Source organism: Stegodyphus dumicola, chromosome X1, assembly GCF_044657685.1.
Source record: "Stegodyphus dumicola isolate Sdum_Otavi_A_Nest chromosome X1, ASM4465768v1".
Lineage (NCBI taxonomy): Eukaryota > Metazoa > Arthropoda > Arachnida > Araneae > Eresidae > Stegodyphus > Stegodyphus dumicola.
Window position 1 is genome coordinate 33,131,734 of NC_140780.1, and position 282,360 is coordinate 33,414,093.

The 282,360-nt window shown below is 34.0% G+C and overlaps 5 protein-coding genes and 1 pseudogene across 7 annotated transcripts; 3 read left to right on the forward strand and 3 right to left on the reverse strand.

Annotated features, from left to right (window-relative positions):
* Positions 1 to 8,530: 8,530 nt before the first annotated feature.
* Positions 8,531 to 23,943, reverse strand: LOC118194557 (uncharacterized; annotated as a pseudogene). The gene is made up of 4 exons (XR_015038716.1): positions 23,866 to 23,943; positions 22,577 to 22,652; positions 14,057 to 15,931; positions 8,531 to 9,319 (listed from the first exon to the last, which is right to left on the reverse strand). The product of XR_015038716.1 is annotated as an uncharacterized LOC118194557 (transcript).
* Positions 23,944 to 46,930: 22,987 nt separating this feature from the next.
* Positions 46,931 to 50,005, forward strand: LOC118194558 (uncharacterized). The gene is made up of 3 exons (XM_085807284.1): positions 46,931 to 46,981; positions 49,023 to 49,110; positions 49,452 to 50,005. The coding sequence occupies exons 2-3, from the start codon at positions 49,029 to 49,031 to the stop codon at positions 49,811 to 49,813; spliced, it is 444 nt and encodes a 147-aa protein (XP_085663410.1). The 5' UTR covers positions 46,931 to 46,981; positions 49,023 to 49,028; the 3' UTR covers positions 49,814 to 50,005.
* Positions 50,006 to 65,203: 15,198 nt separating this feature from the next.
* On the forward strand, positions 65,204 to 105,571 carry LOC118194560 (uncharacterized). 2 transcript variants are annotated; one of them, XM_035365705.2, is made up of 3 exons: positions 65,204 to 65,358; positions 102,542 to 102,629; positions 105,044 to 105,571. In XM_035365705.2, exons 1-3 carry the CDS (start codon positions 65,302 to 65,304, stop codon positions 105,532 to 105,534), a joined length of 636 nt encoding a protein of 211 aa, XP_035221596.1. In that variant the 5' UTR covers positions 65,204 to 65,301; the 3' UTR covers positions 105,535 to 105,571. The 2 variants fall into 2 exon arrangements, with proteins under 2 accessions (XP_035221596.1, XP_035221597.1); XM_035365706.2 differs by lacking the exon at positions 65,204 to 65,358 and adding an exon at positions 101,354 to 101,509.
* An 18,932-nt stretch (positions 105,572 to 124,503) lies between these two features.
* LOC118194561 (glycine receptor subunit alpha-2-like) lies at positions 124,504 to 182,972 on the reverse strand. Its single transcript, XM_035365707.2, has 8 exons — positions 182,774 to 182,972; positions 179,564 to 179,646; positions 153,516 to 153,592; positions 144,553 to 144,785; positions 140,928 to 141,010; positions 140,396 to 140,530; positions 135,619 to 135,989; positions 124,504 to 129,938 (listed from the first exon to the last, which is right to left on the reverse strand). The coding sequence occupies exons 1-8, from the start codon at positions 182,818 to 182,820 to the stop codon at positions 129,762 to 129,764; spliced, it is 1,206 nt and encodes a 401-aa protein (XP_035221598.1). The 5' UTR covers positions 182,821 to 182,972; the 3' UTR covers positions 124,504 to 129,761.
* A 22,251-nt stretch (positions 182,973 to 205,223) lies between these two features.
* Positions 205,224 to 210,777, forward strand: LOC118194562 (uncharacterized). The gene is made up of 3 exons (XM_035365710.2): positions 205,224 to 205,368; positions 207,816 to 207,910; positions 210,092 to 210,777. The coding sequence occupies exons 2-3, from the start codon at positions 207,829 to 207,831 to the stop codon at positions 210,490 to 210,492; spliced, it is 483 nt and encodes a 160-aa protein (XP_035221601.1). The 5' UTR covers positions 205,224 to 205,368; positions 207,816 to 207,828; the 3' UTR covers positions 210,493 to 210,777.
* A 10,181-nt stretch (positions 210,778 to 220,958) lies between these two features.
* LOC118194555 (glycine receptor subunit alpha-2-like) lies at positions 220,959 to 253,256 on the reverse strand. Its single transcript, XM_035365698.2, has 8 exons — positions 253,135 to 253,256; positions 252,630 to 252,712; positions 246,675 to 246,751; positions 245,148 to 245,380; positions 238,740 to 238,822; positions 234,662 to 234,796; positions 224,774 to 225,123; positions 220,959 to 221,135 (listed from the first exon to the last, which is right to left on the reverse strand). The coding sequence occupies exons 1-8, from the start codon at positions 253,254 to 253,256 to the stop codon at positions 220,959 to 220,961; spliced, it is 1,260 nt and encodes a 419-aa protein (XP_035221589.2).
* Between the last annotated feature and the right edge of the window lie 29,104 nt (positions 253,257 to 282,360).

Here is a 282,360-nt window from a genome sequence, read left to right on the forward strand (position 1 = left end):
GATTCATGAGTTCTGCTGTCTTTGTGCCTGACTAAAATCTTAACATTTTGCCACCCCCAACTAATGCCGCCTCGGTTGCATGATTTCTGGTGCCAGTTCTGTATACACGTTATAAAGTTAACAGGTAGTAACATCAAGCATCACGTTTGTGCGCTAATTGCTACGGGATCCCAGAAATCATATTTTAAAAATTAAGATTAGCTGCCATGAAAGCTAAATTAGAATGAAAATTAAATAGAAAATATTCCTGTAAGTCAGAATGGAAGAAATATATGTATGAACAACTTCACTATTTGCAACTGATCTGGAAATCGCAGTTGAAAGTTGGTTATATGTGTAAAGATAATGTTATGCCTCGTGTTAAAAGGAGAAACTGCTACCAGCTTGTGTCGGAATTTGACGGCGGCCATCGTGGATTATCAAAACTACGGTTTATCATTCCCCGACGTTGCTATTCGTGTTGATCGGGGTTGTATGACTATCAGACGAATGTGTAATCGATGGTTCTAAGGGAAACATACTGAATTTCATGCAGGATCTCAGCGGCCCTGGGCTGCTAACGCCCGAGAGGACAGACGTGTTACCCTCTAGGCCTTGCGGGATTGTATTGTCACGCCCTTACTCTGAGTCAGGAGCTTGGCTTGCGTGCAAGACGACAGTGCCCATATGGATTGTTCGGCGGCGTCTGCAATACCACGGACTATTAGCACAGCTACTATTATAGCGGCATCCCCCGACGCTGCAGCAGAGACAGACACACCGGGTGAAGGACCTCCCACCGAGGTCCTCATTATACGGGACACATAAAGAGTTTGAAATATCCAACACCCGTGGGACTTCGTTCTCGCAGGCGCAACCCCGCAGTCCCCGTCCGGCTTTTACTAAGCATTGGCCAGAACGCTTCGTTGCTAATTTTAAAACGCTGTCACCTTGCCTCCGGGCACCACTCCATCGGCAAAACCACATTGTATTAAGGTGCTCTGTCCGCTTTGTCAGTCCCCGCCACGAAAACTGAATGGGGTCAAACCCCGGGGAACTCAGTCGACAAATGCACCATGTAGCTCCACCACAGCCGAAGGAACAGACACAACATTACCAGTACGGTCCCTGCCAAGCCTGAACCAACCTGAGTACAATACTCGGTTTCTAGTCCTGTGAAGATAATTTGTATACCCCCGTGGTTGAGACTGCCTAGGTACAGATCCTAGCCAGTACTTCCCAGGCATTCGCCTGAGTCAACCCCCGGGGGGCTGCAGCAGAGACAGGCGTGCCTACAGTGCATCGACGAACAACGATACTGAATACAAGAGTGGCACCACATCGTCTTTTCAGACGAATTCTGGTTCTACGTACAGCATCCTAATGGACGTATCCTCGTGTGGAGGTACCGAGAAGAATGAACGATGCCATCTTGCATTCGTCATCTTCATACGGGCCCAACACATATTCCAATAGGTACACATCCTGGTCATCTCTTTTATGCATAAGCGGTAATGTGAAAAGCCACTGTTACATTTCGGACGTGTACCTGAGCCCTATCTTCGAGGACTGTGTGGCGCCGTCTTACAACAAGATAATAAACGGCCGCATGCTGTCCTAGTTGCCCAGCCGGTATAGTGATTAGTGACCCTGACTGCCATACCGAAAGGCCAGGTTTGTAATCCTAGGGAAGGCATGGATGTTTGTAATGGGCAAGGGAACATTCAGAATACACGGCAAGCCGACATCTTCTCTAGAGATTGGTAGTAGAAGAAGAGAGTTGGACCCCCTGATTGTTTCCCCGAACCTGGGGCGGCAAATTGGGTTAAAACTGATTCTCCCTCAAAATCGGGGCGGAAGCGTAGCAATTAGCTAAGTGCAGAAATACCTCTATCACCTGGGGTACTAAAGTGGTGCTGGCCTAGCTTCTACCTGTACCTGCCCCTGCTGTCCTGACTTCCTTTCAAGTGGAGGGTGTTCGACTGTTGCTCTGGCCAGCACGTTCTCAAGATGTTTCACCAGCTGAGAACATCTGGTCATACGTTGTCGAAAGACTAGCACATTACCACTCCCCAGTCACTACGACTGATGAACTCTGGCACGACTTGAAGCCGCATGAAATGAAGTACTCGTATGTGTCATCCAACTTTAGTTCAAATCGATGTCCAGCCGGATTACAGCCGTTTTTTTGCTGCCAGACGTGACAGCTTGTGTACTCTGTGTATCCAAAACCACATATAAATTTAATAGTGTCTTATACGCATTATACTATATATGTGCAGTAAATAAGATTCTGCTATTTGCTTTCCTTTCTGGTGTAGCAATTTTAGTGGCCAGCAGTGTAGAGTAGTTTGTTTAATCATATTATGCATACTATCACACTGCCTTTTCTGAAAGACGCGAGTCACATAGTTTCATAGATATTTATGGGGTGGGATGAAGGAATCTGTTTCCACGTATCTTTTGTTCTGTAAGCTAATTTTATAGGGTTTAAAGTATACGGAGGATGAATTACGGCATTTTTTCAATTACATTATCATTAAAATAATTTTTAATTTGTAGGAAGTATTAATTTTTAGGGTTTATAAAAATTATCTAATCTAATACACATAAGCGAGCATTAAATGTGGAAACTGAAAGTAGAGAGAAAAAAATTCTAACCCAGCAAGAGGGTAAAATTCAGCACTGGGAATCGGCATAAAATAAAGCCTTCAAATATTATCATTATTGAATATACAATTTTAAAGGTTACAGAGTACCTCAGTATCTGCAGTTTCAAAATAATAAGTTAATTAAAATATGCGAAACTTTTTTTTTAATGTCTTAAAATTTTTAATAATGAATTTTTGAAAAAAAAAGGGGGGGGGGTTGAACTGAGTATCTTTGTATTTCTGTGTGAAAATAAGTTCATAGATAGGAAATTTCTGAAGATGTTTTCATTTAGATGTCCTTTCCTAACAAAAAGATTATTTTTTCGTTGGTTTTAGATAGAAATCATAATCAAGTACATATGAGTAATTTAAAATACAATTTTGCATAAATTTACAAACTATATTAAAATATTCGAGAGTAAAAAGCGTTTGGAAAAAGTTAAGTGATGCAGTTTTACTCAGAGATATATAAGAAGGTGTTTTAAAAACACATTCATGCTTCATGATTATAAAATGTTTGAAATAGACTTTCTGAGAATAAAAATCAATGGAAATTTTTGCTTAACATGATTACATGTTTTAATCTTCTGTGAGAAGGCAGGCATAAGAATAATTTATTTTTCAATGCATATGAAATTTAAATGCATATAAAATTTAGTATGTGGGTCACGATATACTATGTATAATAAATTTATTTTATATATATTTTGCAGTGATTTTGATGGGTAATAAAATTGCGTTTAATGAGAATTGAGTATATTGATTTCTGAAATAAAATTTTGTGAAAAGAAAGTTAGAAAAATGTAATGTTAGTCATACGGTAGCATTGAAATAAAAAATAAATTTTACACATTAACATTCTCTGGTTACATATTTAGTGGCTTTCTTGTACGTTAAAATTGAACTGAGAAACAATGAGGTAAGTAAATATTAATTCAAATGTATGGAGTAATTGAATTTCAAGTCACCTTATTTTTTATCCAAAAACTAAGTTTCGAATACAAAAATGTGTGCTATCTTTTTTCAGTTCTCATGTATAAGTCACGCCGATTTTCATAAATCGATTACTATGCATAAAAAGCCCTAAAATCGTACTTCTGTAATATAAATAATTTGCTGCATATTCAAAGTAATTTTATACAGGAAACACTGGAAAAAATATCGATACAGTATATATTTTAAAATATTAAATATTAAAACATGACGCTAAATTTCAAATATTTTATGTGGATGTAATTTTTTAAATCTATTTTAGTAGGTTTGGGGAAAAACTATATATACAAATAAGGAACAATTGAGTGTCCTGAAACGATGCTTTTTATTTCAATGATGGTTAAAAGATGTGCATTATTGATTCAAAATAACTTTTCATCACTGATAATAAATGCTGTCTTAAATATATACTTAAGCAGATGTCTGTCAGGTCGAGTAAAATCAGACGGTTACATGTTAGAAAATAGTTTTCAACGTTTCTATAAGAGAAAGTGTTAACTAGAAATCTAAAGCTGTATTTCACCTAGAAAGCAAACGTAATCAGAAAATGTGAACCCAGAGTTTGCAATTCTCTAATTCCGTTCTGTATAGGATAAGTAATCACCACTTTAAAGTAAACAAAACTATTTTAATTTCTTTAAGTGTAACATTTGATTTAAGTTCGCGTGATATCGTTCAGTTCCGAAAAAGACGAAAGAAAAACGGCAAGCTTTTTGCGGGTTAGAAGAAAGTCATCCTTTAACGAGGATGGAAAATTATTCGTGACAGGATGGTGCCATTTTCATCCGAAGCGGAAATCGGATATCACTCGTTAGCAGTTAAATTTCGACCGTTTTGAACCTAGAATGTTACGAGTTTCTGCGGTGGGACCTGAAATCATGGCACAGGTCACATCCCATAATCCAGGAATGTTGTAAGAGGGGGAAATCACTTACAATTGCCTTAAAAGAGCGTCCCGTACATGTTCTATAGGGCTTAGGCTTGGAGATTGGTCTGGTTAACCCCTCTGGTTAATGTTTCGAAAATCATCTATAGGATTAGCCCTATGTGGACGAGCATTTTTGTCCTGACTGTACGCCTGAAAATATGAACTTAGGTCTCTAAGATCTCTTTACCGCGTCTCACAGCAGTCACAGGGTCTCTGTTGAAAATATGAAAGTCATCACGCCAGTGGAGTAGCTAGAGGGGGACGTAAGGGGCTGTACGTTCTGGGTCCCACCTATATGGGGGCGCTATTTTTCACGCAAAAGCATTATTTTATAAGGCTCAGTGATGTAGATTGTTGAGGCAGTTGAAGAATAACAAAATTCTGAATTTTTAATACAAATTACAGGTTTTACACTATGTAGAGTATTCAACAAAATCACTATGAGATTTTAACAGCTACATGTGCTGGCTAAACTTCCCGTACTCCATCGAAATGTTTGGAAGAAAAGTACGGATGTCAACAAAATTATGATCGCAATGACAATAATAAGGAAGAATTCCTACTTGAAAGAATGGTATCTCAGTCTTATTTCCGTTATTGCTAGGAAAGGTAAAACCGAGATGTTGAAGAGCAAGAGCTATTCTTTTGACTGTTTGCAATTTATTCTCTACTACAGTGTCCATAACAAAGTTCAAAATACTGTAATAATACTGCAAACATTTTTCGCAAATGCTGTAGGTGTTGCTAACTGTGCAAAGAGTTTTCTAAATAAAAATCGTTTAACAAGCATTAAAGATATAAAAAATTAATATTTTTAAGAGATCTTTTTTCCTTTATGTAGTCGCAGATCACGATAATCGGGTTTCTGCGTCGAAGCCTTTTCTCAGGGTTACATATTTAAATTGTCCATAGCAGTAAGATAGTATAAGCCGTGAGCATATCAAAGTTTTGACGATAGCGATAGAGTCAAAACGATAGCAATTATGTCTGTAGATGGCAAAAATTAGTTTTCGATGGAAATGTAGTGGTGTAGATCAGTGAAAAAGATTAAAAGGAAGTTCAGCCAAGACCGTAGAGGCTTGTCGATACAGTCTACAGATCATCAACTGGAGAAATAACTAGACTTCTGCAGTGTTATCGATGGTTTTGCGAACAGAAAACTAGCAAAAGAGAATTTAAAAAAATGTTGGAATTAAAGTTTCACTACACAAATAAACCTAAGAGTATTAATTTCGTTCTCTGTATGTTATTTTAAAGATTTTTTAGCTTTTTAATTGTGTATCAAGAAGGGTAGCAAACTCAGGATTGCCCAGGACGGCAAATGCTCTGGCTACACCACTGCTATACAGTCATCCAAAATTGATGTGTGCATAGATCAATGAAACTCTACTGCCATATTGGGGTCCTTTCTCTAATGTGGAAGACAGGTAGCTGGTCTTTGTTTTGCTACAGATGAAGGTGCATCTAGAACGATACCTCACTGATGCTTGATCTAAAGTTGATGTTCTAAATGTGCTCTTTTGTGCGCAGAAGTAGGCGGAACGCAAACAACAGATCGCTTGAAAACATACCTTTCTCACTTACTCTTTTGGAAACAGTAGCCCTTGAAACTCGGCTTGTTGTGGTCGTATGGAAGTGAAGCTCAAAAGCTGTTGCTCTTCTAATGCGCCTTTCTGAAACGCACGAATATGGATCTTCATTGGCCGTTGTGGCTATTATAATTGACCTGAGTTTCTCTTTATACTGTATCCATAAGTTGCATTCTGAATGTGAGAATGTCCTGTTTCCTATCTACCGACGTTTCTTCAATTTCATTATATAGATTATTGGATGCTACTTATTTTAACTGCCTGATTTTTAATTTCACAAAATGTTGCAATTGAAAAGCCGCCTAGGACAGCAACCGAACCGAAGGGCGGAAAATGTCACTTGCGCTTTAATGACCCTTCTCCTAAATACTCCATCCACATGCTCGTGTCCACTTGCGTATTCGATTCTAAAAATTTGCAAATTTTGTATGGAAGCATAAATACCTTTCGTTCAGTACTTTTCAAGAAAATTGCCAAAACACGCAAATTCTCTTGATTTTGAATACCGGTATAATACATGCACATGGTGAAACACTGTTAAGGTAAAATTGTTAAAATAATATATATGCATAAAAAAGGAAGCTTTTGTATAGAAAAAAAGCATTTTAGCACAATGTCGTAAAACGTTTATTGGAGTATCAAAGAAAGGTGAGAATTTGAGAAATTTTAAGTGGTGGAATGCAGAACCTGAGCTGATTTCTTTGTTTCGAGATAAGAAAATTCAGTTGTAATATTATAGAGGCTATTTTTAATATTATATGAATTCCTCCTAAAAAGATTTGTTTTCGCACCAATGCAGAGATGTTAGAAGAATTTCTTCTTCTTATCACAATTTTATTTATTTATTATATTATTTTTATTTCTATTTCTTACCACGATTTTATTTCTTCTTCTTACCACGAAAACCTATCAGGATAAATGGGTAAAATGTGCAGGCAATGTTTCACATATCTAAATATTTTCATTTGAATTTAATTGTTTTAATTTTAATCCGAAAACAGCTCATTTATCAAAGATTTTATGGAAACTGATAGATTTTTAGAATACAAATAGCAAGAAATATTTATTGACGATCTGAAGAGAGTTTTCCGTTTTTATACAGGTTGTTTTCTTTCTGATTATATATAATATGTAATTTCTCTAAAGATACGTTTTTGAAGTGGAACAAGATTGGATATGACTGATGGAAGAATTAGAAGGTCTAATATTAGAAGGTGTATACGCCCATATTTGGAATTTGTTTAAACTTTTTTTTTTTTGAAAATTTTTTGAGAAAGGTTGAGAAAGAAAATATTTGAAGGTTTTTGAGAAAGGAGCTTTATTATCAACCATATTTATAATACAAATTCATATGCAATTTGCGATAACAGAATGAGTGACAGATGTCTTTATTTTTTGGGTATATATTTCTAGATTTTTCTCAAACATCCCGTACTAATGAAGATTATATTTATTTAATAATTGAGCATCTATATTCATGCACGTTAATACATGCACAACTTAGTTCATGCGTAGTTGAAGTTTCGAGTGTATATCATACAGCCTGCCTACACTGCTACATTAATGAACTTTGTCAGGTAATATTTTTGCAGTTCTTTTCCTGAAACTTCAAATATATTACAAATTTAAAGTAGATCTCCCTTGATTAATTAATTGTGTATTTTTTCTGAAATCTTTCTGCCATTATTCCACATTTATATTGGTAAGCTTATTTAAAGAAAAGTTACTTACACAGTTGTGTATCTGAGTTAACTACACATGTAGGAAAATGCTGATCTTCGATCTCTCCCTAACATCCTCTTAATATTTAGGTTCTTTTATACTAATATTAATCTTAGTAAAATATAAAATATTATACAACAGTTGGTTCATATGCGATACAGACCTTTCGTAATAAAATTACACCACACACATATCGGTATGTTTCAGACCAAATAACTTACTGAGCTCAAAAGTATTCCTTAATATTATTGTGTATTTAGAGAATGCATTTTTAATTGTGTCATATATTAAAACAATTGTCATTAAATATTTAGGATTTAACGACCTCAGGTACTTTTGTATCTTTATACTTAATTTTATGAGGCGTATATTTGTATCTTTATATCTAATTTTCAAAATCCTTTTTGGTAATTAAGTTCTTCAATAATAATTTAAGATAATTTTATTTTTAATTAACTAATATTCACCATGAAAGTTTATATGTGCTAGAAATATTAAGCTTTTCCATAACTTGATTAGTAGGATAGGGGATTATTATAATGAATGGAAGAGAATTGACCGATTACTCTAAAACCTATGGCAGATATTACAAGTTTATGTTATTATAACTTTCTTATAAGATGTAATGCAATTTCATTTAAAAGAACGAAAGAATCACACAAGCAAAGTAAGATTTAAAAATGCATATTAATTTATTTACTCCCGTTCAGTTTAAAATATAACCAAATACTCAAGCTTTCACAATAAATTAGTTGGAGTATCAATAAATAGTTCATGTAGACGTCTCTCACCAAATGCCAACTAAGCAGATTTATTTGGGGATCCAGAGAAACCTGTGCTCTGTGGCGTTCAAGGCACTTGAGGCATTCCTGGGACATCTGGCATTCCTGGAACATCTGGCATTCCTGGGACATCTGGCATTCCTGGGACATCTGGCATTCCTGGGACATCTGGCATTCCTGGGACATCAGGCTTTCCTGGCACATCTGGCTGTTCTGGCACATCTGGCTTTTCTGGCACATCGGGCACCCCAGGCATATCAGGCATTTCAGGAATTCCTTGTCTTTTCCTTTTCGAATTTTCATCAGACTTCTGTGTTTTTCTTGGGCTTCCAGGAAATCCTGGTATTTGAGGCATTCCTGGTATTTGAGGCATTCCTGGTATTTGTGGCATTCCTGGAACTTGAGGCATTCCTGGAATTTCTGGCATGCCAGGAATCTCTGGCATTCCTGGGACTTCCGGCATACCTGGAATTTCGGGCATTCCTGGTAATCCTGGAATTCCTTGTCTCTTTTCTTTAGAACTTCTTTCGGACTTTTGTGATTTACTTGGGCTTCCAGGAAATCCTGGTATTTGTGGAAATCCTGGTATTTGCGGCATTCCTGGTATTTGTGGCATACCTGGTATCTGTGGCATACCTGGAACTTGAGGCATTCCAGGAATTTCTGGCATGCATTATTGATTCAAAATAACTTTTCATCACTGATAATAAATGCTGTCTTAAATATATACTTAAGCAGATGTCTGTCAGGTCGAGTAAAATCAGACGGTTACATGTTAGAAAATAGTTTTCAACGTTTCTATAAGAGAAAGTGTTAACTAGAAATCTAAAGCTGTATTTCACCTAGAAAGCAAACGTAATCAGAAAATGTGAACCCAGAGTTTGCAATTCTCTAATTCCGTTCTGTATAGGATAAGTAATCACCACTTTAAAGTAAACAAAACTATTTTAATTTCTTTAAGTGTAACATTTGATTTAAGTTCGCGTGATATCGTTCAGTTCCGAAAAAGACGAAAGAAAAACGGCAAGCTTTTTGCGGGTTAGAAGAAAGTCATCCTTTAACGAGGATGGAAAATTATTCGTGACAGGATGGTGCCATTTTCATCCGAAGCGGAAATCGGATATCACTCGTTAGCAGTTAAATTTCGACCGTTTTGAACCTAGAATGTTACGAGTTTCTGCGGTGGGACCTGAAATCATGGCACAGGTCACATCCCATAATCCAGGAATGTTGTAAGAGGGGGAAATCACTTACAATTGCCTTAAAAGAGCGTCCCGTACATGTTCTATAGGGCTTAGGCTTGGAGATTGGTCTGGTTAACCCCTCTGGTTAATGTTTCGAAAATCATCTATAGGATTAGCCCTATGTGGACGAGCATTTTTGTCCTGACTGTACGCCTGAAAATATGAACTTAGGTCTCTAAGATCTCTTTACCGCGTCTCACAGCAGTCACAGGGTCTCTGTTGAAAATATGAAAGTCATCACGCCAGTGGAGTAGCTAGAGGGGGACGTAAGGGGCTGTACGTTCTGGGTCCCACCTATATGGGGGCGCTATTTTTCACGCAAAAGCATTATTTTATAAGGCTCAGTGATGTAGATTGTTGAGGCAGTTGAAGAATAACAAAATTCTGAATTTTTAATACAAATTACAGGTTTTACACTATGTAGAGTATTCAACAAAATCACTATGAGATTTTAACAGCTACATGTGCTGGCTAAACTTCCCGTACTCCATCGAAATGTTTGGAAGAAAAGTACGGATGTCAACAAAATTATGATCGCAATGACAATAATAAGGAAGAATTCCTACTTGAAAGAATGGTATCTCAGTCTTATTTCCGTTATTGCTAGGAAAGGTAAAACCGAGATGTTGAAGAGCAAGAGCTATTCTTTTGACTGTTTGCAATTTATTCTCTACTACAGTGTCCATAACAAAGTTCAAAATACTGTAATAATACTGCAAACATTTTTCGCAAATGCTGTAGGTGTTGCTAACTGTGCAAAGAGTTTTCTAAATAAAAATCGTTTAACAAGCATTAAAGATATAAAAAATTAATATTTTTAAGAGATCTTTTTTCCTTTATGTAGTCGCAGATCACGATAATCGGGTTTCTGCGTCGAAGCCTTTTCTCAGGGTTACATATTTAAATTGTCCATAGCAGTAAGATAGTATAAGCCGTGAGCATATCAAAGTTTTGACGATAGCGATAGAGTCAAAACGATAGCAATTATGTCTGTAGATGGCAAAAATTAGTTTTCGATGGAAATGTAGTGGTGTAGATCAGTGAAAAAGATTAAAAGGAAGTTCAGCCAAGACCGTAGAGGCTTGTCGATACAGTCTACAGATCATCAACTGGAGAAATAACTAGACTTCTGCAGTGTTATCGATGGTTTTGCGAACAGAAAACTAGCAAAAGAGAATTTAAAAAAATGTTGGAATTAAAGTTTCACTACACAAATAAACCTAAGAGTATTAATTTCGTTCTCTGTATGTTATTTTAAAGATTTTTTAGCTTTTTAATTGTGTATCAAGAAGGGTAGCAAACTCAGGATTGCCCAGGACGGCAAATGCTCTGGCTACACCACTGCTATACAGTCATCCAAAATTGATGTGTGCATAGATCAATGAAACTCTACTGCCATATTGGGGTCCTTTCTCTAATGTGGAAGACAGGTAGCTGGTCTTTGTTTTGCTACAGATGAAGGTGCATCTAGAACGATACCTCACTGATGCTTGATCTAAAGTTGATGTTCTAAATGTGCTCTTTTGTGCGCAGAAGTAGGCGGAACGCAAACAACAGATCGCTTGAAAACATACCTTTCTCACTTACTCTTTTGGAAACAGTAGCCCTTGAAACTCGGCTTGTTGTGGTCGTATGGAAGTGAAGCTCAAAAGCTGTTGCTCTTCTAATGCGCCTTTCTGAAACGCACGAATATGGATCTTCATTGGCCGTTGTGGCTATTATAATTGACCTGAGTTTCTCTTTATACTGTATCCATAAGTTGCATTCTGAATGTGAGAATGTCCTGTTTCCTATCTACCGACGTTTCTTCAATTTCATTATATAGATTATTGGATGCTACTTATTTTAACTGCCTGATTTTTAATTTCACAAAATGTTGCAATTGAAAAGCCGCCTAGGACAGCAACCGAACCGAAGGGCGGAAAATGTCACTTGCGCTTTAATGACCCTTCTCCTAAATACTCCATCCACATGCTCGTGTCCACTTGCGTATTCGATTCTAAAAATTTGCAAATTTTGTATGGAAGCATAAATACCTTTCGTTCAGTACTTTTCAAGAAAATTGCCAAAACACGCAAATTCTCTTGATTTTGAATACCGGTATAATACATGCACATGGTGAAACACTGTTAAGGTAAAATTGTTAAAATAATATATATGCATAAAAAAGGAAGCTTTTGTATAGAAAAAAAGCATTTTAGCACAATGTCGTAAAACGTTTATTGGAGTATCAAAGAAAGGTGAGAATTTGAGAAATTTTAAGTGGTGGAATGCAGAACCTGAGCTGATTTCTTTGTTTCGAGATAAGAAAATTCAGTTGTAATATTATAGAGGCTATTTTTAATATTATATGAATTCCTCCTAAAAAGATTTGTTTTCGCACCAATGCAGAGATGTTAGAAGAATTTCTTCTTCTTATCACAATTTTATTTATTTATTATATTATTTTTATTTCTATTTCTTACCACGATTTTATTTCTTCTTCTTACCACGAAAACCTATCAGGATAAATGGGTAAAATGTGCAGGCAATGTTTCACATATCTAAATATTTTCATTTGAATTTAATTGTTTTAATTTTAATCCGAAAACAGCTCATTTATCAAAGATTTTATGGAAACTGATAGATTTTTAGAATACAAATAGCAAGAAATATTTATTGACGATCTGAAGAGAGTTTTCCGTTTTTATACAGGTTGTTTTCTTTCTGATTATATATAATATGTAATTTCTCTAAAGATACGTTTTTGAAGTGGAACAAGATTGGATATGACTGATGGAAGAATTAGAAGGTCTAATATTAGAAGGTGTATACGCCCATATTTGGAATTTGTTTAAACTTTTTTTTTTTTGAAAATTTTTTGAGAAAGGTTGAGAAAGAAAATATTTGAAGGTTTTTGAGAAAGGAGCTTTATTATCAACCATATTTATAATACAAATTCATATGCAATTTGCGATAACAGAATGAGTGACAGATGTCTTTATTTTTTGGGTATATATTTCTAGATTTTTCTCAAACATCCCGTACTAATGAAGATTATATTTATTTAATAATTGAGCATCTATATTCATGCACGTTAATACATGCACAACTTAGTTCATGCGTAGTTGAAGTTTCGAGTGTATATCATACAGCCTGCCTACACTGCTACATTAATGAACTTTGTCAGGTAATATTTTTGCAGTTCTTTTCCTGAAACTTCAAATATATTACAAATTTAAAGTAGATCTCCCTTGATTAATTAATTGTGTATTTTTTCTGAAATCTTTCTGCCATTATTCCACATTTATATTGGTAAGCTTATTTAAAGAAAAGTTACTTACACAGTTGTGTATCTGAGTTAACTACACATGTAGGAAAATGCTGATCTTCGATCTCTCCCTAACATCCTCTTAATATTTAGGTTCTTTTATACTAATATTAATCTTAGTAAAATATAAAATATTATACAACAGTTGGTTCATATGCGATACAGACCTTTCGTAATAAAATTACACCACACACATATCGGTATGTTTCAGACCAAATAACTTACTGAGCTCAAAAGTATTCCTTAATATTATTGTGTATTTAGAGAATGCATTTTTAATTGTGTCATATATTAAAACAATTGTCATTAAATATTTAGGATTTAACGACCTCAGGTACTTTTGTATCTTTATACTTAATTTTATGAGGCGTATATTTGTATCTTTATATCTAATTTTCAAAATCCTTTTTGGTAATTAAGTTCTTCAATAATAATTTAAGATAATTTTATTTTTAATTAACTAATATTCACCATGAAAGTTTATATGTGCTAGAAATATTAAGCTTTTCCATAACTTGATTAGTAGGATAGGGGATTATTATAATGAATGGAAGAGAATTGACCGATTACTCTAAAACCTATGGCAGATATTACAAGTTTATGTTATTATAACTTTCTTATAAGATGTAATGCAATTTCATTTAAAAGAACGAAAGAATCACACAAGCAAAGTAAGATTTAAAAATGCATATTAATTTATTTACTCCCGTTCAGTTTAAAATATAACCAAATACTCAAGCTTTCACAATAAATTAGTTGGAGTATCAATAAATAGTTCATGTAGACGTCTCTCACCAAATGCCAACTAAGCAGATTTATTTGGGGATCCAGAGAAACCTGTGCTCTGTGGCGTTCAAGGCACTTGAGGCATTCCTGGGACATCTGGCATTCCTGGAACATCTGGCATTCCTGGGACATCTGGCATTCCTGGGACATCTGGCATTCCTGGGACATCTGGCATTCCTGGGACATCAGGCTTTCCTGGCACATCTGGCTGTTCTGGCACATCTGGCTTTTCTGGCACATCGGGCACCCCAGGCATATCAGGCATTTCAGGAATTCCTTGTCTTTTCCTTTTCGAATTTTCATCAGACTTCTGTGTTTTTCTTGGGCTTCCAGGAAATCCTGGTATTTGAGGCATTCCTGGTATTTGAGGCATTCCTGGTATTTGTGGCATTCCTGGAACTTGAGGCATTCCTGGAATTTCTGGCATGCCAGGAATCTCTGGCATTCCTGGGACTTCCGGCATACCTGGAATTTCGGGCATTCCTGGTAATCCTGGAATTCCTTGTCTCTTTTCTTTAGAACTTCTTTCGGACTTTTGTGATTTACTTGGGCTTCCAGGAAATCCTGGTATTTGTGGAAATCCTGGTATTTGCGGCATTCCTGGTATTTGTGGCATACCTGGTATCTGTGGCATACCTGGAACTTGAGGCATTCCAGGAATTTCTGGCATGCCGGGGATCTCGGGCATACCTGGAATCTCGGGCATTCCTGGAAGTCCTGGAATTCCTTGTCTCTTTTCTTTTGAGCTTCTTTCGGACTTTTTTGATTTACTTGGACTTCCAAGAAATCCTGGTATTTGCGGAAATCCTGGTATTTGCGGCATTCCTGGTATTTGTGGCATACCTGGTATTTGTGGCATTCCTGGAACCTGAGGCATTCCGGGAATTTCTGGCATTCCTGGAACTTCCGGCATACCTGGAATCTCGGGCATTCCTGGTAATCCTGGAATTCCTTGTCTCTTTTCTTTTGAATTTCTTTCGGACTTTTGTGATTTACTTGGGCTTCCAGGAAATCCTGGTATTTGTGGCATTCCTGGTATTTGCGGCATACCTGGAATTTGTGGCATACCTGGTATCTGTGGCATACCTGGAACCTGAGGCATTCCGGGAATTTCTGGCATGCCGGGGATCTCGGGCATACCTGGAATCTCGGGCAATCCTGGAATACCTTGTCTCTTTTCTTTTGAACTTCTTTCGGACTTTTGTGATTTCCTTGGGCTTCCTGGAAATCCTGGTATTTGTGGCATTCCTGGTATTTGTGGCATTCCTGGTATTTGTGGCATACCTGGTATCTGTGGCATACCTGGAACCTGAGGCATTCCGGGAATTTCTGGCATGCCGGGGATCTCGGGCATACCTGGAATCTCGGGCATTCCTGGCAGTCCTGGAATTCCTTGTCTCTTTTCTTTTGGACTTCTTTCGTACTTCTGTGATTTACTTGGGCTTCCAGGAAATCCTGGTATCTGTGGCATTCCTGGTATTTGTGGCATTCCTGGTATTTGCGGCATTCCTGGTATTTGTGGCATACCTGGGACCTGAGGCATTCCGGGAATTTCTGGCATGCCGGGAATTTCGGGCATTCCTGGCACTTCTGGCATACCTGGAATTTCGGGCAATCCTGGGATTCCTTGTCTCTTTTCTTTTGAACGTCTTTCGTATTTTAGTGATTTACTTGCGCTTCCAGGAAATCCTGGTATTTGTGGCATTCCTGGTATCTGTGGCATACCTGGTATTTGTGGCATACCTGGTATTTGTGGCATACCTGGCACTTGAGGCATTCCGGGAATTTCTGGCATGCCGGGAATCTCAGGCATTCCTGGCACTTCTGGCATACCAGGAATCTCGGGCAATCCTGGAATTCCTTGTCTTTTCTCTTTTGAATTTTTTTCGGATTTTTGTAATTTAGCTGGAGCTTTGAAGATAACTTGTCGTTTCTCTTTGGATTCATCTAGGAACAGAGGAGAAGTGTCTTTGTTTTATGTTGTACGTAATTATACATATTACAATCAATATTATTTTATTGAGTTTTGTAGTATACATAACATTTCCCGAATTATTGTTCATAAATTTATTCAAAAATTAAACTCTCTCTCTCTGTCTTTTAAATTTTATTCAAGAATACCTTTTATACTCGAAAGTCTTTGTCTAGTCTGAAATTATGGGAGATGAATAGAATTAAATGTCTTATATCTCTTTAAAAGACAAGAATACATTAAGTAATGAATTGACTTTGCTATGGTAATTGAATAATGAGGTATTATATTTATTTTCATATACAGAAATGAAAATGTATGAAGTTTCGTGATTTTATTATTGGTGTACGATAGACACTATATATATTTAGTATACCTGTCCAGAATATCCCTTAAAAGTAGATTGAGTAGATAACAATTTAATAGTAGTTTGAGATCAAGCAAATATGCAGCCTTACTATTAACAACTGCCCACTACTTGGAATCGCTATGTTGTCAGAAATATTATATATATTTTTTATTTAACAGAAATTTAAAATTGTATGAGATTTGAATGTGTAATACTGTCTTCCTTCTTGCAGTCTAGAATCTAAGCAGTCTGTTGTACTGAGACGCTCTCTTCTTAGTTTGCATACTTATGAAAAGTTAGACTGTAGCGTCATTAGGTTTATTTCGGAGCAGAAAACATTATAATCAAGAATACCCTCGCAGAGATTCGAACTCCGGCCTCCCGACTGCCAGCGGATATGTTTCCAATTATACCAGGGAGGCAAGTGGTAAACAAGGAAAAATTCCTTTCATTCCTCCATTCCACTTAAAGGGCGACGGTGGAAAAGGGGACATAATCACAAAATCTTTGAGGGAATGAATTATTGTTGACCACACTTTAATCCGGGAGCCAGCTGTAGAATCACTGTTTATTTTGGAAAAGGAAACATGAAAATTAGCATTGCCATCACCGGGATTCGAATCTCGGACCTTTCAGTTGCCAGTTGGATGTGCTTCCAATTACGCTTCGAAGGAACGCGGTAGGGAAAGAACAAATTCCGTCCAAGATGTTTTCAATGAAGTTACAAAATGATGCAAAGCTTTGTTGTTAAAATTTTTTATTGCATTTTCTCTGCAAACTTTGCTGCTTGTTAAGTGTAAAAGCAAATGTGCTTCATGTGTAACAGTGGACTATCAAGAACCTTTCTACCTGAAATACAGATGACATGCAATGTTTTAAATGAATAAAAGTCCAATTTGGGATTTCGAAATATGGAAATATGCAAGAGTTTTATTATTATTTATTGCTAATTTAAACCAATAACTTCTCTAAGCAACAGATAATACTATTGGAAAGCGGGTTCTCCATATATTTTTCAGCTCTCCAGCTGCTTAGCAGTAAAGTGGCTAAACACTGGTTGTTCAAACTGGAATCGATTCCAGGCGAACGGACCTTTTTGGCTGCTTAGGTGTTTTCGTGGCTTCACTTGTTATGCTTAACGTAGATACAGACCCGTTCTCCTTAGGCAGATAGCCTTTGTGTGGTTTTCCGTAACTAAGCAAACGAAACAGTATATTTATCACTTGTAAAATATATTATGATGTCTCTTGAGTTTTGTTAGTGTTTTAGATATGTATAAAGCACATGACAGCGTGTTCAGCCTAATTAGTAAATCTTCAGTAGCGTTTGTTCTACTAAGAAACAAACACATTTGATTCCACTATAGCAAGTGATTAATTAATTTCTAAAGAAGTTGAGGTAAAGCAAGGGTCCTCCCCTCGTCTTATTTATGTCGAAACCTCTTTTTTCAGTCAGTAAAACTCATTTTTAACTGTAAAATACTTGCGAATACTGAGAATAAAAATAATGCATAGGTTTTTGAACAATTTATTGCCTTAGCAATTATGTGTTCTTACTAAAATCATAAAAAGGAATGATAACATAGTAATGAATCAGTGAATGTAAAAGTAATATTTATTTAGGCTTAAATACCAGTTAAATACTAATATATATTTCTTAAGCTTAAATATTACTTCAATACATTACTTAAGCTTAAATGTTATAATTCAGTACCAATAAACTGAAGTATGAACAAATTCACCATGCTAATTTAAATGCTTTCTCATTATGCCATCTTGTCATTTTTAAGACTTTTAAGTTTGCTGCTCATGTACCATAAAAAATACACATCTGCATCTGTAGATCCATTGAGAATATGCTGTTTATATATTTATACTAAAAAATGACAGGTTGTTAGAAATGTATAATAGAAAATGCGATGAGGAAAAAAAAAAATGTGGGCCGGGGATGCAGTTAGTTGATCAATGTTCACGTTTATAGAGTGTTAAGTATTACCATACACTTTTTTATATTCGTAATATTATTTATATTTGGGATGTAAACTGATTGAAAGGAAGAAGATATATAGATTTGCTTCGGTTATTTTGACCTGCAAAATTTGTAACTGAAGTTATAAAATGGTGCAAAATTTTAATAAAATTTTTAGTTACAAAATGGTTAGTTTTTTTTTTTTTCTTTCTGTTTTGGCATGTTTATTCACAAAGTGAGCTGTTAACACAAAAAATACTAACTCAGTATCTGAAAACACTGGAAGACATCAAAATGATTAAATTAATTATTCTTTGTTTTGGAGCTATGGATGGCAAAGATTTGTAAAGCATTTTAAAGTGGAATCTTAAGTTTTAAAACTTTTATTTTGCTAAACAGGCAAAATGCTACTTTTTACATATTGAAAATTAGGATTTTAAAGATTTTGACAATATTATCAGTTGGATATTGTAAGCCTTATTATTACTAATTTCGAAATGTTTTGATGTTAGTTTTAATAAAATATTATGAAATGAATGCGCTTTAAAGCATGAGTTCCTACATTAGATGTTGTTTAATTTAGTTATTATTTATTGTTACATTAGTTATTATTTCCAGTGTTAGCAATGACATCAGAGTCTTTGTTAATATGTTTCAGAAAGGTGAAGAAAAACAATATGTGTCTTGGACGTACGCAGCTGATTCATGCTTACGCTTACAAGTAATGTTTTCAAACATGAGTGGAGTCAAAAACAGTCCGAGAGAGATCATTGAGAAGTCAAAAAGATTTTAGTTCTTTCTGTGCGTTCGACGAGTTAATATTTAACACTGAGGAGTCAAAAAATTTATTTCTCTTCGTGCACTGGACATTTAACATCAGTATTAAAACATGAAAAAAATTATTCGAGACAGATAACTGGGGACTGAAAACAAGGGTTGAGCGTTGAGCAGGATACAGGTACGTTGATTGGGCATTTTAATTAAAAATATTATTTATTCGTTAGGGAATCGGGGCATACTAGTGAGTTTAGAAGGTTGAAAACAGGTTTCTGTAAATTGCACATTTACGGCAACATTAATTTCTATAAAATTTCCGGGTAACCAAAATTCAAATAATTTTAAATGTAATTTAGCTGCTGGAAGTTGTTAACAATACATAAATCAGAGCAACAATAATCGAAACTATTTATCTTATTATTATTATCTATTATTTATCTTATTATTATTATCTATTATTATCTATTATTTATTCCCAAAGGTGTTTATATTTCATCCACAGTTTTGAATAAGCAAATGGATAAATCTTTGAATACTGGTAGTTTCACCTTTTGTTCTGTCTTTAGGAATAACGAGTCTGAAGTTTGGGGTTTTTACGGCATTTCTCCTCACAAGAGTCTAGTCCTTATTCACTTGATTAAAGTAATCACGAAAGAGATTCCTTTGCAAAAGCCTCTGTGAAAGGCAATTCTTTTAAGGCAAAGTTTTTATGTTACCCATTTCGTACTTTGAATTAAATTTTTAAACTTCTGTTAGCTATTAAATTCAATCTCACCTTAATGCTAAATGTAAGCTTACGAAAAGCATGAAGTAGCGAAATGAAAACTAATTTTAGAAGCATATTTGGAAATGTATACAAAATAATGTTAACGATTATACAAAGTGACTCCTACTTAATCTAGGACTGGGCCAAATTAAGAAGTCGAATGATTTAATCCCGGCAAAGCAATCAAGGATTATTTCTGTAGGAAGAAGGACGCACTGGCAGATGATGTGTTCGAAGAAATTAACTAGTATTTATATATCCACAAGTGGAAAATTTTACAGCCAGTCTGTTCACCTGCCAGAACTCAAATCCGAGACGAAGTACCAGTGTTCCGTTGCTTTTACCTGTCAGCACTTTGAGCTTATTTAAGAATGTATATCTGAACAGAGCTAGAAAGCTTTGCCATGGCAGAAAAGAAGTTATGCTTGTTAAAATTAAGTCTAATATATATGTTATATATGTTAAAATAAATATATGTTAAAATTAAGTCTAATATACATACACATTTTTCCTCTGATTCGCTTCAAAGTTAAAACTGGACAATAATTGTTATGTCTCAATGGTCCCACAAACGCATATCTCTCCTGGCAATTAGTCCTTGAACGCATTGCTATGATTAATGAAACAACCACCACTTGAATTGAACGTGCGATGGAACTAACATTGTTTTGGGAATTTAGTTGTTTGGCGTATCGTGAGCTTTCTAGTGTAATACAAGAATAATATGTTTTTGGCTTATGTCGTAAATATTGTAGAATCCAGAATCAGTTTGTTGCATTAAAGCAGTTAATACTTTGTTGTTGGAAAATATTTAATTGCTTTATCAAATCTTTACTGTAAACCATACTTAACCATAAACTTAACACTCTATAAATACTTTATCAAATCTTTACTACTTTAATAGATTATAATAAAAAATCAAATTGTTTTCATTCCTAACAGTATGTAAATTTTCCTCCAACTAATTATTCGTGAACTATTATTATCTGAATCATTGAATGTAGCGAGTTCTGAATCATTTGGCGTGAAGGTTATTTCGAAGCAGAATGAAAAATGTGCAGAATGATAATGTGGACTATCTGGAGAATTCTTTCCAGCCAAATATAACTAATTAATGTTTTACAAACTGGTATGCCTCATTTGAAAAAATGCGTAAAATCGGAAAGGTTTCGAAGATTAAACAAAATCTGATTTTTAATTATATTTTTCTCCTTAACTTAAATAATATCGTTTCTTCATGAATGAAAGTCACAGTTGCTACTTGAAAAAACTGTCTTCCGAGACTTGCATTTCGCCTTTTAAGAAAAAACGTAATTGTATTTTTATATTTCATAAATTTTTAACTACTTCTGTAAAGTATTAGATATGAGTGATAATTTTCAAAGATGAGGGTAATATGATTTCCTTTTTCAAGTTTTAACTTCAAGGTGTGGTATCTTATAATTCATCAATTTCACATGGGAAATTTATACAGATATATTATAAACCATATTAATATACTTCCAATGAATAATGATCTTGTTTTTAATTTCTCCAAGTTTTGATGCTATATACATCTTTCCTTTCATAATTATAAAAGCGTTTTGTCCTATTTATAAATGTAAATTTATTTAAAAGAAATATATATTTTTTGAGATATATGTATACACACAGAAAATTCTGGGAATTAGGGAAATTCCTGGTACATTTGAGATTCGATTTTTCGGTTTTATATGAATTTTAATGTCTTAAATGAAACTTTAATTGATTCTTTTTTTCGGTTTTTGATCTCAAATGAACTAGGAGAACGAAACACGTTTTCGAAACATATTAATCGACTTTAATTTATTTTCCTCTTTATGAAAATTTAATTTATTTTCCCCTAATAAGTTCAGAATTGAAGTTTCAGTAAAAGGAGATTAATTTTTATATTTTTCATTTTTGCATTTTTATTTCTTGAGTATGTACTACTATGAATTCTTATTTTAATTTTGATTTGTTTAGATATTGTGTTATGCCTTTTATACACGGTGGCACTTGTTCATATCGTTGAGGAATCGCCTTGCTTTGACTCCAATTTACTTTTAACTTTAAATGATTTACGTTTGTTATACACATACACGCACACATACACATATATATTTAAATATATCTTATATAAATATTTCCTTTCTTTGATTGAAAATCTTATTATATTTGCACATAATTTCTGAGAAGACTGTGAATAGTTATTTAGATGTTTCTGTGATAATTATTATATACAGAGTAGAGCAGTAGTAGGCAAACATTGTGGAAGAATTAAGTAAACAACATTTGGGATACAATTTATTAATAAATGAACGTAAGGAGATATCGTTTCATGTATTGTAGCAAAGCACTTTGAGAACACATCGCCAGCATTCGTACAAATAATGGCCAATATTCAGGCAAGAAAGTCGCAGAATGACCAGGCTATTATGACCAACATATCGGCCGATGTTCTCATTGCAGCAGGTATATGAAATGCCTCATATTCATATCAGCATGTTCAGGGAAAGAGAAGTGCACGCTCTAAACACATAGTTCACTTGAGTTTTGAGCGACTTTAGACTAGAGTGATTAAACAAAAATTGTTGAGTAATTTTCATTAATGAACGAAAGGGGTATATTTTTACATTCATTTATTAAAAATTCATGATATCCCAAAGGTGTTTATCTAATTCTCTCCACCTTGTATATTCATAATGAATGAAAAAAAAAAAAAAAAAAAAAAAAAAAAAAAAAAAAAAAAACATGGCTTACGTTTGGTTGTTTCTGCTGCTAGAACTGCCGTCAAACCAAGTAGTAGAATCAATATTACGTCTCTCATCTTTCCAGTCTGCAAAATATTAATTCGTAAATTTTTGAATGCATTTTAAACATTACAGTACATTTATGAAACATCATTTACATACCTTAAGGAGATTTATCGTAAGAATCCAAGAAGAAAATGGGAAGTTTCTACCAAAGATTATTTAAATAAAATGTGAGATTACTTACTTGTACATCAAGTTCTTTTTCCAGACCTATTTAATAATGACAGTGACTGTCTTAATATAAAAATTTATACATACTTTCGCATAGGATGATGTTTACATGATTTCCATGATAGAAGTTTTCAACCTGAAAGCAGGATGCTTAGAATTTTCTACTTATTAATTACAGGGGACAAGTTAGCTTCCTGCTTGAGAAAGTAATTATTTATTATTTTAGTACAATATGGTATAATTACTTCTACGACTGAAAAAGAGTTTAGATTTTCTAATTTTATACTTTTCTTTATTATTTTGTAAAAAGGTTTTGGGAAATATGATGTATAGTTGTTGGTATATAAATGTTTTTTTATTAACATTTAATCAAATGATGACAACAACAAGTCCAAAAAATTATCAGGCGAAGATAATTTTTGGGGTCTCAGTATTATCCTAGCAAAAGTTCTATAAAAATGTCTCATAGTAGGATGAAAGCTTAGCTTTTTATAATAAATATCGATAAAGAATGAAACATATTGTAAAAAAAAAGTACGATAACAAAACTCATTGGCTATTATACGTATCATTGGGTCAAACCAGAATGTTTTCAGCTCCAGAGTATTTTGATTGTTATATTTCTGTCAAAAGAAATATTTTTCATGCACTGGTTAAATATTTCTCGGCTTTTCTTGTTTTATTTGGGAGGTTAGCTGAATAGGAGGGCAATTAATTAATTGTGAAGGGATTACTTCCGCTTTTTGGGAAGTTGGAATAATTCTATTATGGTTTCAAGAACCTCACCGCAGGAATATTCCGCCGAATAAAGGGATATTGCGTTTACTTAAATATCGTTAAAAGCTTATATTTTTATAATTCCCATAATTTATGAAAAGTTAGTTTTTTCTGACCGCGTTTGAAATACAGACAGTTTCAAATGATCGATTTTCTTTTTCACTGTTATGGTAATGTCAGTCTTGAAAAGTAAGTATCAATAGAAAATTATGCCTTAAAACATTATTTTATAGAAATTACTGTTTGTTACAGAACATATTTATGTATTTATTAGCGAATTATTCTTACCTATAAGGTATCCAGTTGGAGTTGTTATTCCAGAACGCCGCTGGATGAGATGTGACTTTAGTGGGTAAACACACGCTTATTTATATCCCCAAAATATTATGTTTAAGTCTATTCTGTCTGTGGTCGTGGGCGTAACCAGTGACGTAGTTACCCATAGCGGCTACCAGCATCATTCCCTGAGTGAGCGAATGCTTTACGGCAAGTTCACTTGTCCATTAAGCTTACGAAATTTCAGAAAGCATCTGCTATCGTTAATTGCGGAATATCGAACTAAATCCATGTATTATTAATGAAATCTCCCTTACTGTTGTGAAGAAAATTGTTAGTTAATAACATATCATGTGGGATGTGATCTGTATGAAATTATTTGAGTTTTAGTTTTTCTGTTTTACATTAAAAAGTTACAGGAAGCAGTTGGAGTACTTATAACAAAAATAGATACAAATTTCCATTGCTGTTCTAGGCCTGATGAAGTTTATCAACTTTGACAATATAAAGAGTTAAACGTTCTTTTCTTTGAAAATGTAACTTACACAGCTTGAGTAATAAATGATAATGCATTTTAAAGCATTTTGTACAAGTTATGTAAAACGTAAAGAGGTTTGTAATACTTGGAAAAGAATTTTATAGAAGTTATAGGATGCAACATTAAAAATATGTGTTTTGAAATGAAGTACTTCTGTCACATACAATGAGTAGTCCTTTTGCGGCTTGGGAAACTTAAAATCTATCTAGCCGAAAGTTTGAATAATACTAGTGCCTTCAGTTTCTTTTGATAAACTTTTATTTATTTTATCTTTACAAATAAATACATATTTTTGTAAAGGAAACAAACTAATATTCTATATTATATGCCAAATGGTGAACTGTTCAATAGAACTGCCCAACAGATACTTTCAAGTATCTTCGTTTATTGATGGAAATATGTTAAACTCACGTGGTACATAAAGGTTTCATAAAAGTGACTAAGCTGCAAAATCAGGAGCAGCAAAGATCTTAATAAATAATAAATGTTTTGCTATGCCATTCCAAATGAGTTTTTATTATTCTGTGAAAAAATTTGTCAGTTGATTATTATGACATTGATGATAATCCAGGAAAGGATTTCTGAAACTGGAAACTTCGGTTACTTATGATTCATTATGAATTCCTAGTTCGTGTTTATTGTAATCTATAAGGTATTTCTCCTGCCGTTCTAGCGTGCCTTCGTGGTGTAGTGGTTCTGCACGCTGGGCCGGTATTCCAGAGGTCGGTGGTTCGATTCCCGGCGAAGGCAATTGCTCATTTTTCATCTTGCCTGCTTCCAAAAAATACCTAATGTCTCTACAAATCTGCATTTATTTTCTTTTCTCTTTTCTGTTCTTTTTTTTAATCTATCTTTCTTTTCTTTTTTCTCCTGTCTTTCTCTCTCTGTGTGTATACTCATACTCATGCAACTGTTAATTTTTATTATGCAGCTTTCCAAATCCTTCCTGCGGAGGGTTGGTATAAAAGTTTAATATAAAGACAGTTAGTGTAAAAATAAAAATTTAACAATTATTTTGTAATTATAGAAGGATGTGATTTAGAAGAAAATAAAAATTTCAAAAGGGTTTATGAAAAGTATACTCAAAATAACATTTATTTTGAAAATAGTACATTCAAGCATTAATTATTTCAGCTTTTTTTAAGAAAACGAACCCCATCATGTTTTTTGAATTAGCAGGGCTAAATTTTATTGACACTTTCTGCGCAATAAAATCACTTAATAACCGACACAAATTTTCAAATGTATAATAACTTTCTTCGCTAGCTTACACCACTGCAGAAGACGTATTTTACGTTACCTAAGTGGAACAGAAATGGATTTTAATTGTGCGAACCAGTACCCCACAAGTTCATTCAGGGCAGGGACATTGTAATTCTTTTCAGACCATAATTCATGTCAAAGCTAAACTTCCACGCCAAAGCACAGCTGAAAGTGGGCCGCTGATGGGCTGCCAGTATTAATTTAGAGCTTATATCAACATACTTTAGCGCATTACAGTATGAGTCAACATAGGGTTACGGAATACATCAATTCGTTAAGCAAGAATGTGCTGATACATTCTGTAACATAATGCTGACTGCTCAGTGTAATATTTTGTCATGAACTCTGCAATTTAATGTTCGAAACACTACTAGCAATCTGAATATAGAATCTGAGGGTCTCGTATACCATCTTCACCCACTCTAACCTCACAAGAGAACTTCATGGTCCACTAATTGTACGTACTATCGTTCTGTCATTAACGTCTGCGCGTATCTAGGATTCGAATATCGGTCCCCTGGGGTGTACAGCCTCAGCTAAATGCAGTACTGTGTCGAATGGTTTAATGAAGTGAAGCAGATTGGCCGAATGGTTTAAAAAGTTGAGTAATAAGTGCGTTTAGATAAAGTTTAGTAGAATGATTTTTTTTAATAGGAGGATATATCTAATTAAAGCACATGGAGGATATATCTAATTAAAGCACATGTAATGCACATGCATATACTTAAAGCCCATGCATTTATATATTTAAAGTACATGCATTTATCGTCTTTCTGTAAATCATGGTTTAGTTCTTGTTCCTAAATTTAATTAACTATTGCGTACTCTTTGTATATTATGCAATTGTACTGTGAACTTACACAGACATATCAAGTATCCCCAAATCTTTCATTAATGTGGACATATATGTATATACACTGCTGGACACCATAAATGCAACACCCTGAAGGAAGCATGCAAATAACATGAAATTTACAACATGCATTAGCGGAGGTGAGATATGCAAATGACTAGAATTTCAGCGCAGACGCACATCACGCGCACCTGTGGCGCCACTTCAAAGCGCTATTTAAGGCTTGGAGTTTTCGACGATTTCAAGTTCGGAAGTTGTGTTTTTCTTGTGGTTTAAAAAAAAACAAACGATCAATTATGCCTCGTAGTAAACAGCGATCATCGTTTGATCAAGTATCCGAGTTCGACAGAGGAAGGATAGTAGCCTACCGAGAGTGTGGATTATCTTTCAGGGAAATCGGTAGTCGTGTTGGACGAAACCAAACAACTGTAATGCGGATATGTGACCGTTGGATGCAGGAGGGTACGACAGATCGATGTGTTCGATCGCATCCACCTCAGTGCACCACTTCATGTGATGACAGGAACATTGTGCGCATGGCAGTGACGAATCGCTCAGTCACATCACGACCCATAGCGCAGCACATTCAGTCTGTAACGCATCATCCAGTGTCTGCGCGTATCATTCGACGCTTTTTACAGCAGAGTGGTCTGTCCGCAAGACGTCCATTGCTTCGTCTACCCTTGACGCAGAACCACAGACGTCTACGTCGCCAATGGTGCGAAGAAAGAAGGATGTGGATGGCAGAAGGGAATGAAATTCTCTTTACTGACGAGTCACGCTTTTGTCTGCAACACCATGGTCGGATTCGAGTTTGGAGACACCGTGGAGAGAGGATGCTGAACAGCTGCGTTATGCACCGCCACACTGGTCTTGCACCGGGTATTATGGTATGGGGCGGTATTGGATATCACTTTCGTACTCCTCTAGTACGAGAGTGATACTCCTACTCCTCTAGTACGAGAGTACTTTAAACAGCCAGCTCTACATCTCCGTGGTGTTGGAGCCAGCTGTCCTTCCTTACCTTCAAGGCTTGCCCACAGCCATATTTCAACAGGATAATGCGCGACCACACGTAGCACGCATTGTCCAAGGGTTCTTCGTCAATCGCCAGATTGAATTGCTTCCCTGCCCGGCTCGCTCTCCGGATCTTTTGCCGATAGAAAACACGTGGTCCATGGTTGTTGAATGATTTACTCAGATTACATCCCAAGCTGCCACACCAGATCAGCTTTGGCAACGTGTGGAAGCTGCTTGATCTGCTGTACCCCAAGAACACATCCAAAGTCTCTTTGAATCAATGCAGAGGTGTGGGGCAACGATGATCTCCAACAATGGCAGCTACTCCGACTACTGATTTTGGAAGGAACCACACTTCACAGCAGTCTATAAATTTAATCATTTGATACTTGGTCAACATGTTATCTACTAAATAAATGTTGTTGTGATATCTCTTGCCTTTCTTGGTGTTGCAATCTGTTTGGCCAGCAGTGTATATTAGTGCGTGAATGTATGTAATATAAGCATATGAATACAAGCCATATCTCTCAGTTTTTTCCTTTTTATATTTACATAAATGAAATAACATAACTGAAATATGCGCACTATATTTTCCTAGCATGCATAGTGTGTCTATGGTTTAGGACTCAGTTCGTATAACAACAGAAGTAGAAGAAAACAAAATTTTTGCTTCTTAGCTTTAAATATAAAATTCTCGTAAGTCTGTTCAACACTTGACACGTTCATACACCTGCTTGATTTCTTCGTAGAACTCATCTTTTGGAATGCTGTTTAAGTCTTTGGTTACGATTTTCTGAAATTGTTCAGTGCTACGTTCTATAAAAAAAATTGTGAACTTATTAAAACTCATAGAATTTGGAATGCCATGGGTTACTTGAGTAACAATAGTAGGTGTACTCTTTGTACCCTTACAAGGATTAAAAAAAGTGAAAGTTATAGATACTTCTCTTATAATGTTACAACATGTAAATATGTAAGTGAAATATATTTTTCTTTGTTATATTTATAACATATTTATGTAAAATTCCAAAGGATATATCTGTTAAGATAGCAGATTATTTGCCTATAATATTACAGAAAGTAAACATGTAAGTGGAACACATTTTTCGCATTTAAAATTTCAAAGGATTATATAATGTAAAAATTACAGATTATTTACTGACAATGTTACTGCAAATAATTATACAGCAAAACGTATGTATCATAGGTGAAATACCAAAGGATATATATAAAAGTTACATATTTTTTTGCTGATAATGACACTACAAGTAATTATACCGTAAAAACAATGTGTCATTGGTGAAATACCAAAGGAAATGTCTTTTGTCTGTAGCGATACTTATTATAAAAAATATGCTAAATTCAGTTTGTCTGAGTAAAGAAAAAGGTTATATATGTGAGAGTAGTATAATAGTTTGGTCATTTAAATTAGTTTGACCTCAAGATAATGTTAATTTGAAAAAATGAGGGCTATGGACCTTTCAAACAGCATAAGTTTCTTCTCCTAACAATCAAGATCATTCTAATACAGAGTACGCTTTCTAATAATGAAGATAAACTTCGGATATTATTGAAAGGTAATCAAATTATCACCAATCTGAAGTTCAATTTTGACTAATTTAAAAGTTTAAATCAATATGCTTCTGATATATTTTTGTCATTTATAGCGGAAGGGTATCTAAAAATGATATTTCCCCCCAAAAAACAGTTGAAAACAAAATCTGTATGACTTACTTTTATGTTTTAATCACAATTAATGAAAAATGTTCTAAAAATTTTTATTTTCTGTTTAGTAATTTTAACTGAAATAGATAGACACTGCTTTAGATTTAACATGTACAAGAAAATGTACTGTAGTTTCGTATAATTACATTATTGCAGTAAAAGACATTTTGAGAAATATTTTTGTTAAGAAACCCAAAATAGCTATTCTTTTGTTTAAAATAGATAAGCTCTTCATCTCATAAAACGTATTTCCATTAAAATAAATATTAACACGTAACAATGAACATAAATATTGAATGTAACGATGAACTTACTACGGGTAATCCAAAATTGAGTCTGTTTTTGAATTACATCCGCGCAACTGAACCCAAAGTTTTGTTTTATTCTTACCTGCATTTAGTGTTTGTCAATAGTCTGCTGTTGTTTGAAATAGAAGATTATAGTTACACAAAATTTTTTCCTGGATTTCCAAAACAATTTCCTTTGAATTAAAAGATAGCATTCTACCATTAAAAACCTAATGCCATCCATTTTTTTATTAAGCACGAAATTTCATAAATTGGCTTAATTTTTCAAGTCTTGCTCCCCTTAAAATACTTAATATAATTATGCCTTTTACAATTTGTTTTAAATGTTAATACTTCAGTTTAGCCGAAAATTAATGTACCTCAATTTTGCTTATAATTTTATCCTTCCTTCCAACGTATTTGCAAATATGATATGCAATGAATGCAATATGTGTTATAGTGCACCATAAATTAATCAGTTTGACATCACTTTTATACTAAATCAAGTTACGTAATTAATTTTCAAATGAGAAAATTGCAGAAAAGCATTAATATTCTTGAAATTTTTTTGTCCATAAAAATCTCATTTTAATAAATAGTTTAAAATTGTCTTCTCATTATCTATAGCTATACAATGATGCGCATTTATTTTTACAGTAAATGAAACGAAACTTTTGAATAAATATTTTATAATTTCTAAGTTCAGTAAAGTTATATTTGATTATATAAAAAACTAGTTTATTGTTTTCAGTATGAAATAAGCAGATGAATTTGTATATGTATAAGAAGCTGTAGTTTTTTTGTACATAGAGTTATATTTGTTTGTATGAAAAATTAGTTTAATATTTTCAATATGAAATACGCAGATGAATTTAATAATCAATGCCTGTCTTCAAATAATGAAAAAAATATTATTGGTGGATAAACTTTTGTAAATGTCAGACATGTAAAAATACAAATCAACTCATATTTAACTTATTAAATTACGCTTGGTACAAAAATCTGAAATTATTCGCTATAATTTTAATAATGAATTTCACTACACGTATTTATTTGAGTTATGCTATTTCTATTAAAATTCTAAAAGTTCATCAAATTAAAAAACTAATGAAATATAATAGATCATGAAATTAAGAAAAGTATGCTAAGCCACAAAATTATGGTTCAATGAACTAATTTATTGCGGATAGAAATAAAAGATAGCATTTTAAATGCATGTACACAAGTTACTCGTTTTTTTTTCTCACATATTTGCACTTGTATTCCATAATTATAAACAAACAAAAAAAAAAATACTATTTCCTATCGCAGAAGGTATTATGCATTTATTTTGCATACGTTGAATTTAAAATGCTTTTCATTTTAAAAAACTTGACTACGTAATTTATTAAGTTTAATTCAAATTTTCTGCTTCTCTGATAATAATTTTACTTACTTTTAAATTGCAAGTATTCCAATTACTGATTAAATAATCTTCCATGTTATCAGCTTTTTATTAATAACAGACTTGTATGCTTAAATAAGAAATGTTAGTTTTCATGGATTAAAATTTTCTTTTTCTAATTCATTTTTAGATACTTCTTTGCTAAAGAGACTACAAAAAGCCTTCGTGGCATTTGAAATTTGCATATTACAGACTGGGCAGTTAAGTTTGCCAGTGGTGGCACTTAATGCAAATACCACTTTAAAAAGGAAGCATACATTTTCATTTTTTCATAATATATATGGAACAGATCTTTTATTTTATTATGATTATCTTTTTCAAAAATTCTACTAATTCCTTTTTACGCTGCAAAATGATATTATCATATTTCATATCTTCAAAATGATACAGCTTTTCACATTTTCTGCATTACAAAATTGTTTACTGACCAAATTTAAGACAGATAATAGGTATCACAAAAGTTTTCATGAATTTCAAAAAGAAAGGCATGAATTTTTGACACATAACTGTACAATCGTTTTAGGGAGTTTTAAAAACTTAGCCCTTCTACTATATTCCTTATCTGCTACTGAGGCGGTTTCATATAATACAGGTTAATACTTTTAAATAATTCAGAGAAGACAGCTGTTTATTTTTTAATTTAATTTAGTGTTAATTTCTAAAGATATTCGAAGTTTTGTTCATGATATTTTCATAAAATTTTAGCGGAATTGCAAACAAGTGTGGTTCAACGAAAAATATAAAGGTGACATTGCACTTTTTATGCACAAAATTATTAAGATTCATTTTAATACAAATATAATTTCATTTATAAATTGAAGTAAAAATCGTATTACCAATTATTACAAATTTTGAAATTTGCATACAGGATTGTAAAATATACACGTGGCGACTAAAAACCAACTTTATGCATATTTATTTACTAGTATATTAAGCCTGTATATTAAGCGTGTTTTATCAGTACACGACTATTAAGCCTCCTGAAGCAAGTGATATGCTAATAATAAAAGTACGAAAATAAAAATAATTTATTTTTTAATTATAATCTTTACATAAAATCTGATAAAACAAAATTAAAAATAGTACATAATAAAGCATTTTATGAAATTTCAAGCCTCTTAACTACTTGGGAGTATGGATGAATGATTTTTTTCTTTGCACATTTAAAGCATATCTCCTAAATAAAGAAAAAAATCAATTTTTTTAATACTGCTCTATAAAAATTTATGAAAATATTTTTAAAATATTAAAATATTTTAGTAATTTTATTAATGTTAATATTAACATTTGCTACATAAGACATCAGCGCAACATTTCCTTATAATAACTAATCTTAATTACTTAAAAATAGCTTAAATTCTTTAACTGAATCACACTGAACACCTCACGACTACTTACTTGCTACAATTATTAAAAATGATCAACATTTCTCGTAACATATATAAATATCAGTAATCACAATCTGTTTAGGATGCCAATTTTCACTAAAGATTAGAATCATGATGAATTATGCCTGAGTGGCTTAGAGAAGGTTTGCTGCAGGTAAATAGCTTACATAACATATGCAGAGCCTTTAATAAAAGAATCAATTGTAGATGTTAAATACAATGTGCAGTGTGTCTATCTTTAGAATTTATATTTTGAATACATTTCTCTAATTTTCCTAGTGTTTAAAAAATATTACCGTCACATTTCTAAAATAGTATTAGAGATTGGTACCAACAGAATCACTGCAAGTTAAATACTAAATAAACTTTTTATGTATACAGACATGTGTCTTTATGTTCAATAGCTAAGCAAACAAATGTGACATTTTGTTTAACAAATTTGTGTTAAAAAATGGAATGAGAATTAAGTTTTTATGCAAATTTATTGAAAAAAAGAAGTTATTTTATGGTTTTTTTGTTTGAATGTGCACAGTTTAAGAACCAAAATTTTAAAGTAAAGAAATAATTTAAACTAAAAATTAAACTGACTAACTAAAAATTAAATTGACATACTGCAAGTTTAAAGCGTTCAGATAAATTATTTAATTTAAAAATCAGTGCATTTCAAAACAATACTTTTATTGACAAAACAGAAAGTACAGATAGTAGCAAAACTTCTGCAACAAACATGCTTTTTAAAGCTTTTGAATCCATTTTTAAAAGTAATGCCAATCTAAAACATAATTAGACAGATATCATCATAAAAATAATTTACAAATAATTCAAAATTTTTATAAGATTTAGAACTTTGTTATATTCTATGTACTTAAATATAATACTAAAGGAATTATTAAAGTGATTATGGAAAAATAAGTCAAATAAAATCTGGACTCAATCCTTCATCTGTAGGAAACGTTTTTAAACACATCAGAAATATAAAATATTTTTTCTCGACTGAGGATGTTGCGGGGGAAAATCTAAGAACAATTGTGACTTATAAGGGTAGCCACTTACAATATGTCGGGAATTTCTCCTTAATTGCTTCCAGTTTGGGAAAACAAAATTTGCCAGATATGTGTATATTCTTTATTTCAAGAATGCCACTGTTTTTCCACACGTGTTCGGAACTTAAAGATGTACATCATTGTGCAAAGTTATTGTAGAACCCACGAATTAACTTATTGCGATTTGCGTACAGTAACGCGTAGAAAGAAGCTGGTGAATAAATGAGTCATTTAGGGGTCACGCTTGTAGTTCGAAAACTAGTGAAAAGTAAATTTCCACTACCGATAAATTACATTTGTTAGAAATAACGAGTGTGACAAAATAAATATACTAATGTGTAATTTTTGTTAAGTCTCAAAGATATCTCGATGATTTTACAGCAACGAGTATTATAAAAAACTTGGAAGAAGGTTTTAAAAGATCGTGAAACTTGCAACAGAGTTTGGAACTGGCGTCTAGTCTGTAACTAGAAGCAGCATTTCATCGTACATAATTTCATCCAGCGATTATAGTAGTTGCGTTTTTCTACCTAATTCGTGCAACTTTACAAGGACTTACAATAAACATCTATTAAATATAATACATGTTTGTCGTTAATACCAAATATTTTCCTAATATCGATTTTTAGGTGCGCCTTCTTCTAATATCTGTAGTTCCATCTAGTATAAAATCAACATATTTGGACTAAAAATTGATCTATTGAAAACTTGAACGAGTAAAAATGTATTTTCTTGCAACTGTCATAAAAAATTGTACGCTTTGCGATAAATTTCCGATATGAACAAAATAATTATCGTTGATAGTTTTACACTACTATGATGCAATGTGCGCTTCTAACACGATGTTTCTGTTTGAGCTCATTCAAAAATAGCTCCTTTAAATACTTAAGGAGGTATTTTAAAAGAATTAATTTGTGTATTACATATATTTGCCTTTATGGATACATAAGAGCTTAACATGGGATCTTTGATTATATGATCTCTTTTATGGATTTATGATTATATGATCTCTGATATATCTCTTTGATTATAGATCATGGGATCTTTGATTATATGATCTCTTTTATGGATACATAAGAGCTTAACATGGGATCTTTGATTATATGATCTCTTTTATGGATTTCTGATTATATGATCTCTGATATATCTGTTTGATTATAGATCATGGGATCTTTGATTATATGATCTCTTTTATGGATACATAAGAGAACATGGGATCTTAATATTATATCCATAGGAATTCTGAATGATGGCTATCCCTTTGAATTATTTAAAATCTTACCTGCGACATGAATTATCTATCAAAGTTGAATTTAAACATCAACAACAATAAACAAACTAAAAGTTGAGCATTACTTTAAAAAAAATTTGAGTTAAAAGAAAGAAAATGAAGAACAAATTATTATTTTTGTTTTGAGTGGCAGAATAATTAAAAAATTCCGCATCATATTTCCATTACTTGCTCCCTAATCAAGTTTTTGTACTTGTTGTATATTTAAGTTTCCTTTGTTTCTGTTGTACCATTTTAAAATCAGATATTAACTTAAACTGATATATATCACTATGAATTATTATTATCATCGTATGCGATAAAGACGATAAATTTTAAACTAGACATTTGTCCAAAGGCCGTTCCTGTTTCCACAGAGTGCTTTGTCCTTAAAAGTTATACAAGATTTGTAGCAGAATAATCTGCAAATTATGAATTTTATTAATGCCATTCAGGTTAAATAAATTGTAACAATCTTATCAGCCATTAGAGATAGGAGATGTATTTAGAATATGCTGGCATCACGTGGTCATCCTGTCTCTTTTTCTCTTTTCATTTTTTGACACATTTTTTACGATGCTGCGGAAGCAATTAACACTTAAGAAAGGGTCAATATTTCGCTTAATGTCAGACCCGTATCGAGGGATTATTAATATGAATTCAGTGATTAAGAGATTAGAGTAATTTGTGACAGCCTGAGTGAAAGGTCATCGAAATGCTTTAGTGCATCTTCAGGATATTTCACATCAGCGCTTCGTATATTCGTTCTCAAAATAAATACATTTTAACTTTTAAAAACTGGAATTTTTCCATATAATAAGCCTATTGTAAGAGGCCTTTTTATTGTCAGTTGCAAATAATATGTGCAGCAAACAGACCGAAGTAGAAGTTTCGTAACGTTTGGCAGCTTTACAAACACAAAGCAGGAAAAACGTTTTTCTTCCAAAAAGTCACTAACTAGAAACTAAACATAATTAAGCCTGCCTGACTGCGTAAACAGCATACCAGGTTTATTAAAATAAAACTAAAATTTGCTTGGTAAACTAAAAAAGTAAAAAAAAGACCTCTTCTTTGACTAGAAGATTGTGTGGCCTGACCAAGGGGCCAGCTTCGCTTATGTTACGATCATGCTTTGACAAACAGATACAAGCAAATAAGTGTAACACTAAATTTGAAATAAAAATATTACCTTACACATCAACGTCATACATTTTTGCGGCACATAAACCAATAGATAAATAAATAAATTTAGTCTAAATTATTTAGATATATTCAATTTCAGGTAATCTTTAACTGAATGCAAAATAAAAGGCTAATAATTCACTTTATGAATATCATTTTATATTCCAGAGTGTAAATCGTTTTTCCAACATGATAAACTCCAACATTGTACATAATCTCATAAACACCAGTTTTGCATTTTAAATGCATATTCAAGAAGTGCTTTAACTAACCAGGAGTATTCCCGTATTTTGCAGCTAAATAAAAAAAAAGTTTTGTCCATATCCTGAATAAAAAACAAAATTCCCTGGAAAAGTTATTAAAAGTCTTCCTCACAGTATCTGATTCATTCCAATCATTATGCTATTTTGTTATAATCATCTTCCTTTTACTAGTCTTAACGGTGTTTGCGAAAACTAAAACATTAGTACCACAAACAGTTTTCATGGCTGTCAGTTCCCAGGGTTGATCTGCTAATTAATTTCAGTTTATCCTAGCGTTTTTGAATAAAATTCAGTTCGATTTCAATCTTAAAATTAATTACCATACCAGACTCTTAAACCTGTAATTGATTTCGCTCTCTTGGAACTATTTACTTATGATAAAATGCTCATAATAACGTAGGTACTGTTAGTCAATACCTCTTTGGCATTATTCCCATAGGAAGAAAGTGTTTATAATATGTTTTGATTACCTGAAAATATATGAAATTTTTTTAATAAATTTCTTATGATCTAAATTAATCTCTCTAAAAGCTACTAATCATGCGATTTGTTCAGACAACTGCATGCGCATTTAATGAGACACATTCAGTAAAAGAAGAAGAGGAAGAATGATATTGTTTGTTTACATAACACACGTGATCTCTGAGTCATCGGAATGTATCTCAGTTATACTATTCACTGTCGATCATTTTACGTTAGTAAAGAGCAACCAATGCTTCTTCCTCTTTATTAGGGCCACCAGCATCCGAGCTATAAAACTGTTGAACACCGGTAGTTCGAGGTGGGTTCAAATTCTGAAGAGAGGGTTGGCTATATGAGAGTTTTCGTGGTTACTCACATGTGTAATTTGAATACGAGCCAGTTTCTCGAAGGAAGTCCTCCAGGAAAGCTTCTCTTCACTCAGGCAGATAGTTCCAGAGTGCTTTGCCATAATTTAAAAAAGCAAAAAATAATCCTCTCTTTCTGAATTTTGCAAGCTGTAAGTGTAAAATTCAACAGTTTTGTAATCTGGAGTACTTTTTCTTAAGCATATTTTACTGCATTAGTAGGGTGAATTGTCCCCTTTAAGAGCTTTCTTTTCAGTTTCCTTCTTTCTAATTAAATTAACCCCAGTAATAACTTTTATGCTTTGATGAAAAGTATCAGTGTTATTTTTAAACTCTTTCTTTTTAATAACTTTAGCTAATATTTGCCTTTTTGAAGTGGCAGAGTTCTGTTTTTTTAACAGCCAACAAGGCCGTTCTTTGAAGCTGTGATAACGTTTCTTTAATTTTTACTGTTACAGTATACCACACAGGATATTCACACAGAGTTACACATGTAATAACTCTAATGTATTTTATAGCAGTTTAATATATATTCAGCGTATGAGGGCGCTTTTTTCTTAAAACTGATACCACTCAGAGCCATCTGTAACTCGATCTGTTGGCTAAAATGCTACCAGATTTGGTAGGGAGAATAACGACGATAAAACTGATACTACTCAGAGCCACCTGTAACTCTATCTGTTGGCTAAAATGCTACCAGATTTCGTAGAGAGGCTAATGACAATATGGGAAAAAAGATTCCGTGGAAAAAATTAGTTCCAAATGTTGCCGATAGGAGAATTGGGGGCCTTGTTCTAGTCTAAACAACTGGAAATTTGCATGAAAGGCAAATAAAATTTGAAAATACAAATGCTCAGTTACATAAAGGATATTAGAACTAGTAACTCAGTCTATCAGGGTCAATGTTCCTTCTTACCTTCTTCGGGAACATGCAAGGACCTGACTCGGAACAGAGAGCTTACTAAAGCTATGTTCAAAACTGTGGGGAGTAAACAGGATACACAAGAAGGGTATATAAAACCCTTTATTTTCTCTATTTACAAAAACTTCCGTACTTCGGAATACACAGACCCGCTACTCGGGCTCTAACGTAAAAATATAAAAATAGAACTAAACTCTAATTTAACTTTAAAATAGTAAACGTGGAAGATTGGCCTTATATTCACAGGAAGCGTATGTAGTACAGAGAACTGTGAACACTACAAAACGTTTAAAATTTATCAAGAGGATTAAAACCTCTGGCCTGGAAGGCAACAAGCAACTGCGTAACTTCTAAGGTAAGCGGCCTGCTTCGACTCACTGCTTCCTCTCTCTCGCTTGGCAAAAAGCCACACTTACATACTTGGCGTTCGCCAGACAAACTTTGCATAAAAACCTTAACGCTTATAATTCTGGCCGGAAGTAGAAAATAAGAAGTGATAGTAAAGATTTAAAATAAAATAAACGTTAGTAAAACTTAAGATCCTTACATACTTCCCGCCAGAGTTAATTAGTTTGAAACTGAGGTCTAAAACGACCTTGTTGAAAACTTTTAGCTCTAGAATCTAACGCGAGGCCAATCTTTTACAAATATTTTTCGCTAGAAACTAGAAATTTAAAAGAAAGAAATTTGTTTTTACAGTAGCAGCTCCCAGGATACACAATTTTTTCATCTGTACTGCATCTAAACAGGAGCTCTTATTCGAATCTGGTTCCTTCCAGAGATCTGGAAGGAAAACTAGTTTAATGAAATGTTACACAATGAAATGGCAAGTAACATGTATAATTATACTTCTCTTAACATTCTTATTTCATTCATGACTATTTTAATTATCTCTCCCCGTGCTCTCTGACATGTGTTGTAAAAGAACACCAAACACGAATGTGTTTCTGTCTACGTGTTCCACACTTCCTCCTACAATCAAAACACTAACGTGTTAAAATTCAACATGCCAAGACCTCGTGACACACCCTAATTTCAACTCTACACCCTGTGGTACTATTCTGAAAGTGTCTAACTCTGAAGTGTAGCGTCAGAGAGCCTAACTACATCATTCAACCTTTAACACATATTCAACATGATTTAGTCTTTTTACAATCACACGAATAAAAAAATTTTAACATTACTTTCACTTTTACCATATCACGGTATTTCTTAACATTTAAAATAACAGTTCACATTGTATATAAGAACATATCAACATGCTGTTAATTTTACACATTTGAAAACATACATTAGTAGTACATTGTTAACTTCTATTCTTTTCAAAGCAAGTGCCAATTCTTTCTACATTGAAATACTACATTTCAAAAAGTCTTTCAGACTAAAACTTGTTTCTTGCTAGAATGTTTTAAATAAAATTTATACAATAACTTTTTACAATATTTAAGTCTTTACACAACGCTATTATACATCAACTTTAGTTTTACGCGCGAGTATTTGAAAAACATAATACCAAAATCGGTAACAACTCATTTCTCGCTCTTTTGGCTATAAAGGTAGACATCGCATGAGGTAAAACTTCTTGAAATCTGCCACTTGCAGTAAGAATGAAAGATTAACTTAAGTTTGCAAAGTAACATAAAATTTTACTTATCTTTGTGATATTCGGACATCCTTTTCTGGGCCCAGTCCTTAAAGGTATTGCAGACAGTTGTTTGATTTATCCTCCTTCTTGTACGGGCTCGCCCTTCAGTGCCTTCCTCTGGAAGCTTCCTTTTTTCACCAGTTCGGTCACCCTTGAATACCTTCTTTTTCTCCTCTGCTTGTGGTCTTGGCCGTTTGATGGCAGCTGGTCTCGGCGGAACCGGGAAACTTCTGTCGTGTTCCTGCTTGGACCTCGTTGCTGGCCGTTCAAATTTTCCTTGTAACTTTTCCTCCGCCGCTGATGGCCCTTCCGCAGTTCGGCGACATTTCCTGCGGAGAGTCCTGTCGGATGAGAGGATCTTCCGTTTTAGAGCCGGGTTATAGTTGCCGTCATTTCTCCTGGTTCTCTTCACATCCGTCGTCCTTCTCCCTCCTTCATTTTGGGGGTGTTCGTGAACTCTCTTTTCTGGGCGGTGGAACGGCTTCTTTTTCTTGTTACCTTCAATTTTTCCGCGGGGAAATTTTCTTTTCACTTGCTCCCGCCTCTTAATGGCTTGCCCTTGTACTTGTCGTTTTTCCACCTCTGGAGCTTGTGCCTGCGGTGTATGCCGTGCTGGATCCTGCAAAAGATCTGAAAATATTTGCATTTTATTACGATCAAAGTAGGGTTTGATTTGATCAATGTTTGCGGAGCAGGTTTCACCATTTCTGGCTTTTAACACTACTACAGCGTGAGTTATTTTTTCTATAACACATGGTCCTTCAAATCGTGGAAAAAATTTGGCAGTTTTATCTTCTGGTGCTGAAGAAAGTGAATGCTTAATTTTTAAAACTTCATCCCGTACTTTATAAGTTACTCCCCGTCGTTTCAAATCATAATAGAGCTTCTGTTTTCTTTGTGCTACTTCCGTATTCTTCTTTGCTTCCTTAATTAGTTTTTCTATATCACCCATTCTAAATTCTGGGGCTCTTTGTTGCACATAAAATAATTTATCTAACGGCGTTATAATCTTTCTGCCTAGAAATAACTCAGCAGGAGTTTTGCCCGTTGTATCATGTTTTGCGGTCCTAAGGGCGAAAGCAAATTCATTGACATAGTTATCCCAGCTTTTATGAAAATTTTTAACATAACTACGGATAATTTTCACTGTATTTCTATTGACCCGTTCCGCTATATTTGATTGCGGCCGATACGGGACCATTTTTAAATGACGTATGCCCAGTTTTTGGCACATGTCTTCAAATATATTACTTACAAATTGAGGACCATTATCCGATATAACTTTTAGGGGCGCCCCGTATTTTAAAATATATTTATTTAAAATAGAATCAGTAACTAATTTCGCGGAGGCTCGTTTTAAGGGAACAATTTCGGTCCATTTACTAAAATGATCAACCATAACAAGGAGATAGCGACTTTTATTTAACTGACTTTTTGGGAAAGGGCCCAATAAATCGATGCCAATTATTTCATTTGGAAATTCGGATTTAATACTATTTAGAAACCCGGCCGGGCGGAAATTAATATAATTAACTGCTTGACATGTTGGGCAGGACTGGACATACGCCCTTGTTAACTTTTGCAGTTCAGGGAAGTAGACTGCCTCGCGTACGCGTTGGATAGTTTTTCGAATACCAGCATGAGAAGCTAAAGGGCTGTCATGGAGCTCCTGCAGGATATTTAATCTAAGACTAGCTGGGATAACAGGTCGAAATTCGTTGTTGGAATTCGTAGTTTTTGTATAGAATAATAGACCATCTATTAGTTCGTAATGGGCCGCCCTATTTCTTATCGCCACAATATCTTGGTGGCTAAAATTTTCAGGATCCTTCAAATACTCATAAATGCTTCCAAACTCAGGATCCTTACCCAGTTCGGTTATTACAGTTTCTCGGGAATTTATTGTACATGCTGTGAGCATTGCCACCTTTACGGTATTACCTTGTTCATCTATTTTAGTTCTTGATAGGGCATCTGCTACGATATTTTCCTTTCCGGGGGTATGCTTGATTACCAGATTATATTCTTGCAGCTTGAGTGCCCATCTTATTAACCTTGGGGATAAATTTTTCTCTGAGTACAATATAGTTACCGCCGCATGATCAGAGTACACTGTTATCGGCGCCTTTCCAAAAGAGACTCGGAACTTTTGCACTGCTAACAGAACTGCAAGTGCCTCTCTCTCGGTCGCGGAATAAATTCTTTGTGTTTGATTTAAAGTTCGGCTAAAAAATGCCACTGGCTGCTGATTTTGCGAAAGTACCGCTCCTACCGCATAATCCGAAGCATCCGCTGAAATTTCTAAATTCTCATCCTTTTCAGGAAATTTCAACACAGGGCCTTGCGTTAATGCTTGTTTTAATTTTTCGAAAGCACTATTGGCTTCGGCCGTCCACGAGAATCTTGCCTTTTTCCTTTTTAATTTTAACAATGGCTCGGCGATAGCTGCAAAATCTTTTATAAAGGACCTATAATATGAACAAAGTCCTAGAAAAGAAGAGAGCTTCTTTGCCGTGTTTGGAGTCGGATACTTTTGTACAGCGATTATTTTTGATTCGTCTGTCTCGATTCCTTTTTGAGATATTTTGTAACCTAAATATTTTAATTCAGGGGCTGCAAATTTGCACTTTTCGACATTAACTTTTAGACCGGCCTCATTTAATAAAGAAAACACCTGTCTTAAATCCTGTACATGTTGGTCGAGATTATCACTAGTAATAATGATATCGTCTAAATAGATAAATGTGGACTTTCCAAGAACAGGTCTTAACACAATGTCCATGCATCGCTGAAATGTTGCCGGGGCCCCTGAAAGGCCAAACGGCATACGCAAAAATGCATAAGTGCCAGACTTGGTTATAAAAGCAGTCTTAGGCACGTCCTCAGGCCTAACCCCTATTTGAAAATAACCAGTCGTTAAGTCTAAAGTCGTCATAAATTTGGTTGATTTTATGTTCCTTAGAATTTCTTCTGTGATCGGTAACGGATATACCGGATATTTAGTTATGGAGTTTAATTTACGGTAATCAATCGCGAATCTCCACCTTTTCGGATGTGTCAAAGGATAGTCATTATTTTTCTTACATAAAACCACCGGGCTAGCATAACTACTTGAGATGGGCGTTATGATCTTTTTACGTAGCATATCGGTGATATGCCATTCTATAATTTTTTCCTTATTCTTATCATACCGGTATGGTTTTTGGCGAACTGGCATTGCATCTCCGGTGTCAATACTATGGTTAGTAACCTGAGTAAATCCTGGAATATCACTAAATAACGAAGCAAATTCACTTACCACTTGTCGGATTCTTCCTTGCTCGTCATTAGGGAGGTGGTCAAGTTTTAACTTCGGCGGTTCAGCCTTTTCTGCACGGACTGGTTTCATTGTTAGCTTAAGCGACGCTTCATTAAAATCCAGTGTTGCTTGTGCGTCTGAAAGAAAGTCTATTCCTAAGATTATATGTGCTTGCAGATTCTTTACTATAAAAAACATCACCTTTACTTGTTCGTCCTTGATACGGATATACACAGGTACTTTACCTATGCACTTACATTTTTCTCCTTGCGCCGCTAACACTGTCGTATTATCCGAATTATATATGCGATATTTACGAAAATACTTCCTAAAAAAATCTTCTGCCACACAGGAACACTGCGCCACTATCAGGGTCAATGTTCCTTCTTACCTTCTTCGGGAAAATGCAAGGACCTGACTCGGAACAGAGAGCTTACTAAAGCTATGTTCAAAACTGTGGGAAGTAAACAGGATACACAAGAAGGGTATATGAAACCCTTTATTTTCTCTATTTACAAAAACTTCCGTACTTCGGAATACACAGACCCGCTACTCGGGCTCTAACGTAAAAATATAAAAATAGAACTAAACTCTAATTTAACTTTAAAATAGTAAACGTGGAAGATTGGCCTTATATTCACAGGAAGCGTATGTAGTACAGAGAACTGTGAACACTACAAAACGTTTAAAATTTATCAAGAGGATTAAAACCTCTGGCCTGGAAGGCAACAAGCAACTGCGTAACTTCTAAGGTAAGCGGCCTGCTTCAACTCACTGCTTCCTCTCTCTCGCTTGGCAAAAAGCCACACTTACATACTTGGCGTTCGCCAGACAAACTTTGCATAAAAACCTTAACGCTTATAATTCTGGCCGGAAGTAGAAAATAAGAAGTGATAGTAAAGATTTAAAATAAAATAAACGTTAGTAAAACTTAAGATCCTTACAAGTCTATAAAAATAAGGAAAAAACACCGAAGAACATTCTGATTGCTAGGTGAATTCCACATACGTCTCGCTTTATCTCAGCGCGCCTTGTTTGTGAAATGGTTTCATCTTCCTCAAGCGAACGCAGCTATCGCCCTTCGTGAGTTTAGAAGTGGTAACAAACCTACGTAAAGACCTTTTATCAATTCGTGCTTTGAAAGGCTTGATCGAGAAGTTTGAAGAAGCAGGATCTTAGCAGTTTCGTTTGGTAGAGGGAGAAACCGTTGTAGGAACAGACAGTTACTGATATCGTGACTGCTATTGTTGACGGCAACCATGAAGCCATTGCGAGTAGTAGCAGTGCCCGGTGTATAGCGCGACAATTGGATTTGAATCTTTCAACGGTATGGCAAATCTTGGGGAACGCTCTGGTGTACTGAGAAGGGTGTAGAAACGGTGTTGGAGGGAAGTCGAAAACATTGCAATCCTTGGCTTAATACGAAAACGGGGCGATTTATCCGTCTGAAAGGGCATGATCATTTTCTACTAGGCTGAGGGTAGAAGTATTTCCGAAACGGCTAATTTTGTAAACTGTTCGCATGCGGTTGTAGTAAAAGCAGGCCGTGCATGACAAAAAGTCAATATTCAAAATCAACGCCTTGGCAAATGTTGTGCGTCACGGACCATAGATGCGGGAGGTGAAAGACGGCTGCGGAAATGCATTTGGAGGAATAGACGTGCAACCGTGGAGCAACTGACCACCCAGATCAACTAAGGGGCTACTAAAAGTGGTATTTCTGCGTGTGGGCCTTAGCAGTAAAAGCCTGGTTAATATACCAAGCGGCTTGTTGTCGATATCATCGCACTCTTTCGCGTCGATGGTTTGGCGTTAACGACAGTCTTCTCGAAAGACAGTTTGCGTGCAAGCCGCTTTCAGCCTAACGTCGGGAAACTGTTCTTCCAAGATATTGGAGCATCCAAAGCTCTCTGCGCATTCCACAAAATGTCCACATTAGTCGATTGAGTGACTGCTTCTTTTGCATCGATCTGTGCTTTCTTAGTACGTCTAGACAGACCTAGTATTTCGCGACTATTTACATTTCCATCCTCGATCCATCTAGACCAAATTCTATGCACATGGGATACATCTATGCGCGTTTCAGCAGCGATACGACGATAAGACGAATTAGTCTACAATTTGACCCCTCGTAAAATCGTCCCTTTGCTAAATTGCCTACTGGGTCGTTGTCCAGGCATCTTTTCATTCACAGGTGTCTTCTGGAGCGCTGAATTTCTCAAAATTCTGGATTCTGTAAGCAGCAGAGAGTAGTGACTGTTGGATCTGTTTGGAACTTTGGGGTTATACTGGTTTTCAGCAGGCGATGTATTAGCCTGCTCTTGCCAGTTCCTTTGATGTATCCCAAGCTAGCCTGACAATTGTGATTCCATACAGAGATTTTCTCCCGTAGAGGTACATCTGAAAGGGAAAAGAAAATGAAGCACCTTCCTTCTGGAATGTTGGATCTCCTCCATTTCCCCCCTTTATCTCACGCTATAATCATATTACCAACTTACAGCTTACCTCATCTGCATTACTTGTTCCGCTACGTATTCCCCGAATTGCATATTTATACGATCGAATCTTTACGGTGTTGCATTTTCTATGTCGGGCAGTGTAGTAATCTACAAACAGCATAAATCTCAATTATTAATAAGCGATTACTAAAATATCGTATAACAGATGAATGGTTATCTAAGCATGCCAAAGAAACTTTGACATATTTAAATAACCGTTCGTCTTGACTTAGATAACTTGTACGCATGCATTTATGCCTACAAGGTATATATATAATGAAAGCAATGTTTCTAGAAATTCTTAATTGAAGCATAAAAAATTATGAATTTATAGCAGAAATTTTTTATAATTCTAAAAAGTCTCAGGATTGGTAAACCGTATTTTGCTCACTTATTACAAGTAGTTACCAATGGAATGTTTGGATAACCAAGTTTTTCTTTTCTAATATTTTAATAGTATAATGTTGAATATTCCGTTTTTGCTTTGCGTGTGACTGTGACTTTGGACATCGTTTATATTCAACATATGTTTACTTATTTGCATGCATAACTGGAAAACTTGCATATAGTTTTGGGTTTTAAGTAAAGATGATTACACTCACTATACAAGCTAATTTTGAGTACCAAGGAATTTAAAAAAATATTTTATCAATTGTTAATATCATTTTGAAAGTTCCCCTCTTCTAGTATGGTCAACTACATATAGAGAAAGATTTTAAAACTTGCAGTAGGAGTAAACTTTAGGCTAATTTACTTCATACTTTGGATGACTGATTTCTGCTAATGCCATGCAACTGCACTTACACTTGCACTTCTTTCAAGGCATTATCCTATAAAAGACACAAGAGTTAGTAATGTGCAGTGAACTACTGTAGACAGCAGTGACTGTATCGATACATGAATCCGTTATTGTAAATTATTTTAAAGATGATGCATGCACTCACATAGAAACATTAGAAATCTATCATGCGAGAATGAAACAATAAACCCAGAAAATTATATTTATTATTTCATAAAAGATTCTTTCTGAAATCTCAGAAATATTAATAGTATTTTACAATGTCTTTAGATTTTGTTGTCTAGTCTCTTAACATTCCTGAGGTATTCTAAAATATCAATGATTTCTGAGCAAATTTAAAGCCTCTATATCTGTTTACTGACAAGACTGGTGAGAGTTTAATTATTTTAGGGCTTTTGACTGCTGTTGAAACTTTCTAAGATCACTGCAATTCATATACTTGGATTTTAGGTGAGGGATCTCGGCTTCCGAACCTTAAGTATTTGAACCAGAGCTTTAGAATTCTTAGAAATCGATCATTTTGTGACTTAGGTCACTGTGCTTTCATTACAAGGAACTGTATAAAGAACAAACGTGATAAAAATTCGCGCACAGTGTGAAACCAGACATCATAAATTACTGAAAAGTCTATGTTTGCATAGCCTTCTTGAAATCTTTTCGAGATAATTTATTATTTACCCTAACATCTGATAACATTGTGAACATTTTATGCTAAAATGGTTTACGGAAGTGTCTCATAATTATTCGAAATTTTTGATGAATATGATAAAGAATGAAATCACCTAAATTTGAGAGTATATATAAGTTGAAACTGGCATGTAGGATATGAATGTAAGAAACTTTTCCAATCGTCTCACAATTTTGTAAGTATTCATTCTATTAAGTCGTTAATAGTAATTTATATAAACATTTAAAGCTATTTTGGAGCTTTATTTCTATTGAATTCTCTGATCGATCTATCAGTAGAAAATTAGTTTCTCGATACATTAATTAACATTTTTTAGGTCACTGAAAATTAATATCTTTTGGTTTACTATTATTTTAGTTTCGTTTTCTGTGAAGATCCTTTACACAAGCCAGACGTGTCGAAATGTTCACAAACAAAATCTACAGTAAAAATATCAACTGAAGTCTCGATTTGAGAAAATCGAACTTTGATTTGAATATTAATAATAAAGTTCCTTTTATAAATATTCTGAAGTCAATAGAAACAGTACTAGTTATTAGTTATTAACGTATCAATTATAAATCTGAGTTTTATGATAAATTCTTGTTATCGCATTACGTTACTTTCCTATAAGGTAGATTTATAGACTCTGAGATATTTTCCTTCTAGCGCCTTTGATGCGTGTTTTATTAATAGTTCATTAGAATTTGCTTACAACCATGCCTATGAATTTTCAAATTAGTTTTTTAAAGGCTCAAATTAAAATGTGTTACCAAATATGGATTCTTTATAGTTTTATAAGAATGTATGAAAGCATTCGCATTAAACAAATATGTACTCTTCTTCTTGAAAGACTGAATATCTAACAGCATTTGCTTTAGGTTATAAGCTTTAGAATTCCATAGCCTCTTAATTCATAGATAGTTGTTTTTTTCAAAATTGCTGCCAAAGGTTTCATAAATTTACTTAAGACACTCGATTCCGTCAGATTTTAAATAGAATTAATATCTTAAATCAATGTAAATAATTCTAAAATTTAGATAAGCTAAAAAGTTTACTAAATTTTTGATGCAATAGAAAAATGTAAATTTGTTTTATTGCTATCTTCTGATGAAGTTTCAGAGGCAACGTTTACAGGTATATTTTTGTCTAGTGAGTTCTTTACTTCTAAAAAAAAATTGGTATCGAAACAAATAGTTTAGTTTGAGATTTTCTCTTTCGTTCTCTCCTTGGTCATGTATGATGAACCGAAAGCTAAAATAATTGATTTTTAATACCGTTATTAAATTATATAAATTTTCCAAATAAATAAAATCATTAGGGAAATGATGCAACCACATTAGAATATTTTTTTTGTGTTAATGATTCCAGACTGTAAATAAATTATCCTAAAGAATGATCATAAAGATTATCCTGTCGTCAAAATTGTGATATCTTTTATTGTTAAAAATTTCGTATTCATAATTAAAAGAATTACTGAGGTTATACTAAATCGATTAAGTAGAAAATAATTGTCAGAATACTTTGGTATACTGTATGCTTATAATTTTCAGTTCTCCAAGAAATTAATGTGTACGCTGTAGTACATATTAGTACACACACACACACTAGGATTCACCATAAAAAACGATTTGTTTTTAGCATTCACCTAGAACTCGAAAGCAGCAGGAAATGGTTACATGTCATACCACCACTTTGTACAAATTTAGTAGTTTTTATAGTATCTTGTATAATTTTGCAATCATTCTTGTTTCTGATGGCATTTATCATACAGCAATTGTGGTGTCTCATCTAAACACTTCTCGATTTCTTTTTTGGTCTGTAGACAGCCGAAATCAGTTTTCAATAGCCCATTCTGTACATGCACAGTACATGCATTCTGTACACGAGTTCAATAGAAATTGAACTCGTTATGGCTATGCACAACTCTTAAGTTTCACAACTTGTAGTTTTGCGTATCTCTGTTAGCTTTGGAATTACTTTCTCTAGGTTCCATACTTTTGCTGTTAAATGTTCAGCTCCGTTTGGTAACTTTTGTTTACGTGCACGTTGTTTTCGTGATGCTGTGAAGCACCATTCAAAAACGAAAAGTCAACAGATTTTCCTACAAGACGTATGTGCGCATGTTCTCAGATATAAAATTTTAAAGAATGATTCGAAAGTAGTTGAATAAAAATTCTACAAAGAAATGCAGTGAAATTTTATAAATCCATTTCAATAATATTTTTCTCTTTTAGATAAATATGAGTTTCAAAACTGCAGCTGTTTGGACAGTGTTTTTATGCATTTCTGCATTTCAAATCGATGCAAACAGAAGGCAAGAATGTAAGTTTAATCATTACAAATTTGTTTTGAGAAAATTAAAAGATTAAATTTATGTAAAGTCATTTTGTAGAGTTTAATTTCGTAACGTTGAATTTTTGAAAATTTCAATATTTTAATAACTTTTACAAAAGGATACTTAAGTGTTAAAATTAGTCCCGCAATGTCTTTTCTTGATAATGAAGATAAACCAGGTTTATAATAATACCTTCTGAAAAAAAAATTAAAATTTTTAATAATCGTATCTTTATCTAAATCATATATTAAAATTAATAATTTGAATGACGCAAATAATGATTGTTATATAGAGATTACAATTTTTTTCACAACTTTCTTCATTTCAGCTGATTTTAACATAGTGAATGAACGACAAATGCAGGGTCTTCCCACACAGCCTAATATGCCAGGAATGGACAACATGCCTACGCAGCCGAATATGCCGGGTATGCCTGACATGGAAAATGTTCCAACGCAACCCAGTATGCCGGGAATGCCAGGCTTACCTTCTTCACGACATTTCCAATCCAGACGACGTGCACGTGTTAATCCAACTATCCCTGGGATGCCAGGAATGCCAGGTGGTCCTGACATGCCTTCATTTCCAGAAAAGCCAAATAATAATACAAGTAATGTAACACAGTCAGAAATCCCTGGTGTCGTTATTCCAGCTCATTCAAACAACGTCGTGTACATAAGAAATGACTAAACTTTTCTGGTGTTTGTAAACAATGTAATGTAGCAAAGCATATATTTTGAAAATATCAGTCCTTTATTAAAACTGTTAGTCTGCTAACCTGAAACGTTCAAGATTCCAGCGTACTCTTCAGACTGACCTATTAATACTATATCATTGAGCATTATGGATTTTCTTTGTGGATAAATTAAAAATGAAATATTATTGTAGTGTGTCTTCTTCAAATAAAAATAAGGTATTATCTTAAAAGCTTTACTTCAACAGAGTTGAAAAAAATCAGTCTTTAACTTTTGTAGTATTCCAAAATTAATGTTTCAGTACTTATATGTGAAATCATTGCTAAATGAACTTTAAAAATACTTCATTCAGTTGGTCTCGGAAGAAAATGCGTGCAAGTCTATATTATGTCTATATGAAAATTTACGAGTACATAATTAAATACTCATAGCTTGGATTGAACGAAGTCTGTGTATATAAACGGGGTTTTGAATCAATTTATGTTCAGACGTTTATTGCAGTTTTAATAGATGAAGATTTTTACTCAAATAACCAATAAATTGAAAGAATAAAGAATGCTGCAGTAAATTTTTATGCATAGAATAATCTCAAAGTATTTAATTTCTTGCATAACTTTTCAAATTCTGATTTCTTCTATTAATTTTTATTTCTGATATGATATATCAATTTAGGTACTGCCATTTCATTAATCAAGGAATAAGAACAATTTTCAAAAACTTTTACTAATAAAATTGGTTATTTATAACGTTACATATGCTGATCGCACATCTGATAAAAAATTTGAATGGCATCACTTTTCCACTCTGCATCAAAACATTTGGACGGCAATATTAGGGTTTGAAGTATGTCATGAATTATGATAGGGAGAAATTTATGCTACTCCCTTTACATAAAATATTAAAAATTTTTAGCCTTAGAATAGCACTTATTTTTGAAAACGTACTAAGTTAATTTTAAATTAAATCTCTCAGTTACTTCATAATATTGACGGTTACGTTTGCTCATTATGAAAAACTGGATAGAGTTTCACAGTCTTTGGTAGCATAAAACATGAGCTGTAGGAAGACTATAGAGGAATAATCCTCTTGTACTAAACTGCAGACAGACAAAATCAGACGAAGCAACCTTTTATTTGAACACAAATAAGTAACAATGACCCAACTTGGGTTTACACAAGCCAACACTTCTGGCCTAGCTTAGACAAGTAATGTTAAACTAAAATCAAATATAGTTAGATTGGCCTAACGGGTCACAGGATAAAGTAACTCACAGAAAGGCTCTCGTTTGTAGAAAACTGGCGAGACAAGCCTAATGGCTAGACACATTAAACGCCAAAAAATCAAATCGCCATTTTGTCACGGTAACAACATGGCCTCAAGTACGCAAAACACGCTCTGAAACGTTTTACGGACGAGTCTCCATTTAACATCCAGAACGATTCCGGAAGGCGGCGAGAGCCAGAGACATGTTATTGGGTGCTAAACATTGTCGAAAGAGACCATTACAGAGGAGGAGGTTTACTTGTATGGGCTGGGATAGCAACGAACGGCCCCCACCGACCTCTACGCGATTCCGTCACAGCTGTTCGATATCGCGACGAAAGCCTCTTGTGCGTCATCTTATTGATGCAATGGGTACCGACCCGATATTTATGGTCGATAATGCCCACCCGCATACAGCTCGAGTGAAGCGGAGTTATCTGGAGAGTGAAATCATTCCACATCTGCGGAGGCCTGCTAGATCACCGGACCTGAATCCCATATATCATGTGTGGGAAATGTTGGGACAATTTATAGCATGTTGCAGTGCGGCGCCAGGCACCCTCCATAAGCTCCGACATGCATTACTACAGGAATAGGCGCTACTGCCAAACAAGCTATCAACAACACTATTGTTAGCTTTCCTCGCCGTTGTCAAGCATGCATTTCATCCAGAGGGAATATAGAAACATAACGCATACCCGTTATTAGCGTTATGTTTCTATTGCACATTCTTCCGACCCATTTGGTCTTTCCCGATGTGCTGGTCATAATACCTGTGTTTTTGATCAATTGGTAGTCTAGATAAATTGGTAGTCTTTAGAAACTAGAATACTTCAGAACTGTTAGCGAATAATCGCAGTTCTAATGCTTGAATAACAAGTCCAAAGAAGGGTTAATTTACCTTTTTATTCAACTCAAAATATTCACAGATTGCCTCTCTCGAGCTTACGGGAAGCCTCCACTTGGGCTTAAGATAGAAAATAAGAAACTAATATACTGCTAACTAAACTAAAACCAGCCGCAGCTGTACAGAAATTACTAACAGAGTTATACATTATTCTAGCCCACTGGCGAATACTAGCAAACAAGTAGCAATGCATCCGAACGTAGTAAGATTTGGCTTAAAGCAACGACGCGGCCAGATAGCAGAATACGGTGTACTAAGAATATCTAAGCTCTTCTGTGACGGACGCTTCAACTTAAATACTGGTTCTACCTTATTTACATTAAACGCGATCCTGAAAACTCATTCTTGCAGGGAATTGTAGGTGGAAAATAAGAAATTAAAGGAACGCTTATTCAAAAATAAAAATATCTGTTAGGAAATTAAAATAAACCCCTACATCGTATTTGCTTTATTGTTTGCTATGTGGTCTAGGAATGCTACTCCAACCTCTTGGATCAATTTCACGCATATCCATTAAATAATTGTTTCCGTGTTTTGCTTTTGTTGCTTTTTCTTCTTTGAGCTGGAGGCTAATTCTCATCCTGCAAATAATTAACTCGTAATAGAAATAACAACCAATACAAATTTCTGAATTTCAAAATTCATTTTATTGGTCTATGTTTTGCTGGAGTAATTTGGCTGAAAGAAGCCATAATGGTGAACTTATGAGGTCAGCATACTATCTAGAACAATTGCAGAGAAGCTAATTTTATTATTGTTCCGTTTGTATAAGTGCTTATTGGAATACAAAGTTTACCAAGTTTAGAAATCAACCCTATAAGAAACTATGGAAAAGTATAACATAATTTGAAACAAAATACTTCGATTAAAATATAGAAAAATCTAATATACGGTTTTATGTGAAGTATGTAAAAGAACAAAAATAATGAACAGAATACTTTTTTGCTCAGTATTCCTCTGACAGCCTTATGCCTTCCTTATGCCTCAACAAAGTAAATATACAATTTCGGTTACTACATTTTAAATATTATCTTTAACTTGTATTCAGTATTCGCAAAAATTGTTTTCTTTTTAATGTGAATTTTTTATCCTTCTGATTCTACCATGTGAACCAAAATCTTAACGACTTTTAAATATTAATTTATTCAAATAATTTGACTGATTTCTAATAAACGAATAATATTTTGAATCTTCTAAAAAGTTACTTTTATTTCAGCGTGAAAAGTGTCATTAGTTCTGAGCATAAAATAATAGCAAAGATCATGGTTATGATTAAACAATAAAATTAATTAATTACTCTTAATTCAGTCTTAGTTCAGGCTTTTTCTCTGTAGATGGATATCGAAGGATTGGATTTATTAAATCTCTAAAACACAGTGGCTAAGATTATTCTAATTACCGAAACTGATCTGTAGTTTATAAATATGCATTGTTAAGCCTAAAATTTAACTTTCTGTTCTCTTAAAATCTTCGTTTTTAAGCACAAGTAGTGAAATGCCCGAGTCTCTTGCGACAAGCTCTGTCTTGCCTCCTTGTCATGATGAATTTCATGGGCTTGCTGCGATATCGGATAAGCGAAATTAATCACAAAAACAACAGGAATTAACTTGTAGGTTACCGTCCTACAAGTTAATTCCTAACCTCTTAAACTTGTAGGTTACCGTCCATTGTTACATTTTAGTAAGCAGAATTTTTTTTAAATATTCCGACATTCCTTTTCCGAGTGTTAAATTAAAAAAGTTGTATGGTACTATGCTGACTTCTTTTTCTATAATGCATATAATAAGTTTCAGTGTGATTCTTCGAATGACAATAGTAAATACTTTTGTTTACATTTGTGTCGTTTGTTTAGTTTGTGCGCATTTAAGGGGAGAGGGACGAGATTTAGTCTTAAACTAACACGGCACTATCAACCCTTAATTCTAAAATAAACAACGTAAAAACATGAGAAAAACTCAGAAATGAAAAACGCGCAAATGTTTCAGAGTGACTTCTTCATTAGTCAGAGATAATAAGAGGACAGGAATACTTAAAACCGCAAAGAATTCATGATTATGGATTATTAAATTATGGCAAAGCACACGAAGGCTATCTGCCTAAAGGGAGGGATGCCTTCGTGGAGGACTTTCTAAGGGAAACTGGCTCGTATACACGTTACACATGGGGAAAGCCACGAAAACGCCCATGCAGCCAGTCCGTTCGCGGGATTTGAACCTCGGACCGAACTACCAGTGTTCAGCGTCTTTACCTCTCGGCCGCTGGTGGGCCAAGAATTCATGAAAGAGAAAAAAGAAAGAAATGTGAAATTATATATGTGACAAAAAAACTGTGTGAAAATATTAAATTATTGGTAAATTTTTTTTAAAATTTCAGTATTGAAAAGCCATGAATCTAAGGAAAAAGGTAGTAGTTAACTCAAGAGTATGTTCGTTTAAATGGCTGACTGTATTGTTGTTAAAATGAAGCAAAATTCAACCGTAGATTGAAATTTAAGAAAAGCTGCATGCATTTTAAAAGATTCTGACGCAGTTTTCTCCCGAAATGCAAGTAAGAGTTCTCTAAGTTCGAATAAAATATGACTGAATTTTAAAAATTTTAGAATTTAAGGCAGCATGCCTTCTTTTCATTTATTACTTTGGCAACACTTATACTTCCTTTCAGAATATTGAATACTTATTTAGGAATTTACACTCAGTCAGTAGTGCACATTTGTTTCATAATCATTTTCAGGTTGCTTTTCTGCATCCTTAAAAGCTGGATACATAAATCTTTAGTGCATAAATATCTCTACTGCACTATTTTAAAAATTGAAACTAAAGATCTGCGAATATTGAATTCAAGAACTGTAAATGCCTTGAAATCTAAATATGTTTAACAAAAATCTTTATATTGCCGATTATTATTAAAATTTCTTTTTATAATTCTTGACTTTCGTCACATGCATCATTTATGATTTTGAAATCTTTATACAATGGGTAACAAAATCCTAGATTTTAATTTTTCGCAATGAATACCTTCAGTTGTTAATTGTTTTATAGATTTGCTTCTAAAACGACGCAATTTTTAAATCACTCTCGTTTTTTACTACTATGTAAATCTAAAAATTTATCCATAATTTCAGTCATATGCAATCAAAAACTGTTAAGTCGTGTTTCATAAATTCTCCTAAACTGCAGAGTAATCTATACACGTCGAAAATTAAATTTGAGAAGTATAAGCTTCATTTAGAACTCCCAAATTCACATTCAGAATTCGCTAGCCTAGAATAAAAGTCCTGCTCTTAGATTGAGATAATGTGCAAGAATTATGAAGGACCCTTGCATCAAAATACGAAACATTTCTTTTAGAATTTTCGGATTTAAATTAATTCAAAAATTATTTCCAGTGTAAACACCGATCTGGTAATCAATATCCCTGATGTTAGTTTACCAAAGGAAAGAAGAGAGTTCTGAAATAAAACTTTAGTTTCTCACAAACTTTAAGAATTTCTATTCCTGAAATTTTGGTTCCCATTGAAAAACTAAAGATCAATAGGAAGTCAGCTTTTCTTCAGCTTCTAAATTTCAGTTCCTTTAAAAATATTCTTCAATTTTAGTTAGTGATCCGAACTTTAATCTATCTTTATCATCCGTGTTTCAAAATTTCGTTTCTTAGTTTCATCTTTCGATCAACAGATGGCATCAGTGGCTTTGGTATCTATCATTAGGTGAACCGTTCTTTAATATATATTTGTTGTTCTCACTACAAGCACAAGTCTCTCTTATTCGTCATTTTTACTCCTGCAGATGAAGAAAGCGGTTCTGTTTTAGCCTTCGAAGTTACAGAACTAACTCAGGTTATGAAATGTTGTTTATTATCCGTTAGTTTAACATTGTAAAACTATAAAAATTACAACTAATTGCTATGAAGAAATAAATCTCCGAACAAGATGTCCCAACTATTTTTCTGAAGTTTGTAATTTTCCACTATTGTTTGAATAAGAAATACGGTTTTTAGAGAAATATTTCTAGGAACATTTTCGCATCTTAATGCTCTATTTCAGATCAGAAATTTAATTAAGAAGAGACTTGATAATCTCACATTTACGGAAGAGAATTTCATGCATGAAAAGAATTCTCCTTTTTGTGTAGCACTAAATATAAGGAATTTTTTAAAACGACTAATTAATGTTAATGTATCTCATCTTTTCTGCTTGAAGCTCAGCAAGAAACAAGGGAAAAAAATTAGCTGTCCAAATATATATATATATATATATATATGTTTCCAAGAATTAAAAGTTATGTGACATTAAAAAAATTAAAACTGATTATATTCGAACAAGATACCTCTCAAATTCACTGATTAGTTAACTCCTTATACAAGAAGTTAAAGAAATGTATTTAATTTACGCAACATACTTACAGCTTTGATAGCAATGCAGTGAACGGCAAAAGTACTTTAACTTTGCCGTTAACTTTTAGTTAACTTTTAGCCGTTAACTTATAGTTACCGTTTACTTTGCCGTTAAATTTTAGTTGTTACATCTGACCATCTATTCTCAGTCAGCTTTTTCAGTTATCCTTTGGGATCACCAGTGGCCGAGCGGATAAGATAGCTGAACATTGGTTGTTCAACCGGGGCTCAAGTTTCAATGAACTGTCCGGCTGCATATAAGCGTTCGTGACTTTCTCGTGTATAATATGTATGAGAGTCAGTTTTCTTTAAAACGCTCTTCACGAAAGCACCCTCTTCTTTTTAGGTAGGGCCCGCCAGCGGCCGAGCGGTAAAGACGCTGAACACTGGTAGTTCGGGCGAGGTTAGAATCCCGCGAACGGGCTGGCTGCATGGGCGTTTTCGTGGTTTTCCCCATGTGCAACGTGTATACGAGCCAGTTTCCCTTAGAAAGTCCTCCACGAAGGCATCCTTCCCTTTAGGCAGATAGCCCTCGTGTGCTTTGCCATAATTTAATAATCCAATCCAATCCATTCCTTTTAGGTAGATAGATCTCCTGCTCTGTACCTTAATCATTTAATTTGAACGTCAACTATCATTCGATGTATACCTAAATTATACCACTAAGTAAACTTCTATTAAAATTATAGCACATAGTCATTATTTTACACTTACATTTTCAATTAACAGAAGTATAAAAAAAGCTGTCAACTTTCTCTGCAGATAAAAGTTATATCGTTTGTACAATTTAATTGTGATTGGAAACACATTAAATATCATATACCTAATACAAATTAAAGAAATTTAACATTAATGAAATAAATGTTACGTAAAAATACTTATTACTAAATGTCAAATAAGGGATTAATGGTGAAATAACTTAAACTAATCAATGAATTATTTTATCTTTAATAAACTAAAAAAATGGAAGGGCAGCAAAAGGAAGTGAAAGCAAGGTTACCAAGTTTCTATAATAAGAAAATTAGGACACTTTGCTTTGCAAAAATATTCCACGATAGCCTAAATTGATTTACAGTAACACAACTGCGTTACAAAAAGTAGAGATAGCCCTCCTGCTCTATACTTTAATCAGTTAATCTAGACGTTAGTTATCATTCGATGCATACCTACATTATGTCACTAAGTAAACTTTTATTAAAATTATAGTACATAGTCATTATTTTACAGTTACATTTTAAGTTGACAGAAGTATATAAAAAGCGCTCAACTTTCTCTAAAGAGAAAAGTTACATCGGTTGTATAATTTAATTGTCGGTGGAAACGCATTAAATATCATGTACGTAATATCAATTAAAGAGGTTTAATATTATGAAACAAATGTTACGTAAAAATATTTACTAATACTAAATGTCAAATAAGGAATTAATGGTGAAATAATTTAAACTAATCAATGAATTAGCTTATCTTTAATAAACTAAAGAAAAGGAAGGGCAGCAAAGGGAAGTGAAAGCAGGGAAACCAGGTTTCCCTATAATAAGAATATTAGGACACTTTGCGCTACAAAAATATTCCACGATAGCCTAAATTGATTTATAGTAACACGAGTGCGTTACAAAAAACTGTTTTAAGATTAATAAAAGTACTCTAAAGATAAATTTGTATTTACTTGTTATTTGCCAAAGGAGTAAACACTTCTTGTTATTCTGAGCTACTTCAATTCTGAGTCTTGTCACTTAGAAACTTGTTATACATCGTAGCGCATAAACATGTTTCAGATTCGCTCACATTATCATCATCACTAACTTTGTACATAATTTGTACAAATCTGAAGGTCTGCTTTGACTGTCTATTTCTGGTATCTATTCAAAGAGATTTCATTTCTGAAAATATTATTTCACACACAGCATTACAACTGAGTATGTAAAAAATGTACGATGCTATTATTTTGTAATTTTTTAAGCTTGTAAAAGAAAAACACTCCTTAAAACCGAATCTGTACTTTTCTTCGTCTGATGTAATTTGCTTTAACTTCCCAGGTTATACTATAGCGTTAATCAAACAGTATGCTTGTAGAGTCATTAGGTTATTTCGAAACTGGAGAGGTAAAAAATGAGCAATACCCTCGCCGGGACTCGAACCAAGTACCTCTGAAATACGCGCCCAGCGTACTGACCACTACACTACGAAGACATACAAAAAAGGCGGGAGAAATACCTTTGATGCTTCATAGAACTAATCCATGTTAAGATCAACAGCATTTAGCTTCTCAACAGTAGATAATAATATATTTAATGAGGAAAGTTCATTGGTTTAAAAAAGTGTTACAAATGTTTCAAATATATTGGAATCAGTCATATCATATCCTACGGTAATTTTTTATATTTTTTTAGTAAGCGTAAAAAATAATTTTCACGTTGCTGCTGTATGACGTCAAATGTTTCATAGTACTTTTGTTTGCTGAAAAGCCAAAATTACAACTATCGCATAGCTCAACTGTATCCTATAGCTTATTCTTTCGTAAATTACTCAAATAAGAATCATAAGTCACTATCTCTCGAATTAAGCAGTAGGCTGGAGAAGCCTTCAGTTTTTATAAACTTCCCTGGGATTATGTTATCGAGTAACAGAAAATATCCTACTTTCCAAAACTTCAATATTGTCAACTAATATTTCGAATAGGTGATTTACAAATGAACAGCTAATATTTTGAATAGGTGATTTACGAATGAACTTCAATAGTATCAACTAATATTTTGAATAGATGATTTAAAAATAAACAGAATGTTTCGTACAATAAGCTGTAGAGTTTCACCTTCTTGGAAAGAATAAATTAAATCGAGGCTCAAGCTAGATTGTATGCGCGACTTATCACTATGTCTAGTAAGTAGACAAAGAATGTGAGAAGGATACAAAAATCACCTTTTATTAAGAACTCAATTAATTTTAAAGAAGGCACTTGTGTTTACAAAGCCAGCCAACATTTATGGCGTAACTCAAAATGATAGGAATTCAAATTAAAACTAAATTATTTCGTAAGTTAGCCAACGGCTACACAGAAATACACTGAAGTGACAAAAGTCATGGGATAGCAATATGCAAATATACAGATGGCAGTAGTATCGCGTAGAAAATGTATAAATGCGAAGTGCTTTGGCAGAGCTTTCATTTGTGTTCAAGTTATTCATGTGAAGAGGCTTTGACATGATTATGGCAGCACGACGAGAATTAACAGACTTTGAACGCGGAATGGTAGTTGGAGCTAGACGCATGGGTCATTCCATTTCGGATATCGTTAGGGAATTCAACATTCCGAGATCCACAGTGTCAAGAGTGTGACGAGAGTATCTAATTTCAGGCATAACATCCCACTATGGACAGCGCAGTGGCCGACCACCTGCACTTAACGACTGAGACCAGCGACGTCTGCGTAGAGTTGTCAATGTTCACAGACAAGCAACACTGCGTCAAAATAACTGCAGAAATCAATGTGGGACGTACGAGGGACGTGTCCGATAGGACAGTGCGGCGAAATTTGTCTTCCTTGGGCTATGCCAGCAGAAAACCGACTCGAGTGCCTTTACTGACAGCACGACATCGCCTGCAGCGACTCTCGTGGGCTCGTGAGCATATCGGTTGGTCCCTAAACGAATGGAAAACCGTGGCTTGATCAGATGAGTCATGATTTCAGTTGGTAAGAGCTGATGGTAGGGTTCGAGTGTGGCGCAGACCCACGAAGCCATGGACCCAAGTTGTCAACAAGGCACTGTTCAAGCTGGTGGTGGTTCCATAATGGTCTGGGCTGTTTTTACATGGCATGAACTCAGTCCTCTGGTGCAACTGAACCGATCATTGACTGGAAATGGATACCTTCAGCTACTTGGAGATCACTTACAGCCATTCATGGACTTCACGTACTCAAACAGCGATGGGATTTTTATGAATGACAATGCGCCATGTCACCGGGCCACAACTGTTCGCGATTGGTTAGAAGAACATTCTGGACAATTACAGCGAATGATCTGGCCACCTAGATCGCCCAATATGAATCCCATCGAACATTTATGGGACATCATCGAGAAGTCAGTTCGTGTCCAAAACCCTGCAACGTCAACACTTTCACAATTATGAACGTCTATAGAGGCAGCATGGCTCAATATTCCTGCAGGGGACTTCCAACGACTTGTTGAGTCCATGCCACGTCGAGTTGCTGCACTTCGCCGGGAAAAAGAGGACCGACAAAATATTAGGAGATATCCCATGACTTTTGTCACTCCAGTGTAAATAACCTCGCAAGTTGGCTGAAACCTATACCGACGTGATAAACACTATTGGCAAGAATAACGCAAAGCTGAAGAAAAACTGCTTTACTAGAATTGCAATTAGTAACGTGACATTCAGCAGGCGAAACAAGCTGTGACTAATTAATCTGTAGCCTTTCGTTAAATACTATCTCTTTCTACCTCATTTAATATGCGCGAACTAAAATTAGCATTCTTTAAGAAAAACGGAAAGGGGGAATGACAGTAAAGATATTTAACATAAAATAACTGGTCTGATTAAAAATAAATTAATCCTTATAAATTTCTAATCCTGTTTCCTAAATAGATTCTATTCAATCTTTGTACAATTACCTGTGCTTAAACTTTTAAAGTAACTGGTTATTGGAACAGAACTCCTTAAATATCTTTGTTATTTTGAAGATATGCTCTCGAGATTGTAAGGATTTAAAACAATAGAGCTCTCAAGGTTAAAGTTACAGTGAACAAATTTGGAAATTTTTGGTCGGCAACACAACACCCACCTTTTTCCAGCGCAAATTGATCAGCGCACTGAAAACCAAAAGTATAGCGTTGGAACAATACACATATGCTGATAATTACCAGCGTAAAAAAATTTCAAAGAAGAGTATTGTAAAGGACCAATGAAAACACAAGAGATGAGAGGAGAAAAAAACTTTTATTGAAATTATAAGTGTTTAAAGTGTCCACTTTTGCAGATTATAACGCATTACATCTTTATAACACTTACAAATGTAACATTGCAGGAGGAATCTGTATAACTTCACGTTTTATGGCACCTTTCAATTTTGACGAATCTCGTGGCTTTGACTCGCGTACACCTCAGATTTCGGAAATCCCCAGAACCAAAAAACGATCGGAGCGAGGTCGGGGAATCGCGGTGGCCACGTAGCTAAGTTAAGGGAGATGACTCTATCTTAAAACGTTGTACTCGTTGAAAACTTGTAATTCCCATAAAACATTTTCCCATCTTCCTTTCTTGCGTGGTCAATGGTCTTTTACAACGCTGTTCTTTGCAAATATTTTGTTCTATTTTCTTCATACGTGTGTTGTTCTAATGCTGCTTATGGGTTTTCAATGCGCTGATCAATTTGTTAGGGAAAAAAGTGAGTGCTAGCTTCCAACAATTGAAAATACTTTAAAGGTAATCATAACCGTGAGAGCTCTGTTGTTTTAAATCAACGCAGTCTCCAGCGCATACCTTGAATACTAATATCTGAAATTTCATTTCGATTGGTTGAACAGACGAGTCGCTAAGCATTCATAGATCGGGGAAATTTCTTTATGATCATTCCATATATGCAACACGAAAAGCTCTTACATAAATTTCTAAGACCTCATCCGTACATCTCAAGTCGGCCATAGATCTGCGGTTGAAAACATGTAGGGACATATGGTCATCGATCCGTATTCCTTTCCTTATTATTACCGCACATGCATTGTGGAAACGGTCACGTTCTATACTGTTGGGAGGATGATTTCGTGTTCCTAACTCCCACTTGATGTGAACACGTGAGGAATCAGATCTTAAACTAAACAACGACTCATCAGTAAGGAGAACATGGGATCATTGGCGTTCACTCCTGTTCTGGTGTTGTTTTCGCCAATTAAAACGATCCCACTTTTGTTGTAAATGCAGTGAAACACATATCCTTAGCTTTCTGGAGTAAACGTTTTACATTAAGGCTTCTGCGTACAGTTCGCCGTGATACAATAGTTCCAGTGGCTGCTGATAGCTCTGCACTTAACTGCCGAGTTGTAGATTTCCTATTACGATGACCATATATCGATCTTAAGAAGCAGCTGTTCGTTTACGATCTTGTCCAGCCTCCTTACTAGAATTCTGAAACTGTTCCTATAGCGTTCGCTTTATTCATAGATGCAGTTTCGCAGCGTTTACATACCCAAGAATAATGATATTCCATGAAATATACAGTCGATGCAGTCAGGTTTTGGAGAGAATGTGTGAAACACAGTTCGGATTAGCATTATCCAATCAAAAGTAATCAAACGGTTTCGGATATGCAAATTAAGGCGTTATATCATCAGACGAAATGTCAAGCTCTTTGATCAAAGTGAATATCTGAGTGAAATTCTGCAGTATAATTTAAGGTGTAAGGACTCAAAATGGTTTTTACTGCTTTGAAGTATCATTTTGAAGAATCATGGAAGCAGTAAGATCTGTGATTATTTCAGGTCAGACAGTCTCTACGCTATAGAAGCAATTTCAGAACTCTGGAACTGCTAAAGAAGCCTGAATGAGGTGGTAAATAGTAATTCTTCTCAAGATCGATATTTGGCAATAACTACCGGTCGTAGCAGAAAGTTTGCTACTCGGCAGTAAAGTTCAGAGTTTGCAGCTGCCACTGGAACTCCATGCTGTATTCTCGGAGAGAGTGGTTCAAATTCTGGTATTCATAAATCAGCTGATTTAACTATATTTACTTTTTAGTAGAATATTTTTTCCAACTACTCATAGTTGGCGAACTGGATTGAGCGCTCTTTCACTATCCTAAATTCACATACAAACTATACCTATAGTGTTGCCAAATTGGTTTTAAATTAATTTTTGATCATTGCTTGTCCAGAAATGTTTTAGTTTTGCTAGACAAACTTAGTTAACTTTGAGGAACGCTATTTTGCCGTACGCAGAGTATGTTAATGACTTAATTCCGCGTTCCGCAAGACTACATTTAACTACGCGTTACTGTATATTTAATGTTATTTTATACTGTTGTAGCGAACCTCAAAGGTACCAAAATAGGATGTAACGAACTGTATAGATGTTATGGATGACTGGTATATGACTGAAACTTTTTTTGTTCTTCCTATTTTTTACCGAATTTCTTCAAATTTAAACGAAAAATTTGCTAACCCTAAAAATCATCCATGTTTAGAATTTAAAGATACCATTCCGTCCATAAAGAGAAACACTTTTATATTACTTTTCTTATCTTCACTCCCACTTTTCTATATGTTTGTTTAACGGTGTTAAACAGCAGGGTACGTGGGTGCGAGACACTACCCCTAATCGAATTAAATTGAAAGTTACGAATTAAATTCTGCCACTAACTTAAATATGTATTCTAAACAAAGGCACTGTAAGACAGGGGTGAATCAACTTCTAGGAGGAAGGCAAGAGACAAAAAGCATATCTTAGGACACCATATGAAGTTAGTGGTCATTGAACTGAAGAACATCAGCGGGTTTTATTATCCCATTCAAATTCTTTAACTGAACAATTATACGGAGCTCTATTCAAGGCTGATGCAATGATGAAAATTTTGAAATTTTCGCTATTCAAGAAAAGAGGAAATAGCGAATCATATGAGCTTCGAAAAAGAATTTTACACTCTTTAGGTCCTCTGCATTAGATACTATTTTCTAAAAGTTGCTGAATCTTTGCTTTGCAACCATGCATACAATATCTTGCAATCTGCCTCACGCTATCCGAAAATTACAGATTATTTATAAAAATAATCTGTATGATGTATCTGTAATGAGTATAAACTCAGACGTTAACTAAAAGTTAAAGGTAAATTATTTAGTATTTTTTGTCATTCATTTCCACTGCTTCTGATTATTACTGATAAAGTAATTATTCATAGTTATAAATGGGTAATTCGAAGGAAGAAATAGAATTGTGATATTAATGAGAAATAATTTGTCGTGTAGAATTATCAAGGCATAATGATACTGGAAACAACCTACAAATTTAATAGCTTCGCATTATAATAATCATAAATAAATCTTAATATGATTTTTTATAAAATTAGATTTATCCATTCACTTATTTTAATAAATGTAACAGTGTTAATCAGTTTCTTTTTATGATTCATCATTCATTTTTACACAGTTTTGTGAGATAATCCCTTTTCTTATCGGATAGTGAACCACTGATTATGAGAAACAAACTTCCGTTTCCTTTATTTTTGTTATAGCGGGATAACAGAATATAACAGAATGGTAAACATTGTAAGTCTGTTATAGGGTGTAGGGATTATGCTTTCTTCCCCTTAAGCTATTAATTCAAACTTGAATTTCTGCATGGTAAATATAAGTTTTGCCTCAATGATAGAATTAAGTTCTGCAGAATAATGTAATATTTTTTCTATTCGACCGTTATACATTATCTTAGTTGAAATAAAGCTTGAAAATCTGCCAGTTGAGGACTGAAAATAACAGGTGTTAAAATTTGAAGCATAGGTCAGAACTTAAGTACTTCATGCTAATTTTATCATAGTTCTCGCTATGTCACAGAAGTTCATACTGGTGATTATTGTTATCGTACGTTTTTCTCTTCTGTTTGCTTTTATTCTAGTGACCCAGAAAACGTGGATATACTTCGTGGAAAATCTGAAAACTGCAACTATAAAAATTTCGGAAAGAATGAATTCTTCTCGAAAAGTTTCTTGATTTATTATACTTGTTTCTTCCTGCACTGATAAAGCGTTTGAAAAAAATAATAAAAGATATTTATGGAAGGTTTATGCCCTCCGTAAATATCTAATCTATCATGCTTTAGTCTAGAGGTTTATGCAGATTTTTTGTAATTGAGTTTTTCTCCTAATCACTTCCAGAAATGTAGGTAAAAATGCAGCACATTTAAGAATGTTTTGTTGAATGAAAGCCAAATACGGTATATTTAAAAATTTCTGCGCATCGCGTTTTCCTTCTTTTGTAAGTATGTTTTTTCTTGTAAAATTCAATTGCTATTTTTTATTTGTTTAATGCAGTTCTAGGGAAACGTTCTAACTGGATTATTGTAAAGCTGTTATTCTTTCGAACATTAATATCAGTTAAAGATAAATGGTCCATCAAAAAAAAAATCTCTGTGATTATGGACTACATTTTGATGTAAATGTTTTTAGATGCAGTTTCCTGCGAACGCTAAATGACTGCATCAACATACTGGGATTAAGTATAATTCTGTCATCAATGTTGCATCGAACCTGTTTAGGGCTAATTAAATTGGGGTGAGTGTGTAAGGGAATCCGGTTCTGTAGGCTAAAAAGAAGGTATTAAGAGGCTGGTATCGGGTCTAATACATTTGTGGTCATAGCATCATCCCGATGCAGATCAAGAATTCCTTGTTTGAACTCTTAGTTGAAGCAAACATGTACACGACTTATGTGACACTACAAATATCAAGCAAACATGTACACAACTTATGTGACACTACAAATATATTCCATTCAGCACTGTTAAGCAAAGGAAGAATTATAATGTTATTCTAATTTTACGACTCAAAGGTCTAAAACTCAACAGGATTTTGACAAATTAAAGCACTAATGATTAAATAGTAGATTCTTTCAAAATTAAGTACGAACCCTTTATTAAAGCTGAATTTTCCCCCTTATGCTGTAAAATTTCATTAAAAGCTTTATCATCGCAAGAATTACATTCTTTCTTAATCGAAATTGCTACATCCCTTTTAAGAAAAGATAATGCTTCCGCAATTACTTATCAGTGATTAATAACAATATAAGTGACAGACTAGTAATAACGGTCCTGAAAATTCAGAAACTGTGTAACAACTTAATAATTATACATACGAAGAAACGAAGAAGAAATTATCTTTATTTTTGAAAGAAGCATTCCTTGAAAACTGCTTTAAGTGCATAAAAAGGTTAAAAATAGTGTTAACATAATAAAAATAAAAATAAATGCGTAATAAGAAATACTAAATAATAATACTTTCGAAGATCAAAAGAGAACTATCAAAACATACTATACAGAGTTTAGACAAAGTTAACAAAGTTAATATGTATAAGTAACATCTAAACAAGTACTATTAATAGCAGTATTTTTTAAAATTTTACTGATATATTTTACTTATATATACTTACTTAAATAAATTTTTAACTATGTATTCTTGCCTTTGCTCAGAATTATTGCATGTTTATAATTTACGCTTCTGGTTTACATCATTTCGAGTATTAATTGGTTCCTTATCTGTAGTTAACATCTGTGTCCTTTAAATTCTTAAAATTATGACATTTCACTTGAGTTTAACAAAAAGTTAAATGTTTTTTACACCTTTTCTTTACTTCTAGTTCCGTCACGCACTTTCTCAGTATAGAGGTTTATGAAGATTTTATTGACGGTAGTTTAAATTAAAAGAAAGAATAGTAACCCCTTTTAGCTGTTGCTTCGGCTTCGATATTGCCTTGTATGGAATAAGAGTGATATTAGATATTAGGCCGGGTTTGCAAGCATGTTTTATTTTAGAGCAGTCTGTCCAAACTCAGGTGTTTTTGCAGACTTGAGTAAGAATACTTATTGCAGCCAATTAAATTTATTCCAACCAGTTGTTGAAAGTCGAGTAGACAGAGATTTCGTTCGTCATTATTTTAATTTGTAACTCACAAATAATGACCTAAACTAGAAGTTAAATTAAGATTTTCGAATTCTTGTATGTTTGTTGCTTTCACAATCTGTTTAAGTTGAAGGCAATAAGTCATATGAAAGCCTTAATATCACTTCTGATAGTTGAGTGTATAGTAGTGGCATTAGTTAGAAAGAGACCTCAAACATTATATTGGAGCCTAACGTAAAAATTGAGTAAATTAGTTTAGAATTCATAGAAGTTCAAATTAGTGTTGTGTAAATTCTAAATCTGTGATATAGCTATTCATATGAATACAATAGTGAGGGAGCAAAGATCTGGTGAATCCGCAAGTTTGGAAAGGATTGTATAGACCTCAGAAAGTTTTGGTCCTAGGCCAGGTAGTGGTGCAGTAGAAGAATTTTGTCGATTTGTTGATTTATATGACAGTGAAGCCAAATGTAACTTCTGATGGAACGCCATCAATGCTGAACATTTTTGAAAGAGTCGGGGACGCATTTTTGCTCTATGCATTGTCAGAAGTGATATTTTTGTGGTCGGTGTTAAAGGGAAAGGTGTTAAATGGATATAAATATATGGGCAAAGCGTTGTTAGCTTCATTGGTGCATTGAGGTGCAGGTCATTCCCACTGATCAGATATAACACAAAGTTGGACACTTAGCTGCATAGCAGATTGCAATTAGAGGGTGGAGAAGTAACTAGGTTTTAAGAAAAGTGGAACTCTGCAAATAGTTGCAGATGATTAGTGAAGCAAAATATTGGAGGTAGTGGTCCAGAGGTTTTTACTTAAAACAAAATGCAGAAACACTTGTATGTTGAAAAGCTTATTTCAGTTACGCTCAAAATATGAAAGCGAAAGAATGAGAGTAGAGTATAGGAGTATAATGAAAGCACGGGGCGGATATGGGCCAAATACCAGATATCAAGCTTGTGAACATGGGTGACAATTTGATCGAGTATAGAAAAAAGTCCAAGTGAAGAAAGAAATGCGTGGTTTTGAGAATAAAAATATTAGTGCGAAGAAGGGAAGAAAGGGAGACTTAAAACTAAAAAATGCAAAAGTAGGAGCGAGAGGTCATACGTCCCCTTTGAGTCTGAAACCCTCTCCATTTCTTCTAACCACTGATGTAGTAAAAATGTGAAATTGTCATATCTGCATTTTGCTGTTAAATAAAGTGCCAGCCAAAGTTAGGTAAAGGCAGAGACCGAAGATTTGTGTTTGCTAATATTTTTTTAGAAGGTAATTTTAACTAGAGGGTATTAATTGTTTGAGTTACAAAGGACAGAAGTGTTGGCAGGTCAAAGAGGGCAATATATGGTTTTAGGAAACATAACACTGAATATAAAGGGGAAAAACGAGACGACTCGCAAAAGATGATATTTTTAATTTTGAAAGGGCCGCAAATAAATGATATTTTGGGCTTTGATTTCTCGCAGAAAGTCAGATTCCAGTTAGATTTAAAAGAAAATTCAATAGCTTTAAAAATGGGTGAGAGGAACAGCATAACAATCGGGATTCTGGAACAGAGAATTAGAGGGCTGCATGACATCAACGTGTCTAACGACGTGTGGAGGTGAGTTGTTTCGGGATGCCAGTTTTGTATTTATTTATTACATACTCCGCCGTTAGGCATTACACGGGAAGGGAGGGATGACTCATGCAGGACTTCGGCTAAATGGATATTTGGACTGTGGATAAATACATATTTATCTGGGTCGGAAGCTAACTCAACAGCTCAACGGTTCAAACCTTGAGTGGTGCATTGAGCTCTGCGATCCCACGACTCCTGAAGAAAATCAAGAGACTCAAACGTGGGGGTCTTGTAGTGCATCCTTTGATGAGATGCGGAATAAGCAAATAATACGTATTTATTATTATTACTCTAGAAGCCAGGTTACTAAAGCATGTTCTAATTAGTGATCATAGATCATTTCTTAAAATCGTATGAATTTATACATTATGTCGCACGTCGGCAATTTCAGTCGTAGAAAGACTTTTAAAAAAATGCCTTTTGAAGTTAGGGGTGACATTCAAAACCATATCGAATCATTGACCGTAATTTCTTAGTAATATATTAGATAAGCTGTGCTTAAACCTGGACATAAAATAACCTCATAGAGACATCAGCCCAATATCGCCAAACTTGTGATTGGAATATCGCCAAGCTTGTGAATAAGGCTTGTGAACAGGCAGACAATTCGTTGCTTCATCATAAAGTAGCATAGCAGCTGAGATGGGCATATAAAAAGTTAGCGTATGCGCTGCTGTCAGCTAAGCACGAAGCAGCCGATAATACGCCAGCAGAGTTTTCTTTGGGGTTGAAAAATCCTATCTTCAGTTTTTAGATTCACTAAACAGTTCATAGTTCGTTGAGCCCCGGTGTCTCCATGATCTCCGCATAAGCATATTTCTGTTGCTGTTATTCTTCTTTTCAGGAAACTTTCAGTTAACGGTCCGTGTCCTGTTGAGTACTGAGTGAGGTGAGACTGAATAATCTTGTTGTTGTTCTGGCTTGTGTAGGTGTAGATATATAACAACACAATTTTTACACAATTTAATAATTAACATAATTTTTACGCTTTGGTGGTTTATGCATAAGCACAACGGCCATACAGAAGGTCAGTGCAGATTCCACGTAGCTATTTCGGGAAAGAATGAATGTGTTTTAGTGAACAGATATATGCTATTGTAAATTGCTGTTGTCTATACGTAAATACTGCAAAAGATTTTTTTTTCCTCCCAAATTCAGCTGTAAGGATATGGAAAGCCAGAAGACGTAAACTTCGAATTTGTAACGAGGCTGCAAACGAGTCGGACTCTAGAAGTTAGAAATAGTTTTCGTAATGTCTGTTTGAGAACTTGTATATTAAAGTCATGTATATAAACTGAGTATAAATTGTTGACATGTTACAATTATGTACATAAATTGTTAACTATCAGTTAACTATTTACTTTTACACCTTTCTTTTATACCTCGTTTTATCATGTACTGACTCAGTCCAGAGGTTTATGCAGATTTTCGAGGCATTCAGGGAAGTTCACATTGGGAGGGAAAATCGTAACCGCACGATTTGCAGAAGAGTCGTTTGGCTGTTGCTTCGTTCCTCGATAGCCACTGTTCTAATAAGAATATTACTATTGGCCGTATTGGGCATTTAGAGTATATCGTCTGATTCAAATGGTCTTTTAGTCTCGAAGAGGAACACTAGTACTGTAGCCACTTAAAGTTGTGATTTCCAATTAGTTGCTGACTTGGATTTTTTTGTCCGTGTCATTTTAATTTGGAACTTATAAGTAGTGAGATAAAATAAAGTTTTATGAGTTTATTGTTTACACAGTCTATTTAAGCTGAGGACGGTAATTCACACTAAAGTCTTAAGGTATCGTTTGAGGGGTGAGTAACTAATTCAGGAATTTAGTTAGTTAGAAAGCCCCTCAAACTGTATAAGTTTAGCAATCTGACACTCTTTCACCCGAATCGCTAATTGATTTTTATTTATCCAAAATCGTTATGCTCAGAATGAAGGTATTGATTCTGTCATAAATTGGCTGCGGAAATGTTGCAGTACATAATTACATGCATATATGCATTAGACATCACATTTCTGTTTTGCTTATGATGACTAGCCATTATTACAGCTCTCTGTTTCATTTGTGACCATTATGTATTCTCAGTGTTATTAATCTTTATTTTTGTTACATCTCACTTTTGGAGCTTTGGTTGCTATGTTGTTTGAGCTTTGGATACTTGTTTCCTTATTGCTGTGTTTCTAGGTCTAGATTTATGTCTAACTTATCAAGCAGTTTAGTTTATAATAAAGCTTTTTTATATTTTTGCTCCTCAAAAACGGACTACCTAAAGTATTTGTTTAATTTTTCTCCTGAATGAAATTTCATTTTTTTCATATGAATGACTTGTATATAATCATGTGGTTCTTTATTATTACTCATCATCGAAAAAAAAAATGTGGTTCCATTTCGCATACTTAACGGGGTTTCCATTTTCCATAATTAAAGTTATTAACTTTTACTAGAATGAATGTTCTAAATTTTAGCTATCTGACTTGTATTTCAGATCTAATTTTCAGCTGCAACTAATGTTATCCAGATGCAATATATTCTCTTTAAATGACCTGCTAATTAAAGCTGAATTGTTCCCTTTACCTTTTATGCTGAAGTACTTCTTTAAGCGCATTGAAAAGATGGATTTTTCCTTATTGTGATCATATCTTTTTTAAATTCACCAGATCAACTTAGATCAGATATATGCGGCATATGTAATTTTAATAATTAACGCAATTCGTTTGGAAGCAGTAAGAAAATGTTGGATCTCAGGATCAAAATAGTAAGATTATTCTGATACTAGCATTCACCTATTTATCATATTGATTGAAATAGCAGCCAGAATATCACAAGTAAGTTTATAGGTACTCAGTGGAAGTATGGATCATTTTATTCCATTTTGTTGTATTTGTTATTATATTTCTTACAATTACTTCTTTAGGTTTTGGAATTCATCTGTGAAAGTTTCCTGTATCCATTGCTAACACAAAATCCACCTTATTTCACTAAAATGGTAAGTAGGTAAGTTAAGTACTGTTTTAGGGATAAAGTAGAAAGTCAGCTGTTTCTTTGCAGTTACTTAGACACTGAGAAATGCAGGTAAGTTATGTAAATTCAGTTTTAATTTTTTTTCTCACGTTAAGTTCATACATGAATTAGATAAGATGTACATCACTTAGATAAGGTAATCAGCTAGACGGGATTTACACTCTGCGCAAAAATGAAATGGAACAGTTCTGTGTCCCCCATTCTGCTAGGCCCGTTGAAGAAATTTAACTTGCTCTTTTCATGTCTCGAAAACATAACTTAGGATATATATTAGAATTTTGACTCAAATGGGACTTTTAAAGAAATGTCATACCGATGTTTTTCCATATTTAGGTTCCAGAACTCAAACCATGCCTAAAAATTAGTTTTATAAAATTTGCTGAAAAACTTACCGAGAAATTTAAAAATTGATCTTGGGGTACTTTTTTCAATTTGCGCCAAGAATAATTCACTTGGCAAAATTCTTAATTTATGGCAACCCATTTTCCTTTCCCTTTCATTGTGCACGAGCGACAAAAAAGGCCGCCGTTTATTCTTTAAAGCAATTTTAATAAAGTTTATAATACACTTTTGGCGTTATTATCGCTTATAACAAATATGTCAAATTTCAAAACAAGCAAAATATAAATTCACGTATATCTTTAGCAATTTTGAATAAAAAAACTCTAATTTATTATAGGTACGCATAGAAAAATACCTACTTTAAGGTGATGATAAAATTTTTAAAGGTTGTAAAAGAAAACGTTTCTTGAAAAATCTGTAAAAATTATTAAAAAATGCTAATTTTAAATTAAGAATAATACAGAAAATATCTGGCAATTTTGTTTGGATTGAAGTTAAATTTCGAACTTTGGAAGAAGGAATAAAGTAAGTTTAAAAGGTATTTCTACAGTTTTCTTAGCCTGCCTTCGTGGTGTAATGGTCAGCACACACGGTGCGTATTGGAGAGGTCCGAGGTTCGAACCCCGGCGAGGGCATTGCTCATTTTACACATCTCCTGCTTCGAAATAACCTAATGTCTCTACAGTGGCGCTTGAACTAAAAAAGTGGTGGATGGAGATTCCTCACCACCAGGATTTGGCGATTGGGGCCCCTAACCGTCAGTCGCCCTTAAAAAGGGGGAGTATATAAGGTATTTCTCCCACCTTCTCAGCATGCCTTCATAGTCTAATGGTCAGCACACTCGGTAATTATTCGAGGGGGGTCCAAGGTTCGAATCTCGGCGAGGGCATTCACGTCGAAATAACGTAATGTCTACAAATTTAATAAAAAATAAGAGATATTAATAAATATATACCAAATTCAATTAGCATTCAGGAGTTGGATTTTTTGAGCTAATTTTTTAAAAACTACTCGTGAGATTTTTACAAAACTTGGCACTTTCGTATAATTTGAGTCGTAGAATCGAAATGGAAAAATATACGCATGTCATTTCAGATACTTATTTTGTGTCAGAACACATATGTTAGAACAATGATATGTGTAACTCTAATATATATCCTAAGCCACACTTTCGAGATATGAAAAACGCAAGTTAAATTTCGACAAATGACCCAGTTGAACGGAAGATATAGAAATGTCCCTCCCTTTTTTTTGTCCAAAGCATGTATCAACTAGATGGTATTAATTTGATTGCGGGAGCGATGCCGAAGTATAGATCATGCTATTACTTCTTCAAATGAATTCCTTTTACTTCTAGATTTATACAAAAGTAATAATCGGATACTTTCAAGATTACAGGCACGAGGAAAAGTTTCGATGCTCCCTTCTTTTTAATTCACTCTCAAAGTCTTAATCCAACAGCAATTGCAGAAATACTCCGCTTATAGCATTGTTTTGGATTGCAAATAGATTACTCGCATAAGCAGATTACCAGTTTTTCAAATAATGTTTATAGATCAATCAAGGTAGAGGCATAATACTTCTCCTGTGGTTCACATTCCCAATTTAAGAATTTATGCAATATCTTCGGACATCGCTTTTCTGCATTCTGAACGTCCATAAAGTAAACGTAATACCTCCATAAAGTACCGAAGTGATTACCGACTTTAACATTTTATAATGATCTTGGATAGAACTAAGATCATATTTATTTAAACTGCTTAAATTTCGCACAGAAACGTTTTTGATTAAACATTGTTATTGGATGTTACAAAGCAGCTATGAATGAAATATTTTAAACTGAAAAAATAATTTTGCGCTTAGTTTCAGATTTGTATGTTACACAGGTTGAATGAAACGTCATTCTCTGATTTTAAAAATTTTACACGAAATAACTGCAAAGACAAAAATACGAAATTTTTATCATTACGTAATTCCATTGTTACAGTTGTTTTATACCATGTAGTTGATGGCGTTAAGGAATAGTTAATAACGTAATGGCGTAGCTAAAAGAAAAAAGATAAGTATATGTTGTAGTATGTTAAATTAAATCGTTCATCAAAAACGGTTTAGAAGTTCACAGGAACTCAATTCTCCAGATATTCAGAGCACCTGGAACTGGTATGAAGAGTTTTAAAGAAACTGGTAGCATTGGTGACCTTCCAAAAAGTGGCATGCATACCATGAGTAATGAAATTGTTGACTCTATCCTGAATCGGACTGAGGTCAAATCAAGGATGAATGTTTGTCAGACCAGTTTGTGATATTGATACTTTGAAGCCAGAATAACACTGGCCTAGTCAACTATTAAAGAGCAAATGTTGAAGAATACGCTGCGAGAACTGGAATATAGATTTGATCTTCTCCAAGCTACAAAGGGGCGCAAGTTGAAATTTATTGTAGTTTAGTTTGTTACTTTAGATTATGAACTTCCAAGTCATTTTCCGCCTTTCGGCTTGCATCGCAACCGTAAGTAACGACAGTAGAGGAAGATGGGCTATTCCCTTTACTTTTCTTTCTCCACTTCATTTCCGTTTACCGCATTTCGCTTCGTGATAGGAGCACGAATGAAGGTTGACTTAACTACAGTCTTTAATGATATGGAGCATATAAGTGCTATGCTTTGATGACAGCCCCCATTACGATCCTAAATGGGGATGAAACGTAAAATCTTCAAATTTAAAGAAACTGACAATAACGTAGTGCTGTTTAAAAAAACGTTAATTACTACAATTACCATTTTAGAAAAGTATATGTTTAAATATTATAGTTTTCGAGCAGTAACATTATTTAATTAATCGGGAAAGATTATTTTTTTTCACTCTGTATTTTATTACAATACGTATATGACATGCAATGTAACTTCGTATTAAAAAATGAATGATTAATGAGATTATATATACCTTTTTTAAACATATTTAATAAAGATATATATATATTTCTCACTAGTTTGAATGAACGTGCTTTCCTAGTTTAACTTATCTTACTTAGCGGATGAGTCGGTTGTTTCTTTAAAATTCAATTTTAAGTATTTAAACTTTTAGAGAAACCAACGGTAATCGCTTGACCAAACTTTTCTTACACGTTATTGATTCATCTATTATGATTATTATCTTCATTTTTGTTGCCTGTTTTCCTTTACACTTTCGATAATGATTTGAACTAGAGACAGGACGAGTCCTGAATTTTCTCTTATCCGAAGCCAATTCCTAAAGTGACTGTCGTATCTTTCGAATCTCGAATCGTTCATATAAGAAAAGTAATAAAAGTGACTTTTGCTTAACTGTTTTCAATTAAAGTAACATTTGAAATCAGTGTTTAATGAAGAACATAATTTAAGAATACAGCAGTTAAAAGAAAGCTTGATTTTGAAGATAGTAATTTAATCTTGTAAATGATGTAGGCAAATAAAACTCTCGAACCTTGAGGTTATTTTGTTTAATATAATTTTACAAACATATATGAGTAACAACTTAGAATTTTTACATTTTTGCCGGAGTCTTTTTAAATGAAAATAATTGCAAAGGGAAGAAAGTTGTTTCATCAATAAACACATGCAACAATTTTTATATTTAAAAATTCCAGCTATTTAAATTAAAAAATTATGAGTAGTTAAGGTAGAAGAATATATTTTTCATTCTGAAAATAGGCATTTTTACTATATGAATACCTCATATTCTGAAAGCTGTATTGTAAGTAATTCTTAGTAACATTATATCTTTAATCTTCTGTTTCATTTCTAGTTAATTAACATTCGACGGAGTATTACCAAAATCTAACTTTCCAGCCGAATGGACTTGGAAATATAAAGTCAGGTATGAACAATAGGATTTGCAATCGATTATTTCAGGAATGAAGTGATATATGAAAAATATACTTTACAGCCAAGGTCATTACCATAAGGTCAAAATGAAGCATCACAAGCAAAGTTTCATATATGCCAGATATGTCCAAGGAAATTAGGATCGGAAGGAACTAATACCTAAAGTATGAATAATGTATAATTAATATGATTTATAAAATATAATTCAGGTTTTAAGAATACGTTCATGAATACATATTCTTTAATTTTTGCTATATGCATGCTAAACACTATTTAAGTTGTTAACGAACTTTATTAACTTTATTAACGAAATTTAAGTTGAAAATTTTCCCATCACCGTCGAAAAAACTTTCATGTACTGTATTTTATAATCATGAATAAAAATGCTTTCATGATTAACTGAGTGGAAATTTATTTATTAGTGTTTTGCATTACCTCATTCTTACATACGCCTATCTTAATTTGAAATTAGAATTAATGTCCTAGAAAATAAAAATTGCTAAGTTTCATGGGTGGTCATTTAATATCAAGAAAGGTAGCACAAGTATATTAAAAGTTATTTATTCATAAAATATTAAAAATAATTGACACAATACCAGTGAAACAGTACTGCGTTAAAAATAAAAGGATAAAATATACATGCCATATAAATTACTTAACACAAAAATAATTACACATTAAAGCATTTCTAAAGTTTAGGAGATCCTATAATTCATACAATAAGTTTTAATATGTAAAGCAGTTAATAATTTTGCACATATAATTATGCATATAATTATGTGCATTGAACGTAGTATTACACTAAATTCATTAATTTCAAACCTATTAACTTGGGAAAAAAAGTAAAACGTATTTTGCTCATCGTAATTTCGCTTGATACATGAAAGAAGCTTACATAAAAAAGTTTCATCCTTGAGCAATTTAATTTTATCACTTCAAGAGTTTTAATTGCAAAATATGTCAACAAAAGTTTAATAAGTAAAATTTAGTTCAATTTGTGTAAACTCCTAATATGTCAAAACATTTATGAGAAAACTCATAGCAGCTGAGCCCAAAGAGTTTTTCTACTCGTTAATATAAAGTTCTGTTTCTTACACGTTTTTTCCAAGTCTTGTAAGAACAAAAATAGGGAGGGAATAAGCTGTGTTATAGTATGGAAAATATGACTGAAAGTAGTATTTAATCACGGTAAGTCTCATTTCGCCATATTTAACAGTCGAAGATAAACTTGTGATTAATGTTAAATGCACAGCAGAATATTGATAAATGTATGATACATTTAACTGTTATATGATAGTAATCAAAGAATTGTGGTAAACATTAACATGATCGTAAAATCATTATCTCGTACTTAGAAAAAGTCTTCGTTTATCAAAAAAAAAAAAAAAAAAAAAAAAAGGCCTAGAAAATTGTTAAAATATATTTCCCTTGCACATATTACCGAATTTTATTGAAAAATATTAATTTTTGAAAGTATATAATAAATACCACAAATACAGAAAAGAATATTTTCTTATTTCGATTTTTATTAATAGAACATGTATATGAAGAATGAAATACATTTCATATAGTAAAAACAGTTTTTTCAAATAGACTCGGGAAGAAAAAAATGACATTTTAGGCATATTTGATGAAGTATAGGTAACAACTTTAGAAAATGGAATAGAGAGAAGTTTGTATTATGTTTTTATTCTTTTCCATTTTAGTATGTAACATGCATCATAGAAGGCAAAGGTAAGTAGGAGTGTCAAATATTGTTTGAATACTTACCAGCTTAATAAATTTTGAATCAATAAATTAAGCAGAGAAATATTAGAGGAACGTTTTTAAAACTAAGCAAAGGAATATAGAAAGAGAAACGTTTTTAAAAATTAAGCCCAAGATTATTAAAGATCTTGATTATCCTTTATTTTGAATTGTAGACTACATAGCGCGCGCAGATTAATATTATTCAGTACCGTTAAAAACCTTGTTTAAATGTTGTTTTCTCTGGAAAGAGCAGGAAGACTTAAATTATTTTCTTTATATTTAAATTTACACATGTTAATGAATTATTTCAAGGTTACCTTTTGCAATGCATTGGAAGCTAATGCTCAATCAAGATGAAGAAATTCATATGAGAAAAACTGTATTTGCTGAAAAGATTTTGGGACTTGAATAGAATCTGGCCGCTTCCTTAGTCTCCACTATTATCTGTATCTTCTGTTCATCTTTCAGTCAACTTTTCAATCCTGTTTCTGAAAAAATATTCTGGCTTTTTCGCAAAATATTCGCTTGCTGAATTTTTGATTTTTTATTTCCTATAGCAGTTTCGCCATCAAAAAAACTATACAGTGGTCTGAACATGAGATAATATGATGGGCTAATACATAGACGCTTAAGCGGACGGGAAAGAATTTTCAATTTAAGAGCATTAATTTACTGTCCAGTCATTTTTTTCGCATGGATTTCAGCATTAGCTTTCAAAGATAACATCAAGCCTTTGATCAATGCAAGTTTTTTTGGTGGTTTAAAACCATATCACATTGTCTAACTAATGATAACGAATTTAAGTTCAGACTGGCTCTGTCATTCCAGACTAATGCTTAATTAGCAGGTGCCCAGTCATTGGAGGTAAATAGTTTCAGTTATTATCTAAATATTCAAAATGAATTACTTCTTTTGTAAGCAGTTCTTAATTGGTTACAATCCTAGTTTTACAAATGGTCTTGGCTTCTCTTTTGACCTCAACCACTACCTTTTCAAATAACATTTAATAAGTAATCTTGTTTTTTCATTACTAGTCACAATATTCCTTAAGGAAAGCTCCACTTCTCTTCTTGTGACAAGAAAGAAAAGCAAATAGAAACTTATAAGTTTCATTTATGTCTTTCATATGTAAGATAAACTCCTAACTGAGAAAGTTTTCTTTTTCCTTTCAAATGATCTGTTGCTGTTGATTATGCATACTAAAGATTCTTCTCTGTTCTTTTATGCTAACAGAATGTTAAATGCTAACAGAACTAAATGCTGAATGCTAACAAAACTAACCTTTATGTTAAATGTTTTATGCTAAACGCTATTTCGTTCTGCTAGAATCTACACTTCACTATAAACCGCCTCCCTAGGCCTTCTACTTTTAGCTTGTCTTCAAAAATAAACTTTCCTCTTCGAAACCTCTTAAACCACCGCACTGACATTCAGTGATAGCACTTATATACACTAAACAAATCTTTCGAGTTGCTTTTGTAGCAGTTCCATACAAGCGATATTCATAAAGCAGGATGTGACAAATATGTAGTTTATTGTATGATATGACTTACATATGAAAATATTTAAAGAAATCCTAGTTAAATGGGCTCGACAAAGAACGCCACTGGTATCAAGATTAAATTAATCTACAAAATCTTCGACTTCAGAAACACTTTAACGTATTTCTGTGCCCTTGAATTGGGGCAAGCTGAAAACCTACATCACTTTTCGATCAACCCTGTCTAATATAAAGCGAAAGTTCAGAATAATGAATACCTAATCAGTATGCTTTTATCAGCTGTAGTGGGTGAACATTCTTTATTCCAAAATAGTTCTGAAAATACAGTTCTTCTATTCTGAGGGTAGATATAGTGCTTAAGGGGTGGTGGAACCCCAAAATCTTCAAAAGATTGTGATTTCAGATTTTTGCATTTTCAAATTCTCTACACTTTTATCTTTCTAAAAATAACATTCTTTAATCTCTATGAAAATTAGAACTGTAAAAAAATCTAGTTTTAATATTTGTCATCTACGCTTTGATCAATGAGGATTTTTACATAAAAAACGCGTTTTTATGTAAAAAAATTTTATGTAAAAATTTTTATGCAATTTTTATATAAAAAACGTGATTTTTTTATACTCGATGTACCTTTTCTCAGGAACTACTGCTCACAGGCATCTAAACTTTTTATAGCTTATTTATTAGGTTCCCTAATATTTACAGAAATGAGCTTTTGTAATAAACTAAGACAAAAATTTTTAAAAAATCTTTTGTGTGAGAAAAGTGCTGAATTTTACTATGCCTAACAAAATGTTCTGTAATTTACTCTAAAATTCAAAATGCTTCAAAAGCTCATTTCAGTATAATCAGATAGGTATACTTTAATTACAGAAAAAATTTCAAGCTTGTATCTACAGCAGATTTTGAGAAAAGGTACATCGAAAATGGCCAATTTAACATTATCAGTATAGGGCTTTCTGATACCCCTTAAAATTTTATTTCATGTAAACAATAGAAATTTATATCAGTTCAGTTACGCTTAACGAATATTCCGTTGACTTAAGTACGTCCAGTACTACTCTTGCGTAACTCGAATAAAGCAAAGGTTTCATCGTTAGCGTTTCAAAAACATTTCATACTAGAAATCTATTAAAGTTTCTAATTAGTAGATTAACTCAAAACATGATCAGTACATTGCATTAATATTTCTTTTTGTTGAATCAATGCATTTCTAACAAAGAAAAATCACAATTTATTTCATCGATCTAACGAATAGTGCAAAACACAGATAATAATAAAATCATATTTTTACATGCAAGTCTCAAAATGACGAGATTATTTGAGAACTAGGTTAGAGTCACAACGAATAAGGACGAATAACTGTGTTATTAACGATTATTTAAGTTTATGCAGAGTTTTACTCACAGGTTCCTTTTACCCACATACTTGAAAGAAACTTTAATATTTATAAAAGACAGTTCTTATACATAAAATTTTATTTACAATGAAATTATTGTATAACTTATTATAATAACGAAGTAAGAAAACGGACATTAGAGGATGAAGCTATGCATTTAGAAACAAGCATACTAAAACTGTTAGGTTCTGATCTCATATTTCAGTTAAACGCAAACTAAAAAAAGAAAAGAAGCTGTGCCTTGGAAAGATATGTCCGATTTATTTACGTACTAGCGGAAGGACCCGATGCCAGTTTAGTTACACCGACAGTAATGTATTATTTTACTTATAACATCATTTGAAAATTCGTATAATAGCTTATTACACGTCATAAGGAATATGATGCGGCATTGTAATGCATAAAAAATGTCAAAGAAACAAACAAATACTCAATACATACACCACACCACAACTGACTACGTAATCATAGAAACATATGGATATATACACTCATGTCCATAAATTAAGGATAATGCAAAATCAGGCAAAGGAAGAGTTAGAAGCAAAAGAAATTTGACTTATTTTTAAAGCTTATTTATTAAACAAAAAGTAAAAAGCAAAAAAAGATGCTATATGTTTGATATTATTAAAAAAATTAGCGATTTTTTCTCCCTGGAGCAAATTACAAAAAAAAAAAAAAAAAAAAAAAAAACCTATTTACAAAAAACCAATATTACATGGTTGGTATGATTGTTCATACATTGTATGTCTCCCAGACGATGCAATACAGTCCGTACAACGCCTAGGCATGCTGAGTATCAAATTATCGATCTGATTTTGGGGGATATTACACCACTCAAAAAGCAGACACGTAGGAGGAGGTTGACGGGCTGCAACTCGTCGGCCAAGCATGTCCCACACGTGGATTCAAGTGGGAATGCTGGCCAGTCCATACGGGTGATATCCTCCGATTGAAGGCATTCGCTTACGATGTTTGCACGGTGAGGACGGGAGTTGTTATCCATAAACACAAATTGTGCGCCCATGGCGCCCCGAAACAAACGTACATGCTGTTCCAGAATCACATCCCGATAGATTTGCCTTATCATGGTTCCAATTTGAACATGCAGGTCAGTTCTAGAACCCAGAATAATTCCACCCCAAACGAGCACTCCTGCACCACCGTAACGGTGTCGTTCAATGATGTTTTCTTGGTGGTAACGGGTACCTGGAGCTCTCCACATGAATGTCCGGCGAGAATCAGACTGCAAGCTAAACCTGGACTCGTCGGAAAACATCACACAAGCCCACTGTTGCAGTGTCCACAATGCATGCTCTCTACTCCAGGCTAACCGCAGGCGACAGTGAGTTGCAGTAAGTGGAACTCATCTGAAAGGTTTACGAGCATATAGACCAATCTGCCCTAAGCGTCTGTACACGGACTGACTTGAAATTGTCGTACCAGTGGCTGAAGAAGCTGACGAGACAGGTCTGACGCTGTGCTCCGCCTGTTTCTTTTGGCAGTAACTGCCAAATACCGGTCCTCATTCGGCATTGTTACTCTGGGGCGACCTGTGCTGTAACGTCTACTCACATTACCATCATCTTGGAATCGTTGCCAAAGCCTGGAGATGACACTCTGGGCAATTCCAAGTTCGTCTGATACTTCCAGTTGGGTACTCCCACACTCCAGACGGCCTATAATTCTACCACGTAAAAAATTATCCAAATGCGTCCTTTGTGTCATAACTATTCGGTTATTGCAGTGAAATGCTTATAAAGCGCCTGCGAACAATTTTACTTCTTTGCCTGTATTCCCTATATATCACTGTCTTACACTCTCGTCATTGTGACGTGCCATCGGTGTCATCTGGTTACTTCCTGAAATTTGTATATGATTCTTGAAGATGTGTGTAGTGATTTTACAGGTGATATATTTATTTTAGAGTTCGATTTCCGCGTGACTCCGAATTATCCTTAATTTATGGACATGAGTGTATATACCCATATGACATATGGAGCAGCCATTTGTGTTAGCAAAAATAAAAACAAATACATTATTATTTTGAACAAAATGAGTTATTTTGAGCGATATGGAACTCACATAAAAATTTAGATAGAAAAATAAGCTATTTTTTTTCTCATTATATCAGCAACAATGGCGCGCAGCCATTGTCGCTGATATATCACTTTTGCCATTTGTGTTAATATCAGTACTGTTGCCACTCGGAAAAATGAGGGCGACAATCAGCGTTTTAAGCATTTTAAATTAATATAATCGATTTTAGCTCATTTGGTGTTTGAAAAAAGTGGACGCCGACCTTTTCTAGGACCCAGAAAAGAATTGTAGAAAGTTTGGTTACGATAGCTATAGTAGTGACTGAGTTATTAGCGAATAAAACACACACACACTTCTTTCTTTATATATATAGATAAAGCATTCAATAATTTATTATTTTATTTTATTATTTATTTATTGCAGTAAAAGTGTGCTAAAATTGAAATATCGGCTGGACATATATTCGGGCTTAAACTTAAATTTGCAAGAATTTGATTTTCGAATTTCAGATCTGTTTCTTTAAATTTTAGATTTAAAATACATTTTTGAGCTTAAAATTCCATTTCTAAATTTTTAGGAGTTGTTTGTTCTTTTTTACGTTTAAATACCTTCTAAGTATTTATAAGTTAAATCTTTGGCAATTTCTACATTTATCCCATCTTCAGGCTTTTGCATCTATTTTTACATTCATGTCCATAAATTAAGGATAATTCGGAGTCACGCGGAAATCGAACTCTAAAATAAATATATCACCTGTAAAATCACTGCACACATCTTCATGAATCATATGCAAATTTCAGGAAGTAACCAGATGACACCGACGGCACGTCACAATGACGAGAGTGTAAAAGAATGATAAATAGGGAATACAGGCAAAGAAGTAAAATTGTTCGCAGGGGCTTTATAAGCATTTCAGTGCAATAACCGAATAGTTATGACACTAAGGACGCATTTGGATGATTTTTTACGTGGTAGAATCATCCGCCGTCTGAAATGTGGGCCTACCCAACTAGAAGTATCAGACGAACTTGGAATTGCCCAGAGTGTCATCTCCAGGCTTTGGCAACGATTCCAAGATGATGGTAATGTGAGTAGACGTTACAGCACAGGTCGCCCCAGAGTTACAACGCCGAATGAGGACCGGTATTTGGCAATTACTGCCAAAAGAAACAGACGGAGCACAGCGTCAGACCTGTCTCGTCAGCTCTCTTCAGCCACTGGTACGACAATTTCAAGGCAGACCGTGTACAGACGCTTAGGGCAGATTGGTCTGTAAGCTCGTAGATCTGTCAGATGCGTTCCACTTACTGCAACTCACTGTCGCCTGCGGTTAGCCTGGAGTAGAGAGCATGCATTGTGGACACCGCAACGGTAGGCTTGTGTGATGTTTTCGGACGAGTCCAGGTTTAACTTGCAGTCTGATTCTCGCCGGACATTCATATGGAGAACTCCAGGTACCCGTTACCACCAAGAAAACATCATTGAACGACACCGTTACGGTGGTGCAGGAGTGCTCGTTTGGGGTGGAATTATTCTGGGTTCCAGAACTGACCTTCATGTTCAAATTGGAACCATGACAAGCCAAATCTATCCGGACATCATTCTGGAACAACATGTACGTTTGTTTCGGGGCGCCATGGGCGCACAATTTGTGTTTATGGATAAAAACACCCGTCCTTACCGTGCAAACATCGTAAGCGAATGCCTTCAATCGGAGGATATCACCCGTATGGACTGGCTAGCATTCTCACCGGACTTGAATCTAGAACAGCAGGTGTGGGATATTCTTTGCCGACGAGTTGCAGCCCGTCAACCTCCTCCTACATGTCTACCGGAACTTCGGAGAACATTGCTTTTTGAGTGGTCTAATATCCCCCAAGATCAGATGGATAATTTGATACTCAGCATGCCTAGGCGTTGTACGGACTGTATTGCATCGACTGGGAGACACACAATGTATTAACAATCATACCAAACATGTAATATTGTTTTTTTGTAATTTGCTCCAGGGAGAAAAAATCGCTAATTTTTTTAATAATATCAAACATATAGCATCTTTTTTCGCTCTTTACCTTTTGTTTAATAAATAAGCTTTACAATTAATTCAAATTTGTTTTGCTTCTAACTCTCCCTTTGGCTGATTTTGCATTATCCTTAACTTGTGGACATGAGTGACTTAAGAACGCCCAGTACTACTCTTGCGTTATCAGGTTCAATGTTCCGTCTTGCTTTCTTTGGGAACATGCCCAGACCTGACTCGGAACAGGGAGCTTATTAAAGCTATGTTCAATAAATGTGGGAAGTAGACAAGATACACAGGAAGGGTATACGGAACCCTTTATTTTTCACTCTTTACAATAACTTCCGTACTTCGGAATACAGAGACCAACTACTTGTGGTCTGAACGTAAGAATATAAAAATATTTAACTAAACTCTAACTTAACTTTGGAATAATAAACAAGGGCCTACGTGGAAGATTGGCCTTATATTAACAGGAAGCCGTATGTAGTACAGAGAACTGTTAACACTACAATACGTTTAAAAATTATCACGAGGATTAAACCTCTGGCCTTTAAGGCAACCAGCAACTGAGTAAAACTTCTGAGGTAAGCGGCCTGCTTCGACTAACTCCCTCCTCTCTCTCGCTTGGCAAAAAGCCACAACTTAAGTACTTGGCGTTCGCCAGACAAATTTGCATAAATAAGTTAACGCTTTTAATTCTGGCCGGAAGTAGAAAATAAGAAGTGATAGTAAAGATTTAAAATAAAATAAACGTTAGTAAAACTTAAGATCCTTACATACTTCCCGCCAGAGTTAATTAGTTTGAAACTGAGGTCTAAAATGACCTTGTTGAAAACTTTTAGCTCCAGAATCTAACGCGAGGCCAATCTTTTACAAACATTTCTCACTAGAAACTAGAAATTTAAAAAAAAATTTGTTTTTACAATATCAGCTCCATGGACAACCAATTTTTCATCTGTACTGCATCTAAACAGGAGCTTTTATTCAAATCTGGTTCCTTCCAGAGATCTGGAAGGAAAACTAGTTTAATGAAATGTTACACAATGAAATGGCAAGTAACATAAATATTTACATTTCTCTTAACATTCTTATTTCATTCATGACTTTATTTTAATTATCTCTCCCCGTGCTCTCTGACATGTGTTGTAAAAGAACACCAAACACGAATGTGTTTATGTATACGTGTTCAACACTGCCTCCTACAATCAAAACACTAACGTGTTAAAATTCAACATAACAAGACCTCGTAGCACACCCTATCTTCAACTCTAAACCCTGAGGTACTATTCTGAAAGTGGCTAACTCTGAAGTGTAGCGTCAGAGAGCCTAACTACATTCATTCAACCTTTAACACATATTCACCATAATTTGGTCTTTTTTCAGTCACACGAATAAGTTTAAAAAAATTTTTTTTTGCATTACTTTCACTTTTACCATATCATAGTATTTCTTAACATTTAAAATAACAGTTCACGTTGTATATAAGAACATATTAACATGCCGTTAATTTTACGCATTTTAAAACATACATTAGTAGTACATTGTTAACTTCTATTCTTTTCCAAGCAAGTGCCAATTCTTCTACATTGAAATACTACATTTCAAAAAGTCTTACAGAGTAAAACTTCTTTCTTGCCAGAATGTTTTAAATAAAATTTATACAATAACTTTTACAATATTTAAGTATTTACACATTCCTATTATACATCAACTTTAGTTTTACGCGCGAGTAATTGAAAAATATAATACCAAAATCGGTAACAGTACATTTCTCGTCTTTTTGGCGATAAAGGTAGACCTCACATGAGGTAAAACTTCTTGAAATCTGCCACTTGCAGTAAGAATGAAAGATTAACTTAAGTTTGCAAAGTAACATAAAATTTTACTTATTTTTGTGATATTCGGACATTCTTTTCTGAGCCCAGTCCTGGAAGGTAGCGCAGATTCTAGTTTGATTTATCCTCCTTCTTGTGCGGGCTCGTCCTTAATTGCCTTCCTCTAGAAGCTTTCTTTTTCCTCCAGTTCGGTCACCCTTGAATACCTTCTTTTTCGCCTCTGCCTGTGGTCTTGGCCGTTTGATGGCAGCTGGTTTTGGCGAAACCGGGACACTTCTTTCTCGTACCTGCTTGGACCTCGTTGCTGGCCGTTCAAATTTTCCTTGTACCTTTTCCTCCGCCGCTGGTGGCCCTTCCGCAGTTCGGCGACATTTGCTGCGGAGAGTCCTGTCCGATGAGTAGATCTTCCGTTTGGGAGCCGGGTTATAGTTGCCGTTATTTCTCCTGGCTTTCTTTGCATTCGTCGTACTTCTCGCTTCTTCATTCTGGGGGTGTTCGTGAGCTCTCTTTTCTGGACGGTGGAACGGCTTCTTTTTCTTGTTACCTTCAATTTTCCAGCGGGGAAACTTTCTTTTCAATTGCTCCTGCCTCCTAATGGCTTGCCCTTGTACTTGTCGTTGTTCCACCTCTGGAGCTTGTGCCTGCCGTACCTGCCGTGCCGGATCCACTTGTCGGATTCTTCGTTGCTCTTCATTAGGCAGGTGGTCAAGGTTTAACATCGGCGGTTCAGCCTTTTCTTCTCGAACTGGTTTCATCGTCAGCTTAAGGGACGCTTCATTAAAATCCAGCGTTGCTTGTGCCTCTGAAAGAAAATCTATTCCTAAGATAATATGTGTTTGCAGATTCTTTACTATGAAAAACATAACCTTTACTGGTTCGTCCTTGATACGGACGTATAGCGGTAATTTACCTATGCACTTACATCTTTCTCCTTGCGCAGCTAACACTGTCGTATTATCCGAATTATATATGCGATATTTACGAAAATACTTCCTAAAAAATCTTCTGCCACACAGGAACACTGCGCGCCTGTATCCAGGAGTGCGGTGGCTGGGATATTATTCACCAACACTTCAATCTTCGGAAGAGTCACATTTTTCACCATTACTGTATTTAACTTGAAGGAAGAGGGGTTTTCTTGGCCTTCGGATTTCCGCACCCTCCCGTCAGCAGAAATCCGTTTTAGTTTAAATCATTTTTCATTTCCATGCTTTCCTTCTTTTTCCACTGGCCTTGAGACTTTTTTACTTTTTTCCTGGATTGCTACTGAACTGTCGACGTTCGCCGGCTGTTTTTGAATGCTCGGGTTTCCTTGCCCACTGATCCGCTTTGCTTCCGTAGCCGTGTGCTTGACTTTGCTGTGGTCTTGGCGCACCAAATTGGTTTCGTTGTTGATATTGGCGCCTTCTTTCAATGTCCGCCGTTCTTCTACTTTCAAACTGGATTGCTAACTCAAATAACTTTTCCAGTGTAGTCGGATTCCTTAATTCAATAAAGTCTTGCACTTGGGGAAGTAACCTCGGCAAAATCACTTGAATTATCTCAGGATCCAGACGGTTTCCATACAAGAGTTTGAAGACGTGAATTTTTCTTAAAATAAAGCTTGAGAGATTTTCGATTCTTTGCTGATATATGCTGAAAAGTTCCGTTTCTAATTTCGCACGATCCCTTAAGACAGGGAAGGCTTTTACTAGGGCAGTCTTGAAATTTTCGTAAGTATAGGTGGAACTTCCTGCTTGACCCAAGAGACTTCTGCCTATACATTTGAACCAGTTAAGCGCTTGGCCCCTCAAAGCGCTGGTAGCTAAGGTAACTTTTTGAAACTCGTGCACGGGGTAGAGCATGAAGTGGTCATCCAATTTTTCCAAAAAACTGGTTATCGGTGAGTTTCCATTAAATGTTGCTTCTGGTTTCATCGAAGCGCGCATGGTCTGGACGATGTAACCAAATCCTTCCAGGGCGGCAGCTGGCATTTCTGGATTCTGAGCCGCTTCTGCAGGCAGCACAGGTTCTTCTTGAAACTCGGCCATGGTTATTCTTCTTCGTTGGGCGCCACTATCAGGTTCAACGTTCCGTCTTGCTTTCTTTGGGAACATGCCCAGACCTGACTCGGAACAGGGAGCTTACTAAAGCTATGTTCAATAAATGTGGGAAGTAGACAAGATACACAGGAAGGGTATACGGAACCCTTTATTTTTCACTCTTTACAATAACTTCCGTACTTCGGAATACAGAGACCAACTACTTGTGGTCTGAACGTAAGAATATAAAAATATTTAACTAAACTCTAACTTAACTTTGGAATAATAAACAAGGGCCTACGTGGAAGATTGGACTTATATTAACAGGAAGCCGTATGTAGTACAGAGAACTGTTAACACTACAATACGTTTAAAAATTATCACGAGGATTAAACCTCTGGCCTGGAAGGCAACCAGCAACTGAGTAAAACTTCTAAGGTAAGCGGCCTGCTTCGACTAATTCCCTCCTCTCTCTCGCTTGGCAAAAAGCCACAACTTAAGTACTTGGCGTTCGCCAGACAAATTTGCATAAATAAGTTAACGCTTTTAATTCTGGCCGGAAGTAGAAAATAAGAAGTGATAGTAAAGATTTAAAATAAAATAAACGTTAGTAAAACTTAAGATCCTTACAGCGTAACTCGAATAAAGCAAAGGTATCATCGTTAGCGTTTCAAAAACATTTCATACTAGAAATCTATTACAGTTTCTAATTAGTAGATTAACTCAAAACAAGATCAGTACATTGCATTAATATTTCTTTCTGTTGAATCAATGCATTTCTAACAAAGAAAAATCACAATTTATTTCATCGATCTAACTAATAGTGCAAAACACAGATACATATTAAAATCATATTTTTACATGCAAAGTCTCAAAATGACGAGATTATTTGAGAACTAGGTTAGATTCACAACGAATAAGAGCGAGTAATTGTGTTATTAGCGATTAAATAATAAATTAATGAGTGTAGTTTACCAGAATATGATAATTAATGAGTGTATTTTAAATTAATGAGTGTAGTTTACCAGAGTATGATTAATTTTACTTTCGATCTGAAGAGAAATGACATTTCGCAACCGAAAACTCTTTAGAGAGATTTTATGCGTCACCATTATTTTATTTTGTTTGTAACTGCATATTGATTCTCCTTGTCAATTGTAGAATAGTTGAAGTTTTTCAGAATACTTATAATTTGCCGCACTTCTCACGAAGAAGTACAAAAATGTGTTACAGCTAATAAGTTATCATTTAGTCAGAAACTACCAATAAATTTCAGTATTAAATAAAGTTTAGTGTTAACAAACTTTCCCTGATCTGTATGATCCTAGCAATTTCCGGTGATTTTATGTTAACATTAGTTTCCGGATTCAAACATTCAGCTGAAGAATAATATATTTGAAAGTCTGAAAATAGAAATTTTAATCTTCAGTTTATTCACCACATTTGAAAAAATAAATCAAATTTTTTTATCTATAAAACATTTATTTTTTTCCTAGAAGAAACAATGCTAGATTCGTAAAGCATATGTAACTTTTTTTAAATTTAAGTTTAGATACGCTGTAATGAAACTTTTCTCCAGTTCTGTCAAGAGGTTTCATTTTCATGTTTCATGAAAGAAACAATGAATTTCTACAAGGAAATAACGCAGAGAAACTTATAAGAATTTGAACAGTAAAATTGAGACAAATAACATATTCATGTTACAATTTTTAAGGAAAGAAAATCGCTCTACACTATTTCATATTAAGAAGATTCTGAGAAATATGAATGTATGTACTTACATTGTAATACAATACTTCACTGAAGATATTATCAGAGAAACTTTTCTACGGTCAAACGTTTAATTTTTAGGCCTAAAACGGCTATCTGAGCCAACTAGATTTCATTTGCATCTTGGATTTATCACGATATTCCCTAAACAGGTAATCAAAATGTTCACAAGTTTACTTGTACCGATCGAACTACATTAAATACCTGGAACCGCAGAGACAGTTAGACGAATTATGATCCAGTCTTAGTTTTTGAATAGAATATAGGGAAACAAAGTCAGATGAAAGTTTAAACTAAACCTTTTTGTCAATTCGTCAAATTGGAGTTTACACAAACTAAGTAATTACCGAAAATCAATCTCCGCATTTTGCGTGAAATTCAGAAATAAATGGTAAAGTAAAATTAAAATATTAAATACAAGGTAAAGCGTGCCTATAAGCTTTAGCTGAGGTCCTTACATTTACAAGAGCAATTACAGCTAGAAAAGTGAAAGTTGATTTAAGTAATCTCATTTCTTTGAGATGTAATAGCGTAATGCTGAGTGGCAAATGTGGAAAAGCTTCCTTTCGAACTCAAGAATTAGGGGGCTTAAACACTACACTAAATAATTTACCGCTGGTGGGAACCGACGAAAGTAGAAATGAAAGTAGAAAAGTTTTTGTGTATAGGAAGGCATCTAGGCAGCTAACCTAAGTGTGCTTTGCCGTAATCAGTTAACTTACCCGATCTAACCAATAAGCGGCCTCTTCTGACTCTCAATTTATTTTCGTTTCTCCTTGCATGTTTAAAGCAGATAGCAGTGTGATAGGGATATAACCTCTACGAACTCCTCTTTCTTAAGGGGACTCATACACCTTAAAACCCATAAAACCATCGAATATGTGACTGTTGCAAGAATTGGGATAACTTTTGTATTTTCAAAGCAATTACTACCAACTTTTTACAGCTGACTACATAATATAGCTGCTTTCTGAAATAGTAATCAGAAAGTTTGTGTTGCCACAAATATTTTTATAATTTAATCCGCTTTGTGACAACATTTTTCGTCATGTTTTCAACTTGCGCGCACAGTTTAAAACATTCTGTTTCATAATTTAATTCCATATTTAATATATAGCTTTTATAACATTTGAAAACTACTGTGAACCTAAAATTCTAAAAATTTCATGTTAAATTTAATTTTATTTGGAGTTGAGTTTATAAAATGTATTTTATTTAAAAAATTTGTAATGTTTCCGTCCATAAAATTTTTCAATACTAAAATATTCATCAGATTGTTGGTTCAGTTAGAAAATAGTGCCCATATAAAGAATTCCATCAAATTTCAAGTATGTACCAGTAGCCATTTTTAAAATATCATGCGCGCAAGATGGAAACATGGCGAAATATTTTGTCACACTGAGGATTAAATTACAAAAATATTTGTGGCAACACAAACTTTCTGGTTACTAATTTCCAAAGCAGCTATATTATGTAGTCAGCTGTAAAAAGTTGGAAGTAATTGCTTTTAAAATAAATAAAATATCTCAATTCCTGCAACAGTCACATATTCGAAGATCATGAGGGGGTTTAAGGTGTATGAGTCCCCTTAATATAAACCCACTAAAATGTAAATAATTCTAAAACAAAAGTCTTAATGACTTCATAGAGAGTTATAAAACTCTGTCGAACCAAGGATTTCACAATGCCTACAGAATCTGTATTCTACATTCGCAATCTAAAACTGGATGGTTGCTCTTTCTTTCAGCTTTCGTAGAAGGAAAACTAGTTTAGTACAAAATACGAACAATATCACATAAATAGAGACTACGCACCACATGCGGACACGTGTAGAACAATTATTATTAAAACACTTAAATCTTTACGCTTTTCAATTTCATTTTTTGTGAACATGTGTGTGAAACATCTACCTCCTACTGCACACTTACAAGTTTAATTTATTCGACAAACAGGACCCTCAGAGACGCCCTATTTCAAAATCTAAGATAATGCTTAAATATAGTTAAAATTAATATCAAAGCAAAATGTCTCTTGGGGAGATTTATATTAATTTTTTACTTCCTTGTAAGAAGAAAAGGAAGTATTGTAATCGCGAAAAATTTCGGTTATCATATTTCAACAGAAATATCCATTTTGACCTTTCCCGATCCATTTGAACGATTTTTTTGCTTGATGTCTGTACCTACGGATAGAATAAATGACTGGTTTTCCAAAACGGTTTCTAAAATGGATTTAAAGGTGGACTCAGTAGGGAGTTTTTCATGACAATCTGTACGAAGTGCGACGTCTTTACTCAAGTGCGAAACAGTGACTCATTTACTGAACATACTATTATCTAGACATTTTCCCATACGAAAGGGAGCAGGTACTTATTGCAAGCGGTGCTGACAATGCTAACTGATTATTGTTAGGTGAAGAAATTGCCGCCTAGAATACAGCGACCATTTTGAAATAGTCTTGGGATAGTTCTGCTGGGTATATCTGCATCGGTAGACGCTTCATAGCACAGATCCCGGGAAGCAGAGATGCTAGTACATTTCGTGTAGTTTCTAGAAGTGTTCTATCCTGACTTTTTTAATGCCCATGGCCGTCGAATAAGAACTTTTTCTCTCTATCATGCCATCCAAGAGCTAGTGGTGCCAACATCATTTGATTGCCATGTCGCTTTGTCCCATAGGCTGAGCAATAAGTAGACTGGAACAACCAGATGCAGCCTTTCTCTTGTTTATCTGCTTGTTTATTTCTTGCTGCATAATGCTTGTTATTATGTTTATAATTCAAGTTTTATACGTTAAACATAAGCAAAAATATAAAATCAAACATCAAACAAAATAGCGATTAGCAACCAACAGGTAAACCCATATACTATAAGTACACAGTGGGAAGTGATCCCTTAACAGTGTTTCGCAAATTGTTTCATGTCGCGCTTTTTCTTTCGGAAAATAGTTATATATCTCGAGTCCTCTCGTGTGCAGTACAATTAATACAGCTAATATTAATTAATACAGCAATTTTCGGATTAATTATTTTGTGCCTGATAATTTTTAGGCAGCGAAAAATCTTGCTTTTTAATTTAATTTCTTTATGTCCTTATTTTATGCATTTACCTAGCAATGTAAAAGAAATATGTAACATTAAAATATGACTTAAAATTCTTGTAATTTTTATGGTAAAAGAATGCTATTCTTTTAAAAATACTCCTGCAATGAAATGAATGCATCTTTATTTTCTTGCTCCAGACTAGATAGAATACCATACAAAGAATTTTTTTAAAAAAACTCGAAACTTGGTATTTAAAACAGATATTGTGTTATTTTTTGTTTGAAAAGAAAGATATAAAAGATTAACTCATTTACTGCTGGTAAAAATTGAACAGCAACAGCTCTTCAATGATCAACTACACCAAAAAATGGGGCAACTGAATAAGAAATTAAGAAACTGCAACTTTGATCACGAAACTAAGATGAGAAATTTAAATGCTTTATCAAAAAATATTAAAAGCTTATCATTTAGTTCCAAAAAACTTTTCAAAACATTTTCGCACGATATCTTCCTTACTTCAATGGGACGTAACGGTGTTTTATAATTTTCTTTGCAGTGAATACGAAAAGGCCTTGTAGGTGTTGTGTCATATTTTATAAAATGAACTAAGTTAGAAAAGCTATGGAAACAGTAGTCAGTATCGATACTTACGTATTAAAAACACCATCTTAGTAGAAGTCGCCAAATTTTCAGAATGTGCCAAACTCTAGCAACTATGCTCATAACGGTTCTTCCGGCAACCATGCTAGCAACAGTTCTTCAGTCAAGCAACACAGCCTTTTTTTCGTGTACTTTCTTTTTTGTTGTTTTCCAAGTTGCAACGGTTTTCATGAACAAATTGTGATATTTTGTGCCTTAGTTTTAAAATATGAGTTTATGAAATTTGCCAGCAATGGGAGAAACTGTGATAAAATTTTTGCAAAAGTAACAGAATTATGCTGAAAATTTTCTAAAGGGAACAATGAGGAAATGCGTTTCGTGGATAGTGGCTGTTGCCGAAGATTGCACGAAGTCGAGTCTCAGCAGTTCTCTGACATTTTCTAAGCGAAAACAGATCTCTGTACACATCGGTAGAAGAATAGCCCAAAAAAAATTACAGAAAGTTTTGAAGACGAATGTAAGTGTTACGACTAAGTCTACAGTCTACTAAAGTCTGTAATCGTGACACTTAACAGACGAGTGTAAGTGTCACGATTTTTTAACGTCTCGCGTAATCCTTATTAAATGTTTCAAATTTGCATGTTAAAGTATATTTTCTCTTCGTATTTTGATAATGTTTACTAACTTATGATAAATATCGATAGTGCGGGGATTTTTTTCTAAAAAAAAGGGCATGAAAGTCACCAACTTGCATCCATAACTTTTACATTGTCATCTGTATAAAATGCCGCCAAATAGCTCCAAAAAAGGTTGCATTAATGCGTAAATAACTGAAGAAGAATGTATTTCATTTTTTTTAATATGTCACGTTGTAGAGTCATTAGGTTAACTGGAAGCAGAAAAGATGACAAATATGCAACCGCCTTTGCCGGGAATCGAACCACGGACCTCTGGAATACCGGCCCAGCGTGCTACCGTTACACCACGAAGGCACGCTAGAGAAGTGGGGGAAATACCTTATAACGTAATAATTGAAATTTGTATTTGATATTGCTAAAGTATGCTTTCTTTTCATATGTTGATAATGTTTACCGACTTACGATAAATACAATAGTTTGGGAATCTTTCAAAAAAAAAAAAAAAAAAAAAAAAAAAAAGAAGAAGGCGTGATGCACCGAGATAAGTAACTCGGACATTTTCATCTGTAAAAAATCGTCAAACCGCGCCAAGTTAGTTGTGTTAATACGTAAGTACTTAAATTTCTTGCCTATTTTTCGAAACATTAAATATTCTGAGTACGGCGAATACATATGGTATTTGGGTTAAGTTTTATACATCTGGTATAATATTGAAATATTTGCTGCCATAACTGCAGCAGCATCAGTACAAATATTAATATAGTTTATCTAATGAGTTTTCTTGTGTGAAAAAAAATTTACTTCAAATCAAGTCATATTTCCTTAATGGTTCTAGTCAGATTTCTATGAAACAGAAAATCTTCATGAAATTGAAAAATAAACCTACGCAGCTAATAGAAACCTTTAAATTAGCGTATTTGAATTATTAGAAGATTCCTCAATCTGGTTAGAAAAATTTTCATGCTATACCAGATAGCTATGTAGCCCTAATATTCTTACCAACACAATATAGGGTGTTTCTAAATGAATATCGGGGTTTTAACACTTTATAGTGTTTATTACGTAAAACTTAAAATTATAATTAATAGATAAAATGAAAGAGCAACTCAAACAGTTATACCTACAAGCTTACAAGTGTTCAATTGTGAGCAGCTTTCGTAACATGGAACGCATCAAGTCGAAAACCCTTGGCCCAGCTAACTTTTAGTTGTCCCGTACTCTTCCCTTTGCAAAAGCAGCCGGTATTTTCAAACTGATGATATCATCTACGGATGTTATTATCACTTGGGGGATCTGAACTTAACCCGAAACGCACGTTGCACAGTAACTACCGATTCGGTTTTTTGCAAAGTGCAGAACACAAAAGGCTTTCTGTTCACTAGTCACCATTTCTCCTACTAGCTATTTCTGGCGTATGCGCTTACCAACAAACAGAACTGTTTGAGCTGCTCTTTCATTTCATGTATTAATTATTATTTTTAATTTTACGTAATAAATACTACAAAGTGTTAAAACCCCAATATTCATTTATCATATTCATTTTTTTCACTTATATTTTTTGACACAGGGATTTTTTAAGAAGGCTTGGGTACTTCAACTCAACTATTTCACAAACTGGAATTACCACAGACAAAGTAGATTTTAACCAAAATCATTTTTAGTTCTGTAACTAAAAGGCCAATTTCAAAGGAAGGTTTCAGACGGTTTTGGCACTTTCAGAAAAGAAATACTTTTATAGCTTTAAACCTTGAGCCTTCCTTTAAAAACATTCTGTTGTCTTATTTTTATATTCACCTCGAACGGCATTTCAGTACCAAATTACTTCTATAGGCTAACATCGTCTGCCAAGTTCTTCTGGATCACTCCTCATGACATCAAAACCTTTCGTTGAGAAGGATGGATCTTATTTGTGAGTTCGTTTCGGGTTCTGATGACTTAAATTTTCTCACCTTATGGTGATAAGAGTAATCTTGCCCTGATGGTTAAGAAGCCGACAGTGTTTCTCCTAACATTACCACACTTTCTTAAGAATAAATTTGTCTGCGTAGTGTTTCTTGAGATTTTAAAGGTAGTAATACCTTTAGAGGTGATTTTATTTGTCCCATCATTTACTTTTCGCTTATTTGTATTTTCTTTATAATAAGTATGTTTTCTTTTTAACTACTTGTCCATGTTAGGGGTTAAACAAATGTAAGCTTGAAATCAAATGACTGCAAAGAACGCTTCAGCTGAACTCAGCTTACTGCCATCAACCTTTAGTTTAAGTTTGCGCTCAAATTAGTATAAAGAAAGACGAGAATGAAAAAAATTCAGAAAATATGATGTTTACCAAAGCACTGAGAAACGCATGGCAGTGTAAAAGGTTTGGTTTGGTTAAGTTTATTTGATTATGTTCAAAGCATACGAGAGCTATCTGAATTAACTGGAGGAATGCCTTCTTCTTTCACCAGGATTAAAACCCTGAGCCAAACTACCAGTGCTCACTAGGCCGCTGGTGGGCGGTGCAAAAGGAGACAGATGACTAATAATAGTGAAAATAATAAAAATGCAGGATGCCAAAAATCGTTATTCTTATTATGTTTGGAAAGAACTTAAAAAAACAAATTTCATCCAGTTTTTTAATTAAATGAAATAGATTTCTGAATTGTAGTTAAAAGTATACCGTTTCCATAGAGGTCTTTATTTTCTCAATCATTATACATATTTTTCCAGTTGCAAAAATGTTTTAACAGAAGCAAACATTGATGTTTTGTTATTTTTAAATTTAAAGAAATTAATTTTGTGAAAACTACCAAATTTAACTTTTGTAAAATAACTAAATTTAAGGTTTCGGAAGTCAGTATACTTATATTTAGAAAATATTTTAAAATATATATGGCAGTTAATGAGAAATATTTTCTATCTAAATATCTGCATGAAATATTTCTGTCGCTTTATCTCCGGCATTGTCCTTTTTAATATTCTAAATACGCTGAACTTTTTAAAAAATGGGTTTATTTAAAACATTTAAATTTATTCTTAAAAAATATTCATTTGGAGAGTAAGCCACTCAAAATGATCTTTCTGTTTTGTTTTAATTTCTTTTGAGCAAATCAGTTTAGTGTTTTTTCTACGCCCTGTTTTGAATTACTCTCTCATACTTATTACTTGTCATGATAATCTTCACATCAAATAATAATATTCCATTACACTCATAGGAATTTTACTTAACGAAAATCTTGCCTTAGTTTTCCGCTTCTTTCTGAAACATCCTATAGCTCAACATTGTGATGCAAAGCTTCTACAGTGTGGTCAGAAATTCCCTTTACACCTGAATTAAATGCGTGAAAAATTTTCAGATTTGAACCTCCCATCCTGATCCTTGACATGGCAACATTGCATGTTACCTGTTTCTTCAACTTAATTGCCACATGGCTGAGTGGGGAAGAAAATCAAGTCTGGGCGTTGACCAGTTCATTGCCTCGCCTTTCTGTTCTTGTTAAAGAACAAGGACAGATACTAACGACTTCACGTTGGTGGAGCGCTTATTTTCAAGTGTGTGGTTCAGTGAAAGGAAGCACAACGACGAAAATATGACACAGGTATAGATAGGTTTCGTGAAAGTTTCGGTAAGGAACCACCAGGTCGTCAAACGTTGATCATGTGGGAGAAGAACGATTTGAGCGGGGATCACTGAAGAGCACATCTCTGTTCCGTAATTCTTTGAGAGTTCCGTCACTCAGGTTACTTATTTGGAGCTGTTGAATGATTGTCTTCTTCCACAGCTTGGGCTCCAACGATATGGTTGTTTACCAAGCCAATGGAGCTCTTGCCCACTTCGCACCTGTTCATGAAAGCCTTAATGCATTGTTACCTAGAAGGTGGATAGGACGCAGGTTCCCAAACCACCAGCTCGTTATTCTTAACCGAAGTCTCTCCCTTACAACTATAGACAATGCTCTGTGGGAGATCATCAAATCATTCATCAGAAAGAAGTGGTACTCGGACAATGATGCTGTGCGGGCAAATGTACTTAAAGCCGTCCAGCATGTGCACCGCAGCTGCTTAAGCTGCTGAGTAGGAGGACATTGAGGCATATGAAGCTATGCAGGGAAAGTGGTGGTGCACATAACGGACGTTTTGGACAAAAACTGTAAGTGTTTGTGTTATTAAAGTTACAATGAAATAGTTCTATGTAAAGGGACTTTTTAGGCCACCTTGTAGATTTTAGAAAATTCATTAGATCTCGGCTTTGGTATTTATTAGTTTTGAGTGACGTCTTCTAATTAGATTAGTGTTGGTACGTTTTATATAACTTTATTCGGAAGAAAATGTTGCTGTTAATGCGATATATTTTTAGTAGTTTGTAAACTGATATTGATAGTTATCGAATGCCTCCTTCTGTTAGGTTGCTACTAGAGGTTATTGGAATATATCAAAGCATATGACAAGGGCTATCTACTTAAGAGAGGGAAGCCCTAGGGGAGGTCTTTTTAAGGGAAAGTCGCTCGCATTCCCGTTACACATGGGAAAAAAGACGAAAACCGAAAGTGCAGCCATCCGATTTGCCTGGGATCGAACTCGAGACGAGCTCCCGTATTCAGATATCTCCCTTTCTTACTAAAGAGTAAACTGTGGCAAGATTGAGCAAGAAAGAAAGAGTCCACGTTCGAAATGCAATCCACTCAGAAGAATATTTCTATGTTGTACCTGCTTGGTACATAAGAGAATGAAGCATTAAATGAATTAGAAGCTGAAATAAAGATGTAATTTTTATCTGACAGCATAATTGCCAAAATTCTGATCTTTTTATTTATGTTTGGGATCATGATTTGTAAGCATTTTTTTAAAATTTCGTATAATTTTTATGGCACATTATTTTAATTAAATTTGTTAATTACTTACACATCATTAATTTTAACCAAATTGATTAATAGTTTATTAAAAACTGTACATTTTATTTAATTTTAATTACTCATTACTTATTGGATGTTTTATTATTATTTTATTATATTTATTTTTCTGAGACAGAGCTTTATATGGCTTTGGTACTTTTAATATCAGGTGTTAAGAGCAGTCTAGAAGTCATTGAATTGGAGAAGGAAGAAAAAGGATGACTTAAATTATGGATTTGTCATAAAACCATCATGTAAGCCTCAATCAACTCCTGTGATATTGGCATTCAAATCCAATTTTAACTGGATTTTTTGGTTACAGCCGAAAACATCGCAGACGAAAACGTCGCGGAGAAAACAACGCAAGGCGAAAACGTCGTGCTACAAAACATCGTGGGAGAAAACATCGCAAAGAGAAAACATCGCAGTTCTAAAACATCGTGGTACAAAACATCGTCGTCGAAAATAAAGCGGTTTAAAAACTTCGCAGTTTGAAAACATCGTCGTCGAAAATATCGTGGTAAAAAATAAAGTATCTACAAATCATCGCATGACGATAACATCGCAGACATGCTTTTTTCAGACATGCTTTAATAACTGTAAATGGATATTCCCATAATGAATTGTGAGCGCAAGATGGAAAGAAGGATAACTTTTACTTTCATATTTTTTATTAATTAATAAATTTTTGCTGAGAAAATAAAAAGGAAACTTAAGTATAGAAAATTAATGCAACTTATAGCACTTAATAGAATTTTAAATCGACATAGTTAACTAACAAAGACCATTAATAAATAATTTTTTTATAAAGATTTTACAGGTAATTTTTCATAAAAAGTATAATCTATTAAGTTGCATTTAATTTTCTATGCTTAAGTTTCCTTCTTATTTTTTCAGCAAAAATTTATTAGTTAATAAAAAAATGTGAAAGTAAAAATTATCCTTCCTTACATCACTTGCGCTCACAAATCATTATGGGAATATCCATTTACAGTTATTAAAGCCTGAAAAAAGCATGTCTGCGATGTTATCGTCATGCGATGATTTGTAGATACTTTATTTTTTACCACGATATTTTCGACGACGATGTTTTCAAACTGCGAAGTTTTTGAACCGCTTTATTTTCGACGACGATGTTTTGTACCACGATGTTTTAGAACTGCGATGTTTTCTCTTTGCGATGTTTTCTCCCACGATGTTTTGTAGCACGACGTTTTCGCCTTGCGTTGTTTTCTCCGCGATGTTTTCGTCCGCGATGTTTTTGCCGCGATGTTATCGGCGGACACCGATTTTTTTTGGCTGTTTAAAACTAGTTCTCTAACTAGATTGTGCAGTGATTACAAGAAGCTTGACTAAATTACGAAAGCATACTTACCTTACATTAAATATATGCTGTATTTATTTAGTTAAGAAACAGGTAATAGTTCTCTTTGCTGAAATTATCCTCTAATTGTTCACAAATAAAATTCAATGGAGAATGTATTGAAAAAATTAACTTTCGGTTTTCTTTTTGTCAAATGCTTGTAAAATAAATAACACTTCCAGGAATTAATTACTTTCCAATACTTATAAATTTTCTCGAAATTTATTAACTTATTTTCATTAATAGATTGTTGAATAATATTACAAGTAATTCTCAAAATTAACTTAAAAGCGAATCACTGTCATTCTGCAAAGGAAGAAGAAATCTCATAAATAACAACATTTTGACATGACCAGATAACGCCTTCTGACATGATATTTGACATTACGTTTCGTTTGTATTCCTATATCTCGTAAATTTCTACTAACAAGAATAACGTTTCGTAATAACGAATTATTTTCTTATCTTATTCGCAAAGGGGGGGGGAGTATTTTGGACGATAGTGAAAATACAGCGTAAAAATATCGGAAGAAGTCACTCTTTAAAATGGGGAAGAGTGATTTATTACATACTATCACGGTTAATTCCTTAGTTTTAATAAAATATGAAGCTTTGAGATATCGAACAAAGGAACCTGAGAATGTTTTTTGTAGTTAATTGCATATTTTACAAGAATGTTGCATAAATGACCCAGTTTTAAAGGTATATATGCTGTTGGGAGATGAGTGTAAAAACAAGTAGTGAGGAATATTTCCAAACTCAGTTCAACATTTGAGAAATATCTCTGAATACAAGCTCAAGATTCGATAAAGTAAGTAAGAATATTTTAATTTTTATAACTTGATTTATGCAATAACTGCGAATTTAAAAAAGTATATTTTGCAATGACCAAATTCAGCGTGATAAAATTTCTAACTGAAAGCTTTAAATTTACAGAACAATTTTTAACGGTAGTAGACAGTTCTTTTCATTTAATGAAGTTAACAGTAGTAACAGTTACAATAGTCAAAAGCAGACTGAATACAGTCATCAATACGGTGATTTTAAATATCAAGAGAGTATCAAGAGGCTGCATAAAAATACTCTTTAGCGTAATAAATTCAAAACTGATGCCTATGTGAATCCTTATAAGAATTAGAAATCTGTCATTATCAATTTGATAGCGAAATACTTCTATAGCTCAGTTAACATTGAAATTATACTAGAAGATGTTAAATGATATAGAATATGTTTCGTAATATAATATTAGATAAATGTTTACTGTTATTATTCTGAAAACTTTATAATTAATAAATAATATTCTCTTACTAAAAGTTTCACTTCAATCTATAAAAGAAAAGCTTCAGAAAAATGATCTGATCTTCAAACAGGAATAGTTTCCATTAGCTGGTAAGATTGGAAATATCATAAAAAGGCTACGATTTCTCAACGCTGATAAAAGAAAAATGTAAAATTAAAATTACTCCATTAATTTTTGAACAATTTAAAAAGTTGCAGGGACTGTTCAAAATAAGCATGAAAAGAATTTTCAAATTAATTCTCTTATAATCTGAAATTTTTAACTACACACATTATTATTTTCTTAAAAGTCAGATATGCTCGTACCATGGTTTTAAACAGAAAAGGGAAAAGTAATGCTGTAGGTTAATGATAATCATTTCAATTATCGAGCAGATATTAATTCATTTTTTTCACATAATGATCTTAAGATTTGGAGGTAATATGAAATAAATAATTTAATAAGTAGTACTGAATATCTTGCTATAGTTTATTGGTTTTTTGAAAAAAATATTAGAACTTAATTTCATAGTAAAATTATCTTTAGAATATTTATAATTTACAGGTCAACATGGGAGTTATGACGACTGCAATTTTAAGTGCGTGTTTATGCATGCTGGCTCTTAGAGTTGACGCAAGTCGGAAGCAAGAGTGTAAGTACTAAAACATTTTTAGATAAATTTTCTAATAACTTGTTTTATGTTTCACAATAATTGCTAAATAACTTGTTTTATTGTCCATTATACCTTAAAAAGTATAGCTAAGAAATGATTTCATTTTGCTAAACACATTTTAGATTTGATGCAGAAAATTTTTACAGTTAAAAAATTTACAAATTTTTGATTTACCTTAATTCTGAAACTAAAAATAATTTTGTAAAATTTCCACTGTTTCAGAATACTTTACGCTTGAAGGTCAAGTCAATGCATTTCAAACCTTCATGAAAACTGGAAAATTTTGATTTTAATAACCTATCTTTGTTAGAGTAAACCTTATCAAATTAGTCTTTAAGAAAACGCAAGCATTTTTATTCAAAAAATATTTTATTTTCAAAATATCATTTAGTATGTAAAATTTTAAATTTTCATCAATAGTTCTCATATTTTCCTACAGTTGTGATCACCGACAACAATGACTTTACAATACGGACAATATTTGAGCTCCTGAAAGTTTGGTAGAAAACATTAGTTGCTAATTCTGAAATCCATCTGAATTTGTTTATGAAAAAACATATTAATCATAGCTGCAAAAAGGAAATTATTAGCATGGAAACTATCCAAATAATTTCATTTTAAAATTATTTTCGACAAAATTGAGTAAAAATAGCAATGTAATCAAATTTTTCATGATCTTGTTTTTACCACAAATATCATTTACATAATTTTATCACAGTTCAAGTTGAAATTTAAGACGTTATTTCTCGCTGCTGATAATAGCACGTTAAGACTTTTCAGTGATGCTACAAAAATTTAAAATAGCATTTCGAAATAAGGTAAACGGTCATTAAAAGTGTCCTAGTGCACTCGAAACTCAAATATGACGTTTGACAGTAAATAACAGATTAATATAAAATGCTATTTTGAGCTACAAGAGAAATTGCCTTTCGATTTCTTCTGTTTGTTGTGCTGTTGTGACTTATCTACCTTGTATGACAGTAACATCAGAACAAGCCCACGAAATTCATCATGGCAAGGACAACAAGACCGCTCCAGTCGTTGGCAACAAAAATGAGCACTATACAGGTGACAGTACGATTTTGCTCTGTACCGCCCCCAATTTTGAAGCAGAGCACCCCAGGAGGGACGCATCCTAGGATCTCCCACCCCTCTTTCCCTATCAGCAAACTTTCGAGAGGACTTTTGGCTCGTCGCATATTTAGAGTGACTCCATGTCGCACAAACCCTATGCATTTTACAAACATCCATGCCTTCTCCGGGATTTGAACCCGGGCCCTCCGTTATCGCAGTGGGCTCCCTAACCATCATACCGTATGGCCGCTCTTCTTTTTATAAAACACTTAATTGTAAGAATTTCAATTTCTTGAAGCATTACTTTAACTTTTCTTAAGCATTAATTAAGAATTTATTTTCATAAAACATTTTATAAAATTGAGTAGCAGTTGATAATCTCCTTAGTTCAATAATAAGCTTTCAGTGTTTTTCATTGTTCAGTAATCGAATAAAAAATATGTATACCTTTTAAAGTAGTAATAGATTAAAACCAGACTTAACTCATACATACATTATTTTATATCTTCTTAAAAGAACAAACCAAAGGGTTTAAAATAAATTACAGTAGCGATGCTTTATCTAAACCATTTACGGATATAGTTGTCATTGATAAGATTTTATAGGTGAAAGTCTTACTATTAAGGAAATTTTTAAATTCTTCTTCTTTCGTATCAAAGCGCACAAGTTAAAAGGTAAAAAATGCACGATTTCTATAGAAACTTTTCGCCTTTAATGTAATTTCCAAATGTGTGACAAATATTCATAATAATGAACAAACGTTATATATTAAACTTCTGTATATTTTAGTTTTAGCCATCGACTAACCCCGGATAGGTAAATTAAAAAAAAGTAGATATAGACTTTTATGGAACGTTTTTTGCGTGTAGTTTCATTTTACATTTCGTTTCCATTGCAAAATGTGTTCAGTGTTTTATTATTGCAAATTATTGCAAAATATGCTCAGCACGAACAAAAATAATATAAATAATAATAGGCACGTTTTTATAATGGCTTCGGCATGTAGTTTCGTTTTACACACTTCGCTTCCGTTGCAAAATGTTTTCAGCAATTTTATTCAGAAGAAAAACAGACAATACCAATAAATAATAATAAAATGTGTACATATAATAATAAAATAAAATATGCACATATTATAATAAAATAATAAAATGTGCACATATTCAGATAGACATGAGGATTTTAGTATCAGAAGACTGTGTAACATTAATGTAAAAAAAATTGAGCTTAATTATTATGCTGTTATTTAAAATACATGTGTTTTTCTGGAAACAAGTAAAACATTATATATCATGAAAAATTCTTTGTATCGATTTTAGCTGAAGTACGGCAAATGGGAGTCCCCACTCAACCCAACATGCCAGGAATGGACGTACCTACGCAGCCAAACATGCCAGGAATGGACGTGCCAACACAGCCTAACATGCCAGGAATGGACATGCCAACACAGCCTAACATGCCAGGAATGGACGTGCCAACACAGCCTAACATGCCGGGAATGCCTGGCATGGAAAATATGCCAACGCAGCCTAACATGCCAGGAATGGAAGTACCTACGCAACCTAATATGCCAGGCATGCCAGGGATGGATGTTCCTACACAACCAAATATGCCAGGAATGCCCGGTGTGGATGCTCCTACCCAGCCTAACATGCCAGGAATGCCTGGTATGGAAAACATGCCAACTCAACCAAACATGCCAGGAATGCCTACTCCACCCAATATGCCGGGACTGCCAGGACTGCCTTCATCACCTAGAGTTAAATCAAGAGCTTCAAATGCCCATTCCTTGATTCGGAGAATGTTGTAAAAAGATCTGTCACCTCTAAAAATGTTATGGAAATATATATTTATCTGCCTCTTTAATTCTGACCTCATATAAAACCAAACTGAATACATTTAAAGAGAGTCATGGGTTGTTGTAACAATGCTGAAAGTAATATTAACCATTTTTTCCTTTCTGCTTTACTGATGACACAGAATATTTTTTTGTTGAAATGAACAAACTGACTTTATGCTACTGACTGAATTATTATCGGCAGCCAATTTCTTACCTTAGTACCACTTTAATAATTTAGTTATTAATTAGAAACAACTGTGTTTTAACACTAAGCACAGCTGTGACACTAAGAACAACTGTGTTTTAACACTAAGCACTACCTAAATTTGCAAATCTACACACGAAAATTGGGATTTTTCCTTTATAGCTATTACTTAATAGCTTAATAGCTAGTTGTAGTTTTCCTTAATACCTGCTTAATGCACAAAATGTCTTAACTTTATTTTCTGTGTCTTATCTGTTAGTTTTACGTAAATATACGCTAGTAAACAATTCAGTCTCTCAGTGGGAGGTGTCATATTATTGAGCAAACTCCTCATCATTATAAAATCAAATACTTCATAAGAAGAGAAGCAAAAAGAAAACAAATCTAGATACCGTGAAGCATGTTGTTACCTTTTAAAGTAAATTTTGCTAAAATATTCTTTTATCGAGTTATGCAACTGCACGGAAAATCAGTCGACATATATTTGTGTGCAAAGTACAATATAACTTAAGGCTATGATAGAAACATAAATTCTTTTGTCTACAAAATTTTTTTCATTCCATGACTTGACAGTCTAATACAGTGGTTCTCAACTGATCTGTCTCGCGTATTCCTAAATAAGGCTTTGTACTGTAGAGTACTTCTAACCTCTCCTTTTTTATATATTTGCTATTTTTTATATATTTTACTATTGCATTATTTTAATAGCGTTAAGCTACAATGAATAAGGTCAGAAAAATATAATCAAACAAAGATTGATTATTTAATTGTTAGTTTCAAATAAATACAGTGACAGCATACATTTTAAATTAAAACATAATATTACTAATGTGCCTTAATTATTTTGAATATAATTTTTTATAAAATGAAAATTTAAAAAATGAGTAAATTGATGAAGTTATTGATTATTGATGACATCTAGGTCTATACTAAAACCCTAACCATTCTTGAAATAGTGTTGTATCATAATAAAATATTAAATCTATAGTCGTTTTTAAATGTATTAAAACATCACTTCGTTAATACTAAATTAAAAAAAAATTAAACATCTCTGTATTGAAAGGTTAAGTACCTTGGTGCTCTCATCAACATGTACAGAAAAAAAGACTGTTTTTTTTCTTAATTACTACAGATTTAAAAATTTTCAGACATGTCCTTGTTTCGCCGAAAAATTTGTGGACTAAATATATCCAATGTATATTCTATCGCATGGTACACGAACGTTATAACAAAACTTTTATTTCACGAATTCTCTTTGTAATTATGCTTTGAAATATGCGAACCATAACTGGTGGAAAATGTGCTTTCAGAAGAGGTATTTAGAATCTGGGAGAAAAGCCATACTTTCTAGGAAGGAGAATTTAGAGAATGTTAACTTGTGCAAGGATTGGGTTAGGTTAGGTTAATATGGCAAAGCTCGAGAGGGCTGCGTGCCTAAGGGAAGGGATGCTTTTGTGGAGGACTTTCTAGATGAAACTGTCTCATATTTACATTACACACAGGGAAAACCACGTAAACCAAACCTGCAGCTGGTCCATTTGCCTGGGATCGAACGTGGGTCGAAGTTAAAGTACTTAAGCGGTCTTAAGCACTCGCCCACTGATGAGGCTGATGTAAGGAGTGAGTAGCCAATAGTACAAATTATAATATTTCTAAAACTTAGATTTTTTCCCTTAGAACCAAAAATGTTAGTCCTTTACTCTCATCATCACTGCAACAAAAATGCTATATCTTGAAATAGGTTTACTTTCTTTGGGAGCATAGAATGTAGACCCTACTGAAGAAGAGATAGCGAATTCTCGCTATGTCTTGCAAAACAGATGACTGCCAACGAAGGTTATTATGACCTTTTCATTTTAACTAACTAAACAGAACATGCGCTCACTCGGTGCTCACAATTTAACCACCACTTGTGGTTAAGTATCTTAACAGATGTTGCGGTTAAGTATCTTAACTAAGCAGAACATGCGCTCACTCGGTGCTCATAATTTCACCACCACTTGTGGTTAAGTATCTTAAACACAAAATAATATGTACAATCAGAATGAATTAACTTTTAACTACACGACTGGCTCCTACTTAAATCTAAATCAGCATTACCGACTGCACAGAACAAAACCGAGTCTAAATTATCAGTATACTAATGTAAAGTAAGTGGCTAGCACAAATATTCAACAACAGAGTTACTTGCGGACCCGCAGCATAACTCGTTCTCGGCTTATCCCACTCTACTCGTAATTATTTACGAGTAGAGTGGAATTAGAAGAGTAGTTACTCGTAACTACTCTTCTATTGCGAAGTCTTAAATTTTGCTACTTAAATACTATTTCCGAAATCATTGATGTTTGCATATATATCCCTCAGATTTTCATTCTGGCAGGAAACTGAAATCAGAAGGGAAAGGAAAGTTTCTTAAAATAAAAAAAATAATTGATTAGTACAAAGTAAGGTCTTTTAAAATAAAAAAATAATTGATTAGTACAAAATAAGGTCTTTACAAGCTTACGACCTCGTGTTTGATAAATCTTTCTTCAGCTAAATCTCGATATACCATAACATTGTTCGGAAGTAACAATCATGTTTCGTTTGCTTTAAAATGTTCATGCGGAATAATTTTCTATGTGAAGACTGGTAGATTTCTATTTCCTTACAGCCAGCGTATTGATTATTTTTGACTCCTCAGAGAGATAATTGTATACAATACTGTATTTTATTTTAAAAAGATTTATCAAACCATTAGATTTAGATATTGCTGATATGGATCTGTGATATTTTTACTGCTAAAAGCGTGTTATTATGCATAAGATCGGCAGTTCGAGCTTCTTCAAACTATTTTTAAAATATCTTCAATTTGTTATAGACGGTTTTAAGGATTTCCTTCCTTTTTAGTTTGATCATCAGGTTTTGAAAAGTACTTGTGGATAAATTATGGAATTTTTATTTAAATTTATTAGTATTTATTTAAATTTATTAGTGCATTTAGAAAGTGGCTTTCTTTGCAAGACCAAGGTTAACTCCTTTAAAAATATAATTCCTCCTCACAGTTTTGTGCTCAAAAGTTAAATATCTTCTTAAAAATTTCCCTTGTTAGATAGTTTGAAAAAATAAAAGCAGAAGCAATGAAACTAATTATAGACTAGAGTTTAAGAGAGAAACTTCAAGGTATATAGCTGGAAGGTATATTTCTTATGAGAAATTTCGTGAAATGAGTAGGAATGTCCTTTGGCAATATTGAACAAGTATCGTAGCCTTTGATGATTAGTCAAGGTCTTTCTTTTCCGAACTGCTGAAAAAGTTTTCGAAATATATAATTATGTGAAGAAAAATCAAGAAAATATATAATTGCATCAAGAAAATACATAATTATATGAAGATTTATTTAAGAAAATTGGCATGAATTAAAAAATGGTTATTGGTTAAAGATAAAACTTTATTTAACGAAGTCGCAGAATCCCCGCGAAAAACCTCACCAAAATGGAGTAATTTGCGAAAGGGAGGTTGTGTTAAAACACTATTTAAGATAGGAAATTATTTAAATTTTAAATGAAAAATAGTATTAAAATGAAATATCTATGCAAAATTATATACGTTAATGTATCCATTAAATTAAAATTACCTATGAAAATTACATAAATTCATTTCGAAAAAAAATCAGTTACTTTATTTTGTTTTGATTATCGGGAAAACATTTCGTGTCATAATACGGCTCACATCATTACAATGCCCAGAAAACGTATTCTGGTACACTTTTTTCAAATTAGAAACTGCGTTGCAAAGTATTAAACGCATTTAGCATATCTTCTTTATGCTATTTAGCATATGGCGAAAACTTTGTACATTCATTTTCATTAAACGCTTCATCTTCATCATCATCAGTTGCTTTCTAGCTGCTATTTTTATGCTGTCCGATATGTCCTCCGGTAGGAATTCGTGAAGTTTCATTATTGTTATCTAAGTTTCATTATTGTTATTATAAATAATCATGTAATTGTTAATTAACTTCAATTGCCCTTGATTTTTCAGCTGCAGACACGTATTATTTAGTTCCTCATCTTACTCATCGTCGTCATTTACTCTACTGTTATCAGCGGTATCAGTCTTGGTGATAAAGCCATTTTTAAAGCAAATGCGAATGGGTTTTTCAATGATATCCCAATTCCATACTTTTGAAAGTTCAGATACGCAGTGACGTAAACTTATTACAAATTTGTCTCATTGGAACATTCTTCAAAAGTCTCATTGGAACATTCTTCAAAATTCTTCTGCGATTAATGCGTCTTATAACACATTTTATTACCCTTTGGTCCATAGGCTGCAGTTTCGGAGTGGTATTTGGAGGAAAGAAAAAAGAAACTTAAATGTTTCTAAACTTGTCTTTGATATATTGAGGATGAGCACTGCATCTATCAATAGAGCAATTTTTTCATTTTTGTTCACCATGTATTTATTTAAATTTACTAGCGGCTTGTTTGTAATTTTGTTGTGCTTGCCTCCGAAACATCTCTCTTTGTTAAATGTTAATGTTCTGTACCCTGGACATTGATAAAATAAGCCAGTTTCGTCGGCATTAAAGATATCATTTGGATTGTATATTTTCATAATTTTTTTCAGATTTGGATCTTATTATATGACACAGTTATCTTCATTAACACCTTTGCTTTCTCCACATACGATGTTTTTCAACTACTCCATGTTTTTTAAGAATAGTAATTGACAAATTTTACTCAAAACGAAATAAATTTTATACTTCTCTTTTGTAGTAAAATTGTCCTACATATTTGTTAGATAATATTAAATGCAAAAATAAAGAATATTCAAATCCTGGGAATATATTAAACCGTTTCCGATTTTATAAAATGCAGTTTTCTAGCTTGCCGTTATCAGGACTAGTGTTTCTTTTGACTTGCTTTGGAAACATGAATGGTCCTGAATAGGAACAGGGAGCTTATTCAAGCTATGTTCAAGAATGTGTGAAGTAGACAATACAAGCAGGAAGGGTATACGAAACCCTTTATTTTCTATACTTTACAGGAATTTCCGAAACTTCGGAATACAGAGACCAATCACTTGTGGTCTGATCGTAAGAATATAAAAACTACTAACTAAAACTTTAACTAAAACTAACTTTGAATTAGTATACAAGTGCCTAGCACGAAGTTTGGCCTTTATTTAAAGAAAGGTATGTATGTAGTACGCCGAGCTGTTAAAACTACGATACGTCTGCAATTATCAAGAGGGCTAAATCTCTGGCCTTGAAGGCAACCAGCAACAGAGTGAAAACTCGTAAAACTACAGTGGCAAGCGGCTTGCTTCCAATAACTCCTTCCTCTCTCTTGCTTGGCAAAAAGCCACAACTTAAGTACTTGGCGTTAGCAAGACAATTTGCATAAATAAGTTAAAGCGTTTAATTCTGGCCGGAAGTAGAAAATAAGAAGTGATAGTACAGTTTTAAAATAAAATAAACGTTAGTAAAACTTAGGATCCTTACACCGTAGAAAATGGTATCTTTCAGTTCTTTCTTTTAATTTACACATCATTTTATTTTTCTTATACTTGCTGAAAATACCATGCAGATAATGTAAAAAAAGATTACATACTTTTGAAAAATTTTCTTTAGAAACCTTCAGTCTGTGTGTTCGATAATTTTTGAAGTACGTTTAAAGCCATGGGTAAATGCAAAGGGAGAGAAAGAAAAATGAAAGGTGTAAAACTCAAACATATTCCTCAGTTTCACATATACTCTCAAGCTAAAAAGGCAATAATTGAATTCCAATAATGAAAAAGATATAGCTCTAATGGAAGACCTGTTACATGCTTCTGAAAAGCAACCATTGTTTTCATATTTGAAGTCAGATACATTTTAATGCCAGTAGATAGTGAATGGATAATCACTTAGTGAGCAGATAATTTATGTCAAAATATGGTTTTTCTTGGATATTTTTTACACATTTTATTCTCCAACTGAAAAATTTAAGGATTTATCTAAAGGAAAAGGACAACGGCTGAGTTCAAAGAACTTTTATCTTTCACAATACGGGCTATGTGAATGACATTGCTAAATCTTGCCGCTACTGGTATCGTTTGAAAGCAGGCAATTTTTAGAGTAACATATTTGTAAAAATTGTTAGTAGCTGATAGAAATTCAGGAAGTTATAAGTAAAATAACTTGTAATAAATATATTTTGAAAGGCAGGGACGAACTTAAAAGCTTTGAAGTACACCAGACAAGACATAAAATTAATGATTAGTTCCATATTATCCTGAAGTTGTATCAGTATGTATGTATTTCATAATCTTCTTGTAGCTTATTTAAGATATTAATAGTCACATAGTCTTTATATAATTAGTCTTATATAAGTATATATAATATATAAGTCTTATATAATTACATAATATAGTCACACAGTATCTTTATATAATTTAGTGTTTTGACTTGCTTGTATGAACCTATTTTTTCAAAATGTGCTTTTATAAACCTTATATTTATGTCAAAATTTGGTTATTCATAATGTTAGTAAAATTGTCTAAATGTTACTTGTATTTTATAATGTATTTTAAAATACATTTTTAAAGCTTCGTTCAATTTTTATAAATTATTAATTAACAGATTAGTGTCACAAGTTACTTTTGCAAACACAGCTTTCAAATGATGGTATAGGAAGTGATAATCAGCAGGACAACTCCTGGTGTATATAAGACAGCAGACTCAATATCAGCCTTTTAAAAGTCATTGCCAAAACATTACCCACATAGAAGGTTGTAAAATATCTGTGAGTGGTCTTGTAAACTTGCTCTTAAACATTCAGAGTCACATGTAATATTGATTTCTGGTTATGTAATTTCAGCAGTTTCAGTAATATTTTTGTATGTCAGTTTGCGTTTAGGATAACACGACGGCATTTTTCACTAACTATATAATTTAAATATCACGCATATCTCAAGTTTTCATACTTACCGTATAAGGTATTTCTCCCACTTCCCTAGCGTGCCTTCGTGGTGTAACGGTAGCACGCTGGGCCGGTATTCCAGAGGTCCGTGGTTCGATTCCCGGCGAAGGCGGTTGCATATTTTTCATCATTTCTGCTTCCAATTAGCCTAATGACTCTACAAGTGGCGCCCGAACTAAAAGGGTTGTGGATGATGATTCTCCGCACCCAGGATTTGGCGACTCCCACTTTCCTAGCGTGCCTTCGTGGTGTAACGGTAGCACGCTGGGCCGGTATTCCAGAGGTCCATGGTTCGATTCCCGGCGAAGGCGATTGCATATTTTTCATATTTTCTGCTTCCAATTAAACTAATGACTCTACAACCGTTCAAGAAATCAACAAATCTGAATTCTGCTAGGAGAAGAAATTATTTTTTAAAGAGTCCAATTGCTTATCCGCAATTTAGGAAGAATTCGTGATATGTTCTCTTTATTCACAATACTCCTCCCTTACCCGTAATTATTAGATTTAAAAGTATAAACGTAAAACGTCTGTAAATTGACATTGTAAAAAATCTGTAAATTGACATCTTCCATAAATTCTATGAAAATATATGATATTATGAGCCTAATTTTATAGTAGTCAGTATATTTGAAGTTGTTTGATTATTCATATATAAAATATTAAAATTAAACATAATCAGTGGAACAGAAAAACCTTTAACTAATTGTGTGTTTTAGAATTTTAGAAAATGTATTGCGCATGCTACAGAAATAAAATCTTACTGAAAATAATTTCAAAAGATGAAGAAAGGAGGTTAATCTTCCTAAGTTCTTCCTCAAAGAAAACGCACATTGAAATCAGAATAAATCGAATATTTCTACAGTAAAAAAGAATTAAAAATGCTTTTTGGTTTTGTTTAAATATAATACTCAATCCAAATATTCATAAGCAATTTTGTTTAATTATTATGTAGATGAATATTTTAATTAAAATTTAATTAAATTAAAATATTTAAATTAAATTTCTTTAAACTCACAAAAAAGTACTGCACTACTATATATTAGAACTGCTGTATTATTTTATGATTCCTTTTACGAAGTTAGAGAAATAAAAATTTGAAATAAAATATATGCGTAATTTCATCTTTCTTATTACAAAATAGCTAATAAATTCCTAAACAATTAAGTAATTTATGGTAGCCTATATTAGAAAACATACACCTATGTAATAAGAAAATTAAAATTAATCAGGTGAAATAATCACATTTTCTGCAAAATATTTCATGATAATTTTTTCAGGTGGCAGATCTTTAAATCTAAACTTCATAACACCACAGTACTTTGCAGAATTTACGTTTTGGAATTAAATTTTCCCACTGCAGATGTTAATTAGTCGCTTATATGAGCATATATAACATATATCTAATATGAAAATATTTTTTAAAATTTTAACAACTAGGTCTTGCTAATATTTGACTTACTGAAATATGAGTCCAATTTCACTTTCATGTTGCATTTGCTTTGAGTTACGAACTTTTGCATGATACTTAGAATATTAAGAAATCAAATTAATATTAATTTTCTCTTTGTTATTAAAAGTGGAAGCCTATAAAATGTTATGTTCTTAAAGCGTAACCTGACGCAGTGTGTTGAAGGTATTAAAATACAGGCATAACATAAAACGATATAAAATAAGATGGAAAGAGAACTATGGCCTTTTTTAGCAAAATACTTTCTCATAATAAAGATCTAAATGAAAAAGCGGTACACGATGAAAGTAAAATAGATCTGTCTAAATCACAGCATAAGTTACGAAAGTAAAATAGGTCTGTTTAAAACACAGCATATGTTATGAAAATAAAATAGGTCTGTGTAAAGCATAGGATATGTTAAAAGTCCATGGACTAATTTGATTTGTCCATATAATTTGATGTGGAATGTATTGATTTATTTATGACAGAAAGTAGAATATTACCAAATAAATATAGCAATGTATTTGAAAATTCAGTATTGAATTTCAGACTCACATTTTGTTCAATAAAGAATAAATTAATAAAAAATACAATACTGCTTAAGCTGACTTTAATTAAAAAAAGGTTTTCGCAACCTATTAATGATACGTATAATTTTAATATTGCGCATAACATTAATATTGTTCACACTATTTATCTCAAATTGTCATAATAACATAAATTAAGTATCGCTAAAACTATTTTACTGTTGATTTTCAGCTTCCATTTTATATTTAAATGCATTAAAAAGAACTATGTGTAATACAGACGTCCTCATAAAGAAGAATTGTAAATTACAGATTATTTCTTCTACAGTGTGTAGTAAGGATTTTATTACTGAGCGTTTGAGAAACTAATTAATAGACAGAGAAACATAAAAAAAATTAGTTCCGAGATAACTTTAAAGCAAATAGCTGAAAACAATTTAAAAAAATAAAATATAGAAGTAATTAAACAAAAATGAAGGAGGGGTTACTAGGAAAAACTCTATTGAAACTGTAGGGTTTATATTTATTTTAACTAACATTTATTTTAAGTTTAAACTATCTTTCCTGTCAAGCCTTACTTTCCCCTGGAACTGCCAATGCCAGAATATGTAAATTTTAGTAGAACGCGCAAGGATTCAAATTATCAGCGGAAGTATTCTGATTTAAATAGAAGGAAACGAGTTCGGTGTGATATTCTTACTTCACGAGCGCGGAGGTAGTGAGCGAGAAATTGAAGAACCCCGCGTTTCGGCCTATGTGCTTGGCGGGAAGTAGTGTTAATCGTTCAAGTGAGCTTCAAGTCTGCTGAATTAGCAGCGATGTTGTAAAACGCGGTGAGTTAGTTATTTTAGAGAGCCTCGTAGTTAGAGTCTTGTCTTTAAGTTCTTTTCAGGTTATTATTTTTATTTGACCGCCGAGTTGGCGCCGTCTGTAAGCGTCAAGAGCACGCAATTGTAATTTATTACGTTGAATAAAAAGGGACTTAAATCCTTTACAAGACTCTGTGTTTTATCCTGTTTTCACAGTCACCCCTTGGTTGCGTGCAAGTTTGAGGCGCGCAACGTATCATTGGCGCCCGAACAATTATCGAACTGAAATGGCCGAAAATTGGATGGAAACCGCTGGACAACATCAAGAAATGACAAGCCAGTTAGAAGGATTTGGATACCTGGTCCAGACTTTGAGAGCGTCAATCAAGCCAAACGTCCATTTCGACGGAAAAAATTCGGTGTCGGTATTTCTAGAAGGTCTAGAAAACCACTTTCAGCTCTACCCTGTTCCCGAAAGACAAAAGGTTGCCATCGCCACATCAGCACTAAGAGGACAGGCCACGCTATGGTGGAAAAACATAGGCAAATTTTTATTAGGGGAATTTGGCAGCCAGACATATATATTTGAAAATTTCAAAAAATCGTTAGTAAAGGCCTTCCCCATAGTGAAAGATCGCGCACGGCTGGAAGCCGAACTATATAGTTTCTATCAACGGGATACAGCAGAATTGACGGACTTTATGCTACGAAAAATCAAGCTAACGGATATGCTGTATGGAAAGAAACCCGATGCGGAGATTATTGAAATAATATTACCAAGATTGTTACCCGCTGTTCAAGACTACTTTGAAATTAGAAACCCAAGAACATTGCAGGAACTCTTCGAATTGGCGGTGAAGTTTCAAAATCGCAGAATAGCGGAAAAAGCGAAAGGGGAAACATATTCTCAAAGTACCCGAAGGAAATCTTCAAAGGAGGAAACCAGAAATGGAAATCGCTCTTATGGGGGAAAAAGCTATCAAGCTAACGCATCGAAACTCGAAGGTCAAGGCCCAAAAAGAAAATTTGAAAATAAACATCCGCGTACCCAGAAGACACAGATTGAAAGGAAAGCTTTAAACGAATAGAGGGGCCTGTGAAAGGGAGGGTCCAGACCCCGGAAGTTTTTAAAAAAACCCTCAAATAGACATTTAAATACGGTCATCGTAAAAAACTCACAGCTACCAATTATACAAGTCCTGGTTGGCGATGTACCAGTAGAAGCACTCATCGATACAGGAGCAGAAGGAAATTTTATGAGTGAAAATTTCTTCAAAAAGAATTTTTATAGGGTACGACTATTTAAAACCAAAAATACGGAAATTATAGCGGCCCAAGGAAAAACATGTCACTGCATCGGGAAATTATCATTAAACTTACAGGTAAAAGAGGAAAGTCTCAAAGTATTAATTTTTGTGGTGAAAGATCTGCAACACTCTCTTATTTTAGGTATGGACTTTTTAAGGGCCGCGAGGGCCAAATTAAATTTTCAAGATAGTTCCGTGGTGTTGGAGATGGACCAGAGGGTGGTGGAACCTGTGGAGACACCTCAAGTGGACCTTAGCCATCTGAATGACGAGGAAAGTAAAGCAATACAGCAAGTGGTGAGTAATTTTTCTCATTTGTTTTCAGAAAAACCAGGAAACTGCCAAATCGTGACTCATAAGATTCAATTAAATGCCGAAAAACCTTGTAGGACTAAGCCATACCGTTATGACAAACAAAAAGACTTAATCATCGAAGAACATATTCAGGAGATGTTAAAGAATAAAATAATAACGCCCATAAATAGTGAGTACGCGAGTCCAGTCGTACTATGTAGGAAAAAGAACGAGTTTCCTCCTTCGGATAAAAGGGCTTGGAGGTTTGCTATTGATTACAGAAAACTAAATAGTATTACCAAATTTCCAGTTTACCCTTTGCCGGTTATAGACGAGATCATTAGACAGATCAAATCGACAAGATATATGTCTACTTTGGACTTAACGTCTGGCTACTATCAAATAGCTATGAGACCCGAAGATATACATAAAACCGCGTTTATAACAAAATAGGGCACTTATGCATTTCTACGCATGCCCTTTGGGTTGTGTGGGGCCCCATCAACATTCCGGAGAGCTATGGACATTGTTCTAAAGCCTGTCCTAGGAAAGTCAACTTTAATTTATCTAGATGATATAATTATAACGAGTAGTACGTTGGAACAACATATGAATGATCTAGAACAAATTTTTAAATTATTAAAAGAGGCCGGTCTTACAATTAACGCCTCAAAATGCAAGTTCGCAACTAAAGAACTTAAATATCTCGGTTATAAAATTTCGCAAATGGGTATAGAAACGCAAGATTCAAAAATAAAAGCTATTAAGAATTTCCCACCGCCCAACACCGCCAAGAAACTTTCTTCGTTCCTTGGGTTATGTTCTTACTATCGATCTTTCATAAAAGATTTCGCTAATATTGTTGAACCACTCTTAGTAATCAAACGAAAGAGGGCTAAATTTACGTGGACAGCGGAAGCTAACACAGCTTTTGAAAGATTAAAAGAAGCGCTTATTAATGCCCCTGTTTTAAAATTCCCGGAGGGGGACGAAAACCTGGAAATTGCAGCAGATGCGTCAGACTATGCGGTTGGTGGCAGTTCTTATGCAAAATAACCATCCTCTGGCATTTTTTAGTAAAACGTTGAATCAGACACAAAGGAATTATACAGCTACAGAAAGAGAAACATCAGCCGTATTAATGGCTGTACACAAATTTCGAGTTTATTTCGGCAAATCGCCAGTAACAGTCTTTTCGGATCATGCGGCTGTTGGTAGACTTTACTCGGGGAAAAACCTAACGCCCAGGTTAATAAAATGGGCTTTAAAACTTCAAGAATATAATATCACAATAAAACATAAACCGGGTAAGGAAAACAATGTAGCTGACGCACTTTCTCGTATAAAACTGGACGATGAAGGAAATGAACTTAAATGCGCTGTGTTGACTTCAAAAATTTTAGATTCTAGAGATACGGTTATTACTGAACTGAAAGCTGATCCTGAATTTGGAAATATCTATGCTTATTTGAAAGACCCCGAAAGCTTTGAGCACACAGATATCGATGCGATAAGAAATAGAGAAAAAAAACTATGAAATAATAGATAATTTATTATTCTATACGAAAACAACAAACGAAAATCTTGAGTATAAGCCAGTCATCCCAGCCTCGCTTCGATTAAGCATTTTGAAGGAGTTGCACGAAGCAAAAACAGCGGGCCACCTAGGGGTCAGAAAGACTTTAAAAAGGGTACGCGAGGCGGTATATTTCCCGCAATTATACAAAATAGTAACGGCGTATGTCAGGTCCTGCAATCAATGTCAGTTAATAAATGATATTAATTACAGCCCGGCCGGGTACTTAAATAGCATTCGCGCTACATTTCCGAATGAAATTTTAGGCATAGATCTCCTTGGTCCCTTCCCCCAGAGCGAGTTAAATAAAAATCGTTTTCTTTTAGTAATAGTAGATCATTTTTCAAAATGGATAGAAATTGTTCCTCTTAAACGCGCGTCAGCCAAAACAGTCGCAGATGCATTCTTACACAGATACATTTTAAAATACGGTGCACCGATAAAAGTCATTAGCGATAACGGAAAACAATTCATTAGTCAAATATTTGAAAACATATGCAATGGACTTGGCATACGCCATATCAAAATGGTTCCGTATAGACCACAGGCTAACATAGCAGAAAGAGTTAATAAAAACATAGTAAAAATAATTCGCAGTTACGTGAGCACACATCACAAGCGCTGGGATGGCTACATAAATGAATTAGCTTATGCTTTAAGAACGGCACATCATGATACTACGGAAAAACTCCAGCAGAATTATTCTTAGGCAGAAAGTTAATTACGCCTTTAGATAAATTATTCTTTGTGCAACAAAGAGAGCAGGAGTTTAAACAAAAAGATGTGCAAAAGTTGATTGATCAGGCGCTTAAAAGCTCGGATACGGCAAGAAATAGGCAGAAACTATATTACGATAGAAGACGCCGTGAAGCAGATTTTAAAGTTGGGGATAAAGTATTGAAGCGGAAATTTTCTTTATCAAGTGCCCCAGACAATTTTACGGCAAAGCTAGCTCCAAAGTTTGAAGGCCCCTATGTAATTCAGGAAATCAAAGGAGTAGTCTTATATCTTAAGAACGAGAGAGGGGAAATCTGTAAAGCAAGTCCCGACCAGGTGAAAAAATACTATAATCCAAATGATTTTGAAATCCTTAAAAGTTTCTTGCAGGACTCAAGTCTAAACGAAGTAGAAGGTCCAGAGACAATAACAACTATTCCACCACCCAAGAAACAGAGAACTGAAGAGAGACCTAGCCCTTCTACAACCCGGACGTCGGTATCAAAAAGAAAAAATAATTTTCAAACTCCAGCGTTTAAGAAAAACAAAAATACAGATGCACCGGGTAAAGAAACCGTGGTAAAGAGAAAAACACCACCTACAAAGGATAGCAGGAGAAATTACACATCAAGGAGAACGCGCACACGGCCACAGAGTCAGGTGCCAGCAAGGCCGCCGTTCCGGAAACTGAAACGACAACAGGAGGCACAAAAATACGACGAACAGAAGAAATTCAAGAAGGACTCCAGACCGGAGGACGTCAAGACCAGCCGTCCCAGGGATAAACGGAAATGACAACAACCAGACGATTACTCCGCCAAGAGGCCAGCATGTAGAGGACGCAAAAGAAAAAGTCAGGTGGACGACACTCGGAGGGCAGTAAGAGAAGATTAACATCCATGAAACCTCTAACTTGGGACCAATTCTGCCAAAAACGAATGACGGAGTTTCAAGCATCGAAAACTCAAAGATAAGTTAAAACCTTCTATAAATTTTTTTTCTCTTTTGTTCCGAAATGTTATGCATAAGTACGAAGTTCTATGTTTTGACGAAAGTCAATATGTCTCGGTTGAGACTTAGTTTTGTTTTACTTTATTTAGCTAAGGCAAAAGTATTATTTTCTTTAAGTGTAAAAGCTAAAAACAAGCATTTTCTGTTGGTCGAAAGACTAATTCTGTTATGTTAAAGCCAAAATTTGGCCGGAGATAAAAATAACTTCGTATTCTTGTACTAATAAGAATTTTAGTTTCAGTACCGCCAGCTTGGCGAAGAATGAGTAAAGTAAAAATTTATTTTCTCTTATTCATTTTATGGTAAATTGTAAAAAGCATATGTATTAAAATTTTGTAAATGTATGTAAATACTTGAAGGTTATGTAAAAGTAGAATTTAGTCTAGAAGCATAAAATTGTAGATGCTAAAAGTGAATGCTTAAAAGCAATGAAGTCAAAATTTAAGTATTAAATTGTAGATAAAGTCATGCTTTAGAGCGAAAGCCTGCATGTTTAAAGATGAATGAGGGGGAAGTTAGAATGAATGTGTTTTGTAGGGTTCTCCACCTACATTTGAATTTTTAAGACTATTAAAGTAGCTCATTGAGTTGTAGAATGTCGAGTAAGGTGTGTCTATTTGGTCGTTGAATTCTAACAAATCATGGTGGTTAGGGGAAGTGTTGTAAGACTAAAACACGAATATTCCCGTTTGACACCACACACGGTGGAGAGCCAGGGTAAAGTTAAATTAATGCTTGAAAAATTGAATGAATGTGAAGTAAGCAATAACTAAGAAAAACGAATCGTGTAAAAACAAAAATTTATTGTGTCAAGAAAGTGTAAATTATAATGTATGTAGAAAGATACTGATACTTATTCCTTCCAGATGCTGGAAGGAAAGACCAAGATTGATTGATGAAGTCCAGGAAAAGTTGCTGTAAGAAGAGAGCTTTATAACGATCAACAGAATTTAGTATACAATTTGTTACATAAGATTTTTTTTGTGTAAACGAAGTTCTCGCTAGTTAGTTCAGAATTAGAGAAACTTACAACAGGTCGTTTGTAGAACCTGCTTCCAAGTTTTCCAAATTCTGGCGGTGGCAAATGTAGGGTTTATATTTATTTTAACTAACATTTATTTTAAGTTTAAACTATCTTTCCTGTCAAGCCTTACTTTCCCCTGGAACTGCCAATGCCAGAATATGTAAATTTTAGTAGAACGCGCAAGGATTCAAATTATCAGCGGAAGTATTCTGATTTAAATAGAAGGAAACGAGTTCGGTGTGATATTCTTACTTCACGAGCGCGGAGGTAGTGAGCGAGAAATTGAAGAACCCCGCGTTTCGGCCTATGTGCTTGGCGGGAAGTAGTGTTAATCGTTCAAGTGAGCTTCAAGTCTGCTGAATTAGCAGCGGTGTTGTAAAACGCGGTGAGTTAGTTATTTTGGAGAGCCTCGTAGTTAGAGTCTTGTCTTTAAGTTCTTTTCAGGTTATTATTTTTATTTGACCGCCGAGTTGGCGCCGTCTGTAAGCGTCAAGAGCACGCAATTGTAATTTATTACGTTGAATAAAAAGGGACTTAAACCCTTTACAAGACTCTGTGTTTTATCCTGTTTTCACAGTCACCCCTTGGTTGCGTGCAAGTTGGAGGCGCGCAACGTTACAAACCATTAATCTAAACGTGTTACAAAAATGAAAATATCATATTTTTTCTATCTAAAATACATTCACAGCTGAACTTAATTTTAAAACACTGAAAAGTATATTTTATCTTTTTAAAATAAAAGTTCTTAAAATGAAGTGAGCTAATAAATAACTGAAGAATATTTTTTTGCTGATTTACACCTGATGTTCGCATATAAATTTAATGACTCGTGTAAACCTGTTTTAGTGTGCTATTGTAAAATATACATTAGAATGGAACGTTTGTTTTCATAAGATCTCCCAATATATCCGATAACCTAATCTAAATCAAGATTTTTCTTAAATTTTCTCTGGAAATATTTATTAAAACTGAATAAAGTGTGGACTGAATATGATAATCACTTCAGAAAAAACGAAATTCGGTGTAACTGGACTTCTGTCAGTGTTCGAAAATGAAATTAAATGTACGAAGTATTTCAGTTGTTCAACATGAGGTTGTACGGTAAACAGTAAAATTGTGAAGAACTTTCACAATTGTAGGTAATGTTTTGTAAAGTTCACAAATTTTAGTGTAGATTCGAATAAAATTTAAAGTTAGTTTCTTTGTAATATTTAGAATAGTTCAGCTACATGACCTATTGCATTTATATATTATTTTGAAGTATAATTTATCTGATATATATGTTATATATATATATATATATGTATATAATTTAATAAAGTAATAGAGAATATAAATGAAAATTATCTTCTAGGAAATGCGAAGCGAAGTAATTATTAATTGGAATTGGCAAACAAATATACTGGAACTGCCAATTAAAATGTAAAATAGAAAAATAAAACAAGAGAATTATTACTGATACCACAGGATGATTTCTGTTCAATTTTATAACATCCGAATGACATCGTAAAAATTCGGATATGTGAGATAATTCCCCGACGAGCGAATAGGATTGAATAAAAAAGCAAAAGTGAAATTGAAAATCAGATATGCGTGATAATGAAACGCGCATATCATGAATTGTTGATGGTTCTATGGAGAGGTTCCAGGTCCCCTTGATAAGTCGGGATCTATCCATGGAATCAGAAATAATTTTCTTGTTTTAATCTTTTTATTTACATTTTAACTGGTAATTTCAGCGTATATATTTAACCAATTCCAATTAATAATTACCACACTAGTGCACATCTGCACTCTAAATTTCAGTTCGCATTTCCTATGAGATAATTTCCATTTATATTCTCTATCACTTTATTAAATTACTCGTAAATAGTATCTTTGTAGCAATAGCTCAGAATTTTACTTTTTAGACCTATTAAATAAATTTTCAAATTAATAATTTTTAATTTTTTGTTCTTATTTTTCTTTACTATACATACATGCATATACAAGTAACTATCACATAAATTGTGCATATATAATTTTTAAACTAATAATTTAAACAAAGGGCAAACTAATCTCAGAACCAAAACCCAAATATGCTGCAAACTACATTAATTAATTCAATGGCAATCTTTATTAAATTAAAGCAGAAACAAAGTAAATCCGAAATCATATTCACCACTGACATAATGAATTGGTACAAAATATTTTTTTGTAGATGCTAAAATAATATAGTAAGAACAACTAGCAAATGAGACTTGCTCCAAAATCCACAGATGATCAAATGCCGTATAAAAACAAAATTCGCACAACAGAGAAGTGGAAAAAATGCAATAACAAAAGCAAAAGAATTTTATATCTCCCGATAACATCATTATTAGGGGGTTAATGCAATGACAGAAGAAAAAGAAAAAGCCTGTTTCTGAACCGACAAATGTACAAAAATATGTAATTAAATTAAATCAAAAAGATAAATTTATTTAAATTAATACCATGAGTCTAACCCTACAGCAGAAATGAAAAAGGCAACTTTCCTAAATTAAAATGTTTATAATGAAACGAAAGTGAATTTAAATATTCGAAAAAGAACTATTCAAAAACTATTAAATGTACAACAAATAAAGCAGTAATTCATTATATAGATAGCTGGATGGTTGGATAGCTAGATAGAAATAAAAATTTTAAATATTTAATTAAATACGATTTATGTCGCTCAAAATGCTGAGAAATTAATCTGAATAATACATAAAAGAATAAAATAGGATGTAAATCTACCAAAGGCAGCTTGCCATTTTGGTAGGTTTAAAGTTCTATTTTCGTCCTCTCTCTCTTTTTATATGCATAATAATATGAGATGATGCAATTATAAAAATAATGGAAACCTAAAATTAAAGAAATGATACAAAAGCAAAATTTAAGGAATTTAAATAAATTTAATTGAAAGTGCAATGACATAAATTTTCAAAATAAAAGAAATACTGCAGTATTATTTTCAGTTAATTTTACAGCATTTCAGGAAATTTGTGTTCATTTCAGTAGAAGTATTATAACTAAGAGAAACGTGACACAAGGAAAACAAACCAAATGTTCTTTTATTAAGACATTTATAAATTGTTTTATTTAAACATTCAGTTACATAGACTAAATATGCTTACATATACAGCCATTGTAAGGAATCACATTCTTCAACATAACATAATGCAACCTCAACATAATGCAAATTATATTTTGCATTAAAAAATAATAAATTGAATAATAAACCTCCTAGACATGTGGTAAGGTTTACCTTTACTCATAAATTTCACAAGCATTGAATGTAATTTTTTATCATATTCCATGGTTCAAGGAAATTGTAAATGAGGTACAAAATTTAAATGCTGCTTAGACACGAAAAAAACAGATGATAGTTTACAGGCCATTGCAAAGCACTGGCAGCGCAAACATTGCCTATGAGGGATAGATTAAGAAAACCGACAAAAATCGAGAATTAAAGGAGCATTGTATGAAGGAAAAGAGTGTAATAAAAGTGTTTTGTATAATACACCCGTGTGCAACAATAACAGAATTTGCAAATTATGTCTAGTTTTACGAAAAGTATTGAACCTAAGGTAGTAAAAATACCGCAGAAGAATTATGCAAATATTCACAGTCGAATACGCAAGCGTGCATTTGTCTGTGGAGCTGCAATAGTGAAGGGGCTATATACACATGAGGGGTTTTTTACGATTTATGTGCTCGTACTCCTCACGGCATTCGCCGGGTTTCTCGCAAAAGTTGGGTAAATTTTATAAGGTATCAGGCGAAATGAGTAGTCATGACCGAATGGATGACGGAATGAGATGGAGAATCATCGGTGGATTGGAGGCAGACCAATTACAAACATAGGTGTCTACAGAGGTCAATGTAACACCCAATGTAGTCTGCAATTAGTGGAAACAGTTTCAGGACACTGGATCCATATCGAGAAGAATTAGACAAGGTTGACCAAGATTCGTAACGACGAATAAGGATAGGTACTCGGCATTTTCAGCTTGGCTAAGAAGACTGCAACAACTTCCTTAACCCTACAGCACATGTCCAGGGAACTTTTGGGATGGCAAATTCATCTCTCCATGCTCTTTCGAAAAACGTCCCGAATTTGAAAACTGGTTTGCTGTAGCAGTGTGATCGATTGTCACAGAGATTCCTCGACTGCCTTTTGTCCAGTATGCAGTCACACTGCGCGAGGTGTCATACTGCGAAAGAGGACCATAGCCCATATTAGACTCATTTTCAGTTCGATATCACAACATGGATTTTGGACATCCTTACCTTATGAGCTTTACTGACAATCATGCCTACATACCATAAAATGACTTTTGAATGCTACATGTTTTTCTCTGTTTCATTAAAAGTTTCGATGAAATCTGTCCATTAGTTTTTCAGAAATTCGATGCAATATGTAAATTCCCTTAACTTTGTACACAAGTGTATTAATGCCACTATAAAGTTCGACATTTTACGTTTGATGTATGTTTCTTTCATGTGTATATTTTATCACAAACCTATTAACTTCATGGACCGTATTATTTAGATAATTTTGCATCTATTTATACGTAGGACGTTAAGTGTTTCAAGCATTTCCGTTAGGATAGAACGTCATTGTGTTAAAGCAGTTACTTCGAGTTCTTCTTTTGCGTAGAATTGTTTTATTAAAGAAAAAATATGAATGGAATTTTTTCATATTTCCTTGCGGATTACGATTTCATGTTTCTTCCGGATCATTCCATAATGTAAATATTTTTTCTTAAAATCGGTTTTGCTGTCAAATTATGTTTGTATGTATGTTATCATGCTGAAATTTCTATACCTTGAGTGCAAAGACAGAATGGAATCAAATGTTTGTAAAATATATATGGATATTTAGAATTCATACTACTGGAATTACTGTTAAATATTTTTTACCACCACAAGTAAATGCTTCTTTATTGTCATATCTTTCCTTTTTATTTAAACGTGATTTGCTTGCCCTTTGTTACTAACGAGGAAAACCGTTCAATTAGCTCAAACTTCATTTTATCTCAGGAAAGAAGATGTCATTATTTTCTAATCATTGGTTCATTTGTTTACTGTTATGTGGCTGATTATACAGCTTCTCTACCTTTCAGAAAACACCGGTGCGCGGTAATTCACTTCTTGTTCTCTTAGTAGGCATTCTCTGTATTCATAGCCAGCTTCCTAACTCAGCTAATGGTCCCGAAATTATACATTTTCCCTACTCATTTCTCTTCTTCTGCGACAATTGTCAACTTTTTAATTGTAAAAGAATAATATTTACGTATCTTTTTGAAATATTTTCTATTTGCTTGCAAGAATAACCATGCCTAAGTAACAGAACCACTTTATGCATATCTGTCTCATTAAAGTTTCCTGTTTTAAGTGTTTTGAAAAAAAATATATGCTTAATTTACTAAGTTGAAATTTTACCTCTTAGTTTGTAGGGTTTATATTTATTTTAACTAACATTTATTTTACGTTTAAGCTATCTTTCCTGTCAAGCCTTTACTTTCCCCTGGAATTGCCAATGCCAGAGTATGTAAATTTTAGTAGAACGCGCAAAGTATTCAAAATTTTAACAGAAGTATTTTAAGTTAAATAGAAGGGAAACGAGTTTGTAGGTGTGCTTTCTGGATTCACGAGCGTGAAGGTTGCTAGGTAGAAATTTAAGAACCGCGCGTTTCGGCCTGTGTGTCTACTTCGGCAGTTAGTTGAATCTTTCAACTTCTTATTGAGAAAGTTTGCTGAAATCTCAGTTGTATCTTAGAACGCGGTTAAGTTAGTCACGTTTATAGAGCCTCGTAGGTAGTGACCTCTTTATTTATTCAGCCTGTTATTTATTTTTAGTTGTACTTTATGATTTTTATTTAACCGCCGGGTCGGCGTAGTTTGTGAGCGTCAAGTGAACGCATCTGTAACTTCTAAAGTGGAATAAAAGGGAGTTAAACCCTTCTTAAGAGTTTGTGTAATTTCCAGTTCATAGCAGTCACTACTATTGCTGCGGGCAAGTTGGGGCCACGCAACATCACAAGTTAAACAAAAGTATATGTTTTCTACGAAAGCGGAAGAGAAATTTCAGATATATTTATAATAATATTATGCTACTTTTCAACTTTTACTTTTAACTTAACTAATTTTTTAAAATTTTTAAGTTAACATAACAGTGTCTCACAAAAGTGATTACAAACTTTTAAATCCGAAGACAATGTGAAACATCTAAATGCGTTAAACTGAAATTGTAAAATGTAATTTTCTCAGAGGTATGAATTTATTAGTCTTCTTGTTACCCTAATCTCAAGCATAAGATTTTGAGCTAAAAAAATCTGAATACTGAACTCAGAACTTTCGCTTTTATATGGGAAATTAGGCCACGAAAGTTGTGACATTGTGCTTTAGTAGTAATTAAAAAACTACGCTAATTCTTATTTTTATGACTCATTTCGTCACGTACCACTCAGTCTAGAAGTTTATGCATATTTCAGAGTAAGTTAAATAGTTTAAAGTGAGAGGAAATATAGTTAGCCGGCTGGAATTTGTAGAGATTTGGCTTTTGTTTCCGCTGCTCCCGTTTATTGAAAGGAAGCCGCTGGTGTAGGAATAGACATGAAATCCGGCATTTGAAAACATGGGCCAGTAAGCGTTGAACATTATTAAGCTTCGACTATTAGACACAGTTAGTGTTGCATCTTCGCATAGAATCATTAGTTTTGTTGCCAGTTAATTTATTGTAAAATTCCATCCACCAGTTTCCGTCAAAGAGACTTAAATTTTATGTCGTATTATTTGAAGTTAATAGCGACAAGGAGATAAAGATTAATTTTTACATTTTTTTTTTGGTATACTGAGTCCATTGCCCGATTAAGAAAAAAGGCGATAACTCGACGTTCTACAGACATAATTTATAAGTTTCACTAAGAAGAAATTAGTGATTAAGGCAGTTAAACACCCTTACACGCTCTAAGTGATCAGATTTTTTTGTTTAAAAAAGAATTCTTAACTAAACAAATTATTTTATTGGATTCCTATTAGCTTTCAAAATACGGTTCAACGTTTTTAGCACAGTTTTGATGTAATTTTCTTTAATTAATTCTAGACTGATTTTTCTCCAGTTATTTTGTATTATCAGTGTCAATCGCTGTTTTAAAAAACATTTGTTTTCGGGTTTTATTTTCCATTTCTCGTTAAATATATACTATGAGTTACATATATACTTTACTCGAGACACCAAGGAAATTGCCTGAGAATTTCGTATCTTCGTATAAGTGTATTACAGCCACAGTTCATGATTACATTTTAAATGGGCGATATGCAGACTCATATCCTAATCCTCTTCAGCCTCTTATAGAACACCTATAAGTTAAATGGTTTATTTCCTGAAATTCTTCTTTGAGTCTTTATCGTTTTAAAAAATCACCATCATGAAATGTTGCATTCCTAGTGCCAGAAATCGTATTTTTAGCAGATTTGGAGGAAAAAAAACTGAAAATTTCTGTCCATTCAATGGTTGTAGGACGTTTTCCTTAACTTTCAGTCATTATACCATTACAATGAATTTTTATCTTAATTATTTTTCAGTTTACAAATGCTCAAAATAATTATAAACTTCTTGAAATATGAGCTGTTTAAGGACATTTAGATCAGTCATCAAAATTTCACTGGCATTCCGCTGGATATTTGATGATATCCCAAATGCCCTTTGATTTTGATGTTGCTATCCTTTGAAAAATGATCGTTTCATTCCACAAAAAGTTATTAAATGATAACCATTTAAGCAAGTCTTTTAACAGAAAATTCATAATAGTATTTTCCTCATTGCAAACGAAGAACTAATTTCTAATCGCGTAGGCTTTCTTGGAGCAGGTAAGAAATAAAACATTACAACATGTTCCAACTTCGGTTTTAGAAGAATGTTATACTTATCAGATATTCAATAGAATAAATAAATATTTATTTACACTATTAAATTTTGTCATTTTTAAAGAACGTCAAAGCAGAACTGTATGGAAAGTAGATGATACAGTGAATACAAAATGCGTATGAAAAATAATAATCTTAACTATAAATGATATAATAATTCAATTTTGAAATAATAAATATTATCAATATTGGAATAAATATCCATTTTAAAGCCTGTGAAGAAAGTTTTGGAAACATTACATAGTTTTAATTGGGGAACAGCAGAAAATTTTTCACCTAAATGTGACATACACATTTACGGCTTTCATAACCAATTAAACTTTCACTTTAATTTCACAAGCACCACATTATAAATACAATACATACATATATACTACATACGTAACATAAGTCTACGTAACGTATAGATTTGCATATGCTATACAAAATACAATAAATGCAATAGGAAACACGAATTTAGATACCGTATCGATCAAATGAGGTGAATTCTGAAACCTATGGCAATGTTTATTAATCCAAGCACTTTTTCCAGATTTTCTTTCGCTGTTACCGGTGCCAATATTTGTGATCTGCAGAAAAACACGCAAAATAAGCAAGGAAACAAAAGCACAAACACTAAATAACTAAATAAACTAAAATAAAATTTCTGAATGTTGCGATCTTGTTTATTACTAGATTTTTGAGCATTCAAATACTTGCTCAGGAAACAGTAAAAATTTTTATAACATTTTTACCTTGTCTGAATCGCATTTGACAGTTTTATCTGAAAGAATAAACGCATGCCAGCGTTTAGAATGACATAGACCTGAAATCAGCAATTTACTGCACAATACTTGAAAATTTACAATTGTATACAAACCGTGCCTATAAAAATCCATATACGGCTTTTATTTTTGGGACCTTGGGCATAGACGTATACTTCTACTTCCAAAGTGCTTTGAATTAGAAAAATATTCGTGTTATGGCATTTTTAAATTACAAAAAATCCATTTTGGAGAAAACTACCAAAGTTAACTTTTGCTTACAGCCTACAGCTATATTACTTACAGCTCCCTGTAGTTATTTTAGTTTAAGTTCGTATTCCTTCTAAATATAAAACCCAAAACATGTGACTCCTGCACGACAAAAATTGACTAAGATGTTTAATTTTTAATTTTAAAATCAAATTGAGGCGTAGTATACAAACTGAATAGTGAAATGTTTAAATTTTTATGCGATTAAAAATGAAATATCTGCTTAGAAAAATGTTTCTTATGCTAACAGATTCGATGGTGAGCAGTGCTGGACAGACTGTTGAATGCTTTGACCAATACGGGATTTCCATTATAAGACCAATACAGGACCAATTGCTTTTACCAATACAGGATTTTATTCCCGAGGAAGATGATTTTATTCGCAGAATCTTATAATTTCATCATCTAGAAAACAATATAAGCCTTCAGCATATCGAAAATTTACAACATTATTCCCATAAATTAAAATGAAGAATATTTCTAGTCTAATGAATCTTTTTTTCTTTTTTTGTATGACTATTAGATCATGATTCTAGTACTTAAAACTTCAAAACTTATAAAATATTTAAACTAGTTTCATGAAAATGCGTTCGGTGTATATGTTATAAGATTGCAAATTAAAGAATTTTACGCATATGTAAGTTCCAGAGGAATATCACTGAATAACGTCAACGTAAAATAGATCTTGAATTATTCTATTTTATAAGTCGCAACTCAAAGAAACGGCACAAAAAAAAAAAAAAAAAAAAAAAAAAAAAAAAAATGCAGCAGTCCCAAATTTTGAAATTAAATGTCTCGGTAAATTGTCATACGGAAGTCAAACTTTCTATTTATAACTTTATAATGAGAATAAACTCTTGCTAAATGTAACTATAATTACCGGGGAACCGAATAAGTTAGATCTGGTAATTTTTTACATATTTCACTTTTTTAAAATTATAGATGCTAAAACATTAAAATTTTGTCATTTAAAACCTTTTGCAGTTGGTAGTATATGTCTACAATCAATGACTGCAAAAATAAAGACTACACAAAGGAATTTTACGAACACTGTGTATATATCAATAGTATACAGCGCGGTCGTAAACTATTTAAAAAAATAAGAGGAGCCTACCAGGAAGAATATTATTTACAATGGAAACTAAGCCTCATTCTACTCAAATTGTAAGGAAAAGGGAAAGCTAAATGTACAACTGTCAGCTGTGAAACAAAAGAGAATTAACGAATCCTAAACTGTATAATCTCACTCAGATCAAAGAAATACTCAAAGTAGACGTTTAAAATGGGGTCCTAAGAGTGCCGCTGTGCAATTTCTGTTGGCGAATGAAAGATTGGAGCATCTTCTCGTAGATTCTTGGTGTCACGTTTTATCTCATCCATTGCAACAACGACCTTTACAATGGAAGCTTCCACAAATTTCACAAGGTGTTTTGTACACTTCGGGTGCCCCTAGAAGAAGTATATCCAATGAGCATAGAGGCTTAGGTCTATCACGACCAATCCCCCGCCTGAATAAATGACATTCAAGAAGTGTCTACAGAGGTATGCGAAAACTACATGTCCCTCTATGCCGATGGAATAGCCTGAAACAAATCAGGCAGCACTAATTGCAGGAAGACACGGTACATTGTGCTAGTTAAACATTTTAACAACAAGTAAAACTCATCGAGCAATACCAAGAGTATTTGTTTAAGATGCTCACGACAAAAATATGCTGGTGTTTACCAAGACTTGTAAAATGAGAACTGCTTTCAGCTCAGACGTGTTCGTTGCGAGTGTTGAAGATGTTTTCCGAGGTAAATGAAGCTTCATCAATGAATCATACTAAGACAGAAAACTGTAGATTGGTAGTTGTCATCTGAAACATTCACCACTCAAACTCTAACCAGGAGGGATAGTAATCTTTGTTTAGACATATTCTGCACGTAGAAGAACAGCATTCGTTCATGTAAAACTTTCCCCACGTATTGCGATAAATATCATTGTCGGGTGCCATCGCTCACGCATATACGAAGGAATTGCAGGAAATCTTTGCAAGATATACTCTTCCGTTTACAGCGTTCGCACACCTCTCTTACGTCCCTAGCTTTCTTTGAGACAGTGATAAGCCACACAGTGTTCTATGCCGAAGTGTGGAATATGACTCATCAGAAATTGCTCATTGTCTAACATATGGGAATGCTTCAAAATATGCAAGATAATGCAGAAACTGGAGGAATGGGAACAGATTTTTGCAGTATGGAATAGTTCCCTGTCAATCTCTCTTCTCTCTTTTTTTTTTAACTGTATATATTATGAAACATGTATGTATTATGGCCAATGAAAATTATTATGAACTATGTATGTAATACATAACAGGCTCAATATATTATGAACTATGTAAGCATGTATATGTATGAACTGTAAGCACGTATTATGAAACATCTATGTATTATGAACTACTTGTATATAAGCATGTACTATGAACTATGTAACTATGTAAGTATATATTATGAACTATGTAACTATAAGCCTATATTATGAACTATGTAAGCATGTATACAAGATCAATGTATGCCCTTATAGGGCCCATGAGGTGCTGCCTCGGATAGTTGCGGAACCTGGACTAGACCCGAATAGTCTAAGTAAGCCGCACGGGTGTCCTGATTCTGCTCTCAACTGTCAACTGTCAACTGTGCTTCGAGTTTGTTTGACCGTACATTAGATCCATATCTGCCAGTTTGTTCCTCGTACGTGTAATTTGCCATGGCCTTCGCCAAGTCTTTTCGGATGACAGTATCGTGCTTCTGATCTGAAGCACTAAGAATGTGATACTTTGTCAAGAACATTTGCTTCGGCTGGCTGTCAAATGTCAAGAACATTTGCTTCGGCTGGCTTGCTATTGAACTTTGGCAAGCCAATTAGCTGGAACTATCAATATTGTTTCTGTTTACTGAAAATATGCATATGACACATTCTTGAGGGTAGTATTCTGAAGATGAGTTAATTTTGTTGAACGATGACTGAAATGATGTTAGAAATGAGGATCTGAACTCGTTGAACATGATTCGAATTTACTTTGTCCCGACACATTGAAAGGGAAAGGGACCCTAGGTTCTATTATAAATATTGTTTATATTGATGGCTACTATCACGTGTATTATTTTGTTGAACCTGTTTGTGAACTTTCTGCATCTGTTGGGTCCCAATTTAAGCCTTTGTGAGTTCAAAATCTGTCAACAGGTCTTAATTTGAAACAATAACTTAGTTTAAAATTTCTTTTCTAAATTTTAGTTAATTCAGTGGCAATACTCTCATATTGACAAATATTAAATTTTTTGACATTTACTTACTCATTTTTACAACAGCTTTTATAATTAGCTATTGGATATCCGATGCTCAAGTAATTCTGAAATTTTACTTCTATTTTCAAAATTATACATTTTATATAATCTTGTTTTTCAGTTAGACAATTTCGTCTGTAGCCTCGCGAATTCAAGAATTTGTAATTTAGTGGAAGTTTAATTAAACCTTAATATTAAGAACGAAAGTTTATGATCAAAAACAAACATAAACACGGAATTCCTTTCAAATTAAAGCTAATATACTTCTTCTTTAATATTTAAGTCACTATTAACTTAATAAGAATGCTAATACATTCAGCAGTACCCTCGCTCATGAATAAAGAAATTCTTTGTAAACGGTGACCTACTCGTTCCCTGAAAACGATAGGTATATTGGCAGTCAGAACTGTTTAGGCATCCGATTTAAAACTGTCAAAGGAAGGACAGGCCGTAAATTTTAATTATAGCCTAACTTAAGTTTTCAGTTATGCTAGTCATTCTGCTATATAATAACTAACGGATTGATTACAACACGGCAAGCGTGAGCTACATGGATGAAAAGGGATACATTTTTGAAAGATTTTGTAAGGAATACTGATTTGTGTTCACATTACATGTGAGAAAATGAAGGAAATCCAAAGCAGGTAGTTCCATCAGCGGAAACCAAGCCCAGGTCAAGCTACAGAGTTCAGCTAAAGGTAATGATAGTAAAATTTCTCAAGTTCTACCCTTATAATATTGTATACTTATATAAGTCATTAGTATTTTTTTTTGAAGCAGGAGACGTGAAAAACGTTCAGTGCTCTCGCTAGGACTCAAACCCTGTACATCTCGAGTAAGAGTGGATTATGCTCACAGTTGCACCACGAAGGCATGCGGAAAGAAGCGAGAAAATACCTTATATCTTTTTGATTTTGTACAGTCCATATTTAGGGTAACGAACTCAAAGATTGGGTAGTAAGTTGCAGAGGAAATTTGAATTACACCTCAAATGGTCACTCTGATTTTCCAGTCGTAAGACGAAAAGGCTTATTCTACTTCTGACTCATAAATAAAGCAATAATAGCTTCATGGATAGAAGAAACGGGCCTCCCTCAAAATGATATGTCATTACAAGGGTTTCGATGCCCTCATGCATGCCAGTGAGGGTTCGTCTGGACATGAAACATTTGCAAGGGTGCCCAACATAAAGCTGTTGGCCAGCACTATTATGACGAAGTATCCTTATACAGCAATCCCGAAAAGAGCTTATTTTAATTGAGTAAAAGTATTTTCTATAAACATTTGGCCACTTTCAAAGACTTTTTAAATAGTTGATTTATTAATCAATTGTAAAAATTGTTCATTATACCTGCTTCTTAATTCTATGTAATTAATCTACACTTGATTGTACATTAATTACTTACATTAATCACTTTTCGCACCAGGAGCATTGTATTTACTGCTTTTAGAATCCTGCCTGAATCTCTCGAAATTTCTGTCTGTTCAGTGTGATTTGTAAGGTGCGCATGTCGGAGTAGCAAGGATTTAAATTTTAAAAACAAAAATATATCCTATGCGTTAAGGTGAGAAGCCCCCCAGACAAAGTGAGCTCGCATTTATTCAAGTGAAATACTCCCATTCCATAATTCCTATACTGGGTCCGGAATTTTAGTGGTGTAAGGGGACTGCATTGAGGACAATGACTCAACCATACGCAAACACAGCGTGATACGTAATTTCAAACATAGTCACAGTTATGATCAATAACAGATTCATAGCTATACTTTGTTGAGTAGTACGACTGATTATGCTGCTTAGAAAACATTTTCACAATCTAAATGATTAAATAGGTGCATTAAAATCTAATAAAAACTGTACTAACTAAAAATTCTAAAAAAAAAAAAAAAAAAAAAAAAAAAAAAACTACATACTTCTTTCCCAGCAGATCCTTCAGTTTGATCGTCAGTGATGGATTTCGCTTCATTTTCTTTCCTCTTTAATAATGTAAGGACAAGTGCGTACTCTAGGAGGCTACAGAAGACAAATGCAACGCAAGAAGATAACCAGATATTCAAAGCCACTATGTAAGACACACTAGGCATTGTGGATTGATATTGCTTGGTGATAATTGTTAACAAAGAAGTCACTCCAAGAGATACTCGAGCTGGTGCTGATTCAGGAGGAATCCAGAATATGAGCATCGACATGAAAACTATGAGGACCGTAGGAATGTACGTGTTGATGATGAAGTAGCCAATCCGGCGGTTCAGCAGAAAAGTTGCATTAATGCAGCTGTATGTTTCTAAAAGCAAATAATTGATGTGTTAGTGACCTAAATATATATATAGGTGTTCTATTCAAAGAAGCAATTATTTTATAAGTGAATAAACTGGTAAATAAAAATTGTTGACTGGTGTCGAGTAATTCTACTTTTTAGTTGGTGACTGATATCAGTACGTTTAAATAATAAATTAAGGTTATGTTAACATGACAAAGCACTTAAGGGCTATCTGCCTTATAATAGGGATTGCTTCTTAGAGAATTACATTAGGGAGATAGAATGATAAAATCTGCATGCATTTTAAAATGCTTTTAACTATAATGCCTTAGTATTAATAATGCACAGTAAATTAATTTTCCACTTCCCACTTAATCAAAAATATATTCGGTAAGTTTGATTAAAACATCATTTTCACAATAATTTGAGTCGAATCAAGGCATCAAAATCGCTATATTTTTTACAGTAATCTAGTATTCTCTGACTGCAAACAAAGACTAAGCATTATTCACTGAATTCAATAATTCATATATACTATAACACCAGAAAATATTTAACGCATAATAAATCAGTCACTATTTCTCTAATATTAAATTATGAGACAAGAACTTAATAAATTTATAGGCACCATCTTTACGTGCTAACCATTATTAATCAAAGTAACTTGAACAAGTTCATAATCTAGAAGTTCCAGGAATTCCGAACAGAATTAAACATGAGTCAACTAAACAGATCATAAAAATTCACTTATAAAATTTACATCTAAACAGCACGTTTATTATGTATAATCTGAATTAAGCAATTTTAGATAACTGTATGGACTATACTTATAAAATTTTAATCATGCATTAAATTAATACCAATAAAATTATAGTTCAGTTATAATCCTCTTTTAATATTTATTGTTTTGCAATCGATAAAAATCAAAGATTAGTTTTCTACCCTTATGACGCTTACGATTGCAATCAGATATTAATTTAAGTACTACTGATAAAATTAATTTAGTTTTATCTTTAATCATTCGAAGAAATAGACTGTCCTTAACAATGGAAAATCTAGTGACTTAAAATCAGTATTACATACTTAAACGTACTCCTCCCCGAAAAAAGGTCAAACTAAAATCAAACAGTAATAGATAAAATTCATTCAGTGAAGTTCAAGATTTTCGAGCAAATCTCTGTTAGGCCGACACATTTTAGAAGCATAGTTCATAATCATCACTTAAGAAGTAAGAAAAATTCAGAGTACACCTCCCTAGTACCAGTACAGGACCATCGACAGTTCGACGAGTTCCAGTATATGTCCGTGAGTCTGGCTGTTTTAGAAATCAGCCACAGGAATGATCTCTGGAAAAGTTAGCAGAAAATCGGCGACTAAAATCTATTGCCATTTTGACCTCTAGAGAATAATAAATAAAACAGCTATTGTATCTCAGATGTTTCAAACCCCATCTCAGCATCCAGTGCTGCCTTTGCTCTCCCAAACAGCATCCAGTGTTGCGTTGCTCTCCAAAATGATCGAAATGTAAAAATTTCGGCTGCTTCAAAAAACTAATCAGAATGATAAAGAGTCCGACACAACCATTTTTTTTCTGGAATCTCTTTCCTTTTAGAGGGATGGCAAAGCAGACGTTGTCAGGCTGTTAAAGAGACCATTCGGCATGCGATTCCTTACAAGAGGCAGAGAACTTTCCGCAAGATCTTTTTTCTCTGTCCTTTGTTACATTTTAGACGTTATTTTGCAGGAGCAAAATCTCATTCTACCTTTTGTATCGAAATCATTCTTTTTCTACAAGAAAATCTAACCCCTTCTTCCTTTACAAGCGTCGAAATCACAATTATTTCTATAAGTGAAACCGTCTCAAGCTCAACAGTTCTTTTGCTCTGAAAATTAAAATTTAACTGCAGCCAATCCGCAAAACAAATTTCCAAACATTCTCTCGAAAAGAAATTTAATTTCGAAAGAAAAATGTTTGTCTTTTTCTGTTCAAAACTAAAGGAAATTAAACACATTTACTCATAAATTAAACACCTTTCCTTTACGTAAGGACCAACCTTCTAGTTTTAATTGCCTGAAAAGGGTAAAAAGCTTGTACCAGATCTTTCTCACGGTTAACAGCTAAAGACCTTCCTTGTAAATTTCCGCTCACCAATCCTATGCCTTCAACTTTCAGAGTTTATCAGTTGTAGTTTATGCCGTGTGGCAGCGAGCCAATGTATCAGCAACCCATGACCGAATAGTTTTTTCGGCTGAGAAATCTAGAGAATATGCTAGTCAGGGAAACAGCCGAGCACTCTATGTATTGAGGAAGGTCAGGATAGCACAGGCAACAGGTGGTCATACAGTATCTTATTTATAGGATACTGCCACGGGTCTTACGATTTCAGACACGTCAGACATGTAATGGGGGTATATATTGTACATATAACCGGCTGTACAAATAAGAAATGAACCAACGGTATTTCATAACAGCACGCCAGGTGCTAGGTCCGTATGAAAATTACTAGTATAAGCTGCCAACTTTTGTTCTGCTCGGTACCTCCACACACGGATACGTCCATGATGCTGCTGCAAACAGAACCGAGGTTCATCTGAAAAGAGGACTTTGTCCCATTCCTGTGCCCGTTGTCGTTCGGTGTACCACTTTCGGTGCACCACAAGAATGGCGTTAGTACTGACAGTCCGTAATACTGGTGACGTCGTCTCACTGTCCGTGTGGATACTTGTCGTCTTTTGCATACCAGGCAGATTCTGATTTACTACATATGATGTGCCTGAACGATCTCGCAAGGCCGAGAGGACTGCGCGTCTGTCCTCTCTGGCATTAGTGGCCGTGGACCATTGAGATCCTGCATGGAGTTGAATATGGTATAGGATCCGTCGTTTTTATATTCTCCTGGCAGTTATAGGATCTCGACCAACATAGCTAGTAATGTCACGGAACGATAAACTGCAGTCCCGATAGGCCAGGATACTGCCGCGTTCGAATGCCGACACGTGCTGGTAGGGGTTTCTTCTTACTTGAGGTTATATCACTACCTTTACACAAACAAGCAACATTCAGATGCCATTTCTAAATGAGAAATCCGTTGTGCTTTCTTCCCATTTATACACAATGCAGACGGTGTTACTTATACCTACTTTGTGAACATGCGCTGGATTGCTAATCATTTTCATATCCCAGGAAGTAGTAATTTTCATGCAAATGTAACATCTGTAATATGCCACTTTCATAGTGTAGCAATTTTAATGTCCATCAATGCATATTTCACATGAAACATGCCACCTCCAAAAAGAGCCACCCGGGGCAGATAACCTCCACACACTCTTAGTACGCCATTGCCTGGGATAGATTTCAAATTATTAATTAATTATAGCTATGCTGGTATTTCAATAATATAAGGGCAAGACTTTCAACCAAAATAATCGCAACTGATTTATTAGGACCACATCCTAGAAGCGTATAAATAAAAATGATAAAAACTGATCTTTGCTAGTAATAGTAGAAAGGTATTTAAAATAGTTGAAAATATATCCATTACTACAAGAATCATCGAAAGCTGTCACAGATTCATTATTATCAATGTTACTTTAGGAAAAGGTGTTCAAGATTTATTGTGGCTCAAATTAGTAATTGGTGAAGTCATTAATGTTAACATCATCACAATGTTTGAAGATAATAAATCATGTACCAAGCGTATATTTAATGAGAATAATTCAAATAGGTTGAAACACATAGATATCAACTTAAATTTACTCATCAGAATGTGAAAGCACATAATATCAAAAGTAATTTGATTTGTTCTAATAATATTAATTGCTGACTTGTTAACTAAATTTTTACCCAAGAATAAATTGAACGAACGTTTACTTTTATACTGTTTAAAGTTATCTTAATCTTGTTTTGAATGTGGGATTAAGGGCGAGTGTTGTTGATGTAATCCTAGACCTCATATTTTTATATTACAGTACAATTGTTTTTTAGAGTATTATGTAAAACATCTACAGCTCATCTTTAAATTCGCAAAACTTTACCAAGACAGAATAGTGATTCGAAGAACTAGGCGTATAATAAGTAAGGATGCACTTAATCCAGCGCAGACCAAAACGAGATGCAGCAGATAATCTTAGTAGCAGTAATTAGTGTTGGCTGTTTTTACTGCTCCAAATATTTTCATGTTTGTTTTGTATCTTTTCCTTTGGATATTTAAAATAAAGCTTTATTTTAAGTCCAACAGAAACCTCTGAGTAAGTTATCCCTTAGCAATATTAAATTGAATAGCTTCTTATTTATACCTCGACAATCTACGCCATTAGCCACTAACTAGTGTCAAAATTGCACGGACAATACAATTTTACAATAAATAAATTTTTACATCGAAGTTATTTACAGCAAAGTTTTGCATTTAGATAAATTTGAAATAATTTACCTTCGTACATATATGTGTCACAACGGCCGAGTGACACGTCACCAACTTCAAACTGTGGAAGAGTCAAAATACTACTTATTCGAACTGCTCGTGATTCATTCCAGTTCAGCTTAAGGTCAGTCGACGGATCCATCACTTAAGGGGAAAAATTGTAAATATATAATAATTAACATTTTCATATTTATATTTGATGTAACACAGAAAGAGAATATATTCTAGAATGCAGATATCTAAATTTGTCATAATATTAAAGGAACTAATATTAAATTTGCCATAATACTAAATGGAAATGGAGGACATAATCTTGTGGCATACTGTTATATGTATTAAATATATTCAAGGGATTGCTCTTTTACTGTTCAAAGGTGTGCTTAAATGACTTTATTATTCTAACGTTACTAAGCTCTCTTCTATGCTAGAAACTAAAATATAACACCTTCCTTTTGTTGATAATAGTTAACATTTTCATCAAGACAAAAGATGTGAATGAAGAAAATGCCAGAAATTGACAAGTTACGAAATGTTTACTTACAAGATATGATGGAAATACCACAAAACTGGCTGTCATGAGGATATTTTTCCATGCGCATATCACAGCTTAGTTCAAGCGTCACTCTAAGAAAAAGATTAAACGGATTTTTTATTCACACGTTATTTAATGAAATTCCTTTTTATCAATCGTGCATGATAATATGGGTTTCTTTCCAAAATTTATATATATTTTATAATGAGTTAGTTCCAAAGAGGTTTTGTTACCTTAAATATTGATACTAGACGCGTACTAAAAATTTACAGATACTAGTTTTGTTAAGAAAAATTACAATTCTTACGACAAATAAGATATATTTATCGCTAATTGTTCAACTGCTAACGCTTGCGCGAAGTACTTATTAGTGCTTGAAATATGTTAACCCTGGAACCGAAGCTGAAACAAGAAATTTCGTCTTATGGTTGTAAAATATCTTATATTAACTAACCAGCTGCTGTTTTCTTTCCTTTATTACAACGTCTTCCTTCCGCCTTCCTTTTCACAATGCGGATTAGTTTTAACTGTATTTAAGTTGAGGGTTTTGAATCTTAGGAAAAGTATTGTACTCCTTGGTAATTACTCTGGACTGCCTCTCAACAAAATAAAAAGGATATATCTGTGCATTATAAGGCATATTCTACGCTAAGTAACTGCAGTCTGGGCATCAGCCTCAAAGGCACACTTCCACAAACTTCAGGTAGTACAGAATAAGATTCTGAGAAGAATTGTAAATGCTGTTTACCTGACTACAAACAAACAGATCCATGACGACTTGAAAAGTGACGTTATATTGGACCACATTGTGGTGTTTTTATTTTATTTTCCTAACAGTTAATTTTATTGCGGAAACAGCATTTCCTTTACACCCTCATTTTCTTAAGCAAGCTTTCTTGCCAGAATGAGTTTTCAGTTTCACGCTTTATGCAAAGTAATGTAGTAAGGTTTATCCTAAGTTTTTAACAGTTATCTTTAGTTAAAGCTACTTTCCTGTCCATCCTAATTTCAGCTTACAACTTCCTACCAGAATGTATTTTTGGAAAACGAGTAAGAGCGGTATTTAAGTCGAAGTTCCGCTGACTTCGTTAGAGAGCCAGAGTTTCGGACTAGCGCGCATTCGCCTTTTGACTATACTCTCTCTAAGCTATTTCTACTCTCGGTCGTATCTCAGGCCCTTGATAGCTTCGCCAGCTTAGTTGATAATTTAGGGGCCAACTGCTTAAAAATCTCGGCTATATCTATTTATTAAAGCTTAGTTAAGTTTTATTTCTGATTACTTTAAGTTCAAGTCCAAGTGGAGGTCTTGCTGTACGCTCTGAGAATGGGCCATCTGTTAAATTCTTATTTTAAGAAATAAAGGGTAATTAACCGTTCTTGAGTTTTCGTCTCTGTTCATGAACTAAAGCGATTATTCGTTTAACTGTTCACGAGGTTCGTACACATTTAGCTGTTAGATAAAAGGGTGGAACCCCACAAGGTAGAAATTACTATTTAAGCTGAGGTCTGAGTTACTTAAGAGACAGCGTGTTCTGCCTTTCGGCGACGTTGTTGCTACTAGTTAAAGGTTGTTATTTACGGCCGTGCATACTAATTGCCTGTTAATCTAGTCGGTGATATTCTCCGAAGAGCCAACGTCGTGTTCAATACCTTTGTGCAGCTTCGGCTGATTATTCAACTTAGAATTAGTTTAGTTTTATATTTACTATTTTTAAGTTAAAGCCATAAGTGCTAGCTATTCGTCCGCTCAAGTGGGGCCATCACTGAATATATTTGAGTTAAAATAGAAGGGTATTTTAACCCTTCTTCTGTTGTTCTTACTGACACAATAGAACTCAGTGAATAGTCGCTTTACAGATCAAGTAGATTCTAGCAGTTATGCAACTTTAATTTAGCTAGAATACTATAACATTACTAAATAAAAGTTTCTTCAAAACTTGATTTAACTGTGATCCTGAAAATTTTTCAGAAGTTCTTAGTTACCAAATCTTTCCAAAAGATTATTTGATCAGAATATTTGCTACTCAGATGCTTAGAGATCACTACTTCATAACCCAGGTTTGACTGCTAAAGCTTACTTGTTTTATTCGCTGCGTGCCTATTGTCTCTCACTGCTTTCCATTAGATTGGCTCATATGCACTAAAGGAGATAATAGTCTCTCCACTTTTACCTCACTTTCCTGACCGTCGTTTTAATTTCACCTGCTAGCTCATCAAAGTCATATGCCCTCAGTGGCTTAATTTTCTTATCTAGCTTATTAGTCAGTGTTTTCCCCTCCATCTCTTTTTAAAAGTCATATTCCGGCTTTGCCATCTCGCTAACCGATGCTTTAACTATAAGGTATTTCTCCCACCTTCTTGACATGCCTTCGTGGTGTGGTGGCCTGCATGCTGGGTGCGTATTCCAGAGGTCCGCGGTTCGATTCCCGGCGAAGGTGTTGCTAATTTTTCATCTCCCTTGCTCCAAAAAAATCATAGGATCTCTACATATCTTACTCTGATAAAATAAATAAACCGGCTTATTTCTTTTTATACTGAATGTTAGCCTTAGACTATGTTACCCATTTTTGAATGAATTATCTGTTATTGCTTAGTTTAAATAACTACAAGTAGTGGTTTGTCAGTAGCACAAGTCGTGCCCTTGAGTTAAGATTAAATAGAAAGGTTATTTTAAAATTTCTTTAATACTTTCTGATTATTTAAGATGTAGAGATTTATCTCTATTTTGTCTAGTAAGATCCACAGGACTTTATTCTTAATTCCAGTTATCAATAGCAACCCTATATGGTGATTAAATGCTGAGATATTTTTGTGGTTACGTAAATGAGAAGTGTTAACAAAAGATTAATTGGAATTGGAGGATACGTATTTAATTATTTTTTTCTCTAATCAAATGGAAAAAAATAAAGTTCTAGTTTGACAACAACTCATTTGGGGATGCCTGACTCTTAACTCTTGGATCATTAAGGGTCCACTGATAGCAGTTAAAGAACTTCTGAATTTAATCCAAAAATTCCATTACTTTGATTGCAGAACTCGCAGGAATTCGTGAAGGAACACGTGAAGGAATTCGCTGACACAAATTTCCAGTACCCATTATTGATCGAAATTTCTAATTTAGCTGGCTCTATAAAACCTTTAATTTCCCATAACTCTGTGAAATTTGGATGAAAATTTAGGCAAGAATTTGTATTTAAGGTTATGAGGAATATTTCAATATAATTTTTGCTCAATGAAAATCTTATAAAAATTATTTTTTCATTTTACACAATCCTCTAACCCACAAGGCTGAAAATGCTTTCTTAAAATTTTCTACTTCATTTTGAAAAACTCTGAAGTACACATACAATATTAATATTTATATAAATAAAGCCTGTAGTAATCATTTTCGAATACGTAAAAGCATCGCTTTTTAAAAAATAACTTTTTCGAGAACTATATAAAAAATTAGTTTTCACTTACTTGTTTACAACATTAATTTCTATGTAGCGTCAAGAGCGAATAACGTGTACTACTAGGCAATCAATATATCTGTATAAAAGGATTTGAATTCTTGAAGTTGTTGAAGATTTACCAAATATGAATTAAACTAATATATAATTTTGAAAAGGCAAATAAAAGGAATGATTTTTACCTTCCAGCGAAATGCAGAGTTTTATCTTTTTCTATCCAATACAGTACACTGCGTGTAACCCATTTTTGCAGTGTTATCTCCAAAGCATTTTTGAACCATATATCCGGTGTCCATATGTCATTTCTCCATACTGGATCAAGCACGACTTTGGACCGATTTCCTGCTATATCTTCAGGAAACATTAACCGACCATCCTTCCATTGTTCCCTAATTATTATGTCCATTTTGAAATCCTGGAAAAAGGCGAGTTTTTAAAAAAAGTTAATGCATAGTAGGGTTATTATATTTTAACTAAAACTATTAGAAAGCTAACGGGTGTGTGCTTCATCTTTGAAACATTCTATTACACACTTAGTTTTACTAATCCAATATATGAATTCTGTTATAAATTTTAACAATTGCTATTTATATATGGTTATAACTTTGAGTTATTTTAGTGTTCAAATATTACATTAGCTTTAATTTCTGAAGGAGCTTCAGAAAGCTTCGCAAGCACCCGACGGCAAGAATTTCCTGAGCGCCCCTGACTAAATGGCGAAAAGATAGCTTACAGTGCAGTCGCAGGCAGGCAGACAGACAGAAAAAAGTACCAAAACATCGCCATGGGCAAAACTGGTATAGCCCACTGCACTAACCATCTATGGAAGTGTACAATCACGGGGCATACGGTGTCTCACAAAAAGCGCAGAATTTTTTTTTTCTTTTGAGTACGGCGATGCACACAATGGTAATTTGCCAAAGAGAAGGATGCCGCCTGGAGAACTTTTAAGAGAAAGTGGCTGGTAGCCACATTACGCATGCAGAAAATACAAAAGGGCCCTTGCAACCAGTCTGTTTGGCGGGAGTCGAGATCCTGACCGAACTGCCAGTGTTCAGCGACTTTACCGCTCTGCCGCTGGCGGGACGTAGGGTATAAATTGTGTAGATATTTATTTAATATTATCAATACCGTACTTATGAGTTTCATTACCTACTATAAACTCCAATAAATTGAACCTTTCTTGCTTTGACGTTTAAATGCCAAAAAACGATTCACAAAGGAGTAACGCGTCTTTACACGTCTGAAAACTTTTTACAAAAACAGGATGTGCGTTTCGTAAATTATGCCACATCTCTGGACTTGCCTGATCTGCACAAAATAAATACCAAGAATACCATTCAGTCAGGACTACCTGCCACATATTTCAAGAGTCAACAACATTGTTTCATGAAAGTTTTCTGGGTTGTATCTTATTTCATGGCGGTGACCAGTAATGGCCTGCGAGTTTTGTGTCTTCATACTTTGCATTACGTATCTTTTTATTGAGATATGTCAAGTCAAATGTTTATATAAAGAAACCTCAAATAGTTCCCGAACTAAAGAAAGAAATTCAACGGGACAGTTCGTAAAATAAACAAGGAGGTTGTGAAAGACTACTTACTTTGAGACTACCAATTACTCTGAGAATGCTTCTTACCATAGTACGAAAAAGAAAAATGACAGTGCGACATTATGGTGCCAAGTCAGCATACTTAAATGGAGATTTATCGCATAATATATTCATGAAGCAACTTCCGGGATTTGAGGAAGGCGATAAAGTTTATAAGCCTTCAAGCAAGTGGCAAATGAATGGAATAAAAAACTTAATTTTTTATGTAGAAGATTTCAACGAAATTAAAATGACTCTTTTTTTATATACAAGATAAAGAAAGATTTGTATATTTTATCGTATATGTGGATGATATGGTAGTTGCAGTTAGTAGAATTAGAATTCCTCTGTATACAGTTAGCAGTATACAGAGGAATTACTTAAAAATTTAAAAAGTGAACATTTCACAATGGAAAATGCAGAAAATATTCATTACTATTTAGGCATACGTTTTCATCGTGACAGCGAGGAAATCTCCTACATTGACCAATCAAGCTATATTCCGAGAAAGCTGAAACAGTATCATATGAATGATTGTAAAAATCTACGTTTCTTTATTGATTCAGGATATTATAAGCAAAAGAAAGTTTCAAAAGCTAACAATAAAGTAGAGGAATACAAAAGTGCAATAAAATCATTACTGTACCTGGCAGCCAATACCAGACTAGATAAAGCAGTTTCTGTTTCAATCTTAACCCTAGAATACTAACCTGAGTAAATTTTATTCACGGAACAGAGAAATGCGCGCGCAACTTCTAAACCGTGCGCATTAGCGCCACTTTCACTCAGATATGCTATCTACGTTCTTTTTTCTGTAAGACGTAGTTATAATTGAATGTGAGATATTAGAAAAAATCAGGAAATTTAATCCTACTTTTATATGGTGATTAAAATTTACTCATAGTTTTAAGAGAATGTTTTTTGTAAGTAATATTTACTTATGGTTAGCATAAACAGACTATTTGTATACGTAATATTTACTCATGGTTAGTCTTAACAGACTAATTTTTTATATGATATTTGTTTGAATTTAGCAGTGGGAGGAATTTTTTAATTAAACTTTATTATAATTAATGTCATTTAATTCTAAATAACAAGTATTATAAATATCTATGTATTTTTAGTTCTATTTTCCCATTTTTAGTAAAAGATGTCTAGAAAGCTAGGATTAGATATAGAAGAAGCATTAAAAATTATTTTTTAAGACGTTTCGGAATTATCTTCAGCTGAACAAGATTATATTGGAATTAGAATCTGATGACTCTTTTGACGAGCCACTTTATTTGCGTCCCCCCCCCCCCAAAAAAAAAAAAAAAAGAGAGAGAAACGCAGTTTTTAGAAGTTGATATGATTCAAGAAGTAACCAACAATAAGTGAAACTAAGAAGAAAGTGAAACTAAGAAGGGCAATAAAAACATATGCATTCGATCTTCATATGATGACTCAAACTTAATTATACAAAAGTATCTGCATTAATTACAATAAATGGCTCAGAAGTAGCCGGTAGATAAGAATTTTAAATGGAAAACAACCAGAGTAAGTGGAAATACAAAAATTCCCGGCAAGAAATATTATCCATGTTCAACCTGGTGCTACCTCAATTGCTCGTTCTTCTTATCAACCAATAGACTACTTTCAGCTATTTTTCTATAACGACATTTTAAACATTATTTCGAAATATACAAATGAAGAGATTGAAAGCAACATTTTAAAAATAAGTTACAAAATAAATCTACATTATCTTCTGTTTCGCTGATTGAGCTAAAGGCATTTTTTGGTTTAATAATTTTAGAAGCTTCATTGCAGAATAATTATTTGTCATCCGACTTATTATTCGATAATTCTTATTGCGGTGATAGATACTTAGCAACAATGTCCAAAGAACGATTCAATGTTTTGGTAAATTCTCTGAGATTTTATTGTAAAGAGAAACTGATTGTAAAGAGAAAAAGAGAACTGCAAACTCAATGTAAATTTGCTTCCTATTTCTATCGTTTGGGAAAACTTTTTGACGAATGGCCGAAAAAATTACAAACCTGGAGCATATGTAACAATAGACGAACAACTCGTTGGATTTATAGGAAACTGTCCATTTAAAATGTATATCCCTTCCAAACCAGATAAATATGGAATTAAAGTAGTGATGATGATGTGTGATAATACTACAAATTATATGATTGATGCAATTCCTTATTTGGGTAAAGGAACTGTCTCAAGTAAACAACCAGCTGCTGATTATTTCGTAAAAAAATTAACTATAAGAAATTAACACCGAAATATAACTATGGATAACTGGTTTACAAATACACCATTAGTTCAATCACTTCTAAATGAAGATCAGTTAACTGTAATAGGTACTGTAAAAAAGAACAAAAGAGAATTTCCAAGACGAATTTGTTGATATAAAATTTCAACAACTAAAGAAACTACGTTTTTTTTTTATTCCATAAGGATTTAATCGCACTATCGTATAAACCAAAATTAGATAAACTCGTATTGCTTTTATCATCGGCACATCAACAACCATCAATTGATGATAAAACTTTGACATCTGAAGTTGTATGTAACTGTAACAAATCAAAAGGAACCGTTGATACTTTCGATCAAATGTGTCACCATATGAATTGTGAAAGAAAAACACGTAGATGGCCTCTATGCATTTTTATAATATGCTAAATATGGCATGCATGAATTCGTTTGTCATATATAAACACAACTTCTACGCTAAACAAAATTTTGCTAAGCCATTATCAAGATTGCAATATATGTTAAATATACATCGACAGCTTACTAGAGAATGGCAAATAAATGGACTTAAAACTTCAACTATGCCAAAGTATCTATGTTCAATAATAGAAAATGCCATAAGTGATGAAAACGTTCATAAAGAGTATGAAATCGTACAAGAAGAAACAAGCTCATCAACATGCAAAGAAAATGATACCTGTAAAGGACATAGAAAATATTGTTCTTCTTGTTCATATTTTAAAAGAAGGTATACTACTACTTATTGCCGTAAATGTAAAAAGTCAATATGCGGTGAACATGATCAGAAATTCTGTTTAACTTATTGCAATACTAATTCAGAAGTCAAACAACAAAAATCAGCGTTAATTTTCAAAATTTTCACAGGACTAGTTTCGACGGTTTTACCGAACCACCATCATTCCACTCAGCTGCAAAACCGCAAATGAACAATTTTTTCTAGAGGATTTTCTAGAGGCATTTCGCATTCAAAAAAATCTTTCTGTTCTTGTTAACGATCCTAATTCCAATCCATCTTTGCCTTTGGCCTTTAAAGAAATTATGTTTTAGTTCTGGTTTCACCAACAGATGGCGCCACTTGCTTATTCTTGTCCAGGCTTTCTTATCTTATCTAATCATTATTTCCTATCTTGTTCATTTGCGGTTTTGCAGCTGAAGATGGTGGTTCGGTAAAACCATCGAAACTAGTCCTGTGAAAATTTTGAAAATTAACGCTGATTTTTGTTGTTTGACTTCTGAATTAGTATTTATTCGGCGTGTTAATTATTACAATACGTTAGTGTAATTTTCATTGTTATGTTTTTCACCTTGTTTTCCTTTTTCACTCATTAAGTATGCTCATTTTGCTGAATTTTATTATATAGATATGTTTAATAAATAAATTTTTGCGTAGCATTTAAATGTATACACATATACAAGAATTATGTTTTTAAAATATGCTGTAAATGTTTTTTAAATATGTAGTGAGTAAATTTTACGTATGGTTAGTGTAAATGTACTAAAGGGTTAGTATTCTAGGGTTAACCAAAAAAGCGTCAAAACCTACGGAAGATCACAGGACGGAAGTCAAAATGCCCTTCAGATATTTGAAATTAACTGAAGATCTTAAACTACGTCTAAGAAATATGAATGAGAAGGAAAACAACTTCCTAATATTTTTATATGGCTGCATATTGTAGACACGACTCTACGATAGGAAATCTAACTCTTTATATTTCTATGCATATCAAGGCAGTGTATTTACATGGAATTTCACAAAACAACCTTGTGTGATTTTTGTCATCGACTGAAGCGGAATTTATAGGACTTTTCGAAGCAGCAAAGGGGACAGTTTGGCTTAAAGTGCTTTCGCAAGATTTCCAAGAAAACAAAACTGCTTGCTATACCTCTGAATATCCCGAGATATAATGATAATAATTAAATTTTTTATTAGCTTTGATTCGCCTATTAAAACCTTATGTGCCGTGATGTATGTTTTCGGCAGCCTGCCAGAGTAAGCTCTGAGCTTCAGCAGTTGAAATGTTGATCGCTGTAATGTGAATAACTTTTCCATTCTCTTAATAAATGTTTTATTAATTTACTATGTACGAAGTTAATGTAATCACTCGTTCTTTCGGAAATGTTTAAAAATGAGTATCGTTATATGATTACATTTTTGAATAACGAAGGTGGTTAATCCCAAAGAAATACAACTCTAAGATCATGTCTATGGTATTACTTCTCCTTCCTATTTTACAGTGAAAGAATGGGTAAAATTTTAAAAGGGGCCGAAAATGCATAGAATATAATTCTCTTGAAGATCAAATATTTGAGGTATTGACGTCAGAATATATTGCCGTTTTCTAGGAACGAAGTCAAGGAGATAACAGCAAGATTGAATTTATCTAAAATAACTATTTTGTACATGCTACATGAGCATCTCCACGTGAACAAAGTCTGGCAAGATCGCCATTTTACCACGATTCATAAACAGAGACGTGTCAATGGCCACCTTTCTTAAAGCACAGATGTAATTCTAAGTGATTATTATGTCTTCTTCACGCTCATATTAGACCTTCGTGGAAAAGGTTTTAATGACGATGATAGCACAAAAATGTAGCTGGGGAACATTTTGAGGGCAGACCTTCAGATAACTTTCTTAGGAGTGTTAGTCAAAGGCGTATCGAGATACAAGGAGTTAATATTAAAAAATAAACTATTAAAATTTTCTGCATTTTTTTTTTCAGAATTACTTTAGGTCGGAAACTTTTAGATCTACCTGCGTATATCATTAAAAGCACAATTGTTAGTATGGAAGACTCATTTAATAAACAGCCGTTTTTAAATTTTGGAAATTTGACAAAACACTTTGAGATACTCTTGGCAGGGTTTAGTTCTAAATTTTAAGAAATTTTCTTATTGAGTTATTTATGAAATATTTCATTAATACGTTTGCTTCTACAAATGAGGATACAGACGCTAAAAATGAAATTTATTTTAAAGCCATTCATATGAAGGATTTTTAATCTGAAATTATATATTCAAAACGATATAGCCCTAAGGTCACACCTCAGAATGATAAAAATTTCTGCAAGTGGATATCAATGGAAACAACTATACTTTATTGAGAAAATGAATTCTGCGTCCTAATTGCGTTTCCATATTCTTGAGAATTTCGTTCCAGAGAGGAAGAGTTTAAAATATAAGTATAGAGAGCAAATCACAGTTTGTTTAGACCTTAGTTACTTGCCATTTTGTGATAAATTAACTACGTTTGAAGGATTAGATAGTACTTCAAAATTAGATGTCGAGAAATGGGAAACAAAGTGTTCGGGAGGATAGCTCTTGCCAGTATCAAGAAAAAGACGGGCTCAATAACAATGAAGCTGGGCTGTTCTCGAAAATAATGACAGATAAAAAGTAACATTTAAAGGCCGAAGATGCACTGACGGAAACTGTCAAAAATGCAAATCATAATTCTTGTGTGTACAATGCGGCTAAAAATGAAATTTATTTTAAAGCCATTCATATGAAGGATTTTTAATCTGAAATTATATATTCAAAACGATATAGCCCTAAGGTCACACCTCAGAATGATAAAAATTTCTGCAAGTGGATATCAATGGAAACAACTATACTTTATTGAGAAAATGAATTCTGCGTCCTAATTGCGTTTCCATATTCTTGAGAATTTCGTTCCAGAGAGGAAGAGTTTAAAATATAAGTATAGAGAGCAAATCACAGTTTGTTTAGACCTTAGTTACTTGCCATTTTGTGATAAATTAACTACGTTTGAAGGATTAGATAGTACTTCAAAATTAGATGTCGAGAAATGGGAAACAAAGTGTTCGGGAGGATAGCTCTTGCCAGTATCAAGAAAAAGACGGGCTCAATAACAATGAAGCTGGGCTGTTCTCGAAAATAATGACAGATAAAAAGTAACATTTAAAGGCCGAAGATGCACTGACGGAAACTGTCAAAAATGCAAATCATAATTCTTGTGTGTACAATGCGAATGACACTGAAAGTGGCAGGCTTTTGGTTACTAAAAATTCTCAAAAGGCAGGATGCTTAAAAAATGTGAAAATTCTTCCCGATTCCTTTAAAGATAATGTAAGGCAGAGTTAACATGAAAACTGTTTGAAGAAAAGTTATCAAAATATGATGAAGAACTCTGATAAAAGAGTGAAAGTCTTTATTCTTGACTGACAATTGCACTGCACACACAGATGTTGGAGACTTAGAATGAGTTATGATAGTTTACTGGTCCTCGAAAGCCATGCTGTAACCTGTGGACCAAGGCATGACCAGAAAGGTGAATTATAATTACAGAAAGTATCTTTTTTTAAGTATTTTGGAGAAGTACGACAATCATGTTGATTAAAACCGGTCTTGGTGCTTTGCTATGGAATCATTCATCTGCAACTGTTTTCGATATGCTGGTCTAGCAAAGGATGTTTAAAAATAGGATGATGAAAAAGAGGATTTGCCTACCTATAAATGGCTAGAAAAAAAAATGGCGTTTCAAACCGAATTTATGGTCCCTTGAAGTTCATTACAGCGAGTTTCAACTGTGTTACAAAATTTATGTAAGATACAAGCTTTGCAATAAACCTATCATTCGGAATTGCCCTCTTTGCGTAACAGTATTTTCTGATTATTGATACACTGCAATTAGTAACACTTCTTTTCAAACAGAAAAATAAATTTCAGTAAACTCCAATGGAACCAAGCAACTGCTTTAAAAGTAAATTTTATACTTTCTTCCTCTTAGTTTTTATTCTCATCAATTACTTGCATGTTAAGTATATGCTCCCAAAAGTTTTACTTCTGTTTAAACCTATTCAATTTAACATCATGTAGTTGCTAACTGATGAGAAAATTGTTTAAATATTCTTATGTGTGTGCTACAAATATCTTACATTTCCAATCCACCTAGCTATTAGTGGATTTCTTACTAGGGATTGAAACATTCTTAACATAAAATGCCCTCTTCTCACTTTCGACTAGCTCAAGGAAAACAAATGCAACAGAAACGGGAAGCAAACTTATGAAATAGAATGCATATTGAGAACAGAACTCATATTTTATTCATATTCCTGATGTGCAGAAATACGGAATTAAGAATGAATGTTTGAAATTAACTTTTGTGTCAAAAACGTTGCAGGATGTAGCTTTGCGACATTAAAATATATCTGCAATTTAACTTCATAGTTAACTTTTTATTTGGCTTCTAGGAACAAGTGATAAAAGCTTCTACAAGGAAAAGTGTTCAGGCTACAAAAGTAAAAGAAAATTAAGTATACTAACCATTTCCACTTCATCAAATGAGCGTAATTGCAAGACGTACATCCCGAGAGTGACATTTACCGGTAAACTCCTATCACCTGCCAAAAACAAAATAGTTATAAAGCAGATATATATAAAATATCGATTTTTATTACTCCACATCAGGGAAAAAAACAGCCTCTTATAATTTAGTTTTTAAGATAATACATTTTAATATGCATTTTGCTTAGCACTCCTACAGTTATTGAATTTACTCCATTAAGAGGATATCATCATGCAAAGTTTAACAATTCTCTTAATATTCAGAAACTGCATATATGAAGAAACTGATGTATGCTAGATTATGTTGTAATTTTATTGTTCAGCTTTCAAAATATTAGGACTTAAATGAAATGGAATTAAATAGTTTTTGTTTCTGGGATTTACACGGGAAAATTATAGTAAAGGGTTAAGAATTTGTTAAGCAAAGATTTCGGTATCTCTTCTGTTACTAGGTACCAGCTTAAATTAATTAATAAATAAATTCTTAAAAGAAAACGATCTTAACTGGTGTTGTATTCATTCTTCTAAACTAATCAAACTAAATGATAAACAAGTAAAGCATTTTTTACATAACTTATACAAAGGTCATTAAATTTTATTTTAGACCAAGATTATCATACAGCTCCAAAAGCTTACACAAATTGTTATTTAAAGCAGAATCATAAAAGTCCTTTAGTCGTTTAGTGGTTAAATATTGCGAAACCCATAACCCAAAAATTAGGCCATGAATTTTCCGCTACACATCATATATTGAATGTTAACGCTTTATAGATACATCTGATATAAAATGGCGAGCTATGAAATAATTTTTATAATGATACATGCAATTGTTAAGTTTTAATATCAGCTCTCGCACCAACTAAACTCTGCCATCCTTATGGGCTTACACTGTAGATTCGAGGTTTATGCTACTTTTATAAAAAGAAATAAATTCCAGCGTTTGCAGAAAATCATTTCCCTCAACATTTTATAAAGTCACTTGACGTCGTTGTTCTGTGGCACTGCTTCACAGATAGCTTGTCATTGCGTCAACCAGAGATAAAGGGTGGTTTTATTGACCACTTTTGCTGGAGCGGTGGCAGCGTTTTACTCTATGTACGCCGATGGATGGATTTGATTGTATCACTGAAGCTCTCTTGTTTACTCACTGCAGCCTCTGTTTTCCAGCTTTTCAAATTGACCATTTTTGGATGGTCACTCGCCTCCCAGCTACTCCGGTTAGCATAATGGCAAACTGCACATTTAGTTGACAATGTTAAACGAATTTAGCACTCTGCGCATGCCCAGAGGGGAATTTGGCGCAATTTTAAAACAGGATAAATACGGTATATTGTTGATTTTCTGTTATCTGGACGTAAACAGTTCGGGTTTTTAAAACTTGTTAGTTTGTTAGTTGTTTCATGAGTGTAAATACCGAATATAAATTAGCAAATTTTCGTTTAAGAAGGATTACAGAACAGGAAACATTGCAAAATATATTAGCAGAATGTTTATAGATTATACTTTAGAGGAATAAAAGCGATCGAGTATTTGCGATACGTTTCATTCGTATATATTTTAACAAATTAAGGAATAAATCCAGTTTAAATCACTGAATTAAAGTCAAAGAAATTATTATAAATAACTGACATTAAATGTAGTGTTTATGCACAAAATAAACCAAACTGAAATGAAACAAAAGCAAATGCAATAAACAGAAACGAATTTTCATAGTATTGTAAACAGTCGATAAGATCTACATGACGAACAGATTTGTGCAGGGTTGCTTATGCTTAGTCGCCAGTATTTATTTCCTCCCACGCCAATGGTACGCCACTGAGCATGCGCACTGAGCGAAATTCGTTAACATTGATCAATCCAATGTGCGGTTTGCCATTATTCCTCCGGTTAGCGCAAGAGAAAACTTCTAACTTGTCTAACCAAGGGTGATATCGCTGCTCTACGTCTTTGCTTTCCACCCTTTGCGCATCCCCTTTTCACTCTCTTTCCTCTGTCCGGCGTCTCTTCTCCGTCTTTAGCTAATAACAAATCTGGCAATTTTTGCAGCTGTACTGCTTGACAAAAGAGACTCACTTCTTCACGGCCTAATTTTGGTGCTGTGTAAGTTTTTAAAAAAATCTCTTTTTCAACTCTCGAGTGATGTCCGTTTTCCTTAAGTGAAAATGAAATTTATGAACTCTTGAGATTTCCAAACTGAGGGAGACTTCTGACAGAAGCTAATTTTAGAATTCTGGATGCCTTCTTTTGCTCACTTACTGAGATGATTTCCAAAAAAAGAAAAGGCAAAACAGACCAGAAAAACGTCTTTAGCCAAAAGAGGATTTGCTTTGAAAATGTTCTTGAATCGTCGCTGAATTATTTGACTGGGAGAGGAAGGTCATTATATAAAGGAATTGTACTCAAAATGTTCTAGAATATTCGATCTGATCTATTATTTAGGTTTACATCATTAAGTTATTAGTATTAAATGATTAAATGGTTGACAATTTCAATTTCAGTTTGCCATAAACTTACATGAGTACATTAGTTACTAGTATCATTCCTTTTATTTCAAGTATTCGCTTAGAATCTTCATATTTAAGCCAAAAAACAATGTGTAGCCTCCTTTCCAGAGCATATTGCATATATACTCGGGAAAGGAGCCTAGATGGTTAATAGCCTGAAAGGAGTCTAGAGGGTTGACATATCTATGTCATCTATGTCAATAAAAATGATCAGGTAGGTAGGTAAAAGTGCATGGGGCACCAGAGACTTTATTGCAGAATCGAATAGATATTCCCCAATATACTAACGAGCTAGAGCTTGACATTTCTATGAAGTAGCACGAGGCTCAATGATGATGGATGTTATTAGGTAATTGGCTGAGATTAAACCCCGGACTCGCGGCTACTCCAAAGTGACCAGGGATTCTAAATTTTTATAGAAATATTTGAATCGAATGTGTGCTCTTTCTCATGGGAAACATTGAAGTTCTTTCATTTAGACATAAGTAGATATTTACATAAATTAGGCAAAGTTATTTAACAAACTGTGTATTATACTCATTGCAATATTAAATTACGCATATACAATAAAGCTGATACTTTGCAGATCGTTGTATTGGAATTTTTACATTTTTAAGCAAGTAGATATACATATGGGGGTTTGAGTTTACTAATATGGGAAGGTTGGATTCTTGTTACTTGAGGATGTTTGTCACAGATAATATTTACTGAGCTTAGATCTTCCAATCCATATTCCAAAGTTCATAAATAAAACTCATGGGCTCAGCTCGGTTCGCTTTTGAAGAATCATGGAGATTGTTGATGTTGCCCGGAAATCTGCGATTGGGTATTGCTCTTTACGCTTTATCAGTTTATCTAAGGTGTTACTTGGCATAGGTGAGCCCTAGAGCATTGAGAGTTTGGTGTATTGTCAAAATTTTTGGACATAGGGGGCGTTGAAATATCACTAAGTCTTTTGAAGATAAAGGGCTCGCAGGTTCTCTAACTTGATTACACGTAAATAAAAAATAAAGGCACATTAAACGACAAAACGTCAAAATCATCGATTTTGAGATTACCCACATTCCCGACAAAATGGGTACACCCAAACCGAACGTAAACTACAAGTAAACAAGCATCTGATATTCCCCAAGAGTACATTTTGAATCGTCCGAAATGGGTAAATAAAAGGATATTAGACTCTTTGATTGCCTACGCATTGTCTCGGTAGACTAGATTCTATCTCTGAAGTGCAAACTCTTTATCAACTACAGGATTAGAACCAGATCTTTTTTCCGCGCGGTACCATCTATGCATCTCCTAAATGCTAATCATTACACTTCTCCTAAATTCTGCCACATGGTGCGGCGGTTCTGATTCATAAGAGTATTTTCTGAAAATATTCGTGACTAAAAACCTGTTCTTTATAGAGATAATCTAAAAGGTTTGAAATCAAGAAGTGATTAATTTTTAGTGACTTTTCGTATATTTTCTTTGATGGTATAGATGGTACTGGGCAACAGTGGTGCAAGTCGTGTGCTAGCGAGATATTGGAACGCTCATGGATATCATTGAGCTAAAAGTGTGTCGCATGTTGCAAACAAGTCTTAGAAAGTAAAAACGTATTAATATGAGCTTGCGGATTGTACGTTATTGGATACTGCGTCTTGTATGGCTCCAGAAATATTAAAACTGGATCTTTCCCAAAAGAGACAAAGCTGTGGGGTCAGATAAATCCAATATCTTGCTGTAACAGCGTAACGAGAGAATACGGAAGGAGCAAGGACAACATACCGTGTATATAATCTGCAAATTTTGTTTTCATGGAGGTGGTAATAGCTGTGTGAGGATGAAAATCATCAGTAGAAGCATTATAAGACAACGGCTTCAAGTATGCAAGAAGAAGTTCTTAGATAATGAATTCTGAGATTTGCCGATTAACCATCTGCAATCATTTTTGAATTTTCACATATTGAAGTGAGTCAGCAGAATAAGGGGCCATCCTACTCGGCTACCACTAATATATCATGGACCTAATTCACAAAGTTAGTTTGGTTGAAGATAGTGGTAGTTATGTAATGAGGAAAAGCACCAGCCAATGTATCACAAGACAACGGCCACATTAGATGCTTTAGTATGTAGAGACATTAGGTATTTTTGGAAGCAGGCAAGATGAAAATTAGCAACGCCTTCTCCGGGTATCGAAACGCGGAAGTCTCAATTACGCGCTGAGTGTGCTGACCACTACACCACGAAGGCTCTCTAAGAAGGTGGGATAAATACCTTATAAGTATAAAATATGGAGCTCTTGGATACAGAATGTTAAAATCTGACGATTTACCATCTATTACTGAATCTCTTATATACTGATATGCATCTTCACAGGACCGGTTTATGCAATTTTGGGGTGCTCGCAGTTGGGATATTTGGGCTCCCCGATGGGAGTTTCGCTCAAAATTATGTTTCTGTAAACAGATTCTATGAACAGAGAATATTTCTATAAACTATTACGTAATTTACTGCTAATAATCTCTTTATTTAGAAAAAAAAATTGTAAGTGTATATGTAATACATTTCTTATATTATATAGGATTAAATATGAAGTTGCTTTTTCTCATTCACCTGTTTTCTACATTATTACAATTTCACTTAATGGCCATTTTTTACAATAGCTTATGTTTATTCATAAGCTCTATTGGGCTACATTCTGCTGTTTTTTTATTCTTTAAAACTAGAAGTTTTTTGCCACTTTCCAGAGTTTTGTTTGCTTCACTTCCCGATTCATTACATTATTCACTTACAATTATGCTCTAATTCAGAAGTCAAACAACAAAAATCAGCGTTATATTTACAAAATTTTCACAGGACTAGTTTCGATGGTTTTACCGAACCACCATCCTCAGCTGCAAAACCGCAAATGAACAAGATAGGAAATAATGATTAGATAAGATAAGAAAGCCTGGACAAGAATAAGCAAGTGGCGCCATCTGTTGGTGAAACCAGAACTAAAACATAATTTCTTTAAAGGCCGAAGGCAAATTTGGATTGGAATTATCATCGTTAACTAGAACAGAAAGATTTTTATGAATGTGAAATGCCTCTAGAAAATCCAGTTTCCAATGGAAGATGTTTTTTGAATAATTTTGGCAGCAGAAAAATTGAAAGTGTGGTTTCCTGACCAACAATGTTGAAACAAGAATTGAAAGTGTGGTAATTTCAATTTTTGTTGTGTCGGGACAACAAAAATTGAAATTTACGTATATTTGTAAATTTTTGTTGTGTCGGGACAACAAAAATTGAAAGTGTGGTCCGAAAACCACACTTTCAGTTTTTCTGCTGACAAAATTATTCACAACATTGTTGGTCAGAAAACCACACTTTCAATTTTTCTGCTGCCAAAATTATTCACAACATTATTGGTCCGAAAACCACACTTTCAATTTTTCGGTAAAACCATCGAAACTAGTCCTGTGAAAATTTTGTAAATATAACGCTGATTTTTGTTGTTTGACTTCTGAATTAGTATTTATTCGGCGTGTTATTGTGTCTTAATTATGCTCTCATTTTGGGTGTCCTTTCAACATTATTTAATTTGCTTTCCTATCATGATTATTTCTTCAAAAAAATCGATCTTATACTTTCTGTGCATGCTTTGACTGAAAATACGGACGCGATCTCCTTGAACAAAAACACTACGTGACTATAAATTCACAATGGATAAAGTCACATAAATAATGATACATAATTGTGCCTGTCGGAATTCAGTTCATATAGTGTAAAAATATTCTGCATACAAAACATTTCATCATAGATACAAATTGTAGACATACTTACACATTTATAAAACCTTGTAAATTTTATATTTGCGTTCTATCTAACCTGAGAATACTGTATGTACTAGGAGGCATAGCCTTTGCTAAATAATATAACTTTATTATTTTTACTAGTGGTATTTAAAAGCTAGGAAATATTAATAGAGGACAAGTAACTGAACAAAAAAGGAAAATAAAGGACAAAACCTGATTGCTAATTTATAAGGTATTTTTCCCACCTTCTTGGCATGCCTTCGTGGTGTAGTGGTCAGGACACTGAGCCGGTATTTCAGAGGTCCGTGGTTCGATTCCCCGCCAAGGCGATATCTAACTTTTCATCTCTCCGTCCTCAAAATAACCTAAAGTCTTTACAGTGGTGCCCGAACTAAAAGGGCGTTGAATGAGGTTTCTCCATACCCAGGATTTGGTGAATAGGTTCCCTGAAAATCCCAGTCGCCCTTTAAAAAAGGGGGCGTATATAAGGTACTTCTCCCACCTTCTTGGCGTGCCTTCGTGGTGTAGTGGTCAGCACACTGAGCCGGTATTTCAGAGTTCCGTCGTTCTATTCCCGGCGAAGGCGATTGCTAATTTTTCATCTCTCCGTCCTCGAAATAACCTAAAGTCTCTACAAATTTTCTATTTAAAACTGTAAGATTGCACCAGTTAATCTAACTAGTGGAGTAACTAGGATTCTTGGATTCCTGATATGCAGCTGGTTATTAACGAAGACAAAATTCTGGGCCCTTAGTATGTGATGTAATGATTTACATCGCTCTAAAAAAGAAAGTAAAAAAAGAAATTAATGATTCCTCGAATAATGATGATTTTTATCAGAGCTGGATTAATTAGTTATACTATATAAACACGTGCTTACAGGGTCAAAGGCGAATGGCGGTAATAAGAATATTTTACTAGGAAACCTGCAAAGTTAGATTTACCTCTCCCCCTTTGTTTTGTCTACTTTTTAATAAAAAAAATTTTAAAAAGAGTGAAAACTCTGGCCTCAGTTTGTAAGGATCTTAAGTTTTACTAACGTTTATTTTATTTTAAATCTTTACTATCACTTCTTATTTTCTACTTCCGGCCAGAATTATAAGCGTTAAGGATTTTATGCAAAGTTTGTCTGGCGAACGCCAAGTATTTAAGTGTGGCCTTTTTGCCAAGCGAAAGAGAGGAAGCAGTGAGTTCGAAGCAGGCCGCTTACCTTAGAAGTTACGCAGTTGCTATTTGCCTTCCAGGCCAGAGGTTTTAATCCTCTTGATAAATTACACGTATTGTAGTGTTCACAGTCTCTGTGCTACATACGCTTCCTGTTATTATAAGGCCAATCTTACACGTGTATTATTCTAAAGTTAAATTAGAGTTTAGTTTTATTTTGATATCTTTTACGTTAGACCCCGAGTGGAGGGTCATTGTATTCCGAAGTACGGAAGTCATTGTATATAAAGAAAAATAAAGGGTTTTGTATACCCTTCGTCTGTATCCTGTCTACTTACTACAATTAGTGAACATAGCTTTAGTAAGCTCTCTGTTCTTAGTCAGGTCCTTGTATGTTTCCGAAGAAGGTTAGAAGAAACATTGAACCTGATAGTGGCGCCCAACGTAGAAGAATAACCATGGCCGAGTTTCAAGAAGAACCTGTGCTGCCTGCAGAAACGGCTCAGAATCCAGAAATGCCAGCTGCCGCCCTGGAAGGATTTGGGTACATCGTCCAGACCATGCGCGCTTCGATGAAACCAGAAGCAACATTTAACGGAAACTCACCGGTAACCAGTTTTTTGGAAAAATTGGATGACCACTTCATGCTCTACCCCGTGCACGAGTTTCAAAAAGTTACCTTAGCTACCAGCGCTTTGAGGGGCCAAGCGCTTAACTGGTTCAAATGTATCGGCAGAAGTCTCTTGGGTCAAGCAGGAAGTCCCACCTATACTTACGAAAATTTCAAGACTGCCCTACCAAAAGCCTTCCCTGTTGTAAGGGATCGTGCGAAATTAGAAACGGAACTTTTTAGCATATATCAACAAAAAACTCTCGAGCTTTATTTTAAGAAAAATTCACGTTTTCAAGCTCTTGTATGGAAACCGTCCGGATCCTGAAATAATTCAAGTGATTTTGCCGAGGTTACTACCCCAAGTGCAAGACTTTATTGAATTGAGAAATCCGACTACACTGGAAAAGTTAGTTGAGCTAGCAATCCAGTTTGAAAGTAGAAGAACGGCGGACGTCGAAAGAAGACGCCAGTATCAACAGCGAAACCAATTTGGTACGCCAAGACTACAGCAAACTCAAGCATACGGCTACGGAGAAAAAGCGAATCAGTGGGCAAGGAAACCCGAGCATTCAAAAACAGCCGGCGAACGTCGACAGTTCAATAGCAACCCAGGAAAAAAGTCTCAAGGCCAGGGGAAAAAGAAGGAAAGCACGGAAAGGAAAAGTAATTTAAACTAAAACGGATTTCTGCTGACGAGAGGGTGCGGAAATCCGAAGGCCACGAAAACCCCTCTTCCTACAAGATAAATACAGTAATGGTGAAAAATTTGACTCTTCCGAAGATTGAAGTCTTGATAAATAATATCCCGGCCACCGCACTCCTGGATACCGGCGCGCAGTGTTCCTGTGTGGCAGAAGTCTTTTTTAGAAAGTATTTTCGCAAATACCGCATATATAATGCGGATAATACGACAGTATTAGCGGCGCAAGGAAAAGAATGTAAGTGCGTAGGTAAAGTACCTTTATATATCCGTATCAAGGACGAACAAGTAAAGGTGATGTTTTTTATAGTAAAGAATTTGCAAGCACATTTAATCCTAGGAATAGACTTTCTTTCAGACGCACAAGCTACACTGGATTTTAATGAAGCGTCCCTTAGGCTGACAATGAAACCAGTGCGTGTACAAAAGGTTGAACCGCCAAGGTTAAATCTTGACCACCTGCCTAATGACGAGCAAGATAGAATCCGACAAGTGGTAAGTGAATTTGCTTCCTTATTTAGTGATATTCCAGGATTTACTCAGGTTACTAACCATAGTATTGACACCGGAGATGCATTGCCGGTTCGTCAAAAACCATACCGGTATGATAAGAATAAGGAAAAAATTATAGAATGGCATATTACCGATATGCTACGTAAAAAGATCATAACGCCCATCTCAAGTAGTTATGCTAGCCCGGTGGTTTTATGTAAGAAAAATAATGACTATCCTTTGACGCATCCAAAAAGGTGGAGATTCGCTATTGATTACCGTAAATTAAATTCCATAACGAAATATCCGGTATATCCGTTACCGATCATAGAAGAAATTTTAAGGAACATAAAATCAACCAAATTTATGACGACTTTAGACTTAACGAATGGTTATTTTCAAATAGGGGTCAGGCCTGAGGACGTGCCTAAGACTGCTTTTATAACCAAGTCTGGCACTTATGCATTTTTGCGTATGCCGTTTGGCCTTTCAGGCGCCCCAGCAACATTTCAGCGATGCATGGACATTGTGTTAAGACCTGTTCTTGGAAAGTCCACATTTATCTATTTAGACGATATCATTATTACTAGTGATAATCTCGACCAACATATACAGGATTTAAGACAGGTGTTTTCTTTATTAAATGAGGCCGGTCTAAAAGTTAATGTCGAAAAGTGCAAATTTGCAGCCCCTGAATTAAAATATTTAGGTTACAAAATATCGCAAAAAGGGATCGAGACAGATGAATCAAAAATAATCGCTGTACAAAAGTATCCGACTCCAAACACGGCAAAGAAGCTCTCTTCTTTTCTAGGACTTTGTTCATATTATAGGTCCTTTATAAAAGATTTTGCGGCTATCGCTGAGCCATTGTTAAAATTAAAAAGGAAAAAGGCAAGATACTCGTGGACGGCCGAAGCCAATAGTGCTTTCGAAAAATTAAAACAAGCATTAACGCAAGCCCCTGTGTTGAAATTTCCTGAAAAGGATGAAAATTTAGAAATTTCAGCGGATGCTTCGGATTATGCGGTAGGAGCGGTACTTTCGCAAAATCAGCAGCCCGTGGCATTTTTTAGCCGAACTTTAAATCAAACACAAAGAAACTATTCCGCGACCGAGAGAGAGGCACTTGCAGTTCTGTTAGCAGTGCAAAAGTTCCGAGTCTATTTTGGAAAGGCGCCGATAACAGTATATTCTGATCATGCGGCGGTAACTAGATTGTACTCAGGGAAAAATTTATCCCCAAGGTTAATAAGATGGGCACTCAAGCTGCAAGAATATAATCTGGTAATCAAGCATACCCGCGGAAAGGAAAATATCGTAGCAGATGCCCTATCACGAATTAAGTTAGACGAACAGGGTAATACCGTAAAAGTTGCAATGCTTACAGCGTGTACAATAAATTCCCGAGAAACTGTAATAACCGAACTGAGTAAGGATCCTGAGTTTGGAAGTATTTATGAGTATTTGAAGGATCCTGAAAATTTTAGCCACCAAGATATTGTGGCGATAAGAAATAGGGCGGCCCATTACGAACTAATAGATGGTCTATTATTTTATACAAAAACTACGAATTCCAACAACGAATTTCGACCTGTTATCCCAGCTAGTCTTAGATTAAATATCCTGCAAGAGCTCCATGACAGCCCTTTAGCTTCTCATGCTGGTATTCGAAAAACTATCCAACGCGTACGCGAGGCAGTCTACTTTCCTGAACTGCAAAAGTTAACAAGGGCGTATGTCCAGTTCTGCCCAACATGTCAAGCCGTTAATTATATTAATTTCCGCCCGGCCGGGTTTCTAAATAGTATTAAATCCGAGTTTCCAAATGAAATAATTGGCATCGATTTATTGGGCCCTTTCCTAAAAAGTCAGTTAAATAAAAGTCGCTATCTCCTTGTTATGGTTGATCATTTTAGTAAATGGACCGAAATTGTCCCCTTAAAACGAGCCTCCGCGAAATTAGTTACTGATTCTATTTTAAATAAATATATTTTAAAATACGGGGCGCCCCTAAAAGTTATATCGGATAATGGTCCTCAATTTGTAAGTAATATATTTGAAGACATGTGCCAAAAACTGGGCATACGTCATTTAAAAATGGTCCCGTATCGGCCGCAATCAAATATAGCGGAACGGGTCAACAGAAATATAGTGAAAATTATCCGTAGTTATGTTAAAAATTTTCATAAAAGCTGGGATAACTATGTCAATGAATTTGCTTTCGCCCTTAGGACCGCAAAACATGATACAACGGGCAAAACTCCTGCTGAGTTATTTCTAGGCAGAAAGATTATAACACCGTTAGATAAACTATTTTATGTGCAACAAAGAGCCCCAGAATTTAAAATGGGTGATATAGAAAAACTAATAAAAGAAGCAAAAAAGAATACGGAAGTAGCACAAAGAAAACAGAAATTATATTATGACTTGAAACGATGGGGAGTAACTTATAAAGTAGGTGATGAAGTTTTAAAAATTAAGCATTCACTTTCTTCAGCACCAGAAGATAAAACTGCCAAATTTTTTCCACGATTTGAAGGACCATATGTTATAGAAAAAATAACTCACGCTGTTGTATTGTTAAAGGCCAGAAATGGTGAAACCTGTTCCGCAAATATTGATCAAATTAAGCCCTACTTCGATCGTAATAAAATGCAAATCTTTTCAGATCTTTTGCAGGATCCGGCACGGCAGACACCGCAGGTACAAGTTCCAGAGGTGGGAAAACGACAAGTACAAGGGCAAGCCAATGAGAGACAGAAGCAAGTGAAAAGAAAATTGCCCCGCGGAAAAATTGAAGGTAAAAAGAAAAAGAAGTCGTTCCACCGTCCAGAAAACAGAGTTCACGAACACCCCCAGAATGAAGAAGGGAGAAGGACGACGTATGTGAAGAGGACCAGGAGAAATGACGGCAACTATAACCCGGCTTTAAAACGGAAGATCGACTCATCCGACAGAACTCTCCGCAGCAAAAGTCGCCGAACTGCGGAAGGGCCATCAGCGGCGGAGCAAAAAGTACAAGAAAACTTTGAACGGCCAACAACGAGGTCCAAGCAGGATCACGACAGAAGTTTCCCGGTTCCGCCAAGACCAGCTGCCTTCAAACGGCCAAGACCACAAGCAGAGGAGAAAAGGAAGGTGTTCAAAGGTGGCCGTACTGGTGAAAAACGGAAGCTTCCAGAGGAAAGCACTGAAGGGCGAGCCCGTACAAGAAGGAGGATAAACCAAGCTAATATCTGCAGTACCTTTAAAGACTGGGCCCAGAAAAGGATGTCCGAATATTACAAAGATAAGTAAAATTTTATGTACTTTGCAAACTTAAGTTAATCTTTCGTTCTTACTGCAAGTGGCAGATTTCAAGAAGTTTTACCTCATGCGAGGTCTACCTTTATCGCCAAAAGTGCGAGAAATGAGTTGTGACCGATTTTCTTATGTTTTTAAATTACTCGTGCGTAAAACTAAAGTTGATGTATAATAGCGTTGTGTAAAGACTTAAATCTTGCAAAAAGTTATTGTATAAATTTTATTTAAAACATTCTAGCAAGAAAGAAGTTTTAGTCTGAAAGACTTTTTGAAATGTAGTATTATTTCAATGTAGAAAGAATTGGCACTTGCTTTGAAAAGAATAGAAGTTAACAATGTACTACTAATGTATGTTTTCAAATTTGTAAAATTAACGGCATGTTGATATGTTCTTATATACATGTGAACTGTTATTTTAAATGTTAAGAAATACCGTGATATGGTAAAAGTGAAAGTAATGTTAAAAATTTGTTATTCGTGTGACTGTAAAGATTAAATCATGGCGAATATGTGGTAAAGGTTGAATGATGTAGTTAGGTTCTCTGACGCTACACTTTAGAGTTAGCCACTTTTAGAATAGTACCTCAGGGTTAGAGTTGAAAGTAGGGTGTGTTAAGAGGTCTCGTTATGTTGAATTTTAACACGTTAGTGTTTTGATTGTAGGAGGAAGTGTGGCACACGTAGACAGAAACACATTCGTGTTTGGTGTTCTTTTACAACACATGTCAGAGAGCACGGGGAGAGATAATTAAAATAGTCACGAAAGAAATAAGAATGTTAAGAGAAGTATATTCTATATGTTATTTGCAATGTCATTGTGTAACATTTCATTAAACTAGTTTTCCTTCCAGATCTCTGGAAGGAACCAGAATTGAATAAAGCTCCTGTTTAGATGCAGTACAGATGAAAAAAAAAGATTGTTGTATATCCTGGGAGCTGCTATTGTAACAAATTTCTTTCTTTTAAATTTTCTAGTTTCTAACGAAGTTATGATTGTAAAAGGTTGGCCTCGCGTTATATTCTAGAGCTAAAAGTTTTCAACAAGGTCGTTTTAGACCTCAGTTTCAAACTAATTAACTCTGGCGGGAAGTATGTAAGGATCTTAAGTTTTACTAACGTTTATTTTATTTTAAATCTTTACTATCACTTCTTATTTTCTACTTCCGGCCAGAATTATAAGCGTTAAGGATTTTATGCAAAGTTTGTCTGGCGAACGCCAAGTATTTAAGTGTGGCCTTTTTGCCAAGCGAAAGAGAGGAAGCAGTGAGTTCGAAGCAGGCCGCTTACCTTAGAAGTTACGCAGTTGCTATTTGCCTTCCAGGCCAGAGGTTTTAATCCTCTTGATAAATTACACGTATTGTAGTGTTCACAGTCTCTGTGCTACATACGCTTCCTGTTATTATAAGGCCAATCTTACACGTGTATTATTTTAAAGTTAAATTAGAGTTTAGTTTTATTTTGATATCTTTTACGTTAGACCCCGAGTGGAGGGTCATTGTATTCCGAAGTACGGAAGTCATTGTATATAAAGAAAAATAAAGGGTTTTGTATACCCTTCGTCTGTATCCTGTCTACTTACTACAATTAGTGAACATAGCTTTAGTAAGCTCTCTGTTCTTAGTCAGGTCCTTGTATGTTTCCGAAGAAGGTTAGAAGAAACATTGAACCTGATAGTGGCGCCCAACGTAGAAGAATAACCATGGCCGAGTTTCAAGAAGAACCTGTGCTGCCTGCAGAAACGGCTCAGAATCCAGAAATGCCAGCTGCCGCCCTGGAAGGATTTGGGTACATCGTCCAGACCATGCGCGCTTCGATGAAACCAGAAGCAACATTTAACGGAAACTCACCGGTAACCAGTTTTTTGGAAAAATTGGATGACCACTTCATGCTCTACCCCGTGCACGAGTTTCAAAAAGTTACCTTAGCTACCAGCGCTTTGAGGGGCCAAGCGCTTAACTGGTTCAAATGTATCGGCAGAAGTCTCTTGGGTCAAGCAGGAAGTCCCACCTATACTTACGAAAATTTCAAGACTGCCCTACCAAAAGCCTTCCCTGTTGTAAGGGATCGTGCGAAATTAGAAACGGAACTTTTTAGCATATATCAACAAAAAACTCTCGAGCTTTATTTTAAGAAAAATTCACGTTTTCAAGCTCTTGTATGGAAACCGTCCGGATCCTGAAATAATTCAAGTGATTTTGCCGAGGTTACTACCCCAAGTGCAAGACTTTATTGAATTGAGAAATCCGACTACACTGGAAAAGTTAGTTGAGCTAGCAATCCAGTTTGAAAGTAGAAGAACGGCGGACGTCGAAAGAAGACGCCAGTATCAACAGCGAAACCAATTTGGTACGCCAAGACTACAGCAAACTCAAGCATACGGCTACGGAGAAAAAGCGAATCAGTGGGCAAGGAAACCCGAGCATTCAAAAACAGCCGGCGAACGTCGACAGTTCAATAGCAACCCAGGAAAAAAGTCTCAAGGCCAGGGGAAAAAGAAGGAAAGCACGGAAAGGAAAAGTAATTTAAACTAAAACGGATTTCTGCTGACGAGAGGGTGCGGAAATCCGAAGGCCACGAAAACCCCTCTTCCTACAAGATAAATACAGTAATGGTGAAAAATTTGACTCTTCCGAAGATTGAAGTCTTGATAAATAATATCCCGGCCACCGCACTCCTGGATACCGGCGCGCAGTGTTCCTGTGTGGCAGAAGTCTTTTTTAGAAAGTATTTTCGCAAATACCGCATATATAATGCGGATAATACGACAGTATTAGCGGCGCAAGGAAAAGAATGTAAGTGCGTAGGTAAAGTACCTTTATATATCCGTATCAAGGACGAACAAGTAAAGGTGATGTTTTTTATAGTAAAGAATTTGCAAGCACATTTAATCCTAGGAATAGACTTTCTTTCAGACGCACAAGCTACACTGGATTTTAATGAAGCGTCCCTTAGGCTGACAATGAAACCAGTGCGTGTACAAAAGGTTGAACCGCCAAGGTTAAATCTTGACCACCTGCCTAATGACGAGCAAGATAGAATCCGACAAGTGGTAAGTGAATTTGCTTCCTTATTTAGTGATATTCCAGGATTTACTCAGGTTACTAACCATAGTATTGACACCGGAGATGCATTGCCGGTTCGTCAAAAACCATACCGGTATGATAAGAATAAGGAAAAAATTATAGAATGGCATATTACCGATATGCTACGTAAAAAGATCATAACGCCCATCTCAAGTAGTTATGCTAGCCCGGTGGTTTTATGTAAGAAAAATAATGACTATCCTTTGACGCATCCAAAAAGGTGGAGATTCGCTATTGATTACCGTAAATTAAATTCCATAACGAAATATCCGGTATATCCGTTACCGATCATAGAAGAAATTTTAAGGAACATAAAATCAACCAAATTTATGACGACTTTAGACTTAACGAATGGTTATTTTCAAATAGGGGTCAGGCCTGAGGACGTGCCTAAGACTGCTTTTATAACCAAGTCTGGCACTTATGCATTTTTGCGTATGCCGTTTGGCCTTTCAGGCGCCCCAGCAACATTTCAGCGATGCATGGACATTGTGTTAAGACCTGTTCTTGGAAAGTCCACATTTATCTATTTAGACGATATCATTATTACTAGTGATAATCTCGACCAACATATACAGGATTTAAGACAGGTGTTTTCTTTATTAAATGAGGCCGGTCTAAAAGTTAATGTCGAAAAGTGCAAATTTGCAGCCCCTGAATTAAAATATTTAGGTTACAAAATATCGCAAAAAGGGATCGAGACAGATGAATCAAAAATAATCGCTGTACAAAAGTATCCGACTCCAAACACGGCAAAGAAGCTCTCTTCTTTTCTAGGACTTTGTTCATATTATAGGTCCTTTATAAAAGATTTTGCGGCTATCGCTGAGCCATTGTTAAAATTAAAAAGGAAAAAGGCAAGATACTCGTGGACGGCCGAAGCCAATAGTGCTTTCGAAAAATTAAAACAAGCATTAACGCAAGCCCCTGTGTTGAAATTTCCTGAAAAGGATGAAAATTTAGAAATTTCAGCGGATGCTTCGGATTATGCGGTAGGAGCGGTACTTTCGCAAAATCAGCAGCCCGTGGCATTTTTTAGCCGAACTTTAAATCAAACACAAAGAAACTATTCCGCGACCGAGAGAGAGGCACTTGCAGTTCTGTTAGCAGTGCAAAAGTTCCGAGTCTATTTTGGAAAGGCGCCGATAACAGTATATTCTGATCATGCGGCGGTAACTAGATTGTACTCAGGGAAAAATTTATCCCCAAGGTTAATAAGATGGGCACTCAAGCTGCAAGAATATAATCTGGTAATCAAGCATACCCGCGGAAAGGAAAATATCGTAGCAGATGCCCTATCACGAATTAAGTTAGACGAACAGGGTAATACCGTAAAAGTTGCAATGCTTACAGCGTGTACAATAAATTCCCGAGAAACTGTAATAACCGAACTGAGTAAGGATCCTGAGTTTGGAAGTATTTATGAGTATTTGAAGGATCCTGAAAATTTTAGCCACCAAGATATTGTGGCGATAAGAAATAGGGCGGCCCATTACGAACTAATAGATGGTCTATTATTTCATACAAAAACTACGAATTCCAACAACGAATTTCGACCTGTTATCCCAGCTAGTCTTAGATTAAATATCCTGCAAGAGCTCCATGACAGCCCTTTAGCTTCTCATGCTGGTATTCGAAAAACTATCCAACGCGTACGCGAGGCAGTCTACTTTCCTGAACTGCAAAAGTTAACAAGGGCGTATGTCCAGTTCTGCCCAACATGTCAAGCCGTTAATTATATTAATTTCCGCCCGGCCGGGTTTCTAAATAGTATTAAATCCGAGTTTCCAAATGAAATAATTGGCATCGATTTATTGGGCCCTTTCCTAAAAAGTCAGTTAAATAAAAGTCGCTATCTCCTTGTTATGGTTGATCATTTTAGTAAATGGACCGAAATTGTCCCCTTAAAACGAGCCTCCGCGAAATTAGTTACTGATTCTATTTTAAATAAATATATTTTAAAATACGGGGCGCCCCTAAAAGTTATATCGGATAATGGTCCTCAATTTGTAAGTAATATATTTGAAGACATGTGCCAAAAACTGGGCATACGTCATTTAAAAATGGTCCCGTATCGGCCGCAATCAAATATAGCGGAACGGGTCAACAGAAATATAGTGAAAATTATCCGTAGTTATGTTAAAAATTTTCATAAAAGCTGGGATAACTATGTCAATGAATTTGCTTTCGCCCTTAGGACCGCAAAACATGATACAACGGGCAAAACTCCTGCTGAGTTATTTCTAGGCAGAAAGATTATAACACCGTTAGATAAACTATTTTATGTGCAACAAAGAGCCCCAGAATTTAAAATGGGTGATATAGAAAAACTAATAAAAGAAGCAAAAAAGAATACGGAAGTAGCACAAAGAAAACAGAAATTATATTATGACTTGAAACGATGGGGAGTAACTTATAAAGTAGGTGATGAAGTTTTAAAAATTAAGCATTCACTTTCTTCAGCACCAGAAGATAAAACTGCCAAATTTTTTCCACGATTTGAAGGACCATATGTTATAGAAAAAATAACTCACGCTGTTGTATTGTTAAAGGCCAGAAATGGTGAAACCTGTTCCGCAAATATTGATCAAATTAAGCCCTACTTCGATCGTAATAAAATGCAAATCTTTTCAGATCTTTTGCAGGATCCGGCACGGCAGACACCGCAGGTACAAGTTCCAGAGGTGGGAAAACGACAAGTACAAGGGCAAGCCAATGAGAGACAGAAGCAAGTGAAAAGAAAATTGCCCCGCGGAAAAATTGAAGGTAAAAAGAAAAAGAAGTCGTTCCACCGTCCAGAAAACAGAGTTCACGAACACCCCCAGAATGAAGAAGGGAGAAGGACGACGTATGTGAAGAGGACCAGGAGAAATGACGGCAACTATAACCCGGCTTTAAAACGGAAGATCGACTCATCCGACAGAACTCTCCGCAGCAAAAGTCGCCGAACTGCGGAAGGGCCATCAGCGGCGGAGCAAAAAGTACAAGAAAACTTTGAACGGCCAACAACGAGGTCCAAGCAGGATCACGACAGAAGTTTCCCGGTTCCGCCAAGACCAGCTGCCTTCAAACGGCCAAGACCACAAGCAGAGGAGAAAAGGAAGGTGTTCAAAGGTGGCCGTACTGGTGAAAAACGGAAGCTTCCAGAGGAAAGCACTGAAGGGCGAGCCCGTACAAGAAGGAGGATAAACCAAGCTAATATCTGCAGTACCTTTAAAGACTGGGCCCAGAAAAGGATGTCCGAATATTACAAAGATAAGTAAAATTTTATGTACTTTGCAAACTTAAGTTAATCTTTCGTTCTTACTGCAAGTGGCAGATTTCAAGAAGTTTTACCTCATGCGAGGTCTACCTTTATCGCCAAAAGTGCGAGAAATGAGTTGTGACCGATTTTCTTATGTTTTTAAATTACTCGTGCGTAAAACTAAAGTTGATGTATAATAGCGTTGTGTAAAGACTTAAATCTTGCAAAAAGTTATTGTATAAATTTTATTTAAAACATTCTAGCATGAAAGAAGTTTTAGTCTGAAAGACTTTTTGAAATGTAGTATTATTTCAATGTAGAAAGAATTGGCACTTGCTTTGAAAAGAATAGAAGTTAACAATGTACTACTAATGTATGTTTTCAAATTTGTAAAATTAACGGCATGTTGATATGTTCTTATATACATGTGAACTGTTATTTTAAATGTTAAGAAATACCGTGATATGGTAAAAGTGAAAGTAATGTTAAAAATTTGTTATTCGTGTGACTGTAAAGATTAAATCATGGCGAATATGTGGTAAAGGTTGAATAATGTAGTTAGGTTCTCTGACGCTACACTTTAGAGTTAGCCACTTTTAGAATAGTACCTCAGGGTTAGAGTTGAAAGTAGGGTGTGTTAAGAGGTCTCGTTATGTTGAATTTTAACACGTTAGTGTTTTGATTGTAGGAGGAAGTGTGGCACACGTAGACAGAAACACATTCGTGTTTGGTGTTCTTTTACAACACATGTCAGAGAGCACGGGGAGAGATAATTAAAATAGTCACGAAAGAAATAAGAATGTTAAGAGAAGTATATTCTATATGTTATTTGCAATGTCATTGTGTAACATTTCATTAAACTAGTTTTCCTTCCAGATCTCTGGAAGGAACCAGAATTGAATAAAGCTCCTGTTTAGATGCAGTACAGATGAAAAAAAAAGATTGTTGTATATCCTGGGAGCTGCTATTGTAACAAATTTCTTTCTTTTAAATTTTCTAGTTTCTAACGAAGTTATGATTGTAAAAGGTTGGCCTCGCGTTATATTCTAGAGCTAAAAGTTTTCAACAAGGTCGTTTTAGACCTCAGTTTCAAACTAATTAACTCTGGCGGGAAGTATGTAAGGATCTTAAGTTTTACTAACGTTTATTTTATTTTAAATCTTTACTATCACTTCTTATTTTCTACTTCCGGCCAGAATTATAAGCGTTAAGGATTTTATGCAAAGTTTGTCTGGCGAACGCCAAGTATTTAAGTGTGGCCTTTTTGCCAAGCGAAAGAGAGGAAGCAGTGAATTCGAAGCAGGCCGCTTACCTTAGAAGTTACGCAGTTGCTATTTGCCTTCCAGGCCAGAGGTTTTAATCCTCTTGATAAATTACACGTATTGTAGTGTTCACAGTCTCTGTGCTACATACGCTTCCTGTTATTATAAGGCCAATCTTACACGTGTATTATTTTAAAGTTAAATTAGAGTTTAGTTTTATTTTGATATCGTTTACGTTAGACCCCGAGTGGAGGGTCATTGTATTCCGAAGTACGGAAGTCATTGTATATAAAGAAAAATAAAGGGTTTTGTATACCCTTCGTCTGTATCCTGTCTACTTACTACAATTAGTGAACATAGCTTTAGTAAGCTCTCTGTTCTTAGTCAGGTCCTTGTATGTTTCCGAAGAAGGTTAGAAGAAACATTGAACCTGATAAGTTTTGGCCTGAAATAAAGCATCAGTTGGTCTTATTCAAAGTTTGTGTTTTTCGATCAGTCTGTATAGGAATTTATGATTTTTTGACTGTACCATAGAAAATTAATTTTGCACATTTCAAACTACAGATATTCTAATGCGGGCGCCAGTTAACCGCGAGAGCATGTACAAAGTAATGAAATAAGTCCTCTTCTCATTAGGCTTTACACTGGAGAAGTCTGCGTAGAAAAGAAACATGCCATCTAAATTACAAGATTAAGAGGAAATGTTTCAAGTATGGAATTGAGTAAAGGAGCTCTAGATTGGTGCAGAATATAGATATAACTACATTTTGTGTTTTATTACTTTCTAGCCGTCAAGGCTCTAGTAGTATAGTAGATGAATATACGAAGCAAAATTACGCTAATAATATACCATGATTTACAGAAATCAAAATGATGAAGTATTCAAAAATCTGCAAAAATTATTTACGTATTCTTCTCATAATTTGCATTTATAACCTTAAAATATGCATTTATTTAGAAGCTTTAAATCATAACTTTAAAAACATGTACTTATATCGGAAACTTCATTCCCAAAATTCTTTATATATACAAATTTTGGTAGTTTATTGCATCATAATTTTTCCTTTTTTTGATTTCTGTTGGTCTATACTTCTCCTTTTTAATTAATAGCATGATAATTAAGGTAATACTGTAGCTCAGTAATGCAGCCAAGACGGTACAGTGGTTAGTGACGCTGACTGCTGTATTAATACGAATCGTGACTGCCCAATTATGAAAATTTATGTTTTCTTGCTTTCAGTTCTTTATTTTTTTAATTCTTAGATATCTATTTATTTCGTCCATCTGAACTTCACTACCTAATAGTGACAAGACTGAAGAAAATTAAATGTACTGAAGATTTAAATTAATACACATTTCTTGCTCAATTAATTTAATTTATAGACAAATACTAGGATAGCATCTGATGGCTGAACAGTTAGAAGACTATTCTGAAAATTCAAGTTACAATTCCGAAATTGCTTATAATGAAGTGTCCGCTAAAAAAGATGTCAACTGCCTTATTTTCTTATACTCTAGATGCAATATGCATACAATAAAATTTCTTAGAAAAGGCATCTATTTTTCTGAAAACAATTTTAGTGGGTAGGATAGATTACGTAAATTATAAACTATTAATTTTTGTATACTGCCCTTCGAACAAAAGGTCCAACGAATGAAATATTCATTATACTTTAATCAGTTAAATATAAAGTTTATTTTCCTTAATTGCAAAATTTGCGAAGTTATAATATTATCACTTAATCGATCGTGAGATAAGTAAAAGATCCATATAAAATCAATTATACCCCAAGAATAGAACATCAACTTGGTCAACGCCCAGATTATTTTCTCAGAACGGAGCAAACCTTTTCCCTGTTTTCATAACGGATTGTTCATCAGGGATTAAATGGGACACCGAAGAAAGAATCAAAAGTTCTCTGTTGCATGCTTTCTTTTTTCTTCATTAAGAATCTGATAAGAAAAAACTAACATTTCAAATTTCTCCTAAAAAGTTAATTTTTCACGGCTTTCTCAGGTTTGCTACATTTTTGAGGCACAGCAAAGGTATTTTTTAAGGTTATCAAATTTCATTTAGTTTAGTTTACTACCATCTGCCTTCCTCGCCTCCTTAACAACATCAAGATATTTGAACAAGATTTCTCATTGTTTAGCTGAAACCTTTTTCATGCTACATAAAATTATAATTTAATTGCAAAATGATGCTATCTGCAGATAGATTAATTAAAATTCCATTGATTATAATTACTTACGGTTAAAACGTCTACAGCTAGGCAGGTATTAGTGCACAGAATATGCAAATAATGCAAACGTGAATAGAATTTTTAAAAAGAAAAATATTTTTCATCGAATTCATACTTTGATTAAATATAAAATTTTAAGTTTGAAAGATGTCAGGTGATAGATCGGGGGGGGGAGAAAACCGCGGCTCTCATGTGGCCCAGCCTTTTTGTGCGATCCGTTTAAGTCCACTTCATAGTATAGAGTCCATAGTTCATAGTATAGAGTCCACTTCATAGTGTTAGGTTTCGCGAGTTTTGAGTAGAGACACTGGCGGGTGTTTAAAATCAAATCTTATCAATTGATAAGCCTTAAAATCATTTTATTCTTCATCACATGCGCTTTAACTGATAACACCGTGACTAATCACAAATTAGAATCTAAATCTTTTCAATTCTCACAAATATTTTATGCAGACGCCCGCAAGAATTGGATTTGAAACACCCGCCATAAAAGTTGGCAGTGATTGCATATCATATACGGGACTATCGCGAGACGCCAGCGAGAAGAGACTACTTTGTCACAAGAATTGTATGTAAGCGCTCTTCGTTTTTCTATCCGTACGTATCAAAGTCAAACTAAGCTGTTTCTCTTTGCTTATTCTAGCCGAACATTGAAACAGATGCGCACAATGTTACGTGTGCTCGATACTGACAGTCGCTCACAATTATCCAAAAGTTATATTTCGCGACAGGTTTTCCAGTTTAATTTAAAAAAATTTACAAATATTTGACTTGTCAGAGCGTCACTATACTAAAAAAGTTAGTCAGAACTTTTAAATTAAAAGATTAATTGCATCAACCGAAAACTAATTTTCTTATGATTTTTCGTAAAACAGTTAAAAAAATGTCCTCGAAACAAACAAAAGCACAAAAAGTTGAGGACGAAAGTAGAAGTTTTAATAAAAAATAGAAATTGGAATATTTTCCCCCTTTTGCAAGATACAAAGCTTTTTGCCTTTTGTGCTCTGATGAAGTATCCGTGCTAAAAGAATGTAATATTAAAGGGCATTAGACACGAAATATGACACACATTGTAAAAATCATCCAATGTAAAATGCGGAAGAAATGGAGAAAAGCATTTTACAGTAACAAAATTTATTTACAGCTCAAAATTTTTAATTAAATTTTGCAGTGAAATCTAGTTACACTGCTAATCAAATTTTAGCCATAAAAATGAAATCATTTCTTGATGGAGAGATGATTAAGGAATGGTTAACTGCAGTCGTAGAAATAGCTTTTTCTTATGACAAAGACATTACTTCCAAAATTAGTTTGTCAAGATAAAGAATTCAAGGACTGAAGACCTGTGAGAAAACATTACTACAGCTTTAGGTGAACGCATTGAAAAATTTGAATGGTGTTCCTTCGCACTTGATGAAAACTGTGACATTAGTGATACATCAAAACTAGCGATATTTGCAAGAGTTATAGATTCCGGATTTAATATAACCGAAGAATTGGGTTTATTAATGCTAATGACAGGAATTGCAATAAGTAAAGACTTGTGCAACGAACTAAATCGATGTTGGAGATTTTATTAATTTCATTGGAAAAGATTGTCTGCATATCAACCGATGGAGCACTTGCAATGGCAAGCATGAATGTAGGAGTCGTGGGAATATTATTTAATAATATACAAAACTTGACTGGAAGAGAAATACTATTTGTTAATCACTGCATAAGTTATCAACGGACTCTTTACATATGCTTAATGTCATCATGCCCGTAGTAAAACTTACTAATTTTAACAAATTGTGAGCATTAAATGACTGCGAACTTAAAGAATTTTCAAAATGTTTGGTAAGTGAATATAGTGATATAATTTATAACATAGAAGTACTCTGGTTGAATAGAGGTGATATGCTAAAAAGAGTATATAACTTAATAAAATGAAATCCTGTCACGTATGGCTTGAATAATAACTTTAAGGAAAAAATAACTTTGTATATAATATGTTTCATATAATTAAAGTATTTGAAAGCAAACTTAAAATTTGGAATTAACGTCTGTTGTCAAACAACACGTGACATTTTCCATACTTGAGAGAAAAAGCTCGTTCAGAAATACGAAAATATGCCCAGAAAATACGAAAATTACTAAGCGAACTTGAATCTATAATTAAAATATTCAGCTCGAAGAAAACCGTTCTTAGTTCTAATATTTTTTATTGTCATTTAATATAGACGTGGAAACAGCTAACAGTTCTGGATGAGTTAAAAATCGAGTTGATAGATTTACAAAGCAATAGTTTAAGTATTTCATTGAAGAAATAAATTTGAGAATGTGAACATCCAAAACTTTTATCAAAACTGCACGATTTTCGAAACCAATCCACTATTTGTTACACATGCTGAGCAAATAATGACACTTTTGGGGAGTAATTATGTTTGCGAGTAATTATATTCTGCAATAAAAATAATTAAAAGCATCAGCCGAGTAAAAATAACCTTTAACATAAATAGATGAAAGAAGAAGATCATACAGCAAAATATAGGCTATAAACTGTGATTTAAATGAGTGAGTGGATTCAAAACACACGGTTTGTCTGCTAAAAGACTGCAATAATGTATTAAATATTAAGCTAAGACATTTTAGTTCACTAAAATGTGAACATTTTATGATGAGTTAAAGTTTTATCAATATAAACAAATTTAATATCTAATTTTAAATAGTAATAGATACCAAGGTATACTTAAAGTTCATAATATATTAATAATAATATGTTTTTAATTTAAGAATTTAAGAATAACCTCTTAAATGAAAAACTTTCTTAACAGCTCAGTAGTAGTAAGCAATATACGTATATGTAACGTTTTTAATAAAAATGTTAATTAAAGCCAGATTTCATTTGATGAAGGAATTTTTCTATTAATTGACTTTTAGCTATAAAAATATAGAAATGCCTAGGGCTTCTCTTTAATTTGAACGACAATTAATATCTTTCATGTAGACTCTGTCATTCTGAGACACTCAAGCTCCCTCAGAAGATACAAAATGGCTTAGCAATATAAAACCAGAAGAAGGCCATAGTATGTGATATACTGTTATTGCTGTTTAGCGTGACCTTACTAATATTCAGAATTGTTCCAGTATCTTCTAGAACTTACGAACAAAACTATCTTGATAAGAATCTAGTGTGTGACTATTTACTTCGAACTTACTGGTAAGTGCATCTTCCTTGATCTGTTTTAGCTTTGGGAAGTAAAAAATTTTAATATTTAGCTAGCAATTCTTTCAAACTTTTAACATTTTTTAAAATCTGTTGATGGTTCATTGCTTACTGCTTTATTTGAAACGTTTCTAAGAAGGCCTCAGACGTTTCAGTTATTCAGGTTACAAACAAGATCAGCTCTATTTGTATTTATTTTAAAATTTTAAGTTAAGTTTGCAAATTATGTTAAAATTCAAACCCCACTCCAAAGAGGAAAAACGTTAGGTAGTTGTAAGACGAGGAAAATAGTTACGTTAGAATCCATCAATGCTTTAAGTGAAGTTTTATATTAACAGAAATGTAAAATGTAGCTTAAAAAGAAATAATTTTATTTTATTCAATTTCAGAATTATAGAAAGAAAGTATCGAATAATTACAAACCTTTTATTACTTTAGGTGGTAAAAGTTTATCGTAACCTGGAGGAACAATGTCGCTGACTGTCAATGGCTTTGCAAATGAAAAGCTATAATTTAACGAAACGAAAATTAAGTTTCAAACACATAATGCACAAATTTATTTTTGCACTTTATAAATTAGACAGCATAATTAATACAAGGCTTAAATTAATAATTTGTGTAGTCGTAAAAATCTGGAGTGTTTTAGTAATGATGTACAAGTAATTTGGAAGTAATATAAGAGGAAAAAGTGTGGGAATAGTTGAACAGCAACATGATCATCATCCTCATCAAGATCATCATCATGATCACCATGATCATCATCATTATCATCATCATCATCATCATCATCATCATGATCATCATAATGATCATCATCATCATCACTGTAAGTGTCTCTCTATAACTTGCAAAAAATTAAACAGATATATATTATGATGCTGCTGCTGCTGATGATCATGATGATAATAATAATAATAATGATGATGATGACGATGATCATGATCATGATGAGGATGCTGATGATGATCATGATGATGATGATGATGAGGATGATGATGAGGATGATCATTGATCATGATGATGATCACTATAATGATGATGATGATCATGATGATGATGATGATGATCTTGATGATCATGATTATGTTCATGATGATGATGATCATGGTGATGATCATTATGATGATCATGTTGATGATGATGATCATGATGATGAGGATGATAATGATGATAATCATGATGATGATGATGATTATGTTCATGATGATGATGATCATGAGGATGTTGCTGCTGATGAATGATGAATGATGGAATAGTGATTTGTGACCACGAATATCTAGTTCTCTTATAGATAATCCGAAGCCAGTGCATGAAAAAAAACGAAGACAATTTATAGACAATAACGACTCAATTTATAGGGACACCAAGAGAATTTTTTTGCCTTCGTACATAGCTTTTTTGGCCTTAATACAATATTATAATTTTCTCTCCCTCTGAAATTCCCTTATGTAACTTAATTGTATTGCTCAAAGTGACACAACGGCTTCTACTCACTCAGATATCACTTTTATGATCTGGATTCCTATTTAAGAATGTATGCAATCTATACAGCGTACTTCTATACTGCATGAAGTTGAAATAACAAATGAGCATATAAATTTAGAGAGAGAGAGAGATTGGGCAACTGATATCCAGAGCTCTTTTATCCTGATTGAATTTGCAAGAATGATGCGCTGTTAGTGGGAAAGTTATATTTTATTTGTAGATACGCGAGAAGGCGCGCTAATCTAGCAGTCAGGTTCTTTGCCTTTAATATTTGATTTTTAAATAATTGAAATACTATTGTCATCTCAGGCCCCCAAGCAGAGGAACTGCAGTTTTTATTAATCTTTTAGTTGTGCAATTTCTAGATGTACTACTAACAAATGTTTTAGTTGCTTTTATACAATTATTGTTACAACTTTGCTTTGTTTTTGTATACAGCTAAGTTAGAAACTAGACAAGAAGACTTCTGGAATTCTGAAGTCCAGTAAATTACGCTGTGTTTAGATTAAGTAAAATTATAGTTTGTTCTTTTAACTACAAATACTCGAGTCTCATCACTAGCCGAGTGGTTAAAGTCTCCGCCCAGGCGAACGAGTTGGCTGCATGATTGGTTTTGATGGATTTCTCCAAGTTTAACGTGGATACGAGCCAAGTTTCTATCATATTCAAATAAACTAATCTACAAATATTTAAACACCAGTGTATTTATTAATTCACTGGCAAAACCTAAGATTTACCAACAGTGAGGGGTAAAATAATTAATTTTCTTAAATTATATTTGAATTTTGAACTTCTTCCAAGAGATGATCATTGCGAGGATTTACCGATCAGGTCCGGTAAAAGCAACCATAATTGTTACGTCAGTACAACACTTTTAACATTCCTAGAGTACATTGCCATAGTCAAAATATCCACAATAGTTTTACCAACGTAAATTAAAGAAAAAAATACATTAGAGTTCTGATTATCCGACCTTCAATTTTAAAGTCTATTCCTGTATCATGTCTTTCTTATGCCAATGACTAAACAGATAAAAAATTATTGAAGCAAATATCTGTGAGAATAAATTTTGTATTTTTACTGTATTTTTTGGCACTTTATTTTCTTTTTTATTTCTTACGAGTATATCTTATTCAAATTAATCTTGTGAAATAAAAAATGAAACGTTTAAATAAGTGTTATATTCAACGCAGAACTGGAAATTATATCGAGAAGCACAAGAAAAAATTAAATTTTTGGTTACACTATTTTTGCATCTTTTCATGTAAGTAGTCACTGAGCTTCTCGACATTATCTCTAATGGTTTGTTCCGGGTTGCATAGGAGATGGATTTAAATGTTTTATTTTTATTTTGCAATGTTTCAACCAGTTGCTGCAACTATCAGCACGTAACTGGATTAGGTTTTTGAACCGCTATTTACTTTGTGTTTATTCATTATACAACTTGACGTCTAACCTTATTAATTTTGAGTAACGAATAGATACTTCGTATTTAATCGTTATATAACTTGAAGTTTATCCTTAATTTATTATTTTTTATGTTCCACATAGATGTGAATTCCGGTATTTTAAGTTACAACTAGTTCACAAAATGAAATTATCATTTTTATCTGTATTTTCATTCATAACCAGCATTTGAAACTTATTTAAGAAGTCATTTTTTAAATATAATTTTTCAATGGAATATTTCAACTTTTTTGTTAACCATTAGAAAATGCAACTGTGAAAACTAACTAATGTGAAAAATTATGTTTCCTTGATTGTAATCTTTATTGCAAACTTAAAAAATTTTTCTTTAAAAATTATCAAATTACATATCGCTATTTAGATCATTGCTTATTTTAAAATTAAAACACAAAGGGCTAAAATAAAGCACTTTACGGACGCACAAATGTTTCATTTTGAGAGGGGAATGGTAATTTCAAAATTTAAAAGAAAAGCTATTAATAACATATATTTGTTTCAAAATATTGACACTAAATCTTTACTTATTCAAAAATAAAACTTAAATTAATTTACTTCCGCGATTACAAAAGTAAAATATTTACCGATATACACACATATATATATATATCAGATGTGACTCAAATTCCTTAAAAAATTCAAATAAATAATTTTAATGCTACTGATTTTAATGCTACTATTTACCATGCAATCCAAAGAACTTCGAAGGCGACTAGGAAGATCTGCATCATCCTTGCCTAGCGAACAATCGGTTAACAGAGTGAGATTTAAATATCAAGTATTAAATCCGCTGGTGCTAAAGCGCCAACAAACTACCATCAAATCTATCTTTAAACCCACTCAGCGTCTCGGAAAGTGCAAGGTGACTTACTCGAAAATCCGATTCAGTTGCTGATGAATGGTTTCCAAAATGTTAAACAGTTTTTTGACGGAGTATTTGGAAAGAGTAGAAGAGTTTGTTTTTGTCTCCCACTCTTACAAGCGGCAACTTTTCCTGTGCCAATATAAGCTAATGAGCGTCACAGAAAGACAAATCACTTTATGTTCATGGATCTTTTTTTGTTTTTTCTCTTAATTGAGAAGAAACTTCTGCCAAGAGAAAGACAAATTTGTTGTCTTGTAAGATTAATCGGATAGGATGTCAAAATATTTCCTAGGTGCTCTAACGAAATTGGAGAACAAGAATAGAAAAGAAATTATAACCCACTTTCAATTTTACAGCAGAAATTGTAATATTTTGAAATTCTTATTAATCGTTAGGGTATATTTACATACAAAAAAAAAAAAAATTATCTGAAAAGTACTTTACCTCCCCTGATATATATATATTTATACATGCATTCTTTGCTGCAAATATTATTTATTATTCATCAGTAAAATACTGTTAGTAAAGCGTGTATAGAATCTCGTTTTCTTGGGTAGCATAAACTATAAGACCTAAAATACTGTATAAGGAATTATCATCAAGTCTTTGTTACGACGAAAAGTCAGAAGAAGTACATAAAGAACCATTTATTCACTCAATATAATTTCATAGATGGCCCCACTTGGGCATACACAAACGCCAACACTTCTGGCTTAACTCAAACAGGTAACGCTGAGCTAAAAGTTAAATGTAGTAAGTTTAGCCTAACGACTCACATGATAATTTGAAGCGCAGGAAGACTCTGACTTGTAGTACTCGGCGTAAACAAGTTTAATGGCTAGAAGCGCTCAATGCCACAGAACTCTAATCACTAGTTGTTCAAGATATCAACGTGGCCTTCAAGCAGCATAACACGCTCTAAAATCACCTTCCAAAACCTTCCCTCAAATACTTCCTCTTTCTACCTCATTTGAATACACGCGCTAGCTTATTAACATTCTGGCAAGAAAGCGTGGGTGGAAATGAGAATCAAAGGAAAGTTGCTTAAAAATAAAATTTAACTGTTATCTAAATTAAATGAACCTCCATAAGTGTAAACAGCTCACAAGTCCACAGCTGTAAACTATAGAGGTTTAAATAACATAAAAAATTGAAAACTTTCATTTAAATCTTATAAAATAGTTAATGAACTAAAAGGCAAAAGGTAATTGAATTGATAAAACCACGACGGCTACCTGCTTACTAGAAGGGATGCCTTCTTAGAAGACTTTGAGAGGAAAACTGGCTTATCGTCACGTTACTCATGGGAAAATCCACGAAAACCAACTATGCAGCCAGCCCACTCACCTGGGATTGAACCCAAACCAAAACGAAATACCAGCATTAATGAACTAAAAGAAGAAAAATAATTTAATTCACAGTTTAATGGGATCAAAAGGTTAAATAATTATATTTACAAAATTTATATTCTATTTTATACCACAAATAATAAAAGTGTGGAGCGCCATTAATGTAAAGATAATGGCTTACACTTTTGATAGTGTAATTCAATTATTATATTTCTTTATTCAGGCGTGCGCGCTTTTATTATTCATGATAAAAGTTTGTAGATAGATTTTGCAAAGAGAATTATTTAATCTCTTGCTTCCATTAAACTACATAATAATTATTTTCTTCTTATTCTTGTAATAATAAAAATTATTTTTCTTCTTTTAGTTCATTATTTATTTTATGAGTGATAAATAAAAGTTTATTTCATCAAATCGTGTTCCATTGCACTACCTAGGTCAAGATTATCTCTTCTTACTTTCGAATTGAGAATTCAGTTCTACAAAATTAAGCATTTACGTCCTTTGCTTAAAATACCCTGTTTTTAATTAAAATCAAGTGAAAAAAGTAGCGCGATTCTTAATTATGTAAAAAACTAGTAATATTTTTATCACAGGCAAAAAATTAGTAATATCTTATCCTATTTGCAACTACAGTGAATTTCTTTAATTAACGCATTCCTTTGGTAATTTCTCCATGAAGGCATTCCTCTCTTTAAGCAATACCCTTATGAGCTTTGACATATCCAATTAACTTAACCTAATCTATTTATATTATCTCTATATCTACCTTCAGATGAATTCTAATTATGAGATAATGAATATTACACACAGCAACAGCTTAAGGCTACTTATTACAAAGGGTGCTAGGGACCCTAAACTGATAGGCTGACAACAAATTATTTGACACCCCTCTGCCAAGGAATACGAATATGAATGCCAAAGAATACGAATCCCATTTCAAATTCTTTGCCTCTATTTCTGCTATCGGACAGATCAGCAGCTTGGATTTCTTCTTGCAATTAACGAAACGAAGGATCCAGGAATCCGAATGTATGGTTGTTACAAAGAAGTTTTTATTTCCCAGTTTGACGATGTTTCTAAACATGCCTTTTCCACTCAACTACAAAATAATGATTGTTTGTTTTCGTTTCCTCTTTCCAGTGCCATTACTTCCATTTCTTTTTTTCCTTTCTTTCTTTCTTTCCTCTGCGCCATTTTGTTTCCTACAACCATTTTGTGAGTTCCAGGGCTATTGCGACATGTTACACTTAGCATCTGGTGTTCCTTTTACATGGTTGATAACCTATGAAAGTTTCTTGACGATTTTCATCAGAATGTCCAACAGTTTTTACTTGTATGATTTGTTAATGCTGTCATATTAGTCTGTGCAGCAAAGTGTCATTTAATTAATCTGAGTTGGAGAAACATTAACAAGTACGAGTACAGTTTGCTAAATTAGAAAGAATCAAATCTGTTTTTTAAATGCATATTATAGATGTTTTTGAACACTGAAAATGTAATGTCTCGTTCAGTCCCAGATAATACTTTTTAGAATTATCATGCAAGTATTATCAAATTCAACACTTCTTAGACTTGATTGGATGATGTCTAACACTTCCGCTTTCACGACTATTAAATGCTAAAAGCCCTAAAAATAAAGGAAGCTTTTTGTTTTGTTGTTTTAGCTTTGCAGATATTGATTTGAAAATTATGAGCAAAAAGTCTGAAGGGAAAAATTCCAACAACAATCACTGAAATAAATTTGAGAAATTTATGCTTTCAAAATACAGATCCTAATAATGCTTTTCATGTCCAGTGTGAAGGAAAATGCATCTTATCATATCCTCTAAACTACCGAATCAATAACAGCGTGTGCATCACAGTAAAAATAACATGCCAAATAACAATTATAGGATAGTTCAAATAACAGGAATAAACGGTAATTGTTATGGGTTTGCAGTACGAGTTTCGAAAGTTTGCGTACAAAACCTTCTTTACCTGCAGAAGTGAAAATGAGGAAAAATCGGTGTTCACGTGATACCAATGAAAAAATGGACTAGAAAATTCGAGAAAGTTCCATCAACAAGCGAAAACACAGGCTAATGTCACCACCTATTGATGAAAAATAAAACAGCTATGAAATAATTTCTTTAAAAGTAAATTAGAACTGGAATTTGGATCATTAACTAGAACTGGAAGATTTTAATGAATGTGAAACGCCCGTAGAAAATTTAGTTCACCAACGGAAGACGTTTTTTGAATAATTTTAGCTGCAAAAAAATTAGGATTTTTTTAACTAACAATGTCGAGCAACACGGAATTTATTTATTTATTATTATTTTTATTTATTTAGCTTTTCCTGACATATGCTTCACGTTCCTTAGTGCAAAGTTTTAAGGCTATTTTAAGGCAAATTTTACTTACTTAAAATTACTAATTAATTTAATTAGTTAATTTTACATACTTAAAAGTACTTAGATTCCTTAGTAGAAAGTTTTAAGACTCTATTAAACCACATTGCAAAGCAATACTTTATATACCCTAAGAGTTCACATCTGGAATGAGGTCTTCAACTATGGAACTGCGAATTTTATTGATAGGAGGAAAACGAAACAAAAGATAAACTTCTGTAAAATGCGTGCAGTTTTATAGCTAATAGATGAAAAGAAAGGAGTGACTACAAAATACTCATAATCCCTTAAAACGGGAGTAGGTTTAATTATGTCAAGATGAGAATTTTTTAACTGCTTGGTTAATAACATAAGGTGAAAAGTTTCTGCGAAAATTTAATTCTTGATCAAGAGCCGATGGAGGAGGGGGGCAGCAAACTAAGAATTCTCGAAAAAAGAAGGAATCAAAAGAAGTTAACTTCTCTTTAATCGGATTTGAGAAGCTCTGAAGTGTGGTGGAAGGTAAACAGATGAAGGTTTACGGTATAGATTATTACTGAAATGAGAGAAAATGATACAGAATTTTGGACACAAATTCGTAAATTCGTAAGTTGAAGCTTGTATATCTCTAAGTCAATTTTCGACGTATTTACCTTATGATGGACCTGAGCAAGGACTATTTGCAATGCAGGAAAATTTTTCACATAGTTGAGGGATTAGCCTTGGGAATTCCTCTCAGCCCTATTCTTTCTGAGATACATATATGCATTTATTATGAACCAAATTATTTGAAATATTAAACTCCCCTGTGTGGTTCCGCTACACACTGGCGATACTTTGTGTAAAATTCAATGAAATAGCAGTTAATACATACCTTGAGGCTGCTTTAACTCTTTTGTTAAACGCGTTCTCAAATAGTAAATTTCTTCGTGTAAAAATTCAAACGTTCATCAGAAACCACAGCAGTGGTATAATTATTGAAACATTTAAAACACATTAAGTTTACAGACACATTTTTTACGGCTTTGACAGATACGCAAAATACTGTAAAATTCGATCATGCTACATTTCGAAATCAAAACTCACAACTTAAAAAAAAAAAAAAAAAAAAAAAAAAAAAAAGTTATATAAACATTATTAAGTTCAGGGAAGGAAACTTTCGCTATATCCTCCCTCGTTTTGTCATTCAGATATTTTTTATAACTGAAGTTCAACGATACTCAAAATCGTAGGTTCATTCTGTCTCTTTTTCAAGATCGCCCGATTTCCAGATAATTCTCTTAAACGATGTGAATTCCTGCTATCTGGGTCAGCTAACGAATTTTAGGTTGTTAGCTGTTCCCACCAAATTTCCTCCATTGTCGGAACAGGTGACAGGTGACAGCAAGGTCCGGACACCCGGGTGGCTTTCACTGACTTATCGGGTATCGTCCCGATAAGTCCAGAAAAACTGTCCAGAAAAAGAATATTTCAAACAGGGGCAGAAAGTCGAAAACAGGGGTATTACGGATTCCTATAATAACAATGCTTATTATACAATATAAAGATACTTACATCAAAAAGTGCTGTTACTATGTTGAATTACCACAGTAGTAATACATCGCATTACATTATATATTAATAATGCACTATTATAATAGTCGACACAGGGACGATAAATTTATATGTACAGTAATAAAATTTCCTGAACTCCACAGACATTGCAGAGCGGTATCAATGCGCGTTGTATAACCTATAGCTATATATATTATACATTAATATTACATGCATAGATACAATACATTAATACACAGATAACATAAAAGGCGCATTCGATATATTAATACATTATACATTAATAGTGCACTCTATATATTAAAACATACAACAACAAAAAGTACCTAAACTCTTCAAACATTTTGGAGAGCAATACCAATGCGCATTATGCAACTTATAGCTGTATACATTATGCATTTATAAGGTATTTCTCCCACTTCCCTAGCGTGCCTTCGTGGTGTAACGGTAGCACGCTGGGCCGGTATCCAGAGGTCCGTGGTTCGATTACCGGCGAAGGCGGTTGCATATTTTTCATCTTTTCTGCTTCCAATTAACCTAATGTCTCTACATATTAATAACACATACACATGCCCATTACATTGATACATACATAACATGAAAGGTGCATTCAATATATCAATATAATTATACATAAAAACTCTACAGACATATTGCAAAGCTGTACCAGTGCACATTATGCAGCTTATATAACTATATACATTACTAATACAGGCACACATACATTACATTAACACATGAGTTACATAAAAGATGCATTCGATACATTAATAGGTGCACTGGATATATTAGTACTTACAATAATAAGAAATTTCTAAACTCTATAGACATATACCAGTGCAAATTGTACAACTTATAACTATATACATCGTTACACATTATACAATAATAGTACATGCATACGTACATTACACTCTTAGACAAAAAAAAAAAAAAAAAAAAAAAAAAAAAAAAACTACGCACCATGACTCACCGAGACGATATAAACCAAATTGGACACAAATTGATATGCATACAGGTTTCGACGGAAAATGCAAAATTTTACATGTTGGCTGCCAATGAATGAACGGTTGCCGCTACAGCGCATCTGATCTGCGCAACTGGCAGGATATTTAAGAGAAATTAAGATTCCACGAAATTAGGATTCATAAATTCTTCACGAATTTCTTTCCGTGTACCCTAGTAGACACAGTAACTATGCGTCGCATGCAGGTGCGAGAACGATATGCGCAGATGTCAAAATTTGAGAGAGGTCGTGTAGTTGGGCTCAAAGAAGCCGGTTGCCCTTATCGGCCGATAGCTCGACATTTGAGCAGGAGCGATACCACTATTAGACGATGTTGGCAGGAATGGGTTAACCGTGGCCGTACACAGCGTCAAGAAGGAAGCGGTAGGCCTAGAGAAACGACAGAACGTGAAGACCGAGCAATCGTCAGAGCGGCACTCACAGCCCCAGATGCATCATTATCATCGATTGTACGTGCAACTAGTGCTTCAGTGACCGCAAAGACGGCTCACAGAAAGGGGGCTGAGGTCACGGCGTCCCTTGCGCCGACTACCACCGACCTCTGTACAACGTCAAGCCCGTTTGCAGTGTTGTCGAGCTCATTCAGACTAGAATGTCACTGACTGGAGTAAAATAATCTTCAGTGATGAGTTCCGCTTTGAACTGAGCTCCGACGACCAGCGAAGGCGAGTCTGGAGACGTCCCAGACAGCGGTGTGATACCAACCTGACTGTCTTCCGGCAGACAAGCCGACAACCAGAAGTGGTGGTCTGGGGTGCCATTTCATTTCATTGTAGGACCCCTTTGGTTGCCATCCGTCCCAACCTTACAGCACACCGGTACGTCGACGAAGTTCTAAGACCCGTTGTGTTGCCCTTCATGTCACGCCACCCTGGACATACATTTCAGCAAGATAATGTCGGCCCTCACACTGCACGTTTCTGCTGCTTGCCTTAGTGCTTGCCGAACATTACCTTGGCCAGCAAGGTCGCCGGATCTCTCTCCTATTGAGCACGTTTGGAGCATTATGGGCAGGGCACCTCCAACTAACTCGGGATGTTGACGATCTAACGGGCCAGTAGGACAGAATTTGGCACGATATCCCTCAGGAGGACATCCGCAACCTCTATCAATCGATAGCAAGCCGAATAACTGCTTGCATAAGGACCAGAGGTGGACAAACGCATTACTGACTTTTTCATTTTGTGAAGCTCTCTCACTTCAATAAATCATCCACTTTTTCTCAAACTGTAATAATTTGTTTTTCTGTACATGTACATCACTTCTACCGATTTTCGTCCCATTCGGATAACTCCTTCTTGGTGCGTCTTTTTTTTTTTTTTTTTTTTTTTTAAATCTAAGAGTGTACATACATGAGATAAAATGTGCATTTCCCTATTTTATTAGATTGAGCATTAAAGTTATGCATTGACATTGCATTAACTAGTATAAAGATATTAATATCCATGTAAGAGTTATGACTCCTATGGCTAGATGGGACAGTGTTCCGCATTGCAGCATTCAGTACGTAGCGCTTCGAGTTTTAGCATCATTAGTCGTATTTTCCTCTGTATTGAAGGTTGGTTGACCAAAAATCTAGTGTAGGCGGATGCATTTGTAGTTGGTAGAGCGTGGTGGAAGTCTCGTGTAAGTGGGCATGATGTTGACAGCACTTTGACGAGCTCTTTTCGCAAAAAATCTTCTCAAAGCTAAAATGCAACTGTCAGTAGACAGAACAGCTTGATAAACGGCACAAGTAAACTATATTGTCTAATTCTTAGATACATTTCTTAAATAAAGGAGTCTTAAAAGACCATTCCCATGACTTCAAAAACTAGTCTTAAAAGACCATTCCCATGATTTCAAAAACTAAAGCTTTTCTGTCACGATCTTCTGATAAAAATTCTTCAGATACAATCACAGGTTTCTTACTGTAGTTTTTGTAAACAAAACATGTCTGTATAATTTTCTTAACAATCTTCTTACTCTTCAATATCCAGTAATCTTCTCTCAGTGCTGACATTAAACACTGTACACCTGACATTTCCCAGTTCTTGGTGTTTCCCCATTATTAAACTTTTAACAACGAGGTGATAGCAAGATAACAGATACTAAAGGAAGTCTAAAATCTTCTTGATTTTGTAATGCTTCTAACTATTTTGTTTATGCTTAATTTTGTAGAAACCTTGTTGAAATATCTAGCGACTTATCGCTGAGTCCAAGTGTGTAAATGAAAAGTCCAGAGAAGGATTAACCTCGCCCTTTATTAGCTCAACCTAATGCAACCTTTATTAGTTCAACCTAATACAGATGGCCCCTTCCTCAGGCTTACAGAAAAGCCTCCACTTGGGATTTAACTCAAGATAAGAAAATAAGAAACTAATCTAAAGCTAAACGAAACTGAACTTAGCCGAAGCTGGACACAATTATCAACGTAGTTAGCCCTTAATTAAATTAACCGGCGAATATCAGCAGGCACGTACAATATGGCCGAGCGTAGTTAGCTTTAAACAACGAAGTAGCCTGACTCAAACACGTACCACTAAGGACTCCTAAGCTCGTCTACTGAAGTAAGGGAAATCTTCCTTTAAATACTAAGTCTACCATATTTACATGCAATGCGATAGTAAAAACTTATTCTGGTAGGGAATAGTACGTGGAAAAGGAGAATAGATAGTATAGCATGTTTGAAAATTAAAATAACTGTTAGAAACATAAAATAATCTCCATAATCTTTTCGCAGAAAACCTTTGTCTTCACTCTTAATGATCCTTATGAATGGACAATTTTTGATAAAGACTGCATTTGTTTTCCTCGAGTGAAACGCTTGTTGGACTTTCTTCAAAATGAATCTTTTCTACCTTCTCAAATTCTTCCACAGCATTCTTGCGAATCTATAAATCCATGCTGTAATTCTAATTACCTTCTTCTGTGAACATATTCTATAAAAAATCTGTTTTTCCTTCACTTCTAGAGGATATTTTAATCTTCTTCCTTTCCGAATTTCTTCTTTTTTTTGAATTTTCTTCATTCGCAAACGGTTCGAAATCCAGCCATTCATCTCTTGAAAATTTTAACCAGATAGGACCTTCCCATGACTTTTCTTTAACCAGGTGTTTCCCTGAACATCCTCGAGATGGAAGATCCACAGGATTTTGTATTTTTGGTACATAGGTTCATTGATGTCAAACTTCTAATTTCTGTCCCCCTATAAGGTATTTCTCCCGCCTTCCAAGCGTGCCTTCGTGGTGTAGTGGTTCTGCACGCTGCGCCGGTATTCCAGAGGTTCGTGGTTCGATTCCCGGCGAAGGCGTTTTTAATTTTTCATCTTGCCTGCTTCCAAAAAATAACTTAGTGTCTCTACAACCCTATTGGAAATAAATACGTCCCAATTCTTCTTCTTAATCCAGTAAAGCTCATGCATTAAATTTGTTCAGATGAACGTTTCTATAGTCTCTAATTTCAAATCCTTTTTAAGATTTGCTAATATAGCACCCTGGCAATCTTCTGCAATCTTCTGTACTTGGTAATCTAGCACCGGTATCGCATGAAGGTCATTCTAACCGGAGTATACTTCTCTTCTAAGAGGCACTACCATTGATCTTACTTTCAATAGGTGACAAGTTGTTGCATTTCTTGCTTCCAACCTCAAAATATGTGTTGCATATAACAACTGGCATGTGTCGCAAAGTACATGTGACGATAAATTTACACTTTCGAAGTTCTAAAACTGATAGCCTTAGAGGAATTTCAATCTTGAGTTTCTTGATAGTTGATTATTCCATTTCCATTTCTTGAGGTATTCGAGAGCAATTCCTAGACACACGAGCGGCCGATCGGTAAAGACGCTGAACACTGGTAGTTCGGTCCGAGGTTTGAATCTCGCGAACGAGCTGGCTGCATGGGCGTTTTCGTGGTTTTCCCCATGTGTATCGTTCTAAGTTTCCCTTACAAAGTTCTCCACGAAGGTATCCCTTCCTTTAGGCAGATAGCCCTCGTGTGCTTTACCATAATTTAATAACCCTAACCTAACCCTAGACACACGAGGCTTTAATTTTCCAACATTCTTACAAAAATAAATTTGGCACTAGTGTGAAGTGGCACCCAAAATAGATGTGGTCAACAATTTTATAAACTCAAGACAGAATCTTTCTTTTAATTATTAAAATTGTTACTTTATCAATAAATGTCTATAAACCAATCGATAGCACATCGTTATATGGACTCCAGGATATTTCTACAACCAAAATGTATCCTATTTTGCAGCCATTTTCTATAATTATAGGTGGACAAGTGTGCTCACATCTCTGTAGATCAAATTTAGCTTAAACCAACAACTTCTGAGATTTGGAAGGGAAACAATTGAGCTCTTTAAAAAATTCCACACTGGTTCCACAATTGTTGATGTATATTGAATCTTTGATTTATCTCGTCAGTTTCTCTTTCTAAGTTGTTTGATCTAAATGGTGTGTCAGTACAGCAGCTGAAAGAAAGGGGTCATAGGAAAGACCAAATAATATACCGCAATAAGCTGGATTTCCAGCTTGTCAATGTCTATAACAAATTTCAGAAGCTGGATTTTCAGCTTGTCACCATAAAATCCTCAGAAACATTACTATCATTTTCATTTTCTTATAAATCCTCCATTGAATTAGATATTAACACGACGACTGTATTCATGAGAAATAAACCTGGATTTAAAGAAATACAGGAAATGTGTGTGAGAATAAAGGTCTTACTTAAATTAACATATAACTCAGATTACGGGAATGAGTTGAATTTAAAAGCGGTTTTGCATCTCTTTATGTACTCTTAAAGCAGAAATTTAGAGACCATTATATTGAAGGCAATTTTTCGGAAGACTCTAAAAAAGGCCTTGATTTTCATAGCAACCTAATATTTAATAAAAAAAATATAGTTTTAACTGAATCTTTCATAGATCATTTGGTGATAAAACTCCATTTCCGTGCCTCATCACTTTAAGATAAAGATTATGTCTGTATCTCAATTAGGGTGCAATTTCCCATTGACCCATGAATACTAGTATGAATAATCAGTATGTTTATATGAGTTACCATTTTATGCGTATGCATCTCAGATTCTAATTGGACTAGAGACATATTTTTTTTTAAATGATAGAGCGTCTCGAGACAAACATTTTGGCTATTTCGGTTTTTTAAGTAGCATCAGTGCAAATGTGATAAAACCTTTATTCTTGTGCTTTAATGCTCATAATTGCTCATAAAGCATTGGCAGTGCACATATTATCAAGTAAAGAATTTGAAATGCAGCAAATCAAATATCAAATTTTATTTTCGTCTTTTACTTTTTACTAGCTAAAATAAAGTTCAAGCAAGTTAAGTCTGACAAAAAGTAAATAATAAACTTTTTAAACGTAATCTTTTTGACTAGATCTGCTCTAAGTTGATATAACCTAATCGAAAAGTATAGCTCATGAGACAGGAATATTAATGAAAAAGGAGTAAGGAACTATCTGATTGTCTTCGAATGCTTCTTTTTTAGATTTTAAAGTTGATAGTATTTTCTAGGGCTTTGTAAATAGATAAGAAACCTTACAGTATCATTTTTCATCCTCTAAAATATTTCAGGGTCAATTTCAATACTTACACGCATTACAAGGAAAAGCTCAGCAACGTTTCGTTATTTAGGTTAGAGAATATTGTCTTATACGATAACCACAGGAAAATTTTTCTCTATTGTATTTTATTTTTATATAATTAATTAATTATCCTTGAGTCATCCTCCACTAGAATTTCATTAAAATTGTTTTGAAATTTAAGAGCTCGGTTTAAAACTCTGTTTAAAGTATTAATTGCAGAATATCATTAGAAATAAAATCTGCTTTCTCCGTAATATTTGACACAACGGCAGAAAAGGATATTAAACATTTCAAGGGTTTGGTGTAATAAGTTGAACAGCAATTTCGTTTCTCATTATGCAATGATTTCTTTCTGTTAATATTATGGCACTTATGTTTAAGTTCCATTAAAAATGTTATTTAAATTACATCTTTCCTATCTGCCTCATTTCGCTGCGAAGTTCGCTCATTCCAGCAAGTACAGAATTTATGTAGTGGCAAGCAATTTTACTATAAAATTAAAGGAATTTTGCGTAGCTGTATGTGAGAGATTTCCGTGTCAGTTACACTTGTAGGCAAAGGTTTTAGCCTGGTAGAAATAAATTACCGTATTTGACGGCATATAAGACGCACTTTTTTTCCTAAATTTGGTCTCAAAAAAGTTACCTGCGTCTTATACGTGAAGGACACAGGTTAACTTTCAATACTGAATGCTATTTTTAGCCCGGATAAAGGTCTAGACACACATAACTTTTTCTACATCTACATGTGTGTGGCCTTCCAAATAAGAGTGCGTCTTATATGCCGTCAAATACGGTTCTCGTTTAAATTTGTAGTAATTTGAAGAAATCTTGTGTTTAAGCAAATTTCAGGTGATTGGCAATTTAGTGTTATATATTTTAATTTAACGCTCACAAGTGGCGAGGTAAAATAAATTTAAAAGTTATCTTAGGCTAATCTTTGGGATATGGTAACAGGTAGTTTGGCGACATTTTGGTAAGGCGATAAAGGTTACTAGCTAGGACTTTAGCAGTGTACATGGATAAAGTCAAGAGTGGGCGCAATGCCATTTTTGTGCAATTCTGGGATGTTTTTTTAAGTGAAACTAGGTCGACGTGTACATGGACGATACCGTGTATGTGCAATTCTTAAAAACGCGGCAAGCAGGTTGCGATTCTGCATCTTCTCCCAATTTCGCACCTAATCTTCGTCATGATTAAGCATTTTTGTTCCATAAAAGTTCTAGTATAAGAGTAATTCGGCTAGCATATTGTTAGAAAAAATGTTGAGTTAAAAAAAAAAAAACATGCCTTTACTTCGTGAAAACAAAATGGCATCCAAAACATAACTAGACATAACTAGCAGGTTGCTGTAGCAGGGTTGGTCGCCAAATTTTCGCCAAAAAATCGCCAAGTTACCATAATCCAAAGATTAACCGTTATCTTATTTTCTGTGTCTGTTTGTTTAGATATTCTTGTGGCGAATATTCACCCGCAGATTACATGTGATACCTTTTAGTTGATGGTAACTGAGTTGAACCCAAGATAAGTGTTACAGTATTTGATTTAATTTGTCAATTGTTTACCGTTTATAACTAGATTATTATCCTTCAGGAAGAACATTATTTCACCTTCGGGTTTCGTAACAAATGATCAATAAGTTAAGGAAAAGCTTAGTTTGGCAACTACGTAAAAGATTTCAGGGTGAGATTTATGAATATCGTTATTTTCTCTATCTAGCCTGTCGAAAAAAAAATCCTTGAATAATCGTAAATCTGAAGTCACTCAGTGTTTTCATAAAAATATTCACTATTATGCTGAATACTGATGCTTCTCTTATTATTTTAACCATTAGCAAACTATTTAACAACAATTATAACTTTATTTTAGATCACGAAACTCTAATATGGAGAGGGTAAGAATTACATTTAATTTGCAGATAAGTAAAATAACTTCTGATCTGAAAACTGCTTCCAGAAATTGACTATTTCACTTTAGAGTAGGAAATCTACTCTTTCTTTTTTACTTTCAAATTTTGAATAATGATATTACTTTCCCTTCTTATTCTCCGTTGAAATGTAGTAAAGTGTAACGTTTAAAAATTAGTAAACCATAGTTTAGTTTTTGGACTTATGGATAAAAGTGATACATTCTTATCCTTATCGCTTAAATATTCATTAAATGCACTACTTTGTAGTTATGCACTCGAACTTCAATTTCACTAAGCAAACACTTCTTAGAAAATACCTCTATAAAAGCTATAAAACGATATCTCAGTCATATTTGAGATGCATAAAATGTATGTCTTGCAAAAGAACTTTTATTTTCAAGGAGATTATAGAAAATGATAAAGTGATTTATGGTGCCAAAGTTAAGATACGGGCAAATAAAGAGGAAAAAATTCAGTAATATTATTACATTTAATTTTGCTTTAATTTTCATTTTTGAAAACTTCCTTAACTTTCTATAAGTGTTATATAGTAAAGTCTTGCATTCAAGCGAGTTCAGTGACAAGATTATAGATAATATTTTAATTTGATTACAATTAGGAAATACGTATGACAATCATGAAAAGCATCTGAGTAATATATTACAAGAATTTATAAGCAAAGTTAATTGAATTATTTTACATAATAATTTTACGTGAAAGAACATATAACGCTTACAAGTTTAAAATTCATCTTCTTCTGAGATGATTATTTAGTATTGAAAGAGATTTAGTTTAAAGTCAGAATGTAAAGCCTATTTAGGGTGTGAAATAATTTAAATTGCTATAATTTTCTATGAATTCACATTGATTTAAGTTATATTTGATTTTTATTTTAACTGATGACTTTTAGTTTTCCTTAAAGTGACAAATTTGGCACACAGTACCTTCTTACACCTTGTTTAAATAATAATAATCTAGCGCAGTGATAATTTAACGAAACAAATAATATAGCCTTTGTAGCTCTTCTGTTTCTTCTGCACATATATAAATAGCATGAGAAGAGATGTTTTGGAAGCCATGAGAAATTTTTAAATCAGCATTTAATGAAAATGCAAGCAAACTTACTTTGACAATCCATGATGATGATTGTCTCTCAAAATTAATTAATTTATCAAATCTGTCACTTAGAACTTAAACATAACAGGGTAGTAAAGGCTTCGCTGCTTCGTATTCTATATGTAATAACTGAAAGCCGGAATCATAATATTTCATGCAAGATATTTATGTAAATATTTTAAGTTTCCCTAAACTTTATGACTAAATCACATAATCGAGGAAAAATAACTTGGGCTAGAATCTAAACTTCATCCAAGAAATCGACAAACTATTTGAATTAACATTCAAAATCATAAACCTGAAAAACCTGAATGTAAGTGTTTTGTAACAGATTTCATCAGAATCATACTGCCGATACAGAATTTTGACAATCTTTACAGAATTTTAAAGGTGAATTTTGTATATCCCTATACGTTATATTTATTTAAAGAGCATTCAATATATTTTACATTGCCTTAAGATAAGTAAGGTTTAAACTGGGTATACATAAAGCATCATCTAAAAGGAAGACATAATTTGAACCTCATAAAATGTCATTATTTCTCATAATTTATCTGGAAAAGTTGAAGCAACGAAAACTGACTATATGAAACATAACTATATGTGTATAAACTACTGAAATTCTGAATGCAATTGCAGATTACTGCAGCTAAACAATTTGATCGATATGGTTATAGAAAGTTTTCCAAACATTTTAGTAACGTTTTCCTTCTAATGTTTTTCTTCCCCCCCCCGCATTTTTTTCCTTGTGTGTGTGTGTGTGTGTGTGTGTGTGTGAATGAATTAAATGACCAACAACTTTTTCGTAACAACATGAGATCCTGCTGGGACACAAAGTCAAAGTTTACTTTAGCATTTTAGAAGTCAGGTTACTCTTACCCACTAAGTAAATTAAAATCAGAAATCAAGTTGCATATTAAGGATCAAACTATAAACTGCAACGCTAACAGGATAACAGGATTATAGATGCATCGTCCTGACGGATAAGGTTGAAACCTCCCTCCGACGAAAATGTCACAAAGAAGACAAAGCAAAGATAACATCGTAAAAAACATCGTGGTAGAAAAAAAAAAAAAAAAAAAAAACAAGAAGAAAATTTCGTATCTAGTGAAACATCATGGTACATATTGTCGTAGAAAATAAAGTGGTGACAGAATTTCACAGTTTGAAAACATCGCCGCAGAAAATAAAGTGGTGGATCGTGACAAAAATACAGAAGCTATGTCGAATGAGAAATACATAGCCAAAAAAGGCACTAAAATAATCACTGTATTTCATATTTTCTCTCCAGTTAAAATGCAATGAAGTCTGTCGTAGCGAATACCTCCCAAGAAGACAAGAGTAATCAGTGTTTCTCGAAAAAATAAACCAACGTCTTTATTAGACATTACTTTCCTATGATGACCACCTCCAAAGAAGACCGCCCACCAGCGGCCGAGCGGTTAAGTCGCTGAACACTGGTAGTTCGGCCAGAGGTTCGAATCCCGGGAACGGGCTGGCTGCATGGGCGTTTTTTGTGGTTTTCCCGATGTGTAACGTGTATACGAGTCAGTTTTACTTAGAAAGTCCCTCCACGAAGGCATCCCTCTCCTTAGGCAGATAGCTCTAGTGTGCTTTGCCATAATTAAATAAACCAAACTACAGAAGACCAAAATCACTTGTAACTGTGAGTGGTCGTATTAGTGAGGGTCAGCTGTACTCAAAATAATACTGCATTAGCAAACATCATCTTTTATAGAACTCTGAATGGCTTAATTGCAAAAATGCATATTTCTGCGATGTTTTTTGTCATTCAGTATTTTATAGCTGCTATATTTTTTAACATGAAGACGATGTTTGGAAGTTGAGTAATCTTGCCGTCACTTTATTTTCTACGTTCTTTTTGTACCGCAATGTTCTAGAGCCGTGTTTCCCAACGTGGGGCCCACGCCCCACAAGGGGGCAATGCGACTGTTAAGGAGGCAATTCGAAAATGGACTCGTTCAGAGTTTAAGGGAACAAAGGACGTTCTAAATATGTTTCACGAAGTCAAAATTTTTCGAAATTTTATTTTTTATTCCCCAAAATAAAGAAAAATATAAGTGATGTATAAGTAAAAAGTTTTTAAATTGCGGTGCATTTTAAATATTTTATAAAGAATTCGCTGTAGACATGGACATTTAAATGCTTTTAAAGGCATTTAAGTAACTGATACATTATGCTTTTCAGACATTTCTCGCACATTTCAGCCAACGAATTAATTTTATTTATTACTGTAGGAATGGCAACTGGTATATTATTCTTCCCTTGAATGGCAACAGCAGCCGCTTCCAGCTTTGTTTATATTGATCTTATATTTGTTTCTTTCAGCCCTTAGTGAAATGAGAGGTGAGAGCAAGAAAATTCGTATTGGACGGTATTCGGAGGCATATTTAAAATTTGGTTTCATACCCGGTTCATCAACTTTTGTATTTTATGCCAATAATGCCTGACCGACGAATCAATGAAACTAGGTCGTCTTGAGGCACATTTGAAGGCGAAACATAATGCTAATATTAATTCAGATTTGAATTATTTTCACACTTTAAGGAAAATTTTTGAAAAAAGAGCAATATTAAAGTCTCTATTTACTGCTCATAATGCTATAAGGTATTTCTCCCGGTTTCCAAGCGTCCTTCGTGGTGTAGTGGTTCTGCACGCTGGGCCGGTATTCCAGAGGTCCGTGGTTCGATTCCCGGCGAAGGCGTTGTTAATTTTTCATCTCTCCGGCCTCCAAAAAATATCCTAATGTCTCTACAGTGGCGCCCGAACTAAAAGGGTTGTGGATGATGATTCTCCACACCCAGGATTTGGCAACTAGGTCCCCTAAAACCCTAGTCGCCCTTTAAAAAGGGGAGTATATAAGGTATTTCTCCCGCTTTCCAAGCGTCCTTCGTGGTGTAGTGGTTCTGCACGCTGGGCCGGTATTCCAGAGGTCCGTGGTTTGATTCCCGGCGAAGGCGTTGTTAATTTTTCATCTCTCCGGGCTCCAAAAATTATCCTAATGTCTCTACAATGCAACTGTTAATCATGCTCTTGAGGCTATTTATCAAATTTCAGTACTCATCGCTTAATCTGGGAAAAGCCGTACTATAGGGGAGAATTGAATCAAACCATCAATATCAGCATTTAAAACTGTTCTAGAAAACGATGACAATGACGTTAAAGCTATGCCACTAAATAACATTACTGTTTTCAGAAGAAAGATTAAATGAGAATATTGAAATACAATTTGTTGAAAAGCTGAAAAAAAATTTTCGGTGCAAATGGATGAACCAACTTTGAGAGATAGTGAGGCCGTACTTGTAACTTATGTAAGATATATTCATAAAGGAAATTTTGCCGAAGAAATGTTCTTCTGTAAATCATTAGAAAGCACCACTACCTCCAAAGATATTTATAGTAAGCTACGAAATTACTTAGATATAAAAAATATACCAGTAAAAAGTATAATGCATCTTGTACTGCAGATGATGCTCCTAATATGATGGTTGAAAAATAAAATAAAGCAGGGAATAAGAAAAAGGGTTGCTTAAAATTGATAAAAGATGAGAATCCAGAAATGCTTCTTGTGCATTGTGATATTCATAGAGAAAACCTGGTAGCTAAAAACAATTCGCCTGTTCTAAATGCAGTACTAAATTTAGTTATAAAGTGTATAAATGCTATTAAAGCTAGGGCCAAATGTGAACATCTTTTCAAGTTATTTTATGAAGAACAAAATGAAGACTATATCAGACTTGTACTTTACACTAAAGTAAGAAAGCTGTTGAAAAGGAACTGCTTGGAAAGATTTATGGAACTATTTGATACTCTTAGTTATTTTATAAGCTACAAACCTGAGATGAAAAATCCGTTAACGGATGATAGCAAGGCAATTGTGGGTTATTAAGCCGATATCTTTGAAAAATTAAATATATTAAATAAACAACTTCAAGGAGCAAGTAAAACTTATGCCGATGCAAAAGGAAGATATTTGGTTTCATTATCTTTTTTGAATTATGTCAGGCATATGCTATTTACCCCAAAAATTTTGAAAAGTCTCTTTGGCTCCAAAATGTGACGTGACTACGGCTATACTTGTTATTGTCGATCATCTGAAAATTTTATCGGCTGATTTAAAAGATTTTGTACCTTAAAATAAATTGATTTCCCAACTTGGATGATGCAGCCAATGCTAGTGGATTTGGCTGATATTTCAAATATGCAGTAAAACGAAGAACTCGCAGAAATGCAAAATGATGAGTCAATAAAACTTTATTTAATATAAAAGGAGCGATGACATAGCTTTGTGAAGAAACCAGAATCAGATATCCAAATGGAACACGAGAGAACTATTACAGTTTCCATCTTCATATTTCGTTGAATGCGGATTTAGTGCCATAAATGATTTGCTGCTAGAAAAAAAAAAAAAAAAAAAAAAAAAGAAAGAAAGAAAGAAATCGGTGTGATATAATGAAACCGAGAGACTTGAGACTCAAGTTATCTAAATTGGAACCTGACATAAAATTTCTTTGCAGCAAGTATCAAGCGGAAGGAACTCGCTAAATTTAAGAAATAAAAATTACTAATACTTAAAATGAAAAACTTTCACTAAAAGGTGTTTTTTCTTGAATTTGAGTTCTCCACGTTTTTAAAGTTCACTTACTGTGTTTGCTCACAAAATTTCGTAGTCATTTCTTCCTAAAAGCTATCATTCAAGTTTCTTTCGTGAACATTTCAATTTTTAAGTATTAATAACTATGTATATGCTAGGGAGAGCTTAAAAATTTTAGAGAGGATTAGGTGGGGCATAGCACAAAAAAGGTTGGGAAACACTGTTCTAGAGAGAAGGTTTCTCCTCGTTTTTTACTGTTCCACAATATACGTGCAAGGATCTTTTTCCGTTGCTTTCTGCGCGGCGTTTTCATCTGCGATGATTTCTGTGAATACCAGTCTCTGACAGTTTGCTCGTTTCCCATGCAATGCATAAAGTTTACTTTAGCGAATACTAATTCAAATAGTTGTCGAAAAATGAAGGGTCCGTGTAAAAATGCATATGACACATTGTTATGATTTTATAGAGGAACGCAATGTACACACTCATTGCCATAAAAATCTGCGCCCCAGGAAGTAATTCTCGGATTAGCCTGAAGCTACGTGTTAGGCAGATATTAAAATGATTGAAAGCACAGTGTAATTTTGAATTGCGCAGTTCCACCAGACATCACTGAATTTCATTTTCCCTAGGTCCTAGCGAATCTGAAAAGCCAGTCTTAGTGTTAATCATCTGTGCAAAGTACTCGAGTTTAATTCTTATTTAAATTTAGTTAGCTACTAGTTCTTAGTTTCTTAATTTCAAACCACAAGTGGTTGGTTTTTGTATCCCGAAGTCCCGGAGCGCGTGTAATATCGTGGAGAATAAAGGGTAGTTAAACTCTTCGCATCTTACTTATCTCTTCTACATTTCCCCAGAACATAGCTTCCAGTAAGCTCCCAGTTCCTTTCAAGACATTTACATGTTTCCTAAACAGATTCGAAGAACTAGCAGTCGTGATAGTGTATCAAGGTGTTTACAATTCGGAGGGAAGGGGGACCTGATTTTATAGCAGTTGTTTTAATTTCAAATAAACTTTATGAACAGTTTTGTGCACAAAACAATATTGACAGAAATTAAGAGGTCAATTTGTATGACATTTCTTTGAAAATATTTATGTTTTTACCTCTGTTTTTGCTAAGACGCTGCCTCGATGCTCTCTTCCCATCCCAACAGTATTAAAAATGTATGTGTTCTTGAATAGGTGCAATTAAAGAGCCAAGTGAATAGTGGTCGCAAAGGGCAATTGAAATAAAAATTAATATTTAATCTTCCTCTGCTGCCAATTTTGCTCTTCATTATTCATTAACATCTACGAATTCAGTTCTATATGCTACGCCATCAAAATTGCTACATCATTACATATAAAGTATGTTACCGTGAAAGACCGAAATTGGAGAATGTCGACTTTCACCGGAGAATATCAACATTCACCAAATACGTCGGTGAAAGACCGAATATTTCACTACATTCTTGTACATTCGGACCCTCACCGGTGTATGTCGACAATCACAGATATGCTCTGGTGAAAGTCGAAAAGAGAGGTCATAAAGTGCCATAATAGTTTAAGTTGTTGCAATAAATAAGATTTGAATCACATAATTTAGTAAGTTTTTTATTACTGTTATTTTATTTTCTCATTTAGAACGTACTGTATAATTAAGTAAGTTTTTAACTTCTATTATTTTCCTTTCTCATTTTGAATGTATTGTGTGTTTTAGGTTCTCCTGTTCTTAAGTTCTTATTTCAAGTTTCAAGTGTGTTTTTCGCGACTGAACTACGGAAAAGAAAATATAATATTGTTATATGTTCAACATTCACCATTAGTACATGGTGAATGTCGACATTGACCGGTGTATTTGGAAAATATTTCGGACATACACCAAGAGACTATGTGAATGTTGACATTCACCGGTGAAAATCGTCATTCTCCAGATTTCGGTGTTTCACCGTAACATATATATATATTGAATATCGTTTTGAGACGAAGCAACAGTTAGTTCTTTTCTTTCCAGAAAATTTTACCTATAAATTAGCACTGAAATGTATAATTTAAAAGAGACGCAAGCGTTCCTTTTCCATTTGGTTTTCGCCTTTCTATGAAGGTATTTTAAACTAAAATTAGTTTTTTCCGATGTTTCGAAAGTTACTGTTAGTTTATCTAATAATTATTATGCAGATGCAAAATTTTATGTAGATGATTTTGACACCAAGATTTGTGAATTATATTTATTTGGAATAAATACAATCATATGTTACATTAAAATGCATATATTCTTCGTAAGATTCTTCAGAAGATTTCTGATATAAGTATTTATTAATTTCCTTCTTTTAAAAACAAAAACTATGCTTTTTCTAATGCAATCCATATTTCAATATATGTATGTTTTAGCTTAAAACATTTTGAATTTTGTTTGAGATTTCAAAATAGCTGTAGTTCAAAATATTTTATGCATTGTTAATTTTTTGCACTCTATGACCCTAATTCACGTCGGTTTATTCATACCATCCCAGAAACTGGCAGTTGCGTCAAGTGCGAAGTCTAAACTTTTCCGCTAAATTCTTCTAAGTTGCTGTCATTGTGAAGCTAAAAAAAGCATTATATATAATATGACAAGTTATGTCATAAAATATCTGAATGCATTTCTTCTGTGCCTGCAGATGCTGCGAGTGAAGATTTATCACATAGGCATCGAAACTAATTCCTAAGATTTGATAAGATTTTTCTGTGTTCTTAACACAATTGTTGACGGAAGTTACTCGTAAATAATAGCAGAGAGTGTTCTATTTGTTTAGTATATATACCGATAATTCTGGCAAGAATGGCAAGAATCAAACGTTCGCTTCAAGAGGATTAACCCTCCAAGTATTACCTTCAAGAAAATTATCTAATACGTAAGTATGATTTTTTTAAAGAATAATTAAATTTTTTTTGAGCATATTAAGAACTTATATTTATTTTTCTGAATTCGGGATATACATACACATTAGTCTTCAAACTCTCATATCAAATTCAATTGTATACCATATTTAAAATGCTATAGACACAGATAGGAAGCATAATAATAAGAAAAGCATAATTCTTATGAAAGCACCTGATGCGAAATTCTTTAGTAGCTATATAATATCAATAATGCTTATGCAAGAATATGTTTTGTGCAGCTTTCATGTATTAAAAATAATGTAAACTTTATTGCTATAAAAGGCGACTAGTAAATGGATCATGCATATTGAATTTCGAAGTAAAAAATGGAGATGGTGGCTTTTTACTGTTCTTAGGTTCCTTATTTAATTAGTTGTTAAGGATAAGTATTTTTAACTGAATGCGTGAAATAGTCCTATTCAATGGACTCCTCTCTCTGCTCCTCGTTTCAATTATAACGTATTCAAGTTTAAAAGAAATTTATCGTAAGTAGAAAAGAATGTTAGAAGAAATACTATGATATATCACCAAAGCTTAGCTTCAGTTAATCAAGCAAAATATTCGTCATATGCTAAGCTATCCTCTGTTAAACATTCAAAAGCTTTTGGGAAATATTTTATACTCTCATTATGTAAAGTTAAAACCGTAGATTTAGAGTAAATTTGAAAATAAAAAACACGTATTAACGTGTAGTTATTTGAGTAACACGTATCAACACTTTCGCTCCAATCTTGCTTTAAATTTGCATGTATGTAACCTGAAAGATATTTCACATTTCATGCCTGAAATTTTACGTGGGTGCTTTGCTTAGCTATATGGTCAGCAGGAATTAATTTATCATAAATTACACCCTTCTTTTCGTTTTCACAAAAATTGTATGACTTCGCTGCACGCTTTAATGTCATAAAATACTCTGTAATACATGACAGGTATTCGCCAGACTGTATTTGCTACCGACTTAATCTGAGAGATTTCAACAAATTGCATACAGTAATTGCAAAAAATGCATTCAATGCTATTGTAATATTAAAAAATAATTTAATGTATTTTTATACTTTTTTATTTTTATACTAAATTATTTTTCCTTGCATATCTTATGCTGCATGATTAATTTGTTGCTCATATTCAGAAACTTACCATGCTTTAGAATACTTTCGAAGATGCGTGTTCTCAGACGTGGGAGAAATTTCAGTTCATGCGAATATAAAAATTTTTAATTTATGCAACGTTTATTAAATATTAAAATCCGAACAGCGTAGAATTAAAAATCAAAACAATGCTCGAAAGAGCGCAGAATGAATATAAACCTATAATTTCATTAGAAAGTGTCAGTGTTCTATTAACTGTAAAAAAGTGAGAAATTTTACAAAATGTTGCAGTCTGCCCTCTTCTTATCTTAGAATGTTCATACTAGATGCAAGGTGTAAAAGTTAATAAAAGTATGAAAAACTATAAGTAACAATGGATAACTGCCTCCTAAACAATGGATAACTGCCTCACACTTAATTAGCATTCCCAGACGAAATTAATGTCAGTTATACACTCCTATTCACAATTTATCCTCCTAACATACAAAAGCTTTTGATACTGAAGCAGAGAAAATTAAAACAAAACACAAATTTCATTTTCACTCAAATCTTAATTAACTTAACAATTTATTTATACTCAGATATTTTACTGAGGGATGTTAAGCTTAAGATGTTCATTCTCGAAATGTTTTATTTTCTAACGCTGTTATACCATTTCCATCCTTACTCTTGTTGAAAAATAAAATTCGAAACATATTTAAGCATAAGCCATCATAATTGAAGAAAACAGACTATTTTGAATTTGTCTTACATTAAATGAAAAGCAAACTAACTTTAATACATAATATAAGCAGAAAATACTACATTACAAAATACAAATTGCATCACACTTGAACCAAAGATAACTTTCGTCGTGTAAGAATTTGAACTGACTTTCGTAAGATATCCACATCAAACGACAGTGAAAGATAGCATATTATGTAAAAAATGATTCCTTCACATTTGCTATTATAAGTAGAATTAATTTGAAAAATTGGTCATAAACTCTGCAAAAATATGCAATCAAACCTTTTGAATTTTTGCTATTCAATGCTTGCGAGCTTTGTGATATAGCAGATAACTGTTTGCTATTCAATGCTTGCGAGCTTTGTGATATAGCAGATAACTGTTCACTGGCGCATTTTAAGCAGAAGAATCTTTACAGAAACATATAAAAATGGTACTTCGTTCGTAATATTTAAGCAACGAAGAGCGTTATTCCGATGACTGTTAACGACTCCAAGCATTAGATCCTAGCGTTTTAGATTCGTTTTGTTCCTAAAATGCACTTTTTGAAATTTTTTAAAGCATTGTTTTATGTGCATGACATTTTGATAAATCTTTCCTTTAAGTATTTAGATCAAGATGGCTCTCTCTATTTCTGCCATCGGATGGATTGTTTTCAGCGCTCTGGTTCTTAATGTTGGCGGCAACAAAAGGGATGCATGTAAGTAATCGTACATTATTTTTGTATACTTTGAGTTAAAAAATATGTATATCAATACAGCGCAACTCTACAATTTGTTTTTTAAATAATCTTAGGAGTCCGTTTCAAGTAAGGTGTTCAGCTGATATTATTCGTCGTATAAGAATTTGAACTGACTTTCGTAAGATATCCACGTCAAACAATAATGCCAGAGAGCGTATTATGTAAAACGTGATTCCTTCACATTTGCTTACAGAAATATAAGAAAATAGAATATGATTCTGATTTGAATAAGAATTTACTGGCTCTCTATGTTTAAATTATGATTTTGAAGCGAAATCGTATTCAAAATTATTCTCTAAAAAGCTGTAACTGAAGGTAATAAATAACTATTGATTTGTAAATATAGAGACTTATAGTTTACTGAATTTTCTGAACCACCCGACCATAATTTAAAGACGATCATAGGATAAATCAGCATATACATACCCCCTTGAAAAGTCAACTAATTTCCGATCAATGACAATGATTACATGTTTTAAATTTTTCCTTTTACAATTGAAATTTTATTCTTCATGATGATTTAATTCCAGTCCCCGTTAAAACATTATTAACATTTTGCTTTCAAATTACTTCAAAACATCTTTCAAAATATAACTTACCAGTATGGATTCACTCTTTTAAAATAATTCTACTTTAATTAAACTTAGGAGATAATATAATCAATTAATCAATACTGTTTAGGAAATAAATTATATATATATATATATATATATATATATAGAGAGAGAGAGAGAGAGAGAGAGAGAGAAACAGACTATTCAAATTTTATGCTAGCGTTTGGTAATTATTATTATTTTTAGAATTTTTTAAGAAAATATAAATTGTAAACAATAGTAACTAAATATTTAATATAAGATAATATTTCAAAATTACTAACAAATATATTTAAAATTATTTACACAACTTTCCTATAAATACTTATGCAAAAATCAGCCTTCATGATTTCATTCCATATTTAAGCAAATGAAAACTGAAAACACCAGTAAGTAAATATACAATTTGGACTTTCATCTCCGAGACAGCTTTACCCTGTAATTTTTAGCAATAATATAAAATACAATACAAGCAAAGAATTATTTTTATAGAGTTTTATGGGATAATTTAATTCCTTTATTAAGTTTACAAAAAATGTTAAAATATTGTAATTATCATATTTTTTCTATTTAATATACCAGAAGAGATTAATTAAACATTTTCGCAAAACTTGTACTTATGTCTCATAAATGTTTCCCTTTGTACATGCAATGAAAAGATCTCTCTAACCGATTATAATAAGTTACAAAAATAAATGAAGAAAGAACAATAAGACTAAGTTAAGAATCCAGGCTTCGGCAGTTTAATTGTTAGAGTTTATGATCCCCCTGGGAATTCCTGGAAGTCAGGTAAAAACTGTGTTCAAGGAAAGTTAGTAAATTTTTTTTTAAATTTACGTACTTAGAAATCCTCATCCTTTCTATAAAAAGGCTTTTTCCAATGTATGCTTATAGTACAGTAGCATTACCTAACTTCGATAGTATTAAAATCTTGCCTTTATATGCAACTGTAACGTTTCTTATAGGCTTACAGAAATTAATTAATTTTCGGCTTACAGTTTCTTATCTGCTTACAGAAGGTTAATATGAGTTATAGAAATTATTTTTAGTTTTTTCACAGCATTATATTAACAGCTCATATTTGGAAATTTTTAAATATTACATATCGAATTCTTTTCGCCTTATAAATTTCAAAGTATAATATTTTGTATAGTAAAATTTTATTTTAATGTGTATGTTAAGTGAAATATTCTTTACCTTTACAAGGGTGAATATATCAATTACCCTAAACTAATCTCAACTAAAGTGTTTAAGGCCCTTTGTTTTCATACATTAGTATAGCGTAAAGTAATAAAAAGATTTTGATTAAGAATGTAAGTAGGAACAATATCTAAATCGTTTTTCTGCGTCTGACAATTTCATTGCTGTTACTATGTAACAGTTTTTAATTACTACATCTTTTCGCATAGACAAATTTTACGACTCCTTTTTATAAGAAAAATTTTAATTCTTGTCAGCATTTTGAACATAATTGTTTGAGAAAATATCCAGTTTTAAGCATGCGATGCAAAGTGAACAAGAAGGTATTTTTGTTTTCTTTTTGAAGTTGAACCACGACAAATGGGCGTCCCAACTCAACCTAATATGCCAGGAATGGATGTGCCTACACAACCTAATATGCCAGGAATGGATGTGCCTACGCAGCCTAATATGCCAGGAATGGATGTGCCTACGCAGCCTAACATGCCAGGAATGCCCGGCATGGAAAACATGCCAACACAACCTAACATGCCAGGAATGGACGTACCTACGCAACCTAACATGCCAGGGATGGATGTACCTACGCAGCCTAACATGCCAGGAATGCCTGGAATGGATGTACCCACACAACCTAACATGCCGGGAATGCCAGGAATGCCAACACCACCCAACATGCCAGGAATGCCAGGCTTGCCTTCATCACGTAATTCTAGATCTTCTGGAATTTTATCTATGAAACGTCGTTGAAGGTATTTTAGGACATTGATTATATCCGGTTTAGAAGATATTAACATTAGCACAATCGAATGTTTTTATGAGTGCTCTAAAATGTTATATTTAATATTTATAGAATTTCCGATCTGAAATATAAAATAGTACAAATGTAACGAAACAATTCAATTTCGGAAAAAAAGTTGAAGTATTCTTGTATAGTTATTTATTTCTTTTCAGTAAGTCTTACAATATTCCTGTTGTATGAAGTACTGAATTTGTGGGAGATTGTTTTGGAATAAAAATTATCTGATGTTTAAATGAGTTGCAGAAATTTAATGATTATGCAGATTTCTTTATATTTAAATAAACACTCACAAAAATTCGTTTTAAAAGTTTCAAATAATAGGAATACTGTGAGGTATTAAATATTTATTTGGCACAAATAAAATTATAATAGTCAGAGCAATAAGAGAATACGATGGACTTATGAAAATAAAATTAAGATCAGGGAAAAACCAATTTTATGCTAACAATACAGAGGTGAATGAACAAACAAAAATTGGTGAAGCGTATCATACGAAATAAACATGTTGCAACACTGCATGTACTTAATTTCGCAACAGTTCAGCACTTTTGCATTTCTTATTCAATGGCATATTAAAACAAGAAGAAAAAACGTCTTTTTGAAGTCAAATTTAGGACAAGTCAAAATGAACGAAACAAGTCAAATTTACCAATTTTGTTATTTAAAGATTAAGGTACGGAATATATTTATTTATTACACAAGCACATTAACTAAATATTCAGAACAATATAACGTAAAACATCAAAAACATCTTTAGTATTTGGAAACAAACAAGATTTTTGTACTGGAATACAAATTAGGCTTTATATTCAGGAGTTATTTAGAATATTTTAAATATCTTTGAAAATCTTACATTTTAAGATATTAAGAGTATCTATTGAACTTTGAATACCTAATCATTCATGATCTCTAAAAGTTAAGCATTGATAACGTATTTCATAAGGATTATTTCGATATATCTTCTTTAAAAGCATTCCAAACATTTTTTTCAGTATTTGCTACATATTTCTAAACAAAAAACAATTTAATCAAATAACCGAACTTTTGCAGTGGGCGAGACTTGTATTTAACTTGTACAAATTGGTTATACTTATTAAAAATGTTTCTATTGTGAATTGTTAATTTAAGTAAAAATACAAAGTGTCTTGTTTGTTTGTTCCAAAACTAATTTGGTGTATCAAATAGCGATATGTACTTCCAATATTGATAAATACTACCAATAATTAAATAGATTAAATGAGAATCGTCTATTGCTGTCGAGAAAAATGAAATAATTTTTATTCGTCAGTGACTAGCAAGTATTTCGTTTTGTTCATTAATTTTGAAGACATTTATTTAATCGGTATATTATTATAATACATTGGATATAAGTGCAAACAGACAGGTAAACAAAATTAGATGAAAATATAGCACTTAAATAAACTGCAGAAAAATCAAAATTAGAGAGAAATTATTAGATTTTTTTTTTTTTTCAGTAAAAGCAGCACATTTAAACACATTGATGACAGAATAGTTCAAAGGTGAGAGATTCATTAGAATTCCATCTTTAAAGAGAAATTATTTCATTTATAACATAAAACCAATTCTAAGGTAACGCTAATATAAAATGTCCTAATATTTGCAATATAAAGTACAATATACTATATTTCTGTTACCCATCAATAAATTTTAAATTTAGATTAATGATTAACTACACTGGTGTGCAAAAATTAAGGACGAAGTCGAAAAATTAGCATATCAGCTGAACGAAGAGGCAGAGCGGACAGAAAGACCAATCAGGAGATTAAGTAAGGTGATGTACGGTAGCACATGCGCAGATATGCAGGTAGACGTAATGGGGGAGTGTCTGAGTAGTATAAAGCATGTTGTCGGTGTAAGATCAGTATTTCTGGCAAAGAGATTGCACGCCGTATAGCAGTTAAAATCACACCGAGTTGCTGCCTCAGCGAGAAATGGCGAATAATCAATCTGTTAGACGACATCTGGATGCTTTTACCCGAGGTCAAATCATTGGGAAGTTGGAGGAAGGCCGCAGTGTGACAAGTGTGGCTGCACAGTTCGGAATTGCTCACAGCATCGTTTCACGACTTTGGAGACAATTTCAAACTACAGGAATAGCTATCCGGGGGTTTAGTAGTGGTCGTCTACGAGGATCCACACCCGCAGATGACCGGTATATTGCCTTACAGGCCAGAAGAAACAGGCGGCAGACAGCGGGAGAAAACGCTAGTCACACGACACAGGCGACTGGACGACCGATATCGTGTTTTACCGTGCCCAGAAGACTGCACGGTGGTGGTCTGTTTGCACGACGCCCTGTACGGTGTGTACCTCTAACGCCTGCCCATCGGAGAAGGCGTTCTCTGTGGTGCCGGGAACACCGGAATTGGAGAGACAATGAATGGGGACGAGTACTCTTTACAGATGAGAACAGATTCAGTCTGAGTAGCGATTCTCATCGCATACTCATCTGGAGAGAGCGGGGAAGCCGCAATCATCCCTCGAACATCATTGAAAGGGACAGGTATGGAGGTGGCGGTGTTCTCGTTTGGGGAGGCATCATGCTTGGTAGTCGTACAGACCTTCCCATCTTCGACGCAGGTTCAGTCAACGGGACCCGTTATTGTAACGAGATTCTTCTTCCATATGTGCGTCTTTTTAGAGGCGCTATGGGTCCGCATTCCTTTTTATGGACGACAATGCACCATGTCATCGCACAGTAGCTGCTGAACAGGTCTTAGAGAGTGAGGATATTGAACGTATGGATTGGCCGGCACGATCTCCGGATCTCAATCCCATCGAGCATGTATGGGATTTTCTAGGCAGACGCTTGGCAGCTCGTACCTTACCACCCGTAACGATTCCGGAGCTTCGATTGGCGCTGCAAGACGAATGGGCAGCAATGCCTCAACAACTCATTGACACCCTCATTCTCAGCATGGGCAGACGCTGTGAAACCTGCCTAGCAGTCAGGGGAGATCATATCCCCTATTAAAGACCGGATGTTTCTTGCTGGACACCCATCACAGGGATGTTTAGGCCTTCAGTCTCATTGCGCTCCATGCTACTTTTTCAATAAAGCTTCTTTTTATCCCTCTGATTTCTCTTTTAGTAAGTGTTGCTTACATTACTCATGTCCTTACGTATTGGGGATCTTACGGTATTAAATGTGTTGATTTGGAAAGCTTTTGTACAAAGTTATATTGAAAAAAACCGTCTCGTCCTGAATTTTTACACACCAGTGTAATAATGTAATACACCTTTTTGAACATGAAAGACTATTAGTCAAATTTATATTTATCAAATACGCTATAAAGACAAATACATTTAGATAAAAAGAAAAGCAAATGAACAATGTAGTTACATAGTAAAAGAGAAATGAAATGCATGACTGTAACACATTTTAACAATTTATCACTTCCTCCCTTAAGTTTCATAGAGTGCAATTTGATGTGTTAAAATTAAGCGCAGAACACACATTAGTTAACATAAAATATTATATTATAAAGAAATAATGCATGTTTTTCAGATGAAGAATTACTTGTTATATAGGATGATAAAAAAGCTAATGAATTATACACTGGTAATTTCTTTTTTTCTTATTATGTAAAAATGTAGGTTTATTGTAAACTTTGGTCCAACATAAACTATCGAATACAATTTTTCAAAGTTATTAATATCATTTTATTGACAGTCCAGTAGCTTAACTATTGAGTTCACAAGCTTCATTTTGACTCTCAATGTAAGTTCCTTTTGCTTAATTGAATGAAAAAAGTAAAATATAGAGCGTGTTTACACGTGTTTAGAACGATTTCGATAAAAATATAAAAATCGAATTTTTGGAATGAAAATAAAAATTTCTGGCAACAGCTTATTATTTGAAATAAGAAGTATTGTCTGCTACTTTTAAATTTATTCTTTAAAAATGTCACATGTAAATAAGTTGTGGATTGAAGGATACGTTTTTGCGCCGCGTTCCGAAGAGAAATGCTTCAATTCCATAATTCAAAAAGCGTTGTGAAATCCATGGTATAAAATTTTTAAGAGCAAAATAAGAAACATAATTAATCGGAAAGGAAAACATCGTCAATCATTACTTCTTCATGGAAAGAAGACGAAAGAAAGGAACGTACTGTTTCTGATGCTTCTAAAGTTAAATAAGATTTGCAAAGTCTTTTAATACATCTGTAGAAACAATATATAAAACAAAAAACCAACCTTTAGAACTTAAAGAAGCTAAAAATTCTAACGTTCATAAGCTTTTGCGGAGGCATGTGGCTCACTATTTGTGAAACCTTGTATGAAAACTATTTAGCAGGAGATAAATGAAAATATATTGTGACCCTTATAAAGCTTGTGTTTACCTAAATAACTTCATCAAAAAGGTAAATTTATTACCTAAAGTGAAGAAAGAAATGTAGTAACCTGGTTCCGTCAATGCAAATAAAGTTCCAGTGAGGGGTTTACGACTGTCGCGGGATTCTCTTACAATAAGAAATTAAAAATAAGATGAGCGAAGAAAAAATAATAAAGTCAACTCAACGTGCTATCAAGACAAACTTTTACTTCCGATGTTTTCAGAATAAATTCCATTTCTTTATCCCAATGACTTTCAAAGAGGGAAATGTCATCAAGACAAAGCAAGAGGTCATACTTTGAGAAGTATACCTGCATTCCTTGAAAAAATGGAAGACTAATACAGGTGTTATATATATGTTACCGTGAAAGACCGAAACTGGAGAATGTCGACTTTTCCCGGAGAATGTCAACATTCATCAAATACGTCGGTGAAAGATCGAATATTTCTTTACATTCTTGTACATTCGGACCCTCACCGATGTATGTCGACAATCACAGATATGCTCTGGTGTAGGTCGAAAAGAGAGGAGTATATGTACACGCTGCCATTCCAAAAGGAAGTGTTCCACAAATAAATGCAGTTGTAAAAGCAAGGGCCTCTTGTGCAATTCAAAGTGTCATAATAGTTTAAGTTTTTGCAATAAATAAGATTTGAATCACATAATTTGGTAAGTTTATAACTTCTATTATTTTCCTTTCTCATTTTGAATGTACTGTGTGTTTTAAGTTCTTAAGTTCTTATTCTGAAACTCAAGTGCGTTTTTACGTGAATGAATTACGGAGAAGGAAATATAATATTCTTATATGTTCAATATTCACCATTAGTACATGGTGAATGTCGACATTCACCGGTGTAAGTCAGAAAGAGTATTTGGAAAATATTTCGGACATACACCGGTGAAAGTCGACATTCTCCAGATTTCGGTGTTTCACCGTAACATATATACCTTTTCAACGCATTCCTCCGAAGTCAGTTGAAGTTTAACCCGTGGATTAATGTGCCTTTGGTCTTTTGAAAAGACCTCTTTCTAACTGCACACCCACCACGATTGATGGATTGTGGGTTGATGGAAAGCAATACTTTGGAAATTTTACAAAAAGATCATCTATCTTAGAAATCACGATGCAGACTTATAGTTTGGGAATATCAGACTGAATATTTAAAGAAATACTCTTCACATTTTAAACCTTAATTAAACGTCTCCGAAATCGTTCTAAAAGTGTGTAAACGTCTTCTGTTGATAAATGAAATAAAAGAAAAGTAAAAATGAAATCATATTTAGGAAAGAATTCTGCTGGCAATAAGACATCTTTACTTTTTTTGCATATATTTAATATAAAGTTAATTAAAGTCGAAAGAGGTTAATAATTTATATCTCAGAGCTTAAATCCACTAGTTCGGATTTCGCGTAGTCCATAAAAGCCTTGAAATTTATTAGTTACTTTACATCTAAATGTTAGTAGCAAAGAAGGGTTAGAGATAAATATATATTTGTTGTAAAGCTAAACGCGATCAGCACGTATTCAGTGATTAAATTACTATGATGACATGTACCGTTCCGGCTAATATCATTATTTCCGTTTATTGAATTTAATACCGTGATTTGCATAAATTAGCACACTGACGTTATCTAGGGTAACTAACTGGGTCCTTTACGCCCTCACGTGTTTAAGTTATAATTTTTCTTGTCCCTATATAAACGGACAGCATGTGGATGAAATGGCCCACGGACCTTGTAAGGAAGCAATCGCTTTATAAGGGAGATCCATTATAAAGGTGCCTGAACCCTTACGCTGGTCATCCTCTCTTCGAAAAGTTAGAAACTTTCATAAGAGGGCTCCAGTTTAAATGTCCAGCATCCTTATGATGATCAGTTTCTAACTTGAGAAACAACTTTCATAAGGGTGCCGTCACCTCGCCGTTTCTTCCATGTCCTCATTTTTTATACAGGTTTTTTTATTATTATTTTTATTTCGTAAACCTACTTAGTTAAGTAATTAGCAATGCCGACGAAAATCCGATTTGTATAATGGCGCCCATAACTTTATGAAGGTTGCTTTTTTAAAAATTAGAACATGGATTTCGTATAGATACGGTGCCTTTATGCCGGATAACCCTTATGGAGGTTTTAAAGCGATGGATGATCCTCGTTAGGTGTCCTGTAAGAAACAGTCAAATCGAATGAGTGGGCCTTGCGGTCTACTCCTCTCAAAAAAGGAGACAGGAAGATTAATTTTACTTTAATATGGAAAAATATGGTGCTCATGTAAGAAATTTGGTTGTAACGGGAAAAACCAAGCATTTTATATATTATGCGAATAATGGAATATTTAGCTTTTACAAATATATTTCATACTATCCTTTCTTATTGTATTGCGAAATCCATGCGGTATTTGCGCATGGTACATAGCACTATAATATTACTATACATCCATGCTTTATTTTTATTGTTATACACAATGGCAAAGTTGAATAAAATAATTGTAGAACAATTTTGGTTATAAGTACGCTAAAACGTCTATTTTGTTAAATTTTCTATATTGTGTGTCCCATTTTATGAATGCTGTATATGCGCATGATTAAATTTAGCACTTTAATTATAAAAAGTGATTAAAGTAAGTACTTCATAGTTTCCAGCATTTTTCCTGGTTGCTATATAATTACATTTTAAAATATGCTCTTTCAAAAATCAGATATTCTTTAAAATTTGACTTTGAATAGCAATGTTAATATTAAAGAAATTCAACTTTAGTTCGGTATCGGTTTCAATCGAAAAGTCTCCACGTATTTAGAGTAACAGAGAAAACACTTTTTTTATCCAGAAGCAAATTATACTATCTATAATTTGTTTTCATAAAGCTCCTTTCGAAATTCATGGAAATAAGAATACTTCGGAAGTTAACTCGGAGAAAGTTTTCAGGTCTTACAAACCTGCCTGTTACTTAGAATGTGTGCGTCAAGGCAATTTATATAATTAGTAACTTTACTAAAAATATTATACATTTGTTTCAAAATGTTTACAAAAGAAGTTTTTATACATTTTCAATAGAAGAATTATAGTTGTTAGATTTTAGATAAAACTAAACTTTTCATTTGCTTTGAAATTATCGCTTTTCAAAGATACATAACAACATGCGGATGCATGCTTAATTTTATTTCTCAATTTTTTTAAAGATGTGACAGTTAACTAATTTTATTATTTAAATATATAGTTTTCCTCATGTTCATCATCATTAATATAATAGTTTCAGGAAAGAAATATAAGATAGTTTATGTATTTTAAATCTTTCAATATGGTGATATTTTTATTATTATTCCCCAATTTGCGTTTCTTTAAAATTTTAGAAATGATTTTTGCCAGTTCGTCTGAAAGCCACTTGTACAAGTTGCAAAGATTTTTAACATTCTCTCGAAAAGAAAAGTTTCAAATCAATGGTTGTAACTTTAAAAGTCTAAGAAACCATAATATGGATTTATGGAAAGAAGCCGAATAACAAATACTGAAATTTATAAACTGAAATCAAAGCTGAGTAACAAATATTGCATTTCACTTTATTGAAAAGTTCTTAGAAGCAAAACTTGTTACGTAAAATAAAAATTTCTAAACAAAGCAAGAGTAAAGCAAAGTAAAATTTTGTGAGTCACTTCAGCCTCTCAGGATCTGTACAAGGACGCACCATCGGTATATCAAAATTGAAGGAGCAAATCCAGTTAGGTTGGTCTATTTCTTAAAATGTTAACGCTTCCATTGTGGACCACTCTTGTTGTTTTGCAAATCTCCAGGACTTGAGACAGTAAAATTTAATCCATGTTTGTCGGATTGCTGGCAGGTTTTCTTTGCTATTTCTACAATATCATTCCTTCTGTTAAATCATTATATTGTGTTATATATTTAATATGCTCATATCTAAAATTGAATAAAATTGGAACATTTTAAGTTTATTAAGTTATTTCTTATGCTTACATGTCTCCTAGCAAACCCAGCTGTTGAACAAAAATGTAAACTCTAGCGCTTTAATTTTGTCAGATACTCTTAGTGACACAGAAATTTCGAAAAGGGGAGAATATTTCTGCAGAACAAGGAATCGAAAAGAAAACTGTTGGATATTCGAAAAAGGAAACTGTCTTTGGGTTGAAGTTTTAAAAAATGTGTACTGATAATGAAGCGGCTGCCTGAAAAAAAGTGTGCTGATAATGAAGCAGCTGCTTGAAAAACAAATTTAAGCTGAGGCTGCGTAGGAAAGGTTCACACAGTGTCATTCATGTGGTTGTAAGTGAGACCGACATTCAAACTGGAAAAACAGCTCGTGACTGATGGGTAGAAAAGAGAGTTTGGGTTTATACATTTATTAAACGGGAAAACATGTCAAACAAGAAGATTTGTGACGAGAGTCTTCAATGCATTCTGATGTTATTTAGTCTTCCAAGAAAAAAGGACAAATTTAAAAAAGGGTTGTAGTGAGTAGAATCAAGCTACAGTACAAAAGCGAATAGGTTTATAATGAATATCTTTCCAGTAAACACTTAAGGGTACAAGACAGAAAAAAAAGGTCTACCTGGAGGGAAACCAGAAACGTATGTCTGCTTTGTTGCGTAATAGTGCTGATGGAGGCTATATGTTTAGATCCATTGTTGTGGTTACTACTAAGAGGCTGAGATGAACAAAAATATAACAGATAGTCTGCAGGCTCATTCTCACGATTTTGGAAGTGCCTAATTTACAGCAGACTTCAACTGTGAATACATTCAACTGGTTCCCGAGCAAAACCAAAGCAAAAATTGCAATATATTAAGTCTAAAACTTAAAACTGCTCATTATCGATAAGAAATCTGTCATTTAGCTGGACAACTTCAACTCATTCTCATTCACAACCTGAGGAGTTCTGAAGGAAAGATGGTATGTTATTATTAACCAATGCATTTACCTTGTTAGTCGCCAGTGAATCAAGGTGCTTTGTGTGTACCTAAGCATCTTTACTGGTAAAAGTTTCTGAAACAACTTTCGGAAGCTCAGACGCCATCTACTAGTTTAGAGAATAAGGAACATTCCTTATTCTGTATATTAAACTTTGCAGTTTGAGATTGTGACTTTTAATCTAGCGGCTCATCTAAAATATATCAAACTATCAATTCCTGGATATGTGTCCTCTTGAATGAAGATATAGGTACTGAAATAGCTGCATGTGTCACACAATATGTTTTCAAAGCTTTGGATCAGCAAAGTTTGCCATGAAGTGTCATTAGGGAATGTTAAACTATGATTCGAAGAGAATGAAGATTCCCACGCTATTTTATATTATCAAATTTTAAAAGGAACGGTGATTATAACGTATTATATCAATAACGGTGAGTTCCGGTGAAGAAGTGAAGAAAACTATAGAGGAGATGCCAAGATTGAGTGAAATGACGAAACACTGAAACTGAGATCAAAGTAAATGTACGAATGCAACAGCATATTAAGAAACTATAAGGCATCGCCGCTATTTTAATGATGAAAGATATAAAATCTAAAGAAGATGGCCTTCAAAGTGATCTTGGCTTAAACAATTGAAATTATCTGCAGGTTACACATTTTGATTTCTAATGACCTTACCTTTTTGCTTGTAACAAACACGCAATGAAATTTATTTGACATAAATTGAGCATACATTTTGCAAAATATTAGGGTAAAACAGATAATGAAATTTTTCAATTTAATTTAATACGAAGTTTAGTTAGTCCGGACAATTATGATCCCCGGATAGTCCGCGTTAACGAGGTTTAACTCTGATTGAATTCTTCAACACAATATTAGTGAAAGCAATGAATAAAATTATAAGGTTTTGAAAAAGTGAAACAAAAATTATAGATTACCGTTCTATTCGTTAATTTAAAAAAAAAAAAAAAATGTTGGATTTATAATGTTTCATTTCCTACCGTAATAGAACGATACTAAATAGAATGAAAAATTTAAGCATTGTTTAAAAGAACATGTTAGTTTCAGCCAACTTTAACGAATAACTACCTCACTCTTTATTTATAGTTAAAAAATCATGAATTGTATATGAATGTAAACTACATGCTATATCGACCTCCATATGCTATGCAAAATATAATAAATGCAATAGGGAACAAGAACTTAGATCCCATATCGATTAAATGAGGAGAATCCTTAAATATCTGGCAATGATTTCCAATCCAGGCACTTATTTGAGATTTTCTTTCACTGCCGCCACAGCCCACTTCTTTGTTCTATGGGAAAATATGCATTGTAAGCAAAAATTTACTAAAACACTTTAAAGAAAAATTTACAGTGTCACAAATTTATTTTCTGATATCATTTATAAATAGTCAAATACTTACTTCAGAAGAGAATGACCATATTTTTCTTTAAACTTATAAGGTATTTCTCCCGACTTCTTAACGAGCCTTCGTGGTGTAGTGGTCTGCACCCTCAGCGCGTAATCGAGAGGTCCGCGGTTCGATTCCCGGCGAAGGCGTTGCTAATTTTGCATCTTGCCTGCTTCCAAAAATACCTAATGTCTCAAACTTTTGTATTTAATTTTGTTTAAATTTAAGTGTATTAAATGTTACTCAAAAAATAACTTCAGAATAATTAAAGCAAAGTAAAAATGCCTGTAGACAAAAGCTGGCTTCTGCATACTACTAACGTGATGAATGTGTAGTTAAATAACAAAGTGTAAAATCATTTGGCCTATGCTCCTCTTTTTAATTAAAAAAAAGGCCTTCTAATTTTGCGTTCACACAACTGTCTCTTAAATTCAATTTTTTTTATCATTACAAAAGCCTGCGGGAAAGTCAGACAGAAAAAAAATATGTAATAAGCCATAGTTTTTTATTCTTCTACTGTTAAAAATATGACTACTAGAAAACAAACGAGAAATTTGGAAGTATATTAACAACAAATGTGAACTCTTCTTTTTTGCCTCAAAGTATGAAGTCATTTTGATACGCTATAGTTGCACTTAAACATCAGTAACGCATTATACATCAAGAACATTTTAAACAAAATAGCTACAATAAAAACTATTACATATTTTAGCTAAAATCAACTTTTCATTTTACAAAGATCTAAATATAATCATTTAAGTTTTCAATGGACGTAATTATCTGTTTAATGAACTGATAATGAACTCTGTGTGTCTCTTCAAGGCTTAGAGCCTGCAGGCTTCAAGGCTCCACAAGAAGGCCTTGGAGGAATTCGTGTTTATTAAGGTTAAGTTTCTTCCTCATAATATCACCTCACTCTTGCAGTGGATGGATAAGTGTGCCATTTTGCGTTTTAGAAAGCTTTATACCAAAGAACTGTTTCAGTGATTCTTTGAGGTAACTAAAAGAACAAATCTTATCTCCGATAGTACTGAAAAAGTAATTTCCATATCGTGAACGCTTTATGATCAACGATAAAGCCTGGAACGGGGTTACCAAGAGAACCACCAATATTACTAGGAGGAAAATGTTGCCTAACTGTGTTATTGGACATGATGTTAAAGGATTTTCTCATAAGCAGAAGAAACCGCGAGTTGGCGATGAAAGTGCGTAGTTGGGGAAGACCGTGAAATCTTATGGGGACAACTATAAGGACGTGAAACCTATAAGGACAACTTTTAAGATCTGGTAAAATAACACTCATAAGAACTGAGCTATTGTTTGCCAGACAGCAACAGAAAATTGTGAAGGAAATCTAATGAGAGAGAGAAGAAAAAGACGGAGAAATCTTTCATTTTAAATTAAATTAGAGATGTGTGTAAAGTATACGAGAATGATGGAAGGTAAGAGAAAAGAATGCAAAATTGTATGGAAAAGCAGCACTCAAATAAGGCTGTGCCAATGCAAGCGATGAATCTAAACAATGCAATGGCAAATTTTTGCGATAAAAGGCAAAAGTAACTATCATTGGTTAGATTAGTTGTTAAAAGTCGCGTAAAAAAGGAAATGAGAGCCAACAGATAACAATGATTCTGGCAGTTACCTAGGATTCTTTTAACCCTTTCCGGCACGCTACCTTTAAAGTCGGAGTTTTGATGAAAAAAAGGTAGGCGGTCTAATTAGGCCTACAGGAGAACACAAGTAAAATTTTGTGAAGATAGCACTTACCGTTTTAATTCTGTGGGTGTGCCCAAAGTGGCACACTGATTGGATAGAGCTTCGAAAAGAGTGCTGAACGAGCATTGTTGTCAATGAACTGACCGATGAGATGCGGAGGAACAAAGAATACAGACTCTCAGTTATCCTAGATTATCGGTGAGCCAGGTCTGGGCACACCTAGGGTTCGCCGTTTGATTTTAGGCAAGATTTCAAGGTAAAAACTTAAAACTAATATAAAATAAGAAGATTAGCATACAGCCAAAAAATAACATAGAACTTTCTTTTCAAAAAATTCCTTTTATACCCTAAAAAAATATGGAAGATTTCTTTGAAAAATGAGGGTCTTAAATACTAAACATGGCTAACATATATGGACTGGTCTGTGTTGAGCTGCCATCTACTATAAATAAAGAAGGTTCAGAGTAACCTATAGTAACTTATAAATCCTTTTTCATTCAATTTTTCTGTGCGTAAGGAAATTTTTAGGTTTGTCCAGACCGGACACACTGTGCCGCAAAGGGTTAAAGGTAAAATATAGATTAATTTGTTTTATTTATCTTACATTTCGTACCTATGCATTTCACTGTCTATTTTTAATAATTTATATATGAATAGTTTTGGTTAGTTTTGATTCGAGAATAAACTGAATTTCCAATACTTCTCATGGGAAAATTGGCTTTGCGAGCTAGTTTCTGGAACGGATTAGGCTCGCAAATCGAGCTACCACTGTAAATTGATAATAAAAGTTGATATTGAGCTCTTTTGCGTATCATTATATTTTAGGCTGTTGTTGCTTCGAAATTATTTCTGATGCTTTTCTGATTTTAATGTCACAAAAACTACAAGAAACGTATGTTTAAGGAATGCATATGCATTTTAATACATTTGCGGCATATTTATAAATTCTAGGCCTCTGAGGCAGGGTAAATATGATAGTTTTAATCCTCAATCATTCAGTATGATAGTTTGATAGTTTTAATCCTCAATCATTCACGTATGATATCACGTATGATAGTTTTAATCCTCAATCATTCAGTCCTCTTCAAACATGTTTATCCCATGATAACTATTCTCTTTGAAAATGTGCCTATTTCTTCGTGAATTTTAATCAGTTATTTGAAAGACAATATTATAAATAAATTGGTTATATATGTTTTATAAAGGCATATAATAAATCTATGTTTGCTTGCACACATACTAATTATGCATTCCTAATGTGCGCGATTAATTTTCATTAGCGATAATTTTCTATACTTGCTTTAGCTCGAGCTTCATTTCATTCAAACTTACAGTCTCCAAAATCTATTGTCCTAAATCGCTGCTAAATCTGCTAAAATAAAAAAAAAAGATCTCTATAATTCCACAACTTAACCTTTACGCTGTTTGAATTTATTATATTTAATTCACGGCTCGTGCGGAATATAAAAATGTCTCAAAATTTTATCTCATTGTTTCATTTTATATTCAAATTTACATGCAGGATATGTAATTTCTTAATGTACTGTAAGATACAAAATAATAAAAAAGATTGCCATGTAAAAAAAAAAAAAAAAAACTTTTGAGGAAAAGTTATAAGATTCCCATATCAGATGTAGGAACGATAAAGTGATATATGATTATGTTATTTATTCTGTCGTAAGAAGGCAATTCAACTTACTTCAAAACACTTTTAGTGCATCAATATCAAAGTGATTCAACAGTGCGTAGATGAAATAAATTACGATAAGGATTATAATCAGCAAAAAGTAACAAAAAATACAAACTTCGTTTGCAACACCTACCGTCTGATGGTGAATTACGGGTTTTACTTCCATTTGTTTCCTCTTTACTAACGTAATGACAAGTGCGTACTCCAGAAGACTACAGAACACAAATGCAATGCAACAAGATAACCAAATATTTAAAGCTACAACGTAAGATACATTAGGCATATTTGATTGATATTGCTTAGTGATTATTGTCAGCAAAGAAGTCACACCAAGTGTTATCCGAGCTGGAACTGCTTCAGGAGGAATCCAGAATGTGAGCATCGACATAGATACTATAAGTACTGTAGGGATGTATATGTTGATGATGAAATAGCCACTCCTCCGGTTCAGCACGAATGACGCATTGATGCAACTGAATATTTCTAAAAGCAAATAATCGGTACATTATTGACCTAAAAATGTGCACAATAATTAAAAATGAATAATCTAAGGCACATTATATCTCATGTCTTACATTTTAATGGTGTCCGCCGATAACATCGCGGCAAATACATCGCGGACGAAAACAACGCAAGGCGAAAACGTCATGCTACAAAACATCGTGGGAGAAAACATCGCAACCCTAAAACATCGTGGTACAAAACATCGTCGTCGGAAATATCGTGGTAAAAAGTAAAGTATCTATAAATCATCGCATGACGATAAGATCATAAACATGCTTTTTCAGGCTTTAATAACTGTAAATGGAAATATGGTTCTCATAAGGATTTGTGAGCGCAAGATGTAAAGAAGGATAATTTTTACTTCCACAGTTTTTTATTGACTAATAAATTTTTGCTGAAAAAGTTAAATTATTACATTAATTAATTAAATGCAACTTATAGATTATACTTTTCATGAAAAATTACCAGTAAAAACTTTATAAAAATGATTTATTAATGGCCTTTGTTAGTGAACTATGTCGGTTTAAAATTCTATTGAGTGCTATAAGTTGCATTAATTTTCTATGCTTAAGTTTCCGTCTTATTTTCTCAGCAAAAATTTATTAGTGAATAAAAAATATTAAAGTAAAAATTATCCCTCTTTCCATCTTGCGCTCACAAATCATTATAGGAATATCCATTTACAGTTACTAAAGGCTGAAAAAAGCATGTCTGCGATGCTATCGTCATGCGATGATTTGTAGATACTTTATTTTTCACCACGATATTTTCGACGACGATGTTTTTAAATTGCGAAGTTTTTAAACTGCTTTATTTTCGACGACGATGTTTTGTACCACGATGTTTTAGGACTGCGATGTTTTCTCCTACGATGTTTTAAAGCACGACGTTTTCGCCTTGCGTTGTTTTCTCCGCGACGTTTTCGTCCGCGATGTTTTCGGCTGTAACCCATTTTAACTAGTTTTAGTGAACTGGTAATTCTACTTAAGAAAGTTGAGAACTTCGTGTTACAAAGTAACATGTAAAATTTCTTTTTATGTTTTTATGCAAATTTTAAAACACGTGTCTTGTAAATGATAATAAAATCTTCGCAAGTTAAATTTCATTACTACATTGTTTTCGACTTTTAACTTTTATTGTTGAAACAATGAAATGCTGAACGAGTGAAGTCCTTGGTAGTGATTTATTTTAATTAAATAACTATTCTATGCCGCTGTATTCTTAGTTGGCAGTGATTTTTAGTAATAAACAGCATCGCTTGACAGCATAAAAGTTTGATAATTATTTCTTGGATTTTACCTAAACTATGACGGTTTTAATGCTTAGCGGAACTTTTTCCGAACTGATTTGGGATATTATGTTGCATTACGCTGCCGAGGCATTCATCTTTCAAGCTCCGTGCCAAACAGCCAGCTTTAAAAGTACAGTCATTCGAAATTACGTAAAATCATTAATTTACCTTTTAAACTGTGACCGCATTACTAACAAACTGAAGGATTTATGTATTGTTCGAATGTGCTCGATTTGTGTTTCGGATTTTGACTGAACAGCAAAAACAAGACAAAAAAAATTTGTCGTGAAGATTTGCTGACTAGTGCGAGACAGGACAACTTATGTATGCATATCATAGAGGGACATAAGACATGGTGTCTAGAATACAAACAGAAACAAAAATACAAAATGCACAATGGAAAGGATTGTCTTCTCCCGTAAAAAAAAAAAAAAAAAAAGAGAGATTACGGATGTCCAACTCAAATATAAGGTGATGCTTATTGCATTTTTTTAATTACAAAGCACTTAATCTGCATGAATGTTGCGCTGAATATGAATTGATTAATCAGTATTTTTACAAACAGTAGCTGCAATTATTTGCAGTGGGTCTATATCACTTTTGCTGAAGCACAAAGCGTACAGTCTTCATCAGGTTAGGCACGAGCTAGTGTAGCATTGGTGATATTGCTGTTTATTTACCCCCGAGCGAAGACATCACTTCCCTGCTGGAAGAACTTAATTCTAATCTTCTAACTGGGGCATCACACCCTATCATAGTTGGGGAATTTTAATGCTATTATTCAACTCGGAGGAGCTGACTTGGAGAAAAGAAGAGGAACAGCGTACTAGATTTCTTGGAGAGTAACAATTTCATATTCATCAACAGTCAACTCACTATTACTAACTGAGGACTCACCGCCTACTTTTGAAACATCTAGAGATCGAGGGTGGCCAGATCTAACAATATCTACTCTCAACACGTGATGAATAGGGATTTGGTGTAAATGACATGCTGTCACTCAGTGATCACAAAATTATAACTTATAGGCTGGATACTCCAACAGACTATATAATAAAGAAAAGATTTAAGACGGCATTTGAAGGGCACTATGTTTTACGAAAACCCTTTAAACACACGTAGAGAAACTTCCCAAGGATTTTAACTACTGCCAGTAACAAATCCTTTGATAATCTCTACGACATACTAGTTACAAAAATAGTGAAGACCTGTCACAAGACATGTCAAACGACATTTGAACTATCGAATTCGTACACAGTAATTATCCTGGTCAAGCTATGGAATCGTTTGTATATTACTAGATTATTATTATTGTTGTTTTGTTCGTGTTTCGGCAGATAGTAGATTTCTGCTATAGAATGAATCTTTTATAGTTATGACGTTTATCTGGCTTAGTACATTTCTTTTCCTCTGAATTTATAACAGTTACATCGGGCTGTACTGCTTCATAATAAATGACGTAACTTTAGTTTTCTTTAGCCATTGGGGTCCGTTCCACCACTCAGCTTTTATTAGTTACCGCAACGTACATCCCATTATAGCTATATCTGCTGGACTCTGTGACCTTAAAACATACTATTAATTACTTGTGCTCTACAATTTTCTAATTTTATTCACTCTATTGGCAACGAATGTAGCCCAAGCATCGTCTAATTAAAAAAAATGGCTTTGCTGGAATCTCTTCTGCAAACGTTTAAATGTCCATTACGTATAAGTCTGCAGCTAGTCGAGGACTAATGAAGGAAGCTAATAATTCTAAGCGAGGTATTGTCGCTTTTATGCCAGCTAGTGTAGACTTAATTTGTACTAACTAATAATATACAGCTGCATAGTTTTCTGTTCTGAGAAATATGCTTGTTGCATAGCCACTAAGCTGGCATCGCAGAATCTCCATTTCTCTAGTTCATAAATTTGAGAGTCTTTCACTATTCTACGAGAAATTTCGATATCTTTTAATTCAAATATTTTCCTTTTCCATAATTCAAACTTCTCTGAAATTTTCTGGGGCACTCCTTGATACCAAGAAAGTGTCAGTTTGCAACATTCTGGCAACTGTAATTTAAGCAGCAGAGTTGAAAACCAAGAAAATCCAACCGGATCTAATATCGCTAGTCCTAGAGACAAAAATCGTCTTTCTTCTTTGCAATACGTTCGTTATTATCCTCGTTTTCTTGAACCTCGTTTTTTTTCCGTGATGGAACAGTCATTGACAATGTCGAATGTTTTCATTAAATGGGGTTTCTTTTGTTACAATTTTAAAGTCAACATCGATATAAATCTTGAGTTTTAATGGAATTCGCACTGATATACTGAAGATCTTCTTAAAATGTGCACCAACTTATTTTCGGTTTCCAAATCAGTCTTCTTGAACGTATTCTACACAATGGTCAGAGACACATCCCTCTACTCTTTATCGGCAAAAGAAAAGCATCCAGAATATTTATTTATGTGCCCTACTATGATTCAAAGGTTTGAATTAAAAGGAGATACGTACTCTCACTCATAGATTTCAAAGCTGTGAATCACATTTTCATCTGTAAGTTGGACGATTGAAATCGTGTTCGCGAACAAGAACACTAACTTGATGATGTTGAGGTTTCCAGTATGAGATTCTGATGGGTAACTCTCTTCTAGAAGTAAAAGTTTTCTTTCAATCATTCACGGCTTTTGGTACCTAAGATGATATGTTTAAAAAATGAAGATTGTCACCAGTGCTATATTGTTGAACTGATAACTCCTTGGGAATCGCTCCATGGTTTTGAAACATCTGAGATTTTCAAATTTTTTTAATAGTAGCAGTAGTCGCATTTCTGACTCCGTCACATTAAAACGTATCCAAAACTTACGTATGTTTTCTCTTTTTACTACAAACATACTTGCGTCCTTTAAACTTCAGTGTTCTATCCAGTTGGTTAATAAATTAGCCAATGAAAATATCATTGGAGTAATTACCAGAAGAAATCGTTGATTGCTTCAGACAAAAATTTCTCGGTTCATAAACATAGCTTTCTGGCCACTCTTCTCAAATGCAACGTTATGCTTCTTATCCCATCTGCCTAGCCACCCTTATGGACACAAAAGCTCGTAGTTCTTGTCTAGTAAGTTAACTAGTTGATCAATTTAATCTTCAGCACGGGTCATTGAGGAAGACCCCTAAAAATCTTTGAAAGGTAAGCCATTGAAAGATAGTTTGATTCGTCTTCTTGATTAGATAACTCTTGCTTTTACAACACGTTTATTTGTACTTAAAAAATGCGGGATTTTACCTAATTTTTTAAGACAATACTCATAGCTGATTTACTTTAGTTCTAACACAAGTCTGCATGCGAAAGATCTCTTTCACTATCGTGAAAAATGTTCACCTTGTCTTTGAAACAAAACATTTTGATATCTTTCGTATGTCAGTAATTAGAACTAAATTAATGAACTAGTACTGACAAATCAGCGACTCCTTTCGCTTGCAGAGTAATTACGTATTCTGCAGGTGATCAGTTCCTCCTAAGTCGGCAAATTTCAGGTTTAACCTCAGTTTTTCTAACTTTCGGTTTATGTTTTGTTACTTAAATGTGCTAAACATAGCTACTTCATTTCCAGGAAAAATCAATACTCCTCTTTCTCTGAATGAAGATTGCATTAGAGGATTTGAGTCTATTTAGTAGCTTCTTTTAACTCTTTCGCACTAACCGATCTCCAAAAACCTAGTTTTCAAAAATCCTTAAAGCACATTTGTATTTCAGCACTATTCTAAAGAAACTTCCTTTCTTCCTCTAGAAAGTAAACTGCCAGAACGCTGACAAGTAGTCTGCTAAACCGATGTAATTACTTCTCAAGATCTTTGTAATTCACTTCCAGTGTTTACTTTACTCCCTTGAGCAGAGCTGCATCTCGGGTGGTGTTAACACTTGCCAGATACGTGGCAGAATGACAGCATAGCCAAAGAACGTAATTAGCTCTAAGATAAGGGTGATGCACTGGAAGCACTGTCGGCAAACATAAAAGAAAGAAGACAATCAAAGAACAGAAGTACTTAGACAAAAATAACAGTCTGAGTGACAGTTCATTCATGAATTCCAGAAATTAATGAGACGTGAGATAACATGTAGCATGTAATGAGCTGTAGCGGCGGGAAGCACAACACTGAAAGTCTACTAGAAGTTAGCATGAAGAGGGGCTTTTCTGCTTAAAAAACTTAAATCCGAAAAAACATCAGTGCATTTAATAAATGCAGAGTAAACTACAATATTGTTCTCAACAATTATGTAACAGTATTGTTCTCAAAATACAGTATTGTTGGTTCGGTATTTTATAAGAAAGTTTCTTTTGAAATAAATTATAGTTTATGCACTTTTTCAGTTATAATTTTTTGGCTACAGTATTGTTGGTTCAGGATTTTATAAGAAGGTTTCTTTTGAAATAAATTATTTTGAAATAAATTTTTTCAGCTATAATCTCTTGGCTCACTGTAACCGAAGAAGTCGAGGGTTCATTGTAAAGAATGAGTCGCAACCAGCTACTTACGTAACTCTCTGTAACCGAGTTCACTATATCCGCAGTTCACTGTACCTTTTTTGGAAGAAAAACAAAATATTTATAAGTCCCTCAACTCTTAATACTTTTCAATTTTAATGGAAAGTTCCTCTTTGGTATTAAAATGCAACCACAAGTTTTTAGAGTGTGAAACGTCTTTTTTTCTCTGTCTGTCGTCTGTCTTATCAGCACAGACTCTAATAGCGAGTAATTTCGGAACGGTTATAAAAGACTAAATACGATTTTCTAATATAAAGATTCAGAATTTCGGAACTGTACCAAGCAGAATTTTAAGCATTTTTAATACGAGGTGATTACCAGAAACAAATAGTGATCCTCATGAATGTTGCCGAGAATTATCAACATATGTTAAGAATATTAGAATTTTAATTAATTAAGGCAAACCAGGAAAAAACTCCCTGCCTAAGAAAAATCATGTTTCAAGGAAATACTTCTTAGGAAGATTGACTCATACACCCGTTACTCTTGAGAAAAATAATGGAAGCATTATGGCAAAAGTCCTTTATCTACTAGGAAGCGATTCCAAGAACAACTACTCGTCTCTGGCTGGGTTTCTGGTGAAAGGGTTTGTTTTATTCACTTGGCCTGTGTCCGGGAAATGCTAAGTGGTGTTAACCATCTGGCAATTTATCAGCCTGTATCAAAGACCGAGTTTGCAATACATTAAAAGGTATTCTTGATATTTAGAATGCATTAAAATTTCAAAATAGACAAGTGAATACCAGCCAGCTTTTCTCATAAAGTCTCCTATGAAGGCATCCCTTTCTTTAGGCAGATAGCCTTCGAGCGCTTTGCTGTATTTAAATAATATATATATATGTATATATAAACACTGTAATTAAAAACAAATCTGATGTGGACATCATATGACTACCTTATACGACCTATTAAATTATTCACATTTTTTAGTGCAGCTCATTTAACATATTTCCTCGAATTTTTCTAACTTAATTAACCGATCCCTGGACGCAAGTCGAGAATGGCATAAAAAATGCAAATTTTGAAATTAAATATCGCCGCCGAGTTTTGTCGTACGTCGAATTTTGTCAAATGTCTCGTAATTTTATTTTTCATAACGAACATGAACTTTCCCAGATATAAGTATGGGAACTGGGAGGCCGCATTAAAAGTTACATTTCGTTTATTTGTCCAAAATGAGTTTTTTTAAAGTTTGACATTGCCAAGCTATGAATATTTTCGTCATTTAAATGACTTCTGTGATTTGAATTACAACCAACGACTGCGAAAACAAAGGCGCGGTAAAGACTGTTAAGTCAGGGGTGGGTACATTTATACATATAAGTTTAGTACCGTGGATTGCAATACAAAAGTAAGGTCCACTGCTGGATGTTATAGCAGTCATATATACAAAATTTCAACATTCTACAGCTAATCGTCTTTGAGTTACACGAGATACAAATACACATGCATACATACGAGTACGTGGTACGTATAGAAGTCAAGAAAAAATTAACCCTTTTGAATCCATTTTAAATCAAATTTGCAATCCGTTTTGGAAAAAAAAGAGTCTTTTATTCTGCCCGTACGTACAGACATCAAGCTAAAAAATCGTTCAAAGTATTCGGGAACGGCCAAAATGGATATTTCCGTTGAAATATGATAAACGATTTTTTCGTGATTGCAGTACTTCCTTTATAAGGAAGTAATGTTTTGTATTCCAGGTAGTTTTGTATTCTAAGTAACTAAAGTTGTACTATCACACTTTTGACCAAGGTTTTATTTTTAAACGGTACTCTAACATTTTAAATCAAAAAATTTTATCAGCAAAGTCAATAAAAGAAAATTAAAATTAAATAGCTTGACAAACAAGTACAATAACCAAATATTTGCGTTGTGCAACAAAAACCGCGAAAACAACCCTGGTCAGTAAGAGTGAAGGTGGTAATGGAAAAAATAATAAAACTAACTCATTAGTTTAAATCAGTCACATAGTAAATTTACTATAAAAACACTTCAGGTAAAAAATAGCATAAATAAAATATTATTTTCCGGAAGAAAAATTCAAGTAATTGTCATAAACATGAGGAGTTAGATTTATTTCAATCTTAGCATGCCTTCGTGGTGTAGTGGTCAGCACGATCGACGCCAATTCGAGAGGCCCGTAGTTTGAGTCCCGGTGAGGGGATTACTCATTTTTCACATCTCCTGCTTCGAAATAACTTAATGTCTCCACATTTTTACTACTGGTTGAGGAGGGGGAAAAAAGATCTTTCAGGAACCATGAAGAACAGCTCATTCAAAAATTTCATATCTAGTTGCTGAAGTGGAGAACAGACGAATTTCTAACCTCTTGGGACCAGTAGAGTTAAACCGGAACGGAGGGGCTGGTTAGTTGGTTGATGTTATTACGACAAAGCCTCGAAGGCTGTCTGCATAAGTTAAAGGATGCGGAGAACTTTCTAAGAAAAACTGGCTCGTATACACGCTTTACATGGGGGAACCACCTAAACATAAATGCAGCCAGCCCGTTCGAGGTATTCGAACCAGCAGGGTTCAGCGACGTTACCGCTAGGCAACTGGTGGGCACCGGCACTTTGGGAAAAGATCCGTAGCTAGCAGCTACTATCAAACTGGTGGAAGATAAAGCTAGAGATATAACTTCAAACATGGTCTTTCGATGAAAATCAGTTTCGTACTTATCTACTCATATAGGATGATCATTTTTTTAAATTATTTTTTTCTGATCACTCAGTAGCTATAAGTTATTAAGTTACTAGTGAGAGGCTACGTTTTCACTGTTTCAGTTCAACCGCCTTTCAAACCGACTCCAAGGTCAGACGAAATAAACAGTAACCCCTTTTCCCGCGCAACAATAACAACAGTAACCCCTCAGAAACAAGATGTGGAAATCTGATCACACCGCACAAAGCGGTCACACTGTGCTTAACAACGTTAAAAAAGGTGGCTTTCGAAACCAGAAAAGATTGTTGCTATTTCCGAAGAAAAATATATTTATTTGTACCTAACTGTTGAAACACTTAACCTGATTTAACAAATATAAGCTCAGAAGAAAGGCAAAAAATTTACTACATAACGTATATAAATTTGAAATAGATAAATGAATAATTAGTATTTTTAAATTGCAACAATGTTCAAAATTTTACCTAGTATACATTTTCTCTCAGACTAAATTAAACGAACTACAAACCGAAAATCTGACTTTCGAACTTTCCCACAATAAAATCATTTAGACAAATGAATTTATTAATATCCCTAATTAAAGTACGTAATAAATATGCAACCTAAATTTGAAATAAAATTTTAATGGAGTCATTAATTTAATTTGACTGTGCCCCACAGCAGTAAAAAGCTATTAGGAGTTTCTCTGGGTATTTATTGCATAAAAGTTTTAGACTGCTATTATTTTTCATGTTTCAAAGCTATGAAATCCAGGAATTCAGGTAGTGCTGGCTTTGAAGTTGAACTTGCATAACAAATTAAGAGAAAAATGTAATTACCAAAATGAAATTCTGAGCTATTAATATTAATTACACTGTCTTTAATCATATCCTCGCGCTTAGTACTTATTCAATTACTTTTCTAATTTGTAATGACAAATGGCAAGACCTAGAAAACTAAATTTAACTTAATTTTTAAACTAAATTTAACTGATACAAATTATTTTCACCTAAGCAAAATAAAATCTAAGCAAATTACCTCCGTACATATGTGTATCACAATTGCCAAGTAATGCATCGCCAAACTCAAACTGAGGGAGAGTCAAAATACGACTAATCCGCACGGCTTCTCGAGGGTCCCAGTTCAATACAAGATCAACTGATGGATTCATCACTTTAAAGGAAAAAAAATCACAAATTTGTGACGAAAGTTACGACAGAGTAAGCATTTTAATATGCATTCAGGTCGTATTTCACATAAAATGACTATATTAGGGAAAAAATATGAAAGTTTCCAGATTTTATATAACACTCAAAGGGGACCTTTAACGTTTTGTGTGTTAGCTTTATTTTTATGTTGCCTTTATCATGTTCTTCGCGCATAAATCATAAAATTCAGTCCAACAGTAATATCACAAAATAATTTCAAAAGAACATATCTTTAGAATTTCCGATACACAATCTCGTGCGCTGGAGATAATTTTTAAACTGCACAGTGTTGCCATTGCTCTTTTTGAAATCGTTGAGTTTTTTAATTAAAAATTAGTTAAAGTGTTACAAAATATGTAATCGATAATAAAACAAATTCCAAATTAGGATTTCCAGATGCCCATATTCGGGGGAGGATTACATTATTCTAAATTTGATGGCTCTAGGTACCGTTGTTTTCTCACAATGCGAGAAACATACATATATTTTCGCAGATTCTTCGTTATTTTATTTCTTTAAATATAATACAGGGCGATAATATTTGGTAGCAACAATTTGAAAAGTGAAACGTACATTTAAAGTTTTCTAAGCGAAATGACAAAACGAAATTAACAGCTCTTCTGGGTTAATGCCCTTTGGAAAAACAAATTTAAGTAACGTATGAGAAGTTCCTTTTAAAGTGCATGGTATCAGAGATTACAATTCTTATAACACTCAGAATATGCTTATCAATTAATGCAATATTGTATCAATATGTCCGATTGATTGCTACTTTCTGATGCAAAAGCCATGCAAGGGCGCATTTTTTAAATGAATTTTTTGTATAATGAATATTGCATTACAGTCGAACCCCAGTATAATGAACTTCACTGACCGGAAGTTTGGTTCGAAGTACCCGGTGGTTCGTTATACCCGAACCAATAAAAAGAATCGATTATATAGCAAAAACGTGAAACAAATTGTATCATGAATTTAAAAAATAAATAAAAAATAGCTGATTAACACTGCTACATTTATTAAAAGAAGTGAATAAAAAACCTAACAAGAAGTCATTTTATGGTTTAATTACAATTACTATTACTTGCAGTTACTAAATTTACTTTTCTTCTTTCCTAGTTTCGCTATACGCTAGTATTTTAAACGATAAAATACTTAGCACAAATATCAATGTTCTGATTGTTCACCCTAATAACAACAAATTATTATTTTACTCATAAAAAAATGTAAAAGCACTGAAAATTAAGTATAACAAAAATATTGAAAAATGTACTTAACTTCTGAGTACAAACATAATATGTAATTTTCTGCTGTCCTGATGCAGATTGCAGGAAAATTTTATTCATGACTGTAAAGCAAAGATTCAATTACATTTATAAGGTATATGTCATACAAAAGACTTAAAGACTATATATAATTCACTACTTGTCTTTCCCTATATAGCCGTAAATAAATAATCCTAAATGGCCCTAAATAAAATAATCCCTAAATCAATCCCCTTCTAAGACACATATAATTCACTATTTCTTCTTCCCCTAAATAGCCAAAATTTCAGCCTTAGAATTAGACTTGAATAGAGCTATGTCTGAAAGCTCACTCAAAGAATTTGAATGAAATCAGAGGACCCATTCATATTCTTTTATTCAATAATCACTAAAACCATATGATGTCCTAAGATAGGCTTATTGTGTTTTCGTTCTCTTAGAATTGGGTAGCAGACCCTTTGCGTAGATCAGAGAAAATATTGGGGGTAAAGATCAAAGCAAATTTACCTTTATGTATGGAATATGCTTCCTAACATCTTAAAACATGATTTTAAAAGCTACTACTTTTTACTTTTTCATTTAAACTTCCGAAATTTCTGGAAAAAATTTCAAAAACATAAAAATGCTTAAATGGAAGATATTTGTACAGTTCTCTGTATCTGATTTTCCTAGCCTTTCAAAGCTCGTTATAAAAGTGTAAAATATCATTAAATGTATAAGAAATTGGAAGGGAGACGGGGCAAAAAGCCTGATCCATTATATCTAGATGCCCTTCACAAGCCCCTTTCGTTATCCCAGGGCTCGACTGTATGCATATACATATATATATACAGGGTGATTATAATTAAAGTTTAAGTTTCGAAACGCTATAAAAAAAGAACCACTCATGAAAATGACGTCAAATTTGAAAAGAATGTTATTGAAGAAGGCGGAAAGCGTATGGCAGAAGAAAAAGTTTAGTTTCAAAAGTTAGCAACAGATGGCGCTGCAAGCGGAAGAAGACGTAAATTAAAATGTTAGTTAAATTTCAGTGTTATAAAGCCGTCAGGTACCAGGCTGTTCCTCATTTTGCGTCTCAGACGTTCGCCATGGGTGTTTCACTGCAGGACCGCGCTCTGCTGGTAAAGCTGTATTACAAGAATGATGATTGTGCAAGAGTAGCTCTGCAAAAATTCAGGACACTGAAGGGTATAAAAGAAGGCATTGGTCCAATGAGTGTCGTATGTCTAAAGAAAATGATGCAAAAATTCGAAGCGACAGGTTCGTTTGATGTGCAATCTGGTAGAAGGAGAAAACGAGTGCATTCGACGGTAGTTGAAGAAGTGGCACCAGCATTACAGGAGGGGTCGGCCGGTGGTGTGCAACCGTGCAGTGCACGAGGAATTGCCCGAACATTGGACAGGCCTACGAGCACGGTGCTGAAAATTGTACGAAACATCCTGCAATGCTATCCGTACAAAATTGGCTATGTGCAGGATTTGCTTCCGTCTGACCTGACAGCTAGGGAGACGTTTGCGTTAGAATTCCTGGCTCGCATGGAAATGGATAATGAATGGCCGTGGAAAATTTTGTGGATAGATGAAGCCCATTTCTATCTGACAGGATACGTGAATACCCAGAATTGTCGAATACGGGCAACAGAAAATCCATTGGCAAAGCACCCCGTACCACTTCATCCTGAAAAGGTCACTGTATGGTGTGGCTTTACGGCATCATTCATCCTACAACCATATTTTTTCGAGCAGACGGGTGCTTCCGATCCTGTTACCGCAACCGTCACTGGTCAGAGGTATGCGTCTCTTTTGCGCAACCACGTGATTCCAGCTCTGCAACAGCATGGATGTGTGGATGAAATCATTTTTATGCAAGATGGCGCTCCTCCGCACATTGCACATCACGTGAAGCAGCTGCTGAGGCGCCATTTCGGAAATGCTCGAATTATCAGCCGTCATTTCCCTACAGCCTGGCCGTCCCGATCGCCTGATCTTACTCCGTGTGATTTCTGGCTGTGGGGATATCTGAAGGATGTTGTGTTCCGTGCTCCAATTGAAAATTAGCAGAATTAAAGGCACGCATTTCACAACACATTCTGAACATCACCCCAGAGACACTGCGATCCGTTGTGGAACATGCTGTTTGTCGCTTTCAACTTGTTGCACACAATGGTGGACACCATATTGAACATGTTTTGCGCCAGTCTCGTGACAGTTCCGAACTTCTTTGATGAATGGTTCTTATGCGGTACGTCGCCGCAAAACTCATGAAACCGATTTGTCCCTTTCGATGTGATATGTACAGTCATGCAAATAAAATTATTCAACAATTCTAATTTGTCAATACGTTTTAATGTGTAACTTCCACCTTAGCCGTTGTTTTACGAATCATTTCTCGTCGTGATTCGGCCGCTTACAGCGCCATCTGTGGCTAACTTTCAAAACTAAATTTTTTCTTCTGCCATACGCTTTCCGCCTTCTTCAATAACATTCCTTTCAAATTTCACATCATTTTCATCAGTGGTTCTTTTTTTATAGCGTTTTTAAACTTAAACTTTAATTATAATCACCCTGTACATATGTACTAAATTACAGCTAAAAGAAATAAATCATAGGGAAACTAAACTTGATTAGAAAGAAAATACCTACTCACAAGACATGATGGAAACTCCACAAAACTGGCTATCATGAGGAAAGTTTTTCATGTCCATATCACAACTCAAATCAAGTGTCACTCTAAGGACAAAAGTAAGCAAAGTTTTATTTGTTATTTATTTTATATGTCAACTTATTAAATAATTTTTTACACTAATTATACAAAGCGCTCAAAAAAGGTCTCAACAATTTTTATTTCATTAAATATCAATTCTAGATATTTCCTTTAAAACCTTTCTCAAAAGATGGTTTAGAACTTTTAAGAAATAATTTCAGTATTGAGAAGGAGAGGTTTTTTTTATTTAATAAAAAATCAAAATTTTTGCACTGCTCAAGCTGGGAAAATATGGGGTTTTGTTAGTAAACAAGAAGTAATACAAGAAGCTCCACTCATTTCTATGAAACATTCGACGAAGGTTTCGGAAAGAATTGAATAACCTAGGTTAAAGTGTGACATTTCATTTAAGTTTAACTAAAAGTTAAAGTTTATATTTGACTCTTTCCTTTAGACCTCGTTTCGTTACGTACTCACTCAGTCCAAAGACTTATGCAGACTATATGGCAAACAGCTTAGTTTAAAATGAAAGTATAACCGGCAGGACATGCACTAGAAACTCATCTTTCTACCGCTGTCTGCCTTGACTAGCAGACCTTGATTGTTAGATTAAAAGTGAATGCCAGACATTCTTGTGGTAAGTGTGTAGGTTAGGTTGTCCAACCCAGTTCGTATTTGTAGCTTCGAACAGAAGCACTGGGGTCGTAGCCAGTTAAAATCTAGTGCGTTCCAGTCAGTAGCTGTATGTCAAGGAAGCTTAATTAATTTATGTTGGATTATTTTAAGTTAATTCACTAGCGATGAAAAAATAAAGTTTTTATTTAATATTTTGTGTACCTCTTATTTCTGCAGTTACGTTTACCAAACGGTGAAAACTTGCCATCACAGATAACCTAAAGTTTGAGGTTTAATGCTGATAGAGGTCAAGTAAGCCATTCCAAAAATTATTGTAGTGGCGGCACAGTGAAGGTTAAGTAATTAGGGGGAAGTTATTCGAAGTAAAACTTTGTATTTTCTAAAGATTAAATTTTTGATTTAGCTAGTCGTGTGAACATACTAACGATGCTGCAAAGGTCTGAGAACCCGCAATATTGGTAAGGCGTGTTTTGGTTCTAGCAATGTTTGATCCCAAACCAAGTAGTGATGCATATAGGACAATTCTGAAGCGAAACGAAATTTTTGATGTAACAGGGCCAATACTGCATGTTTGGAAAAAATTAAAGACGCATATGCAGCATGCAGTGCTGGAAATTTATAAATTAACATTAGTGCGGGGTTTTAAAAAGGCAGGAGTTAAATTTGGATACGTATATCTGCAAGTTAGTTGTGTTCTGCATCGAGTTGTAAAAACAAGATGTTTAAGGAAATAGTACCAAAATCATTCTGCCTGCAAAGAATATGGCCAACTTAAAAAATTAAGTTGTCTAGCGGTTATTAGTTGAATAGTGAGGGAGTAAGTAAATAAAGTGCAGCTCTATAAATTTTGGTTTTGCGGTGATCAATAAATTAAAATACTGGGGATAGCGTTACCATGCTTATCACCTACCCCCAGTCATTGAATGAGTTGTATCAGTTGACGTTAAAATATGAAAGTAGACAAATGAAACTAAAGTATCTGCAAGATATGGGTGGAATACTGGCTATCTAACTCACTAGCTAGCCACACCCACGATAGACTGAACTCCAGCTTCAGACACCACCTCGGTCATTTGAGCTACGGATTCCAACCAGCAGCACCCAACTTTTCACACGTCGACTTTCCTTCAACCTTTTATGCCATATTATGCCATATTTCGACAATAATTGCCATCATATCCAACTCACACTGCAATAATCGGCTACGACCTTCGCTAATCTCCATCAATACGAAATTTTTCAACATTTATTTTTTCGCATCGTACTATGCTATTACAAAAAGACATGTTTACCATCTACGTGTTCCACCCAAGATGAGGCTTACACAGCCTAGGTGCCTGTTCCCGTGTAATCAATGCATCAGCGAAGGAGCTCACTAGCATGGGAGACGATTTGATCTGAAGTAAAGGAAGAGCGAAAGTAGTCAAAAGGGTGAAGTAAAGGAGAGACGAGAAGTTCCGGAATTAAAAATGTTAGTGCGAAAGAAAGGGGGAAAAGGAAAACTTAAACTAAAAAGGAAGGTAGAAGAGAGAGAGATCACTTGTCCCAGATGACTCGGAGACCCTCTGAAATTCGTTAAATACTAGAGGATATACTGCGCTTAGACAAGCTCACCGGTTCTTTTGATTGTAAGAGTCGAAAAGATTTTAGTTGCCGTAATGAAAGTGCTACAGTGGAAATCTAAAACTGAACTGGATACTGGATTCTCGGTTATATTTATTAGGTATTATTAATAAAGATGAAAATAAAGAAACTCTGCCATGAATGATTCTTAGTGAAGGTTTATTTGGAATTTAAGGTTCAAAATAACTGTTATAATTCATTGAAGATTATGACAAAGTGCGTAAACGAAATTCAGCGTTACTATTGCTTATAACAAATACGCTATACTTCAAAACGCGCCAGTATATAAATTCACGTACATTTTGAGAAATTTTGAATTAAAAAAATAATCTAATTTTTTGCAGGTATACATTTACTTTAAGATAACGGGAGAAATTTTACTGGTCAGAAGTCATAATATTTTTCAAAAAATTTATAAAATTTATTTCAAAATCCAATTTTTATAAATATTTTTCAAAAAATTTATAAAATTTATTTCAAAATCCAAATTTTATAAATTCACGTACATCTTGGGAAATTTTGAATATAAAAAAATAATCTAATTTTTTGCAGGTATACATTTGCTTTAAGATGATGGCAGAAATTTTACAGGTCAGAATTCATAATATTTTTCGAAAGATTTACAAAATTTATTTCAAAATCCAAATTTTAAAAATAAATCGTAAATAATGCGGGAATTTCGCTTGGATTGGACCAAAATTTCGAATTCTGAGAGAAGTAATCAAGTCAGTTTAGAAAAGAGATATTAATAAATATATTCCATATTTAATTAGCACTGAAGAGCTAACATTTTGAGATTTAATTTTTGAAAAACTACTCTAGTTATTTTTACGAAACGTCGGCATAATTTCAAGTGTAGGATCGAAATGTGGAAAAATATTGGAATCCATTTAAAGAAAAGTTCAATTTTGAGTCAAAATATCTATGTTAGAACAATGTTATATATAAATCTAATATATATCCTAAATTGCGCTTTCGAGACACGAAAATTTCGTCAGTGGTCCCAGTAGAACTGAAGATGCAGAACTGTCCCTCCTTTTTTTTGATTCGGTTTACTTAATTAAACTTTTGCTCTTTAAACTCAAATTTTAATCAACATAAATAGTTACTTTGTTTTATCTTATATTTGTTGTTTTTGAGGCAAGCACTATTATTCTATTTATAATAAAAATAATTTTGTGTGAATACATTTTTAAAAAATTTTCATTATAGATATATCATTTCAGAGAACGTTGTCAAGTCATTCCCAGGCGAGATTGTCCTAAAGCATTATTAGGTGCGCCACCTTGAAGTATCCTTCTTGTGGCTAGTTCGTCGTGGCTACTGAGCACCACAGTTACTTGCGACGTGTTACTAAGAAGAAGCCCAATGAAAATTTTATCTTTTTTTTTTATCTTTGAAAAGGTCTAGTCTTCGCGAGAGCATTTAGTGAATTTTGCACAGATTAAGTATGTGGGAAAGCACAGAAATGGTGTTTCCGGTCTATGAAGCATGCCAGGATTTCTGTTCCTGGCTTTCTACATCGCAGCGTAAAGGTGTTACATCTGTGGTATGTAATACGAAGGTGTAAGCTAACAATATAGCCTTATAGTTTGCATGATTTATTGAACTCTCATTTTATATGACTGCGTCATTTGCCCCAATATTGTTAATAATGCTTTCACTTGTTGGTCTGACAGGCAGTTCGTGATGGCAGGGCTTCTAGAGCAACGTACGAGCAGAACTTTCAAAAGATAAAGGAAAAATAATCGACAGGAAGCTTCCTTTTGTTTTGAATTGTCAAATTTTTCAGTGTTCACTGAAAAAAAGGAAAAATAAACTGAGAAGGAAAGAAGAAAGCAAAAAAGAAAGAGAAGCGAGAGAAGGAAAGAAGAAATCAAAAAAGAAAGAGAAGCGAGAGAAACAAAAATGTTAGCTAGAAAAATGTCGTCCGAAATTTTTATCTTTCTTTCTTACGAAGCATCTATTTCTAAAAAAATGAGACGATCTGTTACATTTGGAAATAATAGAAAGAAAACTATTCTAAAATTTGAAGCGAAGAAGGAAAAACTAGCACTTGTCTTAGGGAAGAAATGAAACGTACAAAAATAAAGTGTATGACTCAAGATATAAAACATAATATGATACGTATTCAAAGACTATTATAAAAAAAAGTAATCACTTTGCTGCAGTAAAAGAGCCAATTTTTTCCATGCAACTATTTCAGATGTTGCTGCAATTGGACCTCAACTAGAATTGGAAAGAAAGGATCGCTAATAAATATACACTTTTTGCAAATAAAAGCTGTAAAAGGAAAGTTTAAAATAAATTAAGATTTAACTTCCTCAGTTCTGAAAATTTTTATGAAAAAACTTTGTTATGTAACCAAATCAATGTTTTATTAATTTTCATATTCTTTAGCACTTTTATTCAAGACAAGATATATATGGAACAATCTAACCTTTAACGTTATCGAATATATTTTATGTTAATTAACCCATTTTTAGATATAGATCTATACTATTACTTCATTAGCTCTCACCAGGATGCAAATGAGTTAAGGTTATTCATGGCCATAAATTAAATAATAAATTTATTTATTATTTAATTTATATTTTGGACGGAGAGCTTTTGGCAGCAAATCTTGCAGCTTTATTTCCTGCCTCAACTCTGTTACATTAGTATTCCAACATTAACCATTTAAAATTTAAACCAAGCTAAATTAGGCTAAAGTGTGTAGTCGCAGACTATAAATCCATTTCAAATTGTAAAATAAGTTTTCTGTAATTTTAATACCAACAAATGGCGAATTTTGATTGTATACAAGTTGCATCTTCTGTTAAGTTCGAGCTTAAGTAAAAAAAAAAGGTTTATTTAAAACTTTCATAAGACCTTGTCATATTTTTACAGACGAAATAATAACTCGCTTAACAGTCTTAAAGGGCTTCAAGATCTTTAAACGTAAACCTACACAAATCAGGACCCTGTAAGGTTGCGTCAAAGAAGTAAATGCCACCTGGTTGGTTTAAATCATTGTAATTTTCAATTCACGAAAGCAATTTCAGTTGTAGTTCAACTATTTTCAGTTGAGGATGAGTTGGGGAAGTACTAAACGCCACTCAAGCAGTTCGAGTCAGTCTTTATTCGTGCTCTTTGCACGAAGCTTAACACGCTAAAAGGAAATGAAGTGGGAACAAGCAAATAGGTTATTCGATATAGGTTATACGCAGATATCGTTGACATGTTACTTTATTTAGTATTACACAAGTCAAGACAAATAGCTTTCCAAATCTTAGATATGTGACTGAATAATTTCAGGCGGGTCCACTGCAGATACATCAGCAATTTAATATATCCACTACTGGACCATAAAGATTTTAAACATTTAACTTCCACATAAATTTGAAAAATTTGTTTGAAACCTTTTTAAGGAATTTCTCCTTCCTCCTTTCGAGTTGTAATTGGTAGCATGTCTGGTTGACATACTGTTCCCTGCTTCAAAAAATAAGTAGTCGTTCTATAGTGGAGCCCGATTATAATATGGTGGAAGATAATTTATCATCATCCACATTTTATCACTAGGTCTCCTCCCTGCCCAGTCGCACTTTAAATGGGGAAAATATAAATATTTTTTTGCTCCGCTAGCGAGTGCCTTCGTAGTGTAATTAGTAGCACGTTTGGTTAATAATTGAAGATCCGAAGTTCAGAACCCGAGCAGTGAATTGCTGTTTTCTCCTGCTTTGGTAAATACCTACTCGCTCTATAAACTGATATGAATTTACGTAATAGTACAATAATAGGTATGCGAATAAATAAGAATTTATAAAAAATATTTATTTATTAAAGAATTCTTTGATGATAATTGGCAGACTACTTTTATGTGGCCCACTACAGGTACATTGTTATTTATCCTACCTATGGCTACATTTTGAATTCTTATTTGACAGCTTCGGATTTATAGACCAATGATTAAGAAATGCTAATCATTGTTCTGTGCTGTTCACTTCACATATCTTGGAAGAACAGAAGATGTATCTACTTCTTACTATAAAAGGTGCTCTATTTTTAAGAAGAGAAATGCCGTTCAAATGCAGATGATAGGCATGCATTTACCTCCCAGAAAAATGCACGGTTTTATTATTTTCAAGCCAGTAAAATATACTGGGCATAACCCATTGCTGTAATCTTGTATCAAGAGCATTCTTGAACCAGACATCTGGTGTCCATATTTCATTTCTCCATGCTGGGTCAAGCACAATTTTAGACCGACCTCCTGCTATGTTTTCAGGGAAGATCAACCGCTCATCTCTCCATTGCTTTCTAAGCATAATATCCATTTTGAAATCCTGGAATTAGAATAGTTTTTAAAACATTTTATTACAAGTTACGATTGCCATAATTCTACTATTATTAAAAAGTATTTTTCTTACACCTATTCTGTTAAGCATTCTTTTATAAGGAGAAGTTAACAAATCACACACACACACAAAAAAAAGGGTTGACTTTTGTTATTATTCCAAGAGGGAAATTTTTGGCACCTTTGCAGTAATCTTGTTAACCCATCAAAGAGAAAATAAGTTTCATTAATATAAGTCACCTCGTTTAGTATTCTCTTTTAGATGCTGAGCAAGCTTTGTTGAGCTATACGCAAGAAATTAGTGCAACATGTTTCCTGAATGAAATGTCAACTGTACCAAAGCATAACTGACTCCTTAAGTATCCCTTTCCTCAATCTTCACTAAAACTGTAATGTAATTTTATGCAACAGCTAATGATAAGTGTTTCGATAGTTTTGGTTTTGGTTGGTACAACAGCTAATGATAAGTTTAAGTTTAGATTTATGTAACACAAAGAGATAGATATTAGCATTTTTTTAGAGCTTTCTCGTGAAATCTGAAGGAAAGTAAAGCATAGCCCGCCTTTGGTAAGAGAACGAAAACTTATTCGAACATCAGTCATCTTTCGAAAGTTTAATGAAGTTACCACATAAAAACTTCTGATGAAAGCCTCAAGAACCATCTTTAAAGAAAACCGATTTTAGTGCCTGCATACTCTCAGGTTTCATTCTCATTCCGTTATAAGTAACTTGTAAGTCAACTTATGTTTTAAGTATGTTCTAAAATTTTTAAAAAAATGGAGACAATTATTTGTTTTTACCTAGATGCATGTACGTTTTTCTCTCTGTTTTGCGTTTATTAGTTTTCTGTTTTACACCTTTATTTATCCAATAATTTTTGTCTACTAGTTTGAAGGTAGATTCTTTAAGACTGAAACTTTCTTGATGGTACTTCCTTTTCCTTCCATCTTTATTTCTTTCTATTAATTTATTTTTTAACTAAAAGGAAATAAATAAAATTGAATGTATACTTACCCATAAGAGTTTCAGATATATTTCTTATACAAAAATATATAGTATAAAACACTTGAAAGTAGCTTGAAAACTAGCTTCTAGTAATAACGTTCTAATTCTGCACCACTAATTCAGAATTTCATCGCCTGAAAATCTGTCTACTATTAAACTTTACCGTTCATTTATTATTTCTCAATTCCCACTGTTAGATTTTAAAGGTAAACTAATCAGAATTCCTGTTCATAGAGAAATTTTAAATGAGGAAAATAAAAGCAAACATGTATACTAACCATTTCGACTTCATCAAACGAACGGATTTGTATGATATATAGGCTGAGTGTGACATTTACTGGTAAGCTCTCAGCACCTGTGAATTATAAAATATTAGACAACAGACATCAAATATCAATTTTCAGAGTTTCACAAACTAAACAAAATTTAACGTGTTATAGACAAACATATTTAACCGACTATAAAGCTATAACAAAACCGACTATATATTTAACCGACTATAAAGCTATAAGAAAGAATGCTTACGTTGCGAAGCAAATGCACAAACTGTGGTTCGTTAAGCTTATTTTGTACAAGAGGTACATTTTAGGGTTTGTGGTTTGCAGTTCTTCTTGATATATGTAAAAATATGATGTGTGTAAAAAACAAATAAAGATTACTTTGCTTTGCACAATAAATTCAAAATATGCAGATTTCTTGCATCAAATGACAGATGTATGGTAAAAACAAATGTCCAAGTTTAAAGACAAAATTAACATTTTCTCCCTGTACTTGCAGATCTGATTATATTCTTGTCTTATAAACGCAAGCGCTTATAAGAGTTCTATCATTAAATCATAATTTATCTTGTTAACAGCGTACTCATAGGTGGTCATGATGAGAGCAAACAACTAATCGCTATATTTTTTCTGGTACTTTTAACTCTTCTGCTGGCGGCATGTACTACTTTTACATGTAGACGTCTGTTTTATATGTCCTAGAAGATTGCTTTCGGGTGCATGATATAACCTTCAGTAGTTCAGATTGTCAAATGGATTTATTACAATTCACTATGGCAATCACAAGCATTTTATCATTTTCTGGGTTCGCCAACAGCACACCATAAAGACAAGGAAGACTGAAATTAGGGTTGCCCAGTCCTAGGAATTAATCTGTTCCAGCAAAACATCAGAAGTCCTAGGTAGTTCCTGTACGTGACGTAGGATATGACACTGGGTAATACATAAAGATGTGCTCGAACAGCTTGTAAACTTCAATTTTGGGGAGAATGTTCTAGAATTCCTTGTGAAAAAAAGGCATGAATTTTGTAGAGAATGTTCCAGAATTCATTTAAAAATGCAAAGTACAAAAAATGAAAGTTTCCATGTACAATGTAATAATATCATATGTATATATTTCCATGTTTATATTTGCATTTCATGTTTATAGTTAATCCATGTTTATATTTTTAAGAATTTTTACCTTTCGATCCGATTGCGGCGATTGTCATCACATCCTAATTTCTGCAACTCAAGTAGAAACTTGTTATTATGTTATGTGGGAGTTCTGACGCCTATAAACAACACATTTTGTAAACCCTTTTCCCTCCTAACCTAAGTCTTAAAACGTCCCGGGCTGAAAGAGGTTAAAACAGACAAAATGTAGCACTGATAATACAATTCCTCTTTGTTTAATGCATTCATGATTATTCAGGGAAGTCACCCAAACTAGTAGCGCGAATAATTTCGATGTAGATGCCTCTTCCTGTTAAAAGTTTAGAAGAGAAGAAGATATTGGTTTTTTTCTGAGAAACAGGAAAGATGAAAGGGATATTTTCATGAATTTGCTTTTTAATTTATGACAAAGAAGGTCTTCCATTTCGACATGTCTAGAATTTCAGAAAAATATGAAAATAATTCCTTTGATCTAGAAGTATACAGTAATAAAAATTAATTGGATTGTTTTAGGACAAAACACACTAGATTTGCACCCTGCACGCAGGAGAAAGCACGAATACTTCGTACAGCCAACCGGGAATATAAACCAGAACAAACTATCAGTGTTTTGTGGCGTTGGTCTATCGGCTACCGATCAGCCAAAATGATAAAATTAAATAACTGAATAGGCAGTTTAGGCAGTTTAGACTACTATATTTATTTAAAAACAATAACTGTATTTAGTGATCAAACGTTATTTTACGACTTTCCAAAATTTCAAAATGCTGTTTCATAGATCCTCAGATTATTTTAGAAAAACAGAAATGAATCAATGAATGGACCCCCCCCCTCCAAATAAAAGAGCTACGTGTATGTTGGTTCTTTTCTTTATCTCTCATTTCGTCACAAATTCGCTCAGTCGAAATAGTTATGGAGATTTTACGGTAAGCAGTATAGTTTAAACTGAAAGGAAGAGAAGTAACCGACATGGATTTGGAATACAGACTTGGCTGTTGCCGTCATTGAGATTACTGGTAGAGAGATAGGCCACTGATTAGAATAGATGTGGATACCTAATATTTGATACGGTTTTCAAAGTGTTGAACTTTGCTTGAACTTTGTTTGTTGGATCCAGATAATGTTGTAACTTCGCATATAATCACTGAAGTTGTAGCCAGTTAATATAACGTAAAAATTCGAACAAGTTGCTGTATTTAAGGAGACTTAAATTTTGTGTTGTATTACTTTAAATTAAACTTACTAGCTGTGAGAAAATGATGTTTTTAATTAACTGTACATTTTGTGCGGCATTTGGTATCCATAGTCATATCAACCAAAAATGATGCCTCGTTGAAACTCAGGGGTAAGGTCTAAGCGTTAAAAGTAATTAGTTTGTTTATTAGTTAGATATCCTTAAATATTATAAAAGTTACCGGACGAAAAGTACAACGGAACTTCAGATCACGAATGCCTCAATTTACGAACAAATCATCTGAGCAAAATATGCTTCGGAAGACGAACAGTGTCTCAAACCATGAACCCTCAGGTGGGCAACATACGATAGTCAAATGTATTTTGAGGTAATCTATGCTACATAATTATTATGTAACGCCAAATGGAAACATCATTTTAATATTTTCCATGGTTAAATTCTATTTAACAACACCTGGCAGTAAATGACTTAGAACCCTGATTTCGGCCTAAAGGAAATTATTGCAGGATTGGGTTGCAGGTAACGACTTCAAACGTGTTAACATTTAGGTATTTTTACCTATGATGCTGTGGCTTTCCATAGGTAAGGGTAAGATGAAAGATTTTCACGTAATGATATCAGCATGATAAAGCAGTAGCAAGCTAGAGCATAAGCATTTTTAGTAACATTATCATGGCTCACTTCAGAAAGATTTTAAAATATAGGCAACAAAATCACATTGGATAAGTTTTTGGTGAAGCAGAGGACAAAAAGTCTCCACTGAATCTAGTGGCATTTAGGGAGAAGGAAACAGTTACCTGATGCTTTTATTAAAGGAAATTTGGTATGTAAACAACAAAAACAGTTTCCACATCATTTCTCATTTAAGCCGCATCCTCTCCTTCGCATTAAAAAAATTAAATTTTCTTTCATTTATTTAATTTAATTTATTTATTTATATTTTTCGCTTATATTTACTGATTTACATTAGATTTGGGTCTTGAACGTGTGCACAAAGTGCTGTTGTAAGTTTACATTAGCTATTATTGTGGGGCAAGAGCGAATTAATATTTTTTACATTAATTCCTATGGGGGAAAATGACGTAATTATACGTAACTCATACTAATAAAAATATTAATGCAATTAATTACGATATAATTAGCAGTTCAGTCCTTAAATTTCCTCTGAAGTGTTTTAGGGCTCATTGGTTTCGCCTTCACAATTTATGCTCGTTAAGCTTTGTATTTTAATCTTTGGAAGGTCAATTAAAATTTAGTACTCAGGTGCAAAGCATGAGCAGAGAAAAATAGTTTCAGTACATACTGTATGAACTGAAACTATTAATTTTGAGCTAGTTTTTTAATTGCAGTATTATACTGTGGTACGTCAGTAATATGCTGATTAGTATTCTGATAGACTGTAAACAATTTTTAAGCTAAGATTGAAAATTAAATCTTAAATTTTATAATAGGTCCATGTATCTTCTTATCAGCTATAGCCAGAGTAACATCTAAAACCAATGTACGACTAAATGTCTCTTAAAAGGATTGTCTTAAACCTATGATTTCATTTTAAGAACTGAATGAAACGAAGCAAATAAGGTAGGCTTTTAGATTACGGTAATTTTGGTAACAAAATATGTTTTAGTAAAATAATTGAAAGTTAAATTTTTACTCGTGTCTCCTTATGAAGGTTTTAATAAGCTCACTTTTTAACCAAATAAAGAGCGTTTCAAAAAAGGTTTATTTATATTCTTTAATTCGCTTCTTTAACACTGGCGAATACAAGGCAACGAACGTATTTTAGGAAGCATCCTGAGTGATCCCTCAAGCAGTAAGAATGTAATGTTTGCAACGTGAAAAGAAATGCGCAACATGAATATTTTAAATGGGAAATTTTGTTAACATGGAATCATACTGCTGTTCTCCCAAATGCAACATTATGAAGAGCAAAGTATATCGAAATAAATTATTTACTGGATTTACTGAACATAAAGTACAAAACTCAATTGATTAAAATTATAGCCTCATTCTAATTGCGGAACATGAAAAAATCAGTATTTTGTGTAGTTCTATGGCTGGCAATAATGCTACGACAGCCCTCGCTACTGAAAGGCTTGGTTGTTTACTACTGAAAGATGTTTGGTTGGGATATGTCAGTCCCTCCCGTTTTTACACATTACCGAAGCTCATCTGGCATAACCGCGAGTCATGTTCACTCCTTTGCCAGACGTGTTCGATCGGCGGTATATCGGAAGAAGCAGGTGAGAAAACTTGGTGGACAATGGGGAAATTGCTGAACGTAGCGTGCAACGTGAGGTAACATATTGCTTTGCTCAAACATGAACATGGTTGCAATAAACATGGTTGCCTTGAAAGTAGGGAGGCCAAGAGCTCGAATACATAGATTTAGCTTTATCTGGGTTAAGTGAGGCAGCAATACGTATTTGAGGCATTTGAGAGTAAACTTCATCGTCATCTCAACTAATTCTAGAAGACGGACTGATATGACGCTGCACAATATGATGATGTCACTGCGGTACCCGCCAGGTACCTTCTGATACGATCATTGCGGTGTTGTAAGCAAAATAGAAATTCATCTGAAAGGTCAATGTCGTGTAATTAATTTGCCCAAGAGCGGGGTTCAACGCACTGTTGCGGATGCATGCGTCTGTGATGTTGAAAGCACGCAATTACTGTATGTAAAAGGTATTGCTAATTTTACGCTGGCGTTCCGTAGCTCTTGCTGCGTTTTCTAGCAGCTTCAGATAGTCCCTAAAAGGGACTGAAAAATGAGCAGAGATAAATCTAAAGAGAAAAATTAGCTTCTTTATCTCTATGAACTCCTAACATGCAGTGATGAGATGAGGTAGAATCTTGGCATGAGGTTGCGGTGAATGTTAAGTTGGGTGCAGTTCACGTGTCTTCTGATAACGAATCACAGAAAGAGAATGAGGGCAGCATGGCTTCCCCTTGCTTTCAGGTACATCGGGAGATGTTTGTTCCTCGTTTTCATTGCAACAGCTGAAGACTACTCTGTTCCTATGGGTGTAATTAAAAAATTAACCTATATTTTTACTTTTTATAGTGCTTCTAGGTGACGTTATTGGTTCACATAATTTGCATATGAGCTGCAGTGGCTTACTCAAGTCTAGCATGATGCAAATTTCAGTGCTTTTCGATGCTTCCTTCATGGTCTTGTATTTTAGATGGCCAGCTTTCTTAAGAAAGTTTTGATGCAAACTGAATCTGCTGCAAGATTATTATGGCAAAATTTTATGCACTATACTTCTTTTTATCTAATTTGACAACACCCTGGTTTGTAACCAATGGTGCAATAGTGAATTAAGCTATACTTTAAGAACGCATTCACTAAAATAAAGCTTCATTTCGTTAAACTGCATCACTAAGAGTTTTTAAAGTTAGTAAATGAAAACGTTTGCTATCACTTAAGAAAATAGCTTAAAAGTTTACATTTTCTCATTAAATGGTTATAAACTATGAAAATATCGAAGCTCTCTGAAAAAAAAATTTACAGCACAAGAAATATAAAATCTGGCTTTAAAGGAGCAGAGTATAGTATATGAACGTTCTTCATTATAGAGGAAGAATTACAAAATACTTACCTTTCACTATTTTAGGTGGTAAAAGTTTATCATAATCCGGAGGCAAAATTTCATTGATTGTCAAAGGCCTGGCAAGTGAAGCACTTTAAATAAAAGAAAAAAAAACAGATATGAAATAAAAAATTAATTTATTATATTTCTGATATGTAAATTAGTTACTTTTATTGACTTTAAAAGAAACTGAAGTGAATGAGCAAAATGATGAATCTAAAATTTAAAATTCTGAAGCATTCTATCATGAATATGCTGTCAAGCTTCATGCCTTTTATTTTTGAACTGCAACACTTTTGAACAATTAATTTGTAATAACCTTTTGCTCTGAATTTTTCTGCATATGTGAGCATCAATGTATATATGTGCGAAATCAATGCTGTACATACCTTTCTCAGTCTGGCTTCTTTCCTATCCTGCCTTTTCTTCTTTCCTATCTTGCCTCCCTTTTCCGTTCAAAATTTGTTAAGTAAGTCCCCCGTAGTCCAGAAGATGAGAAGAGGAAAACCTCTACCAACACATTTTCCGTTCCCTTGGGACGGGACATGGAGGTAGGAAGTACAAATGGTAGGGTAGAAGTTTCTTACTTCCATGGGACGGGATTGCAACTTCGGGCAATTTGGATGCTTCACACATGGATTACTTCTTCGGATGCTTCACACATGGATTACTTCTTCGGATGCTTCACACATGGTGAAAGCATCAAAGAAAGTTCTGGTTTTACTTAAGTTATTGTTAGCGCTGTAGAATATTCAATTTGTCATAGGGGGAAGGAAAAGAATTCCAGGAGAAATTCGTAGACACAGGTGTTTTCCATGTTTGGGGAAAAGAGATTTTGCCCTCTCTCGATGCGAAAGAGACGGAAATGAAATTTATTACAACGTTGCACTTAGTCTTTCATATTTGTTGTCAGTAATTTAAAAGACATTTTGAAACACATACGGAACGATAATAATTTTTTTAAATATAATAACATAAAAATGAAAAGGCAACTCAGGTGCATTTATCGAGAGCCACAAATAATCCTTCAAAGAGCCGCAGGTTGGCCACCCCTAGTATAAATAGCTTTGTTTATTTATTTATTATATCATCCTATGTCCATATCAAATTCAATCGAATTATGTTCATCATTCTGGAAATAACTGATGAAATTTTAGAATTCTCTTAATTTTGAACACCAAGGTACATAAACGTATCGACAGAAGCGCTTCCATAATATACCTTCTTCCTCGCTGACAATAAAATAACATACAATATGTAGAAGAATTTCTAGAAATTTTGATGTAACTAGATCGACAAAATAAATTGGGCTCCATTTATTAGATCAACCTATTTAGAAATTCTTGTATCTTTCATCTGGAAGCACTTCAGTTTGTAACACTTTGACTGATTTTTGTACGCCTCAAGCGCAATAGTATTTGTGTCGTATGAGCTTTCTTTCTGTTGAATAAGCAGTATCAAGGAAATCAACACTCGATAGTTTTCGTGTGTGCCTGCCAACTCTTTTTTCAATTAGAAAACGGAAACAGGACAGAGAAATTCCCTCTCAAGTCTTCCAGAGTACTTTAAAAGTGAACTTTGCATCTCTATCGGTCATCTACTTCAATTTTAGTGCTTTTGGTGAAATTTTGATTTTAGTAACAGCTTGTACAGACTCTATATTGTGAGATAAGATTAGTGTTTCATTGTTTTCGCACTCTTTTCTTAACAAGAATTGAGAATTTTCTCTCTTGGAGATAGTCTAAACTACGGAAGAAGTACTGCTACCAAGGTAGGACTTTTTACTCTTTCGTCCCCGCTTCTCATTCTCCTTGCTACTGTAATTGATTAATTATACCACAGGCATTGCATAGTTTAATAACAAACAGAGTTAATTGCTTAGTGTTTAAAGAGATGAATTAAGGTGCCTAATATTCCTTATTTTCTTAAGTGCTGAATAACGCAGTTGACTTAATATATATTCGGCCTAACATTTTTCATTTCATTTTACCAATGTTTTTAATAAGTTACATTCTTATATTAGTTACTTTTTTTATTTATTGCACTGAATAGAATCTATTTGTTCTTAACATTCTATTATTATGTTTGTACTTGTTTTTTGTTATATATTTTATATTTAACTCATCTAATCTGATTAGTAATTAATACTGGTATTATTCATCCTAAAAAAACAAAACAAAAAACAAAACAAAAAAAAATTGGCTCTCTACGTTTAGAAAGCATTTCCATTCAATTATCTCTGTACTACGACATTTCTCAGGAGTGTGTGCAACTTATCACAGTATAACTGTTCACAATTTATAATAGTAATTCCCACATAGTCAGCTTCCAGCATGGCTCAAACTACACGTCCTTCGAGCCCAGTGTCCGTCAACTCGGAAAGTATGCTTTTACCACCGGAAAAAGCAGCAACAGTACGCCAAGAAACGCATATAAGAGCCGTAAATCTTTATCATGCATGTCTAGATCTAGCCAGTACTAGACGAGGCGGAAAACGCATCATCCCACCAGGAATGTTCACAAAGCTTAAAAAGATGCTCGATGAGCTCAGAGATATTGCTACAAGTAATGGGATCAGTAACGTAAGCGACGTTCCGTTTCCGATAGGTATTCCGCATCCCTCCCACGCCGTCACATGTCAGTGCGATGATTCCACCACAGACTTAATTAATACAGAAACAATGCCGTCATTATTAGAGGATAATAATGTTCCTAAAATTTCATATGCTAATGCTGTAGCAAAGGTACCAAGAAAAAATAACCCAACTATTTTGCTATACCCAAAGCAAGAGCTAAAATGCCATATTACAGAGAAACTAAATCAGATCCTTCCCCTCAAAGAAATAAATGCCAATATTGATTATATAGCAAATATTAAGAATGGAGGCATCGCGATCAGCAGCACTTCAAAGGAAGAACTCAACAAGATTACTAACGCCATAAACGTTTCCGAAGAAGCAAATAACTTAATAGAAATAAAAACACCAAGGGTTAAAAAACCGAAAATCTCAATCAATAATATCCCGAATACGTTACCACCAAAATTAGTTCTCGAAGAACTAGTTGACCAACTAAGGATTGATAAAGAGGAGATTTCACCTCTCTTTTACACAAAAGGCAAAAACCCCAACACCATTAAGTGGGTTCTCGAATGCTCCCCTCGTACTCTATCAAAATGTATTGAACGTAGGAAAATTATAATTAATTGGAGCATTCTCCCAATCGCAGAATTCTACGGAGTGAGGAGATGCTACAGATGCCAAGATTTCTCACATTCTGGTAGTGCATGCAAATTTAGGACTTATTGCGCTTTCTGTGGCGGACCTCACTCCATAAGGAATTGCAAAGAAGACGTACCGGAATGTATCAACTGTAAACTGTTCAACTGCACATATGAAACCTACATCAATACTTCACATGCTGCATTCTCCCCCAAATGCCCATTATATCAGAGGGAAATCTCAAAAGTTAAAGCTGCTGCAGTTTACACATCAAAGCAAGAAGAATAGTTAGCTTACTACCTAGTTTCTTTTAAGTTAATTTAAACTTCCCTTTCTGTACATGAATCCATCAAGTACTACCGCCGCCCCTTCAGTTCCCCAATCTCAACTGCTTACGACAATTTTACACAATAATTCGCCTCCACAGGACAAGCTTAGAATCCTTCAAATAAACTTAGGCAGAGGAAAAAAGGCGTCAGAACAACTTAGTGAAGTAATTGAAAATAACAATCATGATGTAATTTGCATTACTGAGCCGTATTGCGTAAAATGTGAAGTTAGATGCCTTCCCCTTCACTGGCAAATATTTCAATCGACCGAAAAGGATCCTCTAGTTAACCCACGTGCCAGTATTATAGTCACCAATACCAAATGGTCCCCTACAATTATATTAAGCCATAGAGATGTGATGACGATAAGTATTAACTGCAAATCAGAACAGCTATTAATTACTTCCATTTACTGCTCACCACGAGAGGATATGGGGCCGAATCTCCACACATTAGAAAATATCTTTAGTAATCTCAGAAGATCACAGCACGTGATTACAGGTGACTTCAATGCTCACCATCAAATGTGGCATTACAATAATACAGATAATAGAGGACATACACTAGCTGACTTTATTGCTACACACAATCTGTATATACATAACCTCTCTTCAGACACTCCTACATTTGAAACAACAAATGGTAAAGGATGGCCGGACTTGACACTGTCAACATTGAGTATCTCCAATAAAATACAAGAATGTAAAGTTCTTGATGATCCAAGCCACTCAGATCATAACTACATCTCATTTGAATTATCAGAAGAAATCCCCGACCTCAAATTAAGAAGATTTTCAATCTCAAAGCAAAAAGAAAGGCAATTTGGAAGAAAAATCTCCACATGTCTTCAGTATGCGGAGAAACTTATAGATAAATGCACATCACCCGATGCAGTCCATGATTTAATGGAAACAATTATCAAAACAATACAGGAGACAGCGACCAACACATTTAAACTCCGTAACAACAACAAGATTACGAAGACTAACTGGTGGACAAAGGAATTAAGACGTGAAAAGCAACATACAAGGGCCCTTCGTAGAAAAATGAAAAGTGCTCCGGAAGGGTTGAAAATGGAAATATGGATAAAATACAAGCAACAATTAGCAAATTACAAAAAGAAAATAACTGAAGCAAAATTACGCAGCTGGAAGAATTACTGCTGTAGTAATAAAGATACATACGGCCAGCTGTATAAAATGGCTACAAGTAAAGTTTTTAGTCCCGCACATATCGGTCTTTCGAGAGATCAACTCTCACGTAACAGCCAGCTTGGTAATGTCACTGAAAAGATTCTCAACAATATTCTAGATGTTGTTTTCCTAAAAGATAATGCAGAAGACGATGGCAACTCACATTCCGACATTAGATACAATAATACCGCTCCAAATACTCCAGACGATGTGGAGTTCCACTCACAAGAAATTTCAAAAATTATTAAGTATCTTCCGAATAATAAAGCTCCGGGACCTGACGGATTAGACAACAGGATTATTAAGATAATTCACAACGCAATGCCTTCTCTGTTCCATAAACTACTAAACCTCTGCCTCAAATTTTATGTCTTCCCGAATTGTCTCAAACAGGGACAAACAATACTATTCAAGAAAAATAATAAAGATCCTACGGATCCGGAAGCCTTCAGACCAATCAACCTCTTACCTGCAATAGGTAAACTTCTGGAACGTGCAATCGCGGGCAGATTACGCCACCACTTAGAGAAAAACGAAACCATAAGCCCCAACCAATACGGCTTCAGACCTCTCAAATCTACATCACATGCGATAGTAGAACTTCAAGAGCAGATCCGTAGGAATAAATCTTCAGCTCTCCATACAGCAGTACTCTGCATGGATCTCAAAAATGCGTTTGATTCCGTGTGGTGGCCTGGTATCCTTGAAGCCTTGCGCAACATTAAATGCCCTCGGAACATATTCAAGCTAATGAATAGTTTCCTAACAAACAGAGCAACGATAATCATCAGCAACAACTGTATAGTAGAAAGAAGAATAACGAGGGGCTGTCCACAGGGCTCTTGTCTAAGTGCAGACCTGTGGAACATCACCTTCAATTATATCACCTCCTACAAGTGGCCGGACCATACAAAGCTCATCGCCTTTGCCGACGATGTGGCCTTTGTAACAAATGGGCATTCAAGAGACATACTAGAAAAGAATAGTAACGAGACTCTCTCCATATTCCATTCCCTCTGCGTCAATCAAAAACTAATAATTTCAGAGCCCAAATCACATATTATTTTATTTCCAAAACCGGGCAAATCGCTACAAAGGCTACCTTGCATTAAAATCAATAATAGAAGAATCAAGATCTCAAAAGAAATCAAATTCCTCGGATTGAAAATTGAACAAAAGTTTTCTTGGATCCCACACCTCATGGAAATTCGGAAGAAGACCCAAACTATTTCTAGAGCCCTCGCAAGGATGCAAGGCACAACGTGGGGCCTCAAGTCGAGGATGCAAAACATTCTCTATAATACCGTGATCGAAAAAATAATCCTATACGGGCCATCAGCATGGACTCACCCTATGACAGTGAAAAAGAAAAGAGTCCTAGCTTCGATCCAACGCCCCTTCCTCTTACAAATAGCAAAAGCATACAGAACTACCTCAACGGCAGCTCTCTGTGTATTAACAGGAATCCCACCCCTCCACCTGAAAGCAAAAGAAGATGCAGACTTAGCCACGTTATTCCACCTCAAGAAAAACATAGAGGTAGAAGATCAAAACCTGTGCCCCCTTGATTTTGAACAGCCACGAAATCCTTACCTAAGACACCCTGCAGTACATGCAAAACTCAGAATATCTACAAAAGAAGACACCCTCAGTGTACCTTCATTTCCAGTCGTGTACACAGATGGGTCAAAGTTAAACGAAGAAGTAGGATGCGCGTTCTTTGCACTCCTCTCAGAACAAGATACAACAGAATGGAAAGGACACCTAAGGAACAACAACAGCGTTTTCCAAGCTGAGCTTTCAGCCATAAAACACGCTATTCTATGGTCTCATCAAAAGCATCTAACATATGTTACCATCTACAGTGATAGCCAAGCGGCAATTAAAGCTGTCAATGATGCAAGAAACAAATCATCAATAGTGCAAGATATCTACGATTTATTATCACAGCGCAAGAGAACATCTATAAAAATAAAGTGGGTAAAAGCGCATGCTGGACAAGCCCAAAATGAAAGGGCAGATGCGCTTGCTAAAAATGCAGCTCAAGACCCATCTCTACCTCCAATCAATGTCCCATTCCCTAAATCGTATGTGAAACATATGCTGAAAAAAATTACATTAAAAAAATGGCAAACTGAATGGGAAAATGCAGAAGTAGGTAGAAGGCTTTTCAACTTCTACAAGAAACCCACATATGATCCAATCTCTTATAACTTCTTCATCAACATATTCCTATCTGGACATGGTCCTTTCCCCACGTACTACTTTGCACGAAATTTGAGCGAATCAGACAAGTGCGTATGTGGGGAAAAGGGAGACCCAGAGCACTATATTTTCAAGTGCCAGCTCACAAAAGAGCTACACTGCAAAGGAAGGTCACAAATTACGCCTGAGTACATTAAATGCATGCTAACGATACCTCATTTACAACAATTAGGTTTCCTTGATTATGAAGAAACTTTTTGCATATAAAAGAGAAGACATATGTCAAGATGCTATCGCATCTGTATAAATACCTCTTATTCTACAACTTGCAAAAATAATGCAAGATTTCAGAAATATTGCAAGTGTCTGAAACAGGCTAAATATGGTATAAATAGTTTTTATAAAATAGTTACATTAAGAATTTGGACTGTATTAGTGTAATAATTAAATCATTAATTAAAATATAATGTAAATAATATACGACTCTATTAGATATATTAGTGTAAATGTAAGTATTATGTGATTTTCTAATGTATATTTTCTGTATTTATGATACATTAATTTACAAAAATAATAATGTAAGACTTCAGTGCTGATGCATTTGTGTGTAACAAGTTAAAAAAATGAAAGGAAATGTATTAATAAGAGAATTCGCCTTAGTAATTCAACTAAGTATGATAAAATGAAAAAAAAAAAAAAAAATCTTCAATTAGCTCCTTAAAATGATGCTTATTTTAATTCGATGTAACTAGATATACTAATGTAAATATATTGTTTGTATGAAGTACAATGTACAATGAAAGTTTGTATGTATGTTCGAAGTAATTATGTTATTTCAATCTGCCATAATCCAACTTTTGTTGATAGGTTAATTTCTTTGCAATAATTGTATACTATGTCTTTGTAATTGTATATTCAATACGTAAGTCTAATATTAATGTAAAATTACTATGTAAATGTCTTGGTAGGCTAGCATCCGATGCGGGCCAACTAAAAGCCCAGCGGGGTACAGTAGTGCGGCGGAGCAACACCTGTAAAAGTCACTGACGAAGTTCTGGTGCTCCGTCCACTTTTCCTTGTCCCTGTCCCTGTGTGCCTGCCAGAAACTGTTAGTTCACTAAATATGAGTTTCAGACTGAAATGAAGATTTAATATCAAGAATTGAAGCAAAGAATATGCCATTAGTATAATTGGTCACGAGGGACTGGATATAATGAAAATCTCCTTAATATTTTTTGTAGTCGCCTACCGTTGCAATAAACTTGTTTTAGCGCCCACCATGTTTGTAAGTCCAGATGAATACAAATTCTGCAATTGCAGGATGATCCATTCTTGCACAGCGTCAATAACCTAGTTCGTTAGACTTTGAAGTTATCTGCAATGCATATTCCCTCATTTTGACTCTGGAGTGAAGTAATGTATCCGTTTTCCTCAGAGGTTACTTCAGAATATAAAAAAAAAAACTTATTGCTATCCTTTCCATGTTGCTGAAAAAGTAGTGTGACTGCAGCCAATTTTCTTTCTTTGTGTTAAGGCGCCAAAAGACGCCGAACCGAAGTGTTTCTCAGATTGTTAAATTTAAGACGACCGTACACTAATCACTATCAACACTTAAATTTCTTATCTCTTTCTCTCATGTGTTCTCCAGTCAACCCGAATAAATGCATCAACTGTAGTCAGTGTTTCTTCATCTGTTGAGGTTCTCAGCTGACGTATATATATTCCTGTTTCAGTTCTCGCCTGGCTTTCTTTAAAAGGCGCGCACAAATCCTACACCCCAGTTTGAGAAAGACATTCGCTTCCAGACTTATTTTTAAGTTTCCGATAAATTTGAGAAGGAATTACACTTTTGTTAGTCAAAAACCTAATGAGGATTTCTGCAATGTTGTTTTGAACCTTCTGCTCCGACATGTTGATTGTGATTAACCAGGGTAACAATAATTCATTTTAATCAGCGGATTTTAAAAAAAAATCCTTAACTGAAACTGAATATTTTGTCTTTTTCAAATGATGGAAAATACGTTAAAATTATAAGCTTAATATAATATAAAATGCTTTCAAAGGTATTGTAATTATTGAATGTAAAACATAGAAGCATTTTATGCTATCCATGATTAATATAATGCAAGAAAATGTATCACGTTCATGGCCATCTAGTCTCAAAAGCACTTCTCTGAGGATGAGTGCACTAATTTCCACGATCGAATGAAATACGTTGTTAAAACACCTTTTCTCAAAATTCTAAAATAGATCATCAAGTAGGTAAATTTTGTATGATACAAATGCATCACTTCGTAGTGCAGAAAAATCTCGTTTTATAAAATTAATTAAAGTCTCGTGTCTCGAATACAAGCCGCCATCTGAAAGTGATTTAAGTTAAATAGTATTAAATGATGCCTATGAAGAGCAAATAAAGAAAAGAAAGGAATAAAGATTAAGCAGTTAAGACTAAGCAATATGCTTTATTCTAATATCCACAATCAACCATTAATCTGCATATCTGTTTGTAGAATAAATGGAAAAACAAATTACAAAATCGGCCTTACCAAACAAATTGCGAAAATGATATTACCTATCTGTACGATTAGAAGATAAATAATGTTTTCCAATTCTTCGAAATTTGACATAGTTTATGTTTTTTCCCCCTGAACTCAGCTAAAACTTGTGTTCTATTCTATACTTCTACTCAGAAGATGGCGAGAATTTTATTTTAGTAATTAGTTTCATCTCCTTAATTCCTTCATGCACATGTACTTGTATAGCTCCCTTAACTTGCATGCATACCATAAAATAAATCGGCATTACTGATAAATTCTACTCAAATATTTTTCTCCTATGCGTATAATAAGAGCTATATAATACGTATAATGAACGTATAAGGAAACACTTCTCTACGTATAATTAAATTTTATTCTTTAAAATAATTCTCAAAGATATTTTTCTTGCTTTGGGGCTTCAGAGAATTATTCAAATGAAATGACACTGCAGATTTTCAATGCCGCGTTCAGAAATATCATCACTTTTTATATTAATGAAATCTAAAGTTGAAAGTCACTATTTCAGTATTCGTATGCATTTGGGAGATCATTCTATATTCAGCATTTCAAACGCTGGAGTTCTGTCTTTTTTAAATCATACGGGTCGATGAGCTGTAGTTGTGACTGTCACCACAATGCTAAAATACAGCAGTTGTTGCTTTTGAAAAGGAATCCATGGAAACGATGAAACAAAGAAATATATGAGAGAATTTCCACATTAACTCTAATGCAAATAACAGTGTAAATCTAATTTATATGGCTCTTATGAACCTGTTTCATTGATTATTAACGTGACATGAGAAAGCTCTTCATATATTCCATGTGCTGTATACAGAATGTACGAAGTTAACTATTAAGCCTCTACTAATGTTTCTGGGTAATGTTTTTTTGGGATTTGGACACATTATTATTTATCCGTATTGTGCAATAAAAGAGTTAAGCTGCGGCAGTTATTTGCATGTTAGATATACAGTAAAGTTTAAATCCCAAAGAAAGTAGAATAATGTTGTGCAAGTCAAACGTATAGTATTACGCTAACATACGTACAGTATTATGCTAATATATGTATAGTATTATGCTAATATATTGTAAAGTTGCGCGCTTCCAACCTGCACGCAACAAAGTGGTGGCTGCTGAAACTGGAAATTAGACAGAGTCTTGTGAAGGGCTTAAGTCCCTTTTTATTCAACTTTAGAAGTTACAAATGCGTGCTCTTGACGCTCACAAACTACGCCGACCCGGCGGTAAAATAAAAATAGGAAACTAAAAAGAGATAATAACAAGCGACTAACTACGAGGCTCTCTAAACGTAACTAACCTCACCGCGTTTTACAATACCGCTGATAATTCAGCAAACTCTGAATATTACGTTGAAAGATTAACAAATTGTCGAGGCAAGCACACAGGCCGAAACGCGTGGTTCTTCAATTTCTAACTAGCCACCTCCACACTCGTGAAGCAAGAAAGCACACTTCGAACTCGTTTCCTTTCTATTTAATTCAGAATACTTCCGCTGATAATTTGAATCCTTGCGCGTTCTACTACAATTTACATACTCTGGCATTGGCAGTTCCAGGGGAAAGTAAGGCTTGACAGGAAAGATAGTTTAAACTTAAAATAAATGTTAGTTAAAATAAATATAAACCCTACAATATGTATAGTTTTACGTTAATTCCCGCTGTTGAATTCTACCTTTTTTGGACTAAACAGCCTATTGTAGTTTACACTCCATAATAAATTTAAATAATTTTGCCTTGCAACTCATATAAAAAAATGTGCAACTCATATTTCTAGTTAACGCTTTTTATTCTTTTTCTGGTGGGAGGGGCGCTAATCATAGTCGGCGCTCGTGAGGTGCCAGTACTTTATAAACATTTAAGGGTGTTTTTTCATAAAATTTAATCTTAAGATAAAACGTGGTATGACTATATTAAATTTTTATGAATTGTGTTGTAGAGACATCATAGGCATTTTGGAAGCAGAAGACGTGAAAAATGAGCAGTATCCTCCCCGGGACTCCAACCACGAACCTCTCAAATACACGCCTAGTGTGCTGACCATTACAGCACGAAGGCATGCTAAGAAGGCGGGAGATATACCTTATATACCCCGTTTTACACGGCGACTGGGGATTAGGGGACCGAGTTGCCAAATCCTGGTGGTGAAGAGTCGTCATCAACCACCTTTTTTAGTTCGGGCGCCACTGTAGAAATATTATGTATTTTTGAAGAAGAAAGACGTGAAAAATGAGCAGTGCCCTCGCAGGGACTCGAACCACGGACCTCTCGAATGCGCGTCGAGCGTGCTGATTATTACACCATGAAGGCATGCTGAGAAGGCGGAAAAAAAAACTTATAATGTAAACAATTTACATTCAATATTATGCATATATTCAGTATGTATTTCATTAAATAGGTTAAAAATTCACTATAATAAGCTATAATAATAAAAATGAAATAACCGTAACGAAAATAAGTAATCGATGCTGCCTTTTCTAATAAGTAGTCGATAGTGCTGTCCTTTTCCATCGAACGATGACTATTTTTTAACAACGAACGCTTTTCTAGATAAAACTGTTGATTCCTCGTAAAACTGTTGATGTGGATTGTTATTTTGAATAATAAAATCTAGCATTATTAATTTTTTTAGACAGGTGATTTCGGGCTAGATTGATATTTGAGCGACAGTTGCTCCTTTTCCTTTCTATGGAATTTCAGACACCTGAAAAGTTATGCGTCACATTTCGAATACTCTATTACTATATTTTACATTTAAGAAAGATAAATTTTCCTTTTTAGATACTTCAACTGATCTTTTTTCCCTTGATGTTCTGAAAGTTATGAATTACTTAGGTACTGCCACCCAGTTTACTTTTAAATCTGACGTATTCAAGTTACTTTTTTTTTTTTTTTTTTTTTTTTGGATGCTTTCAGTCATATGAAACAGTTTTAGTTTTCATACCAATGTGCATCGAAAACTATTTTTCGTTTGTCTTCTACAGCAGGTCCTCACTTGTCATTCTCCAAGGAATTTTCTCCTTCATTATTGCATACCTTTTGGATGTACTTGTAATTGGAAGTACGTCCGGCTGGCAATCGGAAGCCCGGAGTTCGAATCTCAGGGAGGGCCAATTTTTCATGTTTCCTAATCGACTCTATAATTCTGTTAAGCAAAATTTTAAAATTTAGTCTCTTTCTGCACATTTGTTTTTAGTGCACGCAAGGTTTGATCCTTTAATTAAACCGCCCCGACAGTGGAGGGGTCTTTCAGAACACTAAATACTTGTAGTTCGACCTGCTTTGAGTTCGAACACAAAGAGCTTGGCTGTATGGTTTGTTTCCGTTATTTTTTCCATGTGTAACGTGAATACGAGCCAGTTTCCCAGAGAAAGTTTTCCATGAAGGAATCCCTTCTCTAAGGCAGATAGCCCTAATGGCTTTGCCAAATTCAAATAACCTAACCACTAATTCAACCGTTGATCAGGAACTGATTAGGATTAGGATTATTATTTTATAGTTATCGTTCAATTATTGCAAAGCACACGTGGGCTATCTGCCTAAAGGGAGAGATAGCCTTCATGGAGGACTTTCTAAGGGAAACTGGCTCATATACACGTTTACACATGGGGAAAACCACGAAAACGCCCATGCAGCCAACCCGTTCGCGGGCTTCGAACCTCGGACCGGACTACCAGTGTTCAGCGTCTTTACCGCTCAGCCGCTGGTGAGTCCTGATCAGGAATTGAAGTATTTGAGAACAGCTGCAACCAACAGATATTTCTCATCTCAGATTATTAGCCAAGCCGTTCAATTTTTTTCCCGTTCCAAAAAGAAATTCTTTCTTTTCTGTTTTTAGTTACGGAATTGGGCATATATTGTAAAAACTCAGCCTTCGTTATTTTTTGTTAAAATTTATTTTTTCCTCCTGTCAATAAAATACGGATTTCTGTCTTTATGAATCCTATTCGTGTCATAAATTCTGGGGAAAATTATGATTTTCCTTATCAATGCGTCTCAAGACGCATTAGATATATTAAACGCTATTTAAAATTTCGCATCATGGAGCATCCGTCTTATGTTTAGAAGAAGAAAACAAATAAAACTTCTGTTGGCTATCTTTGTCGAGTTGTAAACCACAAATTTAATTTTACCTCTGTTAGAATCATGGAGACATTTCGTCAGTTCGTGAATTACCTTTCCTTAGAGCTTTCTTTTAATTCTTTCTCAATTATTATATTAGTAAATGACTCAAATTCTACCCTCCTTTCATATACCATCTGTAAATAATTTTTGAATCCACTTATCGATTTTTTTCCTTTTCTGATTCTATTTTTTTCCTTTTCATTCGTTTCGAAATAGCCGAAGAATTACTGTCGCCAGTCTGTCTCAGACAGAAGAGAACATTTAGGAATAGCGCCCGTGCGCGTTTTTTATTTAAATTTTTTTTTTTTAAATTTCTGTTATACGTTGTTTTAGTTTTGTTATGGTATTTGCATAGGACACATGGCAATGATTTGATAACTCCTCCTGTGATGTATGTTCCTGTGCACTGTGTTCTGTATGTAATTATAGTTGAACAATGAGAACTCCTGAGGGTCGCTATGGTCAAATTAAACCTAACGTAAAATTCAAGAGTGATTATATTATTTCTGTAATGTGTTTAAGAGCATATATTGAGCACAAAGGTCTTTTTTAGTTTGTTCTCCTTTCTTTAATTATATATAAATATGTGATGTACCAGCTTTTGTCCAGAATAAAAGATTGAAGAATCATAAATGTGGTCGTAGCTTAAATTATCAGACGATAAGTTTAAAAAACAGGATCCATTTTTTATTATTCAGGGGAAATAGCAGTTACAAAATCAGATATCCGGAGTAAATAAAAAGAATTACTAATAACTTTTTGTATGAAGTTTACTGCATCGTGACATTTAAGAAAAAGCACCGATATTCTTTTGCTAGTCTTTTTATAGCCTCTGGAAAGGCGGAGCTTCCAAGAATGACGTCAGCCTCGTCAGCCAAACCAGTTCGCTTTAAATATTTCCAGAACATTCTATGACTGTGCGTGTAGAAAAGGCGGGAAAAGCAACTTGACTACGGGGCTGTGGATTTAATTCCACGTACTTTCAAATAAAAGAACGTGGCCATTAAAAATGAAAAGAACATACAGTTAGAATTTTAAGTGTATTCTTGACTATGGAAATTTATTATTACATATATATATACAGAGTTGAATCATTCCAGCATTAATTTGCTTTTCCGTTTCATTTTCGAGGTTAGCTCCCGAAAATTCTTCCAACATTCTTTTTGTTTATTCGTCTATTGTCTTTCATTTAGTTGCAGCTGAAGAAGCCGATAGCAGTAAATCGCGGAAAGCGATTTATGCTGAAATAAAATCTACGTCAATCAGCGTTATTTTATTTTACGCTGAGTTTGACATGTTACTCTCTATTGAAGTGTCATGTTTTTTTTCCTATATTATTATGTATGTTTTTTAAATAGTTTCGTAAATTTTAACGGAAATATTTTTGTGTTAAGGGGACTCGGTACGTTTTGAATGATTTTTTTTATTTAAGCACTTTCATCTACTTTTTATGAATAATATTAAGTGGTTTTATGAGACAAAATGGTTTTAAGCTGAAAAAAAAAATGTTTGCTAGTAATTTTTGTTTAATTTGAACTTTTTTAAAAAAAATTCAACAGTTAAAAATTATTTCTTCCTTCCCCAATTTTCAATATTTTTGCTTCAAATTTTTTTATTGTATTCATAATAGTGTTCTTAATAACTTTACGGATCAATTTTTCAATTAATGAATTAGTTTCTGAGAAAAAAAATAAAACGCACATTTTTATATAAAAATTTTAAAAAAATATGATTTTAGTAACATTTTTACTTCCAATAATTTTTCTTTTCACTATTTTTCAAATCCCATCTTTGATTCTATTTACTATATAATTTTAAATAAGCAGTAAATTTATTAAATAATTTGGTCCATATCTAAACAAGTTTTAGGACTTTAAGTAAAAGGATATATTAAAAAATTGCAAACTGAGAAATCGCAGTTTAAAGAATGTAAACTGTCTGGACGGTCATTAAATCATTTCTAATTTCTTAAAAATTTTATTACTGAATTTCAATACATATATATATTTATAATAAAACATAATACTGCTCAATTGATTAATATGAATATAAATTACAAGCTTTTGGGTACCGTGTCCCCTTAATGACTAAATTCGTATTTCACTGAGTTGCAGTAAAGTGAAATTTTAATAGTCCATTTGCATAACTTATCATTACTGTATTTTCTGGCCAATAACGCGAACTTTTAATACAAAAAATAAGATCGAAATTTACGGATGCGGTTTATAAACCGGATGCAAAAATGATAGAGCAAAAATAAAGAAAAGATCAGCATATGAAAATACATTTTATATGTAAAGTGCTGTTTATTTAAAAGAAAGGAAATATATAATGAACTTAAAAATTTTCATTGCTGGATAACATGAAACATTCCTTACGTTCATTTTCCGTTATATAATCAAGCACGTCTTCAAATTCTGCGTTATCTCTACCATCATTTTTACTTCTGATGCATAAATAAATAGTAATGCTCCGTTCCATCTTTAACCAACACCAAACATCCTTGCCGCAGCAGGATTTCCATTTTGTTTCGCAAATCAAATGACTTTGCATTTGAAATCAGCAATGTGTTCACATCGTTTTCATCTTTCAACTCCAAACATCCTTGTCGCAGCACGATTTCCATTTTGTTTCGCAAATCAAATGACTTTGCATTTGAAACCAGCAAGGTGTTCATTTCGTTTGGGAGCAGACGTATTTTTTATAAAAGGAAAACTGGATCAACTGTATTTCAACTAAAGTAAATGAGATTTGCTAAAGCCTTCGATGTTCCCATCAAAATCATGGTTTCAAACGAGTACAGAAAGGAAAACCATCTAACTCCTAACTCCGCGAATTCATTCGGGTCGAAAGAGCATTCTTACCCCAAATTCTGTACCTATTTCTCAAAACTCTTGAATAACATTCTTGTGCGCATCTGTATTGAATACAACCTACCTCTTTATAGAAGTATTTACTCCCTAAAGTTTTTCCCCGCACACATATATGGTTCCTCTTATCGCTTTTCAATTCAGTATACCAGAGTTTCGAACGCCTTGGAAAAATCTTTGAATGAATGACATTAAAAGCTAAGAGCATCGCGTCTTAATCATTCAGATTTCTTCGTAAAGGAAGGGGTGCGCGTTAGACGGCGATTATACCTAAAAATTTAGTTTGAAATTATAGGTACGCGCTATACACCGGTGCGCCTTGTACGTTGTAATATACGATGCTTTTTTAAAAAAAATGAGCAACACCTCTGATGTATTCGGTCATCAGTTAGGTCTTTGGACTCTGGCTTGGCGCCCATCAGCGACCTAGCGGATAAGACAGCTGAACACTAGTATTTCGACCAAAGTTCAAATTTCAGCGAATTGGCTGGCTGCACTGGACTTAACATAGTTTTTTCCGATATGTAAGGTGAAAATACACAATATTTAATTCTAATTTTTTCAATCAGGAAAACCTCTATTTTAAGTCACATTTACTTTTACCATATACTATTCCCAATTTTTTTCAACGAATGACAATATCTGCTGCATAACTACCTTTGATAAATGGCTTTTTAGTCGGGAGAAACGTATAGAAATTTTTTGCAGTGGTATAGCAGGCGCTAAATTTTCATGCAATCCTGCAAAGGCTGTTATCATTAATAAAAAACACTATTATTTAGTAATAAATTCATCTTCTGTGAAAATTCAAAACCCCTTTAGGAAGACAATCAAGAATCCTCTATTCGCTACCAAAATTTTAAATGGACATCTTTCCATTCGACAAGCAGAGATGTAACTTGCTATCTGTTCCATTTCTCGCCAACGGAAAATACATGCTTGTAATTAACGTAACTGGCGCTTCTTTCGCTGGTTCAGCTATTGTTTGCTTCGATAATGTTATACAGAAAATTATGCTTGAATGAAGAACATAATGAAGGATGAGAAGAAGAGGATGATGCTGGATATCCTCTTCTTTTCAAAGTTACTACACTAAATTTATGTTATTGCCTACATATACATATATAAGTTTAACTTTGCTTATATAAACTGAAAGAAGGTATATAATAATGTGAATTTCCCTCAGGCATAGCCAGTGGTCTAATACCAAGCTTATATGACTGGTGGGTTTTCCTGCCAAACAGCTCTGCAAGGTAAGGGATTTTTAGCTATCAAATTTTTTAAATTAAACAGTGTTAAAATAATGAGATTTCTCTCTAAAGTAAGGCATGTTTTCTTTCTAGTATAAATGCAACAATATAGAAACAACAATTAAATTAAACGTATGCTAGTGAAAAACGGCCTTCCCGGAAAGGAGTTTCTGTATCACAGAGTGGAAACGAGCTAATCACTTGATTCTTTTCCTGCCGGAAATAATTTCATTTATTATATAAATATTGCATGAAAAAAAGGGAAACACTGACCATAAACGTTGAAAATTTGCACTTTTCAAAGTGTAGAAGCTCGAAGGAGATTAAATTGTAGCACTGGATTATGAACGTTGTTTCTAATGAGAGATTTAGTGATGGGGTGCATTTATTTATTGTTTTGTATTTACTTCTATACTTTTATAAAATAAATAACGAATTACTTTAATTTCACCATTTCCAATATTTTTAGTTTCATAATTTTAAATGATATTTGTGCTTTATTCTTTCTTTCAGTCTAAGAAGTAATGCTGAGCAAAAGTTGCCCATTTATCGCAAATATTAAGGCAATGATGTGTAATACTTAATATAAAAATATTGTGTAAATTCCCACACATACAGATTCTGATATAGATGCTCTAATTCTTTACAGATAAAATTAAAGTATGTGTAAAGAAATTATCTAAGTTTCGTGAAATGCACCTGGAAGAATGTAATATGTTCCTAACTTAACACAATTCCTAACTTTAGTTAAAAATAAATGTGTGCAGATTTACTTATAAAACATATTAAAATTTTACAGAGGGCTTCTTAAAGCACTGCTAAATTAACATGCGAATGACAGTTAAACTTAACAAACGTTAAAATTCGAATAGGAAATTTAAAAATGTTCTGTTAAGATTAAATTAATCGAAATTTTTGCATCGTATAGGGTAATCGACATATGACAATGTTTCGGAACTGCGTTCAATTTCATTTAAAATTTCATTTAAAATTTCACTTAAAGCATTGTTTACTGAACTCGGACGGCTCTTGGTGGCCAATTAAAAAGCAAAGTTAGCGTTTTCTCTATTGTAGAGTTTTTCTTAATCTACTATCTATCTTAATTTACATAAATAAAAATTGAAACGTTTGAATAATTAAATGAGAAGATATCATCAGCTTATGGTTACGTTACTGGGAAACTCGCTTATTATTTTCTCTTAAGAAGGCAGAAAAAATTATTCGAAAAGTGAACTGACTCTTTTTCTTTCAGCAAAAACGTAAGAATAATAAGGAATAATAAGGAATACGATGCACACTAAGAAGAGAGAGAATTTCACCTCAGTAAACGTACTGAGGAGAAATTCTCTCTCTTCTTAGTGTGCATCGTATTCCTTATCCTGAAGTAGCGGCTCTCACAATTCCTGACGAGACATGGCCCATACATGAGCGAATAACTTCGCTTCGGCTTTCGAAACAGTGCGCAGTGCACATGTGCAGGGGTTGGAGCCCCTGATCATTGAATTTTTGACTCTTCAGAAATGAGAGCTTATAATCTCCGCATTCTATCAGCTGAAATAAAGCATATACGGGCAAATACCATTTGCTAGAATACATACGCGCTTCAGACGTATCCAGAAATGCACTGAAATAGCTCTTGAAATCTCCAATCGGCTAAATAATTAGAAAACATCCTGCTATAACTAAGGACAGTAAAAATAACTACCATAAACATAAAAAAATGCATAATATGCGTATTTTTTCAAGATAGTGGTACATCAGTGAACAAAACTAGAATCACTGGTAGGACTTCAACAGGCTTTCATAAGCACCACCTCCAAGTGGACCAGCTGCTCTGTCGGTGGATTAAAGTAGAGTGCATTGTAAATTAAAAGTTAAAGAATATTAAAGTTTAATTAACATTAAAGTGTGCATTGTAGCTTTGTCCACATTTTTCGATAGAAAAGCTTACTAATCGCTTTTATTCAGTGAAAGGTAGAGAATATTAATGCAGCGAATTTACGGAAGGAAATCACACGGAATGGAGCAAAGATTTTAGCAGGTTTTGGATTTCTGAAAACTTCGCTGCTTATAACTTATGCAGGGTTATCACTTTTAACCTTTTGAAGACGGGATGGCCATTATAGTGGCTATAGAGTCCTCTCTTTGAAACGACGGGGTTGTCCACGGGCCATGTCTTTTTCCACCATTTTCCAGGCTGAAAAGTGGGGTGAAATGTCAAATTTGACGTCCTTAGGGTTTTAACCACGTATCTCTTTCAAAGGTCTTCCTTTTGTGACATAGATGTACCCCTCTCAGAATCCATTAAACTACACGCAATAATCTTTGTTGCAAATAGGAGGTGATTTCTTAAAGGGGGGGAAAGCATTCGGTTCAAGATTCCCTGTCCTTTGGTAGCTTTTACTGCTACCAAAGCCCCGGCCTCAAAGGTTAACAGATAATGGTTTTCTCATCCACAAAAATCAAAATAGTGTCAAAAATCGCAGATTCATAACTACGAAAAAATTAATATTTCCAAATATTATACACTGCTTCAGGACGTCTGTATTCAATTCCTAAAGTTCCTTAAGCATAACAGCCCGGCACCGGCCGAGTAGTAAATTCGCTGAACACTGGTAGTTCGGCCTGGGGTTCGAATCCCATGAATGGGCTGGCTGCGTGGGCCTTTTCGTGATTTTCCCCGGTTGTAAACGCGTATACGAGCCAGTTCCCCTTAGAAAGTCCTCCACAAAGGCATCCGCTCCCTTAGGCAGATAGACCTCGAGACTTTATCGTAATCACATAAAGCAAACTTTAAGCATAACACAAACCTCTTAGTAATATGGTGTTTTCTTTGTCTTGGCTTAGCAGATGCTTGTAATAAACAAAGAAGCTACATAACTACAGCAAACAACTAAGTATGTGAGTTTACTCACTCATCGGCTATGAATCTGTACTATGTTTAACCGTTTGTCTTTTAACTGTTTAAATCAGGATTTTTACTACTGAATAATGTGATGTTACAGTCTGAGTAACTTTTCGTATGTTAAGCATACAATTCGAAAACTGTAACAGACGGTAAGATACCGAAAGAAGTTTGTGGCATTCAATATATTTTTTATTTTTTTTATTTATAATGCTTGAAATAACATTTTAGTAAGGAAAAATAAATGTAAATAGAAATATTGAATTCTTAAAATAGTAACACAAACATTTATTCATTGATACGTTGATAATGAAGGAAACTAACGTACAAAATATGCTCAGTTAAAAATGTGACAAGCAACTAAGAATAGATGACAATATTCTTTGTATATTGATCTTTCTTCACGACCTTACTGGAAAGTGTTAGCAGTTTGTGTCTGCTTCTAAAATTGTTTTTTGTCACGAACGATAACCACAGATTTGCAGAATAGTTACTCTGACACTAAACGACCACTGAGTTTCTTGTAGACTGTAACAGCAAACATCTATCCTTTCGTTTCACTTAATATACGATTGTAAGTAATAATGAGATTAAAAGATTAATTAAGTATTAAATTAAGTACTTTAAAAAGTTTTATACTTCTATAGCTTGAGTAAATACATAATTAAATAAAAAATGTAAAATTTTCATTTCAGCTATTGAAGTTAAACAAAAGCAATCTTTCAGCGTAGGATACTAAGTTTTCTTGAAAAATATAGCGGTTGTTCTGCTCATATAGAAATATATGATGATTAAAAAAATTAGCTGAGAGTCTATGCAGGAAAGCTGTTAAAATGATAAGCAAATATATAAAATGTGCATAAAATGTATCGCCTTATATTTCGAAATTTCAAATTTCAATTTTGTAATTTGAAATTACCAAATTTCGAAGTGATGCATCGCCGGCTCCCAAATAATTGGGCGGCCGAGCGGTAAAGTCGCTGAACACTGGTAGTTCGGTCCGAGGTTCGAATCCCGCGAACGGGCTGGCTGCATGGGCGTTTTCGTGGTTTTCCCCATGTGTAACGTGTATACGAGCCGGTTTCCCTTAGAAAGTCTTCCACGAAGGCATCCCTCCTCTTAGGCAGATAGCCCTAGTGTGCTTTGCCATAATTAAATACACCACACCACACACCCAAATAATTGGTTCTTTGACTGAAAAAATAAATTTAAAAAGGAAGAGAGAAAAACCAAAATATATATAACTTTTTTGGTCGGCATGGCATATATATTTTAATAGGCTAAAAAAGACTAATAGGCTAAAGATGAAGAAAATTTATTTGAAAATTGCTTTCAGAATGCTGAGGATTCTGAATAACTTCTTATTTCAGAAAGATGTTTAATAAAGGGTCATGTTCACGGTATATAAATAATACGTATTTCATGAGACAAGCAGCGCACTAATTTTGAATATGTTGTAGAGACATTAGGTATTTTTTGAAAGCCGGAAAGATAAAAAATGAGCGACGCCTTCTCCGGGAATCGAACCACGGACCTCTGGAATACGCGAATACGCGCCCAGCATGCAGACCACTACACTACGAAGGCATGCTAAGAAGGTGGGGGAATATACCTTATAACTTATATTTATACAATTACCTTTCTTCTACAAGAATGCAGTTTGCATTGTTTATGTGCTTTTAATAATCTGTGTTTTTGATTTGTGGGTTTAATCTACTTCTTGCATTGTCTAATGCACCTCTGATGATGTTTAAATGTGTCTAAAATTACCGGGCCAATCCAGTTCTGAGAAAACATTTCTTTTATTTAGATCGGGGTTTCTTAAACGTTTTTCAGTCGCGACCCCTTTTCATCACTGAGATTTTTTTGCAACCTATAGGACCCCATAATATTTACAAAAATTTTGTGGGACCCCATAAGTATTGCGCAAATTCGACACACGCGTGGGTTAAACTGCCAATTTTTTCGCTTGTACTGTAATATACTATTGCAGTTTTAGGTCATTAAATCTAATTTCTAATTTTAAGGCATAGAACAATCGGAAAATTTTAAATAAGTAACAGACGAAATGATACCGTCACGTGCAAAGCAAGGAAAATGAACGTTTATATTGTAAAAAGAATGCGACGAAACGTTTTCGTTTTTTCTTTGTCTGTATTGTCTTATCTTTATCTGTTTTCAGATACATTGTGTAAAAATATTTGGTAATTTAAAAATTATTATAATAAATTAAAGAAATATCAAAACTGCTATAATTTTTGGCGAACCCCTGCTGCAGGTCCCGCTACCCTGTTTAAGAAACCCTGGTTTAGATCATGGTATTGAGAATCATGGATTTTGATACAAATTTCAAAGGATTCTTTTGTATGAGAGCTGCTTATGAACTGTGAACTCTATAAAATGGATCACTAGAAATATAGGATTTTTCCCCCTCTTGCTAAAATGTCTAAATTCGTCATTTTGATGAGTTGAATTAAAATCAAGAATGTATTTGTAATGTATTTGACTTACTTCGCAATAAAAATAATTTGGTACGTAAAATTTACTATTATTTCTCACCAACAGACAGTAGCACATAATATTCGTAGATTTAGGTAAATAATTACTTTATCAAGATATATATATATATATATATATATATAATGAAATCCAATAAGATAGGCTAAACGAAAGTAATGTACTGTTCTCATTGTTATAATGTAAGTTAAAAACAGGAAAAGACATTCATGAAATTAAGCGTAGTTAATGTGAATAAAATAAAATTTAAGAATGACATTAATTTTTTAATTTGTAATGAAGCACATACAAATTGTACAGTTTTAGGGATACACTGGTACTTAAATATACAGCGAGTAAAAAAGGTATTGGAGCGAAATAAACTTTCAAACATTTTTTTAAATGACAATGAAATATGAAATTTAAACGAAATGCTCTTCTTATAAATCGTATCTAATCAAAATGGAAGTATCTTCAAATTAATCAAAAGTAACGTTAAATAAATATCAAATTATCCAGCTCTTGTGTATAGGAAGGCATCTAGGCAGCTAGTCTAAGTGTGCTTTCCCGTAATCAGGTAACCTACGCGATCTAACCAATAAGCGGCCTCTTCTGACTCACAATAATTTTGATTGCTCGTTGCATGTTTAAAGCAGATAGCAGTGTGATAGGGCAACCTCTACGAACTCCTCTTTCTTAAATAAAAGCTGTCATCATTTACAATTTATATGAATAGCATTTATGAGACAACAATTATTTGTAAGCTACTTCCTCTTGATGTTCATCTTGTACTTCTTTAATAAGAATTTCATCTGTTTGGAACACCTGATAAAGAACTATATCGTGACTCAATGCAACCAATTGTTCTTCGAGCTGTGTACTCCCAGAAATGAAACAGCAGAGCTCCAAACTAATTGATAAATTAAGATATAAACCTTAATTTCAATGTTAGGTACTTTTATAGATGAAAGTGAAATAATACTGCCTGAATGGAGTTTAAGTTATAATATAAATTTTATATTTAACAGGGCAAATGCCAGCTACTAAGTTAGTCACATGGCTGTTCGCATATTGAAATTTCCCTGAAATTGGTATGGGTGGGACAATGGCAAATCATATTTTCAAGATCTAGCACAGGATCTGGATATATGATAAACTATCCTGAGATAAAATTTATTATTTGCAGACGTCCACTCAAACTATTTTACAGCCAGCTGTTGTTGGTAGATGATACAGTGTATGTAATATCTGTTTTGAGCATAGGCAAACCTTAAGTTCACCCAGTTGTTTGCTGTCAGCCTCTTTAGATCAGATTGATTAGATTACGGCAAAGTATGCAAGGGCTAGATGCGTTAAGAGAAGAATGTCTACGTAGAGAAGGTTCTAAACGAAAGTGACTTTTCACGTTATACACGGCAAAAACCATAAAAATACTTGCTCAGCTCGCCCTTTTACTAGGATAAGAACTCACGCAGTGACTCACAGTCGTAGTTGAATTTTTCAAGAGCAAGATAAACATGTATACGTTTAAATAATTATTCGTTTCTGGAAACGTATAATATACCGTTTATAAAAATTTTGTATCTCATCTTGCAAACTATAGAGTTGAATGCCTTTATTTTTGCAATTAATGCTATGTATTGATAGGATCATACTAACAATGGACTCCAAACATGCCTAGCAATATCACAGGGCTCCGTTTATGAGCCACTAGGGGACGGTAATTCGTATTAATTAAGCATTTACTGCAATTTATTTTATTTGTCAAATGCCAGTTACATAGGCCGTTAGGCCATTAAACTCCTTGCTTGCCAATAGCGCTGAAATCTACAAGAAATATTTGTCAGTGTTCCACACTCGTCCAAATGTTCCGCCGTCATTGGCCGTCCACTATTACATAAAACGCACAACGGCGAATCAGCTAGTCCAATGCGAAATAAATGATTCTGTAGACAGTCGTGTCCCGTCAATAGTCTAAAAGAAATATTTGTCAGTGTTTCACACTCGTCCAAATGTTCCGCCGTCATTGGCCGTCCACTATTACATAAAACGCACAACGGCGAATCAGCTAGTCCAATGCGAAATAAATGATTCTGTAGACAGTCGTGTCCCGTCAATAGTCTAAAAGAAATATTTGTCAGTGTTTCACACTCGTCCAAATGTTCCGCCGTCATTGGCCGTCCACTATTACATAAAACGCACAACGGCGAATCAGCTAGTCCAATGCGAAATAAATGATTCTGTAGACAGTCGTGTCCCGTCAATAGTCTAAAAGAGGCAATCGCAACTCTTCGCGAGTGGTGAGGAACAAAAGCTGGATTTGTTGAGAGAACACTCCAAGGCTTGCCCTCTCAAGCCCAAGTGGCAAAATCTCTAAACGTCTTTTGATATGTTAGCGATGTCAGAAGCTTAGCAGAATGGAGGCTTGCACTTCATTCTAGTTACATTGGCCGTTAGGCCATTAAACTCCTTGCTTGCCAATAGCACTTTGTGCAATTAAGCAACACATTCGCTCAAAATTATATCTGCTCACAAATTATATCTGCGTAATTTAAAATGTACTAAAAGTTTATATGTAAATATTATGTGATAATAGTAGTTATATATATATATATATATTGAAACAAAATTATTAAACTTAATTGGAACAAATTTACAATAGACCTTTAATTTTTTTATTAATCTGATTTTTTATTAAAGTATATACAACTTCCAGGCGTCTGCGTTTTCCTTGCAGTAACGCTTTGTTATAAACTTTTTCCCAATAGCTGCTCAGGACCGAAATGAAGATTTTACGGCTTATAAATACGACCAAAATTAGTACGCATTGCTTCTCTTCCTGCAGTCCCTTATTAAGGTATTCCTGCGAAGCACTGTATGCTATGTCTCCCCTAACCGGGGTTATTTGAGGTGCCTGTAATAGCGGGATATAATTCCTGCTGAAACAGGCATATCAAAAGTATCAAAGTATCAACGCATTGCTTCCCCCCAACCTGCTGCTGCTTGAAGAAACAGCATCTCTCGCTTCGTCTTCTTTCTCTATTGCTTAAAAAAAAGGTAAGTGCGTATTTAAAACTCTTCAGGAGCAAATCGTTCCATTATGCTGTGCTACTCAATATGATAACTGAACAGCATAATCATGAAGTAATAAAGATATATTGTGCTTATGCAAGGATTTTATAGCTGTTATAAGATTTCACGACATTTGTCACACCGTCTGTATTCTGTGTCGTATCTATTACCACTTCGACTATGAATCAAGTCCGAATTGGTTTTATCCTCCTCAAAAACTACAACATCACAAACAGTATATATTAGAAAAAAACACGAGCCATGTCACCCGCTTTGTTCGTGCACATTAAATGCCTGCGCACATGGCCAAAGCGGAAAATCCTTTGTAGGAGAGTTTTAGGAGAAAATTGTTTATTTATACACGCAAAACTCATTTTAAGTTATATTTTTCAAAGCAAATTTATATAACGTGGTTAATGTGGATACGTTTAAAGCAAATGTGTTAGTGAGTTGCTATTAAAAGTTTTACCCAAATACAAAACAGAAAAATAAAATTCGTATTTACCACCCTTTTCATGAAAAACACTTACTTAAAAGCAAAACACCATGGGCCATATAACATTCAAAACCTAAATTCCTTAGTACTGTAAGCTTGTTACAATAAATTTATAAAAGCTACTGGTAAAATAAAACCATTACACACTGTGTCCATTAAAGTCCTTACCCGTTCTTTAATTCTTAACTGTTGGTCGTAGACATGCATTTCCAATTACAAAAGCAATTTAAATGAGGCAAATTGTGATATCACCCCTTTCGTCATCCTCCGCCTCATAGAGAAAACACTCCAACCTTTTGTATTTTGAACATTTATTGCACAAACACAAAACTAATACTAAACTACAATACTAAAAACTGAAATATATAAAGTAATAAAAGTTAATTTCGGTTTCATTAATGGCTCCAACGAGCCTTCCCAATGACCTCTCTGTCGGACTCCCTCTTGGAAACTAAACTTTTGGTGCCTTCAGATTGAGAGCCAACGCCCTCTATACATCTTGTTGGTTGGCGTCATCCATACATCACACAAATCTTCATGTTTTGGTAATTTAAATAAAAGTTCTGTAAAATTTAAAATTTTAAGTTTAAAATTTTATACGTTTTCCCTGTTCCTATGCTTACGTTAAGAACATTTCATACTCATTATTAAAAATAAAATATAAAATGTTTGACTCTCGAACAATGAAAACTGACCAAGATATTTCCTTTTAAAGTTAGAAATCATATTCAGGGACTGTACACAAACAAAATACTAAAATGTTTGTTTTTGTAAATAACTAAAAATAAAATAGCAATTTATGAAAATATTTCTTTCAATAATAAATCAAATGACGAGCATTTCTGTGTAAATTGCCGTAAAATGTATTGATGAATATTAATGTTTTCAAGTAGGAGATCATATTCGTAGAATCTAATGGAACTCATAATCCAGGAAACAATGTTGATTGGTTGGCTGTAAATTTATGGTGAATAACGTTCACGTTTATGATGGCCTAAACCTATGATCAGTATTGTCAATACAGGACTCAAAGTGAAATAATGAATAAACTCAAATTTAAAAATATTCCCATGTTAATGTTGTATTCGGCAAATGTTATACCGTTCAGCCTGTATAGTGGTTAGTGACGTGCAAGCGTATATTGTCTGTGCGGCGTTAAGACATCGAAGCATGAAGCCCATACATGAATTTTTACTGGAACCCCGGAGCGTACTAAGTAGCGAGATGTTGCGACCCAAGACAGCCCGGGATAGGCCTAAAAGAAGCCGTACTGTCAGCACCCTGCCGAATCAGAAACAATGGCTACCACAGAAACAGTGGCTCTAGTTGTATGAAGATAATCTATTTACCCCGATCTGTTTAAGTACGGATTTTAGCCAGAATGCTGGGGATTGCTCCCCAGTTAACCTTTTGAGACCGGGGCTTTGATAGCAGTAAAAGCTACCAAAGAACGGAGAATCTTGAACCGAATGCTTTCCCCCCTTTAAGAAATCACCTCCTACTTTCAACAAAGATTCTTGTGTGTAGTTTAATGGATTCAGAGAGGGATGCATATGTGTCGCAAAAGGAAGACCTTTGAAAGAGATAAGTGGTTAAAACCCTAGGGACGTCAAATTTGACATTTCACCCCACTTTTCAGCCTGGAAAATGGGGGAAAAAGACATGGCCACTAAAGTGGACAACCCCGTCTTTTCAAAGAGAGGACTCTATGGCCACTATAATGGTCATCCCGTCTTCAAAAGGTTAAATCTCGGGAAAGAGTGTCTGTGGTCTAAGAGGTGGTGTGGTGTGGTGTATTTAATAATGCAAAGCACACTAGGGCTATATGCCTAAGGGGAGGGATGCCTTCGTGGAAGACTTTCTAAGAGAAACTGGCTCGTATACACGTTACACATGGGGAAAACCACGAAAACACCCATGCAGCCAGCCCGTTCGCGGGATTCGAACCTCGGACCGAACTACCAGTGTTCAGCGACTTTACCGCTCGGCCGCTGGTGGGCCTGTGCTCTAAGAGGACACTTAAAATACAAGTCAAGCCGAAAATCCTCTCAAGAGGTTGGTGGTAGAAGAGGAGCCTTGGAAGACCCCCGGACAGCCTCCAGTATGTTCTCCTTTAAAATTAGGGCTGAAGCTTGATAGTTAGTTAAGTGCAGCAGTACCTCACTACAGAAGTGCTGCTGGCTTAGCTTCTACCTGTACCTATAGTGGACAAATATACAAATGAATGAAACATGGAAATAAACGAATCCATGAAATCAATTAAATCAAAGGACATAATACATATTAAAGTATTTAGTAGGTCTAAAGAACTATGAAAAATAAAGTTAAAAGATAAAACTATCTTAAATATAAAAAGTCTCTTAGTCTTACTAATATAAAAGTCATTAGTCTCTCTTAAATATAAAAAGAAATTAACACTGACCTCTTTTACGATCAAACAGTAGAAAGATGAGCCATAGGCAATATAATATTTCAAAATGGAATTCCTTAAAATATGAGCAGTTTATTAAAATGCGAAGTACCCTCAAGGGAGGATTAGAATGCAAGCACAAGCACTCATTTCCGTGGTACGACAATGTCCAATTTTTAAGGCGAATTAACTGAAACTCGTTATTCCTGTTTCCATTAGCTTCCTATTATTCCACTCGAGGTTGACGCTTCTCAAGCCGTTATGCAGCTGCACGTTCCCCATAATTATTAAAAATATTCTCCTTGACGATAATACTTGTATCTCTGAAGGGGACGCAACGACTAAAGAATCCAGCAGCATATCTTGTTGTCGTGTCTGCTAGCTCCTTTCTTTCAATACCTATATGTCAGAGAACCTAGCAGTAAAGAATTTGGTAACCATTTAAACTTAGATTTAGATTTAGGATTTCAACTAATATTCTATTTGGTGCGTTTATGATAATTCAGTTTAAAATTTTGTCGGCAAGGTCTAGGAATGAAAGAAAGAGCATAATAATACACAGCAGTTAGCTCTAAAGTGAGAAAAAGTCCTATTTCATATGGTGGCCAATTACA

What these genes read in the sequence shown, in the direction of transcription:
- LOC118194560 (XM_035365705.2), top strand. Translation starts at nt 65,302, where the DNA reads ATGAAAGCCAAATACGGTATATTTAAAAATTTCTGCGCATCGCGTTTT. An exon ending in CATCGCGTTTTCCTTCTTTT is followed by an intron (nt 65,359 to 102,541) that starts GTAAGTATGTTT and finishes TATAATTTACAG; the next exon opens with GTCAACATGGGAGTTATGAC. An exon ending in CGCAAGTCGGAAGCAAGAGT is followed by an intron (nt 102,630 to 105,043) that starts GTAAGTACTAAA and finishes TATCGATTTTAG; the next exon opens with CTGAAGTACGGCAAATGGGA.
- LOC118194562 (XM_035365710.2), top strand. Translation starts at nt 207,829, where the DNA reads ATGGCTCTCTCTATTTCTGCCATCGGATGGATTGTTTTCAGCGCTCTG. An exon ending in CGGCAACAAAAGGGATGCAT is followed by an intron (nt 207,911 to 210,091) that starts GTAAGTAATCGT and finishes TTCTTTTTGAAG; the next exon opens with TTGAACCACGACAAATGGGC.
- LOC118194561 (XM_035365707.2), bottom strand. Translation starts at nt 182,820, where the DNA reads ATGATGCAGATCTTCCTAGTCGCCTTCGAAGTTCTTTGGATTGCATG. An exon ending in ACTCTGCATTTCGCTGGAAG is followed by an intron (nt 141,011 to 144,552) that starts GTAAAAATCATT and finishes TCTTTTTCTTAG; the next exon opens with AGTGACGCTTGAACTAAGCT. An exon ending in AAGGATCTGCTGGGAAAGAA is followed by an intron (nt 129,939 to 135,618) that starts GTATGTAGTTTT and finishes GTTTTTCTGCAG; the next exon opens with ATCACAAATATTGGCACCGG.
- LOC118194555 (XM_035365698.2), bottom strand. Translation starts at nt 253,256, where the DNA reads ATGTGTGAAGCATCCAAATTGCCCGAAGTTGCAATCCCGTCCCATGGA. An exon ending in ACCACCTAAAATAGTGAAAG is followed by an intron (nt 246,752 to 252,629) that starts GTAAGTATTTTG and finishes TATAATTCACAG; the next exon opens with GTGCTGAGAGCTTACCAGTA. An exon ending in TGGAGTTTCCATCATGTCTT is followed by an intron (nt 234,797 to 238,739) that starts GTGAGTAGGTAT and finishes TTTCCTTTAAAG; the next exon opens with TGATGAATCCATCAGTTGAT.
- LOC118194558 (XM_085807284.1), top strand. Translation starts at nt 49,029, where the DNA reads ATGAGTTTCAAAACTGCAGCTGTTTGGACAGTGTTTTTATGCATTTCT. An exon ending in TGCAAACAGAAGGCAAGAAT is followed by an intron (nt 49,111 to 49,451) that starts GTAAGTTTAATC and finishes TCTTCATTTCAG; the next exon opens with CTGATTTTAACATAGTGAAT.